Source organism: Myxine glutinosa, chromosome 2 (genome assembly GCF_964187855.1).
Source record: "Myxine glutinosa chromosome 2, kmMyxGlut1.1, whole genome shotgun sequence".
NCBI classification, from domain to species: Eukaryota; Metazoa; Chordata; class Myxini; order Myxiniformes; family Myxinidae; genus Myxine; species Myxine glutinosa.
This window is the reverse complement of record NC_136262.1, coordinates 42,524,855-42,729,221: the sequence shown is the minus strand read 5'-3', so window position 1 is coordinate 42,729,221 and position 204,367 is coordinate 42,524,855. Positions and strand designations below refer to the sequence as shown.

Below are 204,367 nucleotides of genomic sequence, written 5' to 3'. Positions count from 1 at the left end.
TTCTCCCCTCCCCCCCCCTCTTCTCCCCTCCCCCCCCCCCTCTTCTCCCCTCCCCCCCCCCCCCCTCTTCTCCCCTCCCCCCCCCCTCTTCTCCCCTCCCCCCCGTTCCCCTCCCCCCCCCTCCCCCCCCGTTCCCCTCCCCTCCCCTCCCGTTCCCCGCCCCTCCCCTCCCCCGCCCGGCAATGCCGGGTACTTCTGCTAGTATATATATATATATATATACCAAACTAGAAAGCATCTGAAAATGCAAAGCCGGTCCGCATCCGTTTGTATTCAGAGGTTGTCTTCTTCTTCCTCCGCCTGTTCAAAATAATGAATAAAGTAAAAAAAAAATACAAAATGAAAATTGATGATTTTTGCAGCCTTGACCTTTCATCTTTAGATCTAAAAAATAATCAGTTTCTAGCTTTCAATTGGGAAACCAATTCTGTGACCCAATATGCAAATTCTTAAAATTTCAGGTCGATCAGATGCAAAATTGACAATTTTCTGTGAGACTGACCTTTGACCTTTTGACCAAAATTATTAATTTCCCTTCTCCATATTCTCAGAATAGAGCTTTGTTAAAATTTGATGACAAAACTCAAATAGAAAGAAAAGTTATGGCCCGGACACACACACACACACACACACACACACACACACACACACACACACACACACACACACACACACACACACACACACACACACACACACACACACACACACACACACACACACACACACACACACACACACACACACACGTATTTCCCCAAACTACCCTACCAATATATTATCATGAACGTTTTTTTCAAATCAATATATTAAAATTTATGGATAGATAAAAATTAAGCTGAAAAAGCTGTCTTATCAAATGGTCGTTTAATATCACGATACATTAATCAAACTATATGGTATTCAAAGAAGACTTACCTTGCGCAGGCGACTCGGTGCGAGCCAACTCTTCTGTTTTTGAAGGGTTTTAAAAATATTTGATCCAATGTAGCTGCCACACCACGTGAGCGATGACATCATAAGTTTATATTCCTTAATATAATTGTTGCGTAGATCACACTCAATAAATTTCAAAATGATCAGACTAAGCGTTGGTGAATTAGGATGTCATAACGAAGACACCAATGACGTCATCATTCACAACACTTATTCCCCATATGGAGTTCTTTACAATGAGCCAGTTACAATTTTTCCCATGGAGCTGTTTTGGGGATAGAGAGGTGTAACGTTTTTCGATTTTTCCAAGATGGCACCTGCACCACGTGACTGATGACGTCCTAATTATCAATACAAAATTGTACAGGAAGAATTGCGCTCCTCTGGTAAAATTTAGTGTAAATTGGACAAACAGTTGCCTGGAAAATGAATTTTAAAATGCAGACAGCACGTACACCACACGTACGCAACCGAATGCCAAAAAACACTGTTTTCACTTCGCGAGCGCAGGGTAATAAAATAACCTCGCTCAAATGTGGGGGGAGGAAGCGTGATATGAGGCAGGTTGAGGTGATGTGGTGATAGTGAAATAGAACAAAATAACTTTGATGTGGGGCATGCAGCAACAGTTCCACGGCGTGGCCACGAGAGAGCGGTCTCCACATGTAGTATACCGAGCTGGTTGAGCGTCTCGGCATGTAGTATACCGAGCTGGTTGAGCGTCTCCGCATGTAGTTTTCCGAGCTTGTTGAGCATCCCCGCATGTAGTATACCGAGCTTGTTGAGCATCCCCGCATGTAGTATACCGAGCTTGTTGAGCATCTCCGCATGTAGTATACCGAGCTTGTTGAGCGTCTCCGCATGTAGTATACCGAGCTTGTTGAGCATCTCCGCATGTAGTATACCGAGCTTGTTGAGCATCTCCGCATGTAGTATACCGAGCTTGTTGAGCATCTCCGCATGTAGTATACCGAGCTTGTTGAGCATCTCCGCATGTAGTATCCGAGCTTGTTGAGCATCTCCGCATGTAGTATACCGAGCTTGTTGAGCATCTCCGCATGTAGTATCCGAGCTTGTTGAGCATCTCCGCATGTAGTATACCGAGCTTGTTGAGCATCTCCGCATGTAGTATACCGAGCTTGTTGAGCATCTCCGCATGTAGTATCCGAGCTTGTTGAGCATCTCCGCATGTAGTATACCGAGCTCGTTGAGCATCTCCACATGTAGTATACCGAGCTTGTTGAGCTTAGGTATACCGACTATTGACTCAGTCGTCAAATTGTCCAGTCATATACTCGGAAAGCAACAGTGAAGAAATGTAAAGAATCTCCAAATACCATCTTCTTATGAGTTAAGTTAACTTCTTATGAGTGAACTCTGATCTACATTTCCTATGATAGTACACGTCTGGTGTTTCCCTTCGGGTTGTGATGTGAAACTTGAGGATGGGTTCCAACTGCCTAACTTTCATAGCTTCTTGGTGTGTGAGCCACAGTTGTTTATCTTAGACTAGACGGATTTATGGAAAAAGGCCATGTACAAGCTTCGAGGTGCATTTTTGGGTAAAAGTTGGGAACCTCACTTTTTAAGATAATTAGGGTATGCTGAATTCGATTAACCCGGTTCCCAAGCCGAATTTTGAGGTTGTGTTTTTGAGTATTGAATAAACTGCTGAGGAACTTGGGCATTGGTGAACTCACAGAGGAGACAATCGAATCTGCGGAAGCGTTCGTCTGCAGAATATATAATGTACACAGAACAACCTCTGTTGATTCAGCACGACATATGTTGTTCTCCAAGACTGGTAAACCAGAAGCAATGTCACCGACAAGTGATGCTCTTCATTTCCATTTGATGCGAGTACACTATCAAGCCATGGTATGGAGAAATGCTCATTGTGCCATACCTGACCTTCTTGCACCTGTGGAAATGGGATGGAAACGTGGTGATTCAGGACTAGAGCCTATTCTGATGTCACTGACTCCAATCCCGGAAAGTTGCCTCGAGATGATTTGTTGTGCATGCCAGAAGCAATGCAAGACTCGACGCTGCAAATGTCGCTATTCAGAGTTGAGGTGCACATCAATGTGTGTCTGTCAGCAACAGAGTGATGATCAGACCCCTTGTATGAATTTGATGTAGTTTGGCAAAACAACATGTGTGACATTCCTGAATGCTTGTGCCTCATGGCCATGTATACTTAATTTTAGAATAAATGGTTGTATGAAACATTGTCTTATTAAAACCATTTCCCATTTTATAGTGTCCAATTTCAATATCAGTTTGAATGTCTCTTTCAATATGTCACCAACCATAATATAGACTATACGGATTTATGAAAAAAGGCCATGTATAAGCTTCTAGGTGCATTTTGGGGTAAAAGTTGTAAAGTTAAAGTAAAAGAGCTGCATGTATATACATGATATATAAATGCTTGTTCAAAGAAATTGTCCAAAAATGGCAATTTTGCGGCCATTTTGTTTATGCTAATTAGAAGGTCAAAAACTCAAAATTCGGCTTGGGAACCGGGTTAATCGAATTCAGCATACCCTAGTTATGTTAAAAAGTGAGGTTCCCAACTTTTACCTGAAAATGAACCTAACATTCACATTTCTCAGAAATCCGTCGAGTCCATCTCGAAGTTTAGTTAATTTATTCCTTGATGACTCGTTTGGAGCATAAAATACATCATTGGACGTATTATCCTTGGCTTCTTTGCTTACACCTCATCCATTATGCTGTCTCGTGGTGTTGGGTCTCAGTTGTCAGTGTCTGAAAACAAAAGAAACAGCAATTCATTCAAATATATTAATGACGAATTGTGAATAGATATTAAATATATATATAACTTGGTTCACTGCCCAACAGAAGCCTAAGATACTCCTGTAGATGTGAATCATGTATGTATATTGTATGTGCCATAAATATTTTAGTGGTGTGATTCCAGGTGTAAAAATGATACTTTTGGTGGGAGGAAATACAAATTCTGACCTATTTTCTCAATTATTTCGGAATCCAATGGACCAATATTTACAAAAGTTTTACTGACATGTGCCAAATTTTATACGGAACATAACTTGTTGAGGGTTGTATATGCCTCAGAACAGCCATTGCAAAGTTGTAGTCTATTTTTAGAAATATGATGAAATGAGGCCTTCCGAAAGGCTCATCTTATCTGTAGAGCACCACTTCAGTGAGTTGTTGATCTTTGGTGGTGGACATATAATTATGTCCACCATCTCCTCTCCAAAAAAAGACAAACCCCTATTTGGTTTGAAAAATGGTTATGCCCTTCACAACATGTGGTGCAGGTTGAATGTTCCACCACAAGCTAAAACATCAACTTGCCATTTCGGTTTGTGGTTTTCTAAGGAAGGAACAGGTTGTGCCAGAGGAGAGTGGAGGGTCTCATATTCTGTCAATATGAAGCCTGTGGTAAACAAAACGATGTTGAAACATGAAAACAAACTACAATTAGTCGAGTTTGTGCACGAACACATGCATGCACACATGTGTACACACACACACACACACACACACACACCCTTTATTGTAAAATGTATTCCATGCATGAAGCTTGGGAGATGAAAGGGAAGAGAAAATTATTCTTGGACCAGCTAAAGTCAACAAAGCTAGACAGAGACGATGCACAAATATCTAAATAAAGATATAAAAGTATCCCTGTGGGGGACTGACGGCTATTTCCCTCAACAAATGGGGTGACCTTACTGTCTTGATGTAAATTAAACAATAACACAAAAAATAAACAACACAGGAAAAACTAAACAACAACAAAAAACTAAACACACAAGCAAAACTAAATACACAAGAAAACGAAACACCAACAAATGAAAAGAAAAACTAAACATCAACAATAACCTGGTTCACCCCCTTTATAGGGGGCACATCGAGATGAGGAGCACAACCCGCTTGCTGTCCAGATGCATTGTATCAAATTTGGTCCAAATCGGTCAGGTAGTTTATGAGATGTGAAATGTTAAAGGGGAACCCAAACACTCAGACCACCTCGACGCTAATCTATTCCTCGATACCCTACAAAATAGATATGATGTCTTTTTCCGATTTATATAGTGGGTAATTTTTCAAATAAAGACAAAATGTTTTTTTTTTGTACACAAGATTGAGGCTCGTGTAAGAGCTAGCACATAAAACACAAAAAACATAAACGGACACATAACACAATAAAGGGAAGGGGAGACAAGATGGGGAGAGAGAAGGAAGCAAACAAGCACAACAGAAGAGAACAGTGACATCGGGAGATCTGTGGGAGGGAGAGGGCTGGAAGGGGGGTGGGGGAGGGAAGGGGTACACACAGCGGTGGATCCAGGGGGGGGTTCAGGGGGTGCGCATGCCCCCCCCCCCCTCCAACGCAACAGCATGGATGTGGTGGAGGCATACTCTATGATTGACGACAAGAAGGACGCGCTCACTCAACTACGGTCAAATGCTGAAACTGAATTCTCTCTGTGGTTCGATCACGCTGAGGCCATGATAGAATCTGTAGGAGGTGACGTCACAATGCCGAGAGTTATAAACGACAAATCCATCGTCCAATCACTGCCGCCAATACTCCCTTGCTCTTCCACCTCAGAAACATGCGCAATGCGCATTCCATTTCTCGACCACCTCAGCCAGGAAATGGACACCCGATTCTGTGCTGAAAATCGGGAAGGTGGTGATCTGTTTCTGCTGACGCCATCTGCAATAATCGCCGATACCTGCGACATTCCAGCCCTACATCAGAAGCTATTGCGTTGGAAAAACGACATGGAACATCCCGCCGCAGGACTGATAAATGAGCTTAGAGACTGGCAAATGTTTTGGAGAAGGAAGCCCAACAACACGCTTCCAAGCACATTCATGGATTGTTTCTGCGCAGGAGATGGAGACGAATTTCCATCCATCAAAGTCCTTCTCCATATTGCATGCCTCCATATTGCATGCCTCCATATTGCATGCCTCCATATTGCATGCCTCCCTGTAGGCTCCTGTGAGGCCGAACGCTCATTTTCTTGCCTGCGTCGTATGAAGACCTACCTAAGAAATTCCATGGGAGAAAGTCGGATGGCATCTCTGGCCCTCATGAACATACACCATGACGTCACCATATCCCCACATGATGTGTGTGACATTTTCATTCAGAAACACGAGCGCCGTCTATTCCAAAATAGCAAAATTTACGATTAATAAAATAATTCACATTCCGCTGTACTATCTGATCTCTTTTGTGGGGAGAACCCCCTGCCTAGTGCCTTGAGCTTCACAACCTCGGCTCATGGCTGTGCCGGGCTTTGCCCAGCACCTATTAAACTACTCTATACACCTTAACATGGCGTGCGTTTAGAAACATGGAAATTATTCTGGATTGTTTGTAGTTAATTAGCCTAATTAACTCAGGAGATCAAAACAATCATTTCGCGAGAACTACACAAATCAGAAATTCCATATCAGAAAGCTCCAGTAGGACTACACAAAAAACAAGCCGCACGCACGCACACACAAACACACACACACACACACACACACACACCTACACCTACAAAATTCATCAATTTATAGCGGAAGGAACAGCTGGACAAGTCGTTTCCCCAGTTCCTCTATCTGACCATTAGTCATCGCGAATATGTTGAACTGTTGGGCCAGGGAAGAACGCAAGGAACTGCAGAAACTTCCAAGAACGCACGAAATGCCGTTTCTGACGATCAATTAAAAAAAAAAAAATCCTGGGGGAGGACCCCCACACCCCCCCCCCTTTCATCACCCCACCTCCCAGAGCTACAGTTTCATGCACCCCCCTCCCCCTCCGTCTTGAAATTCCTAGATCTGCCCCTGACACTATAAAACAAATTGACACTACTAGGAATTTCAGGAATGAAGTCAGAGATTGAAAGAGGTGGATTTGGGGTGTATTAACGGGGGTAGATAAGATCAAGGTTTTGGATGGGGGATGATAAGAGATGGTGGTGAACAGCTGTTTTAAAGACCAGGAGGGAGGAGTGGGATTAAAGGGAGTGGGGGAGTTTGTTCCAGAGGTGGGAGAAAAGAGGAATGAAAGAGTGAAGGTGAGCAAAGAGTCTTGATTTTGGCAGTTTCACCAGAAGAGGGTTGCTGGCAGATATTGTGCTTTCTGCAGGAATATTTGGGAGATATAGCACAGACAGAGCTGGGGTAGCAAGCCTGGAGAGGAGTCGGTAGAAGACAGAAAGACCAAGTTGTAGTAATACAAACCGAGATGGTTTCATGATACACCAATAGCCAAAAGATCCGAGGGTTGCCAGAAATTCGACGAGGTTTGTCCGAAATACCTGAGTGTGGATCAGGCCTATAAAATGGTCTCTTTTGTGTTCGGAACATTTTACAGCGAATTGTTATGAAACAACAGAGATGGCTATCTCTTGTGGTTATCAATCATGATTGAGAGAGTATGCCAGCTTTATGGTTAAGCAGAAGAAACACCCATCACACGAATATGTAACACCACCTCTGCTGAGCTACCAGCAGATGGACATGGGCTTTTTGAGCATTGAATCAAACACCTGTGTGGGTTTGCCTGCGACCGATCTCACCTCACTAGATGTGCTGCCTAATATCATTGCCACCTTGTCCTACGCATCTGCAGAGCTCAAAAGCTCTCGATAACAATACTCACGACCACCGCACAATCTCCCCCCTCCACATTCCCCCATCAACACTGTGCCTCAGCGGTCGGTTCTGTATCGTGTCTGTGCCATATTTCTTCTGGAGTTAAATATAACTGATTTCATTTATCCATTAATACAAAATTCCTGATAGACTGTCAATTGAAAACACCAGAAACAAATTTAGGTCTTATCAGAAAACCAACACTTCAGGTATTCCTTTGTTTGCAACAATTGATCACAGTTTCTCAACTGTCTTTTCTGCACGATAACAACCTCTGGCCACTTTGAGAAGGTGTAGACAACAACCAAGAACATTCTTTTTCTAAATGGGCCAGCAAATTCGACCTGGCGCTCGCCTTTCCTAAACCACTCAGGGGGCACACCAGGCAAGTGGCCTCCTCAAACTCCTCAACCACCCCTTCCCTTCAAAAGGAATCGATTTTTTTTTTTTAATGTGTATATAAACGAAGATGTGGTCTCGGAATGTGGGATCACCCAATGTTCCTCAGACCACAGCTGATGATGAGCGCAAGGTTCAGCATGGAACGGATTTGTACCATTCAGTTTGTTCCCCTAGTAGATTCTTGATGATTAACGACTTACCAAAATCATTGTATGTCATTGAATATTCTTCTTTTTTCCTAACCATTCATGAACCACGAAGTGGAATGTATTTTAAATATGAAATAATCCAGAGACCCCATCATTCTGTTTAAATTTGGCACTAAATCTGTTTTCAAGACTCAAGAACATGTCTGCACACCTTCACCACTGCTTTCACTCACTACATCCTCACCACTGATTGCACTCACTACATCCTCACCACTGCTTGCACTCACTACAGACTACATCCTCACCACTGCCTGGACTCACTACAACCTCACCACTGCTTGCACTCACGACACACTCATCACTACCTGAACTTTCTACACCCCCACACTGCCTGCACTCACTACAACCTCACCACTGCCTGCACTCACGACACCGACATCACTACCTGAACTTTCTACACCCCCACACTGCCTGCACTCACTACAACCTCACCACTGCTTCACGCTGTTGAAGCCAAAGCGTTCAGAATCATTGGAATCTCCCGCGATGACGCTATCTCCGAGGGCCTTTCACTTACTCACCGCAGGCAGGTAGGTGGTCTTTCTGTCTTCTACCGACTCCTCTCCGGCCTTGCTCCCCCAGCTCTCTCTGGGCTCTGTCCCCCAAATATTCCTACAGGTCGCACAAGATCTGCCTGCAACCCTCTTATGGTTAAACTGCCAAAATCAAGACTCTCTGCTCACCTTCACTCCTTCATTCCTCTTTTCTCCCGCCTCTGGAACAAACTCCCTCACTCTCTTCAATCCCACTCCTCCCTCCAGGTCTTTAAAACGGCTGTTCACCACCATCTCTTATCTTCCCCAATCCAAAACCTTGATCTTTTCTACCCCCGCTAATTTCACTCCAAATCCACTTTTTTGAGGTGACTTTTGACTTCTTTCCTGGAAGTCCTTGGTGTCCTTGCGTTTTATACCTATCCTGCCTCCCCCCAGGCCTTCTCCCTCCCACACATCTCCCGATGTCCCTGCTCTCAAATGTTGTGTTTGTGTGCTTCCTCCCCTTCTCTCCCCATCTTGTCGACCGCTCCCCTTTTTATATACTTTGTTTGCTTGCTTGTTTGATTTGTTTGTTTGATAAATGTTAGCTCTTTCACGAGCCTCGACTCTGTATTAACAAAAAAAAAAAAAAAAAAAAAAAAAAACCACCTTTAGAGGCCATTTTTCCCCGCAAGCGTGGGTTGGCCTTTTTCGGGAACTGTGGTTGTTGTTGTTTTTCGGTCCCCTTTTTGAAGCAATGTTTTACGGCCGGATGCCCTTCCTGACGCCAACCCTTTTTGCCGCCTTTAACGACAAGCAGGGAATTACCAGTGAACTGGTACTCAATTTGCCGACCTCGGAAGGATGACAGGCTGAGTCAACCCCCCTGGCGTTAATTCAGCGATTAACCGGGATTCGAACCCAGGATCCTACAGGACTCTGTATACAAAAAAAACAAAAAAAAAACTCACTACACCCTCACCACTGCCTGCACTCACTACACCCTCACCACTGCTTGCACTCACTACACCCTAACCACTGTTTGCACTCACTGCACCCTCACCACTGTTTGCACTCACTACACCCTCACCACTGCTTGCACTCACTACACCCTCACCACTGCCGGCACTCACAACACCCTCATCACTACCTGAACTTTCTACACCCCCACACTGCCTGCACTCACTACAATCTCACCACTGCTTGCACTCACTACAATCTCACCACTGCTTGCACTCACTACACCCTTACCACTGCTTACACTCACTGCACCCTCACCACTGTTTGCACTCACTGCACCCTCACCACTGTTTGCACTCACTGCATCCTCACCACTGCTTGCACTCACTACACCCTAACCAGTTTGCACTCACTGCACCCTCACCACTGCCTGCACTCACAATACCCTCATCACTACCTAAACTTTTTACACCCCCACACTGCCTGCACTCACTACAATCTCACCACTGCTTGCACTCACAACACCCTTACCACTGCATACACTCACTACACCCTCACCACTGCTTCCACTCACTACACCATCATCACTGCCTGCACTTGCTACACCCTCACCACTGCCTGCACTCACTACATCCTCACCACTGCCTGAACGCACTACACCCTCACACTTGCCTGCATTCACTATAACCTCACCACTGCCTGCACTCACTACACCCTCACCATTGCTTGCACTCACTACACCCTCACCACTGCCTGCACTCACTACACCCTCACCACTGCTTGCACTCACTACACCCTCACCACTGCCTGCACTCACTACATCCTCACCACTGCCTGAACGCACTACACCCTCACACTTGCCTGCATTCACTATAACCTCACCACTGCCTGCACTCACTACACCCTCACCATTGCTTGCACTCACTACACCCTAACCACTGTTTGCACTCACTGCACCCTCACCACTGTTTGCACTCACTACACCCTCACCACTGCTTGCACTCACTACACCCTCACCACTGCCGGCACTCACAACACCCTCATCACTACCTGAACTTTCTACACCCCCACACTGCCTGCACTCACTACAATCTCACCACTGCTTGCACTCACTAAAATCTCACCACTGCTTGCACTCACTACACCCTTACCACTGCTTACACTCACTGCACCCTCACCACTGTTTGCACTCACTGCACCCTCACCACTGTTTGCACTCACTGCATCCTCACCACTGCTTGCACTCACTACACCCTAACCACTCTTTGCACTCACTGCACCCTCACCACTGTTTGCACTCACTACACCCTCACCACTGCTTGCACTCACTACACCCTCACCACTGCCTGCACTCACAATACCCTCATCACTACATGAACTTTCTACACCCCCACACTGCCTGCACTCACTACAATCTCACCACTGCTTGCACTCACTACACCCTTACCACTGCTTACACTCACTGCACCCTCACCACTGTTTGCACTCACTGCACCCTCACCACTGTTTGCACTCACTACATCCTCACCACTGCTTGCACTCACTACACCCTAACCACTGTTTGCACTCACTGCACCCTCATCACTGTTTGCACTCACTGCACCCTCATCAGCTAGACTACGGATTTTTATGTTAAGAAAATAGGCCTTTTATGTTTTGAAAAGCGGAATTTATTTTTTTTAATGTGAAAAAATCCCGAAATATTTTTTTCTCCCGTTTTATTCATTTTTTATTATTACCAAGTTTTTCAGAAATCAGTCAAAAAAAGAACAAAAAATGGTAAGCTTTTTCCTGCACAACATTAAGCACTCTGGGCTAGTAAACAGGTAAAAAATGATGTTCAGGTACCTTTATTGCAACCGCATTGTTTGATAAGTAGAGGACTAGAAGAAATTGATAAGACCCTTTTAGGAACGGTTAAAGTAGGTGTTTGAAATCATTATCTTGGTAATGTTCTCCTTGGTGAGGCGGTGTCGGCGATCGGTGAGGACGTTTCTGTAGACGGAGAAGGACCTTTCCACATCGACGCTGACGATGGGGCAGTACCTCAAGAGGGGGATGTCGGCAAGCTTGACTCCAGCCGGCACACCAACCTCAGATCCGTGCTGATCTCCATCCAGGATCAAAGCCACTGTCCTCAGCACACCAATGTCGGGGTTGAGCTGCAGCACCGCCTTGAACTTGGTGAGCAGGATCTCCTTACGGCAGCCTCGGATCTTTTCGAGCTCCTCCTTGGCCTGATCAAGGAGCTGGAAGGCCTTGGCCAGCTCCATGCCGGCCTCCTCCAGCTGCTTAAGGATCTTCGGGATGAACGACACGTGGGCAATTAAGAAGACCAAACTGAGCTTGATGTCCGCCTTTCCGAACAGGTCCTTGGCACTCCGGATTGCCATCGCGTCGTCATCGTTCAGCTGGTCCACAATGTCCTTGACGGCCTCGAAGTGCTCGGCGTAAAACACCGCGGCGTCGATCCACGTCCCCCACCGAGTCAGAATGGGCTCCGGGGGGGAGAGAAAGATTGGGCTGCTGCTCCTTCCAAAGGACAACACGCGACGGGGCTTTGACGAACACCTTCTTCGTCGTGGCAATCAGGTCGTTGACGTCCTTGAACATTTCTCGGACTGTCTCGCAGACACGGTGGAGCGCGTGGGCAACGCAAGTCACATGCAGCAAATCCGGGAAGAGTTCCTTCAGGGCATGGCCGGCCTTGATCATATAGGCCGCGGCGTCGCTGACGAGGACCTTGAGGCACTCAGGCTTGAAATCAGGCCAAAGGTAGCGCAGCGTGTCATTGACTGCGTGCCCGATCTCCCCGGAGTTGGTCTTCTCCAGAAACATGCACTGGACGAGGTTGGGACGAAAGTACCCCTCCTTGGACAAGCGTCCCGCGATGATGTTGGCCACATATCGACCTGCCGAATCGGTCGTCTCGTCGACGGACAGCCAGATGGGCTGCTGTCCGAGGTCGGCACGGATGCCCGCCAAGGCCTCGTCGTAGCACTTGTCGAGGTAGTGCTTTCGAATCCAGCTTTCATCTGGGATCTGGAGAGTGAAGTGCTTCTCCAGGAATGACCGGAGGGCAGGGTTTTCCAATTTCGACCATGGGATGCCAGCGGCCAGCATGGCCTGGCACAGCTCCTGAGCCACGACGTCGCACTTATGCCTCTTTCCGCCACCAAAGTCCTCCATGGTGGCTTGCGTGACCGTCCTCTTCTTCTTCAAGGCCAAGTTGCTCTTGTGGCGGTCTCCTCGGACATGTTGGGCCAGCTCAGACTTCTGCTTCGCCCGGAAAGTCTTTTCACAAGCTCGACAGAAAGCCGTGTCACTCGACACGTACTTGAAGGTGGCCCCATGTCAGCCACTTCAGCCACTTGTCACGAAGAGCAGCACTCATCTTGATAGGAGACTTGTTCACACTTTGTGTACACTCTCTCACTGTAGTACACCGCCTCACTGCTGTACACGCTGGGGACGCAACGCACGCAAGTGGACGTAACGTTTTGTTTTTGAGATCGATCGCAGTTAAAAATTTCGATCGCAGTTAAAAATTTCGAAAAATTCCCTAATTTTTTTCGCGTTGCCAGACATTTTCGACCAAAAAGGGCATTTTATTTTATTTTTCCCGAAAAAGGGCGAAATTGTTTTTTTCTCCGAAAATAGCAAAATAATTTTTTTGCGCGCAAAAAACCCGTTTTATGTGAAAAAATATTTTTTATTTTTTCACATAAAAATCCGATGTGCACTCATCACTGTTTGCACTCACTGCACCCTCACCACTGCTTGCACTCACTACACCCTAACAAGTTTGCACTCACTGCACCCTCACCACTGCCTGCACTCACAATACCCTCATCACTACCTAAACTTTCTACACCCCCACACTGCCTGCACTCACTACAATCTCACCACTGCTTGCACTCACAACACCCTTACCACTGCTTACACTCACTACACCCTCACCACTGCTTCCACTCACTGCACCATCATCACTGCCTGCACTTGCTACACCCTCACACTTGCCTGCATTCACTATAACCTCACCACTGCCTGCACTCACTACACCCTCACCATTGCTTGCACTCACTACACCCTCATCACTGCCTGCACTCACAACACCCTCATCACTACCTGAACTTGCTACAACCTCACCACTGCCTGCATTCACTACAACCTCACCACTGCCTGCACTCACTACAACCTCACCACTGCTTGCACTCACTACACCCTCACCACTGCTTGCACTCACTACACCCTCGTCACTGCCTGAACTTGCTATACCCTTACCACTGCCTGCACGCACTACACCCTCACCACTGCTTGCACTCACTACACCCTCATCACTGCCTGAACTTGCTATACCCTTACCACTGCCTGCATTTACTACATCCTCACCACTGCTTGCACTCACTACACCTTCACCACTGCCTGAACTTGCTATACCCTTACCACTGCCTGCATTCACAACATCCTCACCACTGCTTGCACTCACTACACCCTCACCACTGCTTGCACTCACTACACCCTCACCACTGCTTGCACTCACGACACCCTCATCACTGCCTGAACTTGCTATACCCTTACCACTGCCTGCATTCACTACATCCTCACCACTGCTTGCAGTCACTACACCTTCACCACTGCCTGAACTTGCTATACCCTTACCACTGCCTGCATTCACAACATCCTCACCACTGCTTGCACTCACTACACCCTCACCACTGCCTGCACTCACTACACCCTCATCACTGCCTGAACTTGCTATACCCTTACCACTGCCTGCATTCACTACATCCTCACCACTGCTTCCACTCACTGCACCCTCACCAGTGCCTGCACTTGTTATACCCTTACCACTGCCTGCGCAAAATGAAAATTGACAATTTTATGCAACCTTGACCTTTGACTTTTTGACCAAATTATTAATTTGTCTTCTCCAAATTATCATGATAAAGCTTTGTTGAAAATTTGATGCCAAAGCTCAAATGGTAAATTGAAATTTCAGGTCAATTGTATAAAAATTGATGATTTTAAGTGACGCTGACATTTGAACTTTCAACAAATTATTAATTTGTCTTCTCCATATTATCATAATGAAACTTTGTTGAAAAATAGATGAAAAAACTCAAATGGTAAATAAAGTTACAGCCCGGACAGACACACACATAAGGGATTGCAAAATGATGATTGTAGCAGAATTGCAGAAAGGATTTCATGGGTGATGAATGGAACGGTGTGGTCAGGTTTCATCGAAATCGTGTGTGTAGTTTCAGAGGAAAAAGCAAATTCCTATTTTGGGGAGGTCAACCTGGATCCACTTTGACCCACGGTAGACCCCCATAGATACCGATTTTTTTCATGCCATGAACAAACCTGAGTTGCAACATACCACATATCATTTGTGCCAAGTTTGGTTACAATCCCATCAGCAGTTTCAGAGAAGAAGTGTTTATGGGCGGACGGACGACGCGTCATCCCATAAGCTCCCGGAACTACGTTGCAGGTGAGCTCAAACCGTGAGGTTACTAAGGTTAGCACGAACGCCACCGCTGCTCTACTGCTGACGGCGCTGCTGCTGCATTCTCAGTTTTACTTTTGAAGAAATTATTAACTCTGTAAACTTTCATGTAATTTCCTCTCGACTGTTATTGTTTTCGTTTTTCTGCACCACTTGGATCATTTCTTTTCATTGCTTCTGGCCAACTTTACTTCACCAGTGGCAGTCATAGCCGACAGTCACACCTCAGTCATCATCCACAGTCACCCTATAGTCATAGCCCGCAGTCACCCCATAGTCATAGCCCACAATCACCCTGCAGTCATAGCCCGCAGTCACCCCATAGTCATATCCCACAGTCACCCCACAGTCAACCCACCGTCATAGCCCACAGTCAACCCATAGTCATAACCCACAATCACCCCATAGTCATAGCCCACAATCACCCCATAGTCATAGCCCACAATCACCCTGCAGTCCTAGCCCACAGTCAACCCACAGTCATAGCCCACAATCACCCTGCAGTCATAGCCCACAATCACCCCAGAGTCATAGCCCACAATCACCCTACAGTCATAGCCCACAGTCAACCCACAGTCATAGCCCACAATCACCCTGCAGTCATAGCCCACAGTCACCCCATAGTCATGGCCCACAATCACCCTGCAGTCATAGCCCACCGTCAACCCATAGTCATAGCCCACAATCACCCTGCAGTCATAGCCCACAGTCAACCCATAGTCATAGCCCACAATCACCCTGCAGTCATAGCTCACAGTCAACCCACAGTCATAGCCCACAATCACCCTGCAGTCATAGCCCACAGTCACCCCATAGTCATGGCCCACAATCACCCTGCAGTCATAGCCCACCGTCAACCCATAGTCATAGCCCACAATCACCCTGCAGTCATAGCCCACAGTCAACCCACAGTCATAGCCCACAATCACCCTGCAGTCATAGCCCACAATCACCCCCATAGTCATAGCCCACAATCACCCTGCAGTCATAGCCCACAGTCATAGCCCACAATCACCCTGCAGTCATATCCCACAGTCACCCCATAGTCATGGCCCACAGTCACTCTGCAGTCATAGCCCACAATCACCCTGCAGTCATAGCCCGCAGTCAACCCATAGTCATAGCCCACAATCACCCTGCAGTCATAGCCCACAGTCACCCCATAGTCATAGCCTGCAGTCACCCTGCAGTCATAGCCCACAGTCAACCCATAGTCATAGCCCACATGCACAATCACCCTGCAGTCATAGCCCACAGTTACCCCATAGTCATAGCCCGCAGTCACACTGCAGTTATAGCCCACAATCACCCTGCAGTCATAGCCCACAGTCACCCAATAGTCATAGCCCATAGTATTAGTCACCCTGCAGTCATAGCCCACAGTCACCCCATAGTCATAGCCCACAATCACCCTGCAGTCATAGCCCACAGTCACCCCATAGTCATAGCCCACAATCACCCCACAGTGACCCCATAATCAATCATAGCCCACATTCACCCTGCAGTCATAGCCCACATTCAACCCATAGTCATAGCCCACATGCACAATCACCCTGCAGTCATAGCCCGCAGTCACACTGCAGTCATAGCCCACAATCACCCTGCAGTACAGTCACCCAATAGTCATAGCCCGCAGTCACCCTGCAGTCATAGCCCACAGTCACCCCATAGTCATAGCCCACAGTCACCCCATAGTCATAGCCCACAGTCACCCCACAGTCACCCCATAGTCATAGACCACAGTCACCCCATAGTCACCCCACAGTCATAGCCCACAATCACCCCACAGTCATAGCCCACAATCACCCCATAGTCATAGCCCACAGTCAACCCATAGTCATAGCCCACAGTCACCCTGCAGGCAAAACCTGCAGTCACCCCATAGTCATAGCCCACAATCACCCTGCAGTCATAGCCTGCAGTCACCCCATAGTTATAGCCCACAATCACCCTGCAGCCATAGCCCACCATCACCCCATAGTCATAGCCCACAATCACCCTGCAGTCATAGCCCGCCATCACCCCATAGTCATAGCCCACAGTCACCCCATAGTTATACCCCACAATCACCCTGCAGCCATAGCCCGCCATCACCCCACAGTCATAGCCCACAGTCACCCCATAGTCATAGCCCACAATCACCCTGCAGTCATAGCCCGCAGTCACCCCATAGTCATAGCATGCGTCTTCACGTCGCATGCGTACTGCAATAGCCTCCTCTATGGTTCACCCTCAAAAATCACCAATAAACTCCAATACATTCAGAACTCCGCTGCCCGTCTACTCACCCATTCCCGGACCCGTGACCACATCACCCCCGTCCTTTACAAGCTTCACTGGCTCCCCATCCCCCAGAGAATCCAGTACAAAATCCTCCTCTTGACATACAAAGCCCTCCATAACCTGGCCCCATCCTACCTGGCTGACCTCCTCTCCAGACACACTCCCACCCGCAACCTCCGCTCTGCTGGTACCAACCTCCTGACCCCCTCCATCCGGACCAAATTCAGATCCTGGGGGGACAGGGCCTTCTCCATCGCTGCTCCCACCCTCTGGAACTCACTACCTCACATCATCAGAGACTCCTCCGCACTCACCACATTCAAAACATCACTAAAGACCCACCTGTTCAACACTGCATTCAACATTCAACCCACAGCATTTAACCCCTGACTATCTCTTCTCCTTCTCCCTCCTTTTGCTTCAAATATTTCCCTATTGATTCTTGTCTTTTTGCAATTGTTGTTTTCATGTATTGTTATGCATTATGTTTTCCACTCTGTCAAAGCGCCTTTGGGCTTCTGGAAAAGCGCTATACAAAATAAATGAATTATTATTATTATTATTATAGCCCACAATCAGCCTGCAGTCATAGCTCGCAGTCACCTCATAGTCATAGCCCACAATCACCCTGCAGTCATAGCCCGCAGTCACCCCATAGTCATAGCCCACAATCACCCTGCAGTCATAGCCCACAATCACCCTGCAGTCATAGCCCACAATCACCCTGCAGTCATAGCCCACAATCACCCTGCAGTCATAGTCCACAATCACCCTGCAGTCATAGTCCACAATCACCCTGCAGTCATAGCCCACAATCACCCTGCAGTCATACCCCACAATCAACGTGCAGTCATAGCCCACAATCACCCTGCAGTCATAGCCCACAATCACCCTGCAGTCATAGCCCGCAGTCACCCCATAGTCATAGCCCACAATCACCCTGCAGTCATAGCCCACAATCACCCTGCAGTCATAGTCCACAGTCACCTTGCAGTCATAGCCCACAATCACCCTGCAGTCATAGCCCACAATCACCCTGCAGTCATAGCCCACAATCACCCTGCAGTCGCAGCCCACAATCACCCTGCAGTCATAGCCCACAATCACCCTGCAGTCATAGCCCGCAATCACCCTGCAGTCATAGCCCACAGTCACCCTGCAGTCATAGCCCACAATCACCCTGCAGTCATAGCCCACGGTCATAGCCCACAATCACCCTGCAGTCATAGCCCACAGTCAACCCACAGTCATAGCCCACAATCACCCTGCAGTCATAGCCCACAGTCACCCCATAGTCATGGCCCACAATCACCCTGCAGTCATAGCCCACCGTCAACCCATAGTCATAGCCCACAATCACCCTGCAGTCATAGCCCACAGTCAACCCATAGTCATAGCCCACAATCACCCTGCAGTCATAGCTCACAGTCAACCCACAGTCATAGCCCACAATCACCCTGCAGTCATAGCCCATAGTCACCCCATAGTCATGGCCCACAATCACCCTGCAGTCATAGCCCACCGTCAACCCATAGTCATAGCCCACAATCACCCTGCAGTCATAGCCCACAGTCAACCCACAGTCATAGCCCACAATCACCCTGCAGTCATAGCCCACAATCACCCCCATAGTCATAGCCCACAATCACCCTGCAGTCATAGCCCACAGTCATAGCCCACAATCACCCTGCAGTCATATCCCACAGTCACCCCATAGTCATGGCCCACAATCACCCTGCAGTCATAGCCCGCAGTCAACCCATAGTCATAGCCCACAATCACCCTGCAGTCATAGCCCACAGTCACCCCATAGTCATAGCCTGCAGTCACCCTGCAGTCATAGCCCACAGTCAACCCATAGTCATAGCCCACATGCACAATCACCCTGCAGTCATAGCCCACAGTTACCCCATAGTCATAGCCCGCAGTCACACTGCAGTTATAGCCCACAATCACCCTGCAGTCATAGCCCACAGTCACCCAATAGTCATAGGCCACAGTATTAGTCAGCCTTCAGTCATAGCCCACAGTCACCCCATAGTCATAGCCCACAATCACCCTGCAGTCATAGCCCACAATCACCCCACAGTCACCCCATAGTCATAGCCCACATTCACCCTGCAGTCATAGCCCACAGTCAACCCATAGTCATAGCCCGCAGTCACACTGCAGTCATAGCCCACAATCACCCTGCAGTACAGTCACCCAATAGTCATAGCCCGCAGTCACCCTGCAGTCATAGCCCACAGTCACGCCATAGTCATAGCCCACAGTCACCCCATAGTCATAGCCCGCAGTCACCCCACAGTCACCCCACAGTCACCCCACAGTCACCCCACAGTCACCCCATAGTCATAGCCCACAGTCACCCCATAGTCACCCCACAGTCACCCCATAGTCATAGCCCGCAGTCACCCCACAGTCATAGCCCACAATCACCCCACAGTCATAGCCCACAATCACCCCATAGTCATAGCCCACAGTCAACCCATAGTCATAGCCCACAGTCACCCTGCAGGCAAAGCCTGCAGTCACCCCATAGTCATAGCCCACAATCACCCTGCAGTCATAGCCCGCAGTCACCCCATAGTTATAGCCCACAATCACCCTGCAGCCATAGCCCACCATCACCCCATAGTCATAGCCTACAGTCACCCCATAGTCATAGCCCACAATCACCCTGCAGCCATAACCCGCCATCACCCCATAGTCATAGCCCACAGTCACCCCATAGTCATAGCCCACAATCACCCTGCAGTCATAGCCCGCCATCACCCCATAGTCATAGCCCACAGTCACCCCATAGTTATAGCCCACAATCACCCTGCAGCCATAGCCCGCCATCACCCCACTGTCATAGCCCACAGTCACCCCATAGTCATAGCCCACAATCACCCTGCAGTCATAGCCCGCAGTCACCCCATAGTCATAGCCCACAATCACCCTGCAGTCATAGCCCGCAGTCACCCCATAGTCATAGCCCACAATCACCCTGCAGTCATACCCCATAGTCATAGCCCACAATCATCCAGCAGTCATAGCTCGCAGTCACCTCATAGTCATAGCCCACAATCACCCTGCAGTCATAGCCCGCAGTCACCCCATAGTCATAGACCACAATCACCCTGCAGTCATAGCCCACAATCACCCTGCAGTCATAGCCCACAATCACCCTGCAGTCATAGCCCACAATCACCCTGCAGTCATAGCCCACAATCACCCTGCAGTCATAGCCCACAATCACCCTGCAGTCATAGTCCACAGTCACCTTGCAGTCATAGCCCACAATCACCCTGCAGTCATAGCCCACAATCACCCTGCAGTCATACCCCACAATCAACGTGCAGTCATAGCCCACAATCACCCTGCAGTCATAGCCCACAATCACCCTGCAGTCATAGCCCGCAGTCACCCCATAGTCATAGCCCACAATCACCCTGCAGTCATAGCCCGCAGCCACCCCATCGTCATAGCCCACAATCACCCTGCAGTCATAGCCCACAATCACCCTGCAGTCATAGTCCACAGTCACCTTGCAGTCATAGCCCACAATCACCCTGCAGTCATAGCCCACAATCACCCTGCAGTCATAGCCCACAATCACCCTGCAGTCGCAGCCCACAATCACCCTGCAGTCATAGCCCACAATCACCCTGCAGTCATAGCCCGCAATCACCCTGCAGTCATAGCCCACGGTCATAGCCCGCAATAACCCTGCAGTCAAAGCCCACAATCACCCTGCAATCATAGCCCACAATCACCCTGCAGTCATAGCCCACAGTCACCCTGCAGTCATAGTCCACAGTCACCCCACAGTCATAGCCCACAATCACCCTGCAGTCGTAGCCCACAGTCACCATGCAGGCATAGCCCACAGTCACCCTGCAGTCATAGGCCACAGTCACCCTGCAGTCATAGCCCACAATCACCCTGCAGTCATAGCCCGCAATCACCCTGCAGTCATAGCCCACAATCACCCTGCAGTCATAGCCCACAATCACCCTGCAGTCATAGCCCACAATCACCCTGCAGTCATAGCCCACAATCACCCTGCAGTCATAGCCCACAATCACCCTGCAGTCATAGCCCACAATCACCCTGCGGTCATAGCCCACAATCACCCATAGTCATACCCACAGTCACCCCATAGTCATAGCCCACAGTCAACCCATAGTCATAGCCCACAGTCACCCCATAGTCATAGCCCACAGTCACCCTGCAGTCATCACCCTGCAGTCATAGCCCGCAGTCACCCCATAGTTATAGCCCACAATCACCCTGCAGTCATAGCCCGCAGTCACCCCATAGTTATAGCCCACAATCACCCTGCAGTCATAGCCCGCAGTAACCCCATAGTCACAGCCCACAACACTCTGCAGTCATAGCCCGCAGTCACCCCATAGTCACAGCCCACAACACCCTGCAGTCATAGCCCGCAGTCACCCCATATTCATAGCCCACAATCACCCTGCAGTCATGGCCCACAGTCACCCTGCAGTCATAGCCCACAGTCACCCCATCGTCATAGCCCACAATCACCCTGCAGTCATAGCCCAATATATTATAATTACCTCGTCTGTCTCTTTGTGAACAAGATATCTCAAAAAGTTGTGGATGGATTTGGACAAAACTTGGTGGACGAGTTGGTGATGTGACAAGGACAAGTGATTAGATTTTGGTTCAGGTCCGAATCCAGATCCGGCCGATCAGTGGGGTACGAAAAGTAAGAGGAAGAAGAAAGTAATTTAAAAAGAAAACAAAGACCCATTTGGACACAAACAGTAAGTTGAGCCTGGCGGAGGTATGCGCTCTACCGAGTGCCGACTCTAATTTTTACAATATAATCTGTTTTCCTTTGGGATTGAAGAAGTATAAAGACTTATAAAGTCAGGACTAAGCGAGTTATCGCGGGCATTCCAATTGAAACCTGTCCCTCGTCCTCTTAATTAATATAATGCATTACAATGACAACAAACTCCGATGCATTGTTAATGAGATAGAAATTGTTCAGTTCTTTGATGAATCTTAACAATACTACACTATAGTTTAGAAGAATCTTGTAGAAAAAGGGTTAATTTAATTATTAAGGATGCGCGTGTATATATATATATATATATATATATATATATATATATATATATATATATACAGTATATATATATATATATATATATATATATATATATATATATATATATATATATATATATATATATATATATATATATATATATATATATATATATATATATATATATATATATATATACATATCATTATATATATATATATATATATATATATATATATATATATAAGCAAAGATTTGCGGTTTAGCGGGGCAGCTACGTGCCAAATATCAGTACAATTGTTCAGATTGTGGTAAAAGCACCAAATTTCGTACAGTTCATCTTGAATACATAATAATCGATTTCAGATATAGTGCCAAGAAAAAAATCCCCCCTGGTGGCCATATTTGGCCAAAGCCAAGATGGCCACCAGCCGAGCCGTGAATTTCTATTAAACCCGATATTTTCTTTAATATTCAAGCTACAGACATGAATAAAACATCATTTTGTATGTTTTCAGACACAAGGAATCCAATTACAGCATTAATTCTTTCATAAAATGCATATATTTCAGCATAAAGGGCATGTTTATGTCGAAATTGTCAACAATCGACGAACAATTGACCGGATTACAATTTGGAATATTCACGATGACAACAGTCGGAAAGGTGAATGCTTACTTTCTAATATGACTATTAACTGTATTCAGAAACAATTCTTTTCTCTTTTCTGTCAGGTCTCCATGTATGGCGCCAATGATGCCATCCAGGTGTTAAGTCTGAACCTTCGGAGCTCCCACAATGTCGACACGGAAAAAGTGTAAGCTCATTGAACATGAGAAGCTGTCCTCACCTCGAAACACACCAGGACCTATTGATTGGACAATATGTGTGCTATGTCAAGAACGTTCGACTGCACCACTTCAGTGTCCTGCACTATCAAAACGAACAGATGTGGGAGCTGGTTATGACACATTGGCTGACAATTTGAAATGTTTTCATGACTTGGGCAAGCTAGCGGTGGCTATAGATATATCACAGCTTGATGAGGGCGATGGCATTGCAAATACGTTGTCCAAACATAGTGCCAAATGGCATCACTCCTGCCGCTTGAAGTACTCTGCTAGTAGGCTGTCAAGACTACAACCGGTGGAACCATGCACCAGTCAGAAAGGAGATGGTCCTTATATGCGTCGACAAGCTAGTGAAGATCAAAGTAGTGATACATGTTTCTTCTGTGACATAATGGGAACAGAAAGTAGTCCGCTGCACGAAGCAATGACGTCAAAACTTACACAACGTGTCAATCACTGTGCTTTCAAGCTACAGGATCAAAAGGTAATTGCCAAACTTAGTGCGGGTGACCTAGTGGCACAGGAAGCGAAATACCATTCAGCATGTCTGGTGAAACTGTACAATGCTAGCAACAGGAAAGTAGAGGAAGAACAAAACCAGAGCCCAGATGGACAGGCTCACGGTATAGCTTTGTTCGAGGTAATTGGCTATATCGAAGATATACATTTAGCTGACAAGACCGTGGCTCCAATATTCAAATTGAGTAATCTCCTGCAGCTGTATACGGATCGCTTACGAGAGCTAGGGGTGGACATATCGGGCCGTATAAACTCTACACGTCTGAAAGAGAGACTCCTTGCCCATGTATCAGGTCTTCACGCGGTCGCGACATCCTTCTGACATTCGAAGAGGATGTAGGACTTGCTCTGAAAGATGCATGTTTGGATGACTTCGATGATGAAGCTATTTGCATAGCAAAGGCAGCACAGATTATTCGCCGAGACATGCTGAAGAAGCACACATCACACTTTGATGGCTACTTTGAAAAAGGATGCCAGGAAGATGCTGTACCAAAGTCGTTGGTAGCACTACTTGGTATGCTAATGGATGAACCCAATATAAAGAACAAGGCATCAGACACAGTGAGACAAGCAACTCTGAGTCTCGCTCAGCTGTTGCAATACAACAGTCATGTGAGAAGGCGCCAGGAGTCCACCAATTCGCATCACTGTAAGGACAGAGAGACCCCACTGCCTGTTTATATTGGCCTGATGATCCATGGACATACGCGTAAACGTGAACTGGTGGATATACTGTTTCATCTCGGCTTGTCAGTTTCATATGACAGGGTTCTTGGCATATCGACAGAACTTGCCATCTCAGCGTCTGAGCAATATCAAACTGATGGGGTTGTGTGTCCACTTGTCCTGCGTAAAAATCTATTTACAACTGCTGCAGTGGACAATATCGACCACAACCCCAGCTCAACTACAGCATGCGAGGCCTTTCATGGTACAGGAATATCCCTGTTTCAAAACCGAGCAACAGCGTCTGATGGTATTGTACGTGAACCCACCATTCTGCAACCAACGTCTTCAAAAACACAGATACCGCCACTTCCGGACTCGTACACAACTTTGACACCAGTTACACTGATCAAGAAGGATCCCATTGTTCCATTGCAGAATGGTCCACTAACATGTGACAAAGAACTTGTGAAATCTGCTATTGACTGTGAAACGAAATGGCTGAACAATACCCAAGACCTTATCACCAAAGAGCTTCAGAGCACAGATGAGCCAATATCGTGGGGTGCGTTCCATGCAAACACACTGGAAAGTCCAAGAAACTTTGATGTCACAATTACATCACTGTTACCGTTGTTCTCAGACGATTCCAAGTCTGTCGCCATGATCCGTCATGCAATGGATGTTGTAAAATCTGCGGTTGAACTTCTGAATTCTGGTCAGGTACCAGTGTTAACAGCGGACCAGCCTCTGTTTGCAATTGCAAAGCTGATCCAGTGGAACTGGCCAGATGTGTATGGAGAAGAAAAGTTTGTTATTCTGCTTGGTGGACTCCACACAGAGATGGACATCTTGAGAGTCCTTGGAAAATGTCAACCACACCCAACTGCATTCAGAAGTAGTTGCTTAATGATTTTGTGTTCTTACTTCCCAATATATTGCATTGCGATATTTGTTTACATTTTTATTTATGTTTGCTTCTGCTTGTACATCATATGTTACCATGATGACAATGCATTTATTTTAAAACTCAACCATGTGGTAATTCCATGTAAAGTAATTTTACTTTTCATTCAATGTGAAATGTTTTAATATTGTTCATTTTAAAATCTCATTTCACATGCATCAGTGTACTATGTGCATAATTTAATGGTAGTGATGTATTGTTGTGCTAAACTGTTGGCAGGTGGAACAACAGAGCGATTCGGTTACTAAATTACCATATTATAAATGATGTGTACAATTACACCTTCATGCATTACATATATTATTGCAAGTAAAAAATACTTAGAATTTATATTATGAGTATAATACACCCATGTTGTGATATGATATCGCATCACATTGCTTAAAATCGGTCAAATTTTTCACCGATTTCAGATAATTTGGCACAAAAAATCCCTTTATGTTGAAATAAATGTATTTTATGAAAGAATTAATGCTGTAATTGGATTTCTTGTGTCTGAAAACATATAAAATGATGTTTTATTCATGTCTGTAGCTTGAATATTAAAGAAAATATCGGGTTTAATAGAAATTCACGGCTCGGCTGGTGGCCATCTTGGATTTTGGCCAAATATGGCCACCAGGGGGATTTTTTACTTGGCACTATATCTGAAATCGATTATTATGTATTCAAGATGAACTGTACGAAATTTGGTGCTTTTACCACAATCTGAACAATTGTTTCACATATCTGCCCCACTAGTTGGGAGTAAATCCAAATGACTCCATGGTAAGATCTCCAACCTTTAATTGAACAAACAATGACTCAACGTTTCGATTAACAACATGTGAAGCCACACGCCTCCGTTAATCTTCCTCAAGAGTGATAAAATCATCTCAACATCCCCTTATATGCAAAGTGGGCGGGGTATATGCAAAGTGGGGTGGGAAAAGCTGGACACCCAATGAAACCGTATCACACCGCTCTCGTGAACGGAGACGTTATTGACCAAATTCAAAAATCAACCGCATATTAACGGCTTAAAATAATCCTGTAAGCAATGCTGGATTATAACTCAAGTGTTTAGAAAATCAGGAACAATAAATACATTTAATTAAAAGTTAAACTTGTAAACAATTAAATTGTAAATTAAATTAAAACTGTAAATATATTAAAGCAAAAAAATTTTTTTTAAGATAAAATAAAATTGCCATAATATCAAGATCATCACATGTGGCCCTATGTGGTAAACGGGAATGTGGGATAGAGAAGGTTATAGGGGGGGGATAGAATGAGGGGGGAAACCAGAGCGGGGGTGGAAGCGGAGGGGGGGGGGGGGGGTTTGGGAGAGGGGTGGTTTGGAGGGAGGGGAGGGGGCAAATTGTCCGAATAAAAACCTTGTGTGACATATTATGTGGACTCGTTGTTCAAAGTACGGAATGCCTGCTTCGTTTACACAAGAGTGGGTCAAACGCTACCGGTAAGTCAACTACCTCTTGTGTGATCGAGGTAACAGTTTCTTCTGTGTGCCAAGCCTCCAAAACACGACTTCTGTTTCTGTTGGGTGTGGAACCCAAAATATTAGCCCTATCCCATAAAGGTGTGTGGCCTTCCTTAAGGCCGTGTTTGGCAATAGCAGATCTGCTGGGAAAATTACATTCAAATGCTTTTTGGTGTTCAGCAATACGTTGACCTAAGGTCCTCCCGGTTTCACCCACATACTCAGCTCCACAACCACAGGGCACTACGTATACCACCCCTGACCTATCCTTCCTCGGAAGCTTGTCCTTGACCCTCATAAGGGCTTGGCGAAGGGTGAAAACCGGTGTGAAACTCACCCTCACTCCTGCCGATTTCAAAATTCTGCCGACCCTCTGTGAAACCCCCGGTACAAAAGGGAGAACACACAAACCCTTTGGTTCTCTCGGTCTCAGCCTGTTGTGTGGGGAAGCCCTTATCGTTTTCCTGTTGGGTAGCAAGCTGTCAGGATAACCATTTGCCCTTAACACATTTTGAAGATGGTCCACCTCACTCATCTTGTCTTCAAAGGTAGATGGTAAATCACGTGCTCTTTTTGAGAGGGTGTGCACCACCGATCTTTTGTGTTCCATTGGATGGCAAGAATTGAAATCAAGGTAGCGATCAGTGTGTGTAGGTTTTCTGTACACCGTTACCTTTAAGGCTCCTTTGGGATCCCTTGCGTCGAGTGTATCCAGAAAGGGAAGGGCTCCATTTTTCTCCTCTTCAATGGTGAAATTAATGGAGGAAAAAGTTTTATTTATGGTCTCATGTATGATGCCCACCTCATCAGAATGACAGATGACAAATGTGTCATCCACGTACCGGAACCAAACACGTGGTTGCACTAACAGGGCTGGAATGGTGCGTTCCTCCAAATCCTCCATCACCATGTTGGCAATCACAGCCGATACCGGGGAACCCATAGCGGTGCCATAAACCTGCTTGTAATATACCTCATTAAATACAAAGTAGGTGGAAGAGAGGCAGGTAGAAAGCATGTCACAGACGTCCATCGGGCTTAAAGCTCCCGCAGTCTCTTTCCATCGATCATCTTCCATCAAACGCCAGTCTGCCACCTCAATCGCCAGGGCTATGGGCACGTTGGTAAATAAAGACACAACATCAAACGAAACCATGGTCTCGTGTGCCTCGATGGTGAGCTGCTTCACTCTTTCAGCAAATGCTGTGCTATTGTGCACGGTTCGCTCTGTTGTCCCCACCAAATGCTTCAAAATGTTTGCCAAAAACTTGGATAGAGCATATGATGGACCATTAATACAGGACACGATTAACCGGAGCGGAAATCCCTCTTTGTGCACTTTCGGGAGCCCGTAGGCCCTGGGAGCCACGCCCTTACTGCTGTACAGACGTTTGTACGCCGCAGCTGATAGTCTACCAGTCGCTTTTAATCTGGAAAGCATTTTTTTTTTTGTATACAATATCGAGGCTCGTGAAAGAGCGAACATTAATCACACAGAAAGACAAACCGACACATAAAACATATAACATAGGGAGCGGTAGACAAGATGGGGAGAGAGGGGGAAGGACACAAACACAACATTTGAGAGCAGGGACCGAGAGACATGGAGACATCGAGAGAACTGTGGGAGGGAGAGGGCTTTGGGGGGGAGGCATGGGAAGGGGGGGGGGGGGGTGGGAGAGGTATAAAACATATGGACACTGCCAAGACTTCCAGGAAAGAAGTTGGAATTTCAAACAAGGTGGATCTGGGGTGAATTAGTGGGGGTAGAAAAGATCAAGGTTTTGGTTGGGGGAAGATAAGAGATGGTGGTGAACAGCTGTTTTGAAGACCTGGAGGGAGGAGTGTGATTGAAGTGAGTGTGGGAGTTTGTTCCAGAGGCGGGAGAAAAGAGGTATGAAAGAGTGAAGGTGAGCAGAGAGCCGAGATTTCGGCAGTTTAACCATCAGAGGGTGGCTGGCAGATCTTGTGCGACCTGTAGGAATATTTGGGGGACAGAGCACAGAGAGAGCTGGGGGAGCAAGGCCGGAGAGGAGTCGGTAGAAGACAGAAAGACCACCTACCTGCCTGCGGTGAGTGAGTGAAAGGCCCTCAGAGATAGCTTCATCGCGGGAGATTCCAATACTCTGCGATAGTGCTATGAGAAACGTTAATAAGAAACCTTCGTTCCTCCTTCTTCGTTGGATCTGCGGTTAACCGTTCATAAGTACTTTGGTCCGCCAACATATCCTGCATTTTGTTGGTGTATACAAGACGATCCATGAGCACCGTTGCCCGTCCTTTGTCCGCTGGTAAGAACACCACGTCATCCATGTTGCGTAACTCTCGTAAAGCTTGTTCTTTCGGGTCCAAATTGAAATTGTTGCGTGAAAATTGCGGAGGGCGAAGTAAAACAGCAGCCACACGTGATCTGATTTCGTTCTTGGTGGCGTTATCAAGATTCATCATCGCAGATTCCACCCGTGATACAATTGGTGTCTTTCGAAACAAATCGGGGAGTGATGGCAAGATTAAGGCCCTTCTGCAATAAGCTGGTTTGTGCCTCCGAGAGCTGCGTACTCGACCGGTTAACCACCCACCGGTTCCGAAGAATGTTCACGTCAACGACGGGAGTCATGCGATGTGTGGTTTCATCAACCAATGCTGTGAACTTTCGTTGATGTCGTTTCCCCACCGATGTCCGAGTGTGCTCCGCGAAAGTGTGAGCTCTCCGTTGTACTCGATCCCATAACTCGCCAGGTAGTCTTGGCGCAATAGTACGAGCCAACGCAATAGATGAGTGAGGTGGACCATCTTCAAAATGTGTTAAGGGCAAATGGTTATCCTGACAGCTTGCTACCCAACAGGAAAACGATAAGGGCTTCCCCACACAACAGGCTGAGACCGAGACAACAACCCAAGGGTTTGTGTGTTCTCCCTTTTGTACCGGGGGTTTCACAGAGGGTCGGCAGAATTTTGAAATCGGCAGGAGTGAGGGTGAGTTTCAGACCGGTTTTCACCCTTTGCCAAGCCCTTATGAGGGTCAAGGACAAGCTTCCGAGGAAGGATAAGTCAGGGGTGGTATACGTAGTGCCCTGTGGTTGTGGTGCTGAGTATGTGGGTGAAACCGGGAGGACCTTAGGTCAACGTATTGCTGAACACCAAAAAGCATTTGAATGTAATTTTCCCAGCAGATCTGCTATTGCCAAACATGGCCTTAAGGAAGGCCACACACCTTTATGGGATAGGGTTAATATTTTGGGTTCCACACCCAACAGAAGTCGTGTTTTGGAGTCTTGGCACACAGAAGAAACTGTTACCTCGATCACACAAGAGGTAGTTGACTTACCTGTAGCGTTTGACCCACTCTTGTGTAAACGAAGCAGGCATTCCGTACTTTGAACGAGTCCACATAATATGTCACACAAGGTTTTTATTCGGACAATTTGCCCCCTCCCCCTCCCCCCCTCCCTCCAAACCACCGCTCTCCCAACCCCCCCCCCCCTCCGCTTCCACCCCCCCTCTGGTTTCCCCCCCAATTCTATCCCCCCCTATAACCCCCCCCCATCCCGCATTCCCGTTTACCGCATAGGGCCACATGTGATGATCTTGATATTATGGCAATTTTATTTTATCTTTAAAAAAATTTTTTTGCTTTAATATATTTACAGTTTTAATTTAATTTACAATTTAATTGTTTACAAGTTTAACTTTTAATTAAATGTATTTATTATTCCTGATTTTCTAAACACTTGAGTTATAATCCAGCATTGCTTACAGGATTATTTTAAGCCGTTAATATGCGGTTGATTTTTGAATTTGGTCAATAACGTCTCCGTTCACGAGAGCGGTGTGATACGGTTTCATTGGCTGTCCAGCTTTGCCCACCCCACTTTGCATATACCCCACCCACTTTGCATATAAGGGGATGTTGAGATGATTTTATCACTCTTGAGGAAGATTAACGGAGGCGTGTGGCTTCACATGTTGTTAATCGAAACGTTGAGTCATTGTTTGTTCAATTAAAGGTTGGAGATCTTACCATGGAGTCATATATATATATATATATATACATACATATATACATACATACATACATACATACATACATACATACATACATACATACATACATACATATATACATACATACATGTACAGTCACGTGAAAAAGTAAGTACACCCCGAGTAAAGTTTAGACTTTTTCAACATATTTCAACATACAGCTATTTGATCTTCATTTCAACAATATTGAGAGATAAAGGTGATATAATATAACAAATATCATGAAACATTTACATTTTGTAGTCCATTGTATAATGTAAATTAACATAAATGCAAATTTCGCATGTGGAAAAAGTAAGTACACCCCTACATTTATCACTACTTCAAATACCTAAAATTAGAATCAAGTGCATCAGCTCAGGTGCAAATGATTAGAACATCGTTAGAGAGGATCTTGGAGGAACCTGTCTTATTTAAACCTCAGACATTTAGTTTGGTTTGCTCTTTGTTGTTGAAGTGTGTGGCGTCACCATGCCTCGATCAAAAGAGCTCTCTGAGGCCTTCAGAAAGAAGGTTATAGATGCCTACGAGTCTGGGAAGGGATTTAAAAAGATCTCCAAACAATTTGAAATCAATCATTCGACTGTCCGGAAGATCATCTACAAATGGAGAAGATTCCAAACAACTGCCAACTGGTTCAGGCCAGGCCGCCCCAGCAAGTTCAGCCCGAGAGCAGACCGCAAGATGCTGAAATAAGTCTCTAAGAACCCCAGAATGTCATCACGGGAACTACAGATAGCTCTTGCCACTGTTGATGTCAAAGTGCACGAGTCTACCATTAGAAAGAGGCTGCACAAATTTTATCTACATGGGACGTGTGCCAGGAGGAAACCTTTGCTGTCCAGAAAGAACATCAAGGCAAGACTAAAGTTTGCCAATGAACACCTAGGCAAAGACCAGCATTTCTGGAACAATGTGCTGTGGACAGATGAGTCAAAGGTAGAGCTATTTGGCCACAGTACCAGAAGACATGTTTGACGAAAATCAAAGACAGCATTTGACCACAAGAACCTGATACCAACTGTAAAGCATGGTGGTGGAAATATTATGGTTTGGGGCAGCTTTGCTGCAGCAGGGCCTGGGCAGCTCACCATCATAGAATCCACTATGAATTCTTCATTGTACCAGAGGATGCTTGAGGATAATGTGAGGCCATCTGTCGGAAAGTTTAAGCTCAAACGAAGGTGGACCTTGCAACATGACAATGACCCTAAACATCTATCTATAATTCCAGTAATCTCTGTGTGTGTGTGTGTCTGTCTGTGTGTTTGTTTGTCTGTGACCGCTGTTTCTCGACAACCACGGGTCCGATATACTTGAAACTTGCCAGGTATATTGCTGGGGACCCGAGGATGTGCCTTTTCAAGGTTTCATATTAATCGGACAATTACTTACCGAGCGATGTCCAAAAAACGCTTCAACCAATCAGAGAGCAGCGAACTAGCGCGTGTGCCGAACGTGGCGGACACACTCTGCCTCGGATGGCACATTTGACAGCGTATTCATTTATTTCACGTTTGCAAACTATGTTGGCGCTATGTTGGCGTTAAACGATGTTTTAAAACTAATAAAAACGAATTTGCGATTCATTCGCTTTCCTGCGCGTTTGTGTACGCGATGGCGATTTCTTTACCAAACTCCGGAAGCCGTTCGCTTTGGACCGAACCATTTCATGTAAATAGAGGGGGGGGTTCTGTGGTCGTTGCGAATGGACCAAACCATTCATGTAAATAGAGGGGGGGGATTGTCACTGTACTCGCAAGCCGTTCGCCGTTCGCTTTGGCGTTGCGAATGGACCAAACCATTTCATGTAAATAGAGGGGGGGGATATAATTTTAGATAGATATATAGTACGGGCATATATATAGTACGGGCATGCCCTAGTACCAGTAAATCCACCAAGGAATGGCTTAAAATAAAGAAATGGAGGGTTCTGGAATGGCCAAGTCAAAGCCCGGATCTAAATCCCATCGAGATGTTGTGGGGGGATTTGAAACGAGCTGTGCATGCAAGAAACCCCTCAAACATCGCACAGCTGAAATAATTCTGCATGGAGGAGTGGGCAAAAATATCTCCCTGTCGATGTCAGACACTAGTAGACAATTATAAGAAATACTTACTTGAGGTTGTTTCTGCCAAAGGGGGCAATACCACCTTTTAGAGCCAAGGGTGTACTTACTTTTTCCACATGCGAAATTTGCATTTATGTTTATTTAAATTATACAATGGACTACAAAATGTAAATGTTCATGATATTTGTTATATTATATCACCTTTATCTATCCATAGTGTTGAAATGAAGATCAAATAGCTACATGTTGAAATATGTTGGAAAAGTCAAAACTTTACATGGGGTGTACTTACTTTTTCACATGACTGTATATATATATATATATATACACAGACTTGGCATTTAATGTGGAATATTTTTTTGTGGGGGTGAACCTACTTTTCAAGATGACTTAGAACCAAAAGTTCATTGGAATTATGTTGAAATTATTCTAGATTTTGTTAATGTGACCTTTAAAAGAAACAAAAACCACAATTGACATTTCGAAGCAAATAAATTGATCCTTGAAAGTGATGTAAACTGATATCGAACTCAATTCACGGACAGTACTGTGTTAAACTTCTGTACGTTTTCCAGAAGTATCTCTTTATTTTGCACATTAGCCAAAAAAAAATTCAACAAAAACAAAAGCTAAATTATGACTGGGATTACGGACAGTAAAATTACAGTTCAGTACTTCGTGTAACCCCCACGAGCATTGAGGAGAGCACGTACACGTCGAGGCATGCTGTTCACGAGATTTGCCAAGGTTTGGACAGGAATCGCTTGCCATGCAGTGACAATAGTCTGCTGCAATTCACGCACAGAGGTCGGCTGCTTGTCCAAGTTGTCGATTTGACGCGTTAATTCTGCCCACAAGTTCTCTATCGGATTCATATCCAGGGACATGGCAGGCCACTCCATATGCTCGACACCACGGTCAGCAAGAAAGTGTTGCATCATGCGAGCACGATGAGGCCGTGCATTGTCATCTTGGAAGACAAAGTTTCCTCGAAAGGCTGCACGAGCAAATGGAAGCAATGTTTTTTCCAGAATGGCCCTGTACTTGAACTGGTTTAGGTTTCCATTCAGAACAACCAGGTCAGTTTTGCCCCCTGCATGAAAAGCAGCCCAAACGGTCACCCCACCACCTCCAGCTTGGACTCTTGGCACTATACAATCTTTGTTGTAGGCTTCATGCACTTGTCTGCGCACTCGGACGCGGCCATCTTGACGATAGACCAGAAATCTAGACTCGACACTGAAGGTCACGTGATTCCAGTGTCCTGGCTGCCATTGACGGTGCTCTCTGGCCCACTGCAATCGGCGCTGGTGGTATTGTCTGGTCAGGCGTGGCTTTCTCAGGGGACACCTGGCACGATAGCCTGCTTGAACCAGTCGTTGGTTGACAAGCCTTCTGGATACAGGCACATTTGTCAGTTGCTGCCACTCAGCCCTAAGCCGATTAGCTGACTTGGTACGGCCATTGCGGACTAACCGGTGCAGCTGGCGATCATCTCTCCTTGTGGTTCTGCGGGGACGTCCTGGCCTCGGTATTGGAGTAGGGCCACCCCTCTGAGCATTTCGTTTCAGGATCTTTGACACCTGACCTTGAGTGATGCCATACTGCCGAGCAATAGCACGCTGTTTCATGCCGTAATTTCGTAAAGCCACCACTCCATGACAAACAGCATTGTCGAGTTGATGGAACATCTCCAGAGGAAGCGGCAATAACTTTTGGAGACATGCAGCAGTTGTTTTCCACCAATACAGAACGCAACAACCCTTGTATACCCGACTGTGAGGCCAATCATCAAATGCACCTGTCCGTACATTTTGCCACGCCACCTGTGATATAATCCTGTTGTTGACTTCTTGCTGCGACAGACAATCAGTGACATGGTTCTTTTAACAAATAAATCACGAAAGTGTAAAAGAAACTCACCAGATTGATATACTGAGTTAAGAAAGTAAACCCAAGTCAAGAAAAAAAAAATATTCCATATTAAATGCCAAGTCTGTATATATATATATATATATATGTATATATATATATATATATATATATATATATATATATATATATATATATATATATATGTATATATGTATATATGTATATATGTATATATATATTACATTTAAATCAAGCTGAGGAATTTAAGAGTATAACTCAGACTCTGGTTGACTCAAAAGTTGCCTTTGTGATGGAAAGATATACATATCTCTCATTTGCAGTCCTGTGTAAATACGAATTTGGGGATAACATCTGTGAAAGCTTTGTTTTACAAAGACAAACTTCTTCTCTCATCAAGGGACCCACTGAGAAGATAACGGCTTAATCAAGAATCCCTCATCTCCGATCTACGCCCTCCCCACTCCCTACTTTCTTATCAGTAATTGCCCGTCCCCCAATCTACCTCCTCCCGAATCTCTTATCAGAATCCCTCGTCCCTCAATCTACCCCTCCCTCATCTCTTATCAGAATCCCTCGTCCCCCGATCTCCTTCCCCCTACCCACTCCCACTGTGAGGACCCAACCAAAGCTTCTCTTTTTGTTTTTGGATTACTATAAAATGAATCAGCTGAATTGGGGAAGAATACTCGTCTCGGCCGTGGTCCCTGTGCTGTGAGGTTTTTTTTGTTTGTTTTTTTGTATACAAGATCGAGGCTCGTGAAAGAGCAAACATTAATCACACAAAAAGTCAAACCGACACAAACCGACACATTAAACACAAAATAAGGGGAGCGGTAGACAAGATGGGGAGAGAGGGGGAAGGACACAAACACAACATTTGAGAGCAGGGACATCGAGAGAACTGTGGGAGGGAGAGGGCTTGGGGCAAGGTGGGAGAGGTATAAAACATATGAACACCGCAAGGACTTCCAGGAAAGAAGTTAGAATTTCGAAAAAGTGTATCTGGAGTGAATTAGCAGGGGTAGAAAAGATCAAGGTTTTGGATGGGGGAAGATAAGAGATGGTGGTGAACAGCTGTTTTAAAGACCTGGAGGGAGGAGTGGGATTGAAGAGAGTGAGGGAGTTTGTTCCAGAGGCGGGAGAAAAGAGGAATGAAGGAGTGAAGGTGAGCAGAGAGTCTTGATTTTGGCAGTTTAACCATAAGAGGGTTGCAGGCAGATCTTGTGCGACCTGTAGGAATATTTGGGGGACAGAGCCCAGAGAGAGCTGGAGGAGCAAGGCCGGAGAGGAGTCGGTAGAAGACAAAGACCACCAACCTGCCTGCGGTGAGTAAGTGAAAGGCCCTCGGAGGTAGCTTCATCACGGGAGATTCCATTGATTCTGAACGCTTTGGTTTCAACAGTGCGAAGACGAGCTAGGTGTGAGGCAGGAGAACCAGCCCAGAGGGGAGAGCAGTGTTCCATTGAGCTGCAGATGAAAGCCTTGTATGTGGTGAGGAGCTCAGGTGTACCAAGGAAGGACTTCGCACGACGGAGGATGCCCAGTCGGCGACTGGCTTTGGAGGCCAAATTTGAAATGTGGTTTTCCCAGGAAAGATCATGGCAGAGAGTGAGACCCAAAAGCTTGAGTGACAGAACTTCATGGAGAGGATTATTCAGAAAGTGGATGGGAGGGTTGTCCAGTCGGTCTTTTCGGAGAGACATCGTAAGAGTGTGAGATTTGTCAGGATTGAAAGACATGTTCCACTTGTTTGCCCAGTCTGTGATTTTGTCGAGGTCTGCAGAGAGTGAGGAGGCTGCAGACTGCCGATCTGAGGGATGAGGGATGGGGCGGCAGAGAGTGGAGTCATCAGCAAAGAGATAGAGAGGATTTTCAAGAGAGTCGGAGAGTTCATTGATGAAGACCAGAAAAAGCACAGGGCCCAGAACACTGCCTTGGGAAACTCCAGCCTGAACAGGAAGAGGAGATGAGAGAAACCCATTCAGGGCCACACGTTGACTATGACTAGAGAGGAAGTCCGCCAGCCATGCGTGGAGATTTCCATGGATACCAAAGGAGGAGAGTTTGGTGAGCAGAGTGGGGTGCCAGACCGCATCGAAGGCATGTGATATGTCGAGGGAGACAGCTCTAATTTCCTGTTTGGCATTGAGGACCTCCAGAAGCAGAAGCAGCATTTCCAGAGTAGAGTGACCTGGTCTGAAACCAAATTGATGATCAGAGATCAAGCCATTGGAGAAGAGGAAAGATTTCATATCCGAAGCAATGATGGATTCCCTGACTTTGCTGATAATTGGGAGAAGGCTGATTGGTCTGCAGTTGCTAGGATCTGTTTTTGCACCTTTTTTGTGTAAAGTGGTGATGTTGGCTGATTTCCAAGCAGATGGAAGATGACCTTGAGCAAAAGAGAGGGTGAAGAGAACAGAGAGAGGGTGAAGAGAACAGAGAGAGGGAGTGAAAGAGCGGAACAACATGATTTTAGGACCCGTGGGCTGATGCCGTCAGGTCCAGTTGCAGAATCAGAGTCGAGGGTTGACAGAAACTTTTCCACCTTGTCAGGAGGAAAGGACACAGAGTCCAGGAGCAGCTTGGTATGACTGGGTACATTGGGTACAGAGAGGGATGGGTTTGGGAAAGACGATTTAGAGGCAAACACAAAGCTGAGGCATTCAGCTTTTTCACGTGCGGAGTCAGCTGTGTAGCCCTTTGAGGAAAGGGAGGGGATGGAGGGGAAACAAACACCAGAAACAGATTTGGCCAGACACCATCAGGATTTGGAAGAGGGAGACAGATAAGAGAGTTCGGTCTTGAGAACGGAGAGATATTGTTTCCTTGCTCTCCTGAGGGTGGACACACACTTGTTTCGGGCTTTGTGAAAGGAAATGAGATTTCCTTCCGTTGGATTTGCTTTCCACAAGACGAAGGCAAGTTGTTTCTGGGCAACAGCCTCACCACAAGATTCCGTGTACCATGGACGGGAGGAAGGATATGACAACTGAAGACGAGATGGGATAAATCTGTGCATGAGAGAGAGCAGTTTACTTTGGAAGAATTCCCAGGATGAGTTGATGTCAGAGGTGGTAGCGATGGGAGACCAGTCCAGATGATTGATGGCTGCTTGAAGACCGTGCCAGTTGGCCTGAGTGAAATGCCAGACCCGTCGACGCTGAGGAGGCTCCCTGAGAATGGTCAGAGAGATGTCCACTTTAACAAGCACATGATCAGATGAGCCGATTGGAGCAGAAGAAGAGCAGCAGACATTTTCAGGGAAGTTAGTCATAACCAAGTCCAGAAGAGAAGATGCTCCGTTGACTGAGATCCGGGTCGGTAAATTGACAGATTGTGTCAGTCCCAATGAGTCGCAGAAGTCCTTTGCTGAGGTGCCATGGCTGATGAGAGAGGTACCCACACCCAGCCAACTGGCATGGTGACAATTGAAATCACCACATATGAGGAAGAGAGAGTTGGGATGAGTAGATAGAAGTTGGTCCATATTATCAGACAGCGAGATGTAGATGGAGTCATCACTGTTTGGTGGACGGTACAACACACATATGAACAAAAGGTGGGAGCGGAGAGTAAGCCGTAGCCAGAGGTACTCCTGGAGGTGGGGTGGAGAGAGGGCAGTGCAAGGAGAGTGAGGAAGAGAGTTTTTGATAAAGATAGCCACACCACCACCAGGACGAGGCTCAGGTCTATCATACCGGAGGAGGGAGTAACCAGGAAGAGATATTAAGGAATCAGAGACATATTGAAGGAGGAAAGTTTCTGTTAAGCAGATCAAGTCTGGATTGTCAGAAGCAACCTGAATGGAGAGATCAATCAGGTTTGAGCGAAGGCCCCGGATGTTTGAGGTCCATATCGTTAATGAGGAGAGAGGGGGAGCATCGGGTGCAGGAGAGGGGAGGGGAGGGGAGCGGAGGGGTAGGGGCAGATGAAGGATGAGAGGGGGGGGGGTAGGAAGAGCCGTTGATAGTGTGTCAGAGATTACAGAAGAGTTACAAGAAAGGGAAGGATGAGGACGAAAGGCTTGATGGTGATGGGATGAGGCACAGTGAGGGGTGGCAGAGGAAAGTAGAAGGTTGGGGGAGGTGGAGGTATGAGATAGAAGGGAGATGAAGTTGGAAGGATGCAGCTTTGAGAAGGAGGTGAGAAGGGAGAGAATTGGAGAGGGATGGTAGGGGGGGGAGATTTGAAGGGGAGGGGTTGGGGGGGAGTTTTGAAGGGGAGGGGTTAGGGGGAGTTTACGAGGGGAGGGGCAAGGGGGGAGCTTAGGAGGGGAGGGGCAATGGGGGAGATTTGGAGGGGAGGGGCAAGGGGGGAGTTTAGAAAGTGGATGATTAATGAAAGACAAACATTTATAACAAATTGGGTTTTTGTGATTTTCAAGTTAGAGATCGGTTTAAGAACGATAGAGGAGGGGTGGAATGAATGTGAATTTAGAGCATGTAGTGAGGAAGAATTGTAAGAGATTGAATTTTTTTTTGAAGTACAATGAGTTGGAGAGGAAATTGAAAAGAGCCTTTTAAATCGGAAGAAAAACAGCGTGTTGTGATCTCCCACTGAATAAAACACTGCAGAGGAAAGTTTAAACAGAACCGTGAAGAACAATCTTATATTCACAAAAATACCAACGGGGAGAGGGAGCCTCGAGGGGCAACCACGAGTCACGTGAACAGGGCAAAAGGTGTCAGCAAAAAGAACAGGGCAAAACAGATCTGGGGAATGGCATGAAAATGGGGGTGAAACACGTCGTCGAAGAACGAACAAACGAAAAGAACAAAGAAGGAAATGTTTTTGTTTTTTTAGTTGTTGTTTTTTAGTTAAGATTTTAAACAAGGAAGTATGGGGTGAAAAGACTGGGAAAAAACTGAGAGCACAAGAGTAGAAGGACCACAATCGACCACTGAGAGAAAACAAAGCCTCCAGGTAAGAAGCTTGAAGAACTAGGCCGCAATATAACGCGGCACGAAATACTCGACCACTCTAAACAGGTATGAAAGATTAACACCGATAATCTTCCAAGGGACGCACAGTAGGTACACACACGTAAGATAAATACAGTTTCGACACAAATACAATTGTGACCAATTACTTAACTTCGGGCGTGCGTGAAGATCGGGACAGCTTCGAAAAACCGTGACCTCCCCCGCAAGATCTCGCGAGATCGAGTTGGCTAAACTATGTATTTCTGTTGTAACCGAATGAGTATTTTCCCAGAGTTATTAAATATTTACAAGTGGTCAATGCATGGACATGGCTTTGTTTATGTGCACAAGTTGTTCTATAACAGGATGTATGTCCACAAGCGTAAATCGGTGCCGAAGGAATAGCCATCGACTTTTCAAAAAGCCATTTGCCATGCGCCAGGAACAAATATGAACATAAAAAAGAAAAACCTAGTTTTTTAATACATTTTATTTTGAACCGGCTCACCAAATAGAAACAGCGAGCTTGGAAATGTGAAAATGTTTTTGGACAGAAATACATATAAAAGCAGCTTGAAAAACAAACAAAAGATATACAAATGAGGAGTAAACAGAAGAGCAAACAACTGTCGCAAACAGCTATAACAATGTGGTGAATGCTTCGGGTTGTTTTTGTACTTAAAAACTGTTATTAATTTATTAAAGCAAAACAAAAAGTGTGCAATTGACATCCTAACCGTTTCTATCAGGCAAGGTGAAGGTGTTATGTGTGGAACATCAAACATGACTGACTTGCAATAGAATGTCTAAAATACAATATCTCGGTATAAAACTCAGCTATCCCTTACAGCAAGCCATTTTTTGTAACGGACGTGGATTATAAAAGTAGATTATAGTGTAGCCCAGCTAGATTTCAAGTTGAAAGAATATATTTTCCATTCTCTATAAAAGACAAGGTCAGCATGGCTAACAGTTAGACTGCATAAATAAATTGTCTTGTTTGTTTCAGCTCATGTTACATGCATCAAGAAAAAACAAATAATCGTTTTGCTGTTTTTTTGTTTTTTTTGCTGAAACAATCTGGTCTCATTTACATAATCTAGTACAGAACTGCATAGCGTTACTCTCCTTCATTACTGCACTGAAAATAGTGTTCCATTGGCTTTGTCAATGACAGTGATTCTCTGTGTCCAGACAATACACGTTTGCTTTCCATTTCATACTTCCAAAATCCAGGAACAATTGCACTTTCAAACATACAAATACAAACTCCTCCAATAATCCCAAGTCAATTGGGCATCCAAGGCAATAGGTGGCCTTTGCAAAGAAGCAGCGACAGCAAAAGACCCCTATCCGAGGATTAAGGGGATAGCTCAGATTGAGCTGATGAGGATAACAAGATGGAGAACCAAACCCAAAGGATATATATATATATATATATATATATATATATATATATATATATATATATATATATATATATATATATATATATACATACATATATATACATACATACATATATATACATACATATACATAGTGTACTGTGCAGAAGTCTGTCTGAGTCCATCATGTTTACTGACTAATTTGTAATTTCTCTCTTGTAGGTAATATAAACCCACACAATGCCCCATATATCAATATCGATGACACAAATTAATAGTTTTACACCAAGTGTGCAATTCGCAAAGAGAAGTATCCTGCGAAACAAGCATTTCTAGATGTGGCATTCAAGCAACAATAGAGTGAAGTATAATGAGACCAAAGAAGCAAAAGATGGTTTTGGAAGGCCAAATAAACTCAGCATACAGATGAGCAATACGTAAAAATAAGTTCCCTCAGAAATGTTTAAAAAAATCAAGTGCTGAACTTCTACAATAACTGGCACAGACATCAGGGGTTCAAGTGGACTCATCTACTCTCAGAAGGTCTCTCATCAAAAGTGGTCTCCATGGTTGAGTTGCCATCAAAAAGCCCTTTCTACTTAAAGATATCAAAACCAAGAGAATGAAACATGCCCAAGAACATCAGAGTTGGGGTGCTAATCAATAGGAAATAATAGACCCGTCAAAGTCCTGATCTGAACACCATGGAAGCTGTCTGGGATTATTTGGACAGGAAAAAAAAGAAGAAAAAAAAACCAAATCGAAAGACGAATTATGGGAATCATTTCAGAATGCATGGAACCTCCTGAAGGAATTTCTCCAAAATCACCAGGAAAGCATTCCAAAATGCTTCAAAATGGATATCTCCTGTTTTACATGAAAAAGTCGTTCACACAAAATATTGAAATTTCATGCATTGATATTGGAAAATACAATTCACTTTTGCTTCTTCAATAAAACATGATCATTTTAATACCTTTTACTAATCAAAATATGCCAATGTGTCAATCAAAATGTTTCTTTTCAAGCTAGCCGAAGACTTTTGCACAGTACATATGTATGTATATACATATATATGTATATATATATATATATATATATATATATATATATATATATATATATATATATATATATATATATCATATATATATACATACATATATAGATACATATATATACATACATATATAGATACATATATATGTATATATATATATATATATATATATATATATATATATATATGTATATATATATATATATATATATATATATATATATATATATATATATATATATATATATATATATATATATCATATATATACATACATATATAGATACATATATATATATATATATATATATATATATATATATATATATATATATATATATATACATACATACATTCATATACATATATATATACAATGCATATCAAAAAAAGGTAATCCGAATTCAAGGGGTTAATATGCAAAGGTTATTTATTTTGACAATTTACATGTGGTTTACTAATTAAGAGGAGATCCTCAGCTTTCCATTGATACCTTCCATGCATCATTGCTGTCACACATGACCGAGTACATGTTCATTGAAAATGCCCATTTCAAATCGCATTTTTACAAGTTTGGCTAATCGATGCAAGGCAGGATAATTGGTGCAAAATGAATGTCAGATGTGAACTTTTCTCAGGAATAATTGGCCTTTTTGCACCCACACCTTCAACATGTCCACCTCCCCTTTCAACACAAAGCTCAAAGCGGCAGAGCATGTCCTGAACTGCTCCTCTCACCATAGCCGGGTCATTGCGCAAAGCATCCACTTCATGTCGAATGCGGCCCTGCAATTCGTCAAGATCACGGGGAGGAGTTACGAACACCTTGTTCTTTTAAATGTCCCCAAAGGAAATAATCACATGGTGTGAGGTCAGGTGATCTTGGCGGCCATTCCACTGCATGGTTGAGGGTGATGACTCGGTCTCCAAAGAGTTCCCTCAGTCGATCTCGGACAGCGATAAGACGATGTGCTGGGGCGCAGTCTTGGGCCCACCAGAGATATCTGAAGACACCACGAACCTGTCGCTCCTCCAGCTGCGAACCTCCAGCTGCGGTAAAACTTCATCATTGATCATTTGCAGATGCCTGTTACCATTGACATTCCTTTGAAAGAAAAATGGTCCGATCACCTGACCACTTCCACAAAGTCCCAACCAAACAGTCCACTTTTGTCGATTCATGTTGGTGTCAAAATTAAATTCCGGGGGTTGTCCTGTCGGTGCATATTCAAGAACATTATGGATATTGACCTTGCCATCCATGGTGAAAGCAGCTTCGTCGCCGATAACTAGATACCGCAGGAAATTGACATCTGCTTCGCAACGTGCTATCAACCATCTGGCAAGCACCAGCCTCCTGGCAAAATCCCCTGGCGTAAATTGATGCCGGATGTGAATCCGATATGGATGTTGGTGGAGGTCCAGTCTTGTGATTCGGTTTAGTGTTGCCAAAGGCAATCCCGTCCCATTTCGTCTTGCGCTGGTATCCCTAGGATGCTCCAACACTTGCTGCCTTACTGCTGCAATGTTCATTTCCGATCGCCCAGTGTGCCTCCTACCAGAATTCCCCTTGTTGCGGTTGAGGCTAGTGCCATGCTCTTGGTATTTTCTAACATTCGCCCAGATGGTTTTGGCTGCTGGAGGCTCCCGTTCTGGGAAACGTTCCCTGAACGCATCACAAGTTCGCTGCAAACTTCCAGTTTGGTGAAAGGTTGTAACCACGAAGGTCCGCTGTTCAGTCATAAGTGGAACCATCTTTTCAATGACTCAGACTGTCTCTAAACCCATACACTGTAGGCCCATCTTAAACAAAGGATGACGCAACCGACGATTACCAGACCAGCTTAACAATTTTACATAATCAACTTGGCAGTCGACAAGTAATGCGTCCATTTAAAACTGTCTTACACCGATTAGCCAAACTTGTAAAAATGCGATTTGAACTTGTCATTTTCAATGAACATGTACTCGGTCATGTGTGACAGCAATGATGCATGAAAGGCATCAATGGAAAGCTGAGGATCTCCTCATAATTGGTAAACCACATGTAAATTGTCAAACTAAATAACCTTTGCATATTAACCCCTTGAATTCGGATTACCTTTTTTTTGATACGCCCTGTATATATGTATATATGTATGTATATATTAAGTAAAGACTTGCGGTTGGGATTAAAATCAAATGACCAAAACGAAAACGTCGAGCAGTTATTTGTTTTGCTCATTAAAGGTTGGAGAACTCAATTAATTTGACATATATATGTACATATATATGTATATATTTACGAATGTGATTGTTGATATGACAGTATTAATAATATTATACATTGTAAACTCTACATGGCATTTTTCAATGTCCAATTTTTTTTAATTAAAAAAGAAAAGAAAACAAAGACCTATTTGGACACAAACAGGTGTAATTTAACAAATAATAAGAATAGTTACATTCTTTTGAAAGTAATTCAAGAAAACGTTCTCCACCATGGAAAAACTGAACATTCGTGCGTTTCATATCACCACGTTCCGGTAGGAAAATACTGTGAAAAGCATCTTATTATGTAGTGCTGTGATGACGGATATTGTGCGTCGTTACACTTCCATTATTGACCACTATTTTGCTGAAAGTCAAAGAATTGTCATTGTACTATATGGGTTAGCAAAGACAATGTGATTCAAATAATAATTTACAACCGTGAGGATAGCTGCGGACGACACGGTGATTTTCCTGTGGTTTTTGTCATCATGACGATGGAGAAGAAATGAGGAAGCAAAAACAGATGTCTTGTTCGTACTGCTCCACAAGGACTAGACTGGGCCAGATGAGATGAGCGTTATTCTTCAATCAAAACATATGGGATAATTATAGGTCAGTTAATGATGGCAGAAAAATACTTGGCCCATGGAGTTATTCCAAACATTGTGGAACAGTGGAGAGCATCCCAAGGAGGCAAGTGAAGCAAAAAAAAAAAAACACCATTAAAATGAGGAGGCACAGAGGGAGTAAACTGCACATATGCTGTGTTGCCGAAGAGCTTCCGGTATCTCTCAGGAGGCACGATGTGCACCCCGTTGGATGTGCATGGCAAAGTCGTATTTGTCTGTGCACATGCGCTGGCATAAACTGCACTGGAAGGGTCCACCCTCACCATGACAACTCATATGTAATGCATGCAGAACCTCGTCTGGGAATATAATACCACATTGCCCACACAAGGTCACACAATCATCCTGAGTACCCTTGTCGACCATTTCTGCTGCTGTTGTTTTAGTTTTCGAGTCACGAGGTCGTGCCTCAGCTGTACTCCCTGGCCCGCAGGGCTTGCGCACTACCAAATCAAGTGGCCCTTCACTGATAGCGACTTGTGCCCCAGGTGGGGAGAAATGGAAAAATGGGGGATAGGTCAGGGTAGACCAGTCGCTTGGACGCAGAGGCGCAGTCGTTCCAGCAGCCGTTGCCACTTGTAGCGTGTAGTCTGGCGGTATGGTGGCTGTGCCTGCACCCGCGACTGCTTTGCTCCAATACTGCAACCACTTGTCACCTCCATATACATATGGAAGTGCGGTGTATGGCACAAAGCCCTCGGCAGGAACAGGTACACTCGACCTCAACAAGAAAGGATGGCTTGGGCTGTGACGGGCCTGATTGGGAGACAAGCATCGGGGTCCGACAAGACCACTTGGTGCCACGACACGATCCTGTCCGCATGCAGAGCCCTCCTCCGTTTCCCGCAGTGAATCTCTTTTAGGCCGAGCTTCAAACGTGTGCTGCTGTGATTGCACAGAACTTGATGAAAGAGCCACATTGAGTCCGGCCTGCACAACACAGACAAAATAGTTGGAGGGAATTTCACAATTGGTTACTTGTACATTGTCCTTAAAATCAAATGAAATACCAAATACTGCATTGTAGTCATCAGAAGGAACCCAAATAAGCAAAGAGAAAAGATAAAGTCTTCACTACAGGGTAATACAGTAATACTGAGCATGCAATTGTGCGCTTTTGATAGGCCCGGTATAGATCTTGCCATTGCATTAAAGAGTTACGAGCAGCAAGAAGACAAGAAAACGAGTCAGAATTAGAAAAATCAAGCTTGCCCGTATAAATTGCTGCAACACAAGTTAAGCAAGGTTTTGGTCAGAGTTAATTGACTGTGCATATCGGTGTTGCCAATACAATGCAACAAAACAACGTCACAAGCACTTTTATATTTTGGTGTTTCCATTTAGTCTCACTTTTGAATTGTGAAGCAGGAAATTGGAGTTTTGATAACCTCGTCTTGCTACATCGGTACAACAGAGTTTGGAAGTCTCTCTCGTGATATATACAGTATATATACATATATACACACACACATATCATGCGTCCTCCAAGTATTGGAACAGGGAAGTCAAAATTTGTTATATTTGCTCTATAGTTTAAACCCAAGAAATATGTATTTGAGATCAGAAGATGAATATGAGGCAAGAGTACAGAAGGCGAGCTTTTATTCTTGGTATTTCTCTGTATTTATGTTTTACCATTGTAGGGGAGCTGAACATAAAAAGTGCTATTGTTCTACAATTTCTAGAGTATATACAATACTAACAAGTTTGACTTCACTGTTCAATACTTATGGAGGACACTGTGTGTATGTATGTATGTATGTATATATATATATATATATATATATATATATATATATATATATATATATATATATATATATATATATATATATATATATACAGTATATATACAGTATATATATATACACATATATACACACACATATACATATATTTTATACGCAGATTTCTATATATATATAGATATATATACACACACATATACATATATTTTATACGCAGATTTATATATATATATATATATATATATATATATATATATATATATATATATATATATATATATATATATACATATATATATATACATATACATATACATATATATATATATATATATATATATATATATATATATATATATATACATATATATATATACATATATATATATATATGTATATATATATATATATATATATATATATATATATATATATATATATATACAGTATATATATATATATATATATATATATATATATATATATATATATATATATATATATATATATATATATATATATATATATATATATATATATATATATATATATACTAGCTGAATGCGCCTGGCGTTGCCCGGGTTCTTTTTGAATGAATTTAATCTTCTGTACATGGGTCTGACGTGAGCCCAGTATCAGTTCGTGCTCAACGATTCCTTCTTCTTTCTTCTGTCGGGCCCAACAAGAGAGAATTTTCAAAACATGTGTTGCAATCGGTCAGATATTCCTATTAAGTGCATAAGTTGCACTTCAAGAGAATTTAGAAAGAAGAAGAAGATTTATTGCAAAATGGGCCGAGCCCGGCCGGGGTGGAGTCGACCATCCTCGCCACCATGCCGATAACCTTCCCGGGGCCCGTCCCGACATTTTTTGTTTCAGAGGTTTCCTCCCATCTTTCACTGTTCAGAAGATTAGCGTGTGCAGACAAACAAACAAACAAACAAAAACTTTCTTTTGTATATATAGATATATAATATATATATATATATATATATATATATATATAGTTTATATACATACTAGCAGAAGTACCCGGCATTGCCGGGCGGGGGAGGGGAGGGGGAAGAGGAGGGGAGGGGAACGGGGGGGGGGAGGGGAGGAGAGGTGGGGAGGGGAGAAGAGGTGGGGGAAGTACCCAGCATTCCGTGTATAAAAGTGAGGGAGAAGAGGGGGGAGGGGGAGGGGTAGGGGGGGAGGGGAGGAGAGGGGGTGAGGGGGACGGATGGGGGAGGAGAGGGGTGGGAGGGAGGAGAGGGGTGGGAGGGGGGAGGGGGGAGGGAAGGGGAGGGCCAGTCAACAATGACGTTGCAGTTCTCATGGTTGGAGAGCAGCACAACAATCGCGACATCGTCCTGAATCTTCGCAACAGCACGAAGCGGATTTTGGAAACTCACCGATCCTGTGACACCCTCCAGTACCGGCGTTGCCGGGCAGGGGAAGGGAGACCCGTACATTCCCAACCCGTACATTCGCCCTCTCGACTCAAGCTCACTCGGACAAAAGCCTCGCACAAATTACACCGTGAAGGCCCAATGGCCATGTCTATGCCACAAATCAAGTACGTGAGCGAGTCGGGCGCACTGAATTGAAAATATATAGAACGCTCATACTCCGTGAAAAGTGAAGCCAACTGGCGGCGGGGATGGAATAACTCACATTATTTCAACCTGAGAGGTGTTTCACCTTGCTCCGGTGGATTTACCTGCCGATGCGCTTATTACTTGGATTTGTCCCAATGGAGCAAGGTGATTAAGAGGTCAAAGGATACCAGAGTCAACGACTCTGAAGTTCAGCTACATCTTAGCTCAGCCACAGCTAAATACAACACAAACTATACATGAATAGGCTAACAACGGCACGTGAACATTTTTTTTTTTCTTTACTTTAAACACTTATCGCAGACTCATGCGGCACACTCAATTGATTGTGCTTATTCGGAACATCACGTGATCGATCTGAGCGAATCAGCGCACTGCTCTGCCACCGGTCAGAATCCGTGTATAATATTCCTCGCTGAAAAAAAATCTATGTGAAACATGCTACTATCGATGCTAAATCATGCTAAAATAAAATCTATGCTACTTGCTGGTGGCAAGGAACATCACGTGATCGCGTCACGAACATCATTCGTGATCACGTCATCACAGGATCGTGATCGTTATCAATGAGCGAATCAGCGTGCTGCTCTGCCACCGATTCAGATTCGCTGATAAAAAATATGGATCTAAAGATGAAAGAAAAAAAAACCTATGTGGTGTGAAACTGTGAATGGCAATGTTCCTCGCTGAAATGTGAAAAAACGCAATCGCTTTTCGCTCTGAAATACGTGCGAACGCGTAACTGAGTTAATGGCGGCAAGGAACATCACGTGATCAGCGCATTGCTCTGCCACCTGTCAGATTCGGTGCATAATAATCCTCGCTGAAATGCGCTGAGGTAAAAATATGGAAAAAATATATTATGAAATAAATTTTTAGGTCGGCCATTGTCTTCCCAGGCTCAATGGCCATGTCTGTGCCAAATATCAAGTACGTGAGCCTCTCCGTTTATGAGTCTACCGGTAACATTACACACACACACACAAACTGTGTTTTTATATATATATATATATATATATATATATATATATATATATATATAGATATATATATATATATATAGATATATATATAGATATATGTATATATATAGATAGATTAATTGGTAAACTAGAACGACACTTGCAGAGCATGTGCATAGTCTTACCTTGTGCATTCATTCTGAACAAGAATAGTTAATTGAACAAGGAAAAATAGTTAACATCGTTTGCTGAACACGCTTCTATTACAGTGTTCTGCTATTATGGCCTATATTATATCAGGTCATAGATCAGATATATTAAGTTTCAGATTTGTTAGATAAAGATTTCAACTAAACCAATTATGGCTGGAATACCACTTCACTGATGATGTCATCGTTATCACCCTATATACTCCATATTACGTTGATGGCATATGCCAAGTTTCAAATTTTTTTCGTGGCGTTTTTAAAGCATGTTTGTTTGTTTGTCCGCACAGAATAAATATGATTTTCTCTGCAACCGTTTGTCCGATTGACAGGAAATTTTCACCATAGGTGCAACTCCACCTGTATAATTTTTTAATGATACTGATGACGTCATCGGTCACGTGGTACAGGCGCCATCTTGGAAAAAGTGAAAAAATTTGCACCTCTATAACTCCGAAAGCGTTGCATTGAAAAAATTGAGACATGTCTCATTGTAAAGAACTCTCCATGGGGAATTACATATGTTAATGATGATGTCATAGGTTCCTCCTCCATCATGACGTCATAATTTGACAAGTACAAAACTTCATCCGATCAAGATGAAATTCTTGAGCATCATTTATCGATAAATTGGTGGTGGAAAAAAAAATGATGACGTCATCGGTCACGTGGTTCGGCAGCCATGTTACTTTTAATACAAAAGCCTTACAAATCACTAACAACACGTCCGGGCCAGGGTCTGCAATCTGATTGTTCTTTCTCGTTTTCTATTGTTATTGCTTTATTGTTTGTACTGTTCTATTGCTGTTTTAGCCAGTTTTATGTGATTCTGATGTCAAATTAAAAAGTTACAACAACAAAAAAAATCTAGTCCTCATGCAAAGAGTGCTTCATAACCTCAGTGTTGCACAGGTAAAAAAAAAAAAAGGAAATTGTAATACCCTCTGCCACCATCACCAGGTGGCGCTACACCATTTACACATGGTACACATTTACAAAGATAATTTACGCCCCTTTCACGGCCCCCCAGGCCACCGAATGAGGTCGCTGCCACTTTGCCTATGTTATCCCCCAGACAAAGTTGTATTTGTATTTGTACCCCGAGTAAAGTATAAAAGCTTTATAGCTGGATTACCCGGCGTTGCCCAGGCGAAAATTAAACAAGTACAGATACATTCAAAGTACACCGCCCCCATGCCAAATAAATAATGATCCTCCAGCGCGGCGTTACCGGGGCACCTTCGGCACCTGGCAATGCCGCTGTGCAGCTCATGGAGACTGTATTGGGAGGGAGAGGTGTACAATAATTGATTAATTGCAAAATTAAAATCAATAAATAATGATCATAAAATATTTTCTTAATCAATTGGCTAATACTAATAGCATAACTAAACCACCAGTGCTTCATCTGAAGCTGTAACTTTTTGAAAATCAATTAAATAAGTCATTAATCGAAAATAAAGAAATAATTAATTAATCAATAAATAATTAATCGATTAATTGATTAATCAATAAATCAAAAATATCCTTTACAGCCACATCACTTGGTCACTATCATGTCCAAATATCAGCTTCCTAGCTCAAAAGGTGCCTGAGTTATTGCCCAGATGAGAAAGAAAATAAATAAATGATTAATAATGAAAATAAAGAAATAATGATCACAAAATAATTAAATAATTAATCAATTGGCTAATAGAATACCTAAAACACCACCCTGTCATCCGAATCTGTACCTTAAAAAAATATATTCATGAAGTCAATAATCGAATAATTGATTGATCAATAGATCAAAAATAGCCTTTACAGCCTAATCACTTGGTCATTGTCATGTCCAAATATCAGCTTCCTAGCTCAAAAGGTGCCTGAGGTAATTCCCAGAAGAGAAAGGAAATAAATAAGTACTTAATTAATCGATAACAATTAATTGATTAATCAAAAAACAAAAAATAGCGTTTTTGACAAAGGACTTGCTCACTATTGTGCCGAAATTTCAGCTTCCTAGCTCAAAGGATGGCTGAGATATCACCCAGACAAACAAACAAGGAAGCCAGAAAACAAACAAGCGTAGTGAAAACGGAGGGCCCCCTTTCGGCCCCATTCGGTGCCCGGAGATGACGTTATGCAGCACCTGGAGATGGCATAGGAAAGGAGCGGTGTACAACATTAACATCTATCTATAATTCCAGTAATCTCTGTACGTCTGTACGTTTGTACGTCTGTACGTTTGTCTGTGACCGCTGTTTCTCGACAACCACGGGTCCGATATACTTTTAACTTGCCAGGTATATTGCTGGGGACCCGAGGATGTGCCTTTTCAAGGTTTCATATTAATCGGACAATTACTTACCGAGCTATGTCCAAAAAACGATTCAACCAATCAGAGAGCAGCGAACTATCGCGTGTGCCGAACGTGGCGGACACACTCTGCCTCGGATGGCACATTTGAGAGCGTATTCATTTATTTCACGTTTGCAAACTATGTTGGCGTTAAACTATGTTTTAAAACTAATAAAAACGAATTTGCGATTCATTCGCTTTCCTGCGCGTTTGTGCACGCGATGGCGATTTCTTTACCAAACTCCGGAAGCCGTTCGCTTTGGACCAAACCATTTCATGTAAATAGAGGGGGGGGATATAATTTTAGATATAGATATAGTACGGGCAATGCCCTAGTATTTGAAATGAGGGCAAATATAATGGAAAAGCAATTGCATCCAAATCAGAATCCATCACAAATGTCAAATCATCATTTTACCTTTTCATTGAATATATACTGGTGAATGTGCCGTTCATTACGTTTCTGAGTTAAGTATGATGAAGTTCAGGAAGAAGAAGCCTTACCACCAACTTCGACCGCTTCGGAATTGTTTTATTATTTGTGTTCAAATGTCTAGTGATTGTTTTGTATTCATTTATGCGAATGTGTACTTGTGTATAATTGTCATTAATCAAAAAGGCTTAGGCACTATAGAGCGATTTTTTAAAAATCGAAAAAAACGAACTTTTTTCTTTTCCAAATTTTTTTAATTTTTTTTTGACTAAAACTCTCCCAGGCACTCACTGATGAACCTCTGAAATTTTGACGAAGATCCGTTCAGCCATCTCAGTAAAATGGCAACACAGACAGAAAGACAGCAGACAGCAGAAAGACAGACAGCCTTCTTATCTATCTATAATTCCAGTAATCTCTGTGTGTATGTATGTATGTATGTCTGTATGTCTGTGACCGCTGTTTCTCGACAACCACGGGTCCGATATACTTTAAACTTGCCAGGTATATTGCTGGGGACCCGAGGATGTGCCTTTTCAAGGTTTCATATTAATCGGACAAGTAGTTACCGAGCTATGTCCAAAAAACGATTCAACCAATCAGAGAGCAGCGAGCTATCACGTGTGCCGAACGTGCCGAACAGACTCTGCCTCGGACGGCACATTTGAGAGCGTATTCATTTATTTCACGTTGGCAAACTATGTTGGCGTTAAACTATGTTTTAAAACTAATTAAAACTAATTTGCGATTCTTTCGCTTTCCTGCGCGTTTGTGCACGCTATGGCGATTTCTTTACCAAACTCCGCAAGCCGTTCGCTTTGGACCAAACCATTTCATGTAAATAGAGGGGGGGGATTGTCACCGTACTCGCAAGCCGTTCGCTTTGGACCAAACCATTTCATGTAAATAGAGGGGGGGATTGTCACCGTACTCGCAAGCCGTTCGCTTTGGACCAAACCATTTCATGTAAATAGAGGGGGGGGATATAATTTTAGATATATATATAGTACGGGCATGCCCTAGTATAGTAGATTGTAGGAAAAACTGTTGTGAGCCATGTAGTGGTTGTGATGATGGTGGTGCGGACGGATGCTCTCGTAAGAGTGTCAGGCGTTCACGACCTCATGGACATTTCTGTGGCCAAGAACCAATCCGAGACAGGTCTCTACTCCATCGCAGGGTGTGGAAGTTGAATATAACCCCCACCAATGGCTAAAAAAAGAAGAGTTAAACAAGAACTTTGGGCAAAAAAAAACAATTAATTGTTAAATAAACGCCTAATAAGTAATTTAAGTAGTTTTCTGTTTCCCTTTTTGCTTATTCACAATTAAGGAACCACTAAAGTGGCTACTGAATCACATGAAGTTTTATTTGATGATGAAATGTCAAAAATATATTTTTGTATCCATTAATATGTGCTTGCAGGATAGCCTACAAATGTGGGCATGCACCTTTGAGCTGTCTAGTCTGGGTTTGAATCCTGACCCAGCTATAACCCGTCATTCTGATGTTTCGCATGCAGGGCTGGACACCAATGTGTGTCATCCATTGGAAAGACGTTAAGTCAAAAGGACCAGTCTGCTAATAGTGGTCGCTGCGGGACATTAAAGATCCCACAGTGTGTTTCACGTAGAGTAGGTGAGCTATCGCCGGCACCAAATTACAAATTCCTGCCCTGAATAACTGCTGGGAATGGCAAACCAGTAGCATAACCCGTGAAAAGAGACTGCCTCGGGATCACCGATGCTTGGAATAACATGCCTTTCAATCCTGACAAATCTCACACTCTCTGGAAGGACTTCATGGCAAACCCTCCCATCTACTTTATTAACAATCCCCATGAGGATGTTCAGTCACTCAAGCTCCTGGGTCTCACCATCAGCCATGACCTTTATTAGGTAAACCACATTTCAAATTTGGCATCCAAAGCCATTCGCTAACATCTTGCTCAGCATGACGCATGGAAACCAAGACCTTCAAGATCATTGGAATCTCCTGTGATGAAGCCGAGTCTATGGACCTATCACATTCCCATTTCAGACAGGTGGGCGGTCTATCCATCTTCTACCGCCTCCCTCACGGTCTTGCGCACTCTGTCCTTTCCCCTGTTTGTCCTCCCCCCATGTTTCTGCAGGGTGCATCCAGTCCACCATCAATCCCCTTCTGGTGAAACTTCCAAAATCCAGAATCAATGCTCACCTCCACTCATTTGTTTCTCTTTTTCCCCACCTGTAGAATCAACTTTTACATTCTCCTCAATGTAATGTTTGGCGTGCTGATGAGGAGGGGAGTGTCGTTGAAGCTGAAGGGAAAGGTGTATGCTGCATGTGTGAGAAGTGTTATGATTTATGGGAGCGAGACATGGGTAATGAACGTAGAGCAGCAACAAAGGCTGGAAAGGGTGGAAATGCGAATGGTTCGGTGGATGTGCGGAGTATCGTTGAGAGAGAGGAAGACAAATGATGAATTGCGAAAGATGATGGGAATAGAGCCTGTGATGGATGCTGTGAAGAGGAACAGGTTGAGATGGTTTGGTCATGTGTTGAGGAAGGATGAAAATGACTGGTTGAGAAGAGTGATGGAAGTGAATGGAGAAGGAAGTAGCGGACGGGGAAGACTGAGAAAGACTTGGCTAAAGATGGTGGAAAAAGAAATGCGGGCAAGGGGGTTAACAAGGAGAGATGCAGAAAATAGGGCAAAATGGAGAAGATTGTCATGGGGACCGCAAGGCTAACCACCGCTCTAGCAGGGAAAATGGCCTTAAAATGCATGTTGTTGTTGTTGTTGTTGTTGTTGTATTCTCCTCAATGTCTTTCTTCATCCGTTCACCACCATCTCAGATCATCCCCCATCCAAAACCATGACCTTTTTTACCCCGTTAACCCACCCATCCCCACTCCCCACCTTTTGTTTTGGTGCGTCCTGAACCATTCAGTGCTCTCGTTCTCACACGAGCTGTGACCTTGTAGACAAAAGTACAAAGAAAACAAAAAAACAGAGTATGGTACATTTCAGTCGAGAATATACGATACAAATTCCATAATTCCTGCCACCGTCGGTCAAGTATTCTGTGACCCGAGTGGCAATCTGTCCAGGATTGCTTCTCGCCTTGAAACGCTTTTCGACTTGTCATAAACGGCCCAAAGCCCTGTCAATATTATGGGCCTCCATTAGTATATATTATACTTTAATAGCTGCTAGTTCATCTGAGCAATTGCTTTGGACAGTTTGTTCGTGAAGTGCTTTCCCTCATGATGCACTCTGAGTTCAAATCTCGTGCCCGATATTATAACGTCCATTTTCAACAACTGCTGCCGATGCCCTCTTCGGATGTTGCAATTTTAACGAATCATTGCCTTAAGGGATCACTTACAAGCCTCAATTAACAGCGTCCCCTTCCTGAAACCATTGGTCCAAACCATTTATTGTAACGAAAGCCCAATTGATTTTCCATTTTCTGTTTATGGACAGTTTCCGCCAAACCAACAATTATTCTCTGCACCTAGCTTTCCTTTCAAAATGTCATTAATTTATCGCTGCAAGGTTTAACCAAATATCACCTCCTGCTGATGTAGCACTTTGTAAGGGCATCCGATCAAATTACAGCAAAAGGTCGCATGATGTAGCCTCATTGGACTTGAATTACTTCTGCCCACTACTACCACTACAACTTCTGCCAATTACTTCTGCACTACCCAATTACTTATGCCCACTAAAAACTACCCACTTTTCTGAAATGCCAACTTCTTTCCTGGAAGTCCTAGCTGTGTCCATGTGTTGTTTTTTTTTACCTCTCCCACCCTCCCACCCCCCTTCCCAGGCCTCCTCCCCCCAAGCCCTCTCCCTCCCACAGATCTCCCGATGTCCCTGCTCTCAAGTGTTGTACTTGTGTGCTTCCCCCTCTCTCCCCATCTTGTCTCCCGCTCCCTTTATTTCGTCTTATGTGTCCGTTTGCTTTTTTGTCATTAATGTTAGCTCTTACACGAGCCTCGATCTTGTAAAACAACCCAAAAAAAAAAGAATGAAATGATGGGACTTGGCAGTCAATTAAAAATTTAGAAACATTTGTGAAATGCTTTTGTGAGTTCAAATTTTTTAAATTTTGTTTTAGTTTAATGGAATATCAAAACAAATGTGCAATGGGGAAATAAGCAAACTCAGTGGCAGTGTGGTTAAATCGCCTGCTCTTACTCTGAGAGGTCAGCGTTTCGATTCCAACCCTGGCCCAGTCGTAGCAAAAACGTTTAAAACGGTACGTGCTACCTCCTTGCTTGATGCTTAGCATGTTGAGGGTAGAGCACGAACAAACCCCATGGGATGGAATCCCTTGGGGGGGGAGAGATTTCTCCTTGCTGACTGGGGAGAGACGTGTTCAATGCAAGTACCTCTCCCCCAAGGACAACATCCATATTTGTCCGATATCAAGTCTTGTTTTGTCTGCAGTCTCTCTGCATGATAATGTGTGATTTTTGTGTGTGAAAGCTGTCCACAAGCCTCATAAACTGTAGAGAAAATATGATTTGAAAAAATGTCTATAGGTTATTTTATGAGTTCCCTCACAAGGGACGTAAACGCAGAAGGATACCACTAGGCCCCTAAGAAGCCTGTACAATGGTTGCCAACCTTTGGTTGTTTGTCCATGCGCTATCCTTTTTAAAATACTGAACATCAAGCAAGGAAGTAGCACATACCACTTTAAAAAAGTTTTTGGTATGACTCGGTCGACCTCCCAGACTCAGACCAGACGCTATAACCATTACGTGACAGAGTCTAATTACCTCCACAACCGAAGGTGGATGGAGGTTATGTTTTCGCCCCGATCTGTTTGTTACTTGCCGGAATAGATTCCCGCAAGTATGTTGGTTGGTTGGTTTGTCTGTCTGTCTGTCTGTCTGTCTGTTTGTGCGCAGTACTATGTCTACATCGTTGCACATAGCATCGCCATACTTTACACACATATTTGCCTTGCCCTGGAATAGACTGTGCCCAATTTTTAACTCTCTAGGCCCAAGGTCAAGCTAAAGGTCACCCAAAACGTGAAATAAGGGGGGGTCGAGTTTTCATTTAAAATATATTTCAAACCACGATAACTCTAAAAGTACAAGAGATATGCATACACTTACTGTTACTGACATCTAGGAAGGAAGTCACATACGACATTTCATTTGGCACCATGACCTTTGACCTTGACTGACCTTGAAAGGTCAAACTCAAGGTCAAAAATTGTTTTTTTCTAATAACTCTGTCAAACATTATCCGATTCCCTTCTAACCAACACCCCTGAAAAAAAAAAGTACATTCCGGCAAGTCCTCGGTCTCTGACCGATTTCTAGTTTGTTTGTTTGTGCACAAGATATCTCAAAAAGTTGTGGACGGATTCGGACGAAATTTGGCAGAGATGTAGCATATGTGACAAGGACGAAATTATTAGATTTTGGTGAATATCTGGATTCGGATCCGGCTACTGGAATTTTAAGTGATTCTTCAACATTGGGAGATAGGGCCCAAAACGATACATAGGAGGGATATCTCAAAAAGTTGTGGACGGATTTGGAAGAAACTTGGTGGACCGGTTGTGTGTGTGTGTGACAAGGAAGAATTGATTCGATTTTGGTGAATATCTGAATATGGATTCGGATATGAGAATTATTTAATTTCTAAGTGATTATTTACAATTGAGAGAAAGGGCCAAAAGTGACATATAATATAATATTTTAAAAAACGTCATGGACGAGTTCTGACTAAACTTCGTGGACAAGTTGGTTAGGTGACAAGAACAAGCCGATTAGATTTTGGTTCAGGTCCGAATCCAGATTCAGCCTATCAGTGGGATACAAAACGTAAACTGTTCACCAGGCGGAGGTATGCGCTCTAGAAGTTCCCTTATAGTTAAACTTGTGTCTAGCTCCACTACTGATGGAACCTAATCTCTCAAATACCTTAACATGTTTCACTCCCTAATAGGCTTTTACATTTTTCAAAAAGGTAACCCAACATTATGCGAAATGTTCACACATTGTTAACGAATCCGTGTGAATCTTCCCTAAACAGTTCCTGAAATATTTGGCTATAACCGCTTCTTTTACGCCGTCTCTTGAGCCAATCTTTCTTCCAAACCTCTTTCCTTCCTGGAGATTGAGCTTTCTTCATCACATGTGCTCTAATTATAGCCGGTGATGCACATCATTGAAGATTTCTGGCCACAAGGAGCCACCACAAAACAACCTCACACAAATGGCAAACGAAGAACAAAGGAGATAACTGAAACAGTCTGGAGACCAAGACCCCTCTAAGCTATAACTGACGTTCTCAGTTTGCCAGTTAAACTGATCTTGGTAGTTATAAGTGATAGCCATTAGACTTGTACAATTGGGAAAAAGCATGTCTTCAGTGCGAAACAAGTCTATCATGGCACACAACTGATCTTGTTCAGTATTTACGTACAATAAGAACTTTTCACGCAAACTTGTACTCCATATTTCATGATGTAGCACCAGATTGCATCTTATACAATGCGTGGCCTATCAATCCGTTTCACATTGTGCTCTGCAACATTGCCATGGCACCCAAATCAGTCAATGCAGACATTAACTTGAGGTGATGCTACAGAATCACATCATTACTGCATTAAGACAAACTTGTGCAATGGTTATTGTTGCGACACATTCCTTGTTAAAACTCATTACAGACACTTGTGAGAGGAAGGAGTCATAGTCACTTGACCTCCCGAAAGGCCTGAAAACCCCCAAAGGCTATTAGATTCTGGAAAATGCAGTTTCACGTTGTGAAGGTCACTGCCTTTTCTAAAACCAGACATATTTTGTCACTATTTTCAGCTGAGTGACTTGTCAGCTAATCTTTCCCATGGTTTTTTTGGCTACAATAATTCCCTGTAGCAAAATTTGTCAGGATCGGGACCTGAATGCCCATCTGTACAACTCCTGGAAAGTTATAAAATTACATTTTTTAACAATTGGTGAACTATGGTTTCAAAATCCATAGGAGAAATTATTTTTTAATGTTGGATCACAACTGACAAAGTATAATTATTACTTTATATGGCTGGGCCCTGTGACATGGGCTGGCAGGATAGCCTAGAGTAGACCCTAGAGGTATGCACAGTGACCTCTGAGCTGTCTATATTGGGAATGAACCTTGACACAGCTATACACTGCCATATTGGTGTTTCACAGGCAGGGCAAAGCATCATTGTGTGCTGCATGACAAGAAAACCAGGTGTCCCATCAACTAGCATTACGTGGTGGTCATTAAAGATCCCATGATGCATTTTGCAAAGAGAAGACTGAGGATTTCAAATTACTACCCCAACCAAATTCCAAATTCTAATTCCTTGGAATTTTTTGCTGTCAGAGAATATTGAAATACAATATCAGATTTTTTATTCTATACTCTAGGTGATGGAATTGATGGATTCTTCAGTAGGTCATATAGTATATCACCTCCACCGGCTGTCAGGGCCCCTTCCAGTGCGGGGCCCTGGGCAATTGCCCAGGCTGCCCCATAGCTAAGACCACCGTGTGTGTGTGTGTGTGTGAGTGTGTGTGTGTGTGTGTGTGTGTGTGTGTACGTGTGTGTCTCCGCTGGTAACTAATCACTCCAAGCTTCACGATTCACTAACCATGACAGGTGCTTCACCAGATGTTCACTCAGCATATCCCCACCAGTAGCGCAAAGTTCCGCTTCTCACAACTTCTTCCAGTGCTCATACCTTTTATCCTGACCCCTTATCATTCTTAAAACTTCCAACAAATTACTGCATCTCTAGATTACCTCACATCGTCGTGAGCCAATCAGTGCAAATTGTTCCTCACCACACCTTCGTTACCTGGCTAGTGATATATTCCACCAACGAGTCAGATGCTGAAGATATAGCTTTAACTCAAGAATGCGGCTCTTATGGAAATTTACTTCCAAGAGTGGTCTCCCAGGTAAGTAAGATTGCATGCCTGATGAATGTTCATCCTTTTATTTTTCGGTCTCTCTTTGCCTCTGCAATATAGAAATAAATCTCCCTGCATCGGCCAACATAATTTTACACAAACTATGCGTTCAATCTTATTTAAACAAATATTCCCAAATTTAATCATTTACAAAACGAAAATGTGAAAATGCCAATGCAATTAAACCAACAGTATAAAAAAATAATTCTTCCTCCAAGCCCAGCAACTAATAAAAAGTAATAAAAAATAATTAAAAGCCATTTCTACAAACACAGCAAACAAATATCAAAATCTAATTCAATTTCAGAACAAAATGAATGTTGAATACTATTGTTATGAATTTGGGGTAGGGGAATATCTAGATTTAGGTAGATCTGTATAGGTATCATGCTTCGTCTGTCGTGATAGCTAGAACAACCTCGATGTACAATAAGTAGTTCTGTGTTAGCCCGGTTTGTCGGATCAAGTGTATACCTGTGATCATACAAGGATGATCCAGTGATAAATAGTTCTAGGGGATAAGGGTAAGACTCCATTGTTTGTGAAACCTGTGATCATTCCTTTGTCCCTTATGGCAACGCACTCTTATAGACACTTAGATAGGCCCTTAGTGCACTACATTCATTAAATCCCCCCACCCCTTACAGTGACTGACGAAAGAACTGACCGGAAAGACAAGCCGGCAGCAGCCGCGCAGTGGTACACCATGACAGGCAGACATTGCACAGAAGGGCTGAGAGCCATGCCCAGAAGGACTCTTGATTGACAGGGGGGAAGGGTGAGTTGGAGGCAGGTCGCTGATTGGAGGGTAGGGAAGATGAAGGACATGTCACACGGTGATACCAAAGACGCTCGGCCAATCAGTGTGGAGGGTGTGAACGAACTACCAACAAGCTACGCACTGATTGAAGCAGAAGGCATGGTGACGTGAAAAGGCACGAAAGGTCACAAGGAAAGAAGGCACTGATTGGCAGAAGAAAGGAACTGACGTCAGATCACGAGCAACAAAAAAACTGGCTCGCCGGCATTTTGCCCTTCTCGCTTTGGCTTCGTTCCTGCCCGCACCTCCCTTCTGCTTTGCATATTGTCCCCGGTTGGATCTTCCTTTTGCGAACAGCGAATTACCTGTTGGAGCAACATTGGAGCGCCATTGATTCTCCTCCCTGGCGTTCACAAAGCGAGCAAGGCTTGCCATTGGAGCGCGCGAGACGAGGGCGAGCGAGTGGCTCGGTGGCCTAGCAGTGGGCGAACGGGGGCGCATCGAGGCCTTACTTCCCGCCGACCGGAGTTGCTCTCGGACGATACAATCGAACCAGACAATCCCCAACACTGCCAGACTGAGATAAGATGCGCATTCACAAATACAACGGCACGTTAATTTTATTATTCATTCCGTTGTTTTGTATCCGAAGTCTGTGAGTGGGGACGTCCCAACCTTGGTTCTAGTTTTGATCATCGCGTTTCCCTGTACCGATATTTATTTTGAATAAACCCTTTTATTATTTTCCCTTTCATTCCAAATCCCGTTATCGTGTGAGATTAATTTGCAGGGTTGAAGACTGCTCGGATCGCGTCAGGTAAATTCCCGCTTCTTCTTCTTCCCCTTTTTCCCCCCGTGCTTGCATAGTCAAATCCGCCATTGACCCGGACGCCTTGTTAAGCTCGTTTTGGCCATCCGCGATTCCTGGTCTTAACCAACGGGCAATCGCGCGACACTATTATAACTTCTGCCAGTAAATGTCACGTCATGCTCAAGACAATGGTCTGTTGAAGCCATGTTAAAAATTTGCACAGAACTCTTCCCAGCAACTTGGCAATGAGTACTACAGAAAGGCACTCTTCCTCCATCAGATCACCTGGGCATAATCCACACTTTATAAATGCAAAATTTCACAAAACCTGAATGTGTAGCTCTTTGACTGTCCCAATGCCTCACGCTCAATGAGGGAGACACACAGTGGGAAATATCAATGGACAGCTGGAAAGTATGAATGAATATTCAAATGTCCTCATCTTTATCATCATTTATGTACATGTGTCTGGTTGGGTAGCTACACCAGACATATGGACCAAATTACCATATGGGCATCAGCCCACGGGTCCTAAAATCCTGCTCTGCCGCTCTATCTCACCCTCTCTCTGTTCTTTTCACCCTCTCATTTGCTCAAGGTCATCTGCCAGCATCTTGGAAATCAGCAAACATTACCGCTTTACACAAAAATGTGCAAAAACAGTTCCTTGCAACTACAGACCAATCAGCCTGCTCCCAATTATTAGCAAAGTCATGGAATCCATCATTGCTTCGGATATCAAATCCTTCCTCGCCTCCAATGGATTGATCTCCGATCATCAATTTGGATTCAGACCAGGTCATTCTACTCTGGACATGTTGCTTCTGCTGTCTCAACAATGGATGGAGGTCCTCAATGCCAAACAGGAAATCAGAGCTGTCTCCCTTGACATATCACGTGCCTTCGATATGGTCTGGCACCCAGCTCTGCTCACCAAACTCTCCTCCTATGGTATCCATGGAAATCTCCACGCATGGCTTGCGGACATCCTCTCTGGTCGTAGTCAACATGTGGCCCTGAATGGATTTCTCTCATCTCCCCTTCCTGTTCTGGCTGGAGTTCCCCAAGGTAGTGTTCTGAGCCCTGTGCTATTTCTGGTCTTAATCAATGATCTCTCTGACTCTCTGGAAAATCCTCTCCATCTCTTTGCTGATGACTCCACTCTCTGCCGCTCCATTCCTCATTCCTCAGATCGGCAGTCTGCAGCCTCCTCACTCTGCAGACCTGGACAAAATCACAGACTGGTCAAACAAGTGGAACATGTCTTTCAATCGTGACAAATCTCACACTCTTACTATGTCTCTCCGAAAAGACCGAATGGAAAACTCTCCTATCTACTTTCTCGACAATCCTCTCCAAGAAGTTCCGTCGCTCAAGCTTTTGGGTCTCACTATCTGCCATGATCTTTCTTGGGAAAACCACATTTCCAAGCTGGCCGCCAAAGCCAGTCGCCGACTGGGCATCCTCCGTCGTGCGAAGTCCTTCCTTGGCACACCTGAGCTCCTCACCACATACAAGGCTTTCATGCGCAGCTCAATGGAATACTGTTCCCCCCTCTGGGCCGATGCTCCTGCCTCACACCTAGCTCGGCTTCACGCTGTTGAAACCAAAGCTTTCAGAATCATTGGAATCTCCTGCGATGAAGCTAACTCCGAGGGCCTTTCACTCACTCCCCGCAGGTAGATTGGTGGTCTTTCTGTCTTCTACCGAATCCTCTCCGGCCTTGCTCCACCAGCTCTCTCTGTGCTCTGTCCCCCAAATATTCCTACAGGTCGCGCAAGATCTGCCAGCAACCCTCTTATGGTTAAACTGCCAAAATCTAGGCTCTCTGCTCACCTTCACTCTTTCATTCCCCTTTTCTCCCACCTCTGGAACAAACACCCCCACTCCCTTCAATCTCACTCCTCCCTCCAGGTCTTTAAAACAGCTGTTCACCACCATCTCTTGTCTTCCCCCATCCAAAACCTTGATCTTTTCTACCCCCGCTAATTCACCCCAGATACACTTTTTTGAAATTCAAACTTCTTTCCTGGAAGTCCTTGCAGTGTCCATATGTTTTATACCTCTCCCACCTCCCCACAAGCCCTCTCCCTCCCACATTTCTCTCGATGTCCCTGCTCTCAAATGTTGTGTTTGTGTCCTTCCCACCCCCCTCTCCCCATCTTGTCTACCGCTCCCCTTATTTTGTGTTTTATGTGTCGGTTTGACTTTTTGTGTGATTAATGTTCGCTCTTTCACGAGCCTCGATCTTGTATACCAAAAAAAAAGAAAGACATCTTCATGCTTCCATTTTAAGTAGCTTTGCTGAGCTTGCAGTTATATGTTGAAAAACAACAGCAACAATAAGAAAAAGTTGTTTAAAGATCGCAAATTAATACACACATGGCTGTATTTTGTGAATAAACAAGACCGATAGTCTAACAACAGCATATCCGAGCCTGGATCTGTCATGTGACCTGTCGCAAGACCCTGTCATGTGACCAGTCGCAAGACCCTGTCATGTGACCAGATCCTCAGTTCTGATTGGTGGGCTATGCTGTAAAAAATATGGCTGCTGAACCACGTAAACGATGACGTCATCATTATCTTTTTCTCGACCAATTTATCTCTAGATCACGCTCAATACATTTCATATTGATGAAGCGTTCTACTTGTCGATTTATGACGTCATAATGAAGGTCCCTATGACATCATCATTAACCTATGTTACTCCCCATGGGGAGTACTTTACAATGAGCCCCCTTTGAATGTTTTCCATGGAGCGGTTTCAGAAATATAGAGGTGCAAAGTATTTTGGTTTTTCCAAGATTATGCACGTGACCTATGACATCATATTTATGACGAGGATGCTCTCCTCTGGTGAAAATTTCGTGTCAATCGGACCATCGGTTACAGAGAAAGGGAATTTTAAAAGGAATAAACCTGCAAAATGCCGACAGAAGGGACATACATAGATACATATATACATACATAGATACATCGGATAGACAAACGCTGTTCCAGACGTCATTGCGCTATGGGCCACCCTGTGAAAATGTCATCAGAACCCAACAAACCATGGGCCTAGGAACCTATTCTAACCGCAGGAAAATGGAGCAGACTTTGACAATTTACACCGTCTCGCCAAAATTGTGCGCTCATTCCATTCTCCTGCCATCCTCTGCCCACACTTTGTGAACTATACCTCAACCACAACTTTACCTGTTGGGTGTGTTCCAACACAAATCAGCTTGTAGAGCGATCGCTAATTGGCTGAAGGACTCAAGCAAGCAGTCCATTCAAAACGGTTGTTAAGGAACGGCTGGCTTAGTAAGCGACACCCCGGTGTGCATTCATGTTTCTTCGAATCACAAGTATTATCGTACTATAGTAGTAATCACAGGTATAAATACCATTTACATTGTGGTAAACACCTATCGTATGTGGCAAACAAATGCTGAAATGTTTATTTTTATTATTTAACAGGTGGTGCGTATTTATTTATTTATTATTATTTAACAATTATAATATTATCATTATTTATCAATTATATTATTGTTGTTATTATTATTAGCAATTATTTAACAGTTGGGTAATTTCATCAGTGATATGATTTGATAAAAGAGTTAATTCTGACCAAAACACAAAGTATTTTTGCTAGTGAATGTGTGAATTAACACTCATTACCACCATTATCCAAACACTCACACATGCAGGTTTTTGGGGTTTCCTCTCCTCCTCTCTCTCCACCTTTCTACTCCAGTTCGTTAATTCCTTTGCTTAGTGTCCAACTGTGGCCCCACTGTCAGTGTTGCCCTTTTACCTTCTGCCACCTATCCCACTCGCGTATGTGGCAGCTGGAAAGCTTGTATATAAAACAAGCTGTGAGCTTGTATATAAAAAAGTTGTATCCAAAAAAAGTTGTATCCAAAAAAAGTTGTATCCAAAAAAAGTTGTATCCAAAAAAAGTTGTATCCAAAAAAAGTTCCCCTTAAAGGAAAGAAAAATATAAAGCATCTGAAAAAGCGAAGCCCGTCTGCGTCCGTTTGTATTTAGACATTGTCCTCTTCTTCTGGCGTATGCTCAAAATAAAGAAAACAGTTTTTAAAAAATACAAAATAGAAATTGAAGATTTTATGTAGCCTTGATCTTTGACCTTTTGATCTAAAAAACAAAACAATCGACTCCTACATTTTGACTAGTGAACCAATTCAGTGCCCCGACATGCAAATTATTTAAATTTCAGATCAATCGGGTGAAAAATGATGATTTTACACAACTTTGACCTTTGCCTTTTGATCTACAAAAACAATCGGCTTGTAGCTTCTGATTGGTGAACAAATTTTTAGTGACGCAGTATGCAAATTTTTTAAATTTCAGGTCAATCGGATGAAAATTGACGATTTTATATGACGCTGACCTTTTGACCAAATTATTAATTTGCCTTTTCCATATTCTCATAATAAAGCTTTGCTGAAAACTTCATGACAAAACTCAAATGGTAAATTGAAATTTCAGGCCAATTGGATGAAAATTGATGATATTATGTGATGCTGACCTTTGACCTTTTGACCTTTTGAAAATTTTTTAATTTGCCTTCTCCGTATTATCATAATAAAGGTTTGCTGAAAATTTGATGACAAAACTCAAGTGGTAAAAAAGTTACAGCCTGGACACACAGACAGACACACAGAAGTGATTACAAAACCCCATCATCTGCTGTGCATGGGATGGGCTAATAACATAACACATGTGGCAAAGGTAGGCAATTAAGAGAAATCAAGGTGTATAGGTGGCCAATCAAGTCTATGGTTTTGCACTTAGTTTATGCTCGACTGTGTTGGTGACTTTACATCTATCACCAGCTGTCACTGTCACTGATTCCCTTTTGTTCTGCTGGCATTAACATTCTGGCCATCTTTGCGTTGTACAGTTTACAATATACCCGAGCCATTGCATTTCGAAGCAGTATATTTGACGAGAGGGCAAATTATGCTCTTTCCTCAAGTGTACTTGTAGTTTTATGCAGTGATTGGGATATCCTGTATACAGTGCTAGGCCAGAATAAAATGAATACTCCTGATTGTAAAGAAACTATTTTAACAGTCTGTGATACCAACAATCAAATGGAATACACACATTTGAATACCTGGAATCAATTGGCATCCTACAGTACTTGAACGCGTGAAGGCATCAAATCAATGATGACAGCCTTTTAGAGATTTTGCCAAACATGGAGCAGATTTTGTTGCATCGCTTGTGTATTATTTGGCAGAGGTCCGCTTTTCCACAGCTCCAGATTTCTCCAGATCCATATGTTCCCAGACATATTTGATTGCGTTCATGTCAGGACTCCATGGTACAATACTACAAGTAATAAAACAATAATACAACTAATAATAGACAATACTACAAGTAATAAAACAATAATACAACTAATAATAGACAATACTACAAGGAATTTATTTTATTTTATTTTTTTTTTTGTATACAAGATCGAGGCTCGTGAAAGAGCGAACATTAATCACACAGAAAGACAAACCGACACATAAAACATATAACATCGGGAGCGGTAGACAAGATGGGGAGAGAGGGGGAAGGACACAAACACAACATTTGAGAGCAGGGACCGAGAGACATGGAGACATCGAGAGATCTGAGAGAGGGCGAGGGCTTTGGGGGGGGGGGCATGGGAAGGGGGCGGTGGGAGAGGTATAAAACATATGGACACTGCCAGGACTTCCAGGAAAGAAGTTGGAATTTCAAACAAGGTGGATCTGGGGTGAATTAGCGGGGGTAGAAAAGATCAAGGTTTTGGATGGGGGAAGATAAGAGATGGTGGTGAACAGCTGTTTTAAAGACCTGGAGGGAGGAGTGGGATTGAAGGGAGTGAGGGAGTTTGTTCCAGAGGCGGGAGAAAAGAGGAATGAAAGAGTGAAGGTGAGCAGAGAGCCGAGATTTCGGCAGTTTAACCATCAGAGGGTTGCTGGCAGATCTTGTGCGACCTGTAGGAATATTTGGGGGACAGAGCACAGAGAGAGCTGGGGGTGCAAGGCCGGAGAGGAGTCGGTAGAAGACAGAAAGACCACCTACCTGCCTGCGGTGAGTGAGTGAAAGGCCCTCAGAGATAGCTTCATCGCGGGAGATTCCAATAATTCTGAAAGCTTTGGTTTCAACAGCGTGAAGCCGAGCTAGTTGTGAGGCAGGAGCACCGGCCCATAGGGGAGAACAGTATTCCATTGAGCTGCGGATGAAAGCCTTGTATGTGGTGAGGAGCTCAGGTGTGCCGAGGAAGGACTTCGCACGACGGAGGATGCCCAGTCGGCGACTGGCTTTGGAGGCCAGCTTGGAAATGTGGTTTTCCCAAGAAAGATCATGGCAGATAGTGAGACCCAAAATCTTGAGCGACACAACTTCTTGGAGAGGATTGTTGAGAAAGTAGATGGGAGGGTTGTCCAGTCGATCTTTTCGGAGAGACATAGTAAGAGTGTGAGATTTGTCAGGATTGAAAGACATGTTCCACTTGTTTGACCAGTCTGTGATTTTGTCCAGGTCTTCAGAGAGTGAGGAGGCAGCAGACTGCCGATCTGAGGGAAGAGGAATGGAGCGGCAGAGAGTGGAGTCATCAGCAAAGAGATAGAGAGGATTTTCGAGAGAGTCAGAGAGATCATTGATGAAGACCAGAAAAAGCACGGGGCCCAGAACACTGCCTTGGGGAACTCCAGCCTGAACAGGAAGAGGAGATGAGAGAAACCCATTCAGGGCCACACGTTGACGACGACTAGAGAGGAAGTCCGCCAGCCATGCATGGAGATTTCCATGGATACCAAAAGTGGAGAGTTTGGTGAGCAGAGCAGGGTGCCAGACCGTATCGAAGGCACGTGATATGTCAAGGGAGACAGCTCTGATTTCCTGTTTGGAATTGAGGACCTCCATCCATTGTTGAGACAGCAGAAGCAACATGTCCAGAGTAGAATGACCTGGTCTGAATCCAAATTGATGATCAGAGATCAAGCCATTGGAGAAGAGGAAGGATTTGATATCCGAAGCAATGATGGATTCCATGACTTTGCTGATAATTGGAAGCAGGCTGATTGGTCTGTAGTTGCAAGGATCTGTTTTTGCACATTTTTTGTGTAAAGCGGTAATGTTTGCGGATTTCCAAGATGCTGGCATATGACCTTGAGCAAAAGATAGGGTGAAAAGAACAGAGAGAGGGTGAGATAGAGCGGGAGAGCAGGATTTTAGGACCCGTGGGCTGATGCCGTCTGGTCCAGTTGCAGAATCCAATGGGAATGTCAACCAATGGGATTGTGGAGTGACATGTAAATCCAATCTCGTGAATATGTCACGAATGCCAAGTAAAAATGAAAGTTAAAAGATCATAATATTAAAATCATGGGATGTGTGAAGCCAAGAATGTGGATAATGAGTTGTTTTTTTGACAAAAGTATGATGGGCCAATGGCCTCATTACTCTGTTTGTTTTTAATTATTTATGAGTAGAAAAGAAACAAACATTAATCATATGAAAACAAACTACCAGCTTGATGCTTAGCAAGAAGACCTTGCATCAAAAGTGTGGCGTCCCCAGGATGGGCGTTAAGCTTGGTGTCCCGTCTTCTAGCACTAGTTAATGGATGTTAAAAATCCAATGGTGTCTTTTGATGAAGGGTACTAACACACAATGAGGTGAGAATTTTATGAAGATTATTTAATAGACGAGAATAAATTCACATGAAGGGCTAATGTGAATTAGCTTTTGATCCTGCCCCAAGGGGTGGGGCCAAAATGATACAGCTCTTGCACCTTTGTGCCATGTGGGGATCATAACTACCGAGTTTGAAGGATTTCTGCACAACCATTTAGGAGGAGATAACTGTGCCAGAAGTGAATAAAGTGTGGATGATAAAAACAGAAGTGATAGTGGTGAACAGAGTGTGAAGGATACGAACAGATGTGCTGGTAGTGAAATGAGTGTTTAAAAAAAAAAAAAACATTAAAATTAAAATATTAAAAAATTTAAAAAAGTGTAATCCTTGAGGGTTCAAAAGTGTAATCCGAGAGGGTTCTAAACTGTAATTCTAAAGGGTTCAAAAGTGTAATTCTAGAGGGTTATAAACTGAAATTCTAGAGGGTTCTAAACTGTAATTCTGGAAGGTTCTAAACTGTAATTCTAAAGGGTTCTAAAGTGTCTAAAGTGTGGTAGTGAAATGAGTGTGAATGATAAAAACAGATGTGCTGGTAGTGAAATGAGTGTGGATGATAAAAACAGATGTGGCGGTAGTGAAATGAGTGTGGATTATAAAAACAGATGTGCTGGTAGTGAAATGAGTGCGGATGATAAAAACAGATGTGCCAGTAGTGAAATGAGTGTGGATTATAAAAACAGATGTGCCAGTAGTGAAATGAGTGTGGATGATAAAAACAGATGTGGCAGTAGTGAAATGAGTGTGGATTATAAAAACAGATGTGCCAGTAGTGAAATGAGTGTGGATTATAAAAACAGATGTGCCGTTAGTGAAATGAGTGTGGATTATAAAAACAGATGTGGCAGTAGTGAAATGAGTGTGGATTATAAAAACAGATGTGCCAGTAGTGAAATGAGTGTGGATTATAAAAACAGATGTGCCGTTAGTGAAATGAGTGTGGATGATAAAAACAGATGTGCCGGTAGTGAAATGAGTGTGGATGATAAAAACAGATGTGGCAGTAGTGAAATGAGTGTGGATTATAAAAACAGATGTGCCAGTAGTGAAATGAGTGTGGATTATAAAAACAGATGTGCCGTTAGTGAAATGAGTGTGGATTATAAAAACAGATGTGCCAGTAGTGAAATGAGTGTGGATGATAAAAACAGATGTGCCGTTAGTGAAATGAGTGTGGATTATAAAAACAGATGTGGCAGTAGTGAAATGAGTGTGGATTATAAAAACAGATGTGCCAGTAATGAAATGAGTGTGGATTATAAAAACAGATGTGCCGTTAGTGAAATGAGTGTGGATGATAAAAACAGATGTGCCGGAAGCAAAATGAGTGTGGATGATAAAAACAGATGTGCCGGAAGCAAAATGAGTGTGGATGATAAAAACAGATGTGGCAGTAGTGAAATGAGTGTGGATTATAAAAACAGATGTGCCAGTAATGAAATGAGTGTGGATGATAAAAACAGATGTGCCGTTAGTGAAATGAGTGTGGATTATAAAAACAGATGTGCCAGTAGTGAAATGAGTGTGGATGATAAAAACAGATGTGCCGGAAGCAAAATGAGTGTGGATGATAAAAACAGATGTGCTGGTAGTGAAAAGAGTGGAGATGATAAATGCAGATGTGCAGTTAGTTAAATGAGTGTGGATGATAAAAACAGATGTGCCAGAAGCGAAATGAGTGTGGATGATAAAAACAGATGTGCTGATAGTGAAAAGAGTGAAGATGATAAATGCAGATGTGCCGGAAGCGAAATGAGTGTGGATTATAAAAACAGATGTGCTGATAGTGAAAAGAGTGAAGATGATAAATGCAGATGTGCTGGTAGTGAAAAGAGTGTGGATGATAAAAACAGATGTGCCGGAAGCGAAATGAGCGTGGATGATAAAAACACATGTGTCGGTAATTAAATATGTGTGGATGATAAAACAGATCTGCCGGTAGTGAAATGAGTGTGTATGATAAAACAGATGTGTCGGTAGTGAAATGAATGTGGATGATAAAAACAGATGTGCCGTTAGTGAAATGAGTGTGGATGATGGAAACAGATGTGTCGGTGGAAAACAGAAAATGGGGACAGTGGAAATATAGGTATCGCTCCTGAACAGAGGATGTGGAAGATAAAAACTTGTGCTAAAGGTGAACAGAAAGTGTGGACTGAGATGTACTGAGAAAAGCAAAATAATTAAAACACTTAAATGCATTAACAAACATTAAAAACCTGATGATTAAAACGTAAAATCGTTATTGATTTTTTATTATTATCTAATATCCATTCCAATCCGCGTTGCAATTGTCATTGCATCTGTAGCAAAAAAAAAAATATATATTAACATCACTATTGACTAATTTTGTGGCAAAAAAGTGAAAATCTGCTCATTTATGACACCTTGACACATCTGTAAAATAAATAAATTCTGAATAAAAGTGCACATTTCACAAAATTCAATGAGCGAAGTCAAAGTTAGGCCAAATAAAAAATATTTTATATAAAAAAAAAAATTAATCTTATCAGACAGGCTTACAACTAGTTTTCAGGGGGACAAAAGTGCATATTTTGTCATATCCTACGTGATCAAAAATATTGGAACAGTAAGGAAACATGCAGAGATAATAATTCAGAACTTGTAATAAAGAATTCTGAGAAGAGTTTTTATCCAACTTTGGCAATAAGCACAGCTTGCACTCTTTCACAAAAACCTTCTACCAAATGGTCGTGCTTATGAGCCATAATATTGTGCCATTACTCCTTCAGGGCAAGTGTAAGTTCAGGGAGGATTGTCCTCTGTTGACTCTGGCCCTTGAGCAGCATTCCAGGATATCCTCGACGAGCTGATTATAATTCAGGAAAAAAGAATTTAAGTGAAGAGCTTGGAGGAAAAGCAGGAATGCAGGGTGCTATATTATATAAAAAGAATAAGCAATATACAAGAAGACCATTGTTACCTCCCCCCACCTTCGGTTATGTTTTGACCCATCTGTCTGTCTGACTGTTTGTCTGTGAAAAGGGTATCTCAAAAAGTTGGGGACAGATTCTGCCGAAATTTGGTGGAGAGGTTGGGTGTGTGACCAGGAATAAGTGATTAGATTTTGGTGAAGATCCGGTTCCAGATACGAGAGTATATTTACTTAATTTTTAAGTGATTCCTCACCATTGAGAGAGGGGTCCAAAAACAATATGTAGCACAATATCTCAAAAAGTTATGGATATATTATGACAATATTTGGTGGATGATTTGTTGAGGTAACAAGAACAGAACAAGCCGATGATATTTTTTGTTCGGTTCCAGATCCAGATCCAGATCCGGCCTATCACTGGGATACAAAGCATAAACTGTTCAGCATGGCGGAGGTATGCGCTATACAGAGTGCCCCGTTATAGTTATCTCATGCATATCCTGTGCGATTAACCTGCTACACATGTGTTAAAGGGTCATTGCTGTTTGCTTATAGAAATGGATGTAATGGGGATGGTTGCCAAGTGGAGTGTTTTTGGCCCAGAGACCTCAAGTATTTTTGATCTTCGCATCTTATTTGGCAATCTGTTCCCTTCATTTAGAGGTACTATCCCAAGGGTGGATGAAGGTAAGAATTTTTAAACTCTGTAGCTGTCTTCTCAAAACTATATTCTATGTCTGAATTTTAAAACCTCTGTGGCTTCTCAGCAGTAATATTCAATCAAAGTCCCCTGATACTAACATGTGTCATGAACTTATTTTTTTCTTAAGACTTAATCCCACCAGATAGGGGTGGGCTACCCAGAACTACCTACTCCATTCTCCTCTATTTTCTGTATGTTCTTTTCTCAATCTCTTGCTCCTCAAATCTCTTTCCCCTACATCTCGATACCATAATCTCCGTCTTCCTCCTAATATTTTCTCTCTAATTCGTTCATTCCATACTTTATTGTTTGATTTCTCATCCGTTCTTCTCATCACGTGCCCAAAACACCACAACCTAGCTTCTCTAATCTTTTCTTTAATACATGCAACTCTGGCTCTCTTATGTATCTCCTCATTCCTCAACCACTCGCAAATCGCATCCAGTCTGAGAATCCACCTAAGCATTATCCTCTCCGTATTCTCCAGAAACTCCTCTTTCCCTTTTCTTCGAGCCCATGTTTCTGCACCATAAATTGTAACTGGCCTGATCAACATGTTATACATTCTTACCTTAAGATTTCTCAGTAATCTTCTATCACGGTCGACACCACCATGCTGCCTTCACCCTACCCTGGACTTCTTCATCAAAATCCCCATCTTCATTTAGTGCTGTGCCAAAATATTTGAATTTGCCCATTTGTTTCAGCTAATTCACCTATTCTATCTACAATATTGACCCTCTCTGCTCAAGTCTCACTATACATACCATAACCTCTGTCTTACTCTTTACATACCAGCACTCTTCTCTATAGGTCTTCTTTTGACTGTGCTGGTATGACTAAGTCATCTGTGAAGAGGAGTTCCCACAGTTCTGTATCTCTGTTGTTGTTGTTGTTGTTGTGGTGGTGTTCACGGACAATATGAGTAATGAGAGACGAGAGGAGACCCGAGGCACAAGCATGCAACGTGCTTTATTTATAGTGGATCTGAACACACGAGCCCAGCAGGTGGTGCTCAAGCATTTATATACAGTAATCTACATACAGCACACTAGTCACACAGCATGTCCATCACCGTCACAAAAAGGAAGGGACTTACTGCGGAACCCTAGTGGAGAGAACTCTAAATGTTGTGAGTCCCCCATTCTCTGTCCTTACCATAGTGTTGGTACCCTTATACGTTTCTCTTCTCTGGTAACCCTTCTTTCTCAAACACAAATACACCAATTCCCTTGAGATCCTATCATATGCCCTCTCTAGATCTAAGAATACACAGTGCAGTTTCTTATTTCCTTCCAGCATCATTTCCTGAATCTGTTCCATGATGAAAATTGCATCCACTGTTCCCCTTCCTTGCATGAATCTATACTGCATCTCATCTATTTTCACAATCTCCCTTAGCCTTTGATCTACAATCCTCTCAAGTACCTTCATTGCATGCTCCATCGATTGTGTCATCAACCTTAAGTGACAATAAAGAATCCGCGAATGACGTGACTGCAAAGTATCCTTGACATTGGTTAAAACAAACACTTCTTTCCTTCATATTATCCATAAATATGAAAGTGAATTTGTATATATCTTTATTTGTTTGTTTGTTTTATATATGCTTCAAAAACTAACTGAAACAAAATTTTGCCTTTTGCCTCAGGGTATCCCAAGTATGGCTTCTGTCTCGGTAGCATGTCAGGGGGAGCGGTTCAAGGTGGGGGGAAGACCCCAATTCTGTCTTCGTAAATGTGTTGCATATCGCCACCTGGTGGTCACGGGTATTCAAATCATCATCTTCTTGTATAAAGAAAGTTTAAACAGCTTGATAATATGCATTATGGTGATGTTGATATACGAGTGAGAATAATTCGAAATTTTTCAAATATTTCATTTCACTCAATTTTAGCGGAGGTTCAAACCAATGCAAACAACACTTGGAGCTAGGCGGTGACGCGGAGGTGACTTTTGCTCATGCCATATATAAGCAGCAATGATGGTTGATGAAGATGATGATAGCTAACTTCCAAGCAGATGGAACATGACCAAGGGCAAATGATGGAGTGAATAGAGCAGAATGTTTGTGAAGTACAACATGTCATTTGATTAAATCCGTAAGCCTGGTATTGGCTTAATGGTAAAGGTGGCTGGCTTAATATGTGAGGGTCTTTGAGTTTGAGCCCTGTTGTGCCATTAAAGAACATCAGGTGGGTTTTTCGGCAAAAAGAGAACCAGCTTAATGGAAGCATGGGGCACTGCATCAGTGGCACAGCCACGCTCCCAGCAATGATGCCCCCAGAAGCCATAGGCTGCATACAAAATAATAATAATAATAATAGTAATAATAACTAGAAAGCATCTGAAAATGCAAAGTCCGTTTGTATTCAGACATCTTCTTCTTCTTCACTATACTCAAAATAACAAAAACAGTTTATTGTGGCGGACACGATGACTCGCTGGCGCAGTGACATAATTCTGAGCACCAGTGGGTGTCGGCCACGCCCCAGGTGAGGCGTGGCCTCCGGATATACACGCGGGCTCGCAGTCCAGAGCACGGCAGTGCTGACGAGTGAGCATGCAATAAAGAGCTCGACCTAACCCAAAGCGTTGTGGCCTACCTTTATTTAACGTGTGTGCCCAGCACCACACTACACTGGTGACCTCCGACTGGTTCAGCCGTTGCTGTTCCCCGAACGCGCTATGGCCATCAACGCTGCCGCGATCAAGCTACCTGAGTTCTGGGAAGCGCAGGCCGACACCTGGTTTCTACAGGCCGAGGCCCAATTCCAGCTCCGGGGCGTCACAGCGGACGACACAAGGTACTTTTACGTGGTTGCTGCCCTTGGATCCGGCACGGCCACCCGAGTCGTGTCTTTCCTCCGGCACCCGCCGGACGAGAGCAAGTACGCGGCACTCAAGCGGCTTCTCCTTGACACGTTTAGCCTCACAGAGGCCGATCGCGCTGAACGTCTTTTGGACCTTCCCGTACTCGGCGACACACGACCGTCCGCCCGCATGAACGTCACCTGCTCGGTGACGGCCACGCGGATTTCCTCTTCCGTGCTCTCTTCCTCCGCCAGCTGCCTGTACCGGTACAGCTCACGCTGGCCGGTACGACCATTACGGAACCGCGCGCCCTGGCCAGGGAGGCGGACAGATTTTCGCAGCCGGCATATAGCACGGCCGTCGTGGATCACGGCGCAGGTTTAGCGGAGCCGCGTTTGCGTTCAGATCCTCCCGAACACGGCGCAGGTTTGGCGGATCCGCGTTTGTGTTCGGATCCTCCCGAACACGGCACAGGTTGGGCGGATCCGCGCGTGGCTACAGCCACGCCCCGCCCACCACCGTCGTCACGACCGGCGCGACAACCACCACCGGGCCAGACCTGGTGCCACTTCCATACCAGGTTTGGCCACAAGGCCAGGTCCTGCCACCAGCCTTGTACTTTTGGCAGGTCGGGAAACGGCCAGACCGGCGCTCGCTTCCTGCCATGAGCGTCAGCCATACTGGCAGCCTGCTGTTCATAACGGACACCTCCTCGGGTCGTCGCTTCCTGTGCGACACGGGAGCGCAGGTGAGCGTCCTCCCTGCCTCCGCGTCCGACAAGCAAGCTGAGGGCCGGGGCCCTGCTTTGCTTGCCGCCAACGGCACGCCCATCCGCACGTTCGGAAAGCGTTGCCTCTCGCTGCGGTTCGGGGGGCAGCGCTTTCAGTGGTCGTTCGTTACCGCTAGTGTCCCCATGGGCCTACTCGGAGCGGACTTCCTCTGTGCGCATGGGCTGCTGGTGGACGTGAGGCACAGACGCCTTGTCCAAGCCGAAACCTTCAGCTCGCTTGCTTGCGCACTGAGCAGTTCGTTGAGCAGCTCCCTGGGCGGCTCACCGAGCGGCTCGCCAAGCGGCTTGCTGAGCGGTTCGGTCCCGGCGAGGTTGGTCTGCACGCTTCCGGCAGCGGACGAGTTCACCTGCCTCCTCGCCAGTTTCCCGGCCCTCACGCGGCCCACTTTCTTGGCGGTGGCCGTCAAGCACGGGGTGGAGCATCACATCCCCACCGTCGGGCCACCGGTCTACGCCCGGCGCACCGCCTCGACCCGGCGAAGCTCGCCGTGGCGCAGGGGGAGTTCGCCACGCTGGAGCGACTGGGCATCGTCCGGCGCTCCAACAGCGCATGGGCATTGCCGCTGCACATTGTGCCCAAGCCCGGCGGTGGGTGGCGGCCGTGCGGAGACTACCGCCGCCTCAACGATGCTACCACCCCCGACCGCTACCCGGTCCCTCACAACCAGGACTTTTCCACCCGGTTGGCGAAAATGTCCCTCTTCTCCAAGGTGGACCTCATCCGCGGATACCACCAGGTCCCCGTCAGGCCGGAGGACATACCGAAGACGGCCGTCATCACACCATTCGGCCTCTTCGAGTTTCTGCGGATGCCCTTCGGGTTGAAGAATGTGGCCCAGGCGTTCCAGCGGCTTATGGACAGCATCTTGCGCGACTTGGACTTCGTGTACGTCTACCTGGACGACATCCTCGTCGCAAGCGCGTCCCGTGAGGAGCACCTCTGCCATCTCCGCACGCTCTTCGAACGCCTGGGCCGACATGGCCTGATCATCAACCCCGCCAAGTGCCGGTTCGGCGTCACCGAAATCGACTTTTTGGGGCACCGCGTCACCAGGCACAGGGCCATCCCCTTACCAGCCAAGGTGGAGGCGGTCAGGGGTTTTCCGCGCCCCTGCACGATCAAGGGGCTCCAGGAGTTCCTGGGCATGGTGAACTTTTATCACCGTTTCCTGCCCCGCATCGCCCAGCTCCTGCGCCCCCTGCACGAGGCCCTCCGGGGGAAGCCGGGCAAAGGCGACGTTGCCTGGACCGAGCCGATGGACGCGGCATTCGTGGGCGCGAAGCTCGCCTTGGCTAACGCCACCATGCTCGCGCACCCGGCGCCCGATGCACCGATCGCCCTCACCACCGACGCGTCGGACTACGCGGTGGGCGCGGTGCACGAGCAATGGGTGAAGGGAGCTTGGCAGCCGCTGGCGTTTTTTAGCCGGCAGCTCCGCCCGCACGAACGGCGGTACAGTACCTTCGACCGCGAGCTGCTCGGGCTCCACCTGGCGGTCCGACACTTCCGCCATCTGCTCGAGGGCCGCCCGTTCGCGGCCTTCGTCGACCACAAGCCCCTGGTTTTCGCGATGGCCAAGGTCGCCAAGCCGTGGTCGGCCCGGCAGCAGCGTCACCTCTCGGCCGTGTCCGAGTACACGACGGACATCCGGCATGTCGCGGGGAAGGACAACCCAGTGGCGGATTGCCTTTCCCGGTCCGTCGCCCATGCGGTCCACCTCGGGATCGACTATGCCCGGATGGCGGCGGACCAGTCCGCCGACCCTGCCGTCCAGGCTTTTCGGACCGCCGTCACGGGCCTCCGCGTCACCGAGGTACCATTCGACGGCGCGGGCGCGGCCCTCTTTTGCGACGTCTCCCTCGGCCGGCCTCGCCCCATCGTGCCCGCGGGCTGGCAGCGCCGGGTTTTTAACGCCATCCACGGCCTGTCCCACCCGGGCACGAAGGCCTCCCAAAAGCTGGTCGCTGACAAGTTCGTCTGGCATGGCCTCCGGAAGGCCGTCCGCGATTGGGCCAGGACGTGCCTCGCGTGCCAACGCGCGAAGGTTCACCGCCACACCCAGGCCCCGCTGGCCCCGTTTACGGTGCCCGAACGTCGGTTCGACCACGTTCATGTGGACCTGGTGGGACCTCTGCCCCCCTTGCGGGGTTTCACCCACGTCCTCACCATGGTGGACCGCACCACCCGGTGGCCGGAGGCCATGCCTTTTGCAGCAACGACGGCGGCGGACGTCGCACAGGCGTTCATCGCCACTTGGGTTGCCCGGTTCGGCGCCCCCTCGGACATCTCGTCCGACCGCGGCCCCCAGTTCACCTCGGAGCTCTGGGGGGCGGTAGTGCGGGGGCTTGGCGTCCAGCTGCACCGCACCACGGCCTACCACCCCCAGGCCAACGGCCTGTCTGAGCGCTTCCATCGCGCCATGAAGGCCGCGCTCCGGGCCAGCCTCCGCGACGGCGGCTCGGTCGACAGGCTCCCCTGGGTCCTGCTGGGCCTCAGGACGGCACCCAAGGACGACCTGCGCGCATCCGCGGCGGAGTTGGTCTTCGGACAACCGCTGCGGGTGCCGGGCGAGTTCCTCCCCGACTCCACGGTACCATGGTCCGCGGCGCAGCAGTGCTCCGCCCTGCAGGAGACCGCCCGGAGGTTCGCCCCGGTGCCGATGGCGCACGACGGTTGCCCGCCAACGCACGTCGCCCCGGAGCTTCGCACGGCGGAGTACGTGTTCGTCTGCCACGACGCCCACCGGACACCGCTGCAGCCCCCGTACGACGGGCCCTTCCGTGTGATGGAGACCGGGGCGAAGCATTTCACCCTGGACATCGGCAGTACTCCTGACCGCGTCTCCGTGGACCGCCTCAAGCCGGCCCACCTCAACTTGGACCACCCCCCACCAGCGGCTCTGCCCCCGCGTCGGGGCCGCCCCCTGGCAGGCGGACCCCCGGCACCGCCCAACCCCGCCGTCACGCCACCCCCCTGCCCTGCACCCATCCCAGATGCCGCCAGAGGCATCCCAGATGGCATCCCGGCATCCCAGACGCCGCCAGCCGCCAGAGGGCGCTTCGGCCGGGTCATCCGTTTGCCCCGTAAACTGACCCTTCAGGTGCGCGGGAATTCTGGGGGGGCGCGTGTGGCGGACACGATGACTCGCTGGCGCAGTGACATAATTCCGAGCACCAGTGGGTGTCGGCCACGCCCCAGGTGAGGTGTGGCCTCCGGATATACACGCGGGCTCGCAGTCCAGAGCACGGCAGTGCTGACGAGTGAGCATGCAATAAAGAGCTCTACCCAACCCAAAGCGTTGTGGCCTACCTTTATTTAACGTATGTGCCCAGCACCACACTACACTATAAAATAAAAATTGATGATTTCATGCATCCTTGACCTTGGAGCTTTAGATAAAAAAAAATAAAACAGCTTCTAGTTTTTGATTGGTGAACCAATTCAGTGACCAATATGCAAATTATTAAAATTTCAGGTCAATTGGATGAAAATTTAGGCTTTCACGTGACGCTGATCTTTGATATTTTTGACCTTTTGATAAAATAATTAATTTTCCTTCTCCATATTATCATAATAAAGTTTTGGTGAAATTTGATGACAGAACTCAAATGGTAAAATAGTTACGGTGCCGTATAGACAGTAGACACACACACACACACACACACACACACACTCACACACACACACACACACACACACACACACTGCGACACACACACACTGCGACACACACACACACACACTGCGACAAACGCACACTGCGACATACACACACACACACACACACACACACACACACACAGAAGTGATTAGAAAACACCGTCTCCTGTTGCGCAGGGGATGGGCTAAGAATTAAATCCATCAGCAATGTGATGGGTACTTTTGCTACTTATTTATAAAAGTCAAGAGAAGCAACACCTAAACAATTTACATCCAGCATAACAAAACTGATTCAAAATGCAAAGCACTTAGTTAATCAGTGAAATTGTTACCTTCACCAACTGGAAAACAAACGACACCTCTATTATTTTGTCGAACCCTTTTCTCATTTTTGGAATTGTCCGTTTGATTCTGTCAAACTCTTCCCGAGAGGATTTCAAGTCTGCTGCTGCACCCGACCCCATAGTCTCTCCCATTTCCACTACTACCATCTGGCCCAGCTCAACTCAACAGTGACCATTCTATTTGGTCAATGTGGAAAGCCAATTTTGGGATGACGCCTGACCTGACTACAATACCCAATGTTGGCGTGGCATGTATGACCAACTGCGACGATGCCAACCCAAGACCAAAGTTGGTCCAACATAGCTCTGCCAGCTGGAGCTGATGAGCATTACTATGCACATGAGGACCTTGATTCTCACGCTTCTCTTATAATTCCTCTCTTTGTGCTGTGCTGCATGTTTGATGTAATTCCACTGATTTCCGTTTACCTGATTTTATTTTGTCTGTTGATCCTAATTGTACAGTACACTGGCATTCTGCTCTTCCATGAGCCTCGATAAATGTATATATATAAATAAATAAATTCCAATGATTCTCAACTTTGTGTCGAAAAAAAAAAGAATGAGCTGCTCTTCCATTCAACACCAGACTTTAAATCCTGCATTTTGTTGTTGTTCTTAAAGAAATGCTGACAACTAGTCATAATCGATTTTGAGCTGTTGCTTTTCATCTTGAAATAGCAACCGATATAGGGGAATGTGCGAGTGTTCGATACATCTGATCTGTTGGATATTGAGGGTTTCCACACTTTCCCTGCAGGTTCTGAAACAACCAGGACCAAAGATTGATGGAAACTTATACTGCCGCATCCCACCAACGATATCGCAGACAATCAATTATATAGTAGCATTGCCCAACAAGCCCACACACCTGAGGTAAGGAGTAAACAGGTCCAGGCCCAAAGGTACCGGCAGGAGAGCCTTGCGGCCGAGTTGTGACGGCACCTCGGAAAGTAGACCTGTCACGCTGCATCTTCATGCTCGGGGCACGATCAGTCAGCAGGCCAGGTCGCACCTGCTTGTCGGTGGGCTGCTCTTCCTTGCCTGCTTCCGTTACTGCACGTTTCCGCATGCGCCGTCTAATCTGCTCTCCATTTTGTTTGATGATGTTCATTGGTCTTGGGGTCTGTGGGAGAGACATCAATGCGGTTCATGAATCTTCCATGTAGGTGTGCTTTTCCCTGAGGTCCCAAAATATTAATGAATATGTAGTTCATGGCACAAAAAGGAGAACACTCCCCGATACTCAATGATGAACCTCTGAAAGTTTGACGAAGATCCGTTCAGCCATCTCTGTGAAGAATGGCAACACACAGACAAACGACTCTCTTATAGTATAGAACAGGGGTCGGCAACCTTAGGCACGCGTGCCACCATTGGCACGCGGCAGCGTAATCATTGGCACACTGGCGAAAGCAGTGCCCTCTCAGTTGCATGACAAATCACTTCTTGAACAGCCATTGGCTGTTGCGCGGCCTGTCTCATTTAGTTTGATTGACGGTACGGCCTCCCGCTCACATTTCCCACAGTGCAGTGAAGCGGTTCAGGTTCGGTAGATGATGGCAACCCCGCTAGCTAAGAAAGCTGAAGTAAAGGTTCGAGCATTCCAGCCCTCATGGACAGAAGAGTGGGGTTTTGTTTTTCAGAAGGACCGTGCTGTGTGTACTTTATGTTTTGAAAATGTTGTTTGTCGAACGTTGTGTTAAGCGCCATTTTGAGACAAAGCACGAGAAAACTTTCAAAGATCAGGCAGACAAGGCAGAATCCATCAAACGTGCCGTGTCCAGGTATGGGAAGCAAGCCAACACCCTCAAAATCTTTGCCACTGCTAAAAACCAAGCGACTGAAGCAAGCTATCGCATTGCTCATTGCATTGCGAAACGCGGAAAGCCATTGACTGATGGCGAATATATTAAGGAGGCTTTTCTCTGTAGCTCAGAGGTTCTGTTTGAAGGCTTACCATCAAAGAGACAATCAAATCAAGAATAAAAGATATTCCCATGTCAGCTAGAAGTGTTGAGCGACGCATTGAAGAAATGGCTTCCCGCAGTCGTTTGACAACCGACCACTCCGAAGCATGTTTGCAACTTAAAGTGACTAACGACAACCCCCAGATAATGGAGCTCAGCAAAGGAAAGCAGGGCCAGGGATCACACTGACTGGTAGGCATCTGTTTATTTGTAGTACACATGGGTTTGCATATGTCGCTGTTTGTCCATCTCTTTTTTTCCAACTCAGATGTGGATGTTTTCATGAGGATGGCAGCATTCTTGTATAGTACTGGTATTTCTATTTGATACAGTTTATTCTCACTTTTGGACATTTGTTTCCAATGCAATACTTTGTAAATGAGTTACTGAAAGCAGTGTTTTGAAATGGGGTCCGTGCATATAATTTGTAACCTCATTGGGGACAAATTTTACAATGATAAAATGATCATCACAATGTCCTGATTATGAGAGATAAATGTTTCTTTAAAATGTTGTTGCTATGCATGTAGCCTGTATGGATGTTGTTGCTATGCATGTAGCCTGTATGGATGTTGTTGCTATGCATGTAGCCTGTATGGATGTTGTTGCTATGCATGTAGCTTGTATGGATGTTGTTGCTATGCATGTAGCCTGTATGGATGTTGTTGCTATGCATGTAGCCTGTATGGATGGAATAAAATTCCATGTCTGTTGGAAGTATTTTTTTGATGTGGTGTCATAATTAAACTTAATGTTAAACTTAATGTTGATATGGCACACTAATTAACAAGAACATTTCAAACTGGCACTTCATGTCAAAAAGGTTGCCGACCCCTGGTATAGAAGATCATGAAGCATAATAAGCAGATATCTGTTTATTGGAGGAGAGGCTGTACAAAAACACATAAACCAGACACATACTGTACATCACTCATAAAACCAGACATACTGCATATCACTCATTAAACCAGACATACTGTATATCACTAATAATCCAGACACATACTGTACATCACTCATAAACCAGACACATACTGTACATAACTCATAAACCAGACACATACTGTACATCACTCATAAAACCAGACATACTATACGTCACTCATAAAACCAGACATACTGTACATAACTCATAAGCAAGACACATACTGTACATCACTCATAATCCAGACATACTATATACATCAGTCATGAACCAGACACATATTGTACATCACTCATGAACCAGACACATGCTGTACATCACTCATAAACAAGACACATACTGTACATAACTCATAAAGCAGACACATACTGTACATCACTCATAAAACCAGACATACTATACGTCACTCATAAAACCAGACATACTGTACATCACTCATAATCCAGACAAATACTGTATATCAATCATAAAACCAGACATACCATACCTCACTCATAAACCAGACACATACTGTACATCACTCATAAAGCAGACACATACTGTACATCACTCATAAAACCAGACATGCTATACGTCACTCATAATCCAGACAAATACTGTATATCAATCATAAAACCAGACATACCATACCTCACTCATAAACCAGACACAAACTGTACATCACCAATAAACCAGACACACACTGTACATCACTTATAAACGAGACATACGGTATTGTACATCACTCATAATCCAGACACATACAATACATCACTCATAAGCCAGACACATACTGTACATCACTCATAAACATACAAACTGTACATCACCAATAAACCAGACACACACTGTACATCACTCATAAACCAGACATACTGTACATAACTCATAAACCAGACATACTGTACATCACTCATAAAACCAGACAGACTGTACGTCACTCATAATCCAGACATACTGTACATCACTCATAAAACCAGACATACTATACGTCACTCATAAAACCAGACATACTGTACATCAGTCATAATCCAGACATACTATATACATCACTCATGAACCAGACACATATTGTATATCAATCATAATCCAGACACATACTGCATATCAATCATAAAACCAGACATACTATACGTCACTCATAAAACCAGACATACTGTACATCACTCATAATCCAGGCACATACTGTACATCACTCATAATCCAGACATACTATATACACACATCATGAACCAGACACATATTGTACATCACTCATAAAACCAGACATACTATACGTCACTCATAAAACCAGACATACTGTACATCAGTCATAATCCAGGCACATACTGTACATCACTCATAAACCAGACATACTTTATACATCACGATGAACCAGACACATATTGTACATCACTCATAATCCAGACACATACTGCATATCAATCATAAAACCAGACATACTATACATCACTCATAAAACCAGACATATTGTACATCACTCATAATCCAGACAAATACTGTATATCAATCATAAAACCAGACATACCATACCTCACTCATAAACCAGACACATACTGTACATCACTCATAAAGCAGACACATACTGTACATCACTCATAAAACCAGACATGCTATACGTCACTCATAATCCAGACAAATACTGTATATCAATCATAAAACCAGACATACCATACCTCACTCATAAACCAGACACAAACTGTACATCACCAATAAACCAGACACACACTGTACATCACTCATAAACGAGACATACGGTACTGTACATCACTCATAATCCAGACACATACAATACATCACTCATAAGCCAGACACATACTGTACATCACTCATAAACCAAACAAACTGTACATCACCAATAAACCAGACACACACTGTACATCACTCATAAACCAGACATACTGTACATCACTCATAAACCAGACACATACTGTACATCACTCATAAAACCAGACAGACTGTACGTCACTCATAATCCAGACATACTGTACATCACTCATAAAACCAGACATACTATACGTCACTCATAAAACCAGACATACTGTACATCAGTCATAATCCAGACATACTATATACATCACTCATGAACCAGACACATATTGTACATCACTCATAATCCAGACACATACTGTATATCAATCATAAAACCTGACATACTTAGGATCACTCAGAATCCAGACGCATACAGTACATCACTCATAAAACCAGACATACTATACGTCACTCATAAAACCAGACATACTGTACATCACTCATAATCCAGGCACATACTGTACATCACTCATAATCCAGACATACTATATACACACATCATGAACCAGACACATATTGTACATCACTCATAAAACCAGACATACTATACGTCACTCATAAAACCAGACATACTGTACATCAGTCATAATCCAGGCACATACTGTACATCACTCATAAACCAGACATACTTTATACATCATGATGAACCAGACACATATTGTACATCACTCATAATCCAGACACATCCTGCATATCAATCATAAAACCAGACATACTTTAGATCACTCATAATCCAGATGCATACTGTACATCACTCATAAAACCAGACATACTATACGTCACTCATAAAACCAGACATACTGTACATCACTCATAATCCAGATGCATACTGTACATCACTCATAAAACCAGACATACTATACGTCACTCATAAAACCAGACATACTGTACATCACTCATCATCCAGACACATACTGTACATAACTCATAATCCAGACATACTATATACATAACTCATGAACCAGACACATATTGTACATCACTCATAAAACCAAACATACTATACGTCACTCATAAAACCAGACATACTGTACATCAGTCATAATCCAGGCACATACTGTACATCACTCATAATCCAGACATACTATATACATCCCTCATGAACCAGACACATATTGTACATCACTCATAATCCAGACACATACTGCATATCAATCATAAACCAGACACACTGTACATCACTCATAAAACCAGACATACTGTACATCACTCATAAAACCAAACATACTATACGTCACTCATAAAACCAGACATACTGTACATCAGTCATAATCCAGGCACATACTGTACATCACTCATAATCCAGACATACCATACGTCACTCATAATCCAGACATACTATATACACCCCTCATGAACCAGACACATATTGTACATCACTCATAATCCAGACACATACTGTACGTCACTCATAAACCAGACATACTATATACATCACTCATAATCCAGACATACTGTACATCACTCATAAAACTAAACATACTTTACATCACTCATAGGCCAGACACATACTGTACATCACTCATAAACCAGACACATGCTGTACATCACTCATAAACAAGACACATACTGTACATCACTCATAAAACCAGACATACTGTACACCACTCATAATCCAGACACATACTGTACCTCACTCATAAACCAGACACATGCTGTACATCACTCATAAACAAGACACATACTGTACATAACTCATAAACCAGACACATACTGTACATCACTCATAAAACCAGACATACCATACGTCACTCATAAAACCAGACATACTGGACATCGCTCATAAAACTAAACATACTTTACATCACTCATAATCCAGACACATACTGTACATCACTCATAAAACCAGACATACCATACCTCACTCATAAACCAGACACATGCTGTACATCACTCATAAACAAGACACATACTGTACATCACTCATAAACCAGACATACGGTACTGTACATTACTCATAATCCAGACACATACTATACATCACTCATAAGCCAGACACATCCTGTACATCACTCATAAACCATGCAAACTGTACATCACCAATAAACCAGACACACACTGTACGTCACTCATAAACCAGACATACTGTACATCACTCATAAACCAGACACATATTGTGCATCACTCATAATCCAGACACATACTATACATCACTCATAAAACCAGACATACCATATAAATCACTCATAAACCAGACATACTATATACATCACTCATAAACCAGACACATACTGTACATCACTCATAAACCAGACATACTATATACATCACTCATAATCCAGACACATACTGTACATCACTCATAATCCAGACATACTATTTACATCACTCATAAACCAGACACATATTGTGCATCACTCATAATCCAGACACATACTATATATCAATCATAAAACCAGACATACTATATAAATCACTCATAAACCAGACATACTATATACATCACTCATAAACCAGACACATATTGTGCATCACTCATAATCCAGACACATACTATATATCAATCATTAAACCAGACATACCGGTACTTTACATCACTCATAATCCAGACACATACTGTACATCACTCATAAAACCAGACATACTATATAAATCACTCATAAACCAGACATACTATATACATCACTCATAAACCAGACACATACTGTACATCACTCATAAACCAGACATACTATATACATCACTCATAATCCAGACACATACTGTACATCACTCATAAAACCAGACATACTACATACATCACTCAGAATCCAGACATACTATTTACATCACTCATAAACCAGACACATATTGTGCATCACTCATAATCCAGACACATACTATATATCAATCATAAAACCAGACATACTATATAAATCACTCATAAACCAGACATACTATATACATCACTCATAAACCAGACACATATTGTGCATCACTCATAATCCAGACACATACTATATATCAATCATAAAACCAGACATACCGGTACTTTACATCACTCATAATCCAGACACATACTGTATATCACTCATAAAACCAGACATACTATATAAATCACTCATAAACCAGACATACTATATACATCACTCATAAACCAGACACATACTGTGCATCAATCATAAAACCAGACATACTATATAAATCACTCATAAACCAGACACATACTGTACATCACTCATAAACCAGACATACTATATACATCACTCATAATCCAGACACATACTGTACATCACTCATAAAACCAGACATACTATATACATCACTCATAATCCAGACATACTATATACATCACTCATAAACCAGACACATACTGTACATCACTCATAAACCAGACATACTATATACATCACTCATAAACCAGACATACTATATACATCACTCATAAACCAGACACATACTGTACATCACTCATAAACCAGACATACTATATACATCACTCATAATCCAGACACATACTGTACATGACTCATAAAACCAGACATACTATATACATCAGTCATGAACCAGACACATATTGTACATCACTCATGAACCAGACACATGCTGTACATCACTCATAAACAAGACACATGCTGTACATCACTCATAAACAAGACACATATTGTACATCACTCATGAACCAGACACATGCTGTACATCACTCATAAACAAGACACATACTTTACATCACTCATAATCCAGACACATACTGTCCATCACTCATAAAATCAGACATACTATATACATCACTCATAAACAAGACACATACTTTACATCACTCATAATCCAGACACATACTGTACATCACTCATAAAACCAGACATACTATATAAATCACTCATAAACCAGACATACTATATACATCACTCATAATCCAGACACATACTTTACATCACTCATAAACCAGACATACTATATACATCACTCATAAACCAGACACATACTGTACATCACTCATAAACCAGACATACTATATACATCACTCATAATCTAGACACATACTGTACATCACTCATAAAATCAGACATACTATATACATCACTCATAAACAAGACACATACTGTACATCACTCATAAAATCAGACATACTATATACATCACTCATAAACAAGACACATACTTTACATCACTCATAAAATCAGACATACTATATACATCACTCATAAACAAGACACATACTTTACATCACTCATAATCCAGACACATACTGTACATCACTCATAAAACCAGACATACTGTACATCACTCATAAAACCAGACATACAAATACATCACTCATAAACCAGACACATACTGCATATCAATCATAAAACCAGACATACTTTAGATCACTCATAATCCAGATGCATACTGTACATCACTCATAAAACCAGACATACTATACGTCACTCATAAAACCAGACATACTGTACATCACTCATAATCCAGATGCATACTGTACATCACTCATAAAACCAGACATACTATACGTCACTCATAAAACCAGACATACTGTACATCACTCATCATCCAGACACATACTGTACATAACTCATAATCCAGACATACTATATACATAACTCATGAACCAGACACATATTGTACATCACTCATAAAACCAAACATACTATACGTCACTCATAAAACCAGACATACTGTACATCAGTCATAATCCAGGCACATACTGTACATCACTCATAATCCAGACATACTATATACATCCCTCATGAACCAGACACATATTGTACATCACTCATAATCCAGACACATACTGCATATCAATCATAAACCAGACACACTGTACATCACTCATAAAACCAGACATACTGTACATCACTCATAAAACCAAACATACTATACGTCACTCATAAAACCAGACATACTGTACATCAGTCATAATCCAGGCACATACTGTACATCACTCATAATCCAGACATACCATACGTCACTCATAATCCAGACATACTATATACACCCCTCATGAACCAGACACATATTGTACATCACTCATAATCCAGACACATACTGTACGTCACTCATAAACCAGACATACTATATACATCACTCATAATCCAGACATACTGTACATCACTCATAAAACTAAACATACTTTACATCACTCATAGGCCAGACACATACTGTACATCACTCATAAACCAGACACATGCTGTACATCACTCATAAACAAGACACATACTGTACATCACTCATAAAACCAGACATACTGTACACCACTCATAATCCAGACACATACTGTACCTCACTCATAAACCAGACACATGCTGTACATCACTCATAAACAAGACACATACTGTACATAACTCATAAACCAGACACATACTGTACATCACTCATAAAACCAGACATACCATACGTCACTCATAAAACCAGACATACTGGACATCGCTCATAAAACTAAACATACTTTACATCACTCATAATCCAGACACATACTGTACATCACTCATAAAACCAGACATACCATACCTCACTCATAAACCAGACACATGCTGTACATCACTCATAAACAAGACACATACTGTACATCACTCATAAACCAGACATACGGTACTGTACATTACTCATAATCCAGACACATACTATACATCACTCATAAGCCAGACACATCCTGTACATCACTCATAAACCATGCAAACTGTACATCACCAATAAACCAGACACACACTGTACGTCACTCATAAACCAGACATACTGTACATCACTCATAAACCAGACACATATTGTGCATCACTCATAATCCAGACACATACTATACATCACTCATAAAACCAGACATACCATATAAATCACTCATAAACCAGACATACTATATACATCACTCATAAACCAGACACATACTGTACATCACTCATAAACCAGACATACTATATACATCACTCATAATCCAGACACATACTGTACATCACTCATAAAACCAGACATACTACATACATCACTCATAATCCAGACATACTATTTACATCACTCATAAACCAGACACATATTGTGCATCACTCATAATCCAGACACATACTATATATCAATCATAAAACCAGACATACTATATAAATCACTCATAAACCAGACATACTATATACATCACTCATAAACCAGACACATATTGTGCATCACTCATAATCCAGACACATACTATATATCAATCATTAAACCAGACATACCGGTACTTTACATCACTCATAATCCAGACACATACTGTACATCACTCATAAAACCAGACATACTATATAAATCACTCATAAACCAGACATACTATATACATCACTCATAAACCAGACACATACTGTACATCACTCATAAACCAGACATACTATATACATCACTCATAATCCAGACACATACTGTACATCACTCATAAAACCAGACATACTACATACATCACTCATAATCCAGACATACTATTTACATCACTCATAAACCAGACACATATTGTGCATCACTCATAATCCAGACACATACTATATATCAATCATAAAACCAGACATACTATATAAATCACTCATAAACCAGACATACTATATACATCACTCATAAACCAGACACATATTGTGCATCACTCATAATCCAGACACATACTATATATCAATCATAAAACCAGACATACCGGTACTTTACATCACTCATAATCCAGACACATACTGTATATCACTCATAAAACCAGACATACTATATAAATCACTCATAAACCAGACATACTATATACATCACTCATAAACCAGACATACTATATACATCACTCATAAACCAGACACATACTGTACATCACTCATAAACCAGACATACTATATACATCACTCATAATCCAGACACATACTGTACATCACTCATAAAACCAGACATACTATATACATCACTCATAATCCAGACATACTATATACATCACTCATAAACCAGACACATACTGTACATCACTCATAAACCAGACATACTATATACATCACTCATAAACCAGACATACTATATACATCACTCATAAACCAGACACATACTGTACATCACTCATAAACCAGACATACTATATACATCACTCATAATCCAGACACATACTGTACATGACTCATAAAACCAGACATACTATATACATCAGTCATGAACCAGACACATATTGTACATCACTCATGAACCAGACACATGCTGTACATCACTCATAAACAAGACACATGCTGTACATCACTCATAAACAAGACACATATTGTACATCACTCATGAACCAGACACATGCTGTACATCACTCATAAACAAGACACATACTTTACATCACTCATAATCCAGACACATACTGTCCATCACTCATAAAATCAGACATACTATATACATCACTCATAAACAAGACACATACTTTACATCACTCATAATCCAGACACATACTGTACATCACTCATAAAACCAGACATACTATATAAATCACTCATAAACCAGACATACTATATACATCACTCATAATCCAGACACATACTTTACATCACTCATAAACCAGACATACTATATACATCACTCATAAACCAGACACATACTGTACATCACTCATAAACCAGACATACTATATACATCACTCATAATCTAGACACATACTGTACATCACTCATAAAATCAGACATACTATATACATCACTCATAAACAAGACACATACTGTACATCACTCGTAAAATCAGACATACTATATACATCACTCATAAACAAGACACATACTTTACATCACTCATAAAATCAGACATACTATATACATCACTCATAAACAAGACACATACTTTACATCACTCATAATCCAGACACATACTGTACATCACTCATAAAACCAGACATACTGTACATCACTCATAAAACCAGACATACAAATACATCACTCATAAACCAGACACATACTGTACATCACTCATAAAACCAGACATACTATAGACATCACTTATAAACCAGACACATACTGTACATCACTCATAAGCCAGACACATACTATACATCACTCATAAGCCAGACACATACTGTACATCACTCATAAACCAGACATACTATAGACATCACTCATAAACCAGACACATACTGTACATCACTCATAATCCAGACATACTATATGCATCACTCATAAACCAGACACATACTATACATCACTCATAAGCCAGACACATACTGTACATCACTCATAAAACCAGACATACTGTACATCACTCATAATCCAGACAAACTGCCGGTCACTCATAAACCAGACATACTGTCTGCCACTCCTAGACCAGGCATACTGTTCATACTGAAGCAGACATGCACTGTATGTGCAGTACATTATACTTACATACTTTTTACATATTACACAACCATGTTACACACACTGAAAGTACATGATGCTCAACTAAAGCAGACATGTCCCTATGTATATAACACTTACAAGTATGATATACTGTAAATCATACTTTAAACATACCACACAGTAATTAAAGGAAGTATTCAACAAATGCAAGAATCAGCAAACATCGAAAGAATAGAACAAACTTTTATTTGCCACCACACTGTTGGAGCATCTTGGCATAAATTAAAGAAGGGCATAGTGCCGATAAAAAAATTTTCAAAGGGTAAGGAAATGAAAATTGAATAAAAATTAAACCCCATACAAACAAATCTCAATACAGTATATCATCCAGGATTACACTAGCGTCATGATGTTTCGATTACAAAGGTAAGCATCAGAAACAGTGGAATGAGCAATCCATGAGGTCACCAGTAATGCCACCCAGATCCTCTAAGTAAAAAGCATCTTGGTGTACCAAAAGGCAGTGTTGCACTGGACCCATCTCACCGAGTGGAGTTTCTGATAGAGTCCGCACGCGTTGCACACGTAACCTCCATCGGCATTCTTTCTCCACAGGGTGGTCGTCGTGGTGAGGCAGTTCACGCAGAAAACCCCCGGCCCTCTGTGGCGCTGCGGAGATGAAAAATTGTGCATTCTACTGAAGAAACAGACAGCTGTGCGCATTGCTCGGCTTGTTTGCAACATCACAGAACACTGATTAGACCACCACGTTTCCTTTTCCTAAAGCGCTTACTTAGGTTACTGGAAAATCAACTGCCATGCTCAAGAAATCATTTGAATCAGTACATGGTCACCAAATAATGTTTTGTCCAAGCTATATCTTGAACGGTTTTTGAAATATCTCACACACAAGCCAAGTTGATGAGATGTTTGCCATAGCAACATAATTCAGCCAATCACAACCACGATCCAATCAGGTTGAGATAATGTCAAGAGGAATATATATCTGTATTATGCAAAGCTAAATTTTTAACGGTTTTTGAAATATCGTGTACACAAAAATACATGGACGGATCATCAGTCAGTCGGTCGGTTGGATGGAACTCATTTTAATGCCTCCATCTCTGACCTTGTCGGAGGGTCAGGGAACAAAAACTAAAAAAGGTAAAAATAAATCCACATGCCAATGAGTGAGAAACGACGAGAATGATGTGTACGAGATGTGCAGACAACCATCAAGCATTTGGAACTGACATATATATATATATATATATATAATCGGGAGATTAAATCAGACGTGGACGTAGCTTTAGGACGTCGATCTTTAATTTGACAAGCTTTCGACCAACAAAGGTCTTCTTCTTAGTCGTCCCCAAGTTCAACGGAAGTAGTTGTGGTAGAAAGTTTCGTTGTGATTAACGTTGGGAGCTCAAAGTAGTAAGATCCCAAACAAAGAGCAAAACAACAACTCACCTTGTTGAGAGGATGAGGTAATCATTGGAGATTCACCCGTTGCCAAGTGGCAGTTTGTAGTTGGCGTCACGTGGGTCCTTTTTTCTACAAACTATTTTTTCACCCTTAAGGCTGATGTTAGATGAGCAGTAACATTACCTTTAAAACTATGTATAGGTTGCGTTTGTACTATTTTCGGTTTTTTAATCATTAGCACATTTGAGAGGTCACATGACTCCCTTCTTTGCTGAACTTACCGATCACTTAATTAAGAGTTGTTTCTTACATATGATAACATATTTGATGATCGGATCTCACCATGAAACTAATTATATCGATATCTGTGTTGAAATCCAATAAAAATTGGGCTTTTTATAAAGATTTGTATATGTGGATCGACTCTCGGAGATTATGACAACAGGTGGCAGCTCGGACGGTTTTAAGTTATGAATTGTGAGAAATAACTGTTTTAAAACCCCTTTGGATTCAGGGTGGTAAAAGATGTTATCCTATAAAGTTTTGTGCCGATTAACATTGGGAGCTCAGAGGAGTAGGTTCACAAACAAACAAACAAACAAACGGACATTATGTATGTATATATATAGTGTTGTGGATATGAGAATGTTTTTTTTATTTATTGTTGTGTAATGAATTGTTGTAAAATGTCACCCTCCTTCCTACATTTGTTGTTGTATAAAGGTCAAAGGGCGTTCCCGTAGTTAATTCCATAAAACATACACGAAGGACACCATATATCCCTGTTCAGTAGTTATATCCTTATTATGTGTATTCGTGTAAGGCTGTGTCTTCCATTAATTTAAATACTCCATTGCACCAAGTGAAATAAGAGTAGATTCCCTTCACATTCCCCTTCCAACAATTGCCAACTGTTCCCTCCGCGACTCCATTCGCCACGAGGTCGGCTCGGAGAAGAAGGGGGAGGAGCTGCCGAATCCTGGGCATGCCCGCCCATCGTCATCAAGGGCGGAGCCAGAGGGCCGTGCCGACCAATCAGGGCCGAGGCGAGCTCACCGATGGGCGTGTTCTAGAGGCCGGCGGCTTGATTTGCCCGCGGGGTTATAAAGAGCGCGCGCGGAAGCCGTAAAAAAGAAGTGCGCACGAGGGCGAAGCAAGAGAGGAACGTCCTGAGAGAGATACGTCCTAAGATATACGTCCAAAGAGATACATGCAGAGATACGTGCGATGATCAAGTGCAAGCGAGTCAGAGCAGCGAAGTGCGAAGTGTCAAGTAGGGCAAGTGCTGAGTGTGCAGTGCCAAGCGCAAGAGAGTTCTAAGGAGGAGCTTTGGAGAGCGCACGGTGCACCGGAGGGGCTTCGCCGTGCAGTTTGGAACCGCGGCTGTTGGCGATCCCAGCTCGGGTATTGACGGCAGCTATCCGCTCCCGGCCCGACCGATCCCCGCTGAACCTTCCTCCCCCGCCAAGCCATACCTCCTTCCGATCCTTCCTGCCTGCAAATTCCCAATTCGTGTGAGTCCGTCTTTCGTTTGTTCTGTCCAGGGTTCTAAGTAAGACTGCCATAGATAAGCTAAGGTTCACTGTGTCCGCTTCTTCTTCTTCTGTTTTTATTTTATTATCCTTCCTTCTCCTTTATATATATATAAATTTATATTTATAATCCGCTTTATATTCTTCTCCCGCTTTGCGGGGAAAAATGGCCTCTAAACGGTGGTTTTTTTATCCTTCCTTCTCCTTGGTTTCTTTGATTGTGTAAATAGTAGGAATAAATTTAGTAGCATTTCCAACCTTTTTGCTTTGGTGTTCTTCTTCTTCACATCCTTCGCTTTAGTCTTTTCCCCATTGAATATCTGTGGCGCGATTCGGCCAACGTTCAGGAATCGGGTTAGTCGGGGTAACTGTTCGGGCGCGGCGGCCATCCGCTCGGCAAACAACATCCTCGCCGCGGTCCTGTAACAATATATATATATATATATATATATATATATATATATATATATATATATATATACACAGGACAGGCACAGCAAGGTGCTTGGGCTAGGTGGGCAGGTGAGGACATTGAAGTGGCACAAGATTAGGAGGATGGAGCCAATATTGTTGAGTTTCCTGTTGCGGGCAACGTTTGATGTGCTTCCGTCACCAGTAAACTTGAGATTGTGGGGGTTGTTGCAGGAGGAAAGATTTTCTTTGTGTGGAGGTTTGGGAACAGTGCAGCATGTGCTGAGTGCATGCTCAGTAGCATTGGCAGCAGGAAGATACAAGTGGCGGCATGATCAGATGCTGGTGGTGGTAGTGCAGATGGTGCAACAAGAGGTGCTGAGATCGAGAGAGAAGAGTGGAGAAGGAGACCGATGGGGAGATATGTTGTTTGTCAAAGAGGGCCAAGTGGTAAGAGGTGGAAAGAGAAGGAGGTGGAAAGCAAGAGGGCTGTCAGATGCTTGTATTTGGCAGGAGGTGGCAGACCTGAAGCCACAATTGGTATTCCCAGAAGAGATATGAGTGACAAGGTTGCGGCCTGATATTGTCATCTGGTCAGGTGCAACAAGACAGGTCATCTTAGGGGAATTGTCTGTACCTTGGGAAGAGAACATGGAGGAGGTGCACGAGAGGAAGAGAGGAAAGTGCTGTGAGCTGGAGGCAGAGTGTCGGGAGAAGGGTTGGCGAGTTTCTTGTCAGGCATTTGAGGTGGGGTGCAGAGGATATATTGGCAATTCCTTTTCTGCATTTCTTGCTTGGCTTGGAGTGTGTGGTACAGAAAGAAGGAGGATGTGTGACAAAGTGGCCCAGGTTTCCGTGAAAAGCTCACTTTGGATATGGAGGAAATTTATGGAGGCACGTCGAACGGTGTAGGTTTAGGTTGTGGGTGGTGGTTCATTTCAGCCTAAAGGGATAGTGCCTGAGCACGGAAGTGAAATGGAGATGTGTGAATGGTGTGTGTGTGTGTGTGGGTGTGTGTGTGTGCGTGTGTGTGTTTTGTAGGAGTGTGTGTGGTTTTGCATGAATGTATTTTTGTTTGAGTGGTACATGTTGCAAGGGTAGGTGGTCGGTTTTTGTTTTTTTTGGGGTGTGAGTGGATGAGGGGCTGTGGATTCTGGGAGTGGAGGCGGTTTTGTTGTTGTAGTCTGTGTGCTGGGGGTGGGGGTATGTACGCATCCAGGTGTAGCTGTTGCATGTGGAGGTGTATGTGTCCATGCTGTCCCACCTTAGCTGACTATCGAGGTTGAAGGGCCGAAACGGGATGATGCTAAGGACCTCGACTGAGGAACCCGGCCAGTGAGGCACACCTGTGACCAGGTGCTTTGAAATATATTGTTGCGGTTTTGTGTTTTTATAATAAAGGTTAATTTCCCCTCCTAGTTAGTTACACTGCAACATGTAGCCTCGTTTAAGCTCAGTTATTTCTTCGTAAATGTAAGCATAGTCCTTTCCTGTGTTAGTTTTGCATTGAGTAGGATAATGAGAATTCGGTGCCTTTACGATGCCTCGATGCTTTTGGTTTTGGTGCGAAATACCACGAGGCAGGCCTAAACAAGTCGATCGAGGCCGAAGGAAGGCGGAGGAGGAGCCACGGTAAGCGCGAGCCGCCAATCAGGGCTCGAGGGGAGTGACTTACCACTGCGGCAAAAGGCGGGGTTTGGATCATTCGATTCGGGCTAGGGTGGGGCAATATAACCCTGTGCCCAGAGCCCCCACCTCAGTTGAGACCTCAGATCCCCGAAGAGTCAGAGAGCCAGAGCAGTTCGGGTGAGAAGAGTTACGAATTTGAGTTGTGAGGATACGCGCGTGAGATTGCGATATGTCGAGTCATATTGGAGGAACTGAATAACTCAGTGTATACGAACTTTGCCCTGCTCCCCGCGCTCTGCGCAGTATTAATCGCGGCTGTAAAGAGAGACCCGCGCCGGGCCACAGACACGCATATTACCTTCTGCCTGCCTTTGCCGATATACGCGCCGCGAGGATTTTCCCACCTGCCTGCCTGCCTTCGCCGGGATACGTGCTGTGACCGCCAGAGGGCCACGCCGGGTGAGCTGTTCCCGGAGCGACCGAACCAGGCGCGTTCGGCATGCGGACATTCTTCCTCCATCTCCCTGTGTGTGTAAGTGGGCCCATTGTCTGGGTAATAAGTAAGACTGATTAAGACTGCCCTGTGTCTCTTCTTCTTCCAAATTATTGTAAATAGTGTAATAAATATGTTCTTCCTATTGATTCGACCGCCTTGTGTTTTCCGTCATTGACCTAGCATGGTACGAATTAGATCGCTCTGATCGTGTTCAATAAGAAAGGTAACAGCACGGGTCACGTGGTACGCCATCCGCTCGGGCGTACGCAATCATGTGTGGTTCGTGCGAGACTCGATCCCCGCATCCGCCGCGGCGTGGGTACTCAAGGTACGTGCGAAATTGTCACGAGACCCTTTTCCACGTATGCCCCGAAGTGGCGACTCAGTCTCACGGTTTCGAAGACCCAGAGAGAAAAAGGGGCTTAATCTCCCCTTTGTAAGGGTACGGGCTTCGGAAAACTGCAACAATTTGGTGTCAGTGGAGTGGTATTTGAACCCTAAAAATTTTTTGGACAAATTGGCTCCAAATTACGAGCGAACGAAATTTAGTTTTAAAATCCAAATTGTATTCGTACCATGGCTGGCCAAGGCGGTCGAATGCCAGTGGGTGTAGAAAAAGAGAAACTGATGACCCAGGACCGGCAGGGACAGTTGGTAGTGGAAGCTGTAAAGGGTGCAGCAGTTGGCAAAGAAAATGGCGGCGCCTCGCACGTGGCGGCGGAAGCCGAGCCCGCGATACGAGGGTACATGCAATCATTCATGACTCAAATGTTAGCGCTTGTGAACGGGTTCAGTGATCGAATGGAAAAATTGAGGGAGGAATCCAGGTGGGATAGGCAAAAGATTATGGCAGAGTCAAAGAGGGACATGAAAAAGGCAGGGGAGGTCATTGGGCGCAATTTGAGCCAGAAAGTAGCGGTGGTACACGACGAGGTGACACGGTGTGAGGAATGCGTGGGGAGCGAGCTTGAGCAAAGGACAGCCATGTTGACCGGGGCTATGGCAATCGCGACGTGAGGTGTAGAAAAACCGACGGTCGCCGAATTGGACAAATAAATTTCATGAGCGCCGGCGGTCGTCAACGAAAAAGAAATAATCGGGGCTGAAGAGACGGTAGACACAGAAAATAAATCGCGGGAGAAAGAAATGGAGCCTGAACAAAGTTTGTATTTACACCGTGATGCCGGGCTTGCTATCTCAATAAAAAGTTTGCAGGTGCTGCTGGGGAAGGAGGACCCCGAGGTGAGTGGAAAAAATGGCGCGAACGGGTTTTTGGCGCGCTTGGGAGAGAGACGAGACCCGGGCGTTCGTGGAAGGTCCATTGTGCGGTGTACGAGGGCGACTGGTGCGCGGTACGAGAGAGAGTGTGTGCCGGAGCGTGGGCAAGAGTGCACACCTGAGTGTGCAGAAGAAGAGTGCACAAAGGAGTGTGAGGGGTGCGGGTGCGCCTGGTTGTGCGGTTAAGGTGTGTAACAGGAGAGTGTGTTACAGAGTGTGTGCAGGAGTGCACACCCGGGGGTGTTACGGAGTGTGTAACAGAAAAGTGTGCGATGATGGGGTGCGTGAAAGGTGCGAGTTTGCCTGGGTGGTGTGCACCAAAGAGTTTGAGTACAGAGTACGAGGGAGAATGCACACCAGACTGTGTGCGGGAAAAGTGTGTCACGAAGGGTGTGAAAGGCGTGAGTGCGCCTAGGTGTGCAGGTACAAGTACGGAGTGTGAGGGAGAATGCACACCAGAGGATGTGGAAGGAGAGTGTGCAGTAACGGGATGTGTGGAAGGCGCGTGGGTGCCTGGGTGTGCGAATGTGGAATGGATCGCGAGTGGTGAGGACGCGGCTCAAGCATCGACACCGACTGGGGTAGCGTTTAGCGGGACGGGTAGCAGACGTGAGCCCCTGGTGAGTTGTGTGCAGCAGGGACCGGCAGGAATCCGTGCTGCGTCGGTCTCACAAGGACCGGCGAGCACGATTCGTGCCGGCCCCCGCACTGTATGGTTGGTGCCGTGCCGTGGCGGCAAAGGCAATCGGCGAGGTTCAAGGGGAGGTAGGAGATTTCGAAGCTGAGCACCCCGTCGGGTGCGGTGCTCTGACCGTGGCCGGTTGGGTCACCATGCGTGGGAGTGCGTGGCCCCGCGAAGGGATGGAGCCCTGCACCTCAGCCCATCCATACCTCCTCCCTTGGATCGTAAATGCCGGACGGACACCCCATACAGGCGACCAACCACCCGCATGGATCGCTCGGCCCCTCGAGGCCGAGCCGTGACGACATACATCCACATGGAGAGGCTCGTAGCGCAGCGGACTGCGAGAGTAGTGTACCCCACGTGGGGGAATGGTAGCTTAACCATTCCTCACACAACAGGGCCCATGAGCACTAGTTTAGGGGGATGGCAGTGATAGGCACATGGAGGTGCCAGCAATGGTTACCTCCATGGGGCACCGAAGCTAGCCGAGGGAGGGCTAGGATAATTGTTAGGGAATTAGAAGACTGTAGGGACAAGATGTAAGTAGTGACACCTGGACTGTAGAGGGGACGTAGGTAGCTTAGGTGGTTGTTAAAGACAAGGGAGTGCATAGTGTAAAGGGACGACGAGGGAAGCCCGAGTTTTAGGGGAAGTAGTCAGCTAGATGATGCTGTGTGTGTGAGGAATTGTGTGTGACCATAAAAGGAATTGTGTTTGAGGTGTATGGAAAGTAGTGTGTGAGCACAAATGGAATTGTGTTTTTGGTGTACGAGATAAGTAGTGTGGAATAAAAGGTGTGGCATGCATGGTGCGAAGGAGTGAATGGGGTGGGGGGGGGAGGTGGAACCCATTCACGGACACCCGGGGCGGGTAGTGTAAAGCCAGGTAGAGGGCATAGGCAAAATTTGTATGGATATTGACACCTGTGGTGCAGGTAGTGGAAACAAAGTGTTTTGTTGGGTGCATGAGTATGTGGAATGGCTGGGCGTGTGGCTTAATTGGTGCGTATGGTTATTGGGGCACTCTGCCACTGGTAGTTTGTCGGCCAGGTGAGGCCGCAGGTAGGCTCTGGGAGCCGGTTAGTCGTAGTGTTGAGTGGGGCCCGAGGATCCCAGGAGAGGACCCGGGTTGCCCAATGCCAAGGTGGGCATCAGGGGGTAAGTGCCAGGAGGGGCCTTCCCCAGTTAGGTAGTCGCAGGAGCAGGTAAGCTCGGGTGGCGGCTTCAGTGGCGGAGGTGCGCAGGTAGGTAGACCTGCTGGTAGGGCCACACGACCCAGCCCCGAAATTGTGCAAGGGCACAGTATGAAAATTTGCGGGAGTGAGACCCAAATTCTGAGGACACCACAGAGTGGGCAATGGGAATTCGAGTTTTTAGAACCACATAGTTTAAAGAGGCCGAATGGCAGGGTACGACCCCGGGTAGGTTAAATGTATATGTCAGTAGAGTAGTTAGGATGTGAGAAATCCCTTCGCACCATCCACAGCCAGTCACCAAGGAGGATGTAGCTCCACACCAGGGCTCTGTAAGCCGTTCGAGTTGTAAGACGCATCATGACGTACGTGAGACATTGTGTTTGTTCCATCCCTTCCTTCCTGGGAGGGACTGGGAGACGAATTTGGTATAGAGGGGGATATGGGAGACAAGACGTAGAGACGGATTGTAAATACAAGGGGGGCTAGGGTAGTGTACGCCGATGGTGGGGGGTACGTACGGCTAGGGACGAGCCTGCTCTGCTCGCTCTTCCGCGCCCCTCGCACCGCATTACCTTGTGTTTCTGTGTGCCATTGCATCTTTTCCGCTTTGCTTGTTGTGCCTTGTCTCTCCCCACACCCCAGGACCATTTTGGAGGTGGAGCTGTGCAGCATCCCTTCTGCACCTTGCTACATCTGTGCAGCTGAACTGTGCAGCACTTTGCTGCTGTATGCTTCTGCTGCATCCTTGTTGCACCTGTGCAGCATTTTGCTGCAAAAACATCTTGCACCTTCGGACCACTTGTTTGAGTGGCATTAATGTCACGCAATTGGACCACATGGGAGTGGCCCTGCCTGGCAAGGAATAAAATAAAAGCATTTTTGTGCATTTCATTATGGTGTGCTAGGCATGAGAAGATGTGTAAGTTTAGATAGCCCTGAAGATTAAAATGGCCTGTATGCCGGTCCGGGGGCTAGCCGGTTTGATATATGCACACAAAAGAAGCAAGATGCAAGCAGCAAGTGTCATGATTTTGAGTGTGTTTTTGCTGTGTTTTCTCTCCCCTCCAATCTTCTCTTCCAAAAAGGACAGGTCCTGGGTCATAGAATTGGAAATAAAGTTAAGTTCTGTGCTTGTAAATATAAGAATGCTGCCCACCGGCTCCGTGTTTAGTTTGAAATTCCGAAAATACTCGGTTAGTTGTGGGCGTGAATCTGATATGAAGCTGCTCAACGCAATAGGGGGAACATACCTTGTGTTTTAAAACTGTCGCACACACGGGTCAGAGTAAATGTTAGGGGGAACCACACCTATGTGTCAAATGTAAAAGTAAAGTTAATTTTGCATGTCATTCTCTAACCGGTCGTTACATTGGTGGTTCCGACTCCGGGACGAGTCTGACGAGGGAGGCGTGTCGTGTTGCGGTTTTGTGTTTTTATAATAAAGGTTAATTTCCCCTCCTAGTTAGTTACACTGCAACATGTAGCCTCGTTTAAGCTCAGTTATTTCTTAGTAAATGTAAGCGTAGTCCTTTCCTGTGTTAGTTTTGTGTTGAGTAGGATAATGAGAATTAGGTGCCTTTACGATGCTTTTGGTTTTGGCGCGAAATACCACGAGGCAGGCCTGAACAAGTCGATCGAGGCCGAAGGAGGCGGAGGAGGAGCCACGGTAAGCGCGAGCAGCCAATCAGGGCTCGAGGGGAGTGACTTACCACTGCGGCAAAAGGCGGGGTTTGGAACATTCCATTCTGGCTAGGGCGGGGAAATATAACCCTGTGCCCAGAGCCCCCATCTCAGTTGAGACCTCAGATCCCCGGGGAGTCAGAGAGCCAGGGCAGTTCGGGTAAGAAAAGTTACGAATCGGAGTTGTGAGGATACGCGCGTGAGATTGCGTTGTGTCGAGTCAAATTGGAGGAACTGAATAACTCTGTGTATACGAACTTTGCCCTGCTCCCCGCGCTCTGCGCAGTATTAATCGCGGCTGTAAAGACAGACCCGCGCCGGGCCACAGACGCGCATTTTTCCTTCTGCCTGCCTTTGCCGATATACGCGCCGCGAGGATTTTCCCGCCTGCCTGCCTGCCTTCACCGGGATACGTGCTGTGACCGCCAGAGGGCCACACCGGTGAGCTGTTCCTGGAGCGACCGAACCAGGTGCGTTCGGCGCGCGGACATTCTTCCTCCATCTCCCTGTGTGTGTAAGTGGGCCCATTGTCTGGACAAAAGGAAGACTGATTAAGACTGCCCTGTGTCTCTTCTTCTTCCAAATTATTGTAAATAGTGTAATAAATCTGTTCTTCCTTTTGATCCGACCGCCTTGTGTTTTCCATCATTGAATTAGCCTGGTACGAATTAGATCGCTCTGATCGGGTTCAATAAGAAAGGTAACAGCACGGGTCACGTGGTACGCCATCCGCTCGGGCATACGCAATCACGCGTGGTTCGTGCGAGACTCGATCCCCGCTTCCGCCGCGGCTTGGGTACTCAAGGTACGTGCGAAATTGTCCCGAGACCCTTTTCCACGTCTGCCCGGAAGTGGCGACTCAGTCTCGCCGTTTCGAAGACCCAGAGAGAAAAAGGGGCTTAATCTCCCCTTTGTAAGGGAACAGTCTTCGGAAAACCGCAACAATATATATATATGTATATGTATATATATATATATATATATATATATATATATATATATATATGTATGTATGTATGTATGTATATACGTATATATATATATATATATATATATATATATATATATATATATATATATATATATATATATATACATGATTGTGTATATATACAGACTTAGCATTTAATATGGAATATTTTTTGGTGGGGGTGAACTTACTTTTCAAGATGTCTTAGAACCAAAAGTTCATTGGAATTATGTTGAAACTATTCTAGATTTTGTTAATTTGACCTTTAAAAGAAACAAAAACCACATTTGACATTTCGAAACAAATAAATTGATCCTTGATAGTGATGTAAACTGATATCGAACTCAATTCATGGACAGTACTGTGTTAAACTTCTGTACGTTTTCCAGAATTATCTATTTATTTTGCACATTAGCCAATTTTTTTTTTAACAAAAACAAAAGTTAAATTACGACTGGGATTAGGGACAGTAAAATTACAGTTCAGTACTTCGTGTAACCCCCACGAGCATTCAGGAGAGCACGTACACATTGAGGCATGCTGTTCACGAGATTTGCCAAGGTTTGGACAGGAATCGCTTGCCATGCAGTGACAATAGCCTGCTGCAATTCACGCACAGAGGTCGGCTACTGGTCCAAGTGGTCGATTTGACGCGTTAATTCTGCGCACAAGTTCTCTATCGGATTCATATCCGGGGACATGGCAGGCCACTCCATATGCTCTACACCACGGTCAGCAAGAAAGTGTTGGATCATGCGAGCACGATGAGGCCGTGCATTGTCATCTTGGAAAACAAAGTTTCCTCGAAAGGCTGCACGAGCAAATGGAAGCAATGATTCTTCCAGAATGGCCCTGTACTTGAACTGGTTCAGGTTTCCATTCAGAACAACCAGGTCAGTTTTGCCCCCTGCATGAAAAGCAGCCCAAACGGTCACCCCACCACCTCCAGCTTGGACTCTTGGCACTATACAATCTTTGTTGCAGGCTTCATGCACTTGTCTGCACACTCGGACGCAGCTATCTTGACGATAGACCAGAAATCTAGACTCGTCACTGAAGATCACGTGATTCCAGTATCCTGGCTGCCATTGACGGTGCTCTCTGGCCCACTGCAATCCGTGCTGGCGGTGTTGTCTGGTCAGGCGTGGCTTTCTCAGGGGACGCCTGGCACGATAGCCTGCTTGAACCAGTTGTTGGTTGACTAGCCTTCTGGATACAGGCACATTTGTCAGTTGCTGCCACTCAGCCGTAAGCCGATTAGCTGACTTGGTACGGCCATTGCGGACTAACCGGTGCAGCTGGCGATCATCCCTCCTTGTGGTTGTGCGGGGACGCCCTGGCCTCGGTATTGGAGTAGGGACACCCCTCTGAGCATTTCGTTTCAGGATCTTTGACACCTGACCTTGATTGATTCCATACTGCCGAGCAATAGCACGCTGTTTCATGCCGAAATTTAGTAAAGCCACCACTCCATGACAAACAGCATTGTCGAGTTGACGGACCATCTCCAGAGGAAGCGGCAATAACTTTTCGAGACGTGCAGCAGTTGTTTTCCACTAATACAGAACGCAACAACCCTTGTATACCCGACTGTGAAGCCAATCGTCAAATGCACCTGTCCGTACATTTTGCCACGCCACCTGTGATATAATCCTGTTGTTGACTTCTTGCTGCGACAGACAATCAGTGACATGGTTCTTTTAACAAATAAATCACCAATGTGTAAAAGAAACTCACCAGATTAATATACTGAGTTAAGAAAGTAAACCCAAGTCAAGAAAAAAAAAAATATTCCATATTAAATGCCAAGTCTGTATTTGTGTGTATATATATATATATATATATATATATATATATATATATATATATATATATATATATATATATTTATACAGTATATATATTATATATATATATATATATATATATATATATATATATATAAATATATATATATATATATATATATATATATAAATATATATATATATATATATATATATATATATATATATATATATATATATATATATATATATATATATATATATATATATATATATATACACACACACAGTCTTGGCCAAAAATATTGGCACCCTTCCTTTTTAAAAAAAATAACTCATTTTCCCAAAGAAAAAAAAAGTTGAAATTGACAAAAGTATTTGGTCTCCACAATTCCTTAATTCACTTAATTAATATTACAGAACCTTTGTTTTTGATTTAGAACTTAATATATCCATTTAAATAAGAAAATAAAAACAAATGGCATTGACAAAATTATTGACACCCAAGACTTAACATTTGGTTGCACAAATTGAACAAAATATTACAGTCAAGCACTTCCTATAGCCATGAATGAGCTTCCTACACCTCTCTACTGGCAGTTTGGCCCACTCTTCTTGTGCAAACTGCTCCAGTTCTCCCAGATTTGAAGGGTGCCTTCTCCCAACTGCTGTTTTCAGATCTCCCCACAGGTGGTCAATGGGATTTAGATCTGGACTCATTGCTGGCCACTCATGAACAGTCCAGCTTTTTGTCTTGAACCATTCCTAGGTGCTTTTTAAAGTGTGTTTGGGGTCATTGTCCTGTTGCAAGACATATGACATTCGACGGAGACCCAGCTTTCTGACACTGGGTTGAAAATTGTGCTCCCAAATGCCTTGGTACTCTCCTGCTTTCATAATGCCATGCACACATTCAAGGAACCCAGTGCCAGAGGCAACACAGCAGCCCCAAAACATCACGGAACTGCCTCCATGTTTGACGGTAGGGAAGGTGTTCTTTTCTTTGAAGGCTTCAATTTGTTTTCTGTAAACATAGAGATGATGTGTTTTACAAAAAAAAAGCTCTAATTTGGTCTCATTTGTCCACAGGACATTCTCCCAGAAGGATTTTGACTTGTTTATGTGTGTTTTGGCAAACTCCGGTCGGGATTTATTTTGTCCCTCTCTCAGCAGTGGGATCCTACCATAGAACCCCCTTTCATTGAGTTGGTGACGGATGGTGCGAGTTGAAAATGTCGTACCTTGTGTCTGAAGGTCACCTTGAATCTGTTTGGCAGTTAATTGAGGTGCTTTCTCCACCATTCAAACAATCCTTCGCTGCAACCTTCGACCAGGTTTTCTCTTGCGGCCACATCCAGGGAGGTTGGCTACAGTGCCATGGGCCTTAAACGTCCTGATAACATTGGGTACGTTGGACACAGGAACATCAAGGTCTCTGGACATGGACTTATAGCCTTGAGATTGTCCATACTTGGCTACAATCTTGTGTCTGACCTCCTCAGATAATTCTCTGGTTTCCCTTCTTTTATCCATGCTCATTGCGGTACACACAGTGACACAAAACAGGAGAATGACTCCTTTTCTCTTCTCATACTGGTTGAATGAGTGATTTTTATATTGCAGGCACCCCTGGAACTCACCACAGGTGAGTTCAATTCCAAAGTAAAGGAGAATCACCTGCTTGAAATCTAATTATCTCTAACAACTTCGGAAATGTGCCAATAATATTGTCCGGGCCACTTTAGGATTTCTGTGTGGAATAAGCTAAGATTTAATCTGGAGTAAATGGTGCATTATTTGAAAAAGTGCAAGTGTGGCAATATTTTTGGCCACGACAGTATATATATACTGTAGCCTTTTGGAGTATATATATATATACATATACAACAACAACAGGCATTTCAAGGCCATTTTCCCTGCAAGAGCGGGGGTTAGCCTTGCGGGTCCCATGACAATCTTCTACATTTTGCCCTATTTTCTGCATCTCCCCTTGTTAACCCCCTTGCCCGCATTTCTTCTTCCACCATCTTTAGCCAAGTCTTTCTCTGTCTTCCCCATCCTCTACTTCCTTCTACATTCATTTCCATCACTCTTCTCAACCAGTCACTTTCATCCTTCCTCAACACATGACCAAACCATCTCAACCTGTTTCTCTTCACAGCATCCATCACAGGCTTTATTCCCATCATCTTTCGCAATTCATCATTTGTCTTCCTCTCTCTCAACGATACTCCGCACATCCGTCGAACCATTCACATTTCCACCCTTTCCAGCCTTCGTTGCTGCTCTACGTTCATTACCCATGTCTCGCTCCCATAAATCATAACACTTCTCACACATGCAGCATACACCTTTCCCTTCAGCTTCAATGACACTCCTCTCCTCATCAGCACGCCACTCAGTTCCCGAAACGTCTTCCATGTACATCTCACTCGAGCAACCGTTGCCGAGTCTGATCGACCTTCTCCATTCAACTCGTCTCCTAGGTAGCAAAATGTTTTCACACCTGCCAGCTTCACACCGTCTCGAAGATCCAACTCAACATTTCCTCCATCTGCAGCTCCCTCTGTGCACACCTTACACTTGAATGAGGCTGCCACACTGGTTAATAACCCTCTCAAACCACTACATATTTGATGAACCCACTCTGCAAATATTGTACATTGTATGGAGTTCACTCCGACACCCTTCCTGCACACAGCACACGGCCACTTCCCAGTTCTTTCCACCTCACCACATGCTTTACCACTTGCCATCACCTTCATTTTTCCGATATTCACCTTCAGACCTTTTGTCTCCATACATTCCTTCCACTTTTCATCTTCTCCTTCAGTCCATCCATACTTTCTGCAATCAACACCAGATCATCTGCATACAACAACTCCCACGATAAACCCTCCTTTACATTCCGAGCCAGCACCTCCATCACAGCTACAAATAGTAGTGGACTTAGTACTGACCCCTGATGCACTCCCATCTTCACCTCAAACTCACCATTGTTCCCGTCCTTCGTCCTTACAGCTGTGCGCGATATATATTGTTAGTTTTTAGAACCTTCACATGTAAATTTAGTAGTAAATTCCCTTATAAATAACCCTGGTGTACATTTCCCCTTACCCACCTTTAGAACCACCTTTAGAGGCCATTTTTTCCCCTTAATTGGCTGTTAATTGAAATAATTGCACCTTAGTTAGTCCACATTGCAACACGTAGCGAATCATAGGCCCTTTTCATAGTTATATCATTAGTATGTGTTTCAGGTAAGGCTGTGTTTCCAATAGTCGACTACGTTGCATCAATCAAATGAGATAGATCCCTTTCAATATCCCCAATGGCCTCCTAAAAGTGCCAGTAAGTTGAATGGGGCTGTGTTTACTGGCTCCACATCGTGCCAAAACTCCATTGCCCATGAGGCCAGGATCGGAGAAGAAGGGCGTGGCCCCACCTCGTCATCAAAGGTGGAGCAAGAGAGCCCCTGGCGACCAACCAGGAATCGGTGGGCATGGCTTGGTAGGGCGTGGCAAGGAAGATCTGGCAAGTTCGAGAAAGTTCCACGGGGGTGGTTATTAAACACTTGGCGCGAGGCCCCCACGCAGATGAGCGTGGAGAGGCGGCAGATGAGCTTCAGAGGCGGATGACCAAGGAGCACCGAAAGACGCATAAGAAGGCAGGAGAGACCAAGCTGCGTAAAGCCCAGAAACGCTGCTTCGAGCAGCCCTGCCGCGTGAAGCTCTGACGCGCTGCTGCGAGCAGCCCGGCCGTGAGAACCCGAATGCGGGGAGTCGGCGGCCGCTCACTTCCAGCCCTGCCGTTCTGCACAGACCCTTCTCATCCCTCCAGTCATTCCTGCCTGCAATTCCCTATTCGTGTGAGTCTGTTTGTATTGTCCTGTGGGTATAAGTAAGCCTGTTTAAGCATTGCACTCTTTTCCTGTATATTATTTTTATTTCTTCTCTCCCTTTGGTTTTTGTATAGTTAATAATAAATACCTGTTCCTCCTTACTTTTGGTTTCATTCTTCCCCGATCGCTTTAGTCTTTTCCCTATTGAATATCTGTGGCACGATTTTGGCAGAACCACTTACAATCGGGTTTAGTCAATTGCTAACGGCTCGGATTCCGGATTGCTAAACCGCCCAGCAAATACCATCTTGTCCGGGATTCGCGCAGTACTTGTCTCCATGTTTTGCGGAGGGATTGATAAAGGTATTCGGGCTAATACCTGGACCAATAACCCTGATCAATCCCACACCCGCAAAAGAGTGTTACAAGTACCAGGACCGGTCGGACGGCCAGCTTAAAAAGACGAGGGGATTAAACCCCCCTTGGTAACGGGAGTGCCGTCCCCCGGATCCATAACAATTGGTGTCTGAAAGTGGGATTTGGACCCGAACCCAATTTTTAATCCATCTAAAAATTTGGTCAAAATTTGGAGCGGCCGAAATTTTATTTAATATTCCAAATTAAATCGTGCCATGGATGATCAAGGCGGTCGGATGCCGGTGGGGGTAGAAGAAGAGGAGTTGGAGGTAACCCAGGACCCCAGGGAGGAATTGGAGGAGGAGAGCGAAGAGGATGTGGTAGAGGGGGTTTCAGGCGCACAAGATGGCGGCGCCTCGCATGAGGTTGCGGCAGCACAAAATGGCGTCGGCTCGCACGTGGCGGCAGGGGCCACGCCCGCTGCGCGGATGGGGGTGGTGGATTTGCAATCGTATATGGACACCTTTATGGTACAAATGAGGGCTTGTATGATAGAGTCAGAGCATAGGATGACTGCTCAGAGTAAACAAGTGGGGGAGCAAATGGGAAACCAAATTGAAGGGGTTAGAAACGAAATAGGTGGCCAGATAAAAAAAATGTGGGGAGACCGTAGACCGCATGACGAGCGGGAGGGGCACACGGGTACGCGATGAGGTAACGCGAGTCGAGGAGCGCGGATTGAGCGAGATGGAGCAAAGCACAGGTAACTGGACCGGGGTAGAAATCGCGACCTGGGATGTGGGGAAGCCGGCGACCGCTGAGGTGGAAGAGGGAATTTTAATGAAGACAGCGGTCGTCGAGGTGAATAAAGCAAAATAAACAGTGGAAATTGGGATTGGAGAGACGGACTTGGCAGAGCAACAGCGGGAGGAAAAGATGGAAAATGTGCAATGTCCGTGCTCACATCACGAGGCTGTGCGTAATAACCCCAATAAAGATTTGCAGGTGCGCGTGGAGAGGAGGATCCCAAAGGTGAGTAAGGTGGTATATGGTGCTAAGAGGTTTTGCAGGAGGATGTTTGGCGTGAAAATAATTTTCGCGCGCTTGGGATCCCAGCGTACCGCAGGCGTTTGTGGGAGGTCCGTTGGGCGCTGTGCGAGAGAAAATGGCACGCGTGTGAGGAAAAAGTGTGCGTCGAAGAGTGAGTGTGTTACAAAGTGTGGGAGTGATACTGAGTGCAAGAGCGAATGCACGTCGGAGGGTATGTGTGAAACAGAGTGTACGGAGAGTGAGTTGGTGGTGGTGGAGCGGGTGCGAGAATGCACGCTTGGAATGGTTGAGAGTGTGCGAGAACGCACACCTGAGTTGGTTGTGGCACGGGTGCGGGAGAGCACATCGGAGCGCGTGAGTGGGTGAATGCAAGAGTGCACCCCCATGAGTGGTACGGAGTACGTACCGGGAGAATGTGCGCAAGAAGGTGCGGGAGAGGTGTGGTGTGTAACAGGCAGTGCGGTGGTGGAATGGACGGAGTGTGTGGAATGCATGAGAGGCGCTGAGCCGCCGGGGTTGGTAAATGTAAAAAGGAACGGGTGGCGTGAGCATGTCCGGGGAGCATCGACATTAAACGGGATAGCGGTTAGACCGACGTTTAGCCGAAGCGAGCCCTCGGTCCGTGCCGGGCTTTGGGTACTGTGGGAACCGGCGAGGGTCGTACTCACGGCGGTTTCAAAAGAACCGCCGTGCGCGACCCGTGCCGGGCCTCACCCTGCACGGTCGCGTCCGCGCTCTGCTAAGCGGAGTGGGCGGCCCGGTGCGAGGGAAGGTAGGAAGGGTCGGGACGGCAACCCCTTGTGGTTGCTGTGTTCCGGCCGGGCGAGATTGGGCTATCGGGCGGGAGACCGAAAGGCTCCGCGCCGAGGTGGACCTAGGAATCTCGGGCCGAGTAAACCTCCTCCCCTGAAGCGAGTGCCGGACGGATCCAACCACGGTAGACGAACCACCCGCATTCATTGCTCGGCTTTGCGAAGCCGCGCTTTGAAAATATAACGACGCACCGAGGCTCGAAGTTTAATGGACATGTGATAGGTAGTGAAATTTGATTGGCAAAATATGATGGGTAAATTGATTGGCATGATTGGCAAATTTTGATTGGCAAGAATTGGATGGGCAAAATTAATAGTGGGAAATGCTCGATGTGGAAGGATGGCAAATCCACCATCCCTCACATCCACCCCGGGCACATGAGCTAGAGGTTATGGGGATTGGCAGTGTAAGCTCGCCGAGGGCGGGTTTGGATAAATGGATTAGGGACCTAGAGAAATGACAATAGGTAACTGTAGGGTTAAGTAGTGACATTGTACCTGTAGTAGGGGACGTAGCAGGTTAGTGGATGATAATGACGCGGGAGCGCAATAATATAAGGGGTGACTGGGAAGCGTGAGTTTTAGAAGGGCACCAGGTAGATCAGATGATGCAGTGTTTGTGGTTTTTCTTTTTGTTGAAATGAGGAATTGGTTCAGAATGGCCGTGTGTGTGAGAATCTTTGTGTTGAGCAAATGGGGCAATGCCCGTGAATGGTGCCGTGTGTGTGAAGGAGGTGATGGAGCAGCGTATTTTGAAAAGTGTGAGGTGATTGTGCATTGTATTGAATGAAGAAGCCTGGGAGGAAAGGAGGGTGCAAGAGCCACCAGGGTGTGTGAGCACAGGTGTGCAAGTAAACAGGTGTATGAAGAATGGTTGAATGGAATAACTAGTATGGAATGGATGGTGTGGAGTGAGTAGTGTGGAAAACGTGGAGTGGAGTGGTTGGTGCGAAGGGAGTGGATGGGGAAGATGGACCCCTATCACGAATACCCGGGGAGGGTAGTTTAAGAGTTAGGTAGAGGGTATAGGTAAATTGTGGTGGATATTGGCATCTGTGGTGAGTGTGGTAGAATGCTGTTTGGATGGGTGCATTAGTGACGTGGAAATGGCTGGGCGTGTGGCCTGTTAGTGTGTATGGTTAAATGGACACTCCTCCACTGTGAGGATGTCGGCTAGGTGAGGCCGCAGGTGGGCTCTGGGTGCCGGTAGAGTTGTGAATGGGGCCCGAGGATCCGGAGGACGGACCCGGGTAGCCCAGTGCCAGAGAGGGCACCGTGAGGGGAGAGCGCCAGAGGGCCTTCCTCAAGTAGATAGGTTCGGGTAAGGAGCAGGTAAGCTCGGAGGCAACTGTAGTGGCAGAGGTGCAGGTGAGTAGACCTGCTAGGGGAGCCACACGACCCAGTCCTGAAATTGTGCAAAGGCACAGGGAGTTGAATCGGGGGAGTGAGACCCCAAATTGGAGAGCGCCACAGTACGTGCAATGGGAGTTTGGTTTTTAGAACCGCATGGTGTAAGACGGCCAATGGTTTGACAGAGGAAGACCCCGGGTAGTTTAAAGTGTGTTAATGTCATTTAGAAAGTAGTTAGCATTAAAAAAATCTCCTCGCACCATCTACATCCCCCCACCTGAGGTGACGACAGTGCTCCACCCCATGCCATGGTTTGGATCTTTTTGTGCAAATGTTTTTGGGAATGTGAGACGCATCATGACGTGGGTGAGACATTGTGCTGGTTGTTCCATCTCTTCCTCCTTATGAGGATTGATGATGAATTGGGTGATGGCAAATTTGGTTTCAGAGGGATTGGTAATGAATTTGGAATTAGGGGAGATATGGGGAAGACAGGACGTAGTGACGAATTGTAAATTTGTGTAAATATGGGGTAAGGGGCAAGGGTAGAGTAGGTGACAGGGGGGGCGGGGGGGTGACGTACGTTAGGGACGAGCTCTCTCCGCTCGATCTCCAGGTGCACCCCACCTCTGCATTGCCTTTATTGATGTGTACCCTTGCGCCCTTGCCCTCGCTGACTCTGCTTTGTCTTCCTTCCCCACCTATGGACCGTGCTGTCTGGGCACTGAGGGAGAGCGTGCGGGAGCCGCATTTGTGTGCCCGAGCCCCAGCTGCCTCGATCGATGCACCACTTATGGACTGCACGTCTTGCGGCCATGCACCACCATATGGACCACGGTTCTGTGGCCGAGCACCACTTATGGACCACACATTTGGGGCATGACCCCTCTGCTGGGACTGGCCATGATGGCCCGGAAAGAGTTGGCTTGCGGACCACGGTGAGGTGGCCCCCCTTTTGCCCTACAGGTGGACCACCCATAGTTGGCCCCTGTGGGCCATAAATAAAAATGGATGCGTTTTGTGCTTTTTTATTTATTATTGCAAATAGGCAGCAAGCCACAAGAGAGACAACATCAAGAGAGAACATCTGGAAGAACATCGGCCAGCAGAGGGAGCAGGAATAAGAACAAGACCACCAGTTTTTATTTTATTTTATTGTATGTGTAATGTAGCACCGGATGGTGCTTGACTGGTGCTTGCTTGATTGGTGCTTATGATTGGTGTTTTGGTGCTTGCATGCTCGGGGATGCATTGCAATAAAATTCTGCATCCCCGGGCATGTGAGGTGGTGTATCGATGCAGTGCATGCTCTTTCCTCCCTCCCACAGGATTCTTTTTGTTTCCAAGAGAATGACAGGTCCTGGGTTTGCAGTTTTGTAAATACAAATAGTGTCGTGTAAATAATGCTCCCCACCATAAATGTTTAGCTTGAAAATAATTCCGCAATTCGGTTAATTGTGGGTGCGAATCTGTTAGGCAGGATGCACCGTAGCAGGCGGGACATACTTAATTGTGTTTTAAAACTGTCGCACTCAAGGGCAAGGTTAATAGTAGAGGGTATTACACCTGCGTGTCACATTAAGTAAAAGTTTTTCGGCCCGAGACGTGCCGTGAGGAATGAGGGTGCTGTGTTGCGGTTTTTAGAACCTTCACATGTAAATTTAGTAGTAAATTCCCTTATAAATAACCTGTGTACATTTCTCCTTAATTGGCTGTTAATTGAAATAATTGCACCTTAGTTAGTCCACATTGCAACACGTAGTGAATCATAGGCCCTTTTCATAGTTATATCATTAGTATGTGTTTCAGGTAAGGCTGTGTTTCCAATAGTCGACTCTACGTTGCATCAATCAAATGAGATAGATCCCTTTCAATATACCCAATGGCCTCCTAAAAGTGCCAGGAAGTTGCATCGGGCTGTGTTTACTGGCTCCACATCGCGCCAAATCTCCATTGCCCACAAGGCCAGGATCGGAGAAGAAGGGCGTGGCCCCACCTCGTCATCAAAGGTGGAGCCAGGGAGCCCTCATCATCAAAGGTGGAGCAAGAGAGCCCCTGGCGACCAACCAGGAATCCGTGGGCATGGCTTGGTAGGGCGTGGCAAGGAAGATCTGGCAAGTTCGAGAAAGTTCCACGGGGATGGTTATAAAACACTTGGCGCGAGGCCCCCACGCAGATGAGCGAGGAGAGGCGGCAGATGAGCGTCAGAGGCGGATGACCAAGGAGCACCGAATGACGCATAAGAAGGCAGGAGAGACCAAGCTGCGTAAAGCCCGGAGACGCTGCTTCGAGCAGCCCAGCCGTGAGAACCCGAGTGCCGGGAGTTGGCGGCCGCTCGCTTCCAGCCCTGCCGTTCTGCACGGACCCTTCTCATCCCTGGCCCCATCCCATCGCTGGCCTCCAAAGCCAGTCGCCGACTGGGCATCCTCCGTCGTGCGAAGTCCTTCCTTGGCACACCTGAGCTCCTCACCACATACAAGGCTTTCATCCGCAGCTCAATGGAATACTGTTCTCCCCTCTGGGCTGGTGCTCCTGCCTCACACCTTGCTCGGCTTCACGCTGTTGAGGCCAAAGCTTTCAGAATCATTGGAATCTCCTGCGATGTAGTCAACACCGAGGGCCTTTCACTCACTCACCGCAGGCAGGTTGGTGGTCTTTCTGTCTTCTACCGACTCCTCTCTGGCCTTGCTCCCCCAGCTCTCTCTGTGCTCTGTCCCCCCAATATTCCTACAGGTCGCACAAGATCTGCCTGCAACCCTCTTATGGTTAAACTGCCAAAGTCTAGGCTCTCTGCTCACCTTCACTCTTTCATTCCCCTTTTCTCCCACCTCTGGAACAAACTCCCCCACTCCCTTCAATCCCACTCCTCCCTCCAGGTCTTTAAAACAGCTGTTCACCACCATCTCTTATCTTCCCCCATCGAAAACCTTGATCTTTTCTACCCCCGGTAATTCACCCCAGAGTCCTTGCAGTGTTCATATGTTTTATTCCTCTCCCACCTCCCCCCAAGTCCTCCCGATGTCCCTGCTCTCAAATGTTGTGTTTGTGTCCTTCCCCCTCTTCCCCCTCTCTTTTGTGTCCTTCCCCCTCTCTCCCCATCTTGTCTGCCGCTCCCCTTGTTTTTTGTGGTTTGTGTGTCGGTTTGTTTTTTTGTGTGATTAATGTTAGCTCTTTCACGAGCCTCGATCTTGTATACAAAAAAAAAAAAAAAAAATCCCTCCAGTCATTCCTGCCTGCAATTCCCTATTCGTGTGAGTCTGTTTGTATTGTCGTGTAGGTATAAGTAAGCCTGTTTAAGCATTGCACTGTGTCTTCTTTTCCTGTATATTACTTTTATTTCTTCTTTGCCTTTGGTTTTTGTATAGTTAATAATAAATACCTGTTCCTCCTTACTTTTGGTTTCATTCTTCCCCGATCGCTTTAGTCTTTTCCCTATTAAATATTTTTGGCACGATTTTGGCAGAACCGCTTACAGTCGGGTTTAGTCAATTGCTAACAGCTCCAATTCCGGATTGCTAAACCGCTCGGCAAATACCATCTTGTCCGGGATTCGAGCGGTACTTGTCTCCCTGTTTTGCGGAGGGATTTATAAAGGTATTCGGGCGAATACCTGGACCAATAACCCTGATCAATCCCACCCCGCAAAAGAGCGTTACATGTACCAGGACCGGTCGGACGGCCAGCTTAAAAAGACGAGGGGATTAAACCCCCCTCGGTAACGGGAGTGCCGTCCCCCAGATCCATAACAATATATTATATTCTTCTGGAACAATATATTTATAAATACAGTCACGTGAAAAAGTAAGTACACCACATGTAAAGTTTTGACTTTTTCAACATATTTCAACATACAGCTATTTGATCTTCATTTCAACAATATTGATAGATAAAGGTGATATAATATAACAAATATCATGAAACATTCACATTTTGTGGTCCATTGTACAATTTAAATTAACATAAATGTAAATTTCGCATGTGGAAAAAGTAAGTACACCCCTACATTGATCACTCCTTCAAATACTTAAAATTAGAATCAGGTGAACCAGCTCAGGTGCAAATGATTAGAACATCGTTAGAGAGGATCTTTGAGGAACCTATCTTATTTAAACCTCAGACATTTAGTTTGGTTTGCTCTTTGTTGTTGAAGTGTGCGGCATCACCATGCCGAGATCAAAAGAGCTCTCTGAGGCCTTCAGAAAGAAGGTTATAGATGCCTACGAGTCTGGGAAGGGATTTAAAAAGATCTCCAAACAATTTGAAATCAATCATTCGACTGTCCGGAAGATCATCTACAAGTGGAGAGATTCCAAACAACTGCCATCTTGTTCAGGCCAGGCCGCCCCAGCAAGTTCAGCCCGAGAGCAGACCGCAAGATGCTGAAATAAGTCTAAGAACCCCAGAATGTCATCACGGGACCTACAGGTAGCTCTTGTCACTGTTAGAAAGAGGCTGCACAAATTTGATCTACATGGGAGGTGTGCCAGTAGGAAACCTTTGCTGTCCAGAAAGAACATCAGGGCAAGACTAAAGTTTGCCAATGAACACCGAGGCAAAGCCCAGCACTTCTGGAACAATGTGCTCTGGACAGATGAGACAAAGGTAGAGCTATTTGGCCACAGTACCAGAAGACATGTTTGGCGAAAACCAAAGACAGCATTTGACCACAAGAACCTGATACCAACTGTAAAGCAAGGTGCTGGAAATATTATGGTTTGGGGCAGCTTTGCTGAATCAGGGCCTGGGCAGCTCACCATCATAGAATCCACTATGGATTCTGCATTGTACCAGAGGGTGCTTGAGGATAATGTGAGGCCATCTGTCGGAAAGTTGAAGCTCAACCGAAGGTGGATCTTGCAACATGACAATGACCCTAAACATGCCAGTAAATCCACCAAGGAATGGCTGAAAAGAAAGAAATGGAGGGTTCTGGAATGGCCAAGTCAAAGCCCAGATCTAAATCCCATCGAGATGTTGTGGGGGGATTTGAAACGAGCTGTGCATGCAAGAAACCCCTCAAACATCGCACAGTTGAAAGAATTATGCATGGAGGAGTGGGCAAAAATTTCTCCCAGTCGATGTCAGAGACTGGTAGACAGTTATAAGAAACGCCTACTTGAGGTTGTTTCTGCCAAAGGGGGCATTACCACCTATTAGAGCCAAGGGTGTACTTACTTTTTCCACATGCGAAATTTGCATTTATGTTTATTTAAATTATACAATGGACTACAATATGTAAATGTTTCATGATATTTGTTATATTGTTTCACCTCTATCTAGTAATATTGTTGAAATGAAGCTCAAATAGCTGTATGTTGAAAAAGTCAAAACTTTCCATGGGGTGTACTTACTTTTTCACGTGACTGTATATATATATATATTTATGTATGTATGTATATATATATACAGACTTGGCATTTAATATGGAATAATTTTTTTGTGGGGGTTAACTTACTTTTCAAGATGACTTAGAACCAAAAGTTCATTAGAATTATGTTGAAATTATTCTAGATTTTGTTAATGTGACCTTTAAAGAAACAAAAACCACATTTGACATTTTGAAGTAAATAAATTGATCCTTGAAAGTGATGTAAACTGATATCGAACTCAATTCACAGACAGTACTATGTTAAACTTCTGTACGTTTTCCAGAAGTATCTCTTTATTTTGCACATTAGCCAAATATTTTTTTCAACAAAAACCAAAGTTAAATTATGACTGGGATTACGGACAGTAAAATTACAGTTCAGTACTTCGTGTAACCCCCACGAGCATTCAGGAGAGCACATACACATCGAGGCATGCTGTTCACGAGATTTGCCAAGGTTTGGACAGGAATCACTTGCCATGCAGTGAAAATAGCCTGCTGCAATTCATGCACAGAGGTCGGCTGCTGGTCCAAGTTGTCGATTTGACGCGTTAATTCTGCCCACAAGTTCTCTATCGGATTCATATCCGGGGACATGGCAGGCCACTCCATATGCTCGACACCACGGTCAGCAAGAAAATGTTGGATCATGCGAGCACGATGAGGCTGTGCATTGTTATCTTGGAAGACAAAGTTTCCTCGAAAAGCTGCACGAGCAAATGGAAGCAATGTTTCTTCCAGAATGGCCCTGTACTTAAACTGGTTCAGGTTTCCATTCAGTACAACCAGGCCAGTTTTGCCCCCTGCATGAAAAGCAGCCCAAACGGTCACCCCACCACCTCCAGCTTGGACTCTTGGCACAATACAATCTTCGTTGTAGGCTTCATGCACTTGTCTGCGCACTCGGTTGCGGCCATCTTGACGATAGACCAGAAATCTAGACTCGTCACTGAAGGTCACGTGATTCCATTGTCCTGGCTGCCATTGATGGTGCCCTCTGGCCCACTGCAATCGACGCTGGTGGTGTTGTCTGGTCAGGCGTGGCTTTCTCAGGGGATGCCTGGCACGATAGCCTGCTTGAACCAGTCGTTGGTTGACTAGCCTTCTGGATACAGGCACATTTGTCAGTTGCTGCCACTCAGCCCGAAGCCGATTAGCTGACTTGGTACGGCCATTGCAGACTAACCGGTGCAGCTGGCGATCATCTCTCCTTGTGGTTCTGCGGGGACGTCCTGGCCTCGGTATTGGAGTAGGGACACCCCTCTGAGCATTTCGTTTCAGGATCTTTGACACCTGACCTTGAGTGATGCCATACTGCTGAGCAATAGCACGCTGTTTCATGCCAGAATTTCGTAAAGCCACCACTCCATGACAAATAGCATTGTCGAGTTGACGGACCATCTCCAGAGGAAGCGGCAATAACTTTTGTAGACGTGCAGCAGTTGTTTTCCACGAATACAGAACGCAACAACCCTTATATACACGATTGTGAAGCCAATCGTCAAATGTACCGGTCCTTACATTTTGTCACGCCACCTGTGATATTATCCTGTTATTGACTTCTTGCTGCGAAAGACAATCAGTGACATGGTTCTTTTAACAAAGAAATCACCGAAGCGTAAAAGAAACTCACCAGATTGATATACTGAGTACAGAAAGTAAACCCAAGTCAAGAAAAAAATATATTCCATATTAAATGCCAAGTCTGTATATATACATACATATCTATCTATAATTCCATTAATCTCTGTGTGTATGTGTGTATGTGTGTATGTGTGTATGTGTGTTTGTATGTTTGTCTGTGACCGCTGTTTCTCGACAACCACGGGTCCGATATACTTTAAACTTGCCAGGTATATTGCTGGGGACCCGAGGATGTGCCTTTTCAAGGTTTCATATTAATCGGACAAGTACTTACCGAGCTATGGCGATTTCTTTACCAAACACCGCAAGCCGTTCGCTTTGGACCAAACCATTTCATGTAAATAGAGGGGGGGGGGTTCTGTGGTCGTTGCGAATGGACCAAACCATTCATGTAAATAGAGGGGGGGGTTCTGTGGTCGTTACTGCCACGTGGTTTCAAAGTTTTTTTTTGTTGTTGTTGTTTGCACGCATGTTTTTTTGCACCCACGTACGGGCACGCCCTAGGATGTTTACACACACACACCCCTACACAAATTTTTTTTTTTTTTTTTTTTTTGGCAAGGAACGGGCACCCACGTACGGGCACGTCCTAGCTTATATATAGTACGGGCATGCCCTAGTATATATACAAAGGGCTTTATTATTGAGCTTTCATCATAAATTTCCAGTCCGACAGGATGGTGCAGAGGAATTTAGCTGGGGTTTGATTCCTGACCTGACTCACATTGGCGTTCCACAGGTGTACTGTCCTTCCAATGTGTGTTAAGGCAGTTGGTATATGTTAACGATCCCAGACGAGTTATCACCGGCACCGTGAACAGACAAAAATAAATCCTGCCCAAGTCAGATCATGTCGAACGCCAAGCCTGGCCGGCACAGTTGAAAAAGTATTGGGCCAAAATGTCGTTCCCTGGGCGACCCCACAATGAAGTAGGATTAATTGGGACAGTTTTAATCATCGTCGTAATAGCAGTAGTAGTCATAGTCGCATTAGTTTCATCCTAATTTACATGCTGTTGAAGATTAACCGGAGAGTTCAAGACAGAGTAAATCTTATGAGAGCACCGCCTTGGTGACAACGCACATCACCTGTAGAGATACTCACCGTATTGATTAATTTAAAGTTATGGATCCAGGAGCACGTACCATGCAGCATACACCTTTCTTAAGAAAGAAATGTAAACTCATCTGTCCAATCTGCTTGCACCATATAAAATAATCTGATTAACTGCACCATTGTTGTGCAACGATTTCTTCATCAGGCTTAACAAATGATGCAATCAGCTCCTTTTTTGTATGCTAAGTCGAGGCTCATATAAGAGCCAAAAGGCTCTAAAACTCCTATAAGGCTCTGACGGAGGGTTAATGCCTGATAATAAGCTTCTCTTGCTTCCAATGGCGGTTAGCATACCCCAATCAACGTCATGTTGAGTTCCATCCAAAGTTCCACCTGTTTGCCAATGCAGATTGATAATATCCTCCACGGACAAGACTAGTTCTTCATCTGGTGTTGTTTTGAAAATTAATTTCGAATTTGCATTGATGATACTCAAATAAACTGAAGAATTTGTGAGGCTTCTGTTTTGATTATTTTACAGTGAATTTCAAACACCAGTACACCCACTCACTATGGGAGCGGCAGAGGATCATGTTATTATCCTTATTATTGGCAATTATCATTACTTTTACTTATGTTAGATAAGGTCATTGAAAGGACCAGACCATGCCTCACCATTCCAAATTCCAGATAATAAAATTTACTTCCATAAGTGTGTTGGGGGTGGGGATGCGGGGGGGTAATATTGCAAGTCACAAAACCGCATGGGGAGTGGGGATATTGTTTCGTAATATCATGAATATTATGCCGTTATCATAAGTGTTGTTATTACTTTTGTAATGAGAAGCGGCTTTGGAAAAACACCACAAAAAATGCCTTGGAAGAACTCCACGTTACCGGCAAGATGGGTCATGTTATTAACCCTTGTGGGGTATATAGACTACAGTAGATCTATGATCAGGTGCGTTCGTCAACATGATAATCATACTGATATCCGGATTCCTACAAATTTCTTTCAGTTTAGTGTTAAACAGCATTAGCGACTGTTTATAAAGGTAATAATGTGTTTGTGGTTATAATATTTTTTACTTCTGGTTGAGGTGCTCCCAAGAAAATGGCACAATAAGCTATTTATACACCTTAATACGGTGTTTGGTGAAGGAAGAAACCCCCTTGGGGAGTTGGGATATTATTAGTATTACTATTCTCTTGTAATAACATTAATATTGTTGCGGATATGGGATTTGGCCTCCATCCATATCCGCTTGTAAATATTCCCCTATTTCCCCAATACTCCCCAACTATCCCCAATCCCCCATTCCCTAGTCCCATTGTCTGTAAACAACACTCTGTAGCCCCGACCTTCCCCTTTTTCCCCCATTAAATGTCGTGCCCAGGTTCACCGCATCTCACGTAGACAACTATAGGACATCTTGCTAGTTATTCTTAGTCTATGTCAGTTAAGGACTCGTTTCCATTAATTCTGACTCTTCGTTGCACCAGAATGTGATTGTATGGCACCAGTAGTAAGTTTAGGACCTCCCAATACCTCCCCGCATCTCTTCCTCATGAAACAACAACACCAACAACAACAACAGCGGCGCGGGGAGTGCGCGTCCTCACTCCGGCTTGGTTAGCCGCCATTGACCATGTGCTCCGACGGGGTTACCACGAAGGGGCTCACTGTCAGCTCCTCATCAAGAGCGGAGCCCGGTAACCCCCCGCACCCAATAAGAAGCGGCGGACCGATTCCATCTGGGGCGGAGCTAACGAGCCGAGGGCGTGTCACTCCCCGCTGGATATATGCGCAGGAAGACGGAGGTGACGTCAGATGCGCCCCAGCCACGAAGAAGAACGGACGCCACCTCCAGCGCGACGATACCTACCCGCATCTTTGGACCGGACCGGGTCGATTCTGCCCCTGAGCCAAGGTGCACCTTGAGCCATCGATTCTGCCCTTCCTTGCCATCAATCCCTGTGTGAGTCAGTCTTGTCCCGTTTGTCTGTGGTCTGTCGGGGCTAAGATAAGACCGTGTTTAAGTGCCCACCTTTCTGTGCTGTACCTCTTGTGCCATGTAATCTAAACGTTCTGCATAACAAATATTATATCCTCCTCCGGAGGTCTTGAGAACTGTACCCCTGGTGTCGTGTCATTTAACCCAGCCGTTGTGTCCTTTCCTTCATTGATCTAGCGTAGCGCGATTCGGCCAACGTTCGAGTATAATCGGGTAACTTGTGCGAACATGGCGGCCATTCCGCTCGGCCCAGCATAACATCTTAATAAGTCGTGTCCGTAACAATTGGTTGTCAGGAGTTGGATTCGGACCTGGGACTAAATTTGTTAGGCCCAAATTTTGGAACACCAATTGTACTATTAGAGTAACAATTGGTGTCGGGAAGTGGGATCGGTCCCGGAGCGCGTTACACGCGCTCGAAATTATAACGGCGAAATTTGATTGTGTTTTACAAAAAAAATAAAAACCCGAATTTTGAAAGTCGCGCTATGGCAAATCAAGACGGCTGGGTTCCGGTAGAGGAGAGTGAGGCAGGGTCGATCCAGGACCAAAATGAGGGACATGAGGAGAGCGAAGCAGTGAGGGTGGCAGGTTCGCAAAATAGCGTCGTCGCGCACGAGGTTACGGGCGCGCAAAATGGCGCCTCGCACATGGCCACGGCGACCACGCCCGCGACCGTAGTAGCGCCGCTGGTAGATTTGGACCTTTTTTTCATACAAATGAAGGCCCTTATGGCCCAGAATAGCGAGAAAATGAGGGAGGAAATGAGGGCTGATAGTGAGCGATTGGAGGGCCAAATGGGGGTAATGGGGAACCGGATGGATGCTCAGGGTGAGCGATTGGAGGGCCAAATGGGGGTAATGGGGAACCGGATGGATGCTCAGGGTGAGCGATTGGAGGGCCAAATGGGGTCCAATAGCGAGAAATTGAGGGATGACATGGGGGCCCAGATCGGGGGGTTAGGGAGTAGAATAGAGGGATTAGACAATAGATTAGGGGAAATACAGGAGGGGTTAATGGGGGTAGAAAACAGAATGGCCGTTCAGGAGAATCAAATGGAAGGGATGAAAAAGGGGTTAGAGGGGTTAGAAAACAGTATGGAAGGCAAAATGAGGGACCAAGCGGAAAGGGAAGTTAAACAAATGGGGCAGCAGATAGAGGGGGTCAGAATGGGGGTAGAAACCAAACTGGATGCTCACAGGGAGGAAATGGAGCAGATGAGGGTGGCATCTGGGCAGGAGATGCAAGTGATGGGAGAAGAGATCAGAAGAGGTGTGAGTGAGGAGGTCGGAGGAGTGCGCGAGGAGGTGAGGCACTGTAAGGAGCGCATGGAGAAGGAGGTGAGAAAGGGGACTGTAAAATTGCAAGGTGGTATAGAGGAGTTGACGCTGGGAGTAGAACAACTGACAGTGGGACAAAAGGAGTTGGGGGACCAGGTAAAGAAGAACACAGCGGTAATAGAGGGTTTAAAATCGACACAGAAGGAGATGAAAAAGGACGTAGGGGTAATTAAAAAAGAGTGTCAGACGGTACACGAGGACCTGACGAGGAAAATGAACAAGGTGGTAGAGGTGATGGAGGTTAAAGAGCGGGAGGTGCGGGAGCACATAGAAAAAAATTAAGTGGAGTTAGAGGAAGAACTTAAAGGGACCAGCACGGAGGATGAGGGCCCCCCTTCAATTACACCAGGTGGGGGCCCCCCTAGAGCGGGTGGCCATGGATATCCTAGGCCCACTACCCCGCACCCGCCTAGGTAATAAGTACATCCTCGTTGTGATGGACTACTTCACCAAGTGGCCGGAGGCCTACGCCCTCCCCAACCAAGAAGCAGGGGTGGTAGCGCAGGCCTTCGTGGAAGGATTTGTGTGCCGGCATGGGATTCCACAGGAGTTGCACACCGACCAGGGACGAAATTTTGAGAGCAAATTGCTAAAAGATGTGTGCAGTCTCCTGTCAATTCGGAAAACCAGAACAACGCCTTTAAGGCCTCAATCTAACGGGATGGTGCAGAGATTCAACCGAACTCTAATCCAACAACTGGCACTGTTCACCGCCACCCGTCAGGATGACTGGGACGAACATCTCCCTTATTTGCTCATGGCCTACCGAACCAGCCAGCACGGGGCCACCGCATGCAGTCCAGCGTTGCTTATGTATGGGCGGGAGTTACGGGCTCCCGCCGACTTGCTATGCGGTCCCGTGCCAGACACAGTGGTTAACCCGCCGAGGGAGGGGTACGCACGTCACCTAGAGGAAGGCATGGAGCTAGTCCATGCCTTCGCCCGCCGCCAACTCCATCTGGCGGGGGAAAAGATGAAGCGCAGGTACGACGACCGGAGCCAGGGGAGTCAATACGCTCCGGGGATGAAGATTTGGTTCTTTAATCCCCGGAGGCGGAAGGGAAGGTGCCCAAAACTCACCTCCCCCTGGCAAGGCCCAGGAGTCGTCCTGTCGCAAATCTGTGACGTGGTCATTAAGATCAAAATGGGGCCACGAGCCCTCCCTCGGATCGTCCACACCGACCGGATAAGGCCTTACACCGGCGAGCAGGCGCCCCCGTGGATTGCCTCGGCTTTAGATGCTGAGGCGGGACCCAGTACCTCTGAATAAGGGGGGCTTATTAGTGCCAGAGGACTGGGGGATTGATGAGCGGTGGGCCCGGTGGGTAAGGGTGGCATCCCTGCCACCCTTCCCATGTGGGGCAAATACGCAATAGCTTATGGGGTGTATGGCAGTGAAAACTAGCCCGGGTGGGTTAGGATATTGATAGGGATCTAGCGAAGATGACAGTAGGTAACGTTAAGATTAGTTAGTGACTGATACCTGTAGTGGGGACGCAGGTAGATTAGTGTGGATTATAATGACGAGGGAGCGCAATAGTTTAAAGGGGCGACTGGGAAGCGCAAGTTTCAGAGGGGAGTAGTTAGATGAGATGATGCCATGTGGTTGAGAATTGAACAGGTGTGATTGCACAGGTGTGCAACTGGACAGGTGTGTGGAGCAGTGTGTGAGTAGTGAGTGTTGTGGATCAGCGCGAATGCGCTTGGGGAGAGAAGGGTGCAGGCGGCACCAAGAGTGAGAGCACAGGTGTGCAAGTACAGGTGTGTGGAGAGAGTTTGGAGTAAGTGGTACGGAGTGGTGTGCATGGTGCGAAGGTGTGAATGGGGGAAGAGTGGACCCCCATCACGGATACCCGGGGCGGGTAGTGTAAGTGTTAGGTAGAGGGTATAGGTAAATTGTGGTTGGATATTGGCATTTGTGGTGCGGTTGCAGAATGGTATTGCGGATGGGTGCATTAGTGTTGTGGAAATGGCTGGGCGTGTAGCCTGTTAGTGTGTGTAGTTGGTTGGGCACTCCACCACTGTGAGGATGTCGGCCAGGTGAGGCCGCAGGTGGGCTCTGGGAGCCGTTAGTGTCAGTGGGGCCCGAGGATCCGGAGGACGGACCCGGGTAGCCCAGTGCCAGAGAGGGCACTGAGTGGGGAGAGCGCCAGAGGGCCTTCCCCAGGTAGTTAGGTTAGGGTAAGGAGCAGGTAAGCTCGGAGGCAACTGCAGTGGTGGAGGTGTGCAGGTGGGTAGACCTGCGGGGAGAGCTACACGTCGTGGCCCAGAAATTGTGCGAGGGCACCGGGAGATGAATCGGGGGAGTGAGACCCCAAATTGAAAAGCACCACAGTTTGGTCAATGGGAATTGGTTTTTAGAACCCATAGTGTAAGAGGGCCAATGGTTTGGCAGGAGAAAGACCCCGGGTAATGTAAAGTTGTTAAAGTCATTTAGGAAATAGTTAGGATTGATGAACCTGTCGCACCATTCGCAGCCACTTACCTGAGGTGATGATGATGACTCCACACCTGTGTTTTCTTTGTTCTGTGTGCAGGAAATGAGAATTGCTGTGTGGATTGGTGAGACGCATCACGACGTGGATGAGACATTGGGGTGATTCCATCTCTCCCTCCTTAGGAGGGACTGATGATGAATTGGTGATGGCAAATTTTGATGTTGAGTTGGAGATGGCAAATTTTGATGAGAGTTGGAAATGGCAAATTTGATTGGTTAGGAGGGAGAGAAGACGAATTTGGTTTATGGGAGGAACGGGGAAGACAGTAGGGACGTTTGTTGATTTGTAAAGTAGATGTTTATGGGTAGTGTTGTGTTTTGTGGATACAGTAAGGGGTAAGGGAGGGGCCATGTAGGTTACCTGGTGGGGGGGGGGGGGCGTACGGTAGGAACGTACCTGTCTCACCTGGTTCCCATGTGCCCCCAGTGTGCATCATCTTGTATTGCGTGCACTTTTGCGCCCTTACCACCTTACTCACTTGTCTTCTTCTTTTGTCTCCCACCTCCGAGGATCTGGCTTTGGGGCAGAGAGAGAGGAGAGAGAGGTGCTGGCTCCGCAGTTGTGGGCCTGTACTTTCGCTGCTTGCTGCCTGGATCGATACACCATATGGACCGCAATGTTTGTGGCCACCCACAATGGACCGCAGTTCTTTTGCGGCCAAGCACCACCCGTGGATGGACCTATGGGTCAACGTGGCACCTATGCCATACAGGTGAACCACTAATAGTTGGCCCCTGACACCACAATACAGAAATGGACGCGGTTGGCGCCTTTCTTTATTTTTAAAGAAGCAAGAAGGCCAAGTGCACCACATGAAGGCAAGACCAGTGGCAGAACATCGGCCGGCTGCGACACCACCGGTGATTGTTGAACACTTTATTGGTGCACCGGATGGTGCTGACTGTACATTATGGGGTGGTGCTTTTGGTGCTTGGATGGGGTGCTCTGCACATTATTAAAGGCCGTAAGGCCACAGAGCACTCGTGGGTTGGTGTATCGATGCTGGCATGCGTGCTCTCTCTCTATGCATAACATCTGCATGTGTTCCTCCAAAAACAGGTCATGGATCGTAGTGTAAATATCAGTGTAGTCTTGTGTAAATAATGCTCCCTACCGGCTGTATGTTTAGTTTGAGGATTCTTTCCGCGATTCGGTTATCCTGTGGGTGTGTTTCAGTGAGGAGAAGGGTGCAACGTCGCAGGGGGACATATTTACTCATTTGTGAACATCTGTAAAACTGTCGCACTCAGGGTAGAGTTAATAGTAGAGGGAACTACATCTGAGTGCCACACTAAAGTAGGTAAAAATTTATCGGGTCGGGACGCCCCGAGGTAGAGAAGGGTGCAATGTTGCGGATATGGGATTTGGCCTCCATCCATATCCGCTTGTAAATATTCCCCTATTTCCCCAATACTCCCCAACTATCCCCAATCCCCCATTCCCTAGTCCCATTGTCTGTAAACAACACTCTGTAGCCCCGACCTTCCCCTTTTTCCCCCATTAAATGTCGTGCCCAGGTTCACCGCATCTCACGTAGACAACTATAGGACATCTTGCTAGTTATTCTTAGTCTATGTCAGTTAAGGACTCGTTTCCATTAATTCTGACTCTTCGTTGCACCAGAATGTGATTGTATGGCACCAGTAGTAAGTTTAGGACCTCCCAATACCTCCCCGCATCTCTTCCTCATGAAACAACAACACCAACAACAACAACAGCGGCGCGGGGAGTGCGCGTCCTCACTCCGGCTTGGTTAGCCGCCATTGACCATGTGCTCCGACGGGGTTACCACGAAGGGGCTCACTGTCAGCTCCTCGTCAAGGGCGGAGCCCGGTAACCCCCCGCACCCAATAAGAAGCGGCGGACCGATTCCATCTGGGGCGGAGCTAACGAGCCGAGGGCGTGTCACTCCCCGCTGGATATATGCGCAGGAAGACGGAGGTGACGTCAGATGCGCCCCAGCCACGAAGAAGAACGGACGCCACCTCCAGCGCGACGATACCTACCCGCATCTTTGGACCGGACCGGGTCGATTCTGCCCCTGAGCCAAGGTGCACCTTGAGCCATCGATTCTGCCCTTCCTTGCCATCAATCCCTGTGTGAGTCAGTCTTGTCCCGTTTGTCTGTGGTCTGTCGGGGCTAAGATAAGACCGTGTTTAAGTGCCCACCTTTCTGTGCTGTACCTCTTGTGCCGTGTAATCTAAACGTTCTGCATAACAAATATTATATCCTCCTCCGGAGGTCTTGAGAACTGTACCCCTGGTGTCGTGTCATTTAACCCAGCCGTTGTGTCCTTTCCTTCATTGATCTAGCGTAGCGCGATTCGGCCAACGTTCGAGTATAATCGGGTAACTTGTGCGAACACGGCGGCCATTCCACTCGGCCCAGCATAACATCTTAATAAGTCGTGTCCGTAACAATATTATGCTCTTATCATTCGTTTTTTTTACTAGAAGCGTCCTTGGAAAAACGCCACGATAAAGCTATCTTAACACAGATATACACCTCAACACGCAACCCACTTGATGGAGAAAACCACTGTGGGGAGTTGGGATATTATTAGTATTAATTTTTATTTTGTAATAACATTAATATTATGCTGTTATCGTTAGTTTTGTTATTAGAAGCAGCTTTGGAAAAACGCCACGATAAAGCTATCTTAACATGGACATACACTTGGGTGGTCCACAGATATATGTAATATTTAATACTATTAAAAATTCATGCTCCACAAGGCTTCCCTTGTTCCTATGTTTATAAAGATCATATGAACCAAATATGAGGTCAATTGGAACTTATTTAGAGGTTGCTCAAAAAATAACATTTTAAATTTATCCTGTTTTTTTCAGATGGCAGAAACTCGCAGCTCTTCCACAGTTTGGTTGCTGGGCAAGTCTGAAAAGGAAATAATATGTGGGGGACAACCAACCAAAGGACACACATTGCAGAAAATGGTGTACCATCACATACAAGAACACCATACAGTTCGTGAAAGTGCCAAACTTAGTGTACAAGCTGTGTGTGCATACTGGGAGAAAGCACGAATTCCAGTGCAGAGAGTAGATTCCTGTGAGCGCCAACTTTTGAAGTTGTATGATGCCGACAAACTGGTAAAGAAAAATAGAACCAAGACATTCGAAAACAATAGAGTGAAGGAGCAGATGTTCAAAGATGATCTTCAATCCCTCTTCGATATCTCACCAAATGATGCGCTTGAGAAAATGACGAATAAAGAAGACAAAGCATTCCTTATCATGCAGCGTGAGGATCCTTCAAGTTCACGTATGGGATCTGTGGACAACACTCTGGCAGTGAAGGAGAACAGAAAGCGTATCAGGCTTGAGAATGAAGATAAAAGAAAGAAGAAACATGCTGCTGAGACACTAACAGCAATGCAATCTGTTCCATCAACATCGGCTGTGGTTGATGATGATGATGAGTCTGAGATTGAAAGCTCCGATTCAGGGGACAATGAATTCAAACTCCAAAGTCCATCTTCTGCCAAACAGGCGAAAAAGGCTCCCATCAAGGTGATCACTCCAGCAATAGTGGCAACTTTGGACGGAGTAAATCTCTCAGATCGGCGTGCTATGTTTTTGGCCAGTGCTTTTGCACAATCTCTAGGTCATACCATTGAAGACAAGTGCAAGCCAACAATAATAAATAATTTGAGTAATTGAAAATAGATAATTATCTATGAATTGATGTATGATGCGAAAAATTCTGCATCTTATTATTCATTAAAATTTGTCAACATTTTCAGCAACCTCTAAATATTGTCCAATTAAGCTCAAATTTTCACCACAAACTACTTTCTTCAATAGGAATAGGGGCAGGCTTGTGGAGAAATGAAAATCAAATCTTCAAATTTTTGGACCACCCTAATATACACCTCAACACGCAACCACATTTGGCAAGGAAAACCCCCATGGGGAGAGGGGCCAATTAATTTGGTACAACCTTCATTGTGTGACCCTTAGTCTTCCTGTCAAGTTTGGTTGAGACTGGATAAGTAACGACCGAATGTATCGCTGGTCAAAAATCGCCAGACAGACACCAAATTGCATATTTTATTACGATTTCAGTAATAAATACAATAGCGCATGTGTTCTTTCTCTACTCGACGGCACGAGGGTTGTTTGTTCATATCATAGTGTATACATTTGCTTTTAAGTGTCGTTGAAGCTGAAGGGAAAGGTGTATGCTGCATGTGTGAGAAGTGCGTTATGATTTATGGGAGCGAGACATGGGTAATGAACGTAGAGCAGCAACGAAGGCTGGAAAGGGTGGAAATGCAAATGGTTCGGTGGATGTGTGGAGTATTGTTGAGAGGAAGACAAATGATGAATTGCGAAAGATGATGGGAATAGAGCCTGTGATTGATGCTGTGAAGAGGAACAGGTTGAGATGGTTTGGTCATGTGTTGAGGAAGGATGAAAGTGACTGTTTGAGAAGAGTGATGGAAATGAATGTAGAAGGAAGTAGAGGACGGGGAAGACAGAGAAAGACTTGGGTAAAGATGGTGGAAGAAGAAATGCGGGCAAGGGGGTTAACAAGGAGAGATGCAGAAAATAGGGCAAAATGGAGAAGATTGTCATGGGGACCGCAAGGCTAACCCCCGCTCTAGCAGGGAAAATGGCCTTAAAATGCATGTTGTTGTTGTTGTTGTTGTATACATTTGCTTTTAAACTTGTAATATGCGTTAAACCTTAAGGTGAGAATTCCATTTAGGTTTCCGCAAATAATTTCCCATTCAATAAATCTCTTCAGATTTTTGAAGTCAATGAAGCGTGATCCAAATGAATGTGATACCACAGGAGCTGAGCAGGTGAACCACCTGGCGACACAGTCCTAAATCTGACTGACTTGTCAGTTTGAACAAATAATTTCTCACCTATGGAACCAGGTTTATGGAAGATCAATGACCAGAGGACGCTGTGAAACAACTTGCTGCCAATTATAACCACATCTTTTGGAGGTTAAAAAAAAAAAAAGCCTCACGATAGTGCCTAGTGAGGAAGTGAGATTATATGGCTTTGTTGACACCATTATTATCAACTTGTATTTGCATTACACCCTATAAAATCCAGCCCTGAACCATTAAAACTGTTTTTAATGGTGCAAAATTTCATAATGAATGTAATTGACATTCATCAAGCTTTCATTTGGAATGCAGAAATGAATAAACAAAGTCCACAGTAATCTTACCTTTATGAGAACTGGGAAATCTGGTTTCGCTTTGCCATCTTGCGAAGGAGTTGGTGCAGATGCCCCATTCACCATCACCTTTCCCTCTTCCTGTGCTGTGACCTTTGGTAGCAAACTTTGATCTTTAACCTCAGGACTACTGCCTGCAAACTGCGCAGGGGTTTCATGCCATGAACTGCCACGACGGGATTCAGAGACGCCAGGGAATTCCGAGTCTGGTAGTGTGGCTCTCCCTGCCTGCTGGCCTGACGTCAGGAGGCTGGCTAGCCTGGTAGACGTTTTGCGAATGGTATTGAGGTGCTCCGCAATGCCGGCATCGAGGTCCGCGGTCCAAGGGCTACCAACTGGCTCGCTCGATGTCTTTCTAAGTTCCTGGGTAGCATCACCAGGCGGCGTTGTAGCCCCGGTTAGAAGGCTCGTCGGTAACGGGGGAGAAGCGGACTCTGTTTTGATGAGACGTTTGCAGGTAAGCAGTGGTTGGCTCTGGTTTGAGTGAAGATGGTTCTGGATGAAGTGGTCAAGTGAGGCACCATCCTCCACGAGTATGTCACAGTGCTGGCACTTATGGCAGTTATGAACCTTCCTGTCGGAAAATAGAAGAATTAGAATCCCTCCACCACAACTTCACTTTCATTACTTTGGTGAAACTTCAAACACATAGGTTAAAAAAAAAAAATTCTTTCTTATTGAAAACTTTTTCCTCATGCCAATTTGTTGGTGACTAAGAAATTATTTGTCATTGTAATCACTGACATATTGTACGAGATTTATGTCCAACACTGTATTGTGACAACTTTAGCATTATTTCTATCCAACGCACAGTTATCGGATTTAACTTGAATTAGTGATGAAAACTAGGAAAAGGTATCCCTGAACATCTTCTTCTTTCCTTTTACAAACATTGATCAGAATTTTTTAAAATAAAATCAAACAAGTTTAGGGAATTACCTCTGCTCTCTGGTCTGGAGCGTTGTTACAGGTGACACTTGCTATAACCCCAACACAATGTCCGACTCTTACCTCCTCCAAAACCCCTTTTTTATTTTCTTCCTCCTTCTCCTCCAATTCCCTTAATCATTTTGTCTTCACTATCCTTCCAACTTCTCTTCCTCACCTATATGGCATCCCCTTCCTTTTTGCCCATGCTTCAAACCAGAATAATATCCTGAGTCCTTGCATACGCAAGAAGAAAATGGCCTTCTACTCATAAGATAAGAGCTTAACAATAAAATAACTATATGCAGGGATAATACAAGCAGAGACAATAGCAAACAAGAAAAAGAGCGATCAGAGATGGCAAACCCTCGCCAGGATGTATTTTCTGTGGTTTTTAAGGCTTTTGTGTTAAAACAAATATTGCGGCCGAACCACATGACCGATGACGTCATCATTATTATTTTTTTCTAAACTAATTTATTCCTAGATTATGCTCAAGAAATTTCATCTTGATCGGATGAAGTTTTGTACTTGTTGAATTATGACATCATAATGGAGGCACCTATGACATCATCATTAACATATTTTATTCCCCATGGAGAGTTCTTTAAAATGAGCCATGTCTCAATTTTTTCTATTCAGTGCTTTCGGAGATTATAGAGGTGCAAAGTTTTTCGGTTTTTCCAAGATGGCGGCCGAACCACGTGACGGATGACGTCATCATTATTTTTTTCTCCACCAGTTTATGCCGACATGACGCTCAATAAATTTCCTCTCGATTGGATGAAGTTTTGTACATGTCGAATTATGACGTCATAATGGAGGCACCTATGACATCACCATTAACATATTTTATTCCCCATGGAGAGTTCTTTACAATGAGCCATGTCTCAATTTTTTTCTATTCGGTACTTTCGGAGATATAGAGATGAAAAGTTTTTTTTTTTTTTCAAGATGGCGGCCGAACCACGTGACATATGACATCACAATTATCATTAAAAAATTATACAGGTGGAGATGCACCTATGGTGAAAATTTCCTGTCAATCGGACCAAAGGTTGCAGAGAAAATCATATTTATTCTGTGCGGACATACAGACAAACAGACAAACAAACAAACAAACAGGACGTCATGCGGAACACGATACTTGCAAAATCCGCCCCTCCACCCCAAACCCAAAAAAATTCCATTGATACAGCAAATTGTCCATTTCATCAAGATTAAAATTGACAATCTTGATCAAAGCTCGGGTCAATAGGAAGAAAAGTGACGATTTTTCAGATGAAAAATGATGGTTTTGGAAGGTTGACCTTGAGTTGACCTTTTGACTTCAAAAATAGTTAGTTTCCCTATTTAGTGACTCAATATGCAAATCCTCTTAAAATTTCAAGTCAATCGGATGAAAATTGGTGATTTTAGAAATCCAGCCTATGTTGACCTTTTGGCCTATGTTTACCTAAAATATAATTTGTGGTTGAATTCAGTGACCAGATATGCAAGTGATTTTCAAATTTCAAGTCAATTGGATGAAAATTGAGGATTTTAGAAATGTGGCCTATGTTGACCTCAAAAATACTTGGTGGTTGAATTCAGTGACCAGATATGCAAGTCCTCTTCAAATTTCAAGTCAATCGGATGAAAATTGCGGATTTTAGAAATTTAGCAAAGTTGGTGACCTTTGGCCTATGTTGACCTTTTGACCCCCAAAACAATAGGCTTCTTGCTTTTGACCAACTCTACCATTTGGTGAAGTTTCGTGAAGATCGGTTGAAAATTGTGACCTGTAGGCCGGTGACAAACAAACAAACAGACAGACAAACAAACGCAACCGACCAATATACTTGAAAAATCTTCGATTTTGCAAGTAACAAACGGACTCAAATGCAATACTCTCTCCTCTGGCGAGGGTAACAAAACCAGATATAGAAAGGGCGACTGGGTTCATCACACCTGCGTCATCAACATACAAGCAGCAAGTCCTCTCTTGGCAAAGATTTCCCAAAACAGCATCAAACCAAATAAATGCAGGCAGCACTTGACTTACCTTGTACCTTGCCAATTAAAAACACAATAGTTCGGCATTTTCATGAGTATTTTCATACAAACTTTACGTATTATTTTCCAAGTTCATTGGCAGGATAGTCGAGAGACATGCGCACGAGCGCTCTGAGGTGTCTAGCCTGGGTTTGAATGTCGGCCCACCTAGAAACTACAAACTTTGTGTTTTGCATGCAGGATGAATCATCAATGTGTGTGTTACAGATGGACATTAAGCCGGGTGTCCTGTCTGCCAGCAATACTTTGTGGACGCCAGAGATCTCAGGGTGTCCTTCACTAATTTAGGTGAGCAATTGCTGGAACCCTGGCCAAATTGAAAAATTGCTGCTCTAACCTACAGGGGGCACTGCATCAGCGACGCATCTGCAAATACACCAACCAACAACCATGCACTGCAAATGAGAGAAGAAGAAGCAGTACATCAGAGATGTATCATAAAATATCATGGTGCACTTGAGAACTACAGTATATCGTTTTCTTCCATGAAATGATTCCTGCAGTTTTCATCAAATAAACAAAAATATCCAACAAATTTACGTTACCGTCTGATTACAAACTAAACTTAAAGATTTAACCCACGATCCCGCAGCAACTTCATGCAAATGTGAAAGAGATAAGGAACAGCACTTCAACTCGATCAAGCCTCGACATCACAACGTGAATTCCTTGAAAGTACTTATGCTTTGCAATCCGAGCTCTGTATACACCATGGAGCAAAGATAAGAACCAACCAATAGTTCACAATGCTTGGGTCAACAAACAAGTTTTACAAAAATGGAAACGTTTGCTCGTTGCCAACTTGTAATCCTGTCAAAGGGAAATGTGTCTCATCCGTTAACACTGCCCCCCCCCCCCCCCCCCTTCAAAAGTCTTGAAGTTCACCATTCATTGGGCAAATAAGACACGCCTCTATATTAGGGCTAAGCCAAAAGTTTCCACCAGGATATCTTTGGAAAGGCACTGAAGGAGGAGGCTGATGTCTGACATAAGGAAAAGGCGTAGGCGTTAGCAGGATTGCAACGTGTATAATTTCTTTCAAGTACTGAACCCTTCAAAATGGGGATACCTGAAACCACATAATATACATATACACACACACACATACACACACACACACACACACACACACACACACACACACACACTAGTGGGCTATGCACCTTGTAAGCAATAAGCACTTGCAGTAGGTACGTAATAAATAGAAGGTTTATGATGATAGGCAAGCATCAACGACCTCCTGCTAGATATGTTTTTTTTGTTGTTGGTGGTTTTTTTTACGGCGTAGCCCATCGGGCAGAGCCGGCTAGAACAGAGTTTGTCCGTCTGTATGTATGTATGTATGTATGTATGTATGTCTGTACCCTCAAACGTATACCAATCAGAGCTGAGATTCTGGTCACATGACAGGGTGATGTGATTACGTCTGATGTCATTACGGCGGAGCTGTGGCTGACTCTCCATGCGGCTGACTCCTTTGATTTATATGCTGTTCATGCTGAACATATCGTCGAACCTGTCATATATCACAATCGCCATGCTCTACCTTCACGTTTTTCATTCAATGTGAAACACAAACAAACCAATTGTTAAAATGACCATCAAATATTGAAATCATTGGAGTTACATCTCTTCCAACAATACGGTACATATAGGCCTTCGGCATTATGACTCACCATCCGCTTCGGGCAAATTAAACCCAGGTTTCTTAATACAGTGGTATCATTTCAGTAGTATTTTGATTCATCGGTACATAAGACCTTCTTCCAGTCTTCAGTAGTCCACTGGCAGTGCTTCATGGCCCAGGCAAGCCTCTTTTTCTTATTTTGCCATCTTAGCAATGGCTTTCTTACTGCCACTCGACCTGTCAAACCTGCAGAACGAAGTCTTCTCTTCACAGTTGAAACTGAGACTTGCTTACTTCGAACAGTGTTAAGTTGTGCTTGAAGCTGTTGTCCTGTTAGCTGCCTATCACGCAAGCTGTTTCTCTCAGAAACTTGTCTTCTGATTCTGTTATGGCTTTGGGTCTGCCAGACCTCTTCCTGTCAGAGTTTCCTCCAGTTTTCAATATACTACTTCGTGCAGTGCAATATTGTCCAAATAATGCTTCAGAGGGTGTAATAACAGTCTGTTCCAATACTGCTTTTATACAGACAGGGGGTTTGTAATCAAGTAATCAGCAGAGGTTGGGGCACCTGTAGGAATTGTTTACATCAGCTTTCAAGGCTTAATTTACATACATTGCTGCAGAAGAGCAGTAAGTTGTTAACCCATTACTTGTTCCCTGAAGAAGGCCCTTTTTTACAATACTAGGGCATGCCCGTACTATATCTATATCTAAAATTATATCCCCCCCTCTATTTACATGAAATGGTTTGGTTCATGAAATGTTTTGGTCCATTCGCAACGCCAAAGCGAACGGCGAACGCTTTACATGAAATGGTTTGGTGCATGAAATGTTTTGGTTCATTCGCAACGCCAAAGCGAACGGCGAACGGCTTGCGAGTACAGTGACAATCCCCCCGGGGTTTTTATTAGTTTTAAAACATAGTTTAACGCCAACATAGCGCCAACATAGTTTGCAAACGTGAAATAAATGAATACGCTCTCAAATGTGCCATCCGAGGCAGAGTGTGTCCGCCACGTTCGGCACACGCGATAGCTCGCTGCTCTCTGATTGGTTGAATCGTTTTTTGGACATAGCTCGGTAAGTAATTGTCCGATTAATATGAAACCTTGAAAAGGCACATCCTCGGGTCCCCAGCAATATACCTGGCAAGTTTAAAGTATATCGGACCCGTGGTTGTCGAGAAACAGCGGTCACAGACAAACAAACGTACAAACGTACAAACAAACAAACACACAGAGATTACTGGAATTATAGATAGATAACTGTGCAATTTACATTATTTCCCCGTTTTTGCTAACCTAAACTTTTTTTTTTTTTACCTTGAGCAGTTTACTGCTTACCTTTGTACCATTTCAGGTTATTCACTGGACATTAAACTGCGTAAATTTCAATAAAAACTGTAAAAATTGAGGTGTTCTAAAACTTTTGACCGGTAGTGCACATATATATATATATATATATATATATATATATATATATATATATATATATATATATATACTGTATATATATATATATATATATATATATATATATATATATATATATATATATATATATATATATATATATATACATATATATATATATATATATTGTTGCGGTTTTGAGAACCCCTCACTTGTAAATACTTGTAAATAATAACTCTTGTAAATATCCCATCATTTAATAAGGTCGCACCCATAGTTAGTCCATATGCAACACGTAGGACACCATAGGACTTCCAGTTATTTCCTTAGTCTGTGTTTAGTTAAGGCTGTGTTCCCAATAGTTGAATCTGCGTTGTATTAATCAAATAAGATAGGCCCCATTCCGTTCATTTTGCAATCTCTCTCTCCAAATTGGTTACGCGCCTTTGCTTGCCAGCAGCGTTCGCTGCCTCGCTCCAAACGCCATTACACACGCGGTCAAGCCAGAGAAGAAGGGGGCGGATCGCCAAGGACGAGGCGTGGCCCTGTCAAGGGCGGAGCTGGTGAGCCCTCGCGATCCAACCAGGGCTGAGGTGAGCTGACTGGTGGGCGTGGCGCGGCTTGATCTACATAAACGCACTATATAAGCGCACGCGCCAAGCCCTTTCATGGACTGCGCGGAGACGGCTGATTGTGTACGGACTGCGCGGAGACGGCTGATTGTGTAAGGACTGCGCCGGGATTGCTTTGAATACGAACTGCGCGAGGGTTTCATGAACTCATTTGAAAGGCGCTTTATGAACATTGAGTGATTAAGAGAGAGAGAGTTGGCGCACATATTCCGTACGCAGCAGTCCAGCCCTCGCATATGTAAAGGTCCGGTCGTGCGCCAACGACACGCAAGGCTGCCTGCCATTCTTCGCCGTGGACCCGGAGCCTGGTCCGGAGCCGGATCCCATCGCCTGGACCATCTGCCTGGACCTTCCTCCCCTACCACTACCCTCCCGTGTGAATCTGTCTGTTTGTCCGGGGTTGTAGATAAGACTGTATAGTTAAGATTGCCCTGTGTCCTTTTGCTCTTCTTCTTGTAAATTCTTTTCCTTTCGTTTCCTCTTTGGGTTTTTGTATATAATTAAATAAACCCTTATTTGTTCTTCCCTTTACTCTGGGTTTCCTCTCATTCGATCGTTTGCATCTTTTCTCAATTGAGTACCTGTGGCACGATTCGGAAACCGCTCAGGATCGGGTTTAGTGTTTGTTAACGGCCTGAGTCGCGGCTCGCTTTGCTCGGCGTATCCATTAACGCTGTGGCTCGGGTGGGAGTTATCTCCTCGCTTTATGGTCGGGTTAGTAAGCAGGTATTTGGGACTCCATTGACCAATCACCCTGGCTAATACCGACCGGAAGTGACGTCATAATTTCCAGGATTGGGGAACGGCCAGCTTAAAAGACAAGGGGATTAACCCCCCCCCCCCCTTGATAAGGGGAGTGCCGACCCCGAATCCGCAACAATTGGTGTCAGGAGTGGGATTGGACCCAAACCAAATTTTTTTACTATCTTTAAAAAATTTGGTCAAAAATACGAGCGGCCGAAATTTTTATTATAACATCCAAATTAAAATCGTGCCATGGATGATCAAGGCGATCGGATGCTGGTGGGGGGAAATGAGGAGTTAGAGTCACCCCAGGACCCCAGGGAAGAGGTGGAAGTAATGGAGGAGGAAAGCGAAGAAGGTGCGGTAGTGAGGGTTGCAGGCGCACAAAATGGTGGTGCCTCGCACGTGGCTGCGGCAGCCGAGCCCACGGCACCAGTAGACTGGGGCCTATTTGTGACCCAAATGATGGCCTTTATGGTCAAAACAGAAGACAGCTTCAAGGGATTGGAAAATAGAATGGGTGAGCAATTGGGAAGCCAAAATTGGGGATTGAGGAAAGAGATGGGAGAAATGAGGGCCGATAGTGAGGGAATGGAAAATAGAATGGGGGAGCAATTGGGAAGTCAACTTGGGGGGTTAGACAGCAAATTTGAGGGGTTAGACAGCAAATTTGAGGGACTCGACAGCAAATTGGGGGGATTAGAAAGCAGAGTAGGGGAACAATTGGAGGACATAAATGGCCACGCTCGGGGAGTAAATGAGGGACTGGTGAGGGGCAAGCCAGATATGAAACAAGGGAATGTGAGAGGGAGGTTAACCGCAGGTCGAGCGAGGAGGTCGCATTTGTACGCGCCGAGGTAGTGCGACTCGAGGAGCGCGGGTTGAGCGACGTTGAGCAGAGCGAAGTCACGTGGACAGGTATATAAATCGCGACCCGGGGTATGGGGAAGCCGGCGACCGCCGAAGTAGAGAAAATTTTATAAGCGCCCGTGGTCGTCGAGCTTAATAAAGAGAAAGAATTAATTCAAATTGAAAAAGAAATAGTCGAAATTGGGATTGCAGAGACGGCAGGCTTAGAACAGCACTCGCGGGGGGAAGAAATGGAATGCACGCAAAGTCTGTATCCACATCATGATGCCGTGCTTAACCCCAATGAAAGTTTGCAGGTGCGTGTGGAGAAAAGGATCCCGAAGGTGAGTCGGGCTGTATATGGTGCGAAAAGGTTTTTCGGAAAAGTGTTTGGCGCGAGAGGGTTTTTCGCGCGTTTGGGATCGAAACGGCACCCTGGCGCTTGTAAAATGTCCGTGGAGAGGTGTATGAAAGAGAATGGCGCGCGTATGCGAATGGCGCCGGAGCGCGAGTGTGTTGTCGAGAGTGAGGGAGAATGCACGACGGATTGTATGTGTGGGGGTGAGAGTGACACGGAGTGTGAGTTGGTTGTGGCGAGTGTGCGAGAATGCACACCTGAGTTGGTTGTGGCGAGTACACCAGGGTGCACACCTGGGTTGTTTGTAGAGCGCATGATTGGGTGTGCGATAGGGGATTGCACACCCGTGGGTAGGTGTGCGCTGAGAGGGTGGATGCAAGAGTGCACCCCCATGAGTGGTACGGAGTAAGTACCGAGGGCGAGTGCACGCGAGGAGTGCGGGGAAGAAAGGTGTGTTACGAAGTGTGTAACAGAGTGTGCGAGGAGAATGGATGCGTGAGAGGAATGCATGGAATGCCCTGAATGGCCCTGAATGGGTTTCTCTCATCTCCTCTTCCTGTTCAGGCTGGAGTTCCCCAAGGTAGTGTTCTGGGCCCTGTGCTTTTTCTGGTCTTCATCAATGATCTCTCTGACTCTCTTGAAAATCCTCTCTATCTCTTTGCTGACGACTCTACTCTCTGTCGCTCCATTCCTCATCCCTCAGATCGGCAGTCTGCAGCCTCCTCACTCTCTGCAGACCTGGACAAAATCACAGACTGGGCAAACAAATGGAACATGTCTTTCAATCCTGATAAATCTCACACTCTTACGATGTCTCTCCGAAAAGACCGACTGGAAAACCCTCCCATCCACTTTCTGAATAATTCTCTCCAAGAAGTTCTGTCACTCAAGCTTTTGGGTCTCACTATTTGCCATGATCTTTCCTGGGAAAACCACATTTCAAATCTGGCCTCCAAAGCCAGTCGCCGACTGGGCATCCTCCGTCGTGCGAAGTCCTTCCTTGGCACACCTGAGCTCCTCACCACATACAAGGCTTTCATCCGCAGCTCTATGGAATACTGCTCTCCCCTCTGGTCTGGTGCTCCTGCCTCACACCTAGCCCGTCTTCACGCTGTTGAAACCAAAGCGTTCAGAATCATTGGAATCTCCCGCGATGAAGCTAACTCCAAGGGCCTTTCACTCACTCACCGCAGGCAGGTTGGTGGTCTTCCCGTCTTCTACCGACTCCTCTCTGGCCTTGCCCCCCCCAGTCCTCTCTGGGCTCTGTCCCCCAAATATTCCTCCAGGTCGCACAAGATCTGCCTGCAACCCTCTTATGGTTAAACTGCCAAAATCAAGACTTTCTGCTCACCTTCCCTCCTTCATTCCTCTTTTCTCCCGCCTCTGGAACAAACTCCCTCACTCTCTTCAATCCCACTCCACCCTCCAGGTCTTTAAAACAGCTGTTCACCACCATCTCTTATCCTCCCCCATCCAAAACCTTGATCTTTTCTACCCCCGCTAATTTCGGTCCCCTTGTGTTTTATACCTCTTCCCCCCCCCCCCTCCCCTTCCCACGCCTCCTGCCCCCAAGCCCTCTCCCTCCCACACTTCTCCCTGCTCTCAAATGTTGTGGTTGTGTGCTTCCCCTTCTCTCCCCATCTTGTCTTCCGCTCCCTCTTTTTGTATATTTTGTTTGTCTGGTTGATTTGTTTGTGAAATAAATGTTAGCTCTTTCACGAGCCTCGATTCAGTATAATAATAAATAAATAAATAAATAAATAAAAAAGAGTGTATGGAGACACCTGGATGTGTGAGTATGAGAAGAGTCGCATGTGGATTTGAGCATGTGAGTCGCGCATCGACGTTAACCGGGTTAGCGTTCAGGCCGACGTATAGCCGAAGCGAGGTCTCGGTCCGTGACGGGCTTTGTGTGCTGCGGGGACCGGCGGAGGTCGTAGCCGCGGTGGTTTCTCAAGAACCGTCGTGCGCTATCCGCGCCGGGCTCCGCCCTGTACGGTCGATTCCGCGCTTTGCCAGGCAAGGCAACCGGCCCGGTTCGAGGGGAGGTAGGAGGGGTCGGAGCAGCGCCCCCTTGTGGTGGCGGCGCTCCGGCCGGGCAAGGCTGGGCCATCGCGCTTGGGAGCGCAACGCCTTGCGCCGGGATGGTGCTTGGAGCCTTGGCCCAACAAAACCTCCTCTCCTGAATCCGAATGCCGGACGGACCCAACCTGCAGGAGACAGACCACCCGTATGCATCGCTCGGCTTTTCGAAGCCGAGCTGTGATGAAAATATAATGACGTACCGAGAGGCTCAAGTACAGTGGACTAATGGCGATAGGATGGCAAATGGTATACGGTGTAGAGGGATGGTAAATCTACCATCCCTCCCATCAGTATTTGGGCACATGAGCAGTAGTTTATGGGGTGGCGGTTAAAACTAGCCCGGGAGGGTTAGGATAAATGGCTAGGGATCTAGAAAATGACAATAGGTAACACAAGATTTAAGTAGTGACATTGTACAAGTAGTGGGGACGTAGAGTAGGGTAGTTGGATTATAATGACGAGAATGTGCATTGTATAAGGGATGACAGGGAAGCACTAAGTTAGAGGGAAAACCATGTAGATTAGATGATGCAGTGTGTTTGTAATGAGAGTGATGAAATGAGGAATTGCGTATGGAAGTTCTTTGTGGTGAGCTTGTTGAAATGAGGCATTGCTCGGGAATGCTGTGTGTGTGTGTAGAAAGTGTATTGAGCAGAGTATTGTGAAAGGTGTGATTGTGCATTGAGTGATTGACTTGCATGGTGGCAAGTGAGACTGGTCGGATGGAATAAATGGAGTATGGAATGAATGGTGTGGAGTGAGTAGTGTGGAATATGTGGAGTGGAGTGTATGGTGCGAAGGATTGGATGGGGAAAGGATGGACCCCCTCACGAGTACCCGGGGAGGGTAGTTTAAAAGTAGGTAGAGGGAGTAGGTAAATTGTGGTTGGATATTGACATCTGTGGTGCGCGTAGTAGAATGAAGTGCTTGGATGGGTGCATTAGTGGAGTGAAATGGCTGGGCGTGTGGCCTGTTAGTGAGAATGGTTGGTTGGGCACTCCGCCACTGTTAATCTGTCGGCCAGGTGAGGCCGCAGGTAGGCTCTGGGAGCCAGTTAGAGTTCAATGGGGCCCAAGGATCCAGAGGAGGACCCGGGTAGCCCGACGCCAGAGAGGGCGGTAGTGGGGTAAGGGAGCCAGAGGGCCTTCCCCAGGTAGGTTAGGGTGAGGAGCAGGTAAGCTCGGGTGGCGACGTACAGTGGCGGAGGTGTGCAGGTGAGCGGACCTGCTGGTGAGCCACACGACCCAGCCCTGAAATTGTGCGAGGGCACAGGGAGTAGAATCGGGGGAGTGAGACCCCAAATTGGTGAGTGCCACAGTATGTTCAATGGGAATTGGGTTTTTAGAACCGCATCGTGTAAGATGGCCAATGGTTTTGCAGGGAAAGACCCCAGGTAGTGTAAAGTGTGTTAATGTCATTTAGAAGATAGCTAGGATGAACGTCTCTTCGCACCATCCGCATCCATTCACCGAGGTGACAGTACTCCACACCCCATTTTGCAGATGTTTGGAATGGTGAGACGCATCTTGACGTGGGGTTGACATTCTTTGTACTCCATCCCTTCCTTCTTGGGAGGGATTGGGGATGAATTTGGCATTAGGGGAGATATGGGGGACGGGACATAGCGACGGATTTGATAAATGTGTAGATTGTGTAAATACGGGGGAGGGGCAAGGGTAGAGTAGGTGACAGGGGGGGGACGTACGCTAGGGACGAGCTTTCTCGGCTCGCTCTCCTGCGCACCTCACCTTGCATTATCTTGTATTAATGTGTACCCTTGCGCCCTTGCCCGCTGCTTTGCTTGTCCTCCTTCCCCTACTCATGGACTTGTTTTTTTTTTGGGCCCGCGGGGAGTGCGCATGTGGCCGCAGTTGTGTGCCCGCACCTTCGCTGCCTCCAGCCTGCACTGATGCACCATATGGACCACACTGGCACCACATATAGACCACATGTTCTGTGGCCTGGCACCACTTTGGACCACACGTACTGTGGCCTGGCGTCTCTGCTGGGGACTGACCATTATTGCCAGCGGTGTCTGGTTGTGGACCACTGTATTCAAAGTGGCATCCATGCCAGCAGGTGGACCACCTCAGTTGGCCCTGCTGGCCGTAAATAAAAAGCGGACACGGTGTGTGCCCTTTTTAATAAAAAATAACATCAAGATGAAGATCAACCAGAACCAGCGGCCTAGCGGAGAAGACATCAGAAGACGCCATTATAATTGTTTTGAAATGTGTTTGGTGCATTCTCTTTTGTTATGGTGCTTTTTGGTGCTCTTTGGTGCTTTGTGGTGCTTTTCATGCATTTTGTTTTATTGGTGCATATGGTATGGTGTATCAGTGCAGTGCAGTGCAGTGCATGGCAATGATCTTCCTCTTCTCAAAAGTCCTGCTTTTGTTTCCCACAAAAGACAGGTCCTGGGTGTAGTTGTAAATAATCAAAATAGTAGTGTTTTTGTAAATAATGCTCCCCACCAGCTAAATGTGTAGTTTGAAAATAATTCCGCAATTCGGTTAGTCTGTGGGCATGAGTCTGTTAGGTAGAATGCAACGCAGCAGGCGGGACATACTTAGTGTTAAAACTGTCGCACTCAGGGTGAGGTTAAAAGTAGAGGGTTACCACACCTAAGTGTCACATTAAATTAAAGTTTTTTCGGCCCGGACCGGGCCTGGAGGAAAGGAGGGTACAGTGTTGTGGTTTTGAGAACCCCTCACTTGTAAATACTTGTAAATAATAACTCTTGTAAATATCCCATCATTTAATGAGGTCGCACCCATAGTTAGTCCATATGCAACATGTAGGACACCATAGGACTTCCAGTTATTTCCTTAGTCTGTGTTTAGTTAAGGCTGTGTTCCCAATAGTTGAATCTGCGTTGTATTAAGCAAATAAGATAGGCCCGATTCCGTTCATTTTGCACTCTCTCTCTCCAAATTGGTTACGCGCCTTTGCTTGCCAGCAGCGTTAGCTACCTCGCTCCAAACGCCATTACGCACGCGAACAAGCCGGAGAAGAAGGGGGCGGAGCGCCAAGGACGAGGCGTGGCCCTGTCAAGGGCGGAGCTGGCGAGCCCTCGCGATCCAACCAGGGCTGAGGTGAGCTCACTGGTGGTCGTGGCGCGGCTTGATCTACAGACTTGGCATTTAACATGGAATTTTTTTTTTTTCTTGACTTGGGTTTAATTTCTTAACTCAGTATATCAATCTGGTGAGTTTCTTTTACACTTTGGTGATTTATTTGTTAAAAGAACCATGTCACTGATTGTCTGTCGCAGCAAGAAGTCAACAACAGGATTATATCACAGGTGGCGTGGCAAAATGTACGGACAGGTGCATTTGATGATTGGCTTAACAGTCGTGTATACAAGGGTTGTTGCGTTCTGTATGAGTGGAAAACAACTGCTGCACGTTTCCAAAAGTTATTGCCGCTTCCTCTGGAGATGGTCCGTCAACTCGACAATGCTGTTTGTCATGGAGCGGTGGCTTTACGAAATTACGGCATGAAACAGCGTGCTATTGCTCGGCAGTATGGCATCACTCAAGGTCAGGTGTCAAAGATCCTAAAACGAAATGCTCAGAGGGGTGTCCCTACTCCAATACCGAGGCCAGGACGTCCCCGCAGAAGCACAAGGAGGGATGATCGCCAGCTGCACCGGTTAGTCCGCAATGGCCGTACCAAGTCAGCTAATCAGCTTAGGGCTGAGTGGCAGCAACTGACAAAAGTGCCTGTATCCAGAAGGCTAGTCAACCAACGACTGGTTCAGGCAGGCTATCGTGCCAGGCGTCCCCCTGAGAAAGCCACGCCTGACCAGACAACACTGCCAGCGCCGATTGCAGTGGGCCAGAGAGCACCGTCAATGGCAGCCAGGACACTGGAATCACGTGATCTTCAGTGACGAGTCTAGATTTCTAGTCTATCGTCAAGATGGCCGTGTCCGAGTGCACAGACAAGTGCAGGAAGCCTACAACAAAGATTGTATAGTGCCAAGAGTCCAAGCTGGAGGTGGTGGGCTGACCGTTTGGGCTGCTTTTCATGCAGGGGGCAAAACTGACCTGGTTGTTCTGAATGGAAACCTGAACCAGTTCAAGTACAGGGCCATTCTGGAAGAAACATTGCTTCCATTTGCTCGTGCAGCCTTTCGAGGAAACTTTGTCTTCCAAGATGACAATGCACACTGCACAGTCTCATCGTGCTCGCATGATCCAACACTTTTTTGCTGACCGTGGTGGAGAGCATATGGAGTGGCCTGCCATGTCCCCGGATATGAATCCGATAGAGAACTTGTGGGCAGAATTAACGCATCAAATCGACCACTTGGACCAGCAGCCGACCTCTGTGCGTGAATTGCAGTAGGCTATTGTCACTGCATGGCAAGCGATTCCTGTCCTAACCTTGGCAAATCTCGTGAACAGCATGCCTCAACGTGTACGTGCTCTCCTGAATGCTCGTGGGGGTTACACGAAGTACTGAACTGTAATTTTACTGTCCTTAATCCCAGTCGTAATTTGACTTTTGTTTTTGTTTAAAAAAAATTTGGCTAATGTGCAAAATAAAGAGATACTTCTGGAAAACGTACAGACGTTTAACACAGTACTGTCCATGAATTGAGTTCGATATCAGTTTACATCACTTTCAAGGATCAATTTATTTGTTTCGAAATGTCAAATGTGGTTTTTGTTTCTTTTAAAGGTCACATTAACAAAATCTAGAATAATTTCAACCTAATTCCAATTAACTTTTGGTTCTAAGACATCTTGAAAATAAAGTTCACCCCCACAAAAAAGATATTCCATATTAAATGCCAAGTCTGTATAAGCGCACGCGCGAAGCCCTTTCACGGACTGCGTGGAGACGGCTGATTGTGTACGGACTGCGCGGAGATGGCTGATTGTGTAAGGACTGCGCCGGGGATTGCTTTGAATACGAACTGCGCGAGGGTTTCATGAACTCGTTTGAAAGGCGCTTTATGAACATTGAGTGATTAAGAGAGAGAGAGTTGGCGCATATATTACGCATGCAGCAGTCCAGCCCTCGCATATGTAAAGGTCCGGTCGTGCGCCAACGACACGCAAGGCTGCCTGCCATTCTTCGCCGCGGACCCGGAGCCTGGATCGGAGCCGGATCCCATCACCTGGACCATCTGCCTGGACCTTCCTCCCCTACCACTACCCTCCCGTGTGAGTCTGTCTGTTTGTCCGGGGTTGTCGATAAGACTGTATAGTTAAGATTGCCCTTTGTCCTTTTGCTCTTCTTCTTGTACAATCTTTTCCTTTCGTTTCCTCTTTGGGTTTTTGTATATAATTAAATAAACCCTTATTTGTTCTTCCCTTTACTCTGGGTTTCCGCTCATTCGATCGCTTGCGTCTTTTCTCAATTGAGTACCTGTGGCACGATTCGGAAACCGCTCAGGAACGGGTTTACTGTTTGTTAATGGCCTGAGTCGCAGCTCGCTTCGCTCGGCGTATCCATTAACGCTGCGGCTCGGGTGAGAGTTATCTCCTCGCTTTACGGTCGGGTTAGTAAGCAGGTATTTGGGACTCCATTGACCAATCACCCTGGCTAATACCGACCGGAAGTGACGTCATAATTTCCAGGATTGGGGAACGGCCAGCTTAAAAGACAAGGGGACTAACCCCCCCTTGATAAGGAGAGCGCTGACCCCGAATCCGCAACAATATATATATATATATATATATTGTTACGGTCCGCGGATTAGATGTTATTTACCGAGCGGAGGCCCCGCGGCCGAACAGTTACCCCGATTCACCCAAACTTTGGCCCGATCGCGCCACAGCTATTCAATGTGGAAAACTCTAAAGCGACCGAATGTAAAGAGGAAGAAGAAGACGTACGGAGGAATAACAGGTTTTATTAATTATTTTCACAAGCCAAAGCAAAGAGAGCAGTTGGTTATATACAGAAAATGGAAGGAGCAGGCACACAGTGAAATCTTTAGCTTACCTATACAAGCTTAATTAATAAACCCCAGGACAACGTTAAAGACAGACGGACGATCACACTTACACGGGGAAATGCAGGCAGGAAGGAATGGCTTGGAGATGGGTGGCTTTTAGAGGCAAGGAAGGTTCAGCGGGTACTGGGCACGGTCGGGCCAGAAGGCACCGCCGTCAAGAAGCCGAGCTTTGGTCCCAAACTGCGCGGGCGAAGTTCCTTTCTCTGTACTGCTGCCTCGTGCGCTCCTTGCATTGCCCCGGTCCGCTTTTCCTGCAGCGCGGCACGTCTCACGGTGGCTCGGTCACACCTGCTCGTCTCCAGCGCATCTCCTGGACCCATCTCCGTCAAAGCTCATCTCAGATCTCTTTGGGAGCGTCCCGCGGCGGGTTATATAGGCCCCGCCCTTCACCCTTTTCGAACCTTCCCCAAACGTTCTCTCTCCGCCCTCTCAAGCCAAACCCCTTGTTCTGGGTTGGATGAGCGGGGCCGACTTACTCCTCCCCTCTATGACGAGGTGGAGACCCGCCTTTCTTCTTCGGCGTTACCTCGTGCGTAATGGAGTCAATAGCAGCAAAGTGGACGGCGGATGAAAATGCAGTAAAGTGCCTAAAGAGGCAATTGCAGCAAAGTGGCGAACCTGGCACTTGGAAGCTGCCATGGGGCGTCAGAGGGCCTACTCTTATTTAATTCGGTGCAATGAAGAGTCAAACTAGTGGGAAACACATCCTTAGCCTACACAGAGAATAAGGGACTAACTATTTAAAAGGATATATCGTGTCCTGTGTGTAGGTTTATGGAATTAACTAAGAGGACGAGCTGCGACCATTCTTTACATTACGAGGGTCAGTTACACACAACAAAACCATACTTTTCACATTCGTTACACTTTCTCAAAATTGTTACACTTCTCAAATCCGTTACACTTCTCAAATCCGTTACAATATATATATATATATATATATATATATATATATATATATATATATATATATATATATATATATATATATATATATATACTGTATATATATATATATGTATATATATATATATATATATATATATATATACAGACTTGGCATTTAATATGGAATATTTTTTTGTGGGGGTGAACTTACTTTTCAAGATGTCTTAGAACCAAAAGTTCATTGGAATTATGTTGAAATTATTCTAGATTGTGTTAATGTGACCTTTAAAAGAAACAAAAACCACATTTGACATTTCGAAACAAATAAATTGATCCTTGAAAGTGATGTAAACTGATATCGAACTCAATTCATGGACAGTACTGTGTTAAACTTCTGTACGTTTTCCAGAAGTATCTCTTTATTTTGCACATTAGCCAAAAATTTTTTTAACAAAAACAATAGTTAAATTACGACTGGGATTACGGACAGTAAAATTACAGTTCAGTACTTCGTGTAACCCCCACGAGCATTCAGTAGAGCACGTACACGTTGAGGCATGCTGTTCACGAGATTTGCCAAGGTTTGGTCAGGAATCGCTTGCCATGCAGTGACAATAGCCTGCTGCAATTCACGCACAGAGGTGGGCTGCTGGTCCAAGTGGTCGATTTGACGCGTTAATTCTGCCCACAAGTTCTCTATCGGATTCATATCCGGGGACATGGCAGGCCACTACATATGCTCTACACCACGGTCAGCAAGAAAGTGTTGGATCATGCGAGCACGATGAGGCCGTGCATTGTCATCTTGGAAGACAAAGTTTCCTCGAAAGGCTGCACGAGAAAATGGAAGCAATGTTTCTTCCAGAATGGCCCTGTACTTGAACTGGTTCAGGTTTCCATTCAGAACAACCAGGTCAGTTTTGCCCCCTGCATGAAAAGCAGCCCAAACGGTCATCCCACCACCTCCAGCTTGGACTCTTGGCACTATACAATCGTTGTTGAAGGCTTCATGCACTTGTCTGCGCACTCGGACACAGCCATCTTGACGATAGACCAGAAATCTAGACTCGTCACTGAAGATCACATGATTCCAGTGTCCTGGCTGCCATTGACGGTGCTCTCTGGCCCACTGCAATCGGCGCTGGCAGTGTTGTCTGGTCAGGCGTGGCTTTCTCAGGGGACGCCTGGCACGATAGCCTGCTTGAACCAGTCGTTGGCTGACTAGCCTTCTGGATACAGGCACATTTGTTAGTTGCTGCCACTCAGCCCTAAGCCGATTAGCTGACTTGGTACGGCCATTGCGGACTAACCGGTGCAGCTGGCGATCATCCCTCCTTGTGGCTCTGCGGGGACGTCCTGGCCTCGGTATTGGAGTAGGGACACCCCTCTGAGCATTTCGTTTCAGGATCTTTGACACCTGACCTTGAGTGATGCCATACTGCCGAGCAATAGCACGCCGTTTCATGCCGTAATTTCGTAAAGCCACCGCTCCATGACAAACAGCATTGTCGAGTTGACGGACCATCTCCAGAGGAAGCGGCACTAACTTTTGGAGACATGCAGCAGTTGTTTTCCACTAATACAGAACGCAATAACCCTTGTATACCCGACTGTGAAGCAAATCATCAAATGCACATGTCCGTACATTTTGCCACGCCACCTGTGATATCATCCTGTTGTTGACTTCTTGCTGCGACAGACAATCAGTGACATGGTTCTTTTAACAAATAAATCACCAAAGTGCAAAAGAAACTCACCAGATTGATATACGGAGTTAAGAAAGTAAACCCAAGTCAAGAAAAAAAATAATTCCATATTAAATGCCAAGTCTGTATATATATATATATATATATATATATATATATATATATATATATATATATATATATATATATATATATATATATATATATATTGTTGCGAATATGGAATTTGGCCTCCATATCCGCTTGTAAATATTCCCCTATTTCCCCAATACTCCCCAACTATCCCCAATCCCCCATTCCCTAGTCCCATTGTCTGTAAACAACACTCTGTAGAACCGACCTTCCCCTTTTTCCCCCATTAAATGTCGTGCCCAGGTCCACCGCATCTCACGTAGACAACTTTCGGACATCTTGCTAGTTATTCTTAGTCTATGTCAGTTAAGGACTCCTTTCCATTAATTCTGACTCTTCGTTGCACCAGAATGTGATTATATGGCACCAGTAGTGAGTTTAGGACCTTCCCATACCTCCTTCCATCTTCTTCCCCAAACAACAACAACAACAACTACAGCTACAACAACAACTACAACCACGGCGCGCGGGGGGAGTGTGCGTCCTCCCACCAGCTCGGTTAGCCGCCATGACCATGCGCTCCACGGGGTTACCACGAAGGGGCTCCCTGTCAGCCCCTCGTCAAGGGCGGAGCCGGTAACCCCCCCGCATGCACCCAATGAGAAGCAACGAGCCGATTCCATCTGGGGCGGAGCTAACGAGCCGAGGGCGTGTCACTCCCCGCCGGATATACGCAGCGACTTACCGGATGTGAGGTCAGATGCGCCCCGAGCTTGAGAAGACAAGAGAGCCACCTCCGAGCGCTGAGAGACCTCCTGCATCTTTTGGGCCGCGCTATCCTGTCCCTGAGCACAAGGTGCACCTTGTGCTGGCCATCGAATACCCGCTTTCCTTGCCATCAATCCCCGTGTGAGTCAGTTTTTGTCCTGTTTCTCTGTGGTCTGTCGGGAATAATATAAGATTGTGTCTAAGTGCCTATCTTCCTTTGCTGTCCCTCTTGTAGTTGTAATCTAACCTTCCGAACGAATATAACCTCCTCCGGAGGTCTTGAGAACCGTATCCCTGGTGTCGTGTCATTTTAATCCCAGCCGTGTGTCTTTTCCTTCATTGACCTAGCGTAGCGCGATTAGTCAACGTTCGGGTATAATCGGGTAACTTGTGCAGACGTGGTCATACCAAACCGCTCGGTAAATAACATCCACCACCACGTCTGTAACAATATATACATACATATATCAGTGACTTCGTTTGTATCAGTGTGTAGATTGAAAACTAAGTGCAATTGTTGAAGTAAAGTACATTTCCCTTGAGAATTCCACATTCTCCACACTGGAAAAGATACTGGGCATTCCCCCATTGTGATCGTCACTCAGGTTCATAACATCACAAACTCACAATGGATGTGTCAAACGATGCACATCATATGTAGTGTGCCTTTTGACGCCAGTGTTATTTAGTGCAGCCTTTGATGAAGCAGGGCGTGAGTTGGATTCTTCAGATAAACCTCTCAAGCTCGTTTCAGCTTTGATCGGATTGTGCACACCACATGTCTCATTGCCACTTCAGAGACGATGGTGCCGAGAGCAAAGCCCCTGTCCTCACGAGGCCTGGCAGCCAACACAAAAATGACTGCCCAAAGAGTTCAGGCCACGTGACTGTTACACATCTGCATTATGAATCACACTGAAGAGAGTCCACTTAAAGATACCATGGCTTTCTCAATGAAGACCAAGTTTTTCCCTCACATTAGTGGACTTTTTTAAGAGCGTGAAATGTCTTCTGTTTGTCTTGCTACACTGCCCAAAATATTTTTGTGTTCTTCCTGTGGAGCATACATTCGTTTATCGTCATCCTGAAAAGCGCTCAGCTGGGAAGGGTGGAATTTGATATTTTAAAATAAACTTCAAATAACAACAAAAAACAAAAATAGCCCAGAAATGAATGTTCCTAACGGAAGAGTTTACTTTTAACCTAATGGAAGAAGTGAACCCAGGTTCAAATGCTCGTTACGTCTGCTCGTCCATTGTCCAATAATGGCCTTTCAATTTCTGAAAACGTATACCAACATCTACTTAAGTCTTTGTCATGCATGTGATACATGTGCAGCCCCAAAAGTAACTTGTGCATGCATCACATGCAGGACGAAGATCACCGAATAAATAAACAAAAGTACCGGAGCCAGTAAAAAAAAGTGGATAAAATTCCTCTCCAGCATCATTTGAAATATCACGATTTGGAATCTGCTAAAATGCTAAAATTATCTCAAAGTTGACTTTTACATAAACATTTCACAAGGGATTCTCAGGACACTCTCCTCTAAAATAAGCACAGACGCAGTGGGAATTTTATAAACAAAGGGACGAGTCGAAGTTGGAGTGGATTTTTAATCTGCACTCGACCCGGACAAAATCCCTCGGATTGGGGATACTTGCATGATGTGGGGAGTCATTTGATGGAGCAAATTTTAAGCGACTTTGCTGACAATTTGACTTGCCTGTACAAGTGCGATAAGTCGGAGAACACACCCAACACACGAACGCCATTAAAAACAGAGATTATTTCACTCCTGGATTACAAGTGTTGCAATAAGTCTCATCTTTTGGAAATTTGGAGTTCCTCCCTTCTCCCCCCTCATACTGTACCCCACCACAAGTATGAGATGAACCGCTATTTACTCAAAATATTCATCACTTACCACATTTATATTGATATTCCCACCATGGATATGGGATTTAGGGCAGCAATATCAAAGTACACACTGACATAAACACTTTGGTATCCTTCTAGCTTTTTGCCGACGCAGATAGACACTAGCAACGCAGAAAGCACAAGCAACCACGAATCACACCAGGTAAAGATCATCCAATTCTGTAACAAACATGGTAGAACAGAAGTCATCGCAGGCGACGTTTCATCTGTAACTGATGGACTTCCTCTCGGCTCAATTCTTTGACAACTCGGCCCGAAGAAGCCCACATCGTTTACAGATTGAATGTCGCCTCTGACTGTCTGTTACAAAAATGGCGTAGTCATACGAAGAACGATTCTTGGTAGGCCGTGACTTTTCAGAAGGACTAAATTATTTTCATCTTTTCAGGAGCGAAATAAATTGGTTATCACATCTTTTAAAAGGATCACCATAATCCTGTAATGATGTAATGATCTTGCCTGTGATGATGCATTACAGGCAAGACTAAAGATTTGGCCTGAAGTTCAACTGTTGATGGACAGCAGAAAGTTTGTATGCAACACATAACAGCATGCATTGGGCATGCAACACATAACATGCAACACAGCATGCAACACATAACAGCAAATACACGAATCACTTCCTATGAGCATGAAACTAATATTCAATCATTACATTTCCCTGTTCGTCACATGCCCATCACAATCATCTTGCAAGCACAGACCCCTCTTTCTCCCTATTCTGATGTACGATTCAACATTATTCTCATCTCTTATACCTCTCTCGATCTTCTCTGCATATATATATATATATATATATATATATATATATATATATATATATATATACGTACATACATATCAGTGGGATATGCTTACACAATGGAAGCAATAATGAACTGTGCTTCGTATGTACATAATAAATAGAAGCTTTATGATTATAGGCAAGCAACAACGACCTCCTTCCTGCAAGATATCAATTTAGGTTATATTTATTTACTTATTTATTTTACAAATGTATTTACGGTTTTTACTTTAGTTTTTATTGAGATTTTTATTTCACGGTCTATAGTTATAGAAATTACAATTTTAAATGCGAGATATTGATGAGGATTTTTTTTGTTTGTTTGCTTTTTTTCGTATGCATTTTGTTTGTTTTTATGTATACAATATCGAGGCTCGTGTAAGAGCTAACATTAATCACAAAAAAAATAAAAACGGACACATAAAACATAATAAAGGGAGCAGGAGACAACATGGGGAGAGAGAGGGAAGCACACAAGTACAACAGTAGAGACAGGGACATTGGGAGATCTGTGGGAGGGACAGGGCTTGGGGGAGGAGGCATGGGAAGGGGGGGAGGTGGGAGAGGTATAAAACGCATGGACACTGGTAGGACTTCCAGGAAAGAAGTCAGTATTTCAAAAAAGTGGATCTGGGGTGAATTAACGGGGGTAGAAAAGATCAAGATTTTGGATGGGGGAAGATAAGAGATGGTGGTGAACAGCTGTTTTGAAGACCTGGAGGGAGGAGTGGGATTGAAGAGAGTGAGGGAGTTTGTGCCAGAGGCAGGAGAAAAGAGGAATGAAAGAGTGAAGGTGAGCAGAGAGTCTTGATTTTGGCAGTTTCACCAGAAGAGGGTTGCTGGCAGATCTTGTCCGTCCTGTAGGAATATTTGGGGGACATGGCACAAACAGAGCTGGGGGAGCTCGGGCCAGAGAGGAGTCGGTAGAAGACAGAAAGACCACTAACCTGCCTGCGGTGAGTGAGTGAAAGGCCCTCGGATTTAGCTTCATCGCGAGAGATTCCAATGATTCTGAAAGCTTTGGTTTCTGCAGTGTGAAACCGAGCTAGGTGTGAGGCAGCAGCAACAGCCCAGAGGGGAGGGCAGTATTCCATTGAGCTGTGGATGAAAGCCTTGTATGTGGTGAGGAGCTCAGGTGTGCCAAGGAAAGACGTCGCACGATGAAGGATGCCCAGTCGGCGACTGGCTTTGGAGGCCAGCTTGGAATTGTGGTTTTCCCAGGAAAGATCATGGCGGATAGTGAGACCCAAAATCTTGAGTGACAGAACTTCTTGGTGAGGATTGTTGAGAAAATAGATGGGAGGGTTGTCCTCGTTTTGGATCTGGTGGTGAATGGTCATGTGCCGACATTTTCTCTTATCTCTTGGGTCCGGACTTTGTTGGTGAACGGTCACCGAAAAGTTCTCTCTCAGCATCGACATTTTATCTCTCTCGGCATCCAACTTTGTGCTTCCAACTTTGTGGCAATAGTTTGGGGAAGGCCCTTTCCTGTTTCAGCATGACAATGCCCCTGTGCACAAAGCAAAGTCCATACAGAAATGGTTTGTTGAGATCGGTGTGGAAGAACTTGACTGGCCTGCACAGAGCCCTGACCGCAACCCCATCGAACACCTTTGGGATGAATTGGAACGCCGACTGCGAGCCACACCCAACATATGTGCCCGACCTTACTAATTGCTCTTGTGGCTGAATGGAAGTAAATCCCCGCAGCAATGTTCCAACATCTAGTGGAAAGTCTTCCCAGAAGAGTGGAGGCTGTTATAGCAGCAATGGGGGGGGGGTGGGGGGGGGGACCAACTCCATATTATTGCCCATGATTTTGGAATGAGATGTTCGACGAGAACATACAGGTGTGATGTTCGGGTGTCCACATACTTTTGGCCATGTAGTGTATATATATGATACAGCACTAGCAAAAATCATTCACACTGAATGTTTAAAATGTAATCCAACTATGCTTTTGGAACACACCAGCTATAAAATGAGTCGTTCAAATGTCGTTTTTCTTATATTTCTCCATCTGTCTTTACTTGATTTCTAATCTTCTTTGTAAATCCTCCTTGGTTTTTTTATTTATTTATACCTTGCGTATAGTAAAGCTTTTTGTACTTTAGACACCCTTGCATACCTTCCGCACCATTCCATTATCCAGAGCTTTTTGCATATGCTTTGTATAAACAGTTTTTGTCTTGTTGTAAGAAGCCTGAGACAGAAAGCATTCTCCAAGACTGGTGTTGATATAAACTTGGGCAAATCCACATGAACATTACACATTATCTCTTTGAAGTAGTGATCCATATTAATGCTCTTTATGGATCTATATGCACTTCCTATGTTGATGCAATCATTTGAGCAGCGAACCATGATGATTGAACAATCTTTGCAGCACTTCTTCCTTCTCTCCAGCCCTCACAATGGTCAAATGAAAAAGCTCTTTCATATGGAGCATTTTGGAGGACCTTCTGCTGTCAAAGCAATCCTGGAAAATTCTACATCTTCGTATCGAAAAAGAAAATCAATTACAACAACGTTTGCAAGTGAATTTAGATCGCTACCTTGAGGCATTGCAGATTGGAGGGTACATGGATATTGGCAGAAATGTGTGGGTTTGATGGGCCTCCTCCTGCATTTAAACATCATTGTATCTACTTCAAAGTGCAGACAATGCATTTGTTCTCTGCTCTGTCCATTAAGTACTGATATACTTCAGGGCAAAGAATTTTGACAATGCATGGCAGAATTGAAATGGTGAGACAAGATGGGGAGAAACAAGACAAGGGAGGATGATAGGAGACAGAATGTAGATTATGAGGGAGTATGGGATCGCAGGAGGTAAGGAAGGAAGGGTTGGATTAGGTAGGTGTAATATTATGTGAATGCATTACCCTTTGTAGCTGAAGACGGCAATTCACACCCAGCATGTGAACACCTGGAGCGTGAAATTGTTTATAATATTAGATAGTAGCTGTGGCCTGCACAGGAACCACACACTAAGATAGCAAGCAGTGTAACCAGGTATAAAGGAATACCTGAGAGGACCAGACACCTTGCTAGCAACAGCTTGGGCAGGAATTTGTAATTTGTTCTCTGCATGAAAGACACCAGGGGAAACTTAAGGTCCATCAATTAATGCAAGCAGATAGGACACCCAGCTTTACATCCGGTAAACAGCACATGAGTTGATGCGTCGCCTTGCATGTGAAACACCAGGGTGACCGTTTATAGTTCAAACAGCAGGGATTGTGATGAAAGTAGTACACAGTAGAAAAACAGTACACAGTAGGGATTCAAACCCAGGTCTAAACAGCTCAAAGTTGAATGTGCATACCTCTAGGTATTCCTGATAGCCGAGGATGATAGGACTAAGGAGATGGTCGGGACATGTATGGAGCATATCAGGTTGGAGGGAGGATTGTGATGAAAATTCCACCAAATTTACCTATTAAGTACATGATTCACTGGACTCGTGAAATTTGCTTTTAATGCAAGTCGATAAAAGGGCTGGCAGGATGGCCTAGACTAGAGGTATACGCACACTTGCCTCTAAGCTGTCTAGTCTGGGGTTGAATCTCGGCCCAGCTAAGAACTGTCATTCTGGTATTTCACAGGCAGGGTGATTCATCGACATGTATGTGCCGTCCCTCGGTTGTTGTAACTTGGCAAAAATGTTGTTGCAATTGTTGTTTTAAACAGGCATCCCATCTGCTGGCATTAATTGGTGGACGTTAAAGATCCAAAGGGGTCATTCGTGAAGAGTAGGCGACCTATTGCTGGGTATCATGGCCAATTCTAAATTCCCGCCCTAACAGCTGAGTCGGACGTTTGGCCTGGCCACCCGGTTCGTGAAAGACTTGGCCCAAGCTTCCCCAGGCCAACCACACGAGGTTTTAGGTTTTATTTATTTATTTATTTTACAGACATGTTCCTGGTTCATACATAACGTTTCATGGAGATTTTTATTTCACAGTTTACAGTTATGGAAATTACAATTTTCAAATGCTGTATAATGATGGCTGGGGTTTTTTTTCGCAAGCGTTTATGTTTTTTTATGTAAATGTTCGTTTACGGACGCTTTCTGATGGTTCTGTGATTGTTCCCAGTGATCCAGCATCGATGGCCGTCGACACGCCAAATTTCAGCTTTTTACGACACCCGGAAGGTACCAATATCAGTGAGTCAGTGGTTTTACATATACCAGAGGTGGGAGTAACTGTAGCCGTTAAAGAAGAAGAAGAATGCAGGTTCATAAAGAAGTTGCTGAATAAATAATTTTTTAAGGAAATGCTAATTTATGTTTATAATCCTTAGTCAAAAAGTTTGAATATGAGCTCTGACAAAATGTCCTGTCCTATATTAGCCTCGAGCTATAGACTATTGCAATTGTTCTGTGCATCAATGGGTGTCTGCATGGAGATATACTATAATATTGATCCTTCATTCTCAGATCTACTGTAATCTATATACCACAGCAAGCATCTGCTACATTAAATGCTCAGTGTTGCTGCTCATGTTGCATTCCATTGTAGTTCGATATTCATGGATTACTACCCATACCATTACTACCATTACTACCATTACTACCCATACCCATTACTACCCATACCTATATTTATTTATGGATTTATGGATTTATGGATTACTATTTATGGATTTTAGCAGAAGTACCCGGCATTGCCGAGTGGGGAGGGGGGGGAGGAGGGGAGGGGAGAGGGGAGGGGGGAAGGGGAGGGGAGGAGGTGATGGGGTGAGGGGAGGAAGGGGGAGGGAGGGAGGAAGGGGAGGGGAGGCAGGAGAGGGGGGTTAGGGGGGAGGGGAAGGGGGAGGCAGGAGAGGAAGGGGGTTCATATATATGCTGGTGGGTGAATGGGGTGAATGTGGCATTCATCACGTTTCTGAGTTAACTGTGATGCCGAGCGGGAAGAAGAAGAAGCCGTACTACCAACTTCGTACACTTCCGAAATTGTTTGATTTATTTGTATTCAAATGTGTGTTGATTGTTTTGTATTTATTTATGCGAATGTGTACTTGTATATAACTGTCATTAATTTAAAAAAGCTGAGGCACTATCGAGCGATTTTTTTTTTTTTAACTCCAAAAAAAACGATCTTTTTTTTTTTTTTCCTTAAAACACTCCCAGGCACTCACTGATGAATCTCTGAAAGTTTGACGAAGATCCGTTCAGCCATCTATGAGAAAAATGGCGACACACAGACAGACAGACAGACACACACAGAGACAGACATCTCTCTTATATAGTAGATTCATTGACAATTGTCCTGTTGCCCATAAAAATTAATAACTTGGTTTAAAAAGAAAAACAAACCCAGCCACGTCCTGAAATAAATGGTGCTCATTCATCGACGAGATTACGACTCATCGCTATGATTATTATACATTGTACATTGCTATTTTAAACACAGGTGAATATACAATAATAACTTAAAAAGGTGAATATATACAGGTAACAATAAATAAATAAATGATTTTTTGGTGAGTACATAACTCTCCTCTCCAAAGTTGGATCTGCCAAAAACACTTTAAAAGTCACAAAACCTGATTTAGTTGCGTGACGATCGTTTGATTTGTCTTTTGTTTACAGGACGTGTTTTTTCACTTTTGAAGCACAAACCCCCCATATAAAGTCACAAAGTGAAAACAATAATTCTCAAGCAACACGTCACTGTACACGTGATGGGCACTCACCTGAAATGCAGCAACAAATCCTTCTCGGTGAGGCTCTTAAAGATGCACTTCCTGCATTCAAATCCCAATACACCGGTCTCCTGATCACCTTCCCGGTGCTGCCCGTTTGTTAGGGCCACTGGAGTCTTGGACACGCCTTCGGCGAAGCCGAGAGGTGCTTCGGCACCACCGGGTTTCATCGTCGATGAACCCCGTGCCTTGGAAAACGAGTCGCAGTCGTCATCCTTCCGTAGTCCGGCTTCGTCGGGACACGAGCTGACAGCAGTCGGCGAACCGCGACCGTTAGTCTGGGGCTCCTCTTTTACGAGTCCTTCTATGACATCGTTTGCAGACGCAGTGCCCGAAGAGCCATAATCCTCCGTCTTTAGTGTGAAAGAAGAGATGGAGGAAGTGCGAAACGCTTCACCATGTGCTATGACCTGCCCGTTAACAGGTAGCCTTTCAACTTTGTTGTTATCGCATCCCTTCATGGTATTCTCCACCTCCTTCCTGTCATCCTCGTGCAAAACACCGTGCAGTTTGTTAGCATGCGTGTTGAGGACATGCGACTCCAGATCCATGCGACAGCTCCCGATGTAGGTGAAGTTACAGAATTTGCATCTGAAATACTTGGTGTCTCCTCGGCAGTCAGGAGTTTTCCGACCGATTCCAACCAGTTTCCCTTTGAGGGTTACCTGTAAATGGGACAGAAAATAAAATGAAGCAATGAAAGACTCAATAAGACTCATTTATTCTTGGCCCATTGCCTTGCATGACTCACAGTCCGACCCTCATAAAACTTTTTTGTTGCATACATCGCCGGACTCTTCCCGGAGCGTCAGGGCAAATGAAGCAGGCAATAAGAAGAGAATACTGGGACACTTTGACATTTCTCTTCCCAGTTTTAACCTTCACCAAACATCATGAATACAAAAAATTTTTATTTTTTTTTGGCTTTATATCTCCCTAGGGCCTAGGAGGACAAATGAGTCGGTCTCAAGCAACATCATTTTAACCGCCCTGGCTGTTAGTCAGGTTCACGATGTTTTTTCGTTCAAAATCATGGTAGATTAGCAAACCTATGCATTTTTGGAAACGTTATTACATGGAAAATCTGAAAATCAATGTTTACATTTGCCAATTCCGACCAATTCGATTCGACCAATTTGACCAATTGGACCAATCGACCAATTCCATTCGACCAATTCGACCAATTCCATTCGACCATTCGACCAATCGCTTCGATCGACCATTCGACCAATTCGATCGATTCGATTCGATTCGATTCGATTCATCGAATTCGATTCGATCGACCATTCGACCAATTCGATTTGCCAATCAATTTGACCGACCTTTGCTTGTGTGGAACGGACTGTGAAAACGATGCGGACTATATTGTCGGATATGACACACAGGACGGTGATGACGAACTCTAAATGGCATATTCTGTAATCGTGTATGTTTGATGCCATTGACTGCCTGTGTATATTTTGTCATTGACTGCCTGTGTAGATGTGAGTTATACTGACTGCATGTGTATATATGATTTTGCTGACTGCCTGTGTATGTTTGGTGATATGAATTATTGTGACACATTTTGATGTTATTAACTGCCTGTACAAAATGATAACATGTATTTGATTATGCAACTTATCGCGAATATAAAGACAGTATTTTGCAATTCAAAACCTTTGATTCGTGTCTTACCATTCCCCATAGCACTAATTTGATACTTTCATTGGATTCCTTGTCCCTGAAAATATAGGTTTAGTATATTTTAAAAAGTTTTTAGGGTAATTAGAGGCAGAAATAGAACAAAATATGTATTTTACAGTGGCCATTTTGAAAATCCAAAATGGCCGCCATACAGGTATCTCTCCAAATGTAAACATTGATTTTTAGTTTCCTTATGCTATAACCTTTCCAAAAATGTATAGGTTTGCTAATCTACCATGATTTTGAACGAAATATAATTTATTGACATAGTGAACCTGACTATGTACCTAAATGAAAAATGAAACTTAATACAATGCTCAAAAGATAACAAGGAAGCTGAGACACAGAAAGAGATCATTGAGCCCCTTAATACCTGTGCCATATTCACATCCAGGCGCTTGCACTGACTGTAGGTGGAAGCGAATTTGACAAAGGAAGGTACCAGCAAACAATGACGTCATCTTTTTGAACTATATCATCTACGACTGAAGTGTAAAAGGGACAGCTGGATTTCCGTCCCCAATGAAAGGACGGCATGCTCTGAGTTGCAGCAGTATCTGCTGACATTGCATAAGAGCAGCAAATATTTTCTCAAAGGTAAAAACAAACGCTGATTTCTAAAATTAGGAGATCTGATCATGATCGAATTTTTCACATCCTATTATCAAATCGAAAAGAAATATGTGCTGACAGGATCGTTTGGAGGCACGCACATCACAGAGCTGTCTAACCTGGATTCAAATCACAATGCAACTACAAGCTGTTACCCTGGCGTTTCACATGCAAGGCGTCGATGTGTACACTACGCATTGCAAGGATGATAAGCTGGAGGACCCATCTGTCAACACTGGCCATTGGTGGATATTAATGATCCCACGGTGTCTTACACAAAGAGTAGATGAGTTATTGCAGACACGGTAAACAAGTTACAAATTCCTGCACAAATCAACTTCAGCCGAACGTCAAGCCTGGCCAGTTGGATCGTAAAAGACTTGGACCAAAGTGGTTTGCCAGGCGACCCCACACAAAAGGGGGAATTAAAGTTACAGTGGTAGTAGTAGTCGTAGTAGTAGTTTCCCATATGAAAATAACGTCCTCCCTCAAATCCTATCCCCACCAAAATAAAACGAAATATCTGCAATCATAAAGTGATCACCGAGGGTAAACCTCCAGGTCTTTAAAACAGCTGTTCACCACCATCTCTTATCTTCCCCCATCCAAAACCTTGATCTTTCTTACCCCCATTAAAACACCACAAATCCGCCACTTTCAATTAAACAACTTCTTTCCAGAAATTCCTAGAAGTGTTCATTTGCTTTATACCATGTACCCTTCCCTCCTCCCCCAGCCCTCTCCCTCCCACAGATCTACCGACGTCCCTGTTCTCTACTGTTGTTGTGCTTGTGTGCCTCCCTCTCTCTCTCCCCCTATTGTCTCTCTCTCTCCCTTCATTGTATGTTTTATGTGTCTGTGCATGTCATTTCATGTTCAATGTGTTAGCTCTTACAAAAGCCTAGATTCTGTATAAAAAATAAATAAATAAAAAATTCGAAGTTACCATTAAAACTGGGGACACCAATTGTAGAAACAAATCCTAAAACAGGTATATAAACGTCTCCCTATCCTATAGGGTTAATTATTGGAAAAAATATTTCACTGCACAGTCCAGACGTGGCCCATATTTAAGAGTTAAGACCTATTACAATGATCAATTTGGAAAAGCACAAATAACTGACTCAGCAAATTTCTCAATGTTAATTGCAGAGTTGCCCTCATGTACAATTGAAACAAAAATTCAAATTTTATGAACTGATGATTGTTAGATATAACTGTGATGTGAATTTTCTATGCACTTGCTTTTTTTTTGCCAAAAAATAAATAATGCATCCTCAAAGTGTAAATGCAACTGCAGCAAATTTCCCAGCAATGTCAGTGGAGACAGACCCATCTTGTCCATGATTGGCCAAAATGCATTGACATCACATGTGTTCCCAAGCCAATCGAAGTACACCAAACAAAAATGTGCCTGCCTCCAGGTAAATTAACTGAATCTCCAATTTCTGCTGAATTATGCATTTTTTTCCTGTATGTGGATGTAAAGTCTCAAGTATTATAAGCTTTCTATATTTGCTTTACTTTTCGCTTTGGATCACCTTATATGGCCTTCATAATTATATGTATTTTAAAATGGTGACAATTTGTACCACAACAGGTATCTATTCAAATATTTTGTGTTTGGGGATTTCTCCTGGATCAAGTAATCTGATTGGTAGGCAATTATGCCGATGTAACCGCGTCTTTTTAATTTTGACAGGTACTGTAAAGGAGCCTCCATGGTAGCAAGACTCATTCAAGAATATGAAGAGTCCAATTTAGCGCATATATATATATATATACACACACATACACACACACACACACACACACACACACACCATTATACAAACACACACACACACACACACACACACACACACATATATATATATACAAACACTGGTCAATGGTGGATATTAATGATCCCACTGTGTCTTACACAAAGAGTAGATGAGTTATTGCAGACACGGTAAAGAAGTTACAAATTCCGGTGTATGTATATGTATAAATTATATGATTTTTAAAATACAGACTTGGCATTTAATATGGAATTTTTTTTTTCTTGACTTGGGTTTACTTTCTGAACTCGGTATATCAATCTGGTGAGTTTCTTTTACGCTACGGTGATTTCTTTGTTAAAAGAACCATGTCACTGATTGTCTGTCGCAGCAAGAAGTCAATAACAGGATTATATCACAGGTGGCGTGACAAAATGTACGGACAGGTACATTTGACGATTGGCTTCACAATCGGGTATATAAGGGTTGTTACGTTCTGTATTAGTGGAAAACAACTGCTGCACGTCTACAAAAGTTATTGCCGCTTCCCCTGGAGATGTTCCGTCAACTCGACAATGCTGTTTGTCATTTAGTGGTGGCTTTACGAAATTCCGGCATGAAACAGCGTGCTATTGCTTGGCAGTATGGCATCACTCAAGGTCAGGTGTCAAATATCCTGAAAGGAAATGCTCAGAGGGGTGTCCCTACTCCAATACCGAGGTCAGGACGTCCCCTCAGAACCACAAGGAGGGATGATCGCCAGCTGCACCGGTTAGTCCACAATGGCCGTACCAAGTCAGCTAATCGGCTTAGGGCTGAGTGGCAGCAACTGACAAATGTGCCTGTATCCAGAAGGCTAGTCAACCAACGACTGGTTCAAGCAGGCTATCGTGCCAGGCGTCCCCCGAGAAAGCCACGTCTGACCAGACAACACCGCCAGCGCCGATTGCAGTGGGCCAGAGAGCACCGTCAATGGCAGCCAGGACACTGGAATCAGGTGATCTTCAGTGACGAGTCTAGATTTCTGGTCTATCGTCAAGATGGCCGTGTCCGAGTTCACAGACAAGTGCATGAAGCCAACAACGAAGATTGTATAGTGCCAAGAGTCCAACCTGGAGGTGGTGGGGTGACCGTTTGGGCTGCTTTTCATGCAGGGGGCAAAACTGACCTGGTTGTTCTGAATGGAAACCTGAACCAGTTCAAGTACAGGGCCATTCTGGAAGAAACATTGCTTCCATTTGCTCGTGCAGCCTTTCGAGGAAACTTTGTCTTCCAAGATGACAATGCACGGCCTCATCGTGCTCGCATGATCCAACACTTTCTTGCTGACCGTGGTGTAGAGCATATGGAGTGGCCTGCCATGTCCCCGGATATGAATCCGATAGAGAACTTGTGGGCAGAATTAACGCGTCAAATCGACAACTTGGACCAGCAGCCTGCCTCTGTGCGTGAATTGCAGCAGGCTATTGTAACTGCATGGCAAGCGATTCATGTCCAAACCTTGGCAAATCTCGTGAACAGCATGCCTCAACGTGTACGTGCTCTCCTGAATGCTCGTGGGGGTTACACGAAGTACTGAACTGTAATTTTACTGCCCGTAATCCCAGTCGTAATTTAACTTTTGTTTTTGTTAAAAAAAAATTTGGCTAATGTGCAAAATAAAGAGATACTTCTGGAAAACGCACAGAAGTTTAACACAGTACTGTCCATGAATTGAGTTCGATATCAGTTTACATCACTTTCAAGGATCAATTTATTTGCTTCGAAATGTCAAATGTGGTTTTTGTTTCTTTTAAAGGTCACATTAACAAAATCTAGAATAATTTCAACATAATTCCAATGAACTTTTGGTTCTAAGTCATCTTGAAAAGTAAGTTCACCCCCACAAAAAATTTTTTCCATATTAAATGCCAAGTCTGTATTTATATATACGTATATATATATATATATATATATATATATATATATATATATATATATATATATATATATATATATATATATATAAATAATACCTACGCAGGTTGTTCTAAATGACCAGGCTGTACACACTAATATAACCTCCATGCACTTTTAAGAAAAGAGGCATCATTAACGACTTGAGTGGATCAATACGTTTGTAATTTTATGATCCATTATTTAAAGTGCCTTCAGAAGGTATTCACATCCCTTGTGTTTTTCACATTTTGTTGTGTTCAGACTGAATTTAAAATGGATCAGAGATTTGTTTTCATTGATCTCCACATATTACCACATAATGACAAAGTAAAACTTTTTTTTTCAGAAAATTTTACAAAGTAATTAAAAATGAAAAGATGAAATGTCTTGAGTCAATTAGTATTCAACCCCTTTGCCATGACACGCCAAATTTAGCTCAGGTACATCTAATTTCCTTTGATCATCCTTGAGACGTCTCTATAACTTAATCGGAGTCCGCCTGGGGCCAATTCAATTGATTGGACATGATTTATAATAATAAAAAAAACTTTCTATATGAGGTCCCACAGGTGACAGTGCGTGTCAGAGCAGAAATGACAACATGAAGACCAAGGAACTGTCTGTAGAAGTCCAAATATATAATTATGAGGAAGATTTGATCTGGGGAAGGGTTTCAAACAATTTCTAAAGCGTTTAAAGTTCCCAAGAGCACAGTGAGCTCCATCATTCGGAAATGGAAAGAATATGGAACTATCCAGACTCTTCCTGGAGCTGACCGACCTACCAAACTGGGCAAGAAGGACCTTGGTCAGGGAGGTGACCAAAAACCCAATGACCACTCTGACAGAACTACACAGTTCCTTGGCTGAAATGGGAGAACCTGCCAGGAGGACAACAGTCTCTGCAGCACTTCACAAATCTGGGCTTTATGGGAGAGTGGCCAGACGGAAGCCACTCCTAAGAAAAAGGCACATGACAGCATGCCAGGAGTTTTCAAAAAGCACGTCAAAGACTGAGAGTGTAAGGCAAAAGATTATGTGGTCTGATGAGTCAAAAATTGTGAACTATTTGGCCTGAATGAAAAGCGCTACGTCTGGTGGAAACTGAACACAGCTCTTCACCCATCTAACACCATCGCTCTTGTGAAGCATGCTATGGGGATGCTTTTCAATGGCAGGGACTGACCGAGGGACTTGTAAGGATAGAGGGAACAATGAATGGAGCCAAATACAGGCAAATGCTTGAGGAGAATCTGCTTCAGTGTGCAACATAACTTGTGGTGACGATTTATGTTCCAACAGGACAATGACCTCAATCATACAGCCAAGGCAACACGAGAATGGCTTCAGAACAAGATGGTGAAAGTCCTTGAGTGGCTCAGCTAAAACCCAGACTTGAATCCCATTGATAATCTGTGGAAAGACTTGAAGATTGCTGTTTACGGACGCTCCCCATTCAACTTGACAGAGCTTGAGCAAAGCTGCAAGGATGGGAGAAACTCCCCAAATCTGGATGTGCAAAGCTGATGCATACATAACCAAGAAGACTCAAAACTGTAATTGGTGCCAAATGTGCTTCAGCGAAGTATTTATTGATTCAGGGGGTTGAATACCTCTGTAACTTAGACATTTCTGTATTTCGCTTTTTAAATATTTTGTAAACTTTTGGCAAAAAAAAACAAAAAACACTTTGACATTATGTTGTATTGTGTGTAGATCAGTTACACAAAATCTCAATTTAAACCATTTTTAATTCATGTTGTAACACAACAAAATGTAGGAAAGTCAAGGGGTGTGAATACTTTCTGGAGGCACTGTAGCTTAGCTCAGCCGACAATGGAGATGTACAGTAAATTGCCCTGACCGTGTCCTGCAGGCCTCAAATTAGAAGTTGTACATACCTGCACATCGTAAGTACCATTGGATATAACGGGTCGCTGTACAATCACATCCTGGATCATCGCCTTGAGGCGCTCGACATTGCTGCAGAGCTGCAGCAGTTCGTGTGACTCGGGGTGATGCAGCGCACGGTGAAGTGCTACGATCTTGCCGTCAAGCTCAGAGTCCTGCCGCCGCCTGTTGTGCATTCCCAGGTGGTACTTGCGAAAGTGCTTTACCAGATCGCTGGGGTCGTTGCCATAATAACTGTATCCACAGACGCTGCACGTAAAGTCCTGCAGCTCTGGAGCCGAGGTCAGACCATCGTCCGACCCCTCGTGAATCGGACCTTCGAGGTTTCCGTCTCCACCCGTCTCCTGCTCTCCTGACGTAGGGCTATCTCCGAGTCGAGGAAGCTCACGACAGTTTTCAGGGAAGCACTCCAGCGTGGAAGCGTCTCCACTCCGACGTGCATCTCCCTCTCCGTCTTCACAACAGCCGACGGAGTCGAGAGCGCCTGGCTCAGAGCCGAGCCGAGGAAGCGTCGTTTGGTCCGTTTCCACCACTTGCGACAGATTGCCAGCGGTCTGGTTTTCAGGCCCCGGAGACGAGGTCACGTTCCTGAGAGGGAGAGTCTTCTTCCGTACCATGTCTGTGCCCACACAAAGCGAAAGGGATGGTTGATGCATCATGGGGAACCAATCGGATTGCACTCTTCACAATTTATGAAAGTCAAACTTGTGTCGAAGACCAAAAAAAAAAAGCTAATTTATTTTGATCTTCGCCCAATTGTCTGTGGTTTTCTCCGCCTCTCGTCATCCTCGTTGTTCTAACAGTCAGGTGTTCGATGCTTGTGAGCACTTGAAGTGATTTACCTCTCGATCTTTAACACTCACCTAGACACGTGTTTGTGTCACAACTACTCATAAGTTATAGATACCGATGTGCATGGCAATAATAAAGAAGAAGAAGAAAAAAGTACGGTACAAACCTGGCCAAGCACACACACACACACACACACACACACACACACACACACACACACACACACACACACTCACACACATGTATGTGCACACATTCATACACACACACATACATACATACGTGTACACTCTCATACATACACACATATAGGAGTACACTCTCATACATACACACACATACATGTACGTGTACACTCTCATACATACACACACATACACATGCACGAGTACACTCACATACATGCACACACACAAACACACACACACACATACATACATACGTGTACACTCTCATACATACACACATATAGGAGTACACTCTCATACATACACACATACACATGCACGAGTACACTCTCATACATGCACACACACAAACACACACACACACACGAGTACACTCTCATAGACACACACATACACACACACACACATACGGGTACACTCTCATAGACACACACACACACACACACACACACACACACACACACACACACATATACGAGTACACTCTCATAGACACACACACACACACACACACACACACACACACACACACACACACACACACACACACATACGAGTACACTCTCATAGACACACACACACACACACACACACACACATACGAGTACACTCTCATAGACACACACACACACACACACACACACACACATACGAGTACACTCTCATAGACACACACACACACACACACACACACACACACACACACACACATGATGCACCTGGCGGTAAAAGAGTGAAATAAATATTGTAATAATAAGGAAATTCCACGAGCAAACAAATCGGAAGCCTCTGTAAATAACACTGGGGGGAGAACCAGCAAATATCACGTGACCGCTATATTTAGTACAAAAGGAAATGCTCAGTTCAAAAACGCCGCCACAAACCGGAGGCGAAGAAACCCCAAAGATTTAAACGCCTGGGCCAGATCGGAATTGAAGACAATCATTAAAACAGTCTGTATATCAAACGGTCGATCCCTTTACCCCCCACAATACAGACCCCCAACCCCCCTCGCAGCCCCCCCCCCCCTATCCAAGCCATCCCGAAACTGGAGACCTTGGCTTGATGAAAGAGCGTTATCGTATAAACACATGCTCGCTGAATTAAGCCTTGTACTGACTTCACGACGAAGGAATGAGCTTTACACACGCGGGCGGAAGCGGTCTCGCCGGCGCGGACAAGCCGAGCGTACAGACGGACGGGGACACGTCAAAACCTGCGTTATACGGATACCTGCGCTATGCGGACATTTTGCTTTCATTAACAAGATGTTTTTCATTAAACACACGGAATAATGCAAACCATTCGAACGTACAACAACGTGCAGGTTTAACTGACGACCGACTTGAAAAGGTTTCCGGCAACGTTCGAACTTTTTCCCACGGTAGAGGGGGAGGGGAGGAGGAGGCAAAGGGTGGGTAAAGGGGGAAAGGGGGAAGGGGTTTAGGGGAGGCGGTGGGGAAGGGGGAGGGAGGGGGTAATGAGAGGAGGTCTCACATGTGCGAAATGAAAGAATTAAGAAATAAAATAAAATAAAAATTAATAAAAACATCCCGCAGCATCAATGCTTGGATTGTATGAACAACACAAAATGAGGCAAATTAAATGGCGAAATAAATAAAGAAATAAATACAGCCTGTTCTAATACAATTGTGATGGTGGAAAGGATGAAAGGGGGTGGGGAGACTGGGGGAAGTGGAGGGGCCCAGTGATGGAAGTGAGCCACGTGTGTATGTGTACATACATACCGGATTAACACATGCATTACACAAACATATACAGGGTACCTTTACACACATATACAGGGTACCTATGCACACACATATATATATATACATACATACATACATACATACATACATACATACATACATACATACATATACACACATAAGGCTGGCAGGATGGCTTTGAGGTATCGGTATGCACACATTTGCCTCTGAGCTGTCTCGCCTGGATTCGAATCTCATCCCAGCTATAAACTGTCATCCTGGTACTTCGCAGGCATAGGGATGCATCAATGTGTGCACCATTCCTCAGGACAGTAAGCCGGTTGTCCCCTCTGCTAACTTTACTTGGGAGGGTGTTGGAGATCCCACGGCACCCTTCATGAAAAGTAGTGGAGTTATCGCCGGCACGCTTGCTAAATTCCTGGTTTCTACCTGGACTATGAGCAGCAATTGTGCTCCGGTATTCTTGGACGTTCCTGACACCTTGCTGGTGGTTGTGCTTTCTGGGCAGAAGTTTCTGCAGTACAAACAAATGAACCAGGTAGTTGACACCTGTCTCATGTGAACGGTCTTCTTGGAATATAAACGGCAACCAATTCATATATATACAGTATATATATATATGTACAAACACAAACACAATCGCGTTCCACCTTCTTGTTTAGACATCCCCCACTCTCCCTCCCCCCCCCCCCTCTCTCCCCAAGTTGGTGTTGTCTCTCTTCCCCCTCGTCCCATTTTCTCCATCCGAGGGTTCTCAACCCCTCTTTTTCCGGCACCCGGGGAGTGGCCCCGCTCCGCGCCTAGTCTTGATCTCCCCCCCAAGCACCCCCACCTCTTCTCTTCCCTGCCTGGGCCTGCTTGGGAGGACAGTCACGTCCGAATGGACGCGTTCTCACGGCCGCCGGGCTAGGCGCGCAAAGACCACGAGAGCTCGGACGCGGCGCCCGGCGCGCGCGACCCTCACCTGCGTGCGACGCGTCCTCGCCGCGGATGGTCCGCTTGCGATGCGCGGCCGGGGCACACGCCATATATAGATCTGCAGATAGATGGGCCGACAGCCTAGGTGCGAGCCGTGCGTGCGGCCGAGAGATCGACTCCCGCGTTTGTGCACATAGACGCGCTAAACATCTATATATCCGGAGCTATGTGTGTCGAAGATAACGCGGTGTTGATCATAGGCCCAAAGTCTTTGCCGGGTGATCTTCACACTCGCGACTCGGATCCCGTTCGCCTCTCGCCGCCCTGCGACTGGCGGAGGGGCCTTTATCAGTAGGGCTTATCGCTGCCCGCTCCGCTACGTCAGCCTGTCGGGGAGGTGTGCGCCGAGGAAGGAGGGGAGGGGACGAGAGGAGGAGGAGGAAGAGGAGGGGAGAGTGCGAGCAAGCTTTGCCTTCAAAGTGAGCTCTGGAAATGTGGACCATTTAGCCTGAAATCTTCGGCTCCTGCTCCTCTATGGTTCCCACCACGAAGATCACGAGTTCCACCACCCAACCCCTTTCCATCCTAGAAAAAGCACAAACGCCGGTCGCTGCACGGCTTTCAAAACGACCATCGATGGAAGTAGGGCCGACGTTGTATTTTTAAAGCACGTGACAAAGACCCCTTTGAGTGGTGGACTATACCGGCATACATCCCAGCATCAAGATCCTTCGGCCGTTGGTGAAACTCGGTGCAGTTTGTGACACAGAGGCCGAACTATATCATAACCTAGTGGAAAGTTGAAAGAGGAGGGGATTGTGACTGAGGAATGTCGAGAGAAATTTCCCGATACGCCATTACGGTATCACCGCTTCGACCACAATCCGCGCTTTCAGAAAAACCTTTTTTGAAAAGTTGTGCCTCATGCCGTCTGCGGTCATTTGCGGAAAAACAGGCACACCCATAATACGACTACTTTGGATCTCCGCATGCGCTTGACGACAATCTCCGCATGCGCTCTCCATTTTTGAGAAGTTTTCAAAAAGAAAAAGCAATCCCCACTAAAACTGGGTACCACAACAAGGCAAAAGGGAACACGTTTTTCCGCACTCGCCCAACAGCTGTTCCAAGTGACCCAGGGAGTGACGCGAGGGCGTGGAACAATTCAAGATAAGGTTGTCATTGTGTTTGCATGATGACAGGGGAATGCTCCCTATTGTTGCGTTACCCGGCCTAGTATTAGATGGTTATGGTTCCTTATTTGACGTTACCATTCTGTGAACGCGCACACGCTGGACCGAGCAGAGACATCCGTTCACCCCTTCGTGTTTGTTTGTCACACACGGAGCTACTTTCAGGCACCACGTGTGATTGTGATATGACAGTTGTCGTTCTTTGGACTAATATGTACACTGAAAGCATCACAATGTATTTCATCACAATGAAATGTATTTTCATGTAATCACAATGTATTTCATGTAATCATCACAATATATATATATATATAGACACTGGTATAAATGTTGGAACCCATCTGTGGATCGGTCCCATCGGCCGATGGGTCTGACCCATCTGTGGATGCACGAGAAATGACAATGCAGACCCATCGGCCGATGGGTCTGCGCCATCTGCGGATGTGTTGTTCACCTTGAAGGAATGTGTTGACAGAATGGTGCTCTTCAATCAGGTACACAGTCATTGGAATTACATGTGGTAGGAATTTAACAGAGATGATTTTAAAATGTTTTATTATCTATTTCTACCCATCTATTTATACATTTTGTCAATACATTTTGTAATTCCAATGTAATTCCAATACATTTTGTAATACAATCCACATGTAATTCCAATGACTGTGTACCTGATTGAAGAGCACCATTCTGTCAACACATTCCTTCAAGGTGAACAACACATCCGCAGATGGCGCAGACCCATCGGCCGATGGGTCTGCATTGTCATTTCTCGTGCATCCACAGATGGGTCAGACCCATCGGCCGATGGGACCGATCCACAGATGGGTTCCAACATAAACACCGCAGCAGCTCCAAGCACAGAGTCGTCTTATTTCGAGACTGTTGTGGGCATCATGTGCCAGATGTTAAGGATCCTCCTAAGTGGGGGGGGGGGGGGGGGGGGGAGGGCATCAGGTGACTCCAGGTATTTTTAGAGGTTCCTGACACCTTGCTGGTGGTTGTGATTTCTGGGCAGCAGTTTCTGCACTTCAAACAAATGAACCTCTGCAGATGTGAGGCAGAAAATGTCTGGGCAGGTGACTGCAAAGGCCGATGGTGAAGACTCCGTCATTTTAATCATCGTCCAAATGATGAAAGCATAATGCATGAAAAATATGAGGAATACATTCGGTCTCACTGTCTACACGTTGTGACCATGTGATGACCACATCCTTCCTCCACCACCACCCTCCTTTCATTCCACCTTAAGAGTGAACTTAACACCTGCGAAACAATGTCTGCATGTCCCGGATGAAGATCACTCTGGTTCAAACATCAGACCTGAAAGTTTCCCGCTAAGCAACTATACCAGTTGATGGTCCCTTGATTTTTGAATACGGATCAAAGAAACTACAACTTGTTTGTTTTGTTAACATCTTCTTGCAATTTCAGTGTCCACTTTAGAGTCTGAATTTCTTTCTCTTGAACTCATCTGGAGCCACAAACAAGCATCGAAATGGATACTCTGAGGAAATCTCCAATTATTTAATAAACTCTTCCTATGTGAATCAAATGATTATAAAGCGAAATGAGAATCTCTCAAATCCCTTAAAAACGTCCAATATTATTATCTGCATGATTCGGCAACTATTCAAAAAACTAAAGAAAAAAATTCCAAAAATCTGTTCAGCAACTGGAGAAAAAAACATGTTTTCCCTCGTAAAAAGACCGCAACAAACTTCTGAAAACTCCAGCTAAGTTTTCAGGCTGAAATAGTTGATTTTGAAATCTCGACAATGATGTGTATCTTCAGGTATTGCTGACGTCATTATGTGAATGTTACAGAAGAAAGGTTTTAATTTCACGCCACGAGAGCAATGATGGACGGACGTAAAACCAACAATATTATTCCATTTGACTCGCGATTTTTTTTTAATGTGTTCCAACAACATGGTGTAATAACATAACACCCTCTTTAATTGCAGGTAATTGTAGGTGCACCTGTCGAAGATTCATATTGCCATTGCAGTTAACGTCAGTGTGCAATTTTTTTCTTGTCCTGTGCATTATTCAATCGTCATAATGAAAGGGTGTTTGGTTGAAGCTCTGCTGGAGACAATAAGGAACATCTATCTCTGTCCAGTCACCAGAAATGACATCAAAATTGTGATGTAAGGCAGGATCCATTAAAGTGAAGTTATGAAATCGGTTGAGCTTATGAATAATGGCGCAGTTGTTGGGATCACCGTTTCATCACCACTTACGTACCGCAGATGTACTTTACCGGTTTAATAATTTTTATGGTACATCCTGTGTAGACATTCTCCAATTGGTAGCACGCACATTGTTATAATAGATCTGTCGACCGTTGCGTCCAGGTCGCTTTACGTCAGACAAACTGCTGAGACATCAAGGTGAAGATACGGCATGAAGGAGCACTTCACGAGCGGTCTTTAATTCCCGAAGGAAGACGAATGATCAAATGGTGGTGGTGGTCTTCGATTTTGAAAATGTCTGACTTGGCCTCTCTGGTGATGATAGAGTCCAATCCTTCAGTGACAGGTTCTTCCACACACATGCTGCGGAAACACCTGAAGACTCCACTTGGGAGTTATTCTTCTTCTGTGCTGTCTCTTCTCTTCCATGTTACGTTCCCTGTGCGCTCCGAAAGTTTCCACATTGCTTTTAAAAACAGTAGCGCCAAGTTGCTCTGTCTGCTACTACCTGTTCGTCCTATTCGTTATTGTTAAAGTTGGAAAAAGTGAAGTTAACAAATGATAAAGGAGCAACCGAATGATGCAAAAATAAAGAAATAATGAATCTGTTGGCAACCGATAAGGAATTGATTGAACAATTGCACAGAAAACAAGAAAATCAAACTTCTGTACCTGAAAAGGACAAATTACAGAAAAAACAGAAGCAAACTGGTTTGTTTCACAAACAGATTTTTCAATGTACTTTTGCTGATTTGAGTTTGTTTTTTGACTGAGTTTCTTTTTGACGTCGGCGTTTTTATGATTATTTTTTGCTCAACCCAATGCCTAAGCGGTGGCCAATTAGTGAACAATAAGGGCTGGGATTTAGCCGGATGAGAACCTATTCATCACAGTTCTGAGCTAATCCCGCGGTAATCCGCCACCCAATATGTTATGTGACTAAGATGCCATGCGCAGGTGAAAATGAAGACGATGATGGCTTTGGAAGGAGGCGGGAGAGAAGAGAGTGCGGTGGAGTGAGTTGAGGTAAACTTGATTATTCCAGCAATTACTGCAGTGCGGTAAGGGCCGCACTGAGCAGCGGGTCCCTGCTAAAGACAGCAGTAATTTAGGCAGTCAGGACGGACTAGGCACAAGGCTTAACTTCAGCAGAACACTAGTCCTTTTTAGCCGTTGCTGTTACAGGTGTCAGCTCGAGAAGACGCAAGCACTGTAGGCATCTGTGATGCAGAGGTGAAGGCATTTTAAACACCCTAAGAGCGCTTTGTAAATTGTCAGAAGGGGCGGAATTGGTAATTCTAAACTTCATCAAGCGGCGCAGAGCAAAAGGCGTGCGTATAATAAATTTGGCTAAGTGACACTTGGAACATTGTTATGTTAAAAAGTGGGTTGCAGAAGGATTTATCATTTTCGCACACGCGAGCGCGCACACATTCTTTTCGGAAAAATAATTGTACATCAGAATACCGAGATACTTTCTCCTTCATCAAACATCTCGCCCGAAATATTAATAAAACGATAAATAAAAACCATCTCAATAACTCCTTGAAAAAAAAAAAGATATATATATATATATATAGTATATAGCATCATCTCTTTTGCCCCCCCCCCCACCCCCCTCCCCACAACCCAGATACAGTCCGCCGAGGCAGCTCAGCACAGGTGTACAACACATCCACACGGCCAAAAATAATTTTCTTGGTGAAAAATGATTTTCTTAAGACAAGAAAAGTTGCGAAAAATAATTTTCTTGGTGAAAAATGAAAGTGAAGGAGCTTGTGAGTGAAGAAAGTGAAGTGGAGTGAAGGACCTTCTTGGTGAAGTGAAAAATGTTTATTGTACTTTTTTGTATACAAGATCGAGGCTCGTGTAAGAGCTAACATTAATGACAAAAAAACAAATGGACACATAAGACAAAATAAAGGGAGCAGGAGACAAGATGGGGAGAGAGGGGGAAGCACATAAGTACAACATTTGAGAGCAGGGACATCAGGATATCTGTGGGATGGAGAAGGCTTGGGAGGATGAAGCATGGGGGGGGGGGTGGAGAGGTAAAAAAAAAACACATGGACAGAGCTAGGACTTCCAGGAAAGAAGTCGGTATTTCAAAAAAGTGAATCTGGGGTGAATTGATGGGGTTAGAAAAGATCAAGGTTTTGGATTGTGGAAGATGAGAGATGGTGGTGAACAGCTGTTTTAAAGACCTGGAGGGAGGAGTCGGATTGAAGAGAGTGAGGGAGTTTGTTCCAGAGGTGGGAGAAAAGAGGAATGAAAGAGTGAAGGTGAATAGAGAGTCTTGATTTTGGCAGTTTCACCAGAAGAGGGTTGCAGGCAGATCTTGAGCGACCTGTAGGAATATTTGGGAGACAGAGCACAGACAGGGCTGGGGGGGGGGGGGGGTGCTAGGCCAGAGAGGAGTCAGAAGACAGAAAGACAGAAAGAAAGTATAATTTTCTTAAGATAAGAAAAGTTTTCTTGAAACAATAAAATCAGGTGAAATTTTTTTCGAGGCACAATAAAAATTCTCATGGTTTTCTTGGTTCAGGAAAACTTTTCTTATTTAAAAAAAAATTGAGACTTGGAAAATTCTTTTTGGCACTCTGCTTGTAAAAATTTTTTGGCACTTGCTCTACATTTTTTGCACACCACAACCCCAAGTCAGCGAGAGTGCTGCAACAAACAAAAGCAACATATTTCACTCCCAGAATTCAGTGCACCGGTAATAAATCCTGGAAAAACCACTAACTAACCAACGTCAACCTGAACCTACTCCGCTCAAAAATAGAAGTGGTAAAAATAAAATTAAACAGACAACAAATGCCACACCCCATGTACATCTCCAAATATCTACTGTTCTCAGAATCCATTACACTAGAAATACCTGTCGGGGCAGTTGGAACCACCAAACAACCAACAACACTATACCTTACGGTACTCCAAAATCTTAATCCAAATCCAGATCGAACCTTTCAGCATTACCTGAGCCACTTTCTCACACCTCTTCCTTCTTACTCTCCCACACACTACAATTCAAACCAGGAAAGCATAAAAGGAGTTACCATAAAAATATGTGACAAAAATCTTGACTAACTTTCACCCTACCTTCACCCTAAAGCCTCCTGCTCACCATAACTTCCTCTCTAACTCTCATGCAACTCCTCCATGTTCTCCTACAAAGGCACTGATATATCTCCCGTTGGTTGTTATCTCCATACGGGGGTTACAGAAGGTGGAACCATCATGATGAACCGCACCATCAGGAACTCTCACTCTCACTCTCACCACCTTATACTCTTCAGTCATCGCTGTTAATGGAATTCCACCGTGACAATAAAAATCAATGTTCATAAAACCCCCATAGTACTGTACTCCCAACCACCTTCTCACAACTCAATTACCAACACCTACATTCTCTTTACATGTCCCATCGCAATGTCACAAATTTATCAATGGGCACGATATTTGTGCCATCAACCCAAGCTTCAAACACCATGTGTTGAACTTCTCTGGAAAACCACACCCTTCAATCCTCAAAATCAAATGTTAAAAACCTTATGTGGTACACCCTTTGGTCCTGGAGGAGGAATCACCCATGCCTTCCTCAAAACTACCTCAACCTTAGACATCTTTGTCTCTAATAAATAAAATGGAACACCAGGCTCTGTCAGTCTCATCAAACCCTCTATATCCTCCATCATTTAATCCCTCCTTGCATCTTTGTAAGTAACATGCAGATGACCTTACAACTCTTCCTTCAGTACCTTTGTTGCACAGGATTTTGACTGATCCAGCAGATACTCCACAAATCAAAACAGATTCTCAAACAACCTCTTCATCCTTTCTGCCTTTTACAACTCTCGCTTACATCTTCAACTCTCAAATCTCTCGAATCGTTTCTCAAGTCTTGTATTTCCTTCTGCCTCCTGCTCAACTTCGCCTCCCTCTCACACCCGTCAACAAAGACCATCACTCCAAACGTTACACATGCACACTCAAACACAATCTCATTAATCTTCCTCAATCTACATACACTGTTCCTTTCAAAGTCTAAAGTGCTCCACATACCACCTCATCCATCCTCTTATTTCTCCGATACCCAGCCACCTCACCTCCTTTCCCAGCCGAGGTACAACTCCAGGTCCTACAACAATGTGGTATATGCTACCTGGCATCTTCTCCCGGTTGTGCTTTTTTGTCCTCTTTCCCCCTTTTTTAAAGGCACTGCATTGTTGGACCTCCTCCTCACACAACCTATGTCACAACCCATCGGACTCTCATTAATCTTCAACACTTTGACTCAAACTCCCTTCCACACTCACACTTCTCAAGAACCTAACATACCTCTCCAAGCGCACCACCACACCGTTACACGACCTCCCTTGTACATCACTCCCACATCCTTTCTGGCAATGATAGATCCTCAACCCAATGACGGATCCAAACTCGCATTCACAATGACACCTTAGAACTCCACCCATGATCCGTAATTGTTTTTTAAAAATACTAGTACATCCGCTGATTGCGGGAGTGGCAGGGAGGGTCATTCCTCTTTGGGGTATATAGATTACAGTTGATCTATGGTCGGGTCTCAAGAACATTGGATGTGTGTTCATTTATCAAGTTTCTTGTGGAGAGATCACCAAGTGGTTTAAGCATTCGAGCAAGGACTCCATTCAAAACAGTTAAGGAACGGCTGGCTTGGCAAGCGCTAGCAAGCTGCTTGGTAAATGAGCACAACCCGGGCTTCCTCCCTTTAAGTTTCGTGTTAAATAGCAGGAGTGAGTTTCAAAAGTTCGCAACGAAAAACGCCACGTTAGCGCCAGGAAGGGTCATGTTATTAACCCAACCAGTGTGAGGTATATAGATTACAGTAGATCTTCGCTCAGTTTTGTAAGTAAAACTTACCTCACGGACGTCGGGTTTCCTCCAAATTTCTTTATTTAGTGTTATATTGGTGTTAGAAATAGCATGAGCGACTGTTTAAAAAGCTAATCATACGTGTTTGTGGTTTATAATATTTTTGCCGTTGGACCGTTGCTCCCACGGAAACGCAATGATAAGCTATTTATAAACGTTGACTCGACGTTTGTTCAAGGAGGAAAAACACCTTGGGATGTTAATGGTATTGACATTGTTTTATCATAACATTAATATTATGCTACTATCGTTAGTTTTGTTATTCGAAGCGGCCTTGGAAAAACGCCACGATAAAGCTAACTTAATATGGCTATACGCCTCAACTCGCAACCCCATTGACGGCAATGGTGGGGAAAACCCGCTCGGGGGGAGAAAACCCCCTTGGGGAGGGGGGCAAATGAATGCGCTACAACCTTCATTATGTAACCCTTCATCATCCTGTCAAGTTTGGTTGAGATTGGATAAGTAACGACGGAATGTATTGGCATCAAAAAATCTTCAGACAGACACGCAATGGCGTATTTTAGTATGATGATCTGCAAAGTTCTTCATCCATATATCTGTCCATTTTGGCCCCTATTCCACCTGACCTCTTAGATAGCCCTTAGGGTACTCTCTGTTTCTTATCATAACTGAAAGTTATTTGGGCACGTGATTCAGACCACTCAGCTGGCAAACTGGCTCACAAGGCCTCCTGCCCCGATTTTGTCTCTCCATTATATTCCTATTCGCCACCCAGACTTTCCCGAGAGTAACTGGTAGCACCAGCACAAATGTAAGTTCAAAGCACACCTGGGCCAAGAGCGTGCCTTGCTGACTGTGTCTATAGTCTAAGCAGCCAGACACACACACACACACACACACACACACACACACACACACACACACACACACACACACACACTTCCATCAACCTGGTGGCACCAATCGGATTATTTATCCAGCAGTGCCGCCATTCAATGTTTAGTCATGCCAGGTTGACTGGATAATTGGCAAAGGTTCCATCACTTGAAATGGTTCAGCTGTAACACGTCTGAACAACATGAAGCAAGATTGGAGAAGGGTGGGGCACGAGGGTGGAATTTGGTATGTGATAGCTACTTAAGCTTTGTTACCATTGAATCAAGAGTTTGATGACAATGCATTGTATAGGAGGCAATAAGTGTTAATTTTACACAATTCCTCTTTCAAAACATTAAAAGGAAGTTGAGATACTGCGGGGATTCTGTCCAAATTATGCGGAATGGTCCTCGATCCTCATAACATAATGCGCCATGTGGCTAAGGCTTGAAGAAGACCTAATCTTCTATGCGTGCCAGAAAACCACAAAGCCTACCTGGGTGGGGCCCGCCACCAGACCAATGTTCTGGCCCCGTGCAACCTCCCTCGAGATTGTTCCACCCTGCCCAGAGCACTGTTCATCCTGTCCTGAACTGCACCTTAGCCCGGAGCAGGAACTCGGGTAATTCTGCACCCCACCAGCTCTACAGATACACCGGCATATCAATCAAACTCACCAAAACAATTTAAATTTTCTCTTCATTACTGATACAAACTGATCCTATTCATAAGCACATCAGACATTCTTACGGCATTAGTTAGAAAAGGGCAAATTTCTGGTATCACACCAATAATGCCGCTCGCCATGGAAACACGGTACTGTGTTGATCGTTCAGTAATAACGAAACCTCCCTCTCAACCAAAACAATGCTGATGATACCGAACCTAAAATTACCTGAAAGAAGCCTGGGTTTCAACAAGGCCAGTTCTTCTTCTTCTTTAGTAGGCAACACAAGGCTGGGGACAAGGTCTGTTAATCATCAGGCATCGACCAAAAATTGATCGTCGCAGTTGGTCGTCCAGTGATGTAGTTTTAATCAATTATTACTGTGAGCATTGAGCAAAGGAATTTGTAAAAGTCAGGAAGCAATGTGTGTCAAGAAATCAGAGGAACTTTCTTCATATACTTCTTTACAGCTTCCCAAAGCAACGTGACACCAGATTTGTCTTCAAACATGCGACATGTATTGCTGCGAAGTTTCCTGGCATCAAGTACACGTTAATCTGAATAATCTGAATGCAGTCTCTTGTAAATCTTACACCAGCTGCCACAATTTCACTCTTTCCGGAAGTGCTCTTCCTGGTGTCCGAGGAATGGGAAAGGGTGTCTGGGCTTGCAGTTCCAACGTCTCCAATTGGAAGTGTGGCTCACAAACACGGTCACCGAGAAAGAACATTCATCAATAGAAAAACCACTATATGCACTGCTGCTAATTACACCGACAAGAACCACGCTGTTGACTGCCAAAAATTGTCCTCATTGAAGAACTAAACGACAAAGAATGGTAGTTTTTATTTATTTATTTTAAACATCAGCATTAATTTTAGTAACATCAGCATCTCCCGCCTCTGGAACAAACTCCCTCACTCTCTTAAATCCCACTCATCCCTCCAGGTCTTTAAAATAGCTGTTCATCACCATCTCTTAATCTTATCTTCCCCCATCCAAAACCTTGATCTTTCTACCCCTGTTAATTCACCCCAGATCCACTTTTCTGAAATTCTGACTTCTTTCCTGGAAGTCCTAGCTGTGTCCATGTGTTTTTTTTCCTCTCCCACTCCCCCCCCCCCCCCACCCCCTTCCCACGCCTCCTCCCCCCAAGCCCTCGCCCTCCCACAGATCTCCCGATGTCCCTGCTCTCAAATGTTGTACTTGTTTGCTTCCCCCTCTCTCCCCATCTTGTCTCCCGCTCCCTTTATTTCGTCCTATGTGTCCGTCTGTTTTTTTTGTCAATAATGTTAGCTCTTACACGAGCCTTGATCTTGTATACGAAAAAACCAAAAAAACACAGGTGACGGACAAACAAGTACAGTTGGTGAGAGCAGAATAAGGTCATAGGCAGGGAACCTTTGGGGACTTTTCCCCCAATCCTCTCATAGCCTCATCTTAAGCCACACTCCTCCCCTAACCCATACATAACCCACTCTCACTCCCGAGGGTCAAGTCATTTTATTACAGGCAAGTTTGGAATTTAATTAAACTGGTGGAACATTTTGGTTTTTTAAAAACCAAAATAGCATTAAAATGCAAAGAAAAAGTGTTACAAGGTCCGAGTACAATATTCAGGTAATGCCTTTCATGTCACAAACAATTAGTGTGAATTAAAGCAGCAAAGATGAAATAAAGGCATTTTCATACTCTAGAGTCTAGTGTGAATATTATGATTATGAAAATTGTGGAATAATTTAAGAAGCCCGTTTAAGGGATTTGATTTACACAATAGAGATTCATTGTCGAGCTTTGAGTTTGTATTACAAGGCATAACAAGAATGTTTGTATTTCAAAGTGATTCCAGACACACTCATTGCTCCATTTGCAAATGTTCCGACACCTGTAGACACTGAAGCCCTACCACATTCTCCCCAATCACCAATGGCAATTTACCACTGAAGGGGAAAGCCAATCCACAGCACTCCACTATAAGAATTACTTTTGTCGTTAAAATTAAATAAAGGAATGATTTGAAGATTTGAACATACGCAGGTGTGCGCACATGCAGACACACACACACACACACACACACACACACACACACACACACACACACACACACACGCACGCACGCACACACAGACACATACATGCACAGACACACACACACAGACACACACACAGAGACACATACACACACACACACACACACACACACACACAGACACACAGATACACACATACACACACACACACACACAGATATACACACACACACAGACACACACACACACACACTCATAATACACATACACAAATACACACATGCGCACACACACACAAACATACACACAAACATACACACACACACACACACACAAACATGTACACACAAACATACACACACAGAGACAGACACAAGCAGATACACACATACACACACACACACACACAGATACACACACACACACACACAGATACACACACACACACACACACACACACAGATACACACACACACACACACACAGATACACACACACACACACACACACACAGACACACACACACACACTCATAATACACATACACACACACACACACACACACACACGCATACACATACACACAAGCGCACACACACACACAAACATACATACACAGACACACACAGACAGACACATGCACACAGACACGCACATGCACACAGACACACACACACACACACACACACACACAGACACACACATTTCCCATATTATTATTATTATTATTATTATTATTATTATTATTCAGAAGAGGTGAGTAGATAAACGCTTCAGATTGACTTTTCAAATTTCATGTCATTTAATAAATAGAAGCAGCTAGTGCTCCATTCAAGCCAGAAATGTTTGAGAATCTTCACTTTCATTCTGGTGAGATAGAACAGAGAAGAGGTGAAGAATCAGTCACATTCAAACATACATTCCGTTAATAGTCACATCATACAGGTGGAAATGCAAGGGGAATCTGAATAGCTGGGCTGAACATACAAGGGCCCTTCAGTGAAGCCCTGGCCTCACAAAATATAAGGGTGATTGTCCAATTTTATAGTCTAAATCGTGTTGAAAACGAGTGTAAAAGGGTTAAATTTATATTTCGATAACGGCCTCAATTATTCGCAACTTTTTGTGGGTCTGCCTGGGGAAGCTTTTGCCCCAAGTCTTTCACGAACCGGCTGGCCAGTCCTGATGCTCGACTGACAATAATTTCGGCAGATATTTGCCATTTGTTCAAGATGCCGGCGATAACTCGCATGTACTTACTGTGGGATCATTAATGTCCACCAAGTAATGCCAGCAGATGGGACACGAAGCTTGATGATTAATATTGCTGTTTGTTTCAGAGTTGGAGGCAAGACCAATTATGACAAAAGCAAAATAAGTAATATTAATTACGTTTGGAAAATGTAATAATAATAATAACGCCACTCGATCACGTGGGTTTTGGGCCATTAAGTTTTATCAAGCCCACAGTTCAACTTTCACCAATATTTAAAAGGACATTATCAGGTTGTCCATTCTACAACTCACTCACTCGCAAAAGTTAATCTCAAACATTGAACTCGTAAAATTTTACACCGAATTGAACAACTTTAGGATTCGGCACCGGTTTTCTGACTGTCTGGATCCGGACAGTTTTCTGTCTGCGCAGAAACTTGTCCAAATAAGATCAGAGTCACGATCAGTCAACCTATAAATGTATCGTCACCTTATAACTCGTCCAGGTAACCAAGAGAGGTATCGGTTATATTCATCAACAGAGGTTGTTATGTGTATATACAATCACACATTATCACATGACCACACATGTACGGTATCTCACAAATACGATATAACTAGTCCAGGTAACCAAGAGAGGTATCGGTTATATTCATCATCAGAGGTTGTTATGTGTATATAATCACATCACATGACCACACATGTACGGCATCTCACATATACTATATAACTAGTCCAGGTAACCAAGAGAGGTATCGGTTATATTCATCATCAGAGGTTGTTATGTGTACATACAATCACACATTATCACATGACCACACATGTACGGTATCTCACAAATAATATATAACTAGTCCAGGTAACCAAGAGACGTATCGGTTATATTCATCATCAGAGGTTGTTATGTGTATATAATCACACATTATCACATGACCACACATGTACGGTATCTCACAAATACTATATAACTAGTCCAGGTAACCAAGAGAGGTATCGGTTATATTCATCATCAGAGGTTGTTATGTATATATAATCACATCACATGACCACACATGTACGGCATCTCACATATACTATATAACTAGTCCAGGTAACCAAGAGAGGTATCGGTTATATTCATCAGCAGAGGTTGTTATGTGTATATAATCACACATTATCACATGACCACACATGTACGGTATCTCACAAATACTATATAACTAGTCCAGGTAACCAAGAGAGGTATCGGTTATATTCATCATCAGAGGTTGTTATGTATATATAATCACATCACATGACCACATATGTACGGCATCTCACATATACTATATAACTAGTCCAGGTAACCAAGAGATGTATCGGTTATATTCATCAACAGAGGTTGTTTTGTATATACAATCACACATCACATGACCACACATGTACGGTATCGCACATATATACACAAAGAATTAAGTTAAGCACCCCTACACAACGAATTAAGGTAAGCACCCCCTAATATATATTCTTTGTGTATATGTATACATTGGCATATATTCTAAGGTATGTGAGATCAAATAATGATTGGTATGACATTAGCAATTATCCATTGATGAAATTGAGTGATCAAAGTGAAAAAAAGTGATTGGTTGAGTCAGTGATCCGATCACGTGGGTCCTACACACGTTATTGACGCAAAGATCGCTAGAGGTCTTCTCAGAACAATGACTGTACGTTAGAAAACATAAACGTCATCCACACTGTCCGTGATGGACCTATAGCTCCATACATAAATTGAGGTGAAAATATGCCTAAAATTCCCAAAAATTTTCACCTTAAATTATTCAGAATAAAATATTGAAAACGGCATGATTGTTATGTTTTTATGTGACCATAATATCACTTCTCCAGAAAATATAGCAATATCATGGGTATATTACACTGTTTTGACGACAACAAACTTGTAATGTGCGAGGTTGTAAAAAAACGGGGGGGGTGCTTAACTTAATTCTTTGTGTATACTATATAACTAGTCCAGGTAACCAAGAGAGGTATCGGTTATATTCATCAACAGAGGTTGTTATGTATATATAATCAAACATCACATGACCACACACGTATGGTATCTCACATATACAATATAACGAGTCCAGGTAACCAAGAGAGGTATCGGTTATATTCATCAACAGAGGTTGTTATGTATATATAATCACACATCACATGACCACACACGTATGGTATCTCACATATACTATATAACGAGTCCAGGTAACCAAGAGAGGTATCGGTTATATTCATCAGCAGAGGTTGTTATGGATATATAATCGCACATCACATGACCACACATGTATGGTATCTCACAAATACGATATAACTAGTCCAGGTAACCAAGAGAGGTGGAGGTTATATTCATCAGCAGATGTTGTGTTGTATATAATCACACATCACATGACCACACATGTACGGTATCTCACATATACTATATAACTAGTCCAGGTAACCAAGAGAGGTGTAGGTTATATTCATCAGCAGAGGTTGTTATGCATATATAATCACACATCACAAGACCACACATGTACGGTATCTCACATATACTATATAACTAGTCCAGGTAACCAAGAGAGGTATCGGTTGCATTCATCATCAGAGATTGTTATGTATATATAATCACACATCACATGACCACACATGTATGGTATCTCACATATACTATATAACTAGTCCAGGTAACCAAGAGTGGTATCGGTTATATTCATCAGCAGAGGTTGTTATGTATATATAATCACACATCACATGACCACACAGGTACGGTATCTCACATATACGATATAACTAGTCCAGGTAACCAAGAGAGGTATCGGTTATATTCATCATCAGAGGTTGTTATGTATATATAATCACACATCACATGACCATACATGTATGGTATCTCACATATACTATATAACTAGTCCAGGTAACCAAGAGAGGTATCGGTTATATTCATCAACAGAGGTTGTTATGTATATATAATCACACATCACATGACCATACATGTATGGTATCTCACATATACTATATAACTAGTCCAGGTAACCAAGAGAGGTATCGGTTATATTCATCAACAGAGGTTGTTATGTATATATAATCACACATCACATGACCACACATGTACGGTATCTCACATATACTATATAACTAGTCCAGGTAACCAATAGAGGTATCGGTTATATTCATCAACAGAGGTTGTTATGTATATATAATCACACATCACATGACCACACATCACATGACCATACATGTACGGTATCTCACATATACGATATAACTAGTCCAGGTAACCAAAAGAGGTATAGGTTATATTCATCAGCAGAGGTTGTTATGTGTATATAATCACATCACATGACCACACATGTACGGTATCTCACATAAACTACATAACTAGTCCAGGTAACCAAGAGAGGTATAGGTTATATTCATCAATAGAGGTTGTTATGTATATAAAATCACACATCACATGACCACACATGTACCGTATCTCACATAAACTACATAACTAGTCCAGGTAAGCAAGAGAGGTATCCGTTATATTCATCAGCAGAGTTGTTATGTATATATAATCACACATCACATGACCACACATGTACGGTATCTCACATATACTCTATAACTAGTCCAGGTAACCAAGAGAGGTATCGGTTATATTCATCACCAGAGGTTATTATGCATATATTATCACATCACATGACCACACAGGTTCGGTATCTCACATATACAATATAACTTGTCCAGGTATCCAAGAGAGGTATCGGTTATATTCATCAACAGAGGTTGTTATGCATATATAATCACATCACATGACCACACATGTACGGTATCTCACATCAACTATATAACTAGTCCAGGTAACCAAGAGAGGTATCGGTTATATTCATCAACAGAGGTTGTTATGTATAGATAATCACATCACATGACCACACATGTACGGTATCTCACATAAACTATATAACTAGTCCACGTAACCAAGAGAGGTATCGGTTATATTCATCATCAGAGGTTGTTATGTATATATAATCACATCACATGACCACACATGTACGGTATCTCACATAAACTAAACAACTAGTCCAGGTAACCAAGAGAGGTATCGGTTATATTCATCATCAGAGGTTGTTATGTATATATAATCATACATCACATGACCACACATGTACGGTATCTCACATAAACTACATAACTAGTCCAGGTAACCAAGAGAGGTATAGGTTATATTCATCAACAGAGGTTGTTATGTTTAAATAATCACACATCACATGACCACACATGTATGGCATCTCACATATACTATAAAACTAGTCCAGCTAACCAAGAGAGGTATAGGTTATATTCATCAACAGAGGTTGTTATGTGTATATAATCATTAATCACACACCACATGACCACACATGTACGTTATCTCACATAAACTATATAACTAGTCCAGGTAACCAAGAGAGGTGTCGGTTATATTCATCATCAGAGGTTGTGATGTATATATAATCACATCACATGACCACACATGTACGGTATCCCACATATACTATATAACTAGTCCAGGTAACCAAGAGAGTTATCGGTTATATTCATCATCAGAGGTTGTGATGTATATATAATCACATCACATGACCACACATGTACGGTATCCCACATATACTATATAACTAGTCCAGGTAAGCAAGAGAGGTATCCGTTATATTCATCAGCAGAGTTGTTATGTATATATAATCACACATCACATGACCACACATGTACGGTATCTCACATATACCATATAACGAGTCCAGGTAACCAAGAGAGGTATCGGTTATATTCATCATCAGAGGTTGTTATGTATATATAATCACATCACATGACCACACATGTGCGGTATCTCACATATACTGTATAACTAGTCCAGCAAACCAAGCGAGGTATCGGTTATATTCATCATCAGAGGTTATGTGTATATAATCACACAACACATGACCACACATGTACAGTATCTCACATATACTATATAATTAGTCCAGGTTACCAAGAGAGGTATCGGTTATATTTATCAGCAGAGGTTGTTATGTATATATAATCACATCACATGACCACACATGTGCGGTATCTCACATATACTGTATAACTAGTCCAGCTAACCAAGAGAGGTATCGGTTATATTCATCATCAGAGGTTGTTATGTATATAATCACACATCACATGACCACACACGTACGGTATTTCACATATACTATATAACTAGTCCAGGTAACCATGAGAGGTATCGGTTATATTCATCAGCAGAGGTTGTTATGTGTATATAATCACACATCACATGACCACACATGTATGGTATCTCACATATACTATATAACTAGTCCAGGTAACCAAGCGAGGTATCGGTTATATTCATCATCAGAGGTTGTTATGTATATATAATCACATCACATGACCACGCATGTACGGTATCTCACATATACTATATAACTAGTCCAGGTAAACAAGAGAGGTATCGGTTATATTCATCATCAGAGGTTGTTATGTGGATATAATCACACATCACATGACCACACATGTACAGTATCTCACATATACTATATAACTAGTCCAGGTAACCAAGAGAGGTATCGGTTATAATCATCATCAGAGGTTGTTATGTGTATATAATCACACATCACATGACCAGACATGTACGGGATCTCACATAAACTATATAACTAGTCCAGGTAACCAAGAGAGGTGGGGGTTATATTCATCAGCAGATGTTGTGTTGTATATAATCACACATCACATGACCACACATGTACGGTATCTCACATATACTATATAACTAGTCCAGGTAACCAAGAGAGGTGTAGGTTATATTCATCAGCAGAGGTTGTTATGCATGTATAATCACACATCACAAGACTACACATGTACGGTATCTCACATATACTATATAACTAGTCCAGGTAACCAAAAGAGGTATCGGTTATATTCATCATCAGAGGTTGTTATATATATATATAATTACATCACAAGACCACGCATGTACGGTATCTCACATGAACTACACAACTAGTCCAGGTACCCAAGAGAGGTATCGGTTGTATTCATCATCAGAGGTTGTTATGTATATATAATCACACATCACATGACCACACATGTACGGTATCTCACATATACGATATAACTAGTCCAGGTAACCAAGAGAGGTGTAGGTTATATTCATCAACAGAGGTTGTTTTGTATATAATCACACATCACATGACCACACATGTACGGTATCTCACATATACGATATAACTAGTCCAGGTAACCAAGAGAGGTGTAGGTTATATTCATCAGCAGAGGTTGTTATGTGTATATAATCACATCACATGACCACACATGTACGGTATCTCACATAAACTACATAACTAGTCCAGGTAACCAAGAGAGGTATAGATTGTATTCATCAACAGAGGTTGTTATGTATATAAAATCACACATCACATGACCACACATGTACCGTATCTCACATAAACTACATAACTAGTCCAGGTAAGCAAGAGAGGTATCCGTTATATTCATCAGCAGAGTTGTTATGTATATATAATCACACATCACATGACCACACATGTACGGTATCTCACATATACTCTATAATTAGTACAGGTAACCAAGAGAGGTATCGGTTATATTCATCAACAGAGGTTATTATGCATATATTATCACATCACATGACCACACAGGTACGGTATCTCACATATACTATATAACTTGTCCAGGTATCCAAGAGAGGTATCGGTTATATTCATCAACAGAGGTTGTTATGCATATATAATCACATCACATGACCATACATGTTCGGTATCTCACATAAACTATATAACTAGTCCAGGTAACCAAGAGAGGTGTAGGTTATATTCATCAGCAGAGGTTGTTATGTATATATAAGCACACATCACAAGACCACACATGTACGGTATCTCACATATACTATATAACTAGTCCAGGTAACCAAGAGAGGTATAGGTTACATTCATCATCAGAGGTTGTTATGTATAGATAATCACATCACATGACCACACATGTACGGTATCTCACATAAACTATATAACTAGTCCAGGTAACCAAGAGAGGTATCGGTTATATTCATCAGCAGAGGTTGTTATGTATATATAATCACACATCACAAGACCACACATGTACGGTATCTCACATAAACTATATAACTAGTCCAGGTAACCAAGAGAGTTATCGGTTATATTCATCAGCAGAGGTTGTTATGTATATATAATCACACATCATAAGACCACACATGTACGGTATCTCACATATACTATATAACTAGTCCAGGTAACCAAGAGAGGTATAGGTTATATTCATCATCAGAGGTTGTTATGTATATATAATGACACATCACATGACCACACATGTACGGTATCTCACATATACTATATAACTAGTCCAGGTAACCAAGAGTGGTATCGGTTATATTCATCATCAGAGGTTGTTATGTATATATAATCACACATCACATGACCACACATGTACGGTATCTCACAAATACTATATAACTAGTCCAGGTAACAAAGAGGGGTATCGGTTATATTCATCAACAGAGGTTGTTCTGTATATATAATCACACATCACATGACCATACATGTACGGTATCTCACATATACTATATAACTAGTCCAGGTAACCAAAAGAGGTATCGGTTATATTCATCATCAGAGGTTGTTATGTATATATAATCACACATCACATGACCACACATGTACGGTATCTCACATATACGATATAACTAGTCCAGGTAACCAAGAGAGGTGTAGGTTATATTCATCAGCAGAGGTTGTTATGTGTATATAATCACATCACATGACCACACATGTACGGTATCTCACATAAACTACATAACTAGTCCAGGTAAGCAAGAGAGGTATCCGTTATATTCATCATCAGAGGTTGTTATGTATATATAATCACATCACATGACCACACATGTACGGTATCTCACATAAACTACATAACTAGTCCAGGTAAGCAAGAGAGGTATCCGTTATATTCATCAGCAGAGTTGTTATGTATATATAATCACACATCACATGACCACACATGTACGGTATCTCACATATACTATATAACTAGTCCAGGTAACCAAGAGTGGTATCGGTTATATTCATCATCAGAGGTTGTTATGTATATATAATCACACATCACATGACCACACATGTACGGTATCTCACATGTACTATATAACTAGTCCAGGTAACCAAGAGAGGTGTAGGTTATATTCATCAGCAGAGGTTGTTATGTATATATAATCACACATCACATGACCACACATGTACGGTATCTCACATATACTATATAACTAGTCCAGGTAACCAAGAGAGGTGTAGGTTATATTCATCAACAGAGGTTATTATGCATATATTATCACATCACATGACCACACAGGTACGGTATCTCACATATACAATATAACTTGTCCAGGTATCCAAGAGAGGTATCGGTTATATTCATCAACAGAGGTTGTTATGCATATATAATCACATCACATGACCATACATGTACGGTATCTCACATAAACTATATAACTAGTCCAGGTAACCAAGAGAGGTATCGGTTATATTCATCATCAGAGGTTGTTATGTATATATAATCACATCACATGACCACACATGTACGGTATCTCACATAAAGTAAACAACTAGTCCAGGTAACCAAGAGAGGTATCGGTTATATTCATCATCAGAGGTTGTTATGTGTATATAATCACACATCACATGACCACACATGTTCGGTATTTCACAAATACAATAAAACTAGTCCAGGTAACCAAGAGAGGTTGAGGTTATATTCATCAACAGAGGTTGTTATGTATATAATCACACATCACATGACCACACATGTACGGTATCTCACATGTGCTTTATAACTAGTCCAGGTTACCAAGAGAGGTATAGGTTATATTCATCAACAGAGTTTGTTATGTATATATAATCACATCACATGACCACACATGTACGGTATCTCACATAAACTATATAACTAGTCCAGGTAACCAAGAGAGGTATCGGTTATATTTATCAGCAGAGGTTGTTATGTATAAATAATCACACATCACATGACCACACATGTACGGTATCTCACATATACTCTATAACTAGTCCAGGTAACCAAGAGAGGTATCGGTTATATTCATCAACAGAGGTTGTTATGTATATATAATCACACGTCACATGACCACACATGTACGGTATCTCACATATACGATATAACTAGTCCAGGTAACCAAGAGAGGTGTAGGTTATATTCATCAGCAGAGGTTGTTATGTGTATATAATCACATCACATGACCACACATGTACAGTATCTCACATAAACTACATAACTAGTCCAGGTAAGCAAGAGAGGTATCCGTTATATTCATCATCAGAGGTTGTTATGTATATATAATCACATCACATGACCACACATGTACCGTATCTCACATAAACTACATAACTAGTCCAGGTAAGCAAGAGAGGTATCCGTTATATTCATCAGCAGAGTTGTTATGTATATATAATCACACATCACATGACCACACATGTACGGGATCTCAAATATACTATATAACTAGTCCAGGTAACCAAGAGAGGTGGGGGTTATATTCATCAGCAGATGTTGTGTTGTATATAATCACACATTACATGACCACACACGTACGGTATCTCACATATACTATATAACTAGTCCAGGTAACCAAGAGAGGTGTAGGTTATATTCATCAGCAGAGGTTGTTATGCATATATAATCACACATCACAAGACTACACATGTACGGTATCTCACATATACTATATAACTAGTCCAGGTAACCAAGAGAGGTATCGGTTATATTCATCAACAGAGGTTGTTATGTATATATAATCACACATCACATGACCACACACGTTCGGTATCTCACACATACTATATAACTAGTCCAGGTAACCAAGAGAGGTATCGGTTATATTCATCAACAGAGGTTGTAATGTATATATAATCACACATCACATGACCACACATGTACGGTATCTCACATATACTATATAACTAGTCCAGGTAACCAAGAGTGGTATCGGTTATATTCATCATGAGAGGTTGTTATGTATATATAATCACACATCACATGACCACACATGTACGGTATCTCACATATACTATATAACTAGTCCAGGTAACCAAGAGAGGTGTAGGTTATATTCATCAGCAGAGGTTGTTATGTATATATAATCACACATCACAAGACCACACATGTACGGTATCTCACATATACGATATAACTAGTCCAGGTAACCAAGAGAGGTGTAGGTTATATTCATCAACAGAGGTTGTTTTGTATATAATCACACATCACATGACCACACATGTACGGTATCTCACATAGACGATATAACTAGTCCAGGTAACCAAGAGAGGTGTAGGTTATATTCATCAGCAGAGGTTGTTATGTATATATAATCACACATCACAAGACCATACATGTACGGTATCTCACATATACCATATAACTAGTCCAGGTAACCAAGAGAGGTGTAGGTTGTATTCATCAACAGAGGTTGTTATGTATATAAAATCACACATCACATGACCACACATGTACCGTATCTCACATAAACTACATAACTAGTCCAGGTAAGCAAGAGAGGTATCCGTTATATTCATCAGCAGAGTTGTTATGTATATATAATCACACATCACATGACCACACATGTACGGTATCTCACATATACTCTATAATTAGTACAGGTAACCAAGAGAGGTATCGGTTATATTCATCAACAGAGGTTATTATGCATATATTATCACATCACATGACCACACAGGTACGGTATCTCACATATACGATATAACTAGTCCAGGTAACCAAGAGAGGTGTAGGTTATATTCATCAGCAGAGGTTGTTATGTATATATAAGCACACATCACAAGACCACACATGTACGGTATCTCACATATACTATATAACTAGTCCAGGTAACCAAGAGAGGTATAGGTTACATTCATCATCAGAGGTTGTTATGTATAGATAATCACATCACATGACCACACATGTACGGTATCTCACATAAACTATATAACTAGTCCAGGTAACCAAGAGAGGTATCGGTTATATTTATCAGCAGAGTTGTGATGTATATATAATCACATATCACAAGACCACACATGTACGGTATCTCACATATACTATATAACTAGTCCAGGTAACCAAGGGAGGTATAGGTTATATTCATCATCAGAGGTTGTTATGTAAATATAATCACACATCACATGACCACACATGTACGGTATCTCACATATACTATATAACTAGTCCAGGTAACCAAGAGTGGTATCGGTTATATTCATCATCAGAGGTTGTTATGTCTATATAATCACACATCACATGACCACACATGTACGGTATCTCACATATACTATATAACTAGTCCAGGTAACCAAAAGAGGATTCGGTTATATTCATCATCAGAGGTTGTTATGTATATATAATCACACATCACATGACCACACATGTACGGTATCTCACATATACGATATAACTAGTCCAGGTAACCAAGAGAGGTGTAGGTTATATTCATCAGCAGAGGTTGTTTTGTATATAATCACATCACATGACCACACATGTACCGTATCTCACATAAACTACATAACTAGTCCAGGTAAGCAAGAGAGGTATCCGTTATATTCATCAGCAGAGTTGTTATGTATATATAATCACACATCACATGACCACAAAGGTACGGTATCTCACATATACTATATAACTTGTCCAGGTATCCAAGAGCGGTATCGGTTATATTCATCAACAGAGGTTGTTATGCATATATAATCACATCACATGACCACACATGTACGGTATCTCACATAAACTATATAACTAGTCCAGGTAACCAAGAGAGGTATCGGTTATATTCATCAGCAGAGGTTGTTATGTATAAATAATCACACATCACATGACCACACATGTACGGTATCTCACATATACTCTATAACTAGTCCAGGTAACCAAGAGAGGTATCGGTTATATTCATCAACAGAGGTTGTTATGTATATATCATCACACATCACATGACCACACATGTACGGTATCTCACATATACTATATAACTATTCCAGGTAACCAAGAGAGGTATCGGTTATATTCATCAACAGAGGTTGTTATGTATATATAATCACACATCACATGACCACACATGTACGGTATCTCACATATACTATATAACTATTCCAGGTACCCCTGAGAGGTATAGGTTATATTCATCAACAGAGGTTGTTATGTGTAGATAATCACATCACATGACCACACATGTACAGTATCTCACATAAACTACATAACTAGTCCAGGTAAGCAAGAGAGGTATCCGTTATATTCATCATCAGAGGTTGTTATGTATATATAATCACATCACATGACCACAGATGTACCGTATCTCACATAAACTACATAACTAGTCCAGGTAAGCAAGAGAGGTATCCGTTATATTCATCAGCAGAGTTGTTTTGTATATATAATCACACATCACATGACCACACATGTACGGGATCTCACATATACTATATAACTAGTCCAGGTAACCAAGAGAGGTGGGGGTTATATTCATCAGTAGATGTTGTGTTGTATATAATCACACATCACATGACCACACATGTACGGTATCTCACATATACTATATAACTAGTCCAGGTAACCAAGAGAGGTGTAGGTTATATTCATCAGCAGAGGTTGTTATGCATATATAATCACACATCACAAGACTACACATGTACGGTATCTCACATATACTATATAACTAGTCCAGGTAACCAAGAGAGGTATCGGTTATATTCATCAACAGAGGTTGTTATGTATATATAATCACACATCACATGACCACGCACGTACGGTATCTCACACATACAATATAACTAGTCCAGGTAACCAAGAGAGGTATCGGTTATATTCATCAACAGAGGTTGTAATGTATATATAATCACACATCACATGACCACACATGTACGGTATCTCACATATACTATATAACTAGTCCAGGTAACCAAGAGTGGTATCGGTTATATTCATCATCATAGGTTGTTATGTATATATAATCACACATCACATGACCACACATGTACGGTATCTCACATATACTATATAACTAGTCCAGGTAACCAAGAGAGGTGTAGGTTATATTCATCAACAGAGGTTGTTATGTATATATAATCACACATCACAAGACCACACATGTACGGTATCTCACATATACGATATAACTAGTCCAGGTAACCAAGAGAGGTGTAGGTTATATTCATCAACAGAGGTTGTTTTGTATATAATCACACATCACATGACCACACATGTACGGTATCTCACATATACGATATAACTAGTCCAGGTAACCAAGAGAGGTGGAGGTTATATTCATCAGCAGAGGTTGTTATGTGTATATAATCACATCACATGACCACACATGTACGGTATCTCACATAAACTACATAACTAGTCCAGGTAACCAAGAGAGGTATAGGTTGTATTCATCAACAGAGGCTGTTATGTATATAAAATCACACATCACATGACCACACATGCACCGTATCTCACATAAACTACATAACTAGTCCAGGTAAGCAAGAGAGGTATCCGTTATATTCATCAGCAGAGTTGTTATGCATATATAATCACACATCACATGACCACACATGTACGGTATCTCACATATACTCTATAATTAGTACAGGTAACCAAGAGAGGTATCGGTTATATTCATCAACAGAGGTTATTATGCATATATTATCACATCACATGACCACACAGGTACGGTATCTCACATATACTATATAACTTGTCCAGGTATCCAAGAGAGGTATCGGTTATATTCATCAACAGAGGTTGTTTATGCATATATAATCACATCACATGACCATACATGTACGGTATCTCACATAAACTATATAACTAGTCCAGGTAACCAAGAGAGGTATCGGTTATATTCATCAGCAGAGGTTGTTATGTATAAATAATCACACATCACATGACCACACATGTACGGTATCTCACATATACTCTATAACTAGTCCAGGTAACCAAGAGAGGTATCGGTTATATTCATCAACAGAGGTTGTTATGTATATATAATCACACATCACATGACCACACATGTACGGTATCTCACATATACTATATAACTATTCCAGGTAACCAAGAGAGGTATCGGTTATATTCATCAGCAGAGGTTGTTATGTATAAATAATCACACATCACATGACCACACATGTACGGTATCTCACATATACGATATAACTAGTCCAGGTAACCAAGAGAGGTGTAGGTTATATTCATCAGCAGAGGTTGTTATGTATATATAAGCACACATCACAAGACCACACATGTACCGTATCTCACATATACTATATAACTAGTCCAGGTAACCAAGAGAGGTATAGGTTACATTCATCATCAGAGGTTGTTATGTATAGATAGTCACATCACATGACCACACATGTACGGTATCTCACATAAACTATATAACTAGTCCAGGTAACCAAGAGAGGTATCGGTTATATTCATCAGCAGAGGTTGTTATGTATATATAATCACACATCACAAGACCACACATGTACGGTATCTCACATATACTATATAACTAGTCCAGGTAACCAAGAGAGGTATAGGTTATATTCATCATCAGAGGTTGTTATGTATATATAATCACACATCACATGACCACACATGTACGGTATCTCACATATACTATATAACTAGTCCAGGTAACCAAGAGTGGTATCGGTTATATTCATCATCAGAGGTTGTTATGTCTATATAATCACACATCACATGACCACACATGTACGGTATCTCACATATACTATATAACTAGTCCAGGTAACCAAAAGAGGTATTGGTTATATTCATCATCAGAGGTTGTTATGTATATATAATCACACATCACATGACCACACATGTACGGTATCTCACATATACGATATAACTAGTCCAGGTAACCAAGAGAGGTGTAGGTTATATTCATCAACAGAGGTTGTTTTGTATATAATCACACATCACATGACCACACATGTACGGTATCTCACATATACGATATAACTTGTCCAGGTAACCAAGAGAGGTGTAGGTTATATTCATCAGCAGAGGTTGTTATGTGTATATAATCACATCACATGACCACACATGTACCGTATCTCACATAAACTACATAACTAGTCCAGGTAAGCAAGAGAGGTATCCGTTATATTCATCAGCAGAGGTTGTTATGTGTATATAATCACATCACATGACCACACATGTACCGTATCTCACATAAACTACATAACTAGTCCAGGTAAGCAAGAGAGGTATCGGTTATATTCATCAACAGAGGTTATTATGCATATATTATCACATCACATGACTACAAAGGTACGGTATCTCACATATACTATATAACTTGTCCAGGTATCCAAGAGCGGTATCCGTTATATTCATCATCAGAGGTTGTTATGTGTATATAATCACATCACATGACCACACATGTACCGTATCTCACATAAACTACATAACTAGTCCAGGTACGCAAGAGAGGTATCCGTTATATTCATCAGCAGAGTTGTTATGTATATATAATCACACATCACATGACCACACATGTACGGTATCTCACATATACTCTATAACTAGTCCAGGTAACCAAGAGAGGTATCGGTTATATTCATCAACAGAGGTTATTATGCATATATTATCACATCACATGACCACAAAGGTACGGTATCTCACATATACTATATAACTATTCCAGGTAACCAAGAGAGGTATCGGTTATATTCATCAGCAGAGGTTGTTATGAAAAATAATCACACATCACATGACCACACATGTACGGTATCTCACATGTACTATAAAACTAGTCCAGGTAACCAAGAGAGGTATCGGTTATATTCATCAACAGAGGTTGTTATGTATATATAATCACACATCACATGACCACACATGTACGGTATCTCACATATACTATATAACTATTCCAGGTACCCCTGAGAGGTATAGGTTATATTCATCAACAGAGGTTGTTATGTGTAGATAATCACATCACATGACCACACATGTACGGTATCTCACATAAAGTAAACAACTAGTCCAGCTAACCAAGAGAGGTATAGGTTATATTCATCAATAGAGGTTGTTATGTGTATATAATCAGTAATCACACACCACATGACCACACATGTACGTTATCTCACATAAACTATATAACTAGTCCAGGTAACCAAAAGAGGTGTCAGTTATATTCATCATCAGAGGTTGTTATGTATATATAATCACATCACATGACCACACATGTACGGTATCCCACATATACTATATAACTATTCCAGGCAACCAAGAGAGGTATCGGTTATATTCATCATTAGAGGTTGTTATGTATATATAATCACACATCACATGACCACACATGTACGGTATCTCACATATACTATATAACTAGTCCAGGTAACCATGAGAGGTATCGGTTATATTCATCAGCAGAGGTTGTTCTGTATATATAATCACACATCACATGACCACACATGTACGGTATCTCAGATATACTATATAACTAGTCCAGGTAACCAAGAGTGGTATCGGTTATATTCATCATCAGAGGTTGTTATGTATATATAATCACACATCACAAGACCACACATGTACGGTATCTCACATATACGATATAACTAGTCCAGGTAACCAAGAGATGTATCGGTTATATTGATCAACAGAGGTTGTTTTGTATATATAATCACACATCACAAGACCACACATGTACGGTATCTCACATATACTATATAACTAGTCCAGGTAACCAAGAGAGGTATCGGTTATATTGATCAACAGAGGTTGTCTTGTATATACAACCACACATCACATGACCACACATGTACGGTATCTCACAAATACTACATAACTAGTCCTGGTACCCAAGAGAGGTATCGGTTGTATTCATCATCAGAGGTTGTTATGTATATATAATCACACATCACATGACCACACATGTACGGTATCTCACATATACGATATAACTAGTCCAGGTAACCAAGAGAGGTGCAGGTTATATTCATCAGCAGAGGTTGTTATGTGTATATAATCACATCACATGACCACACATGTACGGTATCTCACATGAACTACATAACTAGTCCAGGTAACCAAGAGAGGTATAGGTTGTATTCATCAACAGAGGTTGTTATGTATATAAAATCACACATCACATGACCACACATGTACCGTATCTCACATAAACTACATAACTCTTCCAGGTAAGCAAGAGAGGTATCGGTTATATTCATCAACAGAGGTTATTATGCATATATAATCACATCACATGACCACACATGTACGGTATCTCACATAAACTATATAACTAGTCCAGGTAACCAAGAGAGGTATCGGTTATATTCATCAGCAGAGGTTGTTATGTATATATAATCACACATCACATGACCACACATGTACGGTATCTCACATATACTATATAACTATTCCAGGTAACCAAGAGAGGTATCGGTTATATTTATCAGCAGAGGTTGTTATGGATAAATAATCACACATCACATGACCACACATGTACGGTATCTCACATATACGATATAACTAGTCCAGGTAACCAAGAGAGGTATCGGTTATATTCATCAATAGAGGTTGTTATGTATATATAATCACACATCACATGACCACACATGTACGGTATCTCACATATACTATATAACTATTCCAGGTACCCCTGACAGGTATAGGTTATATTCATCAACAGAGGTTGATATGTATAGATAATCACATCACATGACC

General features: G+C 43.9%; 1 protein-coding gene across 2 annotated transcripts; it reads right to left on the bottom strand.

Annotated features, from left to right (window-relative positions):
* Window positions 1–42,769: 42,769 nt before the first annotated feature.
* LOC137413651 (zinc finger transcription factor Trps1) lies at window positions 42,770–173,958 on the bottom strand. 2 transcript variants are annotated; one of them, XM_068099082.2, is made up of 7 exons: window positions 173,624–173,958; window positions 169,937–170,565; window positions 162,029–162,702; window positions 133,495–134,077; window positions 94,410–94,532; window positions 81,851–82,105; window positions 42,770–46,198 (listed from the first exon to the last, which is right to left on the bottom strand). In XM_068099082.2, exons 1-7 carry the CDS (start codon window positions 173,685–173,687, stop codon window positions 45,431–45,433), a joined length of 3,096 nt encoding a protein of 1,031 aa, XP_067955183.1. In that variant the 5' UTR covers window positions 173,688–173,958; the 3' UTR covers window positions 42,770–45,430. The 2 variants fall into 2 exon arrangements, with proteins under 2 accessions (XP_067955183.1, XP_078629350.1); XM_078773224.1 differs by lacking the exon at window positions 42,770–46,198 and adding an exon at window positions 73,658–75,126.
* Window positions 173,959–204,367: the final 30,409 nt, after the last annotated feature.

Bases quoted from the DNA above. Each gene is read 5' to 3' on its own strand.
- LOC137413651 (XM_068099082.2), bottom strand. From the start codon at position 173,687: ATGGCGTGTGCCCCGGCCGCGCATCGCAAGCGGACCATCCGCGGCGAG. The intron at 170,566-173,623 runs GTGAGGGTCGCG...GTGTGGGCACAG, and splicing joins CGAGGACGCGTCGCACGCAG to ACATGGTACGGAAGAAGACT. The intron at 162,703-169,936 runs GTATGTACAACT...TCCCATTTACAG, and splicing joins ATGGTACTTACGATGTGCAG to GTAACCCTCAAAGGGAAACT.